The sequence below is a fragment of the Lissotriton vulgaris genome, chromosome 5, assembly GCF_964263255.1.
Source record: "Lissotriton vulgaris chromosome 5, aLisVul1.2, whole genome shotgun sequence".
In the NCBI taxonomy this organism is placed as follows: domain Eukaryota; kingdom Metazoa; phylum Chordata; class Amphibia; order Caudata; family Salamandridae; genus Lissotriton; species Lissotriton vulgaris.
Window position 1 is genome coordinate 1,310,848,546 of NC_141693.1, and position 288,358 is coordinate 1,311,136,903.

Below are 288,358 nucleotides of genomic sequence, written 5' to 3' on the forward strand. Positions count from 1 at the left end.
GTTGGGTAATATTCTAACCCTGGGCTGCACGGCACTTCTTGGCTGTGTAGTACATACTTTGTCTTTAACTTTCCTGATCAGCCACTTTGTTCTGTTTCTGGAATTTTGAGGTCCAGGTTGGTCAGCGGTAGGACCCCACACCTCCATTGGTGTACTGCTAAATACAGGTAGAGGCAGGAATCACAAAAGGCTAGACCGCCACCCACCAATATAGCGGATGAGAGAGGCCGACCGGAAGTGGGGGACTCCGGCGGCAAAGTTTCAAGCACCCTCCACAACAATCAGCCACAAAGGCTGCGGTGGACCGGGGAGCTGAAACTAGTGAAAAGTGTTGCAGCCGAGGAGGACACAAGGTAAAAGCACACAATACCAACAAAGTAAAAAAAAATTAAAATTAGCGGAGGCAAATGCAAACAGTTAAAAATAGCAGTGCTACCAGTGAGGTGCTTAGCCTCATGACAGCTGGAACATCAGCGCAAATGAACATAGAAGCATTTGCGCCTCCCCCCATACTGAAAACAATCCCAATAACAAACTAAGAGGCAAGTCAGTTGTCACGTTGAACCCTCTGGGTGTCCTGCGATCTTATTATACATGTAAAACATTATAGTTTATTAAATCAAACACAATAGAAGATTTTTTACCATGAAGATCCTGAACACGTATACTACAAGGTGATCTTACATGCGAAATGAAGATATGGGAGGCAAAGTAAAATAAAACAGTTGCCTAGGAACACACAATTTGGTTAAGTGTTGAAGCCGGGATTGTTTTTTGTTTTTGTTGGTATTACATTGTACAATTCGATTTCATTCCAATTCAATGATAAAGTTACTTCTTTTTTAACACTTGACTCTCCCAAGGTAGCAATAGCAAGTAGAAGGCGGGTAGCAGGATAACGATTCAGATACCGCAGAGCTCAGTTTAGCCAAATCTATGACTCTTCTAGACATTGGTGTGTTAATTTAGAGGGCAGTATGGAATGAAACCCTCAAAATGACTCAGTGATTCACTGACCACACCATGCACATGCTTTGCATCCCCATCCTCCAGCTTACCCGCCACCCCGGCCTGCAAAGCCCCACTCCAGGGCATCAATGTGGCCTCTGACACACCACAAACCATATTTTTTGGCCCCTGGGAAAATATTTACCAGTAACCATGTTATAAGGCCTACCCTAGGTCAGTATCTAATCCTGCGGTGTCCCCAATGCACCAGTCTACCTGTGTGCAGTTACCGGGCTGCGCACAACAGCAGTCTCCCACCCACATCCCTCACACATGTGCACACCCTTACCCTTTACCCTTGCTGTGTCGCAGCAGCTTTATCTTAAAAGGCTCTCTCGCGCAGTCCATTTGCCATGTGATTACGGTGGGTGAGACACATGAAGTGAGACTGACCCACAGTAAAATGTTCAAAACCGGGTGATCCACAAATGAAAAAGAATCTGGGCGGACTAATTGGGCAGACACCATTTGCAACACCTTCACTTGGGCTTAGTAGTACCATTGTGGCTCACTATGTCATCCCAAAGTTTAAGGGAAGGAAGGGTTTGGGTTTGCATCGACTGGCACTTCAACAGATCCCTGGCAAGAGGGCAGTCAGGAAGAGAGTTAGATTTGTGTGTGTTTTTATGTGTGTTGTGAGGTGACCTAGAGGAAAGTGTGACAGAGAGGAGGTAGAAGGAAGTAAGAGTGAAGGTATGGGTGTTATAGAGGGGGAGTGAGAGTGGGGAAAAAGAGAAGAGTGCGAAAGACAGTGTGTTTCAAAGTATGGTGGGCGAGAATAAAGTGAGAGAGGCTGGTATGAATGAAGCATGAGAAAGGAAAGCACCAAAAAAGAGGTTTCAAAGTCAGATGAAGATAAAACAAGATGAAGACATGAAGTTGAGCACATATCTGATGAGGCAATGGGGGTGACATCATAAGGGCAGCAAAGAGACCCGTTATTTGTTTTTCCCTGTTAATCATTTGTTGCTAAATGTCACTACTGAACACCAGCATTTCCTTACTGCCTCTTTCAGCCACCAGGAAGGAGGGCCTCTGCAAAGCTATAGCAAGGTCTCTGGTGTGTGGGATCTAAGATTAATTGACATATGGGCATATGAATGGCAGTAGGAATTCAGGATCTACATAGGGTGACAAGACTTCACGTATTTGTCCAGCCAGATTCATGTTTTACTCCTATCGGGCACCCAACACTTTTTTTCCACAGTTCAAACGTGTCCCTGTTTTGGGGCAACATTCAGATGAGCACTATAAATAAAATATAGCTCATGTTTGCATCTCCAAAGGACCTTTTCTTGAATGCAGGTTGATTCTGCAAGCACAGCAGCTGTTCTTTCCCTCTCTGTAGAAGAAGTAGTAGCAGTCGAGATTGACATGCAGCAAAGTCAACAGCCATAGCCCATAAACTATTGTGTTGTGTGCCTTTTTATGAAAGCTTTTTGTAATAAAGTGCTTCGTTTAGTATGCCCCCCTCAACTTTTAGGACTGATGCTGCTAGCTTTTCGACTCTGAATTGCACTGGACCTGCTGACCAGGGTTCAGTGCACGTGGTCTGGCCACCTCAAAGAGTATGTACAATTGGCTAATCCCTTACTGGCATATTTAACTTACCCATAAGACCCTAGTACATGGTACCATGGGTACCGAAGGCTACTAAGTTAAATACCACCAGTGGACTGCAGCATTTATTGTGCCACCATTGATGTGACAAAGTGAAACATGATTCCGGGTCTGCCATTGCAGCCTAGTCTGACAGCTTCTAAACTGCCAACTCTACATGGCAAAATAACCCTTTGGCCAATCCAAAACATGTCTTTTAAGTATTTGTATATCACCCCCAAGGCAGGTCTTAGTAGGCCATAAGGCAGGGTGCCAGATGTTAAAAAGAAGGTCTTGTTCAATTTAAACTTTACATGACCTAAAAGTGAAAACTCAAAATTGTCGGGTTTTTTCACTGTATTGAGGCTGGTAGTCAGATTGGGTAACATGCGGTATCACTAGGGCACACGCTAAGTGCTAACTTACATGTGGGACTACTCAATAGTTATCAAAGTAATTGTTACATTAAACCCAACTTATTGCTGAAGTCAGATTTATAGTGACCTTTAAAGTAAAGGGGACTTTAGACAGTCATCACTTTCTTGCCCCAAACTTCTAGTAGCTGTTTCTGATTACCTACAGCAGTCATTACCTGAGATTATAACCTGAGACAGGCAGCTGTCCTCCTGCCAAGCGGTGTGACGCACTCCCAGGAAAGGAAACAGAGGGTCTGCTGGAGGGAGGAGGTGTGATCGCTTCCTGCCTGGATGGCCCAGAGGAGGTAGCCACAGATGGCCTACCTTAAAAGGGTCCACCACATCTGAGAAGCAAATGTGAGTCACACATTAGCTTGACCACGTTTTTGAGTACCTATGGCATCTCTCCCAGAGGTGGAAATCTGTTGCAGAACCGATTTTCCAGGAGGGATGACTAATTGGATTGGCGGAGTGAGCTAAAGAATGATGATGGATTAAACCCAGATCAGTTGACTGGGGGTGAGTGCTTGCAATGTTCAACACTCCGTCCATTATTCCCTTTGGTTTTGCTGTGTTCGCTCTAAGTTGGCAGGGTATGCCAAGACATGGGTCTCTTGCTCACTTTGCCACTGGATTCGAGATAGCCTGGCTGATGAGGGTTATAAACCCGAAACTTGTCCCAGAATGCTTGTTTCTGGTCCAGGGAGGACATGGCTTGGCAGTTCAGGCTGGACTATTCCCATGAGGCACAGGGTCAGACTGATTTGTATATGCCCATGTCTGAACTGGGGTGGCGGAGTGAGCTAAAGAATGATGATGGATTAAACCCAGATCAGTTGACTGGGGTTGAGTGCTTGCAATGTTTAACACTCCATCCATCATCCCCTTTGGTTTTGCTTTGTTCGCCCTAAGTTGGCAGGGTATGCCCAGACGTGGGTCCCATGCTCACTTTGCCACTGGATTCAAGATAGCCTGGCTGAGGAGGGTTATAAACACAAAACTGGTCCCAGGATGCTTGTTTCTGGTCCAGGGAAGATATAGCTTGGCAGTTCAGGCTGGACTGTTCCCATGAGGCACAGGGTCAGACTGATTTGCATATGGCCATGTCGAAACTGGGGTGGCGGAGTGAGCTAAAGAATGATGATGGATTAAACCCAGATCAGTTGACTGGGGGTGAGTGCTTGCAATGTTCAACACTCCGTCCATTATTCCCTTTGGTTTTGCTGTGTTCGCCCTAAGTTGGCAGGGTATGCCAAGACATGGGTCTCTTGCTCACTTTGCCACTGGATTCGAGATAGCCTGGCTGATGAGGGTTATAAACCCGAAACCTGTCCCAGAATGCTTGTTTCTGGTCCAGGGAGGACATGGCTTGGCAGTTCAGGATGGACTATTCCCTTGAGGCACAGGGTCAGACTGATTTGTATATGGCCATGTCTGAACTGGGGTGGCGGAGTGAGCTAAAGAATGATGATGGATTAAACCCAGATCAGTTGACTGGGGGTGAGTCTTTGCAATGTTCAACACTTCGTCCATCATCCCCTTTGGTTTTGCGAAGGGAATATAACACCCACTCCTTAGCCGACTGTATGACATCATTCAAATTCTAAACATGCAACTAGGCTGATAGGCACTGGTACGCAAATAACTATAGTAAAACAAATACTCATGTTAATAAAATGTTTTAAAAAATTCCAAATAATCTTTTAAAAAACGGAAATTGTCACTCAAGCCAAAACTCTAATATGTCCGTATGTATAGTTCAAACTACTGCAAGCGTCTGAAAGCCAATCATGTCCACAAAAGGTGTCAATTTGTTTTTGAGTTTAAAATGTAGTTTGTTTTAAAAAAAGCTGAATTTCTTCCAGCATACAATGAGCCAAATGTGGATGTGTCTTGGCTGAGAGACGCAACATTACTGTTTTCTGCCTTCGCAGACAATGATCCCTGTAACACCTCGCATATTATATCAATTGAGCACAGATGATCTTCCATGCTGCGTGCAGCCGATGCTGGAGCAGCCTGTCCGCCATCCAAGGCCTGGGTGTCAGTGGAAGAGCCGGTATCCATTCCAACAGGACCCGTGACTACTTATGGAGGCTCTAGGGATGCCGCCATAAACATCAAAATATGCTGGGGACGCTGCAGAACATGGGCCGTTATCGGGTCAGTAAAGCATCAATGTCTGATTGCGCACATGATGGGAGTATTAGACAGAGATCCAACACGCATTCTTCTCCGCAAAACAGGCATCAGAGGATAGGTAAGATGCAGTCCATCCAAACTGGTCTAAATGACAAGAACCAAGATGCACTTAGTTCTCTCAGGTGAGGAGTGCCCAGATGTTATACCATGCGATCACGTTTTTTTCGCTCCTGGAGTGCTTTTTCCATCTCTTTGGTGACTGGGACGTCCATTACGTAGCAGAAAAATGATAATCAGGATACCTGCTATTAGAAACAGGATTAGCGGAAGTCCTCAAAAAATGCTTCCGAATACAGAGTGTATAAAGTTTTGTATAACTCCTAGAACCGTCTGAAAGATGCTTGACAGTCCTGAACCTATGTTCTTAAATAGGTGGACGATACCCGTCATATCAGACATGTTAAAGATACGAGTTGCCATTTCTGCGAAATGGAGGGGGCAGTTCATATATATGAATGCCTGTATCTTGGCTGAAGACCTTGTGATCTGGAGATCAAAAGTCTCTTGATCGGAGGTTAAGGGCAATGTCTTCTGTAGAAGCATGGTTTTCATTCTGCTCAAATTATCAAACCCTATTAAGAAACATTTAGTGAAGGACATAACGGTGCCTCCCTGACTGTATGTGTTGGAGGAAACAATACTTGCATAGAGCAAGTAACCTTGGAGCTCATGGTTACCAGATATGCGATGCCCGGAAGTATCTCACAACAACCTTGATCGTTCAGCATCAAGTAACTCCCATTTGAAAGTAGCCTGGACACTAGAGTAACCACGGCTGCCGGGGCACCCCTCAAGTGACAGGATAAGTTAGCTACTGAACCATTACAGGTCCATGCAGCATTATATCCTGGCATAAGAGAGATCCTCTCAAAGCGTTCTCACAGTTTATACCGCTTTGAAAAACTTCTAGATCCCCACGTCTGCATCGAAATCTGTACGGCAATTCCCAAGATTCCTTGATGAATTTGCTACCAATTTCTTCATATCTGCCTGCCTGCTGCTGTTCGAGGCAATACTGAAATTGGAAAGTTGCGACCGGTAAAGTGATAGGGCCATCGATTAACCATTCAGTGGAAGGTGATTCTGGCACTGTAACAGCTAATCTGTCCAGCTTTTCAATACGCAGCATTAAATATTTTGGTCAACTTTGTACCATTTTTGTCTGTTTTTGTGTCAAATTGTATGCGGAAAATGGAGACGTCCTATTGTTAAAATGCCAGGGCACATAGCCTGCATGCAAAGATTGTAATGTCAAACTTAATATCATAATAAAACGAAATTGTTATTAACCGTGCTGTATTATGAACAGATCCTGTTCTAGTACATCTATAGCAGCAGATACAATGTTGCCCAGTGAATATATCCTGGAAGTTAACGTAGTCATACCATTGTCAACTACGGCTAAGGCTTTATCTAAGTTAATACTATCTTTTTCTCGTAACCTCTCCGTAGCTTCTTGTTGGGAGATTTTCCAGATTTCATTATAAGCAGCATATAAGAAACATTTTTGACGTGGCTTTCTGGTACCCAATAAAAAATCCCGTAGGTCCACATCCTCTGTAAGAGAGGATAAGTGCTGTTTCACCTGTGTGAGTGTTGAGCTTTTTAGCCAATCAAGACATCACTTCCCAACACTGTATGGCGTCACTACTCCTGGATGTTCTCTTTGTATGTAGCGTGTGTCCGGCCTGTGGATACTTAACTATTTGGTTGTACCTTTGAATCTTTCCTGACATCTATTAGTGTCTGTGGGCCAAACCAACCATCCCTTCCAATTGGCTCTGATCTATTGTATTGCATGATGTCATCTAGCGTAATCCTTTCTTGTGATGTAACATTAATCTTGGTATGTGATGGTGTTGGAATCTGTTCCCTGGACTTGCCAGTCTCTAGAACCCCAGACCGATTTTGAGTCTATTGTGTCTTTCCTTGAGTCAAAACCTTGTTCAGACAACTGAGTGATAAAGGAAGCAGAGTAAATCTGTTTGTTATTGGTCAACATATTTTTCTGTGCTGATGTCGGTGTAACCTTATAATAATATGAGGCTGGCTCAGACAAGTTAAACCCTGAAAAATATGAAAATTTCTGTGCAAATGTTTTTGAACTGCTCTTCTGTGGTGTAGCAGGGATTCCGTTCTCTTACAGAACTGTGCATAGAGATCCGGAACCTCAGTGAATTAGGGTGACCCAAAACTCACCTCAGTATCCAAAATCCCCTTACCTAGCTAGCTACAGTGTCTCATTGGTCATAACAAACTCCCAATGACTTAGACAAACCAGAACATGAACTTAGGTTACCTCAGGTATCGTGGAACACATGAACACTCTTTCGCTCTATAATCATTTCAAACCAGAACGTGGAGTAAAAAAGGACACATGCACTTTTGAAATATTTATTATTCAATGCAAGGTTCTCAAACACAGTATCTTATATAATACAAGAAGACATATTATAAGAATCAGAGTTATCAGCATAGTCACTAGTCCATAATAAGCAAATGGTGATAGCATATTATAATGCAAAAATCAATAGAAATTTATATCACCTATTTCTCGCACTCCCTATTTAGCATACTATATTATATCTAAGAAGGTCTCTTTTGGGTTATAGCAGGGCGGGCCCATACCTCTAAATGTCAGGAGGAGAGGATCACATCATCTGCTACCAGCTCACTGCATGCGAAGCATCATCAAGTGTGTTTTTGCATTCTCAGTAACTCTATCTTAAACCCGCTTAGAGCCCAATGTTGGCAGCAACTGTATTTGTGTTATGTCTAGTGGTGCGAGGATCAGACCTCCCAGCAACCTTGTGTTAGGTTATTCTTAGAGGGTTCAGCACTCACTGTTCAGACAGTGTACCAAGCATGACTGATATCAGAGTAATAACATATTATTCTCAAATAAATCACATCTTTCGTCTAGGTTGAAAGCTACAATAACAATTATGTGTCGTGTGCAAACTGAAGCCAAAGGAAAATATGTTGTTTAAACACTTAATAAACTTATGCTAACTTAACACAGTATATATAAAAGCAGCATCTATATGACACCCCCCCAATGATCCGAGGACGGTCAAAAATACAGGCCAATACTAGAATAGAGGCATAACATGAAAGCAGAGTTCAACAATATTGAGCCAAGAGGGGGCGTGGCCAGCTGCATGGCCGAGTAGGACATGCCTCGGCGCAGCTCCCGGCAAGACTGCACTTGATCCGGTGCTCAATCTACCTGGAAGCGTGAAACCGGTGAAAATCGGCTGAGGAGGCGTCGGAAGGTGTGAGGCATCTGGAAAGACCGCCGGCCCCGTCCTACATCCGAGGGGAGGCGAGATAATCGACGGCGTTCCACCGGAGACGGAGACCCTGGACATCTAAGATGGCGGCGCCCGAAGTCATCGGGACCATCAGCTGACGCAGAGGTGAGGCGGCGAGGGCAGCGGGAGGCGCCCCCCCACCCGCACGGAGGCAGACGACCCTAGACCTCGCCTTCCTGCTGGGGACCCTCCCCCCCCCCCACCCCGAGGATCCGGCGGCCCTGGGAGCGGAGACGGGCTGGGGCCTGCGAAGCGGGGGCCTAGATTTGCTGCTCTCTGTCCGCTGAGTGGGTCGCCCGGACTGCGAGACCTGCGCAGGGCGACACTCCCCTGGGCCTGGCGCTGCTTTGTGGGAGCCACGGAGGGGCCTGCACGCGGTGGACTTCCGACCCCCCCACACCCCCATCAACGGCGGTGAAGACCTGCGGGGCCCTGGCCGGGTTCCGGTGGTGTCCGGTGGATTGAGGCCTTACTTTGTGTGCTTGGGCTCCTTGCCCGCTCCTCCCCACCCCCCCGGAGAGCGCGGGGAACCATCGGGGACCTCACATCGAGAGGGGGATCCGGATTGGCTTTGCTCGCCCTGCAGAGGGCCCACTGGATTAGGAGTAGTGCTGGGAAGCCCCGGCTGGTCCCGGACCCTGTGCTGTTACCACCTTGGGGGGCTGAGGCCACTGCCCCCTCTCTGCTCCTGCGCCCCGGATCCCAACAGGCCCTTTGGTGGTCAACATGGGCATGAGAGACCCGGTGCCGAGGCCTGCCAGGCAGGAATCAATTGAAAACTACACCACTACACGGGCACAAAGAGAAGCGACCGTGGGGGCCCGGGAACCACAAACAGACACCGCTATGCTCCTGAAGGCGATCCAGACCTCGAGAACTGACATCCAGGACTCTAGAGCAGCCCTTGAAACCAAGATCGGGGAGGTGGCCTCTGAAGTTCTCCTGCTACGTCAAGATTTTAGGAACTTATCTGACAGAGTGGGCACGGCGGAGACCAGGATCTTGGAAACAGAAGACTCCATTACCTCCCTGAAAAACGATATGGCGGAATTGCAGGCCTCCCATAGACAGCTACTGTGGCGAGTGGATGACGCGGAGAACAGGGCACGCAGAAACAACCTGCGCTTTGTGGGCCTGAGGGAGGGAATTGAGAAGTCTGACACTGCGGCTTTCCTTCGCTCCTGGCTTACGTCTATGTTCCCGCAGGCTCACTTCTCTAACTGTTTCGTGATTGAGAGAGTGCATAGAGCACTCCTAGCCAGACCACCGGAAGGAGCAAGACCTCGCCCAATCATTGCGAGATTTCTCAATTATGCGGACAGGGATCTCATCCTTAGAGAAGCCCGGAAAATGGGAGAAATCAAGTTTGAAAACACCGTCATCATGATCTTCCCTGACTATAGCCAGGATGTGCAAAAGCAAAGACGCTCATACGACACTGTGAAAGCTAAACTACGAGAACTGAACATATCCTATATGCTACTCTTTCCTGCGAAACTAAAGGTCTTGTTTAAGGGCAAGTCACACTTCTTTAATCTCCCAGAGGAGGCTTGGCACTGGCTGGAGGAGAGACCACTACTACGGGAGGCGGAGGAGGAGGGTCGTAGAATCCGTGATAAACAAGCGGCGGCCAACTTCAGAAGGAGCCCGAACGGGTCACAGAGGGCACGACATCATCGGGCGGGCAGGCATTCGCAACGGACACCATACCCGTCCCAACAAGTGGCAACCGAAGGAGACCGGGGAGGCGGCGCCGCTGCTACCACTGGGGATCCCTTCGGGGGTCAAGGTTCAGGTGCCTGCTCCCAGCATCTGGAAATGCGACGGACCATGAGGATGATACGAACATCTCGGATGTAGAAGACCAGACGGCGCAATCCTTATACCCACTAGCTGTTGCCATCCGAGATTTGGAACAAGGAGAGCCGGACATCGCGGAGGCTACTGAACCTGAAACGCAAGACTCCCACTCCTGAGAAGCTACGGGACTGAGATCCACCATAGCAGTTCTTTGCTCTGGTACACGCAAGTAAAATTTTTTGTCCTTTGGGGTGGGCATACACCAGTTCAGAACGTGAGTTTGGACAGCTAGACATTTCTTAGCTGGGGTTGTTTAAGGGGTGGGCAACAGACCTTGCTGCCTGGCGGTCTGAACCGTTGATGGTTGTACGGACGGGATGGCCGGGGGGTACAGGTGGGGTGGGGGTGGGGGGAGCAAGGGTTGTTCGTACAGTTTGGTTGTTTGAGGTGGGGGGAGAGATACGATGTTGGGTGAACACAGTCATGGGAATTGGCGCATTTTGTGGATCTTTCGATACGGGCATTCGCCCGCACGCCTGGCCCCACTGCCTGGGGTGCAAGTGCCTTCCTGTTGTACTCATGGCCACTGAAACACTGAATTTCCCGACGTGGAATGTAAATGGTCTGGGTAACAAGATCAAGCAAGGTCTGGTGAACAACTTTCTCAAGAGGGTAGGCCCAGACATCATTTTCCTGCAAGAGACACATCTGAGGGGCACGGCCTGTGCATTCATAGCAAGGGGTAGGTATAAGGTATTGGGCCATGCGGGATACACAACTGACTCCAGGGGTGTGGCAATTATTGTTAAGAATACTTTCCCATTCCATGTCACACGTACATGGGGGGACCCAAAAAAACCAACAAAAAAAACAATATTGAGCCAAGCTAAATGTGTATATAAAAATTATATAAAAATATGTACGAATGCCTATATTGGCCAAAAAATGTTTTTAATCCAAAGTCTTCAACTCGAGGCCAAGTATAAAGTTATAATTAAACAACAGGGGGTGGTGATGGACAGAGTTTCTGAATTAAGCAGAATACTCTCACCCAGTCAAGAGATCAGGGCTTAATCCAACACCGTTTTTTAGCTCACTGCACCATCCCAGCTCAGAACCTGGCTATATGCAAATTAGTCTGTCCCTGGCCCAGTGTATCATGGGAACAGGGCAAACCAAACTACCAAGCCAATTCTTTCACTGGGAAGGAAACAAGCTACCGGGGACCGGTTTCTGGCATTTCAGCCGTCTTCGGCCCGGCTTGCTTGAATCCTGATGGTGCAATGAGCTAGGGACTCACGTCTGAGTATACCCTTCCACGCTTATGGTGGATAAAATAATTAAACAACAGGGGGTGGTGATGGACAGAGTTTCTGAATTAAGCAGAATACTCTCACCCAGTCAAGAGATCAGGGCTTAATCCAACACCGTTTTTTAGCTCACTGCACCATCCCAGCTCAGAAGAACCTGGCTAGGCTCATTGCACCATCAGGATTCAAGCAAGCCGGGCCGAAGACGGCTGAAATGCCAGAAACCGGTCCCCGGAAGCTTGTTTCCTTCCCAGTGAAAGAATTGGCTTGGTAGTTTGGTTTGCCCTGTTCCCATGATACACTGGGCCAGGGACAGACTAATTTGCATATAGCCAGGTTCTGAGCTGGGATGGTGCAGTGAGCTAAAAAACGGTGTTGGATTAAGCCCTGATCTCTTGACTGGGTGAGAGTATTCTGCTTAATTCAGAAACTCTGTCCATCACCACCCCCTGTTGTTTAATTATTTTGTCCACCATAAGCGTGGAAGGGTATACTCAGACGTGAGTCCCTAGCTCATTGCACCATCAGGATTCAAGCAAGCCGGGCCGAAGACGGCTGAAATGCCAGAAACCGGTCCCCGGTAGCTTGTTTCCTTCCCAGTGAGAGAATTGGCTTGGTAGTTTGGTTTGCCCTGTTCCCATGATACACTGGGCCAGGGACAGACTAATTTGCATATAGCCAGGTTCTGAGCTGGGATGGTGCAGTGAGCTAAAAAACGGTGTTGGATTAAGCCCTGATCTCTTGACTGGGTGAGAGTATTCTGCTTAATTCAGAAACTCTGTCCATCACCACCGCCTGTTGTTTAATTATTTTGTCCACCATAAGCGTGGAAGGGTATACTCAGACGTGAGTCCCTAGCTCATTGCACCATCAGGATTCAAGCAAGCCGGGCCGAAGACGGCTGAAATGCCAGAAACCGGTCCCCGGTAGCTTGTTTCCTTCCCAGTGAAAGAATTGGCTTGGTAGTTTGGTTTGCCCTGTTCCCATGATACACTGGGCCAGGGACAGACTAATTTGCATATAGCCAGGTTCTGAGCTGGGATGGTGCAGTGAGCTAAAAAACGGTGTTGGATTAAGCCCTGATCTCTTGACTGGGTGAGAGTATTCTGCTTAATTCAGAAACTCTGTCCATCACCACCCCCTGTTGTTTAATTATTTTGTCCACCATAAGCGTGGAAGGGTATACTCAGACGTGAGTCCCTAGCTCATTGCACCATCAGGATTCAAGCAAGCCGGGCCAAAGACGGCTGAAATGCCAGAAACCGGTCCCCGGTAGCTTGTTTCCTTCCCAGTGAAAGAATTGGCTTGGTAGTTTGGTTTGCCCTGTTCCCATGATACACTGGGCCAGGGACAGACTAATTTGCATATAGCCAGGATCTGAGCTGGGATGGTGCAGTGAGCTAAAAAACGGTGTTGGATTAAGCCCTGATCTCTTGACTGGGTGAGAGTATTCTGCTTAATTCAGAAACTCTGTCCATCACCACCCCCTGTTGTTTAATTATTTTGTCCACCATAAGCGTGGAAGGGTATACTCAGACGTGAGTCCCTAGCTCATTGGACCATCAGGATTCAAGCAAGCCGGGCCGAAGACGGCTGAAATGCCAGAAACCGGTCCCCGGTAGCTTGTTTCCCTCCCAGTGAAAGAATTGGCTTGGTAGTTTGGTTTGCCCTGTTCCCATGATACACTGGGCCAGGGACAGACTAATTTGCATATAGCCAGGTTCTGAGCTGGGATGGTGCAGTAAGCTAAAAAACGGTGTTGGATTAAGCCCTGATCTCTTGACTGGGTGAGAGTATTCTGCTTAATTCAGAAACTCTGTCCATCACCACCCCCTGTTGTTTAATTATTTTGTCCACCATAAGCGTGGAAGGGTATACTCAGACGTGAGTCCCTAGCTCATTGCACCATCAGGATTCAAGCAAGCCGGGCCGAAGACGGCTGAAATGCCAGAAACCGGTCCCCGGTAGCTTGTTTCCTTCCCAGTGAAAGAATTGGCTTGGTAGTTTGGTTTGCCCTGTTCCCGTGATACACTGGGCCAGGGACAGACCAATTTGCATATAGCCAGGTTCTGAGCTGGGATGGTGCAGTGAGCTAAAAAACGGTGTTGGATTAAGCCCTGATCTCTTGACTGAGTGAGAGTATTCTGCTTAATTCAGAAACTCTGTCCATCACCACCCCCTGTTGTTTAATTATTTTGTCCACCATAAGCGTGGAAGGGTATACTCAGACGTGAGTCCCTAGCTCATTGCACCATCAGGATTCAAGCAAGCCGGGCCGAAGACGGCTGAAATGCCAGAAACCGGTCCCCGGTAGCTTGTTTCCTTCCCAGTGAAAGAATTGGCTTGGTAGTTTGGTTTGCCCTGTTCCCATGATACACTGGGCCAGGGACAGACTAATTTGCAAATAGCCAGGTTCTGAGCTGGGATGGTGCAGTGAGCTAAAAAACGGTGTTCGATTAAGCCCTGATCTCTTGACTGGGTGAGAGTATTCTGCCTAATTCAGAAACTCTGTCCATCACCACCCCCTGTTGTTTAATTATTTTGTCCACCATAAGCGTGGAAGGGTATACTCAGACGTGAGTCCCTAGCTCATTGCACCATCAGGATTCAAGCAAGCCGGGCCCAAGACTGCTGAAATGCCAGAAACCGGTCCCCGGTAGCTTGTTTCCTTCCCAGTGAAAGAATTGGCTTGGTAGTTTGGTTTGCCCTGTTCCCATGATACACTGGGCCAGGGACAGACTAATTTGCATATAGCCAGGTTCTGAGCTGGGATGGTGCAGTGAGCTAAAAAACGGTGTTGGATTAAGCCCTGATCTCTTGACTGGGTGAGAGTATTCTGCTTAATTCAGAAACTCTGTCCATCACCACCCCCTGTTGTTTAATTATTAAGTATAAAGTTATAGGCCTAGATCATATAAAGTCAAATGTTCGTAAGAAAAAAAAAGCACCATTCAACAATACTAAAAAGTCACGTGCCATAATAATGAAAGTCTCCAAAGCATCTCATGAGTGGATAGAATAAGCAAAATAGGCAGCAACAGCTTCAAACATGAAATCACTGTCATCATCTGAAAACAGTTCAGCCATCCAATTAAGCAATGGGAAAGAACATACGTGCTCCTCCAGCACCGGATCCTCTAGCAACATCAGAGGACAACTCGGTGAGTTCTCAAGAACGCCATGTGCCAGAAACTCATGCGCCGCTGCGGGTATGTCCCACTGACCCATTAGTCCATGCATCGCTGCCAAGGCCATAATCCTTTCGGCAGAACAAACCAACTCGTGAGCAACTACGGGGCCCATCAGGTGATTAAAATCGACGTCAGGAGATATCGGCAAGCATAGACACAAATCAATGGCCCAGTCAAAATCGCAGCTCAGGCAATGAAACACAGGCTGGACACATGTGAAATAGGAAAATCGAAACGATAATTCAAATGCTGTGCTTAAAGTCGCAAGCGGCAGGGTGCCATAGTAATCAAGCATCCGGTTACGAAACAGTGTCAGAAGGTGCTGAGCGGCTTCTTGAGCAGGATGGGCATCCATGTTTTAGGAAGCAGAATAATATCAAAATGCCTGCAGCCAAAGCCAGCAAAACAGGGAATCCGCCAAACAAACTCGAAAATATAGAATGGAAGAAAGCGGGGATGACACCAAAAATCTTTTCGAATGTAGTCACGAGACCACTGCTAACCAATTTTAAAAAATGAGCTAAGCCAGACGTGGAGGAGGCATTAAAGATTTGATGAACTAATTCACAGAAATGAAATGGCAAGTCAGTATTTAAAAGTGCCTGCACCTCTGTGCGTGTGTTAGCTATGTGAAGGACATAAGTTTCACGGGCCGAGCTCAGGGCCACTTCCTTTTGAGACAAAAGAGCTCTTATTCTACTCATACCATTGAACTCCGCTTTCAAGGTTGGGATGCGCGGCCAGATGGAAACATATGAATTCCCATGTGTGGGAGGATATAGTACATTTTTGCAACACACCACACGTTCTGATACAGTAACCACATAAGCGATACCGACCATTAACCCACAACACTCTTCGTTATTCAAAAGCAAATAACTACCATTTGCCAATAATGTAAATGTGGGAACTATTGCTGGAACTGGTGTGCCTTTCAAAACACAGGCTAAATTAGGCCGGTCCTGATTATAAGAACCGTGTAACTGGATGTGTCTGCATATTAATGAACGGTCAGGCGACTGTGTGCATTCTTCACCATTAAGATTCACTTCCTTTCCATCCTTCAGACATCTGTATGTGTATGGTAAAGACCATGCCTCATGGAGGAATGCGCGGCAAAGTGGTTCCTATCGCCCTATTGCAATATATCGCATGCAATTAGAAAATTTGTACAAAGCAAATGGTAACGTAATTAATCCATGGATAAGCCATGTTGCAGCAGCTGCTTCAGCTACAGAAAAGGGTAAAGATTCTAACTTCTCAATATGTAACATAGAAAATGATGCATCCCGCATTGAAAGCATGCGCTGCTTGTCAGTCAAATTAAATGGGGCAAAGTGGGAGGACACGTTCATGTAACTCCAGGGCACACGGCCCGCCTTAAGAGTCTGTAGTGTCCATGCAAACTGCATTACCGAACGCAATTGATTTTGACCATGGTATAATACAGACACCTCATCATTCACAATGTCAACTACAGAAGAAACAATATTATTCAACGTGTAAATTCGGTAAGAAAGCATGTTAATACTGTTATCAACAACTGCAAGCACTTTTTCCAAATTTGCTTGATCAATTGCCCTTAGGCGCTTAGCAGCCTCAATTTGTGAAAATTTCCAAATTTCATTGTAAACCGCATAAATCCACCGTTTAGATCTACCCTTAGCCGGGCCTTTTATAAAATCATTTAAATCCACATTATCATTTAACTGTGATAGATATAGTTTAACTGCAGCTAACGTGGAATGTTGCAACCAAGTCTGACACAGTTTCCCCACAGAGTAAGTTGTTACAGTATGATCAGTTTCAAAACGGGGATCAGGCCTGACTTGTGTAAACCCTTCAGTTAAACCCAGAAAACGACGTTGGCAAGAATCAGCACTTCTATGCCACATCAGCCAACCCTTCGGATCGAAACTGGATACATTAACGGATGAATTATGCAATAGAGTTTGTAACTCACAAATGGACAATTCAGTATAATTATCCCAACCTGAATATTCTTGCAATTCGGGGATAATTGGTGTATTTAATTTTTTAGAAGTAGCCAATCCAAAGCATGTTGTTTGGGAAATAGTAGAATTTAGAAACAACATGTGATTCGAGATGAGACATGCACGATGCAAAGCCTCAGTTCCTTTTACCTGCCAATCTTTGGTACCCCAAACCGATTTAAGGTCAATTGTCTCCTTCCATAGCTCGTAGCCATCCACAGCTAACTTGTCTAGAAAGGACTTCGAATACAGCAATTTTGTATCGGTAAGTCTAACTTTGGACATGGACTTTTGTGTCATTTTGAAATAAAATGACTCAGGATTTGATTGATTAAAGTCTGTAAAATAAGTGTATTTTTTCAGAAATGTACTGGAGCTGCCTCTTAATGGAGCTGGGCAATGTTCCCACCGTGTGTAATTTACAGTAACCCTTCTGGAACTTGTTTTATGCAGAAAATGATTACCATAATGTTGAAAGCAAAACAAATCACCATAATTAACAGAATCTAAGTATAAATCCTCAGCATCAAAGGCAGCATAGTATTTCAAATCACAGAATAATGCTTCCACGGCCTGAATATCCCAATCATCAGAACGTATATTTTGTTTTACCACATCCCCCATGTTTACTCTAAGCACATTCGGAACATTAATCACTTCAGTGGGGCCATGTATTTGAAACCTATCCCCATCCCACACAATCCCATCAAGAACAGGCCAAGCAGTTATGTTAACTGTATTCAAATCCCTTTTCAGTCTCTGTGCTGAATGTGAAAAGGAAAGAGGGGCCAACGTTCCATTAAGGTACCGAACTCCTGTTCTTTCTTTGACATAGTGGCCATTGAACAGACGGAAAAAATAAAACACAAAACCAATTGAAAATTGAATCATCCAAATGTATGTCCAAGGGGGAACCAAAAAATGTTTTTTAAATAAAGTGGCACATAATGCTATATTTGAGGGTTTCTTCGAATGTACTGAAACAGAGTCAAAAGAGAATCTGGATTGTGTGGCCAAACGAGTCTGCAAATCCGGCATTGATAAATCAGTTGGATATGTGTAGTTCAGCTCATCAGTGTCATTAACAGGAAAAGTATTTAATAAAGGACTGGAAATAACAGGCATCTCGAGGGACACCTCTGGTTCAGCACCAGAAGTAATGGCCAACACAGAATGCCTCACCATGGAAGGACAGGATACTGCCGGTGTCATGCTATGAAGAATCGGCCACCCTGTGTATCTTGACATTGTCAATTGAGATAAATCTGTTTTCCTTACGACCTGGAAGTGGTGGTAATATGACTGTTCTCGTGCCCTTCACTCCAAGAACTCGAACCGGTGCACGATATGAAGGACCAAACTCTTTCTTGTTTTCGATCTTCTCTCGAACCAGTTCTCCAACTTGGGGTAGCCAGCCAACTACCGGGATCTGCAACGCATCATCCGATGTGGAGAGCAAATGTTCCTTAGCTAGACTGTCTCTGGTCTTTTGTAGATCCTGTAAAACATTACAATGTTCATCTACGTCAAAGGCCGCGGCCTGGGCCTTGCAGTCTAGACCGTCAAGGTCAGGGACATACATCTTGATACCAAAGAGCATTTCATATGGGGTCCGCCCACCCAGAGACCTTCAAGGGAGATTATTAAGCGCACGCTGCACGCCATTGAGATGGGCCAACCAGTTTCTGCCAGTGCCTATAACTCGAGCTGTCAAAGATTGCTTTAAGTCACGGTTCATTCGTTCCACTACATTGTTACCCTCAGGTCTGTATGGAGACGAAAACTTGACTTGGACCCCTAACGAAACCATAGCATCCTTATACGCCTTAGAGGCGAAAGCCGGACCCTGATCCGAATGGAAGGTACCACAGGCAAAAATCCCTACAAAGACACGCAAATCCTTAATGACAGTCCGTGAATCAGCGCTCCGATGGGGCCATACCCACACAAAGCGTGTGCATGAATCAACTGCTACTAAGATGTACTTATACGCAGTTTCAGAAGAAAAAGGACCGCAGTGATCCAAATAAACACATCCTAGTGGTTTATTAGAAATGTACAACTGTGTCTAAGGCAGACGCGCAGCAGTTGAAGGTTTAATCTGCTGGCAAATGTCACATTGAAGGACATAATTGCGCGTCTGTTTGTACATTCCTGCCACCAGAACCTCTGTTGTAGCTGAGTTACAGTGGCTGAGACGCCCGCATGCGTAGACGCCACACCTTCATGAGCTGCTGTAATCAAAGTAGCTCTGCGATCCGAGTTGGGAATTAAACGTTCGCCAACTTCAGGAATTTTTACATAAGGAACCTTATCGGGACTTAAGCGGTATGTGTACTTTGAAGGGAACCCCGCAGGATATTTACCTCCCTTCTCAGTGGCAGCAACAGCCGCCAAGATGTCATCATCTATTTTACTTTTGGACCGTGTAACTGCTGCAACTATGTATTTTGATACTGCTGACTTCGCCGCTTCATCAGCAAGCGAATTACCGACAGCGTGGACTCCCACACGCTGGTGGCCAAGAGTATGAATCACAAACACAAGTGGTAACTTTTCTTTAAGTTCCGCCACTCGGACCCAGATCATTTTATGTTTTATCGTGCTACCTTTGGAATCACAAAATTCATTCTGAATCCAAAAGAACAAGTTTTCATTGTAAGACTGGACACAGTAGTAAGAGTCCCTTACGATTAAAGTCGTCACTCCAGGATCTGCGTACTCCAATGCAAGCATCAGAGCACGAAGTTCTGCTAATTGTGCGGTGCAGTCCCCAAGCGTCTGCGTGTGCACGACACTGGACTTGAACTCATCGTTCACCATGGCACCTACCACAATGGCGCATGCGGAAACGTAGGCATGTTTAGAGCCATGCGCAAAGTGCGCCGAACCATCAGTGTAAATGATGCAATGGAAATCCTCCAACGGCTGCATTGCTAAAGGAGCAGGATGAACGAATTCATACTGTAAGTACTCCTGCGACCGTAAAGTGGCGTCAAAAATAAATGTGACATCCTGGGATGTCAAGGATGCAGCCCATTGAATCCACCGAGGGTGCAAAGCTTTGGAATTTGGTACACTGGCTTTCGTAACTGCCTCTAAGGCAGGACACGGGGTAACAACCAACATGGGTTTTCCCTGTGACAGGGCACGTTCCTTGAGAATTGCCATCTGCACAGCCGTCAAATTTTTTTCCACAGTGGAAAATCGCATTTCAGCCGAAGTGTACAAGTGTGATTTGTAAGTAATAGGTACTGTATCTCCTTCAATAAAAGTTAGGTACGTGAAACCTACCGTCCCAGGGACAATTCTTATCACCAGGTTGGTCTGGTTATCACGAGTCTGTAAATATTCAGAAGCGAGCAAATCAGCTTGCAGAGACTGCAGAATAGCTGAATGCTCAGGCAGCCAACATGATTTGGAAAAAGATGGTTGTATCAAAGCATACAAAGGCTTGATACGCTGTGCTTATACCGGAATTTATGTTCTTCCGAAATTAAAAAAACCCAGTAAAGATTGTAATTTTTTCAGTGTTGTCGGAGAGCGCAACTGTGCGCATTTCTCCAGGAAGTGAGGAGCCAAACCTTTTCCTTCATTGTTGAGTTCATAGCCTAGAAACAACACTGTGTACTCTGCAATGTGCGATTTTGCAAAGTTAAACTTGTAACCCATGTCTGCAAAGTTACAAATAATACTGTTCACTCGACACAGATGCTCCCAAAGTTCGTCGTCTGTGAGATAGATGTCATCCACAAAAATTCCACGGACTCGATATTTCTCGCTCCGGTGCCTTCTCAACTCACGGGTTCACACTCTGCGACTCTGGGCAATAGCTTGCTTAATCTCCACAACGGCCCCTCGCGGCGGGATGCCTGGCTTTCACCTTGTGGATACCCTGCCTGGGTTATCTCACAGGGGAATACCAGGACGGGTTCCCTAAGCAAGCGCCGGGAAACCCTTTGTGGGTAGCTGTGCGCTATATAAGCTCAAATACATTTACATTTACATAAGAACAAGCATCTGGGTCGACCCTCTCCAACAGAGAGACTATGCGGGCGGAAAACACTCCAGGACTCCAGACGCCGAAACATGTTTTGCACACCGCTGCACGTGAAGGAGGTCCATTGGGAACTTAGACCATCCAATCTATGGGCATAAAAACCATTGGAAATGTCAAGCGTGGTTTTGAACCGCTTACGCACAAGACTATTCACAAGTGCAGAGCCGTGGGTGTTCTGTACTGCACAGTTACGGCAATGCGAGTTCAAATGCCGGTAATTCAAAACCAAACGATATGAGCCGTCCGGCATGTTCAGAGTAAAGAGGGGGTTATTCATCGGTGACACACATGTTTCAATTACACCTTGATATTCCAATTGTTCAAGGATTGCCGCGACTGAAGCTTTGGCTTCACGTCGTATGGGATATTGAGGTTGAGGCTGCGGATGAGACCGTAAAGGAATCTCGTGGCTTGGGGACAATTTATCCCAGCCACATTGATTGCGGTACACAGCCGGTGCAAGCGCCAAAGCCCACTCTTCTGCAAAGTGCAGCGCTTCCACTTTCGAAACAGTGTTCGCGAAACTAGGGAGGATTACCTCCTCCCCTCTCGGAGCTGCGAGAACAAAAGGTGGGGGCCAGTCAGCCTCCGAAAGCAAAATGTCATACGTAGATGAAAGATTTTCCCAAAACACCCCTTTTATGGAACGCTGTATGTCACCTTCTATCAACAGGACAATTTCAAAAAGTCTATCAGGGGGAGCAACTCTTGTATCAGCTGTTTCAATTACAACATAAGTATCAGTCGCTGTCACCTTCAGTAGTGGACATAGGGCCTCTCTCACTATGGTAATCTCAGCCGCGCTGTCCAGCAAGGTCAGAGCCCACGTCAGATTCTGAAGCCGCGTTCTCACAATCTGGGGCATATCGATGCGCCGTTATGGCAGCGACTTTCTTCTTGGCAAACTGCGGCCTCTTGGGCGTAGAGCCCTCCTGCTTGTCTGCACCGTTGCGCGGGCGGGGCTGGTCACGTCCTTGCTGGCCACCCCGGCCCCTGCTTCCCCCTCCACCACCGGTTGGCGGGGCCGATGAGTTATGAAAGGAACGAGGAGAGCGTTGTTCAGAAGCCTGAAAACGATCAGGAGATTTAATCTTCGCGCGGTCGCAGAAATCATAAAAACTTTCGACTGCGCAGGCAATGGAGACGCTGGGCGAGATGTCTGAGCCTGTTGTTGTTGTTGCTTACCCTGTTTCTGTTTTTTAGGCCAATTTTGTTTTTTATTCGGATTGGGCTGAACCGCCGCTACCGAAGATTGTCCCTGGGACTGCTTTTTCTCTTTATCAAGACCCTTGGCATTGCGGCCAACTGTTTTATAAGCCGCCACAATTATCTTCGCTAACTGTCGGGGTTTCTCGGGATCGGGAATCGCCTTTAACGCGTTAGCCACCTGAAAGTTCACTGCATCCCCCTTGACAATCGCAAGGATCAGATCGCAAACCACATCAAAGGTGCCACACAGGTGCATACCCAACGCAATCGCAGACTCCGGTCCGTGATCATCTTGAACCTGTTTAAGGACCATAGACAGATTGGACACAGACGGGGTGCCATAGCACCTCGAATAGACCACTGCAAAAGTCTTACCCCAGGTCTCACAGTCAACAAGCTCAGGGGCCAAATCTTTCGGCAAACTAAGCGTTAGAATCCGGTGCTTTTCACCAGGAGTCGTATTAGGAAACACAGCCTCCAGCTGGTCAAATTTCTCGGCAAGCCAGAAAGGAAAATCATCCTTATCCTGGGGCTTCTTGCCCATTACGGAATTCACCATGACAGGACTGATTTTCAAACCAGCCTGCCCTGCCGGAAGAGCTGCACCTCTAGGGGCTGCCCCTTGAAAATTACGACTTGTGTAATGTACAAGGCCTCTAATCACGGCAATAGCGACTACATGGAGTCGCCTAAGTTCACCCACGTTACAAGTGCCGTGATTAGGGTGAGGAGTAAATCCAGCCAAAGCGGGACAATTTGCGCCCGGAATGGACAAAGGACCTAATCTTGGAGCAGTAAAAGAATGGGGTAGGGCGCCACCAAACCAAACTCCATGCTGCCAAACATCGATTGGTACTTCCTGTGCTCTGTACGGAGCATACTCAGCAGGTACAGGTGACACAGTGTACGAGTGGAACACACCAGAATTTGCGTCCACCGCCGGAAATGTCACCCACGAATAAAACAGTTCGTATGGGTAAGCATGTTCCGCACTCACCACCATAACCACAGCCAAGCCTGTCAAAGGAACATCATAAGCCCGCAAATGATCACGCACCGCAATGCGACTATGCAGCGGGATGTCCACGGCTTGTGCCATGACAGCACAGGAAAGAGAAACAACAAAGCAAACTTTGTAGCACAACTGGGTAGTACTTCAAGGAAACCGTTTCAGATAGATTCAAGCTTGAAAAGACCTATTTTAAAAATAGGTAGGTTTTTCCGACACCACCGCTTACCGGAAACGGCAATGAAGGGGTTAAGGTTTGAATGATATACTACTCGAGTGTCATGATATAAGACCACCAACGTATGGGCGCCATGTAGCAAGGATTCCGTTCTCTTACAGAACTGTGCATAGAGATCCGGAACCTCAGTGAATTAGGGTGACCCAAAACTCACCTCAGTATCCAAAATCCCCTTACCTAGCTAGCTACAGTGTCTCATTGGTCATAACAAACTCCCAATGACTTAGACAAACCAGAACATGAACTTAGGTTACCTCAGGTATCGTGGAACACATGAACACTCTTTCGCTCTATAATCATTTCAAACCAGAACGTGGAGTAAAAAAGGACACGTGCACTTTTGAAATATTTATTATTCAATGCAAGGTTCTCAAACGCAGTATCTTATATAATACAAGAAGACATATTATAAGAATCAGAGTTATCAGCATAGTCACTAGTCCATAATAAGCAAACGGTGATAGCATATTATAATGCAAAAATCAATAGAAATTTATATCACCTATTTCTCGCACTCCCTGTTTAGCATACTATATTATATCTAAGAAGGTCTCATTTGGGTTTTAGCAGGGCGGGCCCATACCTCTAAATGTCAGGAGGAGAGGATCACATCATCTGCTATCAGCTCTCTGCATTCGAAGAATCATCAAGTGTGTTTTTGCATTCTCAGTAACTCTATCTTAAACCCGCTTAGAGCCCAATGTTGGCAGCAACTGTATTTGTATTATGTCTAGTGGTGCGAGGATCAGACCTCCCAGCAACCTTGTGTTAGGTTATTCTTAGAGGGTTCAGCACTCACTGTTCAGACAGTGTACCAAGCACGACTGATATCAGAGTAATAACATATTATTCTCAAATAAATCACATCTTTCGTCTAGGTTGAAAATACAATAACAATTATGTGTCGTGTGCAAACTGAAGCCAAAGGAAAATATGTCGTTTAAACACTTAATAAACTCATGCTAACTTAACACAGTATATATAAAAGCAGCATCTATATGACAGTGGTGTTGAGCAATGTTCCCATTGGTGATATGTGAAAACAATTCTGGGATTCGCAGATTTGTGCAAAAAATGATGACCATAATGCAATACATTGTGTCACAATCTGATGTGTCTTCCAACATTTCATTAGAAGAAAAGGCAGCAGATTGTTCTAAATCAGACAACATATTCTTTACAGTTTCATAATACCAATCATCGGAAAATTTACTGGAGGTAATGATATAATTTATGGATATTTTAAATAAATGTGGTGTTTTTAAAAGTTCTGGTGGACCAAATATATTATAGTCAACCTTGTCCCACACTATACCATCAGGTATAGGAACTGCTGTAAAGTTTACTGATGACAAGGCTCTTTGTTCATGATGTGATGAAAGATGATGTTTCAGAATCAGATTAACTTTTGATGCTGCAGAGCTTTGTCTAAGATAAATTCCATTAATAAGCATGCTAACAACCGTTACTAACCCTATCCAGAAAAGACAGAAAAGTATCCTGGTGATTACCCAAAGTTTTAGCATAGGTGATACCAGGTAAGTCTTTGTAGGAAAAATTAAGAAGTCTTATATTTGCTGCTGATGAGTTTTTTGCGCTGGCATCATTTCAGGTTCACTTGGATCCAATGAAAAGGTATTAAAGTCGATGAAATAGCCAGATGCAGTTTGATCTATTTTTGGTAGTCCCGCAGGTTTTGTTGCACTTGTATATGGGTCTAGTTGAGGAATGTTGATGAAGACATCAGTGTTAGGATAAACATTAATTTGTCTTTCATTTTGTTTTTTCAGTAGTTCAAAGAAACTTTATTTCGGTCAATATGACCTAAAAAGTATAACCCGAAACAGACATTTACATAAGAGATAAAGCTACATCATGCTGATACATCATACTATTAGTCATACTTAATAAAAAAAGCTAAAACCAATTAAAATTGTACACCTATTCTCATAGTGGAATTAGTTTGGATACTTTGAGATTTGGGATATGGCAAGTCTTACACAATCAGTTTCGGAAAGTGCATAGTGCAATGTGTAGATAAATTAGCTAAAAGAGAAACAACAAATATAAAAACTTTACAATTAAAAAACATTATGCTATACATGTAATGATTTACAATAGGGTAATTGCTTATGCTAGATATGTGCATCATCATAGGGCATCCAATGGGACATTTGGTGATTCAGATAAACCCTTCTAGTGCACCACATTGAAAACAAAAAACCAGCAACCGATATACTATTGGGATGCTGGTATCTGTTTTCAATATCCTGAAAGCTTCGAGACAGCGCCTATTGCCAAGGTTCCTACACATCTGTATCAGCCAGCGCCTCCTTGCCTTGTGATAGCCTGGGCAGCTGAAGAAGACATGGAGCTCAGATTCCTTATGGCAATCACATGCAGCACATTGAATTGTTTGGTGATCACTCCACTTGGATGTAAAGCAGCGGTGTGGAGGAACCCCATGTCTATATTGTAGATAGAGCTTCCTGGCTGCTGGTGGATTTATAAGATCCAGTGCAGGCTCAAAGCAAGGGTTGGCTTTTAATTGCAGAAACCGGTTTGTGAGTTTCCCGACTCTGGAAGAGGTGTGGAGTTGAGATAGTCTATACTCTTTGTAGCAAGCCTTCACTTGGTCCTTAGATATTAACAGACAGGCTGACTTAGGTTTAAGCATGGGCGAATTTTGCGAATTCGCGATCCACGAATTTGCGGATTTGCGAATTCGCGATACGCAAAATTCGCGAATTTGTGCGAATTTGCGGATTTTTGTTTTTTTGCATGTTCGCTGGGTTTTTTGCGTGTTCGCTGGGTTTTTTGCGTGTTCACGGGGTATTTTGCGTCTTCGCGAGCCGCTTTCATAGCGAAGTTACCCATGCAGTCGTTTATGGGAGAGGGAGAGAGAGATAGATAGATAGATAGATAGATAGATAGATAGATAGATAGATAGATAGATAGATAGATAGATAGATAGATAGATAGAAAGAGAGGGAAAGAGAGAGGGAGAGAGAGAACGAGAGAAAGAAAGAGAGGCCGAATCTCTGAAGGGCCAGATTCCTGAGTTGCCCCTACAGAACATACAGCTTTTTATTTTTAGCAAAATGCATATGAAAATTGTGCTGTAAAGGTCTCTTTTAGTTTAACCCCTCCTGACAACTCAAAATGGGTGTATTTGCCATCCTCTCCCTTCTTCCTGTTTTTTATATCTGTAAGTGCTTCCTGATGAGGTTTAATTCCTTGGACAGGTGCCTCGTTGCCTACTTGTAACTATTCTCTGACCCTGCTTCAAGGGTCAGAGCAGGGTCAGAGAATAGTTGCAAGAAGGCAACGAGGCGCCAGGAAGAAATTAGCAGCAGGTGTCCAACTTGAAGTTAATTTGTTTGTAACCCTTTTGTAAAAGGTTACAAAGAAATTAGGTTCAACTTTTGCACCTGCTGCTGTAACCCTTGCTGGGCTGAAAATTCGTCCCCGCTGATTCGCGGATTTTACCGCGATTTCGCGAGATTCGTGGATCGCGAAATCGCGGAAAATCTGCAAATTCGCCCGCGAAACGGATTTTACGCCCACCCTTACTCAGGTTCAGACCAGCAATCCCCTAGACTCATGCTAATTAATAAGGATTTAATATATGCCAACCACAGGGTTTTTACAGCTCCTCGCATCCTTAATACATCTTGTAATTCCTCCCGATAAGGTGTAAGTTCGGGGGTGGTCCATAAACGTCGCTAGTGCATTATGGGTTTAAGGCTCGCTACTTCTGCTGTTGGAATTATGCCCGTATCAAAACACAGCGGAACTAGCGGAGTACTACGTGGCAATCTAAATAGCTGTCTTAGCTAATGGTTCTCCACCTGTGTTAGCTTATACAAATTAAGGTGGCCCCAAAGCTCTGCGCCATATAGAGCCCCACCTCTCGCCTGAACCCTATAGATTTCAATGGCTGGGCTAATGGTTGTTTTGCTAGACTTGTTAAAAACCTTCATGATGCCACCGGAAGATTGTGCTAGTTTTAGCGTAGATTTTGTAATGTGTGCCCCCCATTCCATAGCCTCAGAGATTGTAATGCCTAGATAAACAAATGACGACACTCTCTCAAGGGGTTTGCCCTTTGGGACGGGTTAGGGCGTGTGCTTTTTGGGCAATTAAAAGCCATAAATTTTGTTTTCTGTAGATTTATTTCTAAACCTCTGGCTCTACAGAACAACACAAATTTGTCCAAAACCCTTGGAATTCCCATGGGCGATTTAGAAACCAGTAGAGTGTCATCAGCAAACATCATTGCCGAGATACTACGGGAGGCTAACTTTGGGCATCCAAGTCTTTTTCCACAAGCAGGGCATCGATCAGGCCATTAATGTAGAGGCTAAATAAAGTTGGCGCGAGCACGCACCACTGGTGTAAGCCGCGGTTAATGGGTATGGGTGCTGTGAGATTGCCATTGTTACCATACCTAATTTGCGCGTAATGGCATTCATGTAAGCGTTTAAAAAGGTGAATTAAATATGCGCTGACCCCCATCTCACCCAAAACTAACCATAATTTCTCCCTGGCTACTGGATCAAATGCAGATCTCAGATCTACAAAGATCAGGAAGAGACTGCCTCCCTGCAGGCTTACGGTCTTCCAGTGCAGCAATTGTAGTCTGAGTACTTGGTCCAGGGTCGACAATTTTTCCCTGAACCCAGCCTGTAGGACATACAGTACCCCCTCCCCTTCCATCCAAGACTGCAATCTGAGCAGTAAGACCCGTGAAAATATTTTCTGAGAAATATCTATTAGACTTAAGGGTCTATAGTCAGTTGGAAGGAGTGGGGAGCCCTTTTTAAAAATTGGAATAATTTCTGCATGCAGCCAGCTGGGTGGGATCTTCATACCTTGCAAAATTGAGTTAAAAATTATCCAAAAGTAAGGGGCCCAGATATCAGGTTCGGAACTAAAGAGATCTCCAGGGATCTTGTCCAGACTTGGAGCTTTCCCTGGGGCTATTCTTAACATTGCGGCCTGTATTTCTTTTATACTAATACTCAAGTCCATGACTCCTTCGGCACTTCGCGGAGATGTTGTACCGGAATTAGAAAGTCCCCAGAAAGTCCTCATGTCTCTATCCCCTAATGCGGTTTTCATTGTGGCCCAATTATCATCTTCCCACTTTCGCTTTGCTACTTGTATGGCTACTTTATAGTTAGCTCTTACTGACCTCATAGATAGGTGATCTTTGGCTCTAATAGATAAAACCAGTGCCTATTTGGCCTTGCGACAAGACATATTATACCAAGGGTGGGTGGGCAACTTGTCTTGTTTTAAAGGTTTAATAGGATAGAAATATTCTAAGGTAATTTTTCCTAGATTGGTATGGATCATTTGAACCTGCTGTAGATCTATTTTCTTCATGCTTGCACTACCTAGATTGGACACGTCTGTGAGTACCGGTAACAAGGCATTTTGATTCTGAATTTGAGTTTGAACTTCATTTTCAAGAGGAAAGAGTTCCATGGCATTATTGCATAGACCATCATTCCGTGCTGGGGACTCTTCAAACGTGATGAGTCTTTCTGTTTCAACTTCCTGTATTGTAGCTAGAGGAGGGCGTTGGCTACTCAGGAGTCCACGTGGCCTACTATTTAGTATCGGCCACATAGTATGGTTTATTCAGGTCAATGGAGACAAATCTTGTTTTACGGCAAGAGGTGGCAGAAGTACAATTCTTGTTCCTTCAACTGCCAGGACAGGTACTGGCTTTCTGTATGAATGTCCAAATTCATTTTTGTGTATTATTTTTTCTTTGACCAGACACCCGACTTTAGGGATCCAGACAGGTATTGCCGTGACTGACTTGGATTCCCCAGTGGTGGTCCGCTTTACCTGGACATTGCTTTGTAGTGCCCTGGATTCATTCAGATCCTGTAATAAGGCCAAATGTTTATGGATGTCAAAAGGTTTTTCATCTGCCCCTCTGCATTCAAGATCAGGTACCCACATTCTCGTCCCAAATAGGACCTCATAAGGAGTGACACCCCCTAGGGAGCTTCTTGGCATGTTATTTAATGCTCTTTGTACTCCATATAAATGTTTGCCCCAACTACCACCCAAATCTAATACTCTAGCTGTTAAAGATTGCTTTAAGTCCCGGTTTTTCCTCACCACAACCGAATTTCCCTCTGGATGGTATTGAGAGGGGTACTGCAATGCTACACTCAAACCTGACATGGCTTCCTTGTAAACTTGAGAGCTAAATGAGGGGCTACGGTCAGAATGTAATGGGCCAATTGTGTATGTCCCTATAAAGACTCACAAATCTTTGATAACAGTTCGAGCGTCAGCCAAGCACTGGGGCCACACCGTTAGGAATCTCGAGCAAGAATACACTGCAACCATGATATACTTGTAAACCCCATCTGTTGTAAGGGGCTGCAGTGGTCCAAATAAACACATGTGAGTGGTTTGTCTTATATTAATAATGGTGTCTGCGCTGGACTTGTTATGGTGGAGCCTTTCATCTGCTGGCAGATGTTGCATTTCACGACATAATCTATAGTCTGCTTCGTTAATCCTGGCCACCAATAGTGTTGTTTCAGCAAGGAAACAGTCGCTGTGACCCCTGCATGCGCGGAACCCAAACCCTCGTGTGCAGCTAATATTAAGCCTAATCTGTGATCCATATTTGGTATTACTCTATCCCCCACTCCAGGAATCTGAGCAAATGGAATGTTGTTTGCATCTAACTTGTAGGAGTACTTGAGTGAATTTTTTTTCGAAAGTGCTGATTTATTGCATGTAGCAATAATTGCAACCATAATCTTAACATCTATTCTCGTTTTTGATTGAATGAGTGATTGCAGCTACAGAAGCCGCACGTACATCAGTACGTACGGCTGCTTCATCAGTTAAAGAATTTCCTTCAACGTGAACGCCATCACGTTGATGATTCAGTGTGTGTATCAAGTGAGCTCTTGGTAGTTCATTTTTCAACTTCACTACCTGTTCCCATAGTGTTTTGTGATTAATTGTGCCACCTTTTGCATCCTTAAACCCATTTTGACCCCAGCGGTGTAAGTACTCATTGTACAATTGTACACACTAAAATGAATCACACACAATTAGTGTGGAGAATTCTCGATCCGTATTTACCAGTGCCAGTAACAGAGCTTTCAGTTCTGCTAGCTGCGCCATGCAATCTCCTAGAGATTGCGTTTTTGTACAACTTGGATGAAATTTTCCATCCTGCATGCGTCCTCTAATGATTGCGCATACGGCGCTGTATTGTTGTTTACTTCCAATGGCCTGCTGAGCAGATCCATCAGTGTAAATCATATATTCATACTGATTCAAAGGCATTATTTCATTCAGGAGAGGATATTCTTGTTCGAATTGCAGGAATGCTTGTGTTTTTAGACTTGGGTCGTACCTGTATTCTACGTCTGGTGCAGTGAGGAAATTAGCCCATTGTATCCATCTCGAATGTAAGGCTTTAGCGTTAGGGACTCTTGCCTTTGTCACAGCCTCTAAGGCTGGAACTGGAGTCACAACAATTATTCGTTTCCCCTGAGCTAGTGCTCTTTCTCTCACCTCAGCAGTCTGTACCGATGTCAATTTTTTTTCTGTTGATGCGAACCACATCTCAGCATTTGTGTACGAATGTGATTTGTATGCTATTGGTACTGTTTCACCTTCATTGTATGTTGGGTAGGTGTACCCTGATTGACCCGCAACTATACGGATCACTAGGTTGTGGACATTCACTCGTGTTTTTAAGTTTAGATGCTATCATGGCAGCTTGGATATCTGTGTGTTCCTGTGTCCATTGTCTAACTGAAAAATCTGGTCTTATTAGATCGTAGAAAGGTTTAACCCTTTCTGTGTAACCCAAAATGTATGTTCTGCCAAACTTCAGGAATCCCAGTATTGATTGTAAATGTTTCAATATTTTTGGAGTTTGGAGTAGCTCGCACTTTTCAAAAAAGTGAGCTGCTAAGCTTTTCCCTTCACTTGAGAGCTCATATCCCAGAAATAGGACATTAAGGTGGGCTAACTTTGATTTTTTACAGTTGAATTTGTAGCCCTCAGAGGCGAATCCCAATATTATGATATTCACTTTGGTCAAGTTTTCTTCCAGGTCATCATCTGTTAGATAAATATCTTCCACATAGGACAATGCCTCTTCATCCAGATGCTTCAGTAATTCAGTTACTGTGGCTCAGAACAACCCCGGGCTGTTCTTATACATATATGGGGGAGTCACCAAAATTCTCGCTGGGAGCCGATCGTGGAGAATGCTGTTAAATACCTTCTTTCAGGTGAAACATTTTGGCAGAAGAATCCTTTTGAGATGTCTAGTGTGGTTTTGTATTTTTTCTGCACAATGTTATTCATTAATGCAGCACTGTGTGCATTTTGTACTGCAATTGTTTTTGTGCAAGTGTTTAAATGTCTGTACTCCAAAACTAGACAATATGAGTTATCAGGTTTCATTATGGGAAACAAAGGAATATTTATTTGAGAGGTGAAAGTTTCAATCACCCCTTGGTATTTAAGTTGATCCAAGATCTCTCTGACCTGTTTTTTTAGCTTCTTGTCTTTATTGGATACTGTCTCTGTGGAGTCGGACTAGTTTGCAATGGGATTATGTGGTGGGTTGAATCCTCATCACGTCCAACATGGTTTCAATCTAAGGCAGGGGCTAGGGCCACAGCCCACTCCAGTGCATATGTGTGTTATAGATACTTGGGAATAGGGTCGGAAAAGGCTGGCATGATATAATCATTCAAGTTTGCTGTCACCAGAAATTTCATCAGGTTCTGGCGAACTATTGTTACTTCTGCAGCACTGTTGAGCATCATCAGAGACCATTCAGTAGTTGAGTCCTCAGAATTCTGAGCATGTCGGATCTTTAGACCTGCAACTTTCTACTTTTTGAATTGAGGTTTTGTTTTAGATTTTTCTTCTTTTTTGGAAGTGTAGTCTGGAGCGTGTTGCTTGCCTCTGGTTTTTGTACACTCTTCTTGTCTGTCTGACCGTCTTTCCCTCTAAGAGTTTTTCGTTGAACTCTGAAAGGAACTAGAAGAACGTGTATCAGTATCCTGATACCTGTCAGGTTTTCTAATATTGTCCCTATTCTTAAAGTTATACCTCCTTTCGGAGGGCTCCTGTGGAAGAGACCTACCTCTGATTGGGATCTATTTTCTTTATTTTGTTTTTTGTTACTGTCCCACTTCTTCTTAAAAGAAGCATGTGCCTGCTTGAAGGTGTCCTTTTCTGGGCCACCCATCAGCTGTGGTTTTACTGCTTTACCCCCCAAACTGTCTCTGCCTAATTCTGCATATGCAGTCTCAATTATTTTGGGTAAATCATGCTCCAGTTGTAAAGGTCCGAACTCCCTTAGTCGTTGACGGATTGCCACTGATGCTGCTTTCCCCTTAATATTTGCTAATATTTTATCTGATACCTGGGCAAAATTACCAAGTAATTTCATCCCTAAGTTTATGGCAGGTTCTGCTCCGGACTCATTCTATATTTTTCTTAATACATCTGGTATTACGCTAATGACGGGATACCATTAGAACTGGTATATATGGCAGCGAAAACTGTACCTCTAGAGGTACAATCCTCTGCTTGTGGTGTTATGCACATGGGAAAGCAGATTGTTAACATTCTGTGTTTTTAAAATGGGCATGCATTTGGGAATACTGCTTCTAGCTGTGTTTTTTTTTAGCTACCCCGAATGGCATTTGTTCACGTTTTGTGGGCATTTTACCCATTAGCGTGTGTAACGTGGTGTGATCTTAAATGTTCAATTCTGAACTGGACGTGTTATTGTAGCCGTTGCTGGCTGAACAATGAATGTCCTCATCACGAACTGTGTCATATTTCTGTACAGTTTTATTAGTTCTTTATGAAGTGAAAGTAAGTCTCCTCCTGGCATTGTTTCAATGTCAGGATGTGGTGTGTAGGCCGCTAATACCGGCCATGTTGCTCCGTCTCTTCCAAGCAGGCTGAGTCTTACTCTATTTCTTGTATGGTGGAGGGCACCTTTAAACCAGTAAAGTGTTCCTGGTAAGTTAGTGGAACTTCAATGTCCTCATAGGGACATTATTATTCCGTATTTCACCTTCTGTGTAGTAATGAAATGTTTTGTTATTGAATTCACAACTGGGAATGTAACCCATGAATAGAATACCTCTGTTCTATATGATTTGTGCGCCTCAATCAAGAATACCACTGGTCCTTCCCCGGATATTCAACCATGTGCACCTAGTTTTATGGTGACGGCATTCCTAACATTTTCTGCAATATGAATTGCGTCTGAATCTTCTTCTTCGGCTGAGAGATGTAGATCTTGTACTACGTTATCTTGTTCCTCAGTTATTGTTTTAGTAAAGAAGGGCTTTCCAAGGAAACTAAGATAAGGTGTTATGCCCAATTTAGGAACAATGTGTCCTTCAAGCTTGATTAACCAACAGCCAATAAATAGGATTTTTCCTACTCAGCTGTGGCAGAGTTTTGCACCCTCCCAATCCAGACGTCCCTGGGGAAATGTGAGTATGGGTCTCTGAGATTAGCACGACTGAACCACTTAGATTTAACTGTTCAATAAGTACTCAACCAACGTTGGGTGCCATGTTGTGTAGTTCTTATAAAACCTATACAGGATCTGTGCGTTCGGACGACATACACTGTAGGATTGGTGTCAGACTGATTCTAAACACATTAAACAACAAGCACTGGCGTTGCCAATAGGTCTCGCAGTAGGAAAGTTGGAGCTATTGGTTTTGTAAATGACATTTTATATTTATGTTTTGTGATTTACAATGCCAATACTTTTAACTTTAGCAAATGTGACACTTTTAGCATTTGTAATGCCACATGTTTTGTATTGACGTGACTTAGATGTATTGATATTACAAATAACAATGGCTTTTAATTTTTTTAAATAATTAATACTTAAATAAAAGTGATTGTAATTTATAATGGCAATGGTCCGAAGTAGATAAAATAGTGGCAAAATAGAACAAGCGGTTAGATGGGGTTTGGGGTATGAGAGAAGAGTCCAAGGGAAAGTTAAAAGGCATGGAGTGAATGGAGGAAGGGCAGGCTTGGTGGATGGATGAGCAAGCCTGCCAAGGCCGGAGAAGGCAGAGGGGACCAGAAGAAACGACAGAGGAGCCTCATGGAGGGATAAGGACAGATGTTGTTTGCAGTAGGTGAATATGGAAAATGTAAAGGGGGCAGGAACTGTTAGGGAAAGTGGGATGAATTAGTGGTTTTACTGGCCCATCCTGCTTGTCGTATAACTGAAAGCAAAGTCTGCTTTATGAACACACACGCTTACTATAAAACTTCTGAATACAAATGCAAGTAGAACACCAAAACTTGAACTTCTGATTTTGTAGACATAAACGAAATGCATTGGTAAGCTGTGTGATAGCCTCATGTCTAAATACTTAATAAAAAGTCACATTTAATTGGAGTCTGAACATCTGCTCCATTACGGTCCTACTTTGACTATCTGATGCTCATGAATTTCTCTTCTCCAGGGTAAAAAAATTAATTTGCAAATTTCACGGCACAAAAATAAAAAAACAAATACCCAAGTTACAAATGGAAGATTTCTGCCGCAGGAGTAAGGTAGTCGTGTTTTTTAGTGTTATAAGATAACCCCAGTGAGGAAGGAAACAACACCCTGCCAATTTTGAATGTGTCTTTAGAAAAATGGTTAAATATCACTGAGAAGGCGAGTGGCAGATAATCCCGGTGGCATTTAATGGACCTCGGATTCCATGCCATCACATTCAGGCCACTAAAATCCCAACGGAAGCCGTTCAATTAAAGGCCAGGGCTTTGCTCTCAGATGTAGGTCTGACCTCATGTGAGTGTCTACATTTCCATCCATCTAACATTTCCACAGAACTTTCGGCCTCGTAGGGCAAGTAGGGTGTGGAATGGGTATGTAGGGTGATGGTGGATGTGGGTGGAGCTACTACATTTCCAGGTTTGCAAATACAATATACGACCCCCCGTCTAAGAAAACATTAGGCTCCTGACACTGGCGAAGAAGGCGAGACCAAGGTCCAGCCTGAGATAAGAGTAGTGTTAATATGGGTCTCACAATCAATGCTTTCTATCTAGACTGCCTGCAACATATAGAATCTCCACAACGTATATATTAGCTGGATAGATAATACATTCTACTATTGCTCTGGAAGCTCTATGTCTGAAGTGGCTACGCATGAGGCTCGTGTAAGTATTCAGATGTGATCGAGTACTACTCTACCTAGCAGATTAATAATGTTAAGTGTATCTTCATAAATACATAAATAAAACAATAAACATTAAATTTAAACAAAGTGACCAGCAGCCAAAAAGAATTAAAATATCCATGTGCGAAAACGGTATAAAGGTTTGTAGCAAGAAGACAAGAAAACTGATAATAGGCAGTGTACAAATCTAAGTGACCTGTGAACTCCAAAGCAAAACCTACACTGCCAGAAAAGTCCAGTCATAACGTCAATCACATCGTCGATAAACCGGTAGAAGAAAGAAGTAGCGCAGAAGGATTCAGCTGAAGGTCGCTCCTTCCATCATATAACCTTGCAATATTTTCCAAACTGTAAACATATTTAAACCAACAATTCAGCAACACACAATTGCTTAATGAACACATGTGGCGTTCGAGGGTATTTTCTCTTACTTTTTGTACAATTACAACTTTATGGGCAAGGCGAGACTGTATGTAACTGCGTTGTAGTCATGTAAAATGTCCCTTCCCCATGTTTACACTGAAATGAGTCCCAAGCTGAAAGAGAAATGAGCACTGAGGCATGCAAGACACAGTTACACTAGGAGGACATTAAAATGAATCATTTAAAATAAGAGCGGCCGGGGAAACTGAAATTACGGCCGGCCACCCATGAATAATTAGGGGAGGAGAAGCCGCAGACTGCACGCTGGGAGAAGCCTTTTGATGTGGTGGCGGCCGTGAAAAAATACAATTAGGAGGGAGGGAGGGAGGGAGGCTGATGCGCGTGCTTGTTTGGTCACGTGATTCACGTGAACTCAAAGAAAACCGCACCAAAAAGCCCTTGGTTTGACAAGCATTTTGAGCACTTGAATTCTCGCCATTTACCATTCCTTCGGAATGGAAAAGGCGAGACCTAAAAAGTGGTACTCAGTTCCTAGAAGGGCCAACAAGGAATGGAGTGGGTGAATGAAGAGAGGTACATGTATAGGAAACTGTAGAACAGTGTAGTCCTTTAGTAAAGGAGTAGGGAGGGGGATTCCTCCCTTTAGAACTAAGGCCCTCACACACCCAGCCAGCTAGGTGTCATGCTTAATCATTGGGTCTGCTCCTCGTCGGGTCGGCCTCCAATACCCAACGGGCACCCAATGAGGGGCTCTTTGGCGGAGATCTTTTGTTCCTTGCCATTTGGTGAGGTGTGGGTGGGGGGCCTGGAAAAGTATAGATGTGTTGTGAGACTGGTGAAGGCTAAAATAGGTTGGGTAGTCCAAAGAAAAATTTTAATTGAATTTCTCCCAACTGATTAAAAAGGAGATAGAGTGGCGACTTATCTGAAAAATAATAGTTCAAGATCCTAGCGCTCTACTCTAATTGGGTCAACAAGTTTCTTGCCTCAAACGTCCTAAGGATCAGACGGCAATTCATCAGGACCATGTGAAACTATCTACACACCGTGGTAGTTTGGGAGCAATCTACCTACCACGTCAAAAGGTAAAGTACCTAAATGTATTGAGGGAAATTTAACCGAAAACAAAAAACATACATAAATATAGGCATCAGTTACAACGTATACTTTCAAACAATGTAGATCTCTCTTGATAAAACCAATAATAATGACCCAAAGTGTTGTTGCAGGTGACTCACAGTGTCATATATAGTGATAATGAGACAAGCAACACACTTGATATCATAAAAATATATTACAATGGTTGCTCATATCAGCAAAGCGCAGTAGCTCACAGAGGACAATAAAACTCACCCTAAGGCTCCAGTAGCTGCGCCTCAACAGCGTCTGGCGGGGCTGTGACACCTCTAGATACAGTGTCCTAAAGAAAAGCATTATTAAGGTTATAGGTACACCTGTGAAAACATCTGTCATTGGCTTAACAGGCAGAACGAGTATCTTAAATTCACTAAGACCATATCTGACACCTTTCCTGGACCTGAAGATTAAACTAGCAAACAGCCAATTGAGTACAACACTCCACAGAAAGCCCGCTGACAGAAACAGCTTGCTACTTTACAGTAGTTACCACCCGCAAGCTCCTAAAGAAAACCTACCGTTTGGGCATTAATCCACGAAAAATCAGAGACTATGAGGAAAGGAGAGAGTGCTTGTACTGACTGTGAGGAGGACGAGTAGGACAAAGACTTAACTGCTTAACTCCTCCAAAACTGAATTTTTCCTGATCGCGCCGGCCAAACAGACTACCATCATCACTGAGTACTTAAACTATCTAACAGCTCTCAACTGTACCCCACACAACATTGACTCTGCAAGGTCTCTTTGATTTATACTTGACAAGTCATTGAGCTTGCAGGAACACATTAGCTCATCCAGCAAAGATGCCAACTACCACATGAGTATTCTAAGAAAGATAAAACCCTTCCTCCCACCGGACGACTTCAAGTCTGCTGTTCACGGTCTAGTAATTTCCAGGCTAGATTATGGCTGCGCAACACTCTGTGGGTTACCCAGCAACAACATGGCTCCACTCAGGGCTTCCCTGAATTCAGCGGCAAGGTTCATCACAGGCTCCAGAAGAAATAGCCACATCACACCAGTACTGATATCCCTAAACTGGCTGCCTTTGGAGGCTAGGATTCATCTTAAGATTGTGTACAGGACTCACAAGGCCCTTCACTTTAACACCCCTCTGTATCTAGCCCAAAAACTGGAGCTTTCTGGTGGTACACGATCTTCTAGGAGTTCTAGCACGCTGCTGTTGAAACCTCAAAATTTCCAGAAAAACACAACTTATTATCGGGCGTTCTAGGGTATTGCCCCTAGAATCTGAAACTCCCTGGCTCCGCACATCAGACTGACTTCCTCTACAATATCCTTTAAAAAAGTAGTGAAAGCTCTATGGATGAACGCCCTTGTCTGAAGGCACCTACCCTAATCAGATACCTCTTGTGGCTGGTTCCCCTACTGCCGGGCTTTTCTCCTTTTCCACGGACTGCCATGCCCTGATTAGTGCTACTTCTTATTTATGTTTTTTTTCTCTCAGGGGATCATATGCTTTTGACTATGTCTGTGACTTTGGTTTGTGCTTAACTCCTCTTTGTCTCTTGCACTTATATGCTCTTCTATTTCCTTTTGCCTTGGCATATTTTATTGCTCCTCTATCTTTTCCAGTATCTTGCTTTTCACTGTTATTGTTTTTTACCTGCAACTCTGCTTGTACCCCATTCATCTGTAAAGCGCTCTGATACCCGCTTGGGTCACGTCTGCGCTATATAAAACTTTATGTAAATAAAAGAACAATATAGATTACTGGTAAGTAACCAGAGCATTATCTCTACATCCCTCATTCTTGTCCCAGTCATTACACCATGAGATATACCAAATTATAAACCTTTGATTAAAACACATAAAAGTATGCACACCCATTGATTTAATGCACACTGAATCTGTGAAAATATTAGTGGTTAAGCCGAATTAGCTCACTCAAGCACTGAACTTAACACTCCAAACCAAACTTTTTAGTACAGTCCACAATATTATTCAGTCTATAATATTTAATAAATGTAGAGTCTGAAGACCATGTGGCTGCTCTGCAAATGTGTGGAAGAGAAACTCCCTGGAACTCTGCCTGGCTAGAATTTCCCTGAATCAAGTCACCTCCAGGGAAGCACAACTGGGCTTCAACCATCTACTTAACATAGTTCAAGTTGCTTTTCTGCTTTGCCCTGCTTGCCCAATAGTCACAAAAAGTTGATCTGTCTTCCTCAATGCTTGAGCCCTGTTAAGATAAATGGAGAGAGCATGTTTAATATCCAAAGAGTGAAGAACCTTTTTCTCTACCCGAGAAAGAAGAGAGATAGAAAGAAGGGAGAATCACCTCTTGAGAAACATAAAAGGAAGAGTTGACTTTTGGTAGAAAGAAAGATCTGAGTGGCGCATGGCCCCCATCCTCAAAGAATCTGAGAACCAGTCCTTCATGCAGCGGTGATAGCCACCAGAAAAAGAACCGTATAGGAGAGAAATGTCAAACCAACTTACTCTAACGATTTGAAAAGAGGGGTTGTAAAGACCTGAGAATAGTGGGCAATTCCCAAGAAGGAGAGGATTTCACCATAGATTCAAAATGGAGAAACTCTTAAAAACTCTGATAATCAGATTATGAATTTCACCTTGAGCTTCAGAACACTCTCTAAAAGAGAATCAGTAAGAATCAAGAGTAAAAATAAAAAGTTTAGGATGAGGGCCTTTTACCAAACATTTCAAGGCTACAGAAAAAGGACAGGAACAAGCCAAGAGATCATGCTGGGAATACCATTTGTAAAAAGCATCCAAATGTCTAGAGTGGGCTTTAAGATTCAAAGGTCTTCGTGAATTCTGAATGGTCTCGAGCAAAACTGCCAGGACACCCTTACTTAAAAGGTTCAGCCTCTCAACCTCTAAGCTGAGAGAACGAGACATAGATGTGGTGGGCAAGGAGTCTCAAAGGTATATGGAGTTGATAGGAGAAGCAAGGGAGGATGAGCCACCAGCCGCTTTAGAAGAGGTAATCAAGATCATCTTAGCCAGCAATGTGCTATCAAAATCCACTCTGCCATCTTCCACTGAATGTACATCAGAGCTCTCGTGATTAGTGGAAATGGAGGGAAAGCATAGAGCAGTTTCTGGGGTGAATCTACCAGGAGAGCGTCCGTGCCGTGCCCCATTCTCCTTTCTCCTGGACCTTGAACAGAACCTTTGAATTGCTCCTTGAAGTGAACATATCCAGAAATGGATGGCCAAACCGCTTGCATATCTGGTTGAAGATCCTGTGAGACAAATGCAGATTCATTGATGAAGGAAACTATCTGCTCAGATTACCTGCCTGAGTGTTGTCTATACCTTTGATATGAGATGCTGTCATCCTCTGAAGATTCAAATCACACCATAGACCAATCAATGTCACCACTTGATTCAAAGCCTTGGATCTGGTGCGCCCCTGATGTTTTATGTACGCAATGAGGACCATATTGTCTGATCTCACCTGTACATCCTTTTGGCTGATGAGATCTGAGAAGTGTCGGAGAGATCTGTAGATCACTATGAGTTCCCTCCAATTCGACAACTTCTTCTGCTCCAACCATGACCAGTTCCGCTGATACGGCAGACTGACACAGGTCGCTCCCCATCTTATTCTGCTGGCATGTGTGGTTAAAACCAGGGGTTGTTCCATCTGCATCTCCATGCCCTTGGTAAAATCGTGAGAATCCAGTCACCACTCCAACACCTGCTTGACCTAGTTGGAGAGAAGAACCAAGTGATCTAGATAGTGAGTCTTTTAGGGAATAGAACTTGTGTAGTTACCACAGAAACAGACTTAGATGTAGACGTCCCCAGAGAATTGGTTATACGTGGAAGCCTGTTTTATTTGGTGTGGAGTCCATTTTTTCTTGTAGTTCTGTCCTGTGATTCGCATTGATGATAAGGCATGGCCTGTGGAAAATGTGGAACAAGTAATTAAGTATTGGCGTAAAATCCATTCCGCTTGCGGAATTTGCGGATTTTCGGCAAATTCGCAATCCGCGAACTCTCGCGAATTTGCCGAAAATTCGCAAATTCGCACATTCGCACGCGGCGGATTGTTTTGCTTGGTGATACAATTTTGCGGCGCACGGCGTTCACTTACCGCCATTCAGCGTTTGCAGAGTTGTTTTTCTCCATATTTTGCGTGTGCTGCGCCATTTTGGATCTTGCTGCGGGACCCCGTGGTAGTTTGGCGACCGTGACTACGTCATCGCGGCTTGCCACCTTGCACAGCACGCATCGCGAGAGTTCGCAATTGCGAACACGTAGATGCGGCGGGCAGCAACAATCTCGCACTCGCGAAATTGCAAAATTTGCAATTCTGCACAAGAAATCCACCAGCAAGCAGTATAAACCTTCTGAAAATGATGATTTTTATCAGAATAACTCATAAGGTTGATATTTCCCTGCACTTTTTTTTGCAAGGAGCCATTTTGGGGGGTGAGAGTGCCCCACAGTCTCCAACTTCCTGTTCCTGTCCAGCAGGCTCCTCCCAGTGCTTTCTTCATGTGCTGGTCACTTTGTTTTGGATCTTGACCTGGAAGGATTGCTTATTGTGGATGCTGCTGGATATTTGGATTTGAGGCCTTTTTGACTTTCTTTGGATCACTTTTGGATTAGAAATTTCACAAGTAAGTTTGTTTGGGGCATTACAGTTGCTGCAACTACAATTTTGGAATTTTCGATTTTTGGGCTATTGTTGGGGCCTTTTGCCCAGGGGTACTCAGTGGTGCATGGACTGAGTCTTTCTGTGGGGTCTCTTTAATGTAAACATCATGGAGGGCATGGATGGCATTGAATTGTGGTGATTTTTGTGTGGTTTTCGATTTTTGAGCTGTTGTTGGGGCCTTTTGCCCAGGGGTACTCAGTGGTGCATGGACTGAGTCTTTCAGTGGGGTCTTTTTAATGTAAACATCATGGAGGGCATGGATGGCATGGGATTGTGGTGATTTTTGTGTGTTTTCAACTTTTTGGGGTGGTGATGGGGCCTGTCCATGTGGGTGGGGGCCATTTTGAGGTCTGGTACAGGCAGGGCCTGGCCATGTGGTGGGGGTCTAGGGGCCATTTTGAAGCCAGGCAGTGTGCTTTATTGTGCCATAGGCCTGCACCCAGTCTGCCATGCTTTCATCCATAATGCCCAGGGGTACTCAGTGGTGCATGGGCCTAGTCTTTCTGTGGGGTGTCTTGAATTTGAACATGATTGAGGGCATGGATGGCATTGGATTGTGGTGATTTTTGTGTGTTTTTCGATTTCTGGGCTGTTGTTGGGGCATTGCGCCTAGGGGTACTCAGCGGTGCATGGACTGAGTCTTTCTGTGGGGTCTCTTTAATGTAAACATCATGGAGGGCATGGATGGCATTGGATTGTGGTGATTTTTGTGTGTTTTTCGACTTTTTGGGGTGGTGATGGGGCCTGTCCATGTGGGTGGGGGCCATTTTGAGGACTGGTACAGGCAGGGCCTGGCCATGTGGTGGGGGTCTAGGGGCCGTTTTGAAGCCAGGCAGTGTGTTTTGTTGTGCCATAGGCCTGCACCCAGTCTGCCATGCTTTCATCCATTATGCCCAGGGGTACTCAGTGGTGCATGGGCCTAGTCTTCCTGTGGGGTGTCTTGAATTTGAAAATGATTGAGGGCATGGATGGTATTGGATTGTGGTGATTTTTGTGAGTTTTTCGATTTTTGGGCTGTTGGTAGGGCCTTTTGCCCAGGGGTACTCAGTGGTGCATGGACTGAGTCTTTCTGTGGGGTCTCTTTAATGTAAACATCATGGAGGACATGGATGGCATTGTATTGTGGTGATTTTTGTGTGTTTTTCGACTTTTTGGGGTGGTGATGGGGCCTGTCCATGTGGGTGGGGGCCATTTTGAGGACTGGTACAGGCAGGGCCTGGCCATGTGGTGGGGGTCTAGGGGCCATTTTGAAGCAGGCAGTGTGCTTTGTTGTGCCATAGGCCTGCACCCAGTCTGCCATGCTTTCATCCATTATGCCCTGGGGTACCCAATGGTACATGGGCCTAGTCTTTCTGTGGGGTGTCTTGAATGTGAACATGATTGAGGGCATGGATGGCATTGGATTGTGGTGATTTTTGTATGTTTTTCGATTTTTGGGCTGTTGGTGGGGCCTTTTGCCCAGGGGTATTCAGTGGTGCATGGACTGAGTCTTTCTGTGGGGTCTCTTTAATGTAAACATCATGGAGGGCATGGATGGCATGGGATTGTGGTGATTTTTGTGTGTTTTTCGACTTTTTGGGGTGGTGATGGGGCCTGTCCATGTGGGTGGGGGCCATTTTGAGGACTGGTACAGGCAGGGCCTGGCCATGAGGTGGGGGTCTAGGGGCCATTTTGAAGCCAGGCAGTGTGCTTTGTTGTGCCATAGGCCTGCACCCAGTCTGCCATGCTTTCATCCATTATGCCCAGGGGTACTCAGTGGTGCATGGGCCTAGTCTTTCTGTGGGGTGTCTTGAATTTGAACATGATTGAGGGCATGGATGGTATTGGATTGTGGTGATTTTTGTGCGTTTTTCGATTTTTGGGCTGTTGGTGGGGCCTTTTGCCCAGGGGTACTCAGTGGTGCATGGACTGAGTCTTTCTGTGGGGTCTCTTTAATGTAAACATCATGGAGGACATGGATGGCATTGTATTGTGGTGATTTTTGTGTGTTTTTCGACTTTTTGGGGTGGTGATGGGGCCTGTCCATGTGGGTGGGGGCCATTTTGAGGACTGGTACAGGCAGGGCCTGGCCATGTGGTGGGGGTCTAGGGGCCATTTTGAAGCAGGCAGTGTGCTTTGTTGTGCCATAGGCCTGCACCCAGTCTGCCATGCTTTCATCCATTATGCCCTGGGGTACCCAATGGTGCATGGGCCTAGTCTTTCTGTGGGGTGTCTTGAATGTGAACATGATTGAGGGCATGGATGGCATTGGATTGTGGTGATTTTTGCGTGTTTTTCGATTTTTGGGCTGTTGGTGGGGCCTTTTGCCCAGGGATATTCAGTGGTGCATGGACTGAGTCTTTCTGTGGGGTCTCTTTAATGTAAACATCATGGAGGGCATGGATGGCATGGGATTGTGGTGATTTTTGTGTGTTTTTCGACTTTTTGGGGTGGTGATGGGGCCTGTCCATGTGGGTGGGGGCCATTTTGAGGACTGGTACAGGCAGGGCCTGGCCATGAGGTGGGGGTCTAGGGGCCATTTTGAAGCCAGGCAGTGTGCTTTGTTGTGCCATAGGCCTGCACCCAGTCTGCCATGCTTTCATCCATTATGCCCAGGGGTACTCAGTGGTGCATGGGCCTAGTCTTTCTGTGGGGTGTCTTGAATTTGAACATGATTGAGGGCATGGATGGCATTGGATTGTGGTGATTTTTGTGTACTTTTCGATTTTTGGGCTGTTGGTGGGGCTTTTTGCCCAGGGGTACTCAGTGGTGCATGGATTGAGTCTTTCTGTGGGGTCTCTTTAATGTAAACATCATGGAGGGCATGGATGGCATGGGATTGTTGTTATTTTTGTGTGTTTTTCGACTTTTTGGGGTGGTGATGGGGCCTGTCCATGTGGGTGGGGACCATTTTGAGGACTGGCACAGGCAAGGCCTGGCCATGTGGTGGGCGTCTAGGGGCCATTTTGAAGCCAGGCAGTGTGATTTGTTGTGCCATAGGCCTGCACCCAGTCTGCCATGCTTTCATCCATTATGCCCAGGGGTAGTCTTTGGTACATGGGCCTAGTCTTTCTGTGGGGTGTCTTGAATTTGAACATGATTGAGGGCATGGATGGCATTGGATTGTGGTGATTTGTGTGTGTTGTTCGATTTTTGGGCTGTTGGTGGGGCCTTTTGCACAGGGGTACTCAGTGGTGCATGAACTGAGGAATTTCTGTGGGTCTCTTTAATGTAAACATCATGGAGGGCATGGATGGCATGGGATTGTGGTGATTTTTGTGTGTTTTTCGACTTTTTGGGGTGGTGATGGGGCCTGTCCATGTGGGTGGGGGCCATTTTGAGGACTGGTACAGGCAGGGCCTGGCCATTTGGTGGGGGTTTAGGGGCCATTTTGAAGCCAGGCAGTGAGCTTTGTTGTGCCATAGGCATGCACCCAGTCTGCCATGCTTTCATCCATTATGCCCAGGGGTACTCTGTCAGTGGTGCATTTTATTGGTCTTTCCATTTTGCGGGGTGGGTATAATAAAAATGCTTACTTGCAAACTATTAATTGAAGTGCTACATATGCAACGTTTATTTAACTGATGTTCCTCTGGCTTTGTTCGCTTTTAGGTGCAGAAAGACGAATCATCAGCCTCATTGTTCCTCATCATCAGTGCCAGGAACAAGTCCTGCTGCGGTGTGTGCAGCACAACGTCACGTGTGGCCACAGACAACTCTGCAACTTGTGCAACTGCGGCCTGCTGTTCTGACATCTGAAGAAGATGGCCCGAAAAAAAGTTCCCCGTAGCTCCTCTAGCAAGAAAGTTGCCAGTAAGGAGCAGAAGAAGCAACTGGCGCCACTTACCAAGGAGACTGGTGTGCCGACCGCCACATTTTTTGGGAAAAAAAAGTACGCCTGCAGCAGCAGTAGCGGGGTCTGCTGGGGACCAAGCTGGGAGCAGCACCCCCGCTCCATTGGGCTCTGTGCCACCACCACCACGCCAACTTAAGTCCAAGCCCTTGAGTGCTTTAGAGGCAGCCAGTATAGATGTTCAATCACCATCGACCAGTGATGTTGGCTCATCACAAGAAAGTAGCAGCATCCCTCAATCAACACAGCGCATTGAGAGGCAGCGCAAGGAGATGCGCAAGCAGAGGTGCATGGAGCGGCACAAGTGCCCACAATAGTTGTTCCTCCCGAAGTAGGGGCACATCAGGAAATCGACATTCAAGCCGAGGTATCATTTGAGGAAGCCACTCCTCCTGATCATTCATTGTCTTCCAGATCCCTAGCAAGGAAAAGAAGATCAAGGATGGTTTCTACATCTTCTTCAAGCCCCCTTCCTTCTGATGATATGGATGACAATTGGGAACCACCACGGCCGTCTGAGAGTGAGGCACACCATGATCTGACAATGGTAGCTAAGCGTAAAAGGAAGGTTCCAGAAACTCTCGTACTTATGGAGTGTGATGATGACGCTGAACAAGAAGTGGCGTATACTCCTGCTGATGAAGACTCTCACGACGACGACGCAGTCATCATAAACGTCACTGCAGCCCCAGCGGGCATGCAGCAAACAGACATTTTTACCCTAGCCCGAAAAGCTGCTGAGCGTGATGTTGTCAACGAGGCAATGGGACCACCACCAATGCAGTTAACTAGTACACCACCACCTACCGCTTCCATATTTTCTCGCCAGAAGGGACCTCCATCTACCTCGACCTCCATTTCCTCAATTAGTGGTGCTGCAAGTGCACAACATAGTAAAGTTCGGCAACACACATCCTCCACTTCATCTGGCATTTGCCTTTCCAGTATCGCCTCCTCCGCCCCCCACAGACATTTGAAGTCCGCAGTTTGGGACTCCTTTAGTGTTAGCACAACGAGGGAAAACATAGCCATTTGTACCATTTGTAAGCTTGCAGTTAGTCGTGGTCAGCTTGGTACCAACTATGGTACCGGAGGCCAGAGAGGTCATCTTGAGAGACAGCACACTGTCAAATGGCATGCGCACCTAAAGGAGATCAAGGAAGCCCGAATTGCAAGTCAACAAACTGTATCCGTTGATGTTTCATCTGATGATGACGAGGAAGAAGAAGCGTCAAACATTTCTTCACTTACACCCAGTACCCCTGTCAGCAGCACACCCCCTGCAAGATATATGAGCCACACTAAGAGTGTGGTAGAGAGTGAGACACCAATGCGAAAAAGTTCATCATCACTGAGCGTAACTGGGTCGAAGATTTCATCATCATCATCATCATCCCGTAAAATCATGGTCCAGCCCACCATTAGAAGCATGTTGTTTTCAGATGCGCCATTTGAACGCAACCACCCAATGACGCATCTGTATAACACTAAGCTGGCTAAAATGCTAGCTCTAGACCTTCTCCCTTTTTCTTTTGTGGAAGGGGTTGGTTTTCTGCAATTATTGGCAACGCTCTGCCCTAAATGGAAGGTTCCTAGCCGGTTCTATTTTGCCAGACTTGCGGTCCCAGCACTACATGAAGATGTGCTGGAGGGGATTGGGGCAGCTTTGCAGAAGAGTGCTGTTCACACTATACATCTGACAACAGACATGTGGACCAGTTGCCAAGCCGTTGATTACATGTGCGTCAATGCACACCGGGTCTCTTGTTCAGGGGTTAGAGCAAAGCTAAACACAGGTGTTGACCCGAACAACGTTTTTAAAGCTGCTCGGAAGCATGCAACACTAGCCATGTTTGGCATGGAGAAAAGTCATACAGGAGAAAACATTTTGCAGGAGGTTAACACAAAGGTCTTTCAATGGCTGTCCCCAAGAAAACGCAAGATTGGTTATGTTTCCACGCATAATGGCGCCAATGTAGTTAAGGCCATGGATATTGGTAAATATTTCAGAGTGCCGTGTTTGGCGCACTGTATAAACCTGGTTGTTAGAAAATTCTTGAGTGAAGAAAGTCCAGTGTGCGAGTTACTGACCACCTGCCGAAGAATGTGCACACATTTCAACCATTCTTTTAAGGCCCGGAAGCATCTGAGGGGCCTGCAACATGAACGTAAACTGCCAGTGAAAGCACTCATCCAGGAGGTGGTAACACGTTGGAACTCAACCTTCTACATGCTTGAGCGTCTGTATGAGCAATGTGCGGTAGTCGATCAGTATTTCTTTACACAAGGTGCAGCTATGAAGGACCTGAGGATACATGCGGAGCAATGGAAGCTAGTTCAAAGCCTGACAGACATGCTTCATCCTTTTGAGGTCTTCACACGTGCAGTCAGCAGGGAGGACTGTAATTTGGGAAAAGCTATCCCATTGTTGCGCATGCTAGAGCACCAAATGAAGGCGGCGTCTTCTACGTTTCAAAAAGATGAAGAAAAGCAAGAAGCTTTTGATTTGGCGGAGAAATTATTAGAGCGCCTACTTTGCGATGAACTTCTTCAAAACATCTACACAGAACAGCATTACATTTGTGCTACAATTCTGGATCCACAATACAAAAAGGCACTGGCAGGCAGAGTATTATTTCCTTTTGATGACGCAGAAGTTATAAAGTACAAACATTGGCTAGCTGTGTCAGCCATGAGGTTGGAAAGAAAACGGCAGGAAATTGAAGGAAAAGGCAGTACATCAGCATCAGCAGGCCACCCCGAGTCAAAAGAATCCACTTCTGCATCTGTGGCTGTGGCAGAAGTGAGTGATTTTCCCTCTCAGCCGTTAAAGACACCAGCAACCGGATCATCTGCACCAGACACAACAGTAACATTGTGTGAAGAAGAGGATTGGCTAACTCGGCTTGTGTTTGCTTCTCAAAAGATCCCAGCAAAAAGTAAGCAAAGTAGAGGAACCGTGGAGAACCTTGATTCGATGGTGCAGGACTATCTGAATGACTCACAGAGGTCTATGTTCATGATGACCCATTGGCGTATTGGCATGGGAAAAGAGAATTGCGGCCAGAGATCACCAACCTGGCTATAAATGACTTGTCTTGCCCACTCGCAAGTGTGTCTTCTGAAAGTGTTTTCAGTGCTGCTGGTGGCATTGTAACTTGCAAAAGGACCCGCCTCTCGCCCAAAAATGTGGAGAGGTTAACAATGATCAAGACGAATCAGCACCTCATACCACCAGATTACAAAATACGAGAATACACGCAGGAAGAAGACGAGGAGGACACCAACTTAGATGAGGGTAGTTCTTCTCTTTTAGGTGACCTACTCCCGCCTGAATTCGCAGAGTATGAGGACGAGCTCTTCTTCCCTGACACCGAGCCCTGAAAATGAGTCAATGAATCAATAACTTTTTTTTTCGTCCTTATTCACTTTTATTCCTGTGTGACTGTCTTTCTTTGTTTTGCAAAATCTATATAAAAAAAAACTTTAATCACCTAATCACAAAAACAAGCCCATTAGAAGAACTGTCTTCACTTATTTGCTTATTGATTTGAAGGTGCCACAGTCTGCATTCCTCAGGTTCACAAGTTCACAATAACATGCTCCTCTATCCTCCTCCTCCAGACTCCTATTTCCCTCAAAGCAGATGGCTGGATTACGCCCAATGAAGAAAGACTCGTAACTTGTGGGGGTGTTCTACTTCTTTGCGGGTGAGTTGACGGCTCTGGGGCCATTGCTGGGAAGGTCTAATACCGGATAAAAGTGGTTTGGAGAAAATCGGAGCAGAAACATATGTTGCGCTTTTGATCACTTGCCTGTCTTTGGGGTGCTGTTTGGCGGGCTTTTAGGTTGTTGTGGGTGGGCTTTGGGGTCTGCGAGCACTGCTGGCACAGTCTAATGTTGATTGCATCTGTTTTTCAGGAAATCCATGGTGGAAAAGCGGAGTTAGGGCCTAGCTGCACAGCGCGTTTGGACAGAATTCCAGGTAGTAGGCCCATTTTTGCTTTTTGCCAGTTTGGGCCCTACGCATACAGCAGGTCACACGCTCGACCTGATATTTTCCAACATTAGGGATATGTCAGTGGAGGCACCTCAGCCATTGCTGTGGACAGATCATGCTTTAATTCCTTTCACCATTTTAGCACTGGGAGAGAGGCTGGAGGGGGGAAAACGTTCCGTCCTGCAGAGACAGTGGAAAAACTTGAGACCAGAAATTATTGGGCCAGCCCTAGCCCGGTACCCCCCGACCCTAACCGCCAATACAAAAATTGATGCCAAGGCTGTGAATCAATGGATTAGTGACATGGTGGAGTCTGTTGCTCCAGTTAAACGAGTAATGTCACGGAGGGAATCCCCCTTGTCCCCCTGGTTTCCAGAGGAACTAAAGGCAGAAAAATCAGCTTGTAAACGACTGGAACGAATGTGGAGGGCAAATTACTGTGAATTGGCTAGAGCCCGCTACCAGGAAGCCACTCGTAAGCTTCATAAATCAATAAGAAAGGCCAAAAAACATTGTATTGCCACCTCCATTCAGCAAGCAGACCATTCAAGTAAAGAAGTTTTTAAGATAGTACAGTCTTTTTTCAAACCCAGGTGTATTGAGACAGAGGTTGTCCCTTCGGTAACACTCTGTGATAGCATCTCGGAATTTTTTGATAACAAAATTAAGAAAGTTTACAGTTCATTCTCCCTGCCAAGGCCCACGGAAAAAGAGGATGTGTCTGAGACCAGTGGCCCTTTGGCAGTCCTATCTCAATTCCAGGCGATCTCGTTACCTGATGCCCAGCAAGAAATAAAAAGGTGTAAATCCGGGTCTCCTGATGACCCCTGTCCACCTATGCTCTGGAGTTTGATGGCGGAGTCAATTGCGCCCGCTCTCCGGCATGTGTGGAATACATCGATTTCTTCGGGGGAGTTTCCGGATTGTTGGAAACATGCTACACTTTTCCCTCTGAAAAAGAATTTGAATGTAGATCCGGAGGATCTTAGCAACCTGCGACCAATTTCACAATTGGCGGCTCCAGGCAAAATGTTGGATAAATTGATCCAACGTCAACTAAATAGATTCACGGAGGACAACAAAATCCTGCATGAAACTCAGTCAGGTTTCAGGGCAGGTTTCAGTACTGAGACCGCCCTGATCGAGGTGGCCGAGTCAGTTAGATGGTCGTTGGATTCAGGGGCATCCACTATGCTGGTGCTCCTGGATCTATCGGCCGCCTTTGACACGGTTGACCACGGCAGGCTTCTGCATCGATTGGTGGAGGCAGGCCTACAGGACCAGGCGCTCGATTAGTTTCATTCGTATTTGTCTAATAGGTCCCAGAAGGTAGCGTTGGGCACCTTTGTGTCCAAACCTAGGCGGCTGGACTGCGGGGTACCGCAAGGCTCAGCACTTAGCCCGTTGCTTTTTAATATTTACTTAGCCCCACTTTTTAATTTAATTGCTAACTGGGGTGTCACGGCAATCTCATATGCCGATGACACCCAGCTAGTTTTTCCTTACTCTGAGGTGTCAGAGGCAGCATTTGCTAACTTCAAAGGGTGCCTTCGTGACGTGGCATGTTGGATGAATACTAACAAACTGAAGTTGAACGCCGAAAAAACTGAGGTGATCTTCTTTGGGAAAGGCCCTCGCCCCCCTTCGGAGCTCTGGTGGCCGACCGAGATGGGCACGGCGCCTATCCCCAGTACTAAGGCTAAAAACCTGGGAGTAAAGTGGGATGACAGTCTATCTTTTTTGCCCCACATCCAACAGGTTGTCGGAGGATGTCTAAGCAAATTGAGGAACCTACGAAAATTTCTCCGGCTCTTGCCAGAGGGATGCCACAAAACGGTAATCCATGCTATGGTCACTTCAAGGCTGGATTATGCCAACGGTTTATATTTGGGCCTTCCGAAATATCTGATTCAACGATTGCAAACCGTCCAGAATGCAGCTGCGAGACCGGTAAAGCATATCCCATCTAAGCAGCGTGTCTGTCCGCATTTGTACAGACTACACTGGCTACCGGTAGCTACTAGAATCAAATTTAAGGCCTTGACCCTGGCTTTCAGAGCCTTACATGGAACTTGTCCTAACTACTTGAAGGCTCGACTCCCCAGATATGTACAGTCGAGACTTCTTCGTTCCAACTCCCTGCTCCAACTCCATGTCCCATGAGTTAGGCGGGCTCGGATGGGGGGCAGGACTTTCTCGGCCAGTACGGCGAAGCTCTGGAACACTCTACCGCCGGTTATTCAGGGGGCACCAACTGAAGCTATTTTTAGGTAGCTGTTAAAAACGTGGCTTTTTAAATGATTGGGCTTCTTTCTTCTTCTCTCTCTTTTTCGCTTGCACTGCACACTCAGCGCCGGGACACCTCGTTTTGAGGTAACTGTACGTGCTCTACAAAAGTCTGTATTATTATTATTATTATTTGGGGTGTTCTGCTTTTTTGCGGGTGGCTTCAGGGGTCTGGGGCCATTGCTGGGAATGTCTAATACCGGATAAAAGTGGTTTGGACCAAATCGGAGGTGACTTTTTTTTGCATTTTTGCTGACTTGCTTGTCTTTGAGGTGCTGTTTGGAGGGGTACCGGGTGTTTGTGGGTGGGTTTTGGGGTCTGGGAGCACTGATGGGTATGGATACTTTTGATTGCAAGAGGTTTGAAGCAAATCCATGGTGGCAAAGGGGAGTTAGGGCCTAGCTGCAGAGCGCACGCGGAGTGATTTTGGAAATTTGCCTGAAAATGTCAAAGTCCCCATTTTTGTAGTTTTGCTTTTTGGCTGTTTGGGGGTCTTCTACTTGTTTTCGCCTGGGTTGACGGCTCTGGGGCCATTGCTGGGAAGGTCTAATACCGGATAAAAGTGGTTTGGAGAAAATCGGAGCAGAAACGAATGTTGTGCTTTTGATCACTTGCCTGTCTTTGGGGTGCTGTTTGGTGGGCTTTTAGGTTGTTGTGGGTGGGTTTTGGGGTCTGGGAGCACTGCTGGAACAGTCTAATATTGATTGCATTTGTTTTTCAGGAAATCCATGGTGGAAAAGCGGAGTTAGGGCCTAGCTGCACAGCGCGTTTGGACAGAATTCCAGGTAGTAGGCCCATTTTTGCTTTTTGCCAGTTTGGGGGTGTTCTGCTTTTTTGCGGGGGCTGCAGGGGTCTGGGGCCATTGCTGGGAATGTCTAATACCGGATAAAAGTGGTTCGGACCAAATCGGAGGTGAACTTATTTTGCGTTTTTGGTGACTTGCTTGTCTTTGAGGTGCTAGTTTGGGGGGGGTTCCGGGTGTTTGTATGTGGGTTTTGAGGTCTGGGAGCACTGCTGAGTATGGATACTTTTGATTGCAAGAGGTTTGAAGCAAATCCATGGTGGCAAAGGGGAGTTAGGGCCTAGCTGCAGAGCGCACGCGGAGTGATTTTGGAAATTTGCCTGAAAATTTCAAAGTCCCCATTTTTGTAGTTTTGCTTTTTAATTGTTTGGGGGTCTTCTACTTGTTTTAACCTGGGTTGACGGCTCTGGTGCCATTGCTGGGAAGGTCTAATACCGGAAAAAAGTGTTTTGGAGAAAATCCGTGAGGAAAAAGTTTTTGCATTTTCTGACATTTTGCTCACTTTAGCGTTTTTGGGGGCCTGTTTAGGGGGATTCCTGGTGTTTGTGGGTGGGTTTTGGGGTCTTGGAGCAACGCTGGGTATGGATACTTTTGATTGCAAGAGGTTTGAAGCAAATCCATGGTGGCAAAGGGGAGTTAGGGCCTAGCTGCAGAGCGCGCGCGGAGTGATTTTGGAAATTTGCCTGAAAATTTCAAAGTCCCCATTTTTGTAGTTTTGCTTTTTGGCTGTTTGGGAGTCTTCTACTTGTTTTCGCCTGGGTTGATGGCTCTGGGGCCATTGCTGGGAAGGTCTAATACCGGATAAAAGTGGTTTGGAGAAAATCAGAGCAGAAACAAATTTTGCGCTTTTGATCACTTGCCTGTCTTTGGGGTGCTGTTTGGCGGGCTTTTAGGTTGTTGTGGGTGGGTTTTGGGGTCTGGGAGCACTGCTGGCACAGTCTAATGTTGATTGAAATCCATGGTGGAAAATCGGAGTTAGGGCCTAGCTGCACAGCGCGTTTGGACAGAATTCCAGGTAGTAGGCCCATTTTTGCTTTTTGCCAGTTTGGGGGTGTTCTGCTTTTTTGCGGGTGGCTGCAGGGTCTGGGGCCTTTGCTGGGAATGTCTAATACCGGATAAAAGTGGTTTGGAGAAAATCCATGCTGAAAAGCGTTTTGGCACATTAACCTAGGACTCGTTAGGGTTAGCACTAGCAGCAGATTGCATGTGTTTCGGGGTGTTCTAAATTATTTAAACTGAGTTATGGGATCTTAAAGCACTCGTGGGAATGCGTAATTTTGGTTGCAAGTGGTTTGAAGTAAATCCATGGTGGGAAAGGGGGGATTTGGCCTAGTTAAAGAAAGCGTTTGCCTCTATCCTTAACTTAGGGCTCGTTAGGGTTAGCAGTATTGTATTGCATGTGTTTGGGCGGGGGCTGTTTGTGGGGGGGTTTGCGAGTCTTGGAGCGATGCTGGGTATGGATACTTTTGCTTGCTTGCAAGTGGTTTGAATACAATGCATGGTGGGTAAGGGGGGATTTGGGCCTACTTTACTTTCAAAGTACGTTTTGTCACCATTTTCTACTAGGCCTCGTTTTTGGGGATCTGATTGGGGGTCTTCTACATTTTTGTCACTGGGTTTAGTAAGGGTCTGGGAGCACTGCTGGGAAGGTCTAATTTTGTTCTAAAACACAGTTTAAAGTACATCTAGCTTGAGGGGAAAGATCCGCTAAATTAATTCGCCCATTCTTATTTCTTATTTATCCTTCAAAAGGAGACTCAGACAGAGTTCGCACTTTAAAAAATATTGTACCGTCTATTAGGAAACTCAAAGTGTGACTTTTTGCACTACACAGCGTACATACCTTATATTTATTTGTCAGTGGTGTTCTAATATCACTGCCTGTTTTTCCATCAATAATTACAGGCCGGGTTTCAGTCTGTGCAATAGGAAAAAAAGGATGAAGTCAGGCTTCACATTAGCGAGCCGCAATTCAGCATCCGCCAGGCAGGCAGTGGACAGGGTGTCTTCTGGTCACCAACATTGATGGATGGAGCGTCAGCTGGAATGGAGGAGTCCCGCTAATAAGAGGAATGGTTTGATGCATGCAACTTACCAAATTCAACAGGACAACTACAACAACATACAGATACAGTATCCGTTCTTTTCTAATTATCTTTTAAGTAATGTTATTGCTGTGAACTTCTATGAGTGTGACTCTGCATTTCTTTGATCTCTGCTTCTAAGTTCATCCCTACAGCCATTCTATAGGTTTTACTTCTGCTATTTTTTAAACCTAATTTAATGTAAGAAGTGTTTCTCTGAGTGCAGAGATAGGCAAGTGAAAACGCATAATTATTACTGCAGGGCTGTACTGTCGCATTCTTTTATTCACGGTTGTCGAAAGTACTACTTACTTTTCAGTAACCATGCATGCAGTAGAGCATGCACTTCCTTTATGTCACTTAAACGATTTATGGTTAGCTTTGTACCCAAAGATTTGTTTATCTTCAATTTTTGTTTGTCCATGCTGTGCTTTTTTTTTCTTCTCTCAACAAAACTTTCCCATAAACCCCCCTTCCCATATATTTTCCAAACCCTAACCCTCTTCCCCCGGGCTCTGTGGTTTTGATTGATGTGTAACTAAATGACAGCAATAATTCCACACACTTGCTGGGGAGGATAAGGTCATAGCAACAGGCTGGTGAAAGAATCCGAGGATATATTCTTACTCAGCTTGACACTGAGTCACTATTGGCAAATTAAAGCAGATTTTCATGTGTGCCATCAACTTTATTGGTCAACAAGAACATCCTCCTCCTAGACGTGGCAAATTATTACGCTGCTGTGTCCTTCACCTTCAGTACTATTTCTTGTACTAGTAGCCAATGTCAAAGAAATTAAACGCAAGTACTAGTTATACTTTCAATACTTTACCATTTGTTAGGCTACATTGTGGCAGTGTTCTAGTGTACTGTCACCTGCAATATTCTCTATCGTACCGTTCTAATGCTACGGTAAGGACAAACACGGTTTAATTTTCTTTTTTTTCAGATGCTGCAACTGCCACTGTGTAACACCACAAGTACCACCGCAATGATGACATTTCATCCGCCCAGGATTGCCAACCTTAATCGCCATTTCCCGTGCAGCCGGCCCTGTGCCTAGCCCTATTTCCAAACACAAATTACAGGTAAGATAAGCGTTTGGGAGGAGGTAGTTTAATGGAGTATTAGGAGAGACGAGAGACTGACGGTCCTAGGACTATTGCATTCACTTACTCTTTGACAGGCACTTAGTTTTGAAAACATTTGAGCAATTACTTACTAGTACTTACACAACTTGAATCAAGATGCCACTTAAGTTTCAGGAAAACAAACTTACTGTTAAACCCCCACCCACCAGCCTCAAATGCAGTAAAAAACACGTATGCTAAGATAAAGTTTAAAGTATATTTATATATCCCTAACATAAATAATCTCCCGCAAGACCCAACCCACCCCCCCCTCCCGAACCCCAACGAATGTCTGTGAAAACTAAGTCCAAAAAAGTAGAAAACCCAACTCCCAATTCCCACCCCCCAGAAGTCTTTAAAAAAGGGGCAAGGGACAGTCTCCTCCTACTGCTGGCTGCTGTTGACTTTTCGGACCAGGTCGGCATGCTCCTTGCGGAGGGTCTCGAGCAGGGTTTTGGTGTTGAGAAGCTCCTGCTCGAGGTAGGACACCCTGAGGGAAAGGAGGTGCATCCTTTTTTTGCAACTGCTGTGGGGGGCAGCTGATTTCTTTGCTGCTCGGCGGTGGTGGGTGGCTGCGGTACCCCGGCTCCGTACCGCTGGAGACCTGCTGCGCTGACTGGCTGACCCAGGGAGCACGGAGGAGGATGCAGGTGTCGCCGTGGACGTTGTTGGCGTACTCTGCGTGTCCTCCTACTCCTGGGCCTCCAGCCGCCGATATTCGGCGACAGTGGCCTTCATCCTCCGTTGCCGGGCCCTTTTAGACTGCTCCTTCCGTGTTGGTTTGGAAGGAGCATCTATATGAAGAAAGAAAGACATAGCCTGTAGCCAATGCTCTTTAAGATTAGCACAAAATGATTCAGCAGAAAGTTGTGTCACAGTAGAACTAGCAACTTGCAAGCGCAGTACATAACTATTGTGGCCAGTATCTTTCTAACCACCCACTTCTTCATCCTTGCTCTAACATTAGTGGGAGTTTAAGGACTCCATTCTACGAGCACTATGGACTCACTCCATTAGAGTCGACTATGACAGTACACCAGTCTTATTCTTCTTCTTCTCTATTGTTTAGCAAAATTGGTACGTTAACTTCTGCAAGCCGGCATAATGCCAGCGCTGTCAACTTGCACCCAAGAAAAACAGACGCCCGCCATGATGAGTGAGACAAACTTGCGTTACTGTACCAGTCCAGTACATGCAGGTGGTGATGCTCTTACTTTTCTAATACGGGTGGCACTGAGAATACTCTGTTACAAGGGCTACTGCTTAATTAATTTAACTTTCACCCTACAGTGCCAATGAATACTAGAAAAAGAAAATGAAGAAGATAAATAATCTGATTATCTATCACTGCACATTGATTGTATTTGCTTACATATGAGATGACTTTAGGTACTTTGCTTTTTATTGAGTAAACAGTGATACATCCACACATGAATGACCGAGTTCTACTAAACTTATTAACAGAGGTAGTGAGTGGCTATCGTAATAGCCGGATATATGCTGTGCTTGCAATACAAACTACTGCTACTATTCATGGTAGTATTCGGACAAAATTACAACTTCTTTTCCTTGCCTTTCCTACACTGGGACGGATGTGCGAGTACGGTGTTACATGCTCTTCAAAGTAACACTTAGTTCATCCAGTGACCGTCTACTCTCTCTAGATACACATATGCTATCTAAGAGTCAGATAGTACCATGATTCAGGCATCCATCCATTCAAACTATATGTCAATCATTCTTCTTCATGTCTCTCATCTGGGCAAACCTTACGTTTTCTCACGGGGAGCACACTATGCAGTCTGCAATCTCAATAAGTAAGGAATATAAGAGCTTACCACTGCCCGCCACTACCGTGGCAACCCGCACAGCAGTTTGGTCCGGCACTTGCACTGCCTCCTCCCCAGAACTTTCCTCCTCCACCTCCGCGCTGGGCCCAGCACCAGATGTTCCACCTACAAAGTACATTTAAGAATGTTAGATGTCATAGACATACACAAATCCCTAGTATTTTGTCTAGGAATGAAGAAATGTGAATACAGAAACCATTCTAATAATTTGTGACTGTCTACTCTAAAGTAAAAATGTCCCTTTTTCCAGAGAAGGGTGTTGTCTTGCTGCAATTTTTGGCACAACTGATGAATGCTTGCTTTTTAACACGCACCATTTTTCTCATAACAGACAGAAGCTTCACTTCTAAGAACAAATCATCATCACTAGGACAGAGGGACCAACGATTCAGCACCAAAAAGAAAAATTAAAGTTCAAACCAGGTGAGGGCTCAGCTCGCCCACAATAAATGTGTGAAGTAAATCACTATAAGCACTTTCCTATTTTTAATCACTGTTTATGTTTTATGACAAGCTTGATTTTAATAAATATTTTTAATTTTAATAAAGCTTTAAAACCTAAATAGACTCTGTGGTTTTTGGTCAAGAGTGAATGAGCAAAAGGTTTTGCAATTTGCAAGCATGAGTCCGTGCCTCTGACACTTCTGGACTCTGACTCCGTACTCTTGTCCTGCGTTGGATAATCATCATTGGAGATCAATCATCGATGAATTCGGGAGCTAAATGACTCTGCCACACTATCTAGTCAGTAAGGAGATTGGGGGTTCTTCAAAGTCTGATATCACTGAGGTATGTGGAAAGTCTACCTGCGCCTATTATAATTGATAAACAATGCACTATTTAGTGTCCATAGTTCTGTTTGTGCAGATTTGCCCCTGCAACAGTAGTAGTATGGATTATCCTCCTATCCAAACCAAAAGTAAAGTAGTATTTTATTCTTTCTTGGTGGTCATTCACCTTTTTATTGTTGGTAATTGTCAAAGCATAAACATTTAGAAGACTTGAAAAGACATTATGGACAATCCCAGAGGACTGCACTCAGTGCATAGAGCTATTGCTGACTAGAATGGGAGTTTCGTTTAACATCTTTTGCCAAATGTGCAATCTTAGTTAGCTACACAGACAGACTAATAAGAATAATCTAGTAATACCACAGGGAGTCATAGTCGAGGCAGGATAAGAATTTAGATACAGTCTACAAGAAGATCAAAGACGATTTAGAAAAAATCGAATGAGGAACGCTAGGAAAAAATAGGTACTCTATATTAAAATTAAAACTTACCGGGGACAGCAAAGGAGCCCTCGCCTGACCGATCCTGGCCTTGTTCAGCAGCAGCAGCCTCCTCCAATGTCCTCTTGCCCCTGGGGGGAGCTGATGTACAACAGGAAAGAAAGAAAGACCCGAAAACATGGATGATTGTTGTCAACCAAATCAAACATTTCAAAAGAACAATAAAAAAATATTTTGGCGAAATAGCAAATAGACAACTATTCCACAGGATATATTGACCTTTCTCATGTGGTCTACTACGATATTAGTATTGCTTGATTTGCGGACCGTCGACTTGGAAAGTTATGTAACTCACTAAACAAACTACTAAAAAGGTTCGCCTAGGACTGGCAGGCAGCAGTCCGCAGCACGCGAAGTGACAGACAAACTCCATCGTGATTGCAGATCAGCGACAACACTAAAAAGTTTCCTACTACACTAACCAGTCATTAAAATACTCAAACTATCAATCCACCACCACTATTTCTTCTTATTGCCAGGTGTACAAAGGAAGGACTGGACTTGAGTCTGTAGGGGCAGATTTACAAGCCCCTTGCGGCTCTTTTGCTCTGTTGTTGCGTGACTTTTGTGACGCAGCGGCAGAACAAAAGAGGCGCCATGGTGCGGCGTATATTAAGAATGTGACGCAAATGGGAGATGCATCACGTTGTAAAGCCCTGCGCCATTAGGGGGCGTTCCGGCGCAAGGGAGGGCGTTCCTGCGCAGGAACGCATCATAAAAGTGGCTGAGGGAAATCTACAAGATTTCAATCAGTCACTTTTAGGACAATGATGCGTGACTCAAACCATGCACCTGCTTGAAGCAGACGTACGGCTTGACGCAGCATTGGGGAGATAGGGCACCCCAGAGCATTGCTGGAGCTGCGCCATCGTTGCGACGCAACTCCAGCAATGCGCCGCCTTTACGGCACGGATGTGTAACGCTTGGGTGACGTTTTGGGCACATGGTGCGCCGCATTGTAAATACGGCGCACCATGGGTGGTGGTGGCGTGGCGTACAATTACTGGAGCATCCCTGCTACTTTGCAGGGATGCACCAGTAATTAAAAATCTGACCCTTAGTGTCTAGCATTAGGCAGTTCTTTAAACTACACTCATACATAATTTCTCAGGCCAATGAAATGAACACAAAATCGAAAACAAATAAGCATAGTAGCAACGCTACTGAGAAGGAGAGCAGTGCACCTGAAATGCACAGAAGATTTTGAAATATAATTTCCTACAATGTAATCAGCAGCATTATTGCTCTTGGTAAACAACAAAAATTTGCAATATAATACCACAGAGAGCAGGAGAAAACAGAGTAGTGAAGAAATAGTTACTACTACTCACCAAGCCCGGGGATCTCGAGGCCGAGCAGGTCGATCAAGTCGCGTTCCCGGTCCAGGAGATCCGTCCAGCGATGGGTGGCCTGGTTGTAGGTGCACCGGACCCGAGAGTGTTGGTACATGGCCCGGCACATCTTCTCCCACCGCTTCCGGCGCTTCAGGATCCCGTAGCCACTAGCGATCTTGCCGCCTGCCATGATGGTCCTGGGGAGGCGGCGCTGGACATAAAAAACTACTGCGGCCACCTCCTCCGCGCTGAAGATCTCCCGGGCTGTGACTGTCTCCCCCCTCAAACGCCTGCGCGGGAGCCGGGCATGGGGTGCGGGACCCTTCCCCTTCTCAGGCTGGTTCCCGGCTCCCTTTACCATGGTCTGGGCAGAAAGGAAGGTAAATAAGAAATAAGAAATAGAATAGGGAAGAAGAAAAGAAAAGAGTTTAAAAAAGTAGTTTAAAATTAACCAAAAGTAGCAGAAAACTCAAAAATATAGAGCTAGAAAAATAGAGGGATAGATAATAAGTAAAATAGATCAAAAAAACTTCTAACAAGCAAAGGATGGCAGAGATTGACAGAGGATACAGAAAGCATGCCCAGAACCATAGCAATGAATGAGAAACAAGATGGCCGCGCCCGTTCACGACCGCGTGGGTAAGTTCGCGCGAGATTTCCCTCGCGATCACACGCGAACTTGTACTAGCGAGCCGCACACTTTGCGAGATTACACATAGTGCCCGGAAACAGAAATACGTCACGCAAAGAAGATGGCCACGCCCGTGAACGACCGTGAGGGTAACTTCGCGCCGTTGCGCTACAAGCGGCTCGCTAAAACGCACAAAACCTTGCGAACTAACACGCCGCAAAAAAACAAAACGCATATTTGCACAAATTTGCGGCTTCCGAATTCGATCTCGCGCAAATTCGCGCCTCGCGAATCCCGCGAAATTGCAGAAAAATGATTTTTGCAAAACTGAAAGCACTCAGCAGGTGCAAAAGTTCAACCTCATCATTAGTAATGATTAGTAACCATTCCCTGTAGTGCTTCCTGAGGGCCCCCTCCAGAGTTCAGTTGCCTACTTGCAACTATTCTATGACCCTGCTCTGACCCTCACAGCAGGCTCAGAGAATAGCTACAAGTAGGCCACAAAGGTCCTGTGAAAAAAAATTGCACTGAAACAGAAAGCAATTACAGATAAGGAAGCAGGTGCCAGACTCAGTGACACATTAATCAACCCAAAATTAATTCATGTCCATTGAAGCAGGGCAGGTGTCCTTTTCCCCCCATAATCTACAGTGATGAACCAGAGGGTGGCAGTGATGTACCAGAGGGTGGTATGAGTGAACCAGAGGGTGGCAGTGGTGAAACAGAGGGTGCTGTGATGAACCAGACGTAGAAACAACATAGTTGCGACGGTTGCGACCCGACAAGTAAGTTCGCGTTTGCGAACTGGTACAAAACCCTTGCGAACTGGCAGAAACCCTTGCGAACACAAAAAAAAAATCTGTAAATTTGCGAGAGTTCGTGGATTTTGCGGATTGCGAATTCGTGAATACGCAAAATTCGCCCATGCTTACAAGTAATATGTCCTACTATTGAACTTATGTCCTTTTAGCTTACACAATGAAATATCACAAGATTTACAATTCCAGTAACAAGTTGCTGCCATACTTTCTGAACGATGAAGATGTCAATCTAAGTCCATATATAGCAATGACCAAATACTGAAAGTTGATTGCACAGGTATTGTGTAAACCCCTGACTGGACACATTTATTTATTCCAGTGAAGAACTGGGATATCATACACCCAGCGGCACCAGGGACACGCCCAAAGTCCTCTGGGTTCCCTTGCCTTGGTATACAGAGACACGGAATACTTATAGGTGGTGTCAGAGATCAAATTTATTAGCTGCAGCTAGTAGCAGAAATCCCAGCAATACAACACGGTGTACAACTCAAGAAACTGCTCAATTTTACTAAGGCGAGACATCCCTATTTATACACAAAAAGGTACATTTAAAATGCACGCCCCTGCACCAAAATTCAACCAATAGAAAATACATGACATCACACAGCATCATACAGTAAAGCTCATTTTACAGTGTCCCAACCCACAAGTTAATATTTAGGCATATCTAAATAACAATCTGGAAGGACCGGACAAACCCTTAATTGAAAGCGTAACCCATGAAATGAAGAAACAGTAAAGAAAAGTAGTTTCAGATAATGTGCAAGATAACAGAAACGTAAAGAAACTTAAAAGTTAACAAATGTCTTGAATGGTGATTGGGAAAGTGGATAACGATCTTGCAGGGAAATTGGCTTGGCAGGGTCAATTCCAGGTGAAAGGCCAGCTTCTGAAGTTAACTCCAGTGCGCAAAGAAAACCTTAGTTAATGTATACATGACCCACAAAAGGTCAGACTGCTTTGCTCGCAGACTAACTTCTGAGGCCTATGTAAAAGGCAACACCAGAAGGCAGTCACGACGCATGGCAAAAACCCAGGTTTAGAAAAGAAAGTCGTAAGGAAAGAAACAATTTAGATATTGATTAGGATAAGATATGTGCAAGGAAAATAAAGGTTATCGAGGTCCTGAACAGTGATTGAAAAACTCAGACAACGATCAGCTAGTGAAACTGGTTTTTGCAAAAGGTCAGTTTCAGGTGAAAAGGGTCACTCTCTCTGCAGTTCATTCAGAGTCAGAAAAACCCAAGTTATTATATGCACGAACTCAGAAGGCCAGGCCACTTGTTCGTTGGGCCTATTTCACAGTCCTACGTGAGGGCAAGACTAAAATGGAGTCAGGTTTGAGAATTACAGAACCACAGACCCTCCTTTTGCCATTACGTAGGCAATAACCTAAACTCATGTCAATCTGAATCTAGGTCTATATCTATTTTCATCAGGTCAACAAGGTGTTGCTGTAACATCATCTTATTATCCTTCACTTCTCTCGGGACTGGTCTTCTCACACAGATCGTAGCACAAAGACTACAAATGACGGGACCACACTGGATGCATAAACAACACGAGAAAAGGATAGCTAACGCCATACCAAGGAACATACCAAGGAACATCAGAATCTTCCATCCCCATTTGGACAGCGACTCCCATAACCATCCCATCAACGACCAGTTACCTTCCACATGAATAGACTCAGAGATCTTATGTAGTCTAGAGATGGCTCGGTACACTGTCGGGGCATTATCTGGTATGAAAACGCAGCAACTAGATCTAATCAATTTGCACACCCCACCTCTATCTGCAAGTATAATATCTAAAACAAAACGGTTCTGTAATGTCATAAGGCGATCCGCTTGAAGCTCAGCTGTAATATTGCTAAGCGCACCTGCAGTCTCATTTATAGTGGCCTCAACCACTCTAGTAAGCTGACGAATATTCCTACTATAAGCCGTAGGACCCCAAAAGGGTAGGAAACCCTTGAAGAAGTCTCCAGCTTCTTGTGCAACAGTATCTTTTGCATCGATTATACCGCTACCATATCTTGTCTTATGGTAATCGAAAACAGCAGTGTATGTAGGGGGAAGCAAAAATGCCATGTAACACATGCCGGAAAAATCAGATGGCAACCATGTGTATGCTCTATCGTGACAAACAAAATACGTGCCTTTAGCTGGCACTAACGGAGGAGATTTCAGGGACGTATAAACGTATGTGTGAACACACACACTCTTACCAAGCTGAGCTCTCGGATTCTGACCATTACCTTGTAAACAGAGATGACCTTGGTGGGGTATAATCCAAATAGGAGGAGACCTTCGCTGCCTTTCTTTCTCTGACAAGCTAACACTATATGTCGTCTTATTCCAACCAACATATGCTCGTACCTCATCTCTAGGGATAGCGTTATACGCATCGATATCTCTAATCATGTCAACTATTCCCCGTATCAAGGCATTATTACTCACATTGTCTTTGACGGAACGTACAGGAGAGGCTTCATTCGCATAGATAAACATTGATTGGAGTGCCCAAACTGACCGGTTAGGTGCAAAAGGCAAAACCAAATATGGCATTCCCTTATCTGTAGTATGTGGCATAAGACCACACACCCAACAGTTCGTGGTATTTATGACTAGCTGATGCTGATGCAACATCTGTATAAACGAATTGTTCACAAATTCTGATCTTCCTGTCTGTTCATGTTCAGGTAACGTATGAAACTCATGTGGAGAAACAGTAGAAAAAGAAAGAGTAGGTTGGGAGGTAGATGTAAGTGGCAATTGTGTGACATAGAAAATCCAACCCACACAAGCTAACGTAATATTCACAAGCATAAGAAAACACATTATTAAAAAACATTTGCTACGAATCAATATACATATTCGTACTTCACAATCCAATTTCCTAACACATTTATCAGACTCAAAAAAACTCCATCCTCTAACGTGCTGCTCACGGCAATTTTCCTTCTTCACTTAAGTGTGCGCCAAGATTGCACTAATGACCCTGAACCACAGACCTTGTGTCAATACGCAGCTCACCCCTTAAGAACTTCCTACCGTGACCCTGCAGCTGAGTCCGGATGGTGACTCGAAAAAGGAAAAAGCAAAAAAGTCTCTTAATCTGACAAGGTGTAATTCACTTTATAAAAATTATTTTCTTTATTTGTCCATACCAACAGGCTTTCTTGGCCTCAAATCGTAGCGTTCTTTATCAGGTACAGTTGGATCCTTAAATAAAAGTTCTGGATTGGTGGTGTCAATCTTTAGATGAGGAGGCACAGCAGCCTGCAGAACATCAACATCCTTGCATTCTGACCGTGTCCATGTCAAATGAGCATCACTAACTGGAACGAATTTGGGGACTCTCTCGCAATCTGTGTCAGCTATACCATCTCTCACCCACTGATCATACGGTAAAGGCAAAGGAACTTTTTTCGTATGGGTGGCATGCACCCAGTTCTTTTTACCAGCTACTCTAACAGCAGTTCTAGTGACCAGCAATACCAAATAGGGGCCAGTCCATCTCTGTTCCAAATTCTTGGATCGCTGAAAATTCTTCGTCAAGATAAAATCACCAGGTTGGATCGTGTGCCCTGGATCTGTAGTAGCTGTCGGCAAACTGTCATAGACCTGTTGGTGGAGAACACGTAATTTAGCAGTCAAGTCATGTAAGTAATCCACCAACATAGGGTACTCAATACTGCTGTATTCTTTAGGACGAGGCACACCCCAAACATTCGCAGGACGACCAAACACAATTTCATACGGACTAAGTCCCACTCAAGAATGCACAGTCGTCCTTGCTGACAAAAGAGCCAACGGCAAGGCATCCGGCCATGTAAGACCAGTGCTCGCTTGTACCTTAGCTAATTTCAGCTTCAAGGTACCATTGTAAAATTCAACGAGTCCAGCAGACTGGGGGTGATTCGCTGCATGGAACTTCTGATTTATTCCCAAACCAGCACATACTTTCTTCATGATTTGACCCACAAATTCACTCCCATTGTCCGACCATACAATTCTCGGCAAACCATACCTAGGGAAATATTCTTTGAGCAAAACCTTGGCTGTAGACAAGGCAGTATTATCCTTTAGGGGGTAGGCCTCTATCCACCTGGAAAAGGCACAAACAACCACAAGGACATACTTCAAATTATTGCATCTCTCCATATGTATATAATCTAGCTGTATCACCTCAAACGGATACGTCGGATGAGCAAAATGACCAGCTGGAGTTGGAGTTCCCTTACCAGGATTATACTTCAGACAAATCATACAATGTTTCACCACGTTCTCTGCACATTTCGGAATTCCAGCATTCTGCCAAACTGGGGCCAACAACTTGCATATTCCCTTCGAACTTATGTGAACATCCGTAATGGGAGTATCCCTGAGGTCAACTCTAGCCTTTGTTTCTTCCTCTGTACAAAGAAAACAATCATGCTGTTCCTGAGGATCCGTCTCTGTAGAGATCGGTAACAACGTAGCTGGATTCAACACATTACATCTTTTAATGTGCACATGACTATCCAACAATGTCAACTTGTAACCTGACAGACGTGCACTAGTAAGGTGCTGTGTCTTAGTCCTGTTTAATAAGGTATCCACTGCATGTGGGACCATCACAATCAACGTATTATCCAATACCAAACCAGCAGACTGTCGGATAGAAACAGCCGCTGCAGCTGTAGCTCTCAGACATCTCGGCAACGCCTTAGCAACTGGGTCTAATGTTGCTGAAAAATACGCACATGGATGCTGCTTGTCCCCAAATGGTTGTGTTAACACTGACAACGCACAACCTTCTCTCTCATGCACGTACAACGTGAAAGGCTTACTATAGTCTGGAGTACCCAACACAGAAGCCGAACACAATGCATCGCGTAGTTCAGAAAAACTTTTCTGACATTCGTCAGACCAAGGAAGAGGATGCGGGTATCTTCCAGAGTCAATGCTAACAGAGGTTTCGCCAACAGTGAAAAATTGGGGATCCACTGTCTACAACACGATGCAATACCTAAAAAGGCACGCACTTCTCTCTGTGTGGATGGTACATTCATTTGCACAATTGCTTGAATTCGTTCTGGGGTCAATTTCCTTCCCTCCTTCAACAAGTGATGACCTAAGTAGGTCACTTCTTGGCGACAATATTGCAACTTTGAAGGTGACACTTTATGATGAAGGTCAGACAAATACCGCAAAAGAGAAAGAGTAGCCTCTTTACAAATCTTTTCATCATCAGCAGTAATCAACAAATCATCGACGTACTGAATAAGAGTAGCACCAACAGGTAACACAAAACCGTCAAGCTGAGTTTTCAACGCCTGACTATAAATGGAGGGACTTTCACAATAACCTTGGGGAGTTCTCTTAAACCGGAAGCTTTGGCCTCCTAATGAGAAGCCAAAAATATCCCTGCTCTCCTCAGCAATAGGAATACTGAAGAAAGCATTCTTCAAATCGATGACAGAAAACCAAGCTGCCGAAGCAGGAATCAGAATCAACAAAGCAGTAATATCAGGTACCACAGGAAACTGTGGCACGACAATCTTGTTTACCTCTCGAAGGTCGATCACAAACCGGTACACAGGTGGCTGAGAAGCATCAGTACGTTTAAGGACAGGCAAAACAGGACTGTTACAAACATTACCTCTAGTTTCTTCAATTACACCCTTCTCAACCAGATCATAGACAATCGCTAAAAGAGCTCTCTCACCATCACTCGAGATCTTGTATTGGGGAATATGAGGTAGCCTAGTCACTTAAGGGTGACAACATAAGGTGGAATCTGAAAAAGACCAACATCATTTGGACCTGTAGCCCAAGGTGTATCAGGAAGCGTACGCAATTCCAGTGGCAAACAATCCTTAGACAAATACATTCGGGAAATCACTTTCTTACTGAGGGTAAGTTGTACTCCTGAAGGAGAACAATGTAATGTTGCATACAATCTTTTCAGCAGGTCCAAACCCAACAGATTCTCACCACAACCAGTTGTTAGAATAAGTGGAGCTTCCAATTCACAAGGGCCAATGGAAAGGGACGAAGGACTAGAAACCGGACTACGAACTGGGGCGCCTGAAAATCCTACTGAAACATTGGTCAAGCCAGACAAAGGTGCGCCAGGAAGTTTAGAGTGCATAATAGAACTCTTCATCGCACCAGTATCCAAAAGAAAAGGTTCTGCCACACCTGATGTAATCACTTCAACATAAGGTCCACTCTGATCTACTGGAACAGACACTACTCCCTCACTTTGTCCTTGGCTGTCCTAGTTATCATTATAACCAGAACTCTCACCTTCGTCATAGTAATCCTCAACATAGTACTGGGCAGACTGACCACTCGGAACATTCTGTCTGTCAAAATAATTTGAAGAATTCTGTAGGGAAGAGGAACGCTCATTCTGAGGGATCACACCACGTCCCCTACCCCTAGGAGCTTGTTGAAAACTACCACAACCTCTCTGACCAGATACACCATTCGCACGCTGTAACAAAGCCGGGCAACTATTCTTTTAATGACCTTCCTCTCTGCAATAAGCACACTAATTAGGGCCAGGGAAGAATCGCTGAACATAAGGCTCAGGCTTCTGTAACAATCTCTGAAATTGTGGAGGTTGCTGAAACTGAGGCTGATTCTGACGAGGCGGATAAGCTTGCTGCAAAATAACTTTTGTCTTTAACTCTTTAGTTTTCTTCTCCACTTTATCCTTCTCATCTTTATCCCTATTCTCGTAATATTGTGCAGTAGCCAATATCTGGGCCGACGAAGGGACAGCTCGTGAACTCTCAGAGTCCTTTAACTTATTAGAAAGTTTGGGAAGCAAATAAAAAACAAATTTATCCACAAACAACCTTTGACCACCCTCCGTACTCATATCCTGACCACTATGATCGATAAAGGTTTCTTGAAACCTCGTGAAGAAATCAGACACACTCTCGTCTTTCTTTTGCTTACATGCTGCTAACTTATCCCAATTCACTCGTAAAGTGGGCATCATCATTTTCATCAGATTAATAATTCTACCTGGTAATTCTGAAACTAAAGGTTCAGGTTTAGCACCTCCCTCCTGTCTACCATCTGCAGCAACAATATTCGCCCAGGTATCACCTAATTCAGCAGCATGATTCTCATGACGAATCTTCGCCCACAAGGGTTGAGGGACTACATTACCCATCAACATATCGATGTCAGCTAAATTCATAATACACGCTCCAACTGTCTGGGACAACTCCTTGTAATAACCAGCAGGATTCTTACGAGGGTCAGGTAAGGTCTGCTTATGAGCCAAGACCTCTGCTCTCTTCCAAGGGACATGTACCCATACTCGCTGAAAATGAGCCGAAGTTCCCTGAATACCCAAATTTACATTAGCCTGAATTGCTTCTTTCCATACAGGAGGAACTTCTCTCAATGGGTACTGTTTCACTTTCCTCCTAACAGAGGAATCAGGTTCATACAATGTCTGAGGCGAAAGTCTAGATCTGAAAGCAAGTATTGTCTCTATGGCATCTGTAACATCAGATTCCACTATCATCCCTTTAGCAAAATCTGACTGAACATCGAGCACATTCTGCGGAATCGGACCCAACTCGTTATCTTCCCATTCCTGACGCAGAAAAGTACACATTACATCAAAAACTTACCTTTGCTTAGGCGGTTCCCACTGGAAGAAAACATCCATAACTGCTGGCAAATCATACCTCCGAGCATTTAAAATCCACCTACGAGCCAACAAATCCAACACTGTCCGTTCTTCAGAACTAGGAAGCTGACTACGACTCTGTGTACGTTCCGAAACAGGGGTCATATTCAGTGACCCAAACAATGGTGACAACAGATTAACAACAGTCTTGGTCATTCGTTTTCGAGCAGAAGGGGAAGAAGTAGACATAAAAACAAGAGAATAAGTATTGTGAGGCAAGGAAGGTGTAGGGACAAGAACAGTAGAAGTCGAAGATGCAGAAGCAGAAGGCAAAGGAGTTTGAGGCAAAGCTGGTAGCAAGGCTGGCGACCCTAGAATGGGTTGCGCAGGAGGAGGCAAAACCATCTGTGGAGCACCGGGTGGATGAACAACAACAGGAGGTTGAACAACAAAGGGTGGAACAACCGGGGGTAATAGAGGTGCAGTAGCACCCTGCACATAGGGAGGAGGCAATCTCAGTAAATGAGAGATCAAAGGATCTTTTTCAAGGTCTTCCATCACTTTCGGGGGAGAAGATGGCAAGGCCGGATAACATTTATCTATGGCCATGCAACGCTGTCTATCTAAGACTTCACTCGCATGCTCTTCTCCATCTTCCTTAAACTGTCTAGCAGCTTGTAGTACTGACATATTCGTATCTTTCTTATCTCTCTTTGCTTGCTTAATTTCTCGCTGTTTGGCTTCCTTACGCCAAAGGCGGAAAGAGTCAAACATTGCCAGCCGGGCGTTCTTCCTAAATAGCCTAACTTCTAGATTGTCTAAAATCTCTGTTTCAAAACTACCATGTGGGGGCCATTGCAGAACACCATCTTTTTTCGTGTAGCGAACCCATACTTCGTTATAAGTAATAGGGCCCACTCCGTGTTTAGAATAGATCTCATAAGTCGGAGTTCCAACCGGAGGTATCGGAAATGAATCCTCCAATCGGGAATCCCTGTTACTACCACAAACAAACCAATTACCAAATTTACCAAGACCAGGCATCTTGCGCACTAGTCTAGTTTCAAACTTCAAAGGGAATCAAAAAATGATACACTCGTAAATATACAAGCCCTTCGGCTTTGGGTACTGCAGCAACCAAATCAAAACCAAGGAACCAAACAAAGTCATGGGAGCGACCCACTTATACTTAACCAAATATCTGTCACGCCACCAGAAGACCGTCTATCATCTCGCTTTGCAAACATCAATCGGAGGGTCCAAGACAAGGCGACAGTCAGGGCAGCAGTCCTTCGTAGCCGTTGGAAAGCGGGAAGCCTCGCAGAAAAGACCTTTGGTCCACGTCGACATGACGGGGTCGATGAAGTGGGGGCCCTCCTCCAGAATTTCCTCACGTGGCTCCTCGCAATCTTCGGGCTTGGACCGTTACCACGGAAGTCATCCCACGTTGGCTGCGCCAACTGAAGATCTGGGATATCAAATACCCAGCGATGCCAAGGACACGCCCAAAGTCCTCTGGGTTCCCTTGCCTTGGTATACAGAGACACGGAATACTTCTAGGTGGCGTCAGAGATCAAATTTATTAGCTGCAGCTAGTAGCAGAAATCCCATTAATACAACACGGGGTACATCTCAAGAAACTGCTCAATTTTACTAAGGCGAGATATCCCTATTTATACAAAAAAAGGTACATTTAAAATGCACGCCCCTGCACCAAAATTCAACCAATAGAAAATACATGACATCACACAGCATCATACAGTAAAGCTCATTTTACAGTGTCCCAACCCACAAGTTAATATTTAGGCATATCTAAATAACAATCTGGAAGGCCCGGACAAACCCTTAATTGAAAGCGTAACCCATGAAATGAAGAAACAGTAAAGAAAAGTAGTTTCAGATAATGTGCAAGATAACAGAAATGTAAAGAAACTTAAAAGTTAACAAATGTCTTGAATGGTGATTTGGAAAGTGGATAACGATCTTGCAGGGAAATTGGCTTGGCAGGGTCAATTCCAGGTGAAAGGCCAGCTTCTGAAATTAACTCCAGCGCACGAAGAAAACCTTAGTTAATGTATACATGACCCACAAAAGGTCAGACTGCTTTGCTCGCAGACTAACTTCTGAGGCCTATGTAAAAGGCAACACCTGATGGCAGTCACGACGCATGGCAAAAAAAAACATGTTTAGAAAAGAAAGTCGTAAGGAAAGAAACAATGTAGATATTGATTAGGATAAGATATGTGCAAGGAAACTAAAGGTTAACGAGGTCCTGAACAGTGATTGAAAAACTCACAACAATCAGCTAGTGAAACTGGTTTTGCAAAAGGTCAGTTTCAGGTGAAAAGGGTCACTCTCTCTGCAGTTCATTCAGAGTCAGAAAAACCCAAGTTAATATATGCACGAACTCAGAAGGCCAGGCCACTTGTTCGTTGGGCCTACTTCACAGGCCTACGTGAGGGTAAGACTAAAATGGAGTCAGGTTTGAGAATTATAGAACCACACCAGCCACCAGGATATGTCGAAACATTACCTGTCACCATCTGCATCATGCATGTAACACGGGGTGTTATTTCACTGTAATTGGCTAGATACTTAATGCTTGAGTAGTAACTGGATCTTCTGATCAGCAACACGCCATGTATTTGCCCATAATAGAGAAGAAATTACCTTTTACTGTGAAATGATTGGATATGGACACATGTGTAACATGCCTTGTTGTGGTTTTTGTGTATAAAAGACCTTGCAAAGGTTCTGCAAATTGGTCAACCTGCTATTTTAGCTTGTACCCTCATGATAACGTACGAAAGCTATCTATGAAATATGACAACTTGTCTGTGTCTCTTTTATTCAGCTTCTACAAATACACATGCTGGCACATGACCCTGGGCCTTCATACATAACCATGCTGGAACCTCTGTACTGGAAAGGAGAGATTTAATCCGACTTTGCACACGTATGAGCCTGTCTTGTGGAATGAAAAATGTCACCAAATCTGTTGTGATAATGGCTCCTATGAACCTGAGCTCTCGGTTGGGCATCAGCTGACACTTGGGTAGATTGAGGAGAAGGCCCAGTCTGTTCAACACTCCTTTGTACACTTCAAAATGTCCAAAGTCTCCTGAATGGAAGGAGCTTGAAGAAGCCAGTCATCGAGGTAAAGATAAACTTTAATCACTTATAAATGAAGATGAGTAACGATTCAAGTCACCATTTTTGTGAATATCTTTAGAGCTGATTTTATGCCGAAGGGAAAAACCATAAATTGCCATTCATAACTGCCTAATGCAAATCTCAGGAATCTCCAGTTCCTCCTTGCACCAGGGATATGAAGATAGGCATCCATTAAATCCAGTGTGATCATGAAACTCTGGAATAAAATTAATAGAGCAATCTTTAATTTGACATCTGTAAGGTTCTTCATATTGATCATCAAGTGATATCTCTTAGAGAATGTCTTAACCAGTGTAGGTAACTGGGTACTTGTTGCATTACCCCCCCCCCCCCACACACACACCCACACACACACCTTTTGCCTGGTTTTTTGATACAACTTTGACGGAGGTGTACTGGGTCACTGCTAACCATGTTCCCAGTACCAGAGTTCTTTCCTTCAAACTATACCACAATTGGCACAACTTCAGTAACCCCTGTAAGTCTCTAGTAAAGCTTACCCCTGGTACTTAGGGGCATTGGGACTGAAGAGGGTCCACTAGGGCTGCAGCACAAATTGTGCCACCCTAGGGACCCCTCACCAAGATCATGCAAACTGCTGTTGCAGCCTGCGTGTCTTGGTGTAGAGAAAACTGAAGAGTCAACATGGCACTGTATGCCATGCCTGAAGACACTGCATGCAGTATTGGTAAAACACACCTTCCTTATGCCTTACAGCCCGAAGGTAGGGTGCACTATAGTACACGTGAGGGCCCAACTGCATGAGAAGATATGCCCCTGTACTAGGCAGTTCAATTACTGCCAGTGAAAGGGAACAGGTAAGCCATGATAAAACATGAGCTGGGCACTGGTGAAAACTGGTTCCCCAGCTACACAATGGCTTAACTAAAAATAGGGATATTTGATATCAGACATCTTGTATTGATGAATCCACACTGATTCGATTGTTGGATTTATCAATGCATGCAACCAGAGGGCACCTCAGAGTTTTCCCTGAATACTGTACCAACTGCTGGTGGGCTGACTGACTGGTTTTAGGCAGATTAATACCAGAGACGAATTCCGGCCCCCGAAGGGTGAAGGCCTTCACTCTTGGGAGGCCAGAACCCAGGCCTGGTCTGGCAGGGGGTGTCTTTCATCCCTCCCCATAAGAAGACCTGCAGATTAGCCAGCCAAGGCAAGGGGGCTTCAAAGCAGCCCCTCCACCTTTGGTATGCGACTTTATTTTCTCTCATAGGAGAGGATGCCAACCCCCCCTGTCCTGCTCTACTTTTGACAGCAAGACAGACTTGAAAATTAGTTAGATTAGGAGAGGTGCCCACTTTCAGCCAGCACCACACCTAGGGTGGGGCAGGTGATGTTGACCCTCTTGTCAGGTACCTCCATATTGTATTCTTGAGAGTCAACCAACCAGGGTCAGGCTTCTGCTCCCTTTCCAAAGAAGAAAGTGGTCATATGACATTGGCTACTACCTGGAACTCCACCTAACAACCCTAAATTCAGTATTATGGGGAGGTCCTGGTACCAGAGATTCAGATTCCTGCTGACCTAAAAGAAAAGAAGTATCTGAAGAGCCACGAAACCAGAGAAGAGGAGAAGAATCAGCTGATTTGGCTCCAGCCCCACCAGCCTATCTTCACCCCTCATCGAGAACTGCACCAAATTCGACTCATCCTGCAGCTGTGACTCCAAAAACATGAGAGGACAACCTGGCTTTGAAAAAGAACCAAGAGTCTCCTGTGGAGTAGCGGAGCTACTCCCTTGCATCCTACAGGCACCCAAGAACTGCAGGTAGGCATCCGGACTGCCTAAAACCCAACACCAGAAAACCCGACTGCACTTGTCGCTCCAAACCTGAGTTAAAGTGGGCCAGCAGTACCAGGGTGGTCAGTCACCCAGCCCAGCAGAGACAAAGTCCACCTTGGACTTGCCCACTGTTGAGTTTCCGACGCCACTTGCAGCCTCTTTGTGCAAGCCATCTAAACCGCGACCCCTCCCGGTGACAAAAATACAACGTCTAAGGACACCTCTACATCTGTCCGCCTTGGGCCCTGGAGAATATAACCGAAGGTACTGCCACATCCCTGGATATCACAAGAGTTGAGCCTCCTTGCTGATTCTTTGCGACCAGACCAATCCTCCATTGAAGTGATTCGGGTAACCAACGCTGTAACACACCTCTGCACCTGGACATCCCAGAGCCTCCCAAAATGACCTGTTGGTGGTGCCTTGGACCTTGTTGCATCCTCACTTTAAGTTCAGAAGACTGGTCCCATAAGTCGCTGCTAAGTTCCTGCATGCTGTGTTTGTTTTTCCTGCATAGCTTAATATTACGCGGAAGACTTTCAATTCCGATTTAAAGTGTCAAAAATAACTCTGAATCTCACAATGCTGAAAAACACACCTCAGCACCTAGATGCATCAGTGCCTCCTGAGGTGACCTATTGGTGCTGCCTTTGATTTTGCCCATACTCACCACAAGTCCCGGGGAAGGGTCCCATAAGTCGCTGTTAAGTAACTGTGTGCAATGTATGTATTTTCCAAAGCTTAACATCACAGCAAAGTGCTTTAATCACAATTGAAAGTTTCAAACAGCTGTTTACTCCAAACCTGTTATTTTAAACAGTACTTACATGAATGATTTTTCTTTGGTGCCTAAACATATATAAAGATATTGGCTGTTTGTATCAATCAGTGTGGATCTCCTTCTTGAGTTATGTTGTCATTTATTAATTATTGTGTATACTTGCAAATGCCTTACACTCCTCTGGATTAAGCCTAAGGATCCTATCCACGCTACCCCTAATAGAGCACTTTAGGATTGCGTAGCAAGGCCCTGTCCACTTTTAAGGGAACCACTGGACTCTTTGCATGGTGTATCAAGTTCTTGATATATCACATAAAGAGCCAGCTTCCTACAACCAGGAAGACAATTGGATAGGCCCCATGCTCCCTTTCCTTCTTTGGCATAAGACAAGTCACTATTTTCTTCATGAGAGAGGAAACTCCCTCCATCAAGACTTGACGTTTGATGGCATTCCAGGGAACAGGGGTGCGTATCGTCCCAGACAGAACTGGAGAACTTCAGAATTTTATCCTGACAATGTTGAGGACCCACTTGTCTAAGGTTGTGAAATTCCATTTGCAGAAACACTGCCTTTGCCCTCTCCCAACCTGTAAGGATGCCTGTACTATGGTAAAGTAAGGAATTCTGTGTTTTGGGTCCTGCATCCATTTTCCATTTCCAGAACTATCAAAATGTACAGGAAGATTTACACCGGAGTCTGGAGGAAGGATCAAAAGTTTATCTTCTAGAAGGTTGCCTAAAAGAAGAAGTCCAGGAAGACTTAGACACCTCCTTCTTAAAAGACAAGGAGTGTTTCTTCTGCTTGAAGAGACGATGGAGTTTATCCTACAAACCTACTTCAAACAATTTCTGGCCCTTAAAAAGCATTTTAACAGTGGTTGCCCTCTGAGCCACGTTAGTGTTCTAGTCTTTTAAATACATATTCCCAGCTGATACAAATGCTTCACTAGCAAGAGCAAAAGATCTGGCCACATCAAAAGAGATGTCTGAATGAAGAACAATCTGATGCTCTTATGACTTCAATAGAGGAAGACAATCCTTTTCCTCTTGGATGGCCTAAAATAACAACTTAAAGTTTGTATACAAAGATTGAGTTGTGCTGAGACCCACATAACAACTTCTTTCATGAAAAGCCCAACTTTTTCTTTTCCACCATGGATGAACATTCCACCAAACTGGCCAAAATTGAATCCACATAGATTGAATCAGGCAGAACATTCTTCATGTCTTCTAAAGGATAAAGTTTTGTCATGAGCCCCGGCAGTGAGATCTTTTCAGGACCTTTCCATTCATTTCTAATTACATCCAAAAATATATTAATGAATAGAAGACACACATTCAGGGGATTGCAAAACTGTGGCTACCCAATGTCCTGAGAAGAGGAAAGCCTCTCCACCACCGGAAATCCCATGTTTTTCTAACATGAGAATCTATGTCTTGCAACACCTCCTTTGATTTCCCTTAAGATCTGGGAAGACAGGAAATCTTCGCTATTCGAAGATATGTCTAATGCAGAAAAGAGTTCTCCTGCCTATCTGAAAGGGACCCTTAGTACTCTCCTTCCTGGAGTCATCCTTGAACGCCTTCAAACACTCTAGGACTATGCAGTAAACCCTTTCATCCTCCTCTTATGTCTCTTAGGGGAGGGTGAAGACGCCTTATTTGACCCGAGAAAATGAAGGCGACCTGGAGAGAGAGATACGATGTCTCTGGGAAGTATGCTTCCCCTTAGCAGACTCAAAAGAAAAGTTTGTCCAACACCAGCCTGAAAAGCTCAGAAAAAGGACCATTGCAAAGAAACAAACTAGTCAACTCTCAGCAATGCCTCAACCTACACAATGCTTACCTTCATACAGGAGTGTAGATGTGTCTCAGCACTGAAAACCAGGATATTAAAGGATGTGTCCAGAAAAGCCTGCTACAAGCATACGCACACCGCCACCTGCTAGTAGATTTGATCTTCGGTGTGCCCACATCTCTTTAAAATGTTGTACCAGAGGGGCTCCTTCTTGCAATGCCTGCAAATTTACTTCTGACACTAAAACTCTTGCAATCAATAATAGAATTTTCAATTTATGATGCATTTCAAATTGCAATGCTTGTAATGCTGTATATGTCATTATATGCCCCTGTATGAAGATACATGTGGGGCAGACAACACAAATGGTGTAACAGAGTATAGAGGAGCACAGAAGCTGAATCAAAGGTAAGTGGTACGACAATTTGAGAAATGTGGGTACACCGAAGATCAAATCATTTGGCAGGTGGTGTAGGTCATAACCCTGGACAGCAGAGAGTGCAACATCTCTGAAATTCTGGTTTGGAAGGAATGTAAATAGATGGACATTCTGGATTATGAGTGTTCTAAATTATATTAATGATGTGGTAATTAGTAGTAAGAGAATATTGAATTTACAGACATTCATGTCATTATGCCACTTTATAGTATATCATTATGCTTTGGACATAATTCTTTCCTGCATGTATCATTAACAGAGTGCAATACTGTTGGATCACAGCATAGGTTATTCTGATTATGTTCACTAGTGTGCATAAATACTGTATATAAGTATTGGTAAGATATACAGCTTTGCACCATTTTGATGATGGCCACTGAAGGAAGTGACCTGATTAGGGCCACCCTGGTAATTGGCGACCACCTCTCAGCCTTCCATACAAATGAAGAGTCAGTCAGACAGTAGAGAATACAAACCAAGTATATTTTATTCAGGTACACTCGAGCAGAGTCCAGTCTGACCAGCCTCCTAGAATTGCTGCAGAGGGACTGACTCCAGCACACATAGAGATACATTTTGAACGTTTCTGAACCAAGAATGTCCCACCCATAATGTAAATCTACTAGTAGGTGCAGCTAAAACAAAGAAGTACAGTAAGACGAGTCTCGACTCTGAGACCAGGCACAGATTATCTTCATACCAAAGTTGTACTGTTCGTGTCTAACGCAAGGCTAGTGGGAGAAAGCCTCTATCTATGGGAAAGGAATGCGTTAATAAGAACAATGTATTCATTAGCAGAGCAAGGCCTAAACTTGGAGAAATTAACATTTCCACAGCCTGCTTCTTGAGTCAGAGAATACGTAGCTGACGACATGATTCCAAATGGCGGCTGAACATAAAATGGTGCCGCGAACGCTAACCTAACACGAGAACAAAGCACAAACATAATGAAAAAAACATTTTCATTTCATCACTACCTACTCCACATTTGGAACATGTATGATGATGTTTGTGGTTTCCGGTTGGACTCATGAAAATTATTTGCCTGTAGGCACATGTGGCTGATGTCAAAAATCTATGCGGAAGAGGATTGATTTGTCACATTTAGTATAAAGAGGATTGGTACTGGTTTAACATTTGACTTGGATAGGTATGATGTTTGAACTGTACTTTTCTAACATGGTTGTATATGTTACCCACTGGTGGAGCATGATTGCCCTCTCTCAAAGCAGATGGTGGTGGGCTATGGCTCCGTCTTTACTAGACAATTGTTTCAGAGAGAGGATGACTATTAGAACATGATGCCTTACCATCTTTTCAACTTTCACAGTTTCTTATACTAGGCATGATTCGTTCAGTAGGCACACAGGTGATCTGTCACTGGTTGTTGCCCTCTTATATAACTTAATTGTGAGCATATAGTGAGTTGTGTTGACCTTCTCACCAATGGTATGAGCAACGGTATTATTCACACTTTCATATAAGAGGAAGAGTTTCACTGTGTATTGTTGCGACACACTCTGTGCCATCATAACTTGAGGTCCCACTGTCTCACCTTTTCTGATTGAGTCACCTTGTATGCACACTATTGGTGCACAGTCATTTCTTGTGCTCAGAAACCACTAAAGTAAATAGTTGTGATGAACTCGAATGATGATTTTCATTGCCTTTTATTGTACATAGGTTGAAATCCTGGTAGTTCTTGCTGTTAGACAAGAGAACTCACTATTAGGAGATGAGTTACTCATTGATGAATTAATGGAAGTTTACAGTACGTGAAAGCACAGGACTCAGAAGTGTTGCTTTTATTTCTGTTTTTTTCTCTGTTGTGTATGCCTGGTATTCAGATGATTACATCCTGAAGAGACCCTAATAGTCACATTGGGTCGAAACGTCAATGAACCCACCCTCTTGGTTGTTATGTGTAATTTAACTTCAAGGGATTCCACACTGACCTATGCCAACTCAGTTACAAATGTTATCAATCAATGTACACAACTATTGGGAATTGTACCGTGCCTTTGATCTATGTTCCCTGGATATATAACCACCATTAGAGCGATGCATCATCTGCACCACGATCACTTATTTTTTTGATTGTTACACTTGTCTGAAGTCAAAATATTACAATATGTAAACTATATCAGTCCTGTGTTTTGTCTTATTTATAATTAATGTTGGTCTGATGAATAAGTCTGAGTAACTATGAGTTCCTTCTACCACTTTTTAATGAGTCCTCCCAGATAATTGTTATAAATGCAGACCTACCCTGGTCCACTTGGGCAGATAGGGTTGTCCTTATTATTTAAACGTTGCATTGGATAAGAGGCACTACCACAGTGATACAGAGCCCGTGTGTCTCACGGAAACTTGCTCTGCTGTCACCCATGTTGCACCAGATTGCTCCTCCTGTGCTGATTATGTCTATATGATAGACACTTACACTGCAGCTGCATATACTGCACCAAAATGAGACTGACCTTTAGGGCAATCAGGCAGTGCCTGAGAGGCTGGTCTGATAGCTTAGGGTGTGGGCTGTTTTTGTGGCTGTTTTGGGGCCTGCTTTATGGCCAGGTGGAGTGGTTTCTACTATTGATTTCTCTGATATTATAACAAACATAAATGCATGTAGCCTCCCATACCTTGCAAAACACCTATTCACCGTGTCTTTACAAGTTCAAATCTGCTCTATTTGCAATATGGGCACATTTTGAGCTATCTGATTCACTAATGGGGGCCACTTTTATTTTGGTGCCTGGCCTATTTTCTGTCTTAGTCTGACCCTGTAGTGCAAATATTCGGTTTATGCAAAGCTAGTTTGGCTGCTCTCTATGTGGTACTTCATTTGAGTATGAGAGAAGTTTGCATGGCAGTGCCTTTTCTGTATTTGTTCCATGAAGGAAGCCTGCACTGCTGCTGTACGAAATGTACACATTTTGGGGCATATTTATAAGGAGCTAGCACCGCCGAATCAGTGCTCCACACTGCTCCACATTTATAAACTGGGCGCATTGTATAGCTGCGCCAGGTATAATGTATGAAAGGCAGGCATTTTTACATTAAAAGCCACGTAGAACTGATGGATTGAAATGTACAACTTTTAACTGCATCACTCTACAACTTGACTGTGTCAAAATTCCCACGCCTTCTCAAATGAGGTGTAAGGATTGGCACAGGGCTTTTTACATGGGACTCGCCTCCGTGTTCTGACGCATTGTTGGAGTTGCATCAGTCTTTCGACCAACTCTAGCAATGCATCACTTTAGAGCCAAAAGATGTCAGAATTTCTGACTGATCCATGAACGCTTGCACCATGGAGCACTGTATTGTAAACACAGCACGTCCATGGCGTTGTTAGGGCATTTGCAGCAGACGCAAGGAACCTGACGCATCAATGCCGATGCATCAGTACTTCTAAATATGGCCCTTAGTTAGTCTGAACGATTCTTGTGCCGCTGCAGCCCATGCTGTACATACCAATGTGAATGATGGGTTCCATTCTGCTATCTGTGCTGTATCCATTCTGAGTGTGCAGAACATTTTTCCTGCACCAACTTCAAGCCTAAAGGTAGTATGCAGACTGCTCCCTTTCCTACTCAAGAGGACGCGTTGCTGCAGCTCTTTCCAGGAGTAAAACCACAACCGTAAACAGGGTGTGTCGGAGTTTTGTATGGCCACAAACTTGCAGGGCAAACTACCCTTGTTCAGCCTCCTTCCCAGCCTTCGTGTGGGGTTTACTGCTGTATAATGCTACACATTCATGGCGGAGAATTATCCAACAAGCTAACTTGAGGTGGAAGTATGGAAACTGAACACAAGAAGTAAGACATTTTCAACAGGGGCATACCTTCGATATATTTGACACTAAGAAGATAATGAATGAATGAATGAATGAATACACACTTATATAGCGCATGGCTACACAAGGGCATCCCAGCGCTTCTTGTGACACCTTATCATTCACCACTGCTCATGGAAAGAGAAAAGTCTTCAACTGCTTCCTGAACCTGAGATAAACCATGTATTAAGACTTTGATATAGTAAGCGCAGTGTCTCATATTTGATCTCAGCGTTGTGTGTACCTGTATTTAGGTCGTTCAATGGGACGTTCAATAAAATGTATATTGCTTTACACCCGGTTGATTGGTGAGGACAGCCTTTCTGCTAGCAAGCTGTGTGCTTTTCCGACGAGATAGTCTGTGGTGACTCCTCCAATTGCACATTCATAGTATGCAGTTGATAAAAACATTTAAGTGTGTACAATCCTTTTATACTATGAGATAGTGGCCCTTGTAGGATTAATTCCCGTAAAGGGGGACGTGTCCCCTTGGTGGATGATCCTTGAGGTAGGGGTAGAGAGAATAAAGCACACCACTGTGCTAATCTTCAAAATAAACATACCGGGTAACAAAAGTAGGCCACTGACGCCCTCTGCATTGAAAACAAACTACAAAAATATGAGGAAAGAAGACAAAAACGCTCTTCAAAATCGGTTTAATTTATGTTTTTATTATTTTGGCCGCTAGACCATTTATAACCAATTCTACACATTAAATAGTCTTGGCATAATTTAATGTTTATAATAAACAACAACAAAATTCAGATCTGATAGTACAAAATGAAATGAGATACTGTAAAGCTTCAGTCAGCAGCGAGTTTTGTCAAAGGCCACAATGATTTTTCATAAAACCCACCCCACTGAAGGCATGGGCATCAAAATAGTTAATGAAAATATACAGTGTTCTGGAATGCCAGAACTTTGGCGTGGAGAGTGGTGGACTGGAAAATATATATATATATATATGTATATATATATATATATATATGTATATATATATATATATATATATATATATATATATATATATATATATATATATATATATATATAGAGAGAGAGAGAGAGAGAGAGAGAGAGAGAGAGAGAGAGAGAGAGAGAGAGAGAGAGAGAGAGAGAGAGAGAGAGAGACAGAGAGAGAGAGAGACAGAGAGACAGAGAGAGACAGAGATAGAGAGAGAGAGGGACATATAAAGGACAGCTGTGTGATGGAGTCAAACATTACCATCAATGGGTCCTGGTAGCCTCGTAACCTACGAGACTGAGGACAGGGTGGTCTCTGAATCTTAGCAGAAGCCCGATATTGGCATCCTGCACCATTATTCCACACATTTCTATTTATGTATTTTTTAGAATACGTTTGTTCGGTGGGATTTAGCTTGAAGAGCTGTTTTCTTAAAAGAGTACCTAAGGAAGCCCTGCGCCTGCGTCAGAAGACCAGGGGATGAACCTGGCTGTGGTGGGTCTAAGTATAAAGAAAAAAAGATTCGAAATAATCTGATAAAAGGATGGAATCCAAATCAGAAGCAGATCGCACCCCTCCCACAGGCCATGCCATAGCTACCCCCCCCCCCCCCCCCCCAACAGCCACCGAAGTCCAACCCTTCCCTTTAGCGCTGAGCTTCGTGGGAACCGCGTAGCCGCGGCATGCGCAAACAAACCTGGAAGGAAACTACACAAGGGTTTCGACATGCGTGTGTACATTACGAGAAAGGAATAAAATAACTGTAACCCCTTCCGCGCCTCCCCCACACACCTCCCTCCTCGCTTTATCTTTCATTAACCTGTCGCGCGGAGTCTGCGCCTCTCGTGCGCCCCCGTGGGAAGCACGGAGGGCCCCACCCAAGGCATTGGTCAACACTGTGAACAAAAAGGGCGAGAAGTGGTAACATGACAAAGAGAAACTCGCCCGAGTTCGTGTATCCCATGGAAGGCAGCTGAAAGCGTGAACCGCAGGGCGTTCCGCGGCCCCCTCCGCTCCTGGCGATGCCTCGGGGCTAGGCGGCTACGGCTGTGGTTCTTCGGTTCGCCTCCTCGGGTCTGTGGAGAATGTCAGCGCCAGCCTGCGGTTTGCCCGGTTCGTGGCGAGGCACTGACTCTAACCAAAGACCTGGCAGGGATCGGAAAAGCACACACACGCAACACGCCCTGCGAGACGCATTACCAGGAGGAACGACGAAAATAGAAGTAAAGAATTGCCGGGCAACTACAGGTGGACATAGACTGCGACTTTATTATATATACATCATATACGTTTTCTCTTCATTTTGTAAGGCCGCAGGAGCCTTATTAAGGCAGCGTAAACAGCAGAAATAATCGAAAATAACACATGAAAAACAGGAGATGGCCTCCCCCAGGCCGCGCTGTGCCACCCCCTTCTATAGGCATTGCCAGCTTGTAAAATACATCTGAATGTGCACGAATAAAGAACCCCAATATGTCTACCAGTCCCGTAAAGACCCTCATGACCTTGGTTTGACCTTGGCTCGGGCACTCAGCTGCTCCTTCAGGTCCTTATGCGCCAAAAGAGAATTTGCATGTTGGTCCTCAATTGAATCAGCAGCACATACAGCAGTCCTGCTACTAGCGCACTTTATTGCTGCTTATTAAAAGTCGCGGAATATGAAATTGAAGAAAAGAAGCGGCGACAGTACAGTAGTACATTCTAAAATGTTTAACCCCTTATCCCTCGAGCCTCCAGCCCCCAGTGTTAAAGTCCAGATATCTGGTAAGGAAGAGGGCTCTGGGATCTGGAGCACAGACTGCGCAGTGAAACCTGGTGGCCATGGCTAGGGTGAGCTGAGCAAACACTCGGGCATATTTATCATAACACCAGGCAGCACAGCAAGCCACCTTTTAGGCGCTGTACTGTGTGAAAGGAAAGCGAAGGAATGCAAAGTATTCAACATTATTTGGTGCACTCCTGTATTTTCCCTGCAACAGCGCACTGCTTGCAGCCTAGTGCCCATGGAGGCACTCTTGAACCTTGGTGCAAGGATTGTAGGCAGGATTGTTTTGTGCAGGAAGGGGCACCTTCATGACCAAAACAATCCTCTGAGGCATTTCCTCTTTCTAAGTGTGCTGCAGCGCAGGCAGAACGAGGACAAAATGAGGAGAAATAAAGATATTTCTCCTTGGTAAGCCTCACCTGAGAAGGTGTTGGATTTTGACCCATTCTTGGGTCTCCCTGGAATTGTAAACCTGGGAATGTGCCAAAATCCATGGGTCGTGGCGTGGGAACCCCCACCTCCACCATTGGAACCCCTCCCTGGGACACAGGAACGCTGTGATTTGTGCTGACTTGCATTACTCTTGATTTATCAGGCCACCCAGGGCCAGGCAAGGTGGCGGTGCGTGGCTGATTAATCTTATGTAGTAGGTGCGTCACCTTTGCGCCCCTCGGTTTGGCGCAACTGCATGATAAATATGCCCTGAGAGATCAGACGTTAATATCAGGCAGAAATGAGGCTGTTACTGTGCCCTCTGCTGGCCGGTGCGGGTAGCGCTCTTTCACGTGTACCCTGGGATCGCGACATAACATGTTGATGCGGAGGGGGGAGGGGCTTGGGCAGACAACATGACATCTTATATCAACACCTCTGGGAGTTCTGACAGCCGGCGCCTCTTCTCATCTGAAGATCCGCTGCTGTCGTGTGTTTGTTCCACTGAGAGTGTGCGCTCGGCTCCCATCCTGCTCCCCCCCCCCCCCCCCCCCCCCCCCCCCCTGGATCGGCGTGTTCCGAGCCAGGGACTTTGCACACACCTCGTGCTCCAGGCCGTGTCAGCCTGGGCCCCGGCGCGGGCCAGCAGCTCGCACTATTGTCTGCTGGCAGGTCAGGCCCGCACAGGTCACTGCGCACGGGCTCTATGAAGAATAGAGGCCCTTTGAGCAGCACAGCGCAGGCCTCGGTGTCCAGGACTCCCAGGTGCAGGGGGGTGGGGCATGTTAATGCAGCGTCACTGCCAACAGCAGCCCCGCTGCTCTGTCTGACGCAATTGTCTCGAGGAAAGGGTGCACGGGATTCATAGGCAGGATGGCAGTGCCAGCACTGCGTGTTTTAAGAGGGGGCGCGCAACGGAGTGAGTGTCTGTAACACGACAGCATCCGTGCAGTGATTGCGGTGTGTGACTCGGTGTTTGCTGTCTGTAAGAATATACGTAGTGAGTGCATCTGCAGTGTTGCGGCGGGCGATGCGAGGCCCGGCCAGGTAGGACTGAATGAAGCGTGATGCGGCAGTGTGATGCGGCAGTGTGATGCGGTGCATGCGGTGGGCTGTCTATGCAGGGCCCGTACAGCGTTGGAAGGTACTGCGCCATGTGTGGGGTAATGCGCGCATTACTTGTCTGCCCTGTTAGGGTTATAGCACAATATATACCAGGCTTCCTGTAGTGTATGCACCGTGTGATAACATATGTGGCAGTCTGGCGATAAACACTCTGTGCAGTGGCTGTAGTAGTGTGACAGAATATCTGAATTGTTTGCAGCGTAATGGAACATTTGCAGTAATTTATTGAATGGCCTTGTGTCTATTTGGTGCAATGCGTAATAAAAGTATAGTAATGCAGTGTATGTGCAGTGCTTGCACTTGGTGATACGTGGCATGGCAGTATCAATGTTATAAGATGATTGCATTGTGGCAGTGACGTTTTGTCTCAATGCACGAATGTGCATTGAGACATTGAAATAGAGCATCCTGCTCTGTTTTGACCAATTAATGACAATCCAGCAGCAACGCATGTGGCCTTTACGCGCAGTAAACATGTTTAAATGCTGCATTGTTTGCAGTATGTAACTGAGTGTCTGCTGGTTGCAGCCTGTAATACAATATTACCCTTTTCAGTGAGCATAGAGCTCCGTCACTGCCTTCGTATGCCCAGCCGGGTATGATGGATCTATGTACTGGGCATTATAGGGCGTCCAGTGTCATACCTGGAGCGCCTGCAGTGTCTGTTTGCAAAGTGTAACTGTGTGTGGTTGCAGCTTCCATATGCTGGCGGTGTGACAGTGTCTGTTAGTTGTCATTCTAGAATATACTACCTGACAGTGCACACGCAGTGATCCCAGTGCAGTATTGCTTTTGTAGTCTAATGCAGTGTCTATAAGTTGCAGCCTATGGAAGAACAACTAGCAGCGCGCCTGCAGTGCTCGAACAGTGTAATGAAAGGCACAATATTCTAAAAAGCTGTAACGTGTGGCTTTGTACGTCTCCTGCAGTTCATAACATATATATGGCAGTGTTTGGCAGTGTTCCAGATGCACTTGCTGTGTGCGAGCTATTATATTGTCTGGTAATGCGTAATTGAACACTAAGTGCAAGTCCTGGCAGTGTAATAGAATAAGTGCAGTCCTTGCTGCGCATGAGCTAAGGCTTCGAAGTGACTGGAAGAGGCACCATGGCGTCTACAGTGGTTGCAGTGTGACAGAATACACCCAGTGCTTGTGGTGTAAGATGGGAAGCTTTTAGGGCTCGCGGTGTGGTTATTCCCTAACTGGCGCAGTGATTGACACATACAGCGTTTGTATACTGTCTGCAGGGGTTGTTGCAATGTCTGGCAGTGGCAGCAGTGATTATCAGTATGCAGTGTTTGATCGAAGATTTGCAGCATATCACTTACACTATGTGTGCTTGCTATCTGTGGTCAAATACTTGCACTGCATTATACACTTCAGTGTTTGCAGTGTCTGCTGAAGAGCAATGTTTGATCAACTGCAAAGCAGTAGTTGCAGTGCGGTAGTGATTGGCTGTGGTTCCAGTGTTTGATGGTATGCATGCAACATAAGAGGGGCCATAAGGCACTAATCATGTGACTCACAAGCCGGGTCTGCAGTGCGGCGCGGTCTAGGGCAGTGTATATACTGGTGACAGTGCTCGCAATACCTGTATTCTGTTGCAGAGCGTGTGCAGTGAGAATTGACTATTGCTTAGTGTAGTGATTGCAGTGGCTACAGTGTTACACATTACCTAGCACTGTGTGATAATACAGCCACTGCAGTGTAACAGATTGCATACCATTGTTACAATACTAGCCATGTCTGCAGTGTGGCATGGCACCTAGCAGTATGAGATAGATGTGCTAGAATTCTCGAAGCAGTGGTAGAGCGTAGCACAATGCATAGCGGCGTGCGCCAGCATGAATGCTTGCAGTGAATTATAATTGAGGCTAGTGTGCTATAGAATTCTTGCAGTATCGCACAGAATCCTTATAGTTTGGGAGGATGGTTGTGATGGCTATAGTATGCGGCAGTATCCTTGCCGGGTTTTGATGTGCGATCAGATCGCAGTGTGTGATACAATATTTACAGTAGATGCAGTGAGTCGGAGAATGGCTAGCAGTGTGTGGCTATATGTGGCCTGCCAGTGGCTGCAGTGTAATACAGCATGCGTCCAGAGGTTATCATCCAAGAATCGAATGTTGCCAGTAGTTGGAGAGTAGTTGAATGTCCATAGTGAGTTTAATGTGTGATAGGCTTGCTGGCCTGTGCGGGGGATGCCTAGCAGTGTGTAAGAGAAAGGTAACTGTGGCTGACAGAATAGCTCTCCCGTGACAGCATGTTGAAGCGACTGCGGCGAATGGTTGCATGGCTAGCAGTGCACTTGAAAAAGTGCTAGCAGTGTATGATAATTTGTATGCACAGATCATGTGAATGGTTGGTATTGGACCCCCCTAATTAACACTTGCCAGCCTCAGCCTCTAGCTCTCTCTGGGGCCCAGAGTGGTTAGATTTCTATTTGGGGTCTGGTGACGTCAGAGCTGGATACCCCGCGGAGTGAGAGAAGGGTTCTCAGGCTATCTTGGACCGAACAGTGAAGGTGTAACCTTTATCTAGCAGGTCCTTCTTGGACACACATTTCTCTGTACATAGTCCAGTTTCTTATTTTCAGTAGTTGGAAGCAAACAGTTGGTAGCCCTTGGCCCATCCATGGGATTCCACTTTGTAGGAATCCAAAGCCTCCTCTTTGGCAGCTAGTCTTTATGGGTCCATTCAGGGAGAAGGGTTCATCCTGCTCCCTCGAAGTCGGCCCTCTTCTCCCCGTTTTTCACCTCAGACAGGGTGCACAAACTGGTAGACCAGGCGTTGGGAAATGTCTGGCTTGCGAATGATGCCCTTCTTGTAGTATTGCCGTATGGATCGGCTCAGCTTGTCATAGTTCATGGCCGGACGGTTCTTGCGGATACCCCACAGTCGAGCCACTTGGGCAGAATCCTCAATCTTGAAGATTCCTGAGAGAAGAGGCAACAACAGAAGAACCAGTGAGATACAGAGATACGGTGGACATCTTGGAATCTGGTGGAGATGGTGGGTGTTGAAGAATTAGTTACGAACAGTCACAAGCCATTAGAATGAACAATGTGTACAAAGCATACTAAGAGGGAAGGAAAATGCTTCACAAATTAACCCAAAATCTCAAAGAGCAACAACCAAGACAGGTCACAAGAATTATTCTTCAACGTCCAGCACACCTCGAAACACCAAGACATAAAGCCCCAACAGTTATGTCTCTCCTAAAGCATCACCTTTGCCTGTGGCGGCTGTTGTACGTTCAGTTATCACCCTGGTCCACAGCCATCAGCTCTAGCTTCCACATTCAACTCTATCCTCAGCATCGAGTGTGCTGCTGAGCTCTATTCTGGCTGATTGCAAGTGCCTTCAATTTGTATATTGACCCTCAGCCACTATTTCTGTTCTCTGGCATTACCTTTGTCCCTAGCTAGCACCTCTATACGCAACAGTCATCCCTTACCTAAACCTCATCTCCATCTGCAGAGTCTACCCTAAACCATCACTCCTCTTCTCTAGCGTTCCTTCTAACCTAACCCCATCACTTCTATTCTGAACTATCAGCTCTACCTAAACAACCACATCCATTCCAACCCATAACTCCATTCTATAGCATTCCCTCTAGCCTAAATCATGACGTCTAACCTAAACCCTGTGTCTTTCCTGAAGCATTCTGTCTCTCCTACGTCAACACATCTGTCCTCAAGGATATTTTGTTGCCTAAACTGTCACTGATATTCTTACAATCAGAATAATATTCGCTGGACAAAAATAAGGCCCTTTCCTTAAAAAGTCAGCCTACTGTACGCTTTACCATTAGATTAGAGGTGAACCCTAGACAGGCTCGGGCACTCATCTATACATGCAGGGGCTTGCCTTTTGTCCCAATGTATGCTAACATCCCTTACAGGACTATTGTCAGAATGGGGCATTATTAAAATATTTCCTAAATGGAAGAACTCCTTCTACAGCATGGATACTTAAAGTATGGCCGGGGGGGGGGGGGGCATGTGGCCCCCCCATGACCTTTACATGCGACCCCCTAGGGAACAGGAGCATGGGTCTGCTGTTTACTCGACTCAGCACTAAGATGTTAACTAGACAGGCAATCACTTATTTCAAGTTTAATTGGTGTTAAAGAAAGGAAGTAACTAGGGAGTCCTGTGCTTAACTTCATAAACACCTTCATTTCTAAAGACATCTTGCAGCAAGAGTGTAAAATGAGGACATTCTCTGAAAAATTCGAAAAGTGTATTCAATGAACATGCAGCACCTTTTCACATTAGTACATTTGATTATATTACTGCACTGAGAAATATTAATTTAAAGTGATAGCTTTCAAATATGAACTTACCTGACAACAACGCCAATGTGAACTAAAGGGGTAAGTCAGTTGTTATTTGAAATTTTTGGTTGGCCTGGGTTTCTATTATACATGAATAACATTATAGTAAATTACATTAAACACAAGAGCAGGTTGTGTACAGTGCATAACTTAAAATTGTGTATTTCACTGTCCTTTTATATGTGATAATGAAGAAAGAGGAGAGAACGTGAAATTAAACAATTGCCTAGAATCACACAATTTGGAAAAGTGGGGCAGCCGGGATTAATCCCAGGTTTTCTGGTTTCACATTTTTCAATTCAGCCACTAGATTTACATCTTTCGCTTCGCCTACACCTACCTTACCGCCAATCCCCCCCAACTCCTTTGCCCGACCGCCACCCCGCTGGCATCAATGCGGCCCTCGGCCACCTCAGAGATCAAACTTTTTGGTCCTTGGGAAAATGTTTGTGAGTACCCATGTTTTACAGGAAAACCCTGGTGTGTTCAAGTACTTCCAGGAGAGCTGGGGAAGGGAGGGGTGCATCCTCACCTTTGTCTTTGTTCAGCCAGCGGATGAAGCGTCCATAGTTGTGTGGTTTAAGAAGAAGCTCTTTCAGGAATTGCCATAGATGGATGGGTTGCCCAGAGCAGGAAGAGTCCGCCTCGCTGTCTGCCCAGGGCTCCTCGCTTGCTGTATGGGGAAAAGAGTGCAGGTCATCAGACCATATTCTGCTGGGGGTACCAGGCATTCCAGGTAGCAGACCAATAGCCGGATGACCACTACAGCCCATCAACCCAGGCAACCCACCAACCAATGCAGCCTACAACCAAATCCAGCCAAACAGTAAATTCAGCCCACCAACCAATCCAGCATACTAACAAATGCAGTCAACCAACCAATGAAGCAGAGCAGCCAATCCATCCCACAGCCAATGTTACCCACAAACTAAAGTAATTCAGGCCGTCAACCCATGTGATCCACCAACTAGTGCAGATCACCAATCAGTCCTGCCCGCCAAACATACAGCCCTCTTACAAATCACGCATAATAAAATGTCATATTATTAACCAACCAATCCAGCACACAAAGCCATTAAATCAAACAACCGTTTTGCCCAAAAATCAAACCAATCTAACTGATCAGTAGAGCTCACAGACAAATCTAAGCCCAGCCTAATACCCAATCCAGCCCACCAATAACCCAATTCAGCCTATTATGTCAATGGAATTGAGCAAATAATATCATGGGGAAGGTCTGTAAGTTACCAAAATATCGGCCACTCCAACAGTGACAAGGTTATACCACAGTTACCGCATGGAGAGTAGTGGCCGAGGACACAGTATATAATCTCAGGGAATTCACCACCCCCGGAGCGGAGTACTTAAATCACCTCCCCTGGTATCATTTCCAGCAACAGGAGCATGTTTTCTCAGCCTCTGCGCCTTGAAGTCCTTAGTACGGACCCCAGAATAACCAGTGCTCTAAGGCCTCTCCGCCTTTAATCATGCCTCTTCTGAAACACTAGATAGAGGGTTATAGAACTTACCACAAAAGCGCACTTCTCCCGGGGAGGCCTTCTCCTTCATCCAGGCGGCTGTGGAGAAGCAGAAGCAACCAGTGAGGTGGGACCAGCGAGGTGGCGGGGCAAGAGAGAGCGAAGAGACAGGACCAGCAGCAAACAGAAAGCGGGAGAGGGAGCGAGAGAGCGAAAAAACATTGAAATTCAATATAGTTAGGACCACAATCCATAACTCGCACATCAGCCATGCAAACCATAACTCGCACACCAAATGCAATGCTTATAACTCACAATATTTATCCCAATAAGGAACAACACCAACTGGTCCAATGTATTAAATAGCACACACTCAAACCAATAAATACTACTTTATTCATAGTTGTCTCTTTGATAGTGTTAAAAATAATGTAATATGCAATGTCATCAGTAAGGATATTTACATTTACAATTACATCCGGAACATCGCGGGGGAGGTTGTGACTAGTGCATCTGGAGTGCAGGTTATGGTCGCTCTCCTAACCATAACGTGTGAATTTCAGTGGTTTTTCATCTTTAATTAACAACCATAAACTCACTTTAACTCAGTTTTTTTTTCCAGTCAATGTCTAAGGGTGCCTTTTAAATAGTGCAGGAGTGTGCAGGGAGCGTAGTCGTAAAAGAAGAACTCCTACCAGAAATGCTGTGCCCAGTGACAGTGTGCTAGCTTAGAGCAAGGTGGAAGAACAGTTACATATGGATAGGTGGTGCTGGTGAATTTTGTTAAATAGGGCACAGTACGTCCTAAATGTTGACATTAGGGATACTGACACTTTTTAAATTACACATAATTCTAATTTCAGGAAAAGGAAGAATACGTCATTTGTCAAGTAACACTGAATGCTTGTTCCAGTGACAAAGCCAGAATTACACTGACAATCTCAAGGACCTTTGACAATTCATTTAACATTAGACCACGTGAAGGTAGAAGTTAGAGGTGGATGATTTAAGAGTCAGAGACACAGAAGATGGAGCATGGAGTGAGGGATGAGGGTGGAGGACAGGGAAAGGAAGTAGAAAAGGGAGAGAGTAGATAGGGCAGAGAGATTGAAAAGAGATTAAACGAAAGCAAGGGAGAGTGAGAGAGAGAGAGAGGGGGCAAGTCAAAGTGAGAAGATAGAAGAGAAAGAAGAGGTAGGGAGTGAGTGGGCCAAAGAGAAAGATAAATGGTAGAGAGAGAGGGAGAAAAATATTTATTTATTTATTTATTTTTTAAACTTGTATGGCGCACAGCTACCCAAAAAGGGTTTCCCGGCGCCGATGACAGATCAGAACAAGTGGGAGAAAATTGATAAGTGACAGGAATTATTTGTGGAAGAGCCAGGCCTTCAGGTTCTTTCTAAATCTGGCATAGTTATCTTCCTTGCGGATGTGAAGCGGGAGCTTGTTCCAAAGAGCAGGCCCGAGTACCGAGAATGATCTCCCTCCCATTCTCGCTAGTTTGAATCTCGGGGTTGCGAAAAGTGCCGAGGTCTGGGAGCGCAGTTCTCTAGCAGGAGGGTAAGGGGTTGCAAGAGATAGTAGATACTTTGGTGCAGTACCAGACTTAATCTTGAACATATAGCTCAGGGCTTTGAACCTTATACGGTTTTCCACCCTGAGCCAATGAAGGTCAATTAGATGTTTGGACACACTAGATTTTTTAGGGAGATTGCAAAGCAGTCTTGCGGCCGCATTTTGGGCAAGTTGCAGTCGTTTGGTAACAGCTTGGTTTGAGCCCAGATAAAGGATGTTGCCGTAGTCAAGCCGAGAGGTTACGAGTGCATTGACTACGGTCTTCTGGGTGGCAAGGGGCAGCATCCATAGGATCTTTTTTAGCCATTTCATAATGGTGAAGCAAAGGCCTACCACTTTGTTTGCCTGGTGTTTCATTGAGAGGGTGTTATCAATGATAACACCGAGATTTCTCACATGTGTGGCCGGGGTAGGGATGGAGCCAAGTTCGGCAGGCCAGTGAGATGGATTCCACAGGTCTTTGTTTTTCCCCAGAAGGAGGACCTCGGTCTTGTCTCCATTTAACTTCAGCTGGTTTGCTGACATCCAGCTGAAGATATTCTGGAGACCTTGCTTGAGACATGATGGGGTCAGTGGGCTTGCCTCTGATAGGGAGATGATTTGAGAATCATCGGCATATGTCATCAGAGTAAGCCCGGATGTATCCGCTAGGTCAGCCAGGGGTCTGAGGTATAAATTAAAAAACAGCGGGCTCAAGATGGAGCCCTGTGGTACTCCGTGAAGGGCATTTACTGACTCTGAGCAAGCTATAGGGGATGTGATTTGGAAGGTTCTGTGTGATAGAAAAGACTCGGTCCATTTTAGTGCTTCACTACGGATACCGATTCTCTCTAGGGTGGCCAGGAGTTTGGAGTGGGAGATGGTATCGAAGGCCGCACTCAAGTCTAACAAAATGAGTGCGACTGTCTGGCCATCGTCTAGGAGTTGCCTGATGTTTTCGGTAACTCCTAGTAAAGCAGTTTCCGTAGAGAAACTCGCTCTGAAGCCGGACTGTGATGAGTGGAGGAGAGAATTCTCTTCAGTGAAGAGGGTAAGGGTGGTATGAACGTGACGTTCCAGCAATTTTGAAAAAATTGGGAGAAGGGAGATGGGCCGATAGTTTGTTAGAAGTTCAGGGTTGGCTGTCGTTTTTTTTAGTAAGGGACTGACCATGGCGTGTTTCCAGAGTGAGGGAACTGCGGAGAGCTGAAGTGAAGAGTTTAAAGTATCAGCAATGATGGTCAGAGAGGGGGAGTCCAATTGCTTAAGAACAGAGGCAGGAATTGGATCACGAGGGGAGCCTGATTTGACGGTTCTAAGAATGGAATTGAGTGATTCCAGTGTGATGGCAGGCCAGTGTTCAATAGTGTTAATAATACTTGAATTGGGGGGGTGTCCTCTTCGAGGATATGGGTAGGGAGGTTGCTTTTTATTCCTGAGATGATCGTTTCAATTTTATCACAAAAGAAGGAGGCGAGGTCTTGGCATTGTTTTTTATCAATCGGCTTGACTGGTGCAGTCGTTTTTTCTCCTGCGAGGTCTTTGACTGTATTGAAAAGTGTTTTCGGCTTATTGTGCGCGGAGTTAATGATATTTGCCACATAAAATGCTCGGGTTCTAGTACAGGCTGAATGGTATTCGTTCCTGGCTTTGTGGTATGTTGCTTTGTTTTCGGGGGCGTAGTTTTTCCGCCACTTCCTTTCAAGGGCTTTGCATTTGGACTTTTGTATTTTGAGAGGCTCAGTAAACCAGGGGGCTGGGGGGCGGTGAGTGTTATTTTGAACTCTAGAAGGTGGGAGGCAGCTGTTGACGGCGCTTTCCAGCCATGAGTGTGTGGCTAGAGCTATGCTTTCTATGTCAGAGGCTGGGGTTGGAGGATTTTTGGCAAGAGTTCTGTTAAGGTCCCCAATATCAAGCTGTTTCCAGTTTCGGGAGACAGAGGTAGGCCAGGTGTTTTTAGGTTTAGATGTGGGTAATTTAAGGCTAAAGTATATAAGATGGTGGTCTGACCAACAAATTAGGGATGTGTTAGTCCATTTCAGTTCAGGTATGTTTGAAAAGATGGGATCTAACAGATGCCCTGCCCTGTGGGTGGGACCAGAGTTCAGTAAAGATATATTTAGAGCTGTTAGATCGTCCACAAGGTTTGTGCAGGCCGTATTAGTGGGGTCATCAAAGTGCATATTTAAATCTCCTAGGAGGGTGAAATTTTTTGAGGCGAGATAAAAGGGTGTAATGAGGTTAGCCAGGTTAGCGGCCCATGTACTGGCGTTTCCCGGAGGTCTATATATTAGGATGCCAGAGGCTGTGAAGTTATGATTAAGGGTCAGTTTAAAGAAAGCAGCTTCACAGTCAGGGATAAGGGAGGGTTCTAGGGTGCAGGTGAATTTTCTGTTAAAAATGATAGCAATTCCTCCGCCAGTTTGACCAACACGGTCTTTCCTGACTATGGCATAATCGGAGGGAAGAGCCGTTGCTATGTCAGGGCCAGAGCTTTCGTGCAGCCAAGTTTCGGTTAAAAAGAGGGCGCAGGGTTTGTGGTCGAGTAGAAAGTTAAAAATATCCAACTTATGCTGTGGCAAAGATCTGCAGTTAACGCTGCAAAAAGAGAATTCTTGGTTGTCAGAATTCCCGTATTGTTTTCGTTTAGGGTTGCTGAGTTTGAGGTCAGGGTAGGGCTGAAGATTGGTGAGAGAGAACTTGCAATTGTCGCATGGGGGGCATCCGGTAGGCGTAGGCAGGAGTACAGTGCAATCTTTGTGGGGTTTGGGGCGTAAGGATTTAAGGTGTTCTGCAGTCATACCTTTATTGTGCGGAATAGGTAGAGCATGAATTTGTGCCCCATGCCCCGTACTGTCACGGACGGGCACAGACGGGCGGCTCTTTGGCGGGTCTTCGGCGCGGCTTAGGCGCGGACGCTGCGCGTTCTCGCTGCGTGTCGTAAGTGGCATCAGGTTTAAGTAGAGGACGGGCTCTTACTCAGCTCCGCCTCTACCCGTTCGGCCAATGGGTGCCTGCCTCGGCTGGGAAGCCGGCAGAAGGTGCCTCCCTGCGCCCTCCACTCAATCAAGCCTAGCGCTTGCGGTGGACCGGGGCTGCAGGAGCAAGAAGTTACAGAGGTCAGAGTGTTTTATTAAAATCAAAACAACAATCAATTACATAGTGCTAATTTTTAAAATTCAATCGGCGCAGTGTTTCTAAAATAGACGCACTACCTAAACCAAAGTCGTTTAGCATGCGCTACTCCTGCAATAGGTAACAGCAAATAGCAGTGGGCAGTGCAGGTCTTATTTCATTCGCGCATCACACAAACAGTGTCACAAATACAATTTACCAAGGTTCCTTTGCTCGTATGAGCGTCATCGAGGAAGAAAGTGTGAGAGGCACGGGGTAGGATAGTGAGAACTATGCCAAATTTGGAAAAAGAGAGAAAGGGTAAAGTAAGAGAAAATGTGTGGTATGGGAAAAGAGATAGGACTAGAAGACGTATGAAGTCGGGCAGTAAGCGAGAGAGGTAAACAATACAGAGAAATGAGGTGGGGTGAAAAAAGAGGTTGGAGAAAGCGCGTAAGGCAGGGATGACAGAAAGGTATGAAAAAGACAGAAAGATGTGTGAGAGAATATGAGTCATGATGCAAAGGAGTGAGTGCCAGAAGGAGGCAGGGAACGCATGTGTGTGAAACAGGAGTCACAAGAGATCAATACTTAGGGGAGAAACAAAATGGAGGGAGACAGATTGTTAGGTAGAGAAAGACGAGGAGGTGTTGTGAAACCGAGGAAGTAGAAAGAGAAAATAAATAATTGAAAGTGGAAGAGGGGAGACATGGTGTAGATGATATAGAATAGCAGAGACTAAGCAGACTAAGAAAAGAAAGTGAAGAGAATTAATAGAAGGGAGCATTTAACTAAAGAGGCAAATGCGACAGAAGGAGAGGCAGAGAAGAGCACAGAACGGGGCAGTCCAAACTGTGAAACAAGGAGAGCGGGAGACAAATCGTGAAAATAAGAGCATGAAAGGGAGCGGAGAAGGAATGGGACAGAGAAATGGAGAAACATAGAGGTGCACTCGCAGATCTGAAGAGATAACCTCATTTGACATCTATGGTCGGAAAATGATTCATCTGAGAATCAACATAACAAGTACAGTGGAAAATAGATGGACAAAGAGATGCAGGCAGGAGTCATAAGGGCGGCAAGTATGAATGGACCAACGCAGAGACGTCAGAAGGAGAGGAAGGCGATGATCATGTGAGATGTACACTTGAATGCATGTTCAGCCTCCTGGACAGATAGCTATCTGAAGAGTTACATGGATAGCTAGACAACTAGATATACAAGGCCATGAACAGATAGTTTCAGACCTAACTAGGCAGGCACATGGCACCACATAAAGGTGATGGGCAGAAAGGTGTAGCTACACACACATATGGTTACATGGAAGCTAGATAATTCTCCATAGCTAGCTACAATGATTGTGAGCTACACAGTCGAGTTGCTAAAAAGACAAATGGCTACAGACACAGACGGCTACACAGAGAGAACGCTATAAAGCTATGGAGATAGTTAAGATTAAGAGACCGTTAGTTTCAAAGGCAGCAGGATAACAAGTTAGCAACCAACATGTGAACGTGACATACATTGATACCAAAGCATCTGTGGGCCACATGGGTCCTTGGTGAAGTATGGATGGACAGATGTGCCGCTAGATAAAAGAGGAGTTTTTCCTGGGTTCGCAGATCCTTACCTGACTTCCATATGTCCAGGTGGGCGTAAAGGACATCTCCGCAGAGCGGCGAGCGCTGCCGGAACTCCTCCTCCGGCATGGCGCACAAGTCCTTCCCCGACAGCTCCTGGAAGGACTTTCCAATCTGGGGCAACCGGTACTGGTGCTCAGTCCACAGGATCCACTTCTGGACATTTCCTGCAGTCCATTCCATGGGGTCTGTCAGGGGAGATTAGGGAGAGGGTGGAGTTAGCATCACTGCCCTGCTACCAGCACAAGAGCAGCCAGAGGACACCTGTGGCAGGAGACTCTCTCACTACACCCAGTGCACGCTCCCAGCTCTCTGTCATCCAGGCCATGGACAGCTAAAGGATGCACAGCTGACACATCACTTTGTGTCCTAAAATGATGCTGATGCAACAGGAGAGCAAGAAGCTAAAGGCCGAGTTGTTTGCAAATGTCACCAGAACCCAGAATGTGGCATACTGCAGCATTCACATTTATTATATGCTATTTATCCGTTTTAAATAAATGTTTTTTTTATTCTATTAGTTGCAATCATAATGTTATATGTATGATATTTTTCATGTGGATAACATAAAGAAATCACAATTATGATATAAAACAGAAATTAAAGGGTTTGAAATCACTCTTGTCTGTGAAGCAAAAAACAATGAGTGGGTTAAGGTATCCCCAACAGTAAGTAATAATGATATGGCAAGTTTTAAAGGTCCCCCTAACCAGAGAGAGAGAGAGGAACAGGGCTTAATTTGAACCGGTGGTTGCCAGTGGGGGAAGCCAGCACTCACTTTTAGGGGCCACCATTTTGCTTTCCGCTTCAGAAATAGACTGAGAGCAAGAGAGGGCAAAATACACAAAGCCAAAAGACGGAGGAGGAGAAAGGCGGAATCCGTCATAAGGGGAGAACGCAGGAACCTGAAGAGTGAGATAAAGGGGCAGGGAGAGTCTGGTGGAGGTTGAAAGAGGCATGAGGTGGTCCAAGACTGTGCGGCCTAGGTTATCGGCCGGGTGGCATTTAATTGCACCAGCCATGGGCTTCTGAGCAGAACTTTGAGCACCAGCACTCATTCATTTACGAATTAGACTCGAGAGGGACAAGTCCAAAGGCTGAGTTTATTTATAAGGTCACAGAACTTTGAGATGACTTGCAATCCGTTCTGTACATAAGAAAGGGGTATTTTTATTTCGTACACTATATGATCACCCCATTAAATTCTTGGTCTCCTCCTCCTAATAAAAACGAACTTCTGGTTGCAGTTAATGGTAGTGAATGTGGGATCTGTACTGAGGTATTAAACACACCAATACAATATGCAGCTCGTCATTTCGTATCAGAACATACTATTAAGCCATCTAATGTAGCTATCAAAGCCACGCTTGTGTTTTAGAAAGAGTGTGTAACACACAGATAGATTCCTGCTCCCTGTATTAAACCCTAGCAGTGCAATAAATAATGTCATTAACACTCGAGTTTGGGCGGGGCCTTGACTCACCAGCGGCTGAGCCTGGGGCGGCTTAAGTTGCCCCTCCTTTCCCTCCACAGTGTCAACATACGGCCCTCAGCTGATCTGCGTCTGTGATTTATGACATGCTATTTTTTCACGAGCATAAGTTATGCATATGAATATAACAAGAGCACCTGGGGTTAACTATGTGCAGAGGGCTAGAATCTCAGAGTATGGGATCTGTATTTATGTTGTGTCAGTGAAAATTAATCTGCCCAAGAAAACATATTATTGGACAGAAATATACTAGTGGCCCTGTATTTCTTCCTACGTGTATTGCACATGTACTTTCACTGGGATGATATTCGTATATATTCACCTCATCACAATACTTCTGCAGTAAACTATTGACACATTCCATAAACAAAGCAGACAGTGTATTTTTATCTACCAATCAAGAGAAACAGCTGCTTCCCTTTTATTCAACTAGAAACAATAACACCAGATAAACAATCGCCATCTATATCATCCTTCCAAGAAATTACAACTTAAAATGTGAAAACTTCCTGAAAGCTAGCAGCCCAGCTGGCTGACCATCACACCCCAGGCCCCCACAAATTTCGAAAAAGCTCCTCCGATTGATTTCTGCATGCATTACAGATAGAAATATTTTCAATAGGTGCTTAAACACAGGAAATATTGAAGAAGGCATACATACGCTCACTACTTAAGAAGAATATATTGGACCCTCGAAATCCCAGCAGCTATAGACCAGTCTCCAACACACTTTTCCTCATCAAACTGATGGAGACAGCCACCTTTCACTAGATCTCAGGATTCATACTAGAAAACCAGCAAATCTCAGACTAGCCAATAGGATTCCGGCCAGGAAGAGGGACAGAATCAGCACTAATGCGAATTTTGGATAACCTAAATAACACAGTCAACAAAAATTGTGTCGCTGCTTTACTACTTCTAGACATTTCAACCACCTTTGGCAGAGTAAACCAGGATACATTACTTCTTAGACTGAAACAAGTAGTAGTAGATTGCATAACTTTCAGCTGGGTTTCATTCTACCAAAGCAACACGTCCCCCTCGCTTATACACACCTTTTTCATCAAATACTTTCAGCATAAAAACAGGAGTCCCACAAGGACATACATTTTCACATCTACTTTTTAACATCTATATAAACCGACACTAAAACTTAGCAACAGTTCCAAACTCATCTGTTACCACTATGCAGTTGACACACAGATAATTCTCAAACTGCAGAACCCTAAGGGTATAGGAATATCAAACCTCAACTGCTGCCCCATAGCCGTAGATCACTGGATGATGTGGAATCGCCTAAAGCTAGATGCTTCAAAAACTGAAATACTGCCCTGCTGTGAACAGAAACGTTATAATCCTCTATTTTCTGGCCATACGAACTGGGACAGCCACTGAAAATAGCAAAAGTAAAAAATCTTCTAAATCTTCTTTGACTCTACACTTTACATGAATACTCAAGTAGACAAGCCTCTTCAATCAACTACTAAGGCATAGTTCCTCGTTTCGGAGATTCTCAACCTGTATTAGCAACAGCATCACTTGCCCTCTACAAGCTTGGCTATACAGTCAGTACCACAGCATCCTGCTATCTACTATCACCAGACTACAAAGAATCCAAAATTCACTAGCAAGACTACCTCTTAATGTAAATATATGAAACTGCATCTCCCCAGTCCTAATGGTTGTACATTGATTCCCAACTGCAAGAAGATCCTATTTCAAGCTAATAATCACCACACAATGGGCAATAAATGGCAAAGTCTCCAACATTCATTACAGCAAAAATCACCAAATACTCCTAATCAGGAAGCTTACGCTCCAGGCTGGCCTCACGCTTTGTAATTTCTGCTTACAGGAAGAAAACCACTGGAGGTTCCACCGTCTCCATTCAAGCTGCAAAAATAAGAATCTCCCTACATGCAAAGATCAAAGCCACTTATAACGATTTAAGGCTGAGAATAAAGGTTAAAACGTGGTTATTCCCAACGTAGTCTGATAGAAAATCTACATGGTCTCAATCTCTAACCCCTGAGCCTGCAGTCAGATACCCCTCACAGACCCTCTAAGATGAAGTAGGAACCAAATCATCAAAAGACCTTGACAAACAACCCTTACTAATTGAGGGAGTACCTCATCCCTGTAGATTCATGCAACCTGTGCGTCCATCTCAAGCTAATTAATGAGAGAATAATTCAATACAAATCCCATACGTGGCCAAATCCTACCAGGCAAATTGTAAAAGAATAGCTAATCGGACATACCACATACCGCTGTACCTCATAATATTAAATAAGCCAAGTACACAGAGATATGAATCTAAATAATCAAATAATCGTCAATAGCAATGTGACCAAAAAAGTACAGTGCCAACACCATTAGAAGCCAAAAGACAAAAAACAGAAGCAAACATATATGACCTACCCATAGGTAACAACCCTCAGCCTTTCTTCCTACTCTTTATAGCATCCTATCTCAAACCCCTACTCCTACCATACTCCGAAAATCCGGCACAAAAACCAACCTTGGTTTTTATAGCTAGTGGTTATTCTCTCTTCTTTTGTATTGAATGATCTTCTTCCTACAGTCCATCCACTGCGTGTCTCAATGTCACTCTGCTGCATGCATGCCTGCCTTACTCTCTACTATATTTCAAGAACCTAGCTGTACCTCTCCTCACCTATCACAAACTCACCTTCTGGGTAACCACCCCTTGCAGTCTAACAGTATCTCACCTTTTCTAGCCTATCTACACTTCCCAGTTTGACTCATCGCTCAACTCAAATCACAAACTCTCCATCCATTCGCCCTCTCCTGCTGTCTATCATTATCCAACTTTCTCGAGCCCATCCGCTCATCCCATTTTCCACTTCCATGAATTCTTACTAACAATCACACTTAACACCAACTAACTTAATCTACTGCGAGAAACTGGAGGAAATGCTTCTCACAGTTTCCTAAGAGCATAAGTCTACTCTAACAGCCAACAAAACACAATAACTAACAACCAATAGCCAATAGACTAACCACTAACTTTCGGTTACGGAATAGCAGGCTACCTGCCGTAAAGCGTTTTGTTGTCTTAACAGGAGTAATAAGCACTATATAAATACAATTACAGCACAAGATATATGTGCATATAAGCTCCACAATCCTTGGCATCCATAGGGTCCGATTAGATGATAGAATGCATACTCTGAGGACTAGTTCATGGTGGCACACACAAGGCTTTGTGGATCACGAATCATGTTCGAACCATGTTCCCTTTCCACACTCAACCATGATAATAAATAACATAGTGCACTCTGAGCATCTTCCTGCATACTACAAATAGTTTTTAATCTATTTATCTGTCTATCTATCTATCTATCTATCTATCTATCTATCTATCTATCTATCTATCTATCTATCTATCTATCTAGCTATCTGTCTTTCTGTCTATCTGTCTAGATTTTACACAGGTGACAATAGCGCCTGTGCATTTCTGTTTTACTAAAATCTATCTATATGACTACTTTTGTCTGGAGCCACTCAGGTAGGAGGCAAATTCTTTATAAACGTGCAAGGCCCTCAGGCTACATCCAAAGTCTGATAGACCTCTTAGGGGTTCATCCTTCCTCCAACGGTATTTAACTTCCAGCCTTGGCCCGGTGCACATACAGCACCATTCCCTACATCATCACATTCTTACAGCGACACATTCAACCTTCTACAACATGCCACTAAACGCCTGGAGACACAGACACATCATGTCACTATATCATCCCCTTTCCTTACACACAGGTTAGATGTAAAATTGTGTTATCAGAAGCATTTGTCTAGCATACTCTACCGTCAGTAAAGGATTGTACAACTTTCTTAACCGTGAAACCTTTATAATTTAACTCATGAACCTCCTGCTCATGTTTGGTGAGTTCCCATTTTCAGGTTGAGCATTCAAGACCTCCTGTATATACTTTAGTATATACTTATTATATACTTATATGTATATGTACTTTGTGGGCTCTGGAGATCAGCCCTAGGACTTGTCTGCTTCCTCTTAGGGACTTTTTTAACTGCCTCTATTTAACTGTCTTGATACAAAACGACCAGCAGAGGTCAGTAAAATACCATAATTGCTTTCTGCTGAGAGGCTTTCTCTTTTTTATGTTTCTGGCAACTGACTCTATTTACCTTTTTTGATAGAAAACGACCAGCAGAGGTCAGTAAAATACCAGAATCAATTTAGCATTCTCTAGATTCCAGTCCATAGAAATTGTTTTCCACGTGCACCAGTAGATAATATTTTTTTCAAATCTTGTATTTTCAGTGATATGACCATTGAAGGCCCTGATTTTATATTTAAAACAGTGCTTTGGACTATACCAGTTCCCGCTGAAAGGAAATATTTCTCTCCATGTTTTCCCATACTGGAAAGCCACGCAGTTTGGTGCATACTTTCCCTCTATGGTAAAGAACAGTAGATGTTTCATCACCCAAGCTAATGTGCTGCATAGCTAAATACATATAAGGTTCCAAAGGCAAGACTGATTGCATGGCAAATGCTTGTGTAGACTTCTCACTTCCAGGTCCTAATCGCCATCTTGACCCTTTCTTGTGACAGCTACTGCCACTCTCAGATAAATTGACCCGCCCATATTATCTACCCTACCCTGGCGTGTATCTGCTACTAGGCCGCAATTCCCTTCCAAGCATGCGCAAAGCCCTTAGTGACGCCCTTCATCACACCTCTCGTGTCTCTCTGCACTTCATCCTCCCCTCCTCCCCTGCGCTCCTCCTCACTCTGAGCGAAGGGGTGGCTGTTTCTCGCAGGTGCGAGCCCGCCTGCACTCAGCTTGCTTGGGGAGATGGTGTGGTGAGAGCAGTAAATATTTGCGCACAAATTATAATATTCTGAAAGTCAAACATTGTCATCTTTTTTTAAAACTGACGCACTCGCTGTGTGTACAGGAGTATAGTTAGCTGCCACTGCCAGCATCCCTGAGTCTTCTGCACCTCAATCCACCCCCTCGGCCCCTCCTCACTTCCCTACACATGGGCTAATCCTCAGACCCCTGCTGAACTGGGCGTCCAATCAGAATTAATGTTGTGTCATACTATTCCATACTGTGGTATGCTCGAGGCCACTGCAGTTATGAAACTACGGCTGTGACACACGTGCTGCATAATTCAGAGATCTCAACAACAACAAATATTTCTAGCTCAAATGGATCAAAAGTTACTAAAAGAAAATAGCCGCACGTGGTCATGTGCAAGGGCATATTCTTGAAAAGTTTAAGTTGTCCTCTTTCTGTTGATGATTGCTATATTCGGGGTTTTAAACTGATACTATTGAGGCAAAGCTTGGCCCAGACAACATCAATGTGTGTCCAAATGATAAAACAGCAAAGTAATAATGCCACAGAATGTGGTCTATTGTGCTACATAAATTGTCTTTTCGTGCGGCATAATTTTATCACAGGATTTGCTAGATTATGAAACATATTTTGCCACGTCTTGGTGCATTATATAGTGAACCCTGCCACATAATTTGGCCCTCCATAACTCCCACTCTCACAGACAAGACGAGCACTACCCAGACCCGGAACTGCAAGGTCTTGGCTTAACACAGACTTACTTGCCTGTATACAATCCCTCATCCATTTCTGTCCTACCCACGGCTTTCCTCAAACCCGTTGACCGGGTCGGAATAATCACCGGCAATTAGATCCGCTCATCACGCCATTTCAGCCCTGAAGAGTCACAGGTATTCCCCTGTTGACGAAACATGTGTCGGCTGGCGTTGTTTGTTCTGAAGAATACCATCTACATAAACAACCTGTTTATTATACTGCCGGTGTCGACTTGTTTTAATGTAATCTCGCTGTATCAATACTGTTTATCTCCAAACATGTGCCCAGTACTTGTTGTATTTATCTCCATAACTCTGTTGTCCCGGGGTATGCTAGGCTATTTTATGCTGTAGTATTCAACACTGTTATGTTCTGTTATGCCATGTTATCGGTATTTCATAGCGCACAATCAGTTCCATTAGTATCACTGCCTCAATGCTCCTGAACTTTGCAGGCCACCATAAACACCCGTAGGACTCTTGTGCGCTCCGATGGCGCGCGCATAGGCCACTCCCAGAAGTGCCGGGTGGCACACAGGCTGGTGTCAGCGCGTGAAGCGCCCCATGCTGGGATGTAGGGAGGCCTGCATCTAACCTTTCCAAGCGCACGTCGACAGCAAAGACGTTTTAAGGCATGGGCAAAGTGTGTTCTGACTCAGGGCCCCAGCCTTTCAGGGGGCCCAATAGATACAGCTCTGTTCCCCACACAGTCCTGCCCTGATGACCTTGAATGATTTTTAAACATAGATTGTTTTAAATAATGTTTGCCTTTGATTTATTTCTAATATGAGTGATGTGTGGGAGTCTATTGCACACATGTTTCTGAGAAATGTGGTCTGTTTTTCGGCACCATGCAACCCCCATAAAAAAGATCGTTTTAGGTCAAAACAGAACCTTTCATATTAGAAAGGTCACAGAAATGATTTGCAGTAATATTAGTGAGCTGCTGCTGTATTACAATATTGAAAACACACGTCACAATCCCTGCCTAATAGATAGAAACACATAGAATTTGGACCAGTGTGCCTATGCAGTATAGGGCATCTGGTCAAAGAGGGTGTTAAAAAGCTGAAATTGGATCACAAAATCAAAGCTGTTCTGGACAGGGGGGCCCCAAAAATACGTTGGGCCCGGGGCCCCCAACCTCCTCAAGATGTCCCTGATCGACAGCTCAGCACTAGCTGCAAGTTGGTTCTGAATAGCAGGCCCCAGCCACAGGTGAGCCCGGGGCGGGGCAGCGCAGCGCCACCTACCTGCGCCGATGTTCAGCAGCTTGCAGGCCGTCTCGATGTCCTTCAGCACCTCCCCCACCACCATGGTCTGCATCTGCTCCAGGGAGTGCTCCTCCAGGTGCAGGGTGGCGTGGTAGTCCAGGTCCTGGCTCAGGCCCTGGCTGTCGATCACCGGGCACTGTTCGGGCTCCTTCGGGCCCTCGCCCCTGCCGCCGTGGGCGTGCAGGCCGTCCGGGGGGCCCTTGGGCGCCCACCCCGGCTCCTCGCCCGGGTACAGCATGTCAAAGTACGAGAGGTAGAAGGCGGGCAGGGGCTGCTCGGGCGTGGCGGGCGGGCTGGGGCTGTCGTGGGCGCCCCAGCTGCGGCACTCGGGCTCCTTGAAGGGCTTCTCCAGGCTGGAGAGCAGCGTCTCCGGGAGGGCGATGCGGCCGTGCGGGAGCGCGCTCAGCCCCGGCCCCGCGCTGCCCATGCCTCGGAAGAAGGCGGCCGTCTCCAAGTCTGCAGAGAGACGGAAAACAACAGGCAGAAAACTTTAATAAGTGCTCAAACGTGCTCTTCTGCTGACTGACACAACACAAAGAGGGCGAATGCATAAGCCTTTTAGAAGGAAAGACACAACACAAAGAGGGCGAATGCATAAGCCTTTTAGAAGGTAAAAGGCGCAGACGTTGCCCAAGACGCTTCACAGCCAGGGGCCCGGCCTAAGAAAAGGCCGCTAAGTAGCCAGCCCCGGCCCGTGGCCACCTCGCTTGCTTTTGGGTCAGTGGTTTCAGGGAGGCCGGGCCTGATCTCTTAATCAAATATGTGGAGGGGGGCAGTGACTCCACGGAAAACATAATGTGGGGTGGGAACGCTTGAGCGCGTGCTTCCTAACTCCTGGGGTTACAATCTTAATGCCCAAGGAACTGCATTCCGCCACTTTATTGGCTCAACTGCGCCATGGGCAAGATTAAAGTGCCTTGCTGTCATCAGCCCCCTGGTGCCCACCTGGAGGGGCCAGGCACACACTGCTCTAAAGCATCCAGCATGTGTCCCTCCTACCTGTGCCCCTCCCTACCTCTAAGAGGGTGAACACAACCCACCGAGCTGAGAAGCCTCGGCTCAAGCGTCCCATAGCACCTGTTGTTCACTGATGAGTCCTAGTAGGCGTGAGTGTATCCAGGTGCAGGACCCTGACAAAGATCAGTTACACCGAAACATGTCTGCTACCCAGGCAAAGCTGAGTGTGCTCGTATCTGATTTTTCATCTTTGTATTGTTGTCTAAGGTGTAATACTCTATCAGTACAGAATACAGTAGCGGCATCAGGCCCCCATGGTGGCAGGACCCATCCCACATCAGTTTCCTGTAATCATGCTGTGAGGGGCTGGGGGCTCATTTTCCTCTTGCATTTGAGACCAAGGGCATCCTTGCTACCTATCGACTGACAGGTGTGAGTGTGATACATCAGACACACAATGCTATCTCTCCACAAAGCAAGCAAGGAAGGGCAGATAACACAAGAAATCACTATAAATCGCATTGTAAGTAAACATCACTCAGACACCTGGGCATACATCAAACAGACCTGGACACGAACTATAGAAGCAGAAATACAATAGTATCATTGCACAACGAATTGTACATTTCATAAGTAACAGCACGTATAATTATACTTATACTGGAAGTTTTGTGAAGGTGACAAATACATTTCATGAGGTTGCAAAGTTTCTCATCTTCATAAAACTTCATCAGTGGATGACATTTCTTATATTTTGGGAGGTTTCTAAATTTTTATGAACATTTTAGTTAATTGTGTTTTTTTCTCCTGCAAAACCAAGTTTCTTGTGTGAATTTTACAGCATTTTCTTCCCCCAAAACTTTGCAAGTTCTTGAATATTGTGATTTTGGTGAAGTTTGAAAAATATGAAAGCAATTTGCCAAAAGTCAACTTTTACATTTTGTTCATACGGTGGGAAGACATATCTTTAAATATGATTTTAATGCATGCATGCGTAATGGAAACAATGGTTATAACAATTGTCTGTAAATACAACAAACATGAATAAACGTGCTGCGTGTTTTTGATGTATGCACACAAAGCTTAGGTAAAATTGTTTTTGTGAAAACGGGCAACACCAAGACAATAGAGTGGCCAAAGGCATGAACAGAAGACAAGGCGCAGGCCCATAAAGTACTTACTAAAGGACGAGGTATCACAAATCTTTGAGTGTATGCATTATACCTACAAACACACAAAGCAGCCTCAAGTTATGTGAAAGTGCAGTGATCAAGGCTTCATCAGGTGAGTGTGGGAAGGGTCGCATGTGTGCAATATCTACATACCTTGAAGGACTCAATAGTTTCCTTAGAACACCTAACCACAAGTTGTCATAATTTGTGACGTGCTGACATGACACAGCAAAAGGGGCGCATCACTGTGTGTGAATACCATACAGTTATACAAGGTCTTTATGCAATATGTACATTATGTATGTTTCATGCATAGATCCAGACTTACAAACATGTTGCGTCTGCTTTGCCTCATTTTTTTTAATGCAGACCTGACTCAAGGTGTTGGGTTTCTTATTTACAATCCAACGCAAATCTAGATTTGCATTGGTTTATAACCTAAAATGGCACAACACAATGTGCTCTCTTCTGTTACTTTGCATCAAGGTGGCATCTATGGATGTAACCATGCATCAATCCATGGATTTTGATGCAAATATAGATCTACAAAGACTTGTGAATATGGATTAACCCATAAATCCTGCTTTTCCTCGAGGCTGACATAACAAGCAGAAATTCTGGTTTCAATATTCAGGGTGCACACCCTTTGGCTTGCCCGGAGAAGTCAGTTTAGAAGCAACTTAGATGCAACGCCAATGTCTTCTCACTACTAAACCAACAGGAGCCATCCCAAAACACCACACACGACAGGCTCGATCATTATACAGACCAGACACAACTCTACCTGCTCACCCCATCTCAAGAGAGCAAGAACAATCCAGACCACCCGGGAAGGGGTACTGACAGAGCTTAAAACACATACATATAACAGACATACACTATACAAATGTTGATGTCATATCATAAGTGTCTTAGGGTTCTCTTCAACGTGCCGAGGGAACAAAGGGTTAAAGAGGGAATGACAGAGAACGCCGAAAGAGGGGAGGAAATAATGAAATAGGAGAAAGGATGGAAAGGAATATGGTGAACTGTCATAATGAGGGCTTAGGTGGCCTTGGGGCCACTTCAAAGCGCTTGCCGCTTAAATGTATTTAATGGAGAGAGAATTCAGGTGCACAAGAAATAAGAAGTGGACCTGAGAGAGGAGATGCAAGAAAGGAAAGGAGGGCCGCATTAGCAGCCAACACATCCGATTCGGGTGGGAGACTCCCGACTTTCTAAGCCAAAATGGCGTTATTTAGCTGTTTCCCTCCTAAAGTATCCTCCACTCTAATGTTAGTCAATTGGGAAAATACATTCCTCCGATGTTGTTTTTCAGAATCTCCCGCTTTTCCGTTTCAAATGTTTGCATGTATGAATTAGAGACATGGGGGTAGCATGTGAGGCACAGGGGTCAAGGGGACATGAGAAGGACGAAGAAAACACGAGAAAGGAGGGGGCGTGAGAGAAGCAGAGCATGCGCGTGGGAAAAGGTTTACAGAAGAGGAAACTGATACTGAAAGAGTTTAACCTGTCAGTGTAGTCTATGCTGATGATGTCACGCGTGACGGCCCGGGACCAGGGTTCGATTCCCGGCGCGGCAGGTTTCTGGACCAGGGTCAGCGGACTCGATAATTCTCTCGCCTCGGTGCCCACTCTGATCAGCGATCACACTCGGCAACTCTGGGCATTAGCTTGCCTCATCTTCACTAACGGCCCCACCAGACCGCCGGGGATGCCTGGTCTCACCCTGGAGATACCCATTAAGGGACCATCTCTCAGGGAAGCCAGGAATGGTTTCGCAGCGGTCGAAGCGCCTTGGGACCCTACGGGTATGTAGTGCGCTATATAAATGCCTATACATTTACATACATTTACGACATACCTGAAGCAATGGCGTCAGAAACGCTACCCTGAGAGTGAAGCGCAGAACGCCTCCATGAGAAGGGCGCAGCGCAGTGCAGTCGCCCCTGTGAAGAATGCATGTTTCGTGTACACGTTTACCATGGTGTGTGTACTCCGCTCCTCTCGCGCACTCTACAGTCCAGGTATATGCTGAACTCTCTCGGGGGCGGGGTTATATGAGTCAGCCGTGGCAGCGCCTAATTCCATCTGAAAAGCGCTCTTTAACGTAAAGCATGCATTCAGAGAAGAATCCTCTCCAGTGCACGCGCAGCACAGCTTGGGTGATCAGTGGTTCAATAGTAAAAATGAAAAGTTGATACTTGTCCTAACTGCTTAGCTATGTGGACAGAAGGAGGTGGAATATAATATTTAAGTGAAGGACATGATTAGGCGACAAGTGAGTTTTCCGGTTTAAACTATTTTTTTAACTGAAAATGATGTGCTTTCTTTGAAAACTTCTCCATCTCTCTGTGGCCGTTTCAGCCTCGGCTTGTGCTGTTTCTAGTTCGGATCTCTGCACTCTGTATGTGGCAATTCCAGTCGAAAACTCTTTACTTCACACACTCCTGAATTTCCCTCGGTCTGCGGTATTTACATGTAGCTTACTACATTTCCACCAGTCTGTGGTATTTTCCGCTCATATACCAGCAGTGCCCCCTGTCGGTGGCATTTCCGGCCTGGGCCTTGGGTATTGCTAGGTAAGATGGCCGCCATTGCCTCTCTTCGAGGTGCGCCTCGCTCGGATCTCCCCAGAGCCTGCTATTTCCAGTCCGGGTCTCTGTGTTCCTCTACTGTCCTCAGCTTCTCAACCCCCCTTGGGTCCCCGGGCACGCGGGCGCCTTCAAAGGGATGCCCTGTGTTTGCTCTTGGGCGGATTAGGCGCTATCTCTGAAGATCGGGCACATTGCGGCCCCCGCGGAGCCAGGCCGCGGTGCCAGCACAAAGGGCTGGTAACAGCTGGCAGGGCCCGGCGAGGAGGCACATGAGCCTTTAACACTACACCAGCGCGGTTTCCTGGAAGAGCGATTAAGAGAGTTGCCCGTCACCCCTCACCTGCCCCCACCATCCTTATGGTTCCGGTAATTCCACGCGTCTTCTGTTCTTTCTCACTACGTCACATCCTCTGCCTGGTATCCTCACCTCTGCCCCTAATCGTTTCTCCTTTGCCCGTTCCACCACTTTCTCTGCCTCTCTCCTTCGCCCGTTCCACCACTTTCTCTGCCTCCCCCCTACACTACCACTTTTTCTGTATAAAATTATTCTATCCCCCTTATGTCTTTTTCCCCTTCTCGTTCCTTTTCCTGCAGCTTTACCTCTGCTTCTTTCGTCCCCCAATCATGCACTTTTCCCCATCCTTTCTTTATCCTGTACCTTTACCCCTCGCCCCCAGTATTTTGCCGTTTCCACTTTTCATATACCTTCTGTTTTTCCTCTCGGGCCTGCCCGCGTTCCCGCCTCTTGTGTACAGCATTTCCAAACATGTATTTGTGAATGAAGTATTTTGAACAGTCCTGCTGTACGTGGTGTCGTGTCGGTCATACTGAGAAACTGGACAACATCTGGACATCAAGCTTGGCAAAAAGCTTTTACAGGGCCCAGGCATAAAAAAACTACACGAGATGCCCACTTCTACCGTTAATGTCAGATGACACGAGTCCCTGATTCAAACTATGCGCCTGCCCGAGGCCACGCAGTGGCCATCAAGAGGGCGGGTACCTAGTCAAGGAGGGCGGTCCCGCCCCCACTGTAATGTCCGGCACCTCCGCCTCACCGGTTGGAGGAGGCGGCCTGCCGAGAATCTCGTCCGGGCGGCGGGGAGGGGCTTATGGTGTACTTATGCTGCGGCGCCCCTTCCCCGAATCCTCTTTGCCGCCCGGACGCCGTAGCGACCTCGCTGAACACTCTTTTCGTTTCTTTCGTCGGTTTAAGGTGAGCGTGGCCTCGGGCCTTCAGCGGCCTCCCCCCCCCCCATTTCCTGCATTGCCGCCTGCTCCCTCGATGCGAGGTGCGAGCCTGGCGAGGTGGCCTGTGAGTGCGGGCTGCTGTGGGGGGGGGGGGCGTCCGCGGCCGTTGCGGTCCTGGCCCCCGATCGAATGCGGGTTCTGCCGGTACACGACGGGCGCCGCAGTGATTATCAGGTCGGCTGATCTTCATTCTGGTTTGGGGTCGGTGTAATTGTGCGGACATGTGGGGGTGAGGGTGCAGCCGCTGCAAGATGGGGTTGTATTCCCGGGGGGCGTATTACCTCTGCTCTCCTTCCCCTCCACACTTTCTCCCATTGGGGTGGCCATTTTGTACCCTGATCGCGTGCTATTTGTTCAGGGGGGGGACTGCTCGCGTGGGTTTTGGCATAATGTTTCGTTTGTTCGTGTGTGCTGTCCCCCTTTGCCTGCCAGTTGCGCATGTGATGTTTGCCGCGCAATGTGTTTATGCACCTTGTTATTCCCAAGTATGCAGATCATTCCGTGTCCGTAGTTGCGAATCATTTTAGGTATATGCATCTGTTGTCCCATGTTTAAGTAAGGCCGTATCCGCGTAATACTGCATTTTTCTTCCTATGATTCAGGCATTTTGTTACATTTCATGCTGGCGCGGGGTATGTTTTTGGGGGTTGCGGGGATCCAGCTAACAGGCTGCGGGCTCATTCATGCTTGTATTATAGCCATTTGTATGTTGGTGCGCATTTCGATACACGTGTTTGCTAGTGAGTTCGCTATGCTGGATGGCTTGTTTTTGTTGCGATGGCGCGGCGGATGTTTTCGTAATGATGCCTTTATAAATGTTTTCAATGTATGTAGCGTAGTGGGGGGGAGGAGCGCTGAGCTTGGCGGTGTCCGGCCTTGTGGGCGCGTGAGCCGGCGAGTTATTGTGCGGTGCCCCCCCCGCCCCCCCCCCCACCCCACGTGGTCACACGCCTGCTGGTATTTCTTTTTATACGGTTGTCGCTACGATTTTCAGAGTGTTGGGGGGATGGCATCCACGGGGTGTTCCACGCTGTTCATGTATTCTTGCATCTTGTTGCAAAAAAATGTTGCTTTGTACCGATGCGGTCAGAGTTTCGAGCATGGTGGGGTTTCTGGCGGGCGCGCAGCGAGCACGCTATTTCTAAAGCCCCTCCCCGTGGTCGTGCTGCCGGAGGAAGGGGGGGGGGCCTGCGTTTCTGGGGCTCCCGGGCCTGCTGGAGTGTTGTTGCCTGGCGCTGGCCCTTTTCCCACATGCTTATGTTCTAACCTTTGTGTCTTCTTTGCAGGAGGCGTGTTTGAGGCTGACCAGGGGCTTTCCCGCGGTTTGGGCGCGCGCACCGGCTTTGCGGTGTATCTTGCCGCGCTTTCAGCCCCCCCCCCCCCCCCCCCCTGCCCATCCGGTCGCCCATTTTGCGCACACGCTTTCGCAGGGACAGTGCAAGGTATGTTGTCATGCGCGCGCGATTTGGTGTTCTTGTGGAGATTCTCTCCCGCGTCCTGCATGCTTTGCACGCTTCTCCGGGGGCATTCACCGGCGGTGTTGGATCGTGGTGCTCTTAGTGTCCCGGTTTGGGCATGATATGTTAGAATTCAGGTGTTTCACAGCCCATTCTGTTGTTTCAGGTACTTTACTCGTTTGAGGAACTGCATCGGGGTGTTACTTTCAAAGTCACGAGGATTTGCTGAGGTATGTTTTGCAGCGAGTGGGCCTCCCCTAGGAGGAGCTTGCCCGAGGGACAAGTGTTTCGCCCTCTTGGTATAGTGTATTGGGTCTGGGGTGCGAGCTTTCGGGGGTGGATGATGTCTTCTGGCTTAACAAAAGTCGTGTGAATACGTCCTCACGGTCCTCTCTTTTGCAGGATACTTTCGACTGCGGCATGGAGAGTCAGGGGTCCCCCGCTCTTTTCTCACAGACATCACAGGTTGAGGATTCTGGGCTAGGATCGTCACAGGACCCCCAGATGAAAGCCCTTTTGGATGCGATAAAGACTAATGGGGTGGCGTGGGCGAGTGGACTTTTACTAGCCAACCCCCCAAGAGCTCCAGGGCTGGCCCCTGCCCCATTAATTACCGAAATAGAGGTAGCAGAGGACACAGCCACAGGGAGGTCCAAACGCACGAGGAAGCCAACAGTCAAAGACTTCCCACCGGAGCCCCCCGCAAAGTCCAGGGCGGCTGACCCGATCAGAAACGTGATAGTGCACGCCCCGGCATCCCCCCCAGCGGTGGTCCGGGTGTGCCCCCCCTCTCCTCCTCGTTTGGCGGCCTCTAGTGCAGAATTCGCTACCCGGGCGGACCTGGGTAAGATTACTGACTCGCTAGCGTCATTTATGTCTGAAATACGAGCCAGTTTGTGCCCTGCCCAGTCACGTCCTTCGGTTGCTGTGCAATCTGTGATTTTGCCACCTTTACCAGTGGCCCCGTTGTCTTCTGCCGGGGAGGCGGATGTTGTTCAAGTGTGGGGTGGTACTTCTTCTCAAGGGGGGTTGGATGCGGGTCCCGTCAGTTTGCCTATTGTCCAGACGGTCAGCTCTTCAGACAGTCTGGTGCCTGGTGCTATTTCTTCACAGGTTCTGCCGCCGGTGCAGGGTGTGCCCCAGGGGGCCCTCTTGCCTGCGGTTGTTGCAGTCCAGCCTCTAGCGGGGGCATCTGCCGTTCCTCCTCCTTTGCCAACTATCAGTGCTGTGGCCTCACCGACAGCGTTGGTGCCCATCCCTGCGCCCTCAGCCCTCATGACCATGGCGCCCCTGCTGTCTGGCAAATGCTCCCTGGCCTGGCAGGTTCCCCAGGCGGCGAAAGAAGGCATTTGGAGGAGGGAGTTCATAGACATTTTCTCGCTCCTCATGCTGGGGGCGGATGGGGTAGATGTGCGAAGGATGGGGTCTAAGGATGAGGAGAAAAAGGCTCGCTTCCAATCCTGGCCTGAGAAGTCAATTAAAAACTGGCGTCAGGCCTTCGCCATTTTGGCAGCAGTCATAACAGAACGTTTTCCAGATCAAGCGCAGGGTCTTTTCCAATACAATAGCATCATAGTTAATGAAGCGGAAGCAACATCTGGGATGGGGTGGTACTCCTATGACTGCGAGTTCCGTAAAAAGATGTCTGTCTGCCCCGAGCTGGAGTGGGATCAGGTCGAGGTCAGACTGTGGATTGCTCATATGGGTAAAAGTAAGGTAGAAAGTGGTAACAGTGTTGTCCAGGCCAGGAAGTCAGATAATGAGAAGCAGTTCTCTCAGAAGAAGACTAATTTTCGCCAGTCCTTTCGTGGGGGGCGCGGGGGGGCGGGTTTAACAAGCAATTCGCCAAGAAGTATGCCCCCTCCACCTGCAGGATGTTCAATGCGGGTAACTGCACCTGGGGGAAAGCCTGCAAGTTCTCCCATGCGTGCAACAGGTGCGGTGGTTCCCACCCTGAGTCCTCCTGTGAGAAGAGATCCCCCGCCCCCAATGTTGCCAACAAAGACAAGTAGAACTCCCAGGGACCCTCCCCCCCCGGTTTCTGAGGTCCCCCAGCAGCGCGAGTTTCTCATCCCTCTCCCTTGTCCTCCTGTGTTGCCGGTCTCCGACCCCCCCCGGTGTGGGTCCAAAGGCCCATCCCCAATCATTTTGCCTAGGTTGCTTGCCCTCCTTCATAAATACCCCAATGCGAAAGATAGGGATACCCTGTCCCAAGGTTTCCTCGAGGGCTTCCAGATCCCCTATCAGGGTCCTAGAGTCAGCAGAGATGCTGAAAACCAAAAATCAGTGAGGGAGCTCCCGGAGGTTGTCGACATAAAGATCACCAAGGAGGTAGCGTTGGGGAGGGTGGCTGGGCCTTTCCTGTCCCCCCCCCCTCCACGACTTTGTTGTGTCCCCTTTGGGGGTGGTCCCCAAAAAAGAACCTGGGGCTTTCAGGTTAATTCACAACTTGTCATTCCCAGAGTAAGCATGAGCGAATTTTGCGGATCTCGCGTTCGCGAATTTTGCGGATTTGCGGATTCGCAATCCGCAAAATCCGCGAATTCCCGCGAATTTGCGGATTTTTTTTTTTTTTGTGTTCGCCCGTGTTTCTGCCAGTTCGCGAGGGTTTTGTACACTTTCGCAAATTGCGAACTTACCTGTCGGGTCGCAAGTTTCGCGAACTTGTTGTTTCTACGTGTCCAGCCTGTTTGGGACACTCTTCTTCATCACTGCCACTCTCTGTCACCACTGCCACTCTCTGACTACTCATGCCACCCTCTGGCCCACCCATGCCACCCTCTGTTTCATCACCACACCCTCTGGTTGTCCAGTGTACATTATTTTCGGCAAAGCAAAGCACACCTTCCCTGCCTCAAGTGACCTGAATTAATTTGGGGCTGATTCATGTGTCACAGAATATTTTTTTAGCTGGCACCTGCTTCCTTAGTGCGCCCTGATTAGTGATCTTTTGCACTTGCTAAGTGCTTTCATTGTTGCAAAATTAGTTACAACACCTGCCCTGCCCCAACTGACAATAATGAATTAGGGGCTGATTAATGGATTTTAACTTCCAGCCTGGCTCCTGCTTGTCTCCCTTAGCTGTAATTCAGGACCTTTGTGGCATATGTGTAACTATTCTGAGGTTCAGAGCAGGGTCACATACTAGTTTCAACTGGCAACTGAACTCTGGAGGGGCCCCTCAGGAAGCACTCCAGGAAATGGCTACTAATGATGAGCCTGAACTTTTGAACCTGGTAAGTAGTTACTTTCAGTTTTGCTAAAATCGTATTTCTGCAATTTTGCACTTATTCGCGGGGCGCGAACTCACGCGAACAGTGCGAGCAGTGCGAGCAAAATCCGCTGCTCGCGGATTTGCGGATTTTGCGGGAAATTCGCAAATCTCGCGGATTGCGGATTTCCCGAAAATCCGCAAAATCCGCGAGCGGAACGGATTTTCCGCCCACGCCTATCCCAGAGGGGAACTCTGTCAATTCTTGGTTACCTGAAGAGGCTTGTTCGGTCTCCTACTGTTCCCTGGACATGGCCATAGATTTGGTGAGGAGGGCAGGGGTAGGAGCCTGGCTGGCCAAGGCAGATATTGAGGCGGCTTTCCGCTTGCTACCGGTCCACCCTGACAGTCAGCATCTCTTGGGCTTCAAATGGAAAGGGGGGTACTACTTTGACAAATGTATGCCCATGGGGTGCGCTGTCTCGTGTGCCTTCTTTGAGGCATTCAGCACCTTTCTGCAGTGGGCCCTCACGGAGGAATACAAGGTGGCTGCGGTGTCTCATTACCTGGATGATTTCCTGTTCATTGGGAGGGAGGGCACGCAGGAGTGCCAAGAGGGCTTGGACTGTTTTGTGGAGCTGGCTGGTCGCTTGGGGGTGCCCTTAGCGCCGGGTAAGACCGAAGGCCCTGCTCAGGTGCTGACTTTCCTGGGGATTGAGCTTGACACTGTACAGGGGGTGTCCCGTTTGCCGGCAGAGAAGGTGGGGGCCTTGAGGGGGGACATCCAGGCCTTGCTGGGCAAAGACAAGGCGCCGCTGGGGGTCATTCAGAGCCTCTTGGGTAAGCTAAACTTTGCTGCGAGAGTGATTCCTGTGGGGCGCGTCTTTGCTAGGCGCCTGGCCAAAGCCACTGCTAAAATTAACAAACAGTACCATTTTGTCAGGTTGACCTCCGGTCTCAAGAAGGATTTGAGGATGTGGGATGTTTTCTTGGCGGAATTTAATGGGACTGTGAAGTGGAGGTCCCCTTGGGTGGGGAGTCCAGAGCTAAACATGTACACTGACGCCTCGGGCCGCGAGGGCTTTGGGGCCATTTTGGGAGATGAGTGGTGCGCGCAGCGTTGGCCCAACTCTTGGCGCAAGCGGGGCATTACTTCCAACATTGCTGTCCTGGAACTCTTCCCGATTGTCATTTCCTTACACCTGTGGCCGGAGGCCTTGTCCCACAGAAAAGTCTTGTTCTGGTCAGATAACATGGCAGTGGTGCAGGCGATCAATGGGTTGTCCGCCAACTGCCCCATGGTGCTGTCTCTGCTCCGGGAACTGGCTAGCAGGTGCCTGTTTTGCAATGTCGATTTTAGAGCCAGACACATTGTGGGGGTCACCAATGTCGCAGCTGACGCTCTCTCTCGTTTTCAGCTGGACCGTTTCCGGGCAGCCTGCCCTCAGGCGAGAGAGGAGATGACCCCCTTTGCGCCAAGGCTTTGGCACATCTTGGAGTGGAGCAGCACATGAGGGAACTGGGCGAAAAATCATTAGCACTGAGTACACGTAAGCGCTACGCAAGCCATCGTGCTACGTTCACTAAAGTGATCTCTGACCTGGGTCTGCAAACATTGCCATTAGAGAAGAAAGTTCATGCTTTTATAGTGTGGGCTAAACGGCAGTTGAAATCGCACTCTTGGGTGTGCGGCCACCTAGCGGCAATTGGGCACGAGGCTAGATTGTGTGGGGGACTTGACCCCACCTCTTCATTTGCAATTAGGGCTGCCTTGAAGGGTTGGGCGAGGGAGGATCCTAGGGCCCCAGATGACAGGTCCCCCATTGATTTCCCTTCCCTCCAGGCCATGTTGCAGAGGTTGCAAGCTGTTGTGCACTCCAGGTACGAGGAGTCTCTCGTTGCGGCGGCTTTCGCCCTAGCTTTCTTTGGTGCATTCAGGAGTAGTGAGCTGGTGGCGCGCTCTAAGTCCGATACCTCTATGGATGCCCTGGGTGTGGCGGATATCAATCTCGAGGGTGGGTTGTCTGTTAAGCTGAGAAGATCCAAAACTGACCAGTCTGGTAGGGGGTCCCTGATTAGACTTTCCCCCCTTGGTGATCCACGCTACTGCCCCGTGGCATTGCTGCAAGCCTTCCTGGCATTACGCCCGTCGGGGCCTGGTTACCTCTTAGTGCATGCCGATTCCTCCCCTTTAACAAAATATCAACTGGACAAGATTATGTTGGCTTGCCTTGACAGGGCTGGCTTGTTGGTTGTAGGGAAGAAGTTCTCGAGTCACTCATTCCGCATAGGGGCGGCCACTTCAGCTTTCCGCGCTGGGATGTCCCCAGGGCAGGTGCAGTCGGTGGGACGTTGGGAATCTGCCTGTTATAGGCGTTATGTTAGGCCTTGAGCTCTCCCCCCCTCTTTTTTCAGTGTTGTTGATTTCGTTTGCTGTGCTTCACAATTTTGTTTGCTGTGCTTCACATTTGTATAACATGCGTCTGGAATAAACACCCTTGAACATATCGCGTCTTTCTTTGACAGGTACTCGCGTGTGGGTCTTGGGGCATTCTATGGTCAGCAGATTGGCGCGCTGGGCTGTCATCCGACAGTGGACTGGTACCTTCGCAGAAATAGAGTGTGTGTGGTGGGGGTTCCCCGGTATGCGCTGGCATAGCCTGCTATTTCGATTGAAGGAGATCCTTTCCCGGGGGGGGCCTCTTCCTCAGCATTTAATAATCCATTTGGGTGGCAATGACATTACCTCAGTGGGGAAGTCAGCTCTGCTTCTCAGGATGAAAACGGACCTGGGTATCATTGGCAGCATGTTGCGCGAATGCGAGGTCTGGTGGTCTGAATTAGTGCCCAGGAGGCACTGGCGGGGTGCTCAGTCCAGTGAGGCAATCGAGAGGACTAGAAGACGCGTAAATGCGGCCATGAAAAAGTTCACGCAGCACAGAGGGCTTGGTTTCATTAAACATGACTTGATTCAGGAAAGGGTCAAGGGGTACTTCGAGGAGGATGGTGTCCACCTCACGCCTGTGGGCTTAGACCTCTTTTTGTTGGACTTGAAGGAGGCACTCATGAGCAGAGGATGCAGGTAGTATAGGTGACATTGGTGGGGGGCCTGTGCGGCAGCGGTTACCACCGCACAGGCTGTGGCGGAGTTACGGGGCGATCCGGAAGAAGAGAGGTGCAAATGATGTACTTCAGCGGGCACATAGGGGTGCCAGAGCCTACCTGTAACCTCATGGGAGGTGCAGGAATCCGTGTCGGCACCCCAGTAGTCCTTCGGGCGGTTGTGGGCCTGTGCAGCCGGGGGTTTGCCTAGGCACGCCCAGCAAATGGGTGTGTCAGTATTTTATTATGTTATACAGCAGTTGGGTGGTTCGCCACTGTGCTGTTTGGCTCAATCAGGCGGACAGGTGGCGAGAATGCGGCCTGTCCTGGATCGCCCGTAAGCTAACCCACCATCTTTACATATGTTGTATGTAAATAAATCCTGCAGCAGTTTTTACCCAAACTTTTAATTGTCTGTGTTTCCTTTGCGGGTTTGGGTATGTGGGGCGGGGGAATGTTATGTCGCCCTGAGTTGACTATGCGCCTGCCCGAGGCCACGCAGTGGCCATCAAGAGGGTGGGTACCTAGTCAAGGAGGGCGGTCCCGCCCCCACTGTAATGTCCGGCACCTCCGCCTCACCGGTTGGAGGAGGCGGCCTGCCGAGAATCTCGTCCGGGCGGCGGGGAGGGGCTTATGGTGTACTTATGCTGCGGCGCCCCTTCCCCGAATCCTCTTTGCCGCCCGGACGCCGTAGCGACCTCGCTGAACACTCTTTTCCCTCCCTTCCTCTTACCCAGAGTGTTAATGGTAAGGGTTGGGGGGTTTTGTAATGTGTTTGTTTATCGTTGCAGGCGGAGTTACGGGGCGATCCGGAAGAAGAGAGGTGCAAATGATGTACTTCAGCGGGCACATAGGGGTGCCAGAGCCTACCTGTAACCTCATGGGAGGTGCAGGAATCCGTGTCGGCACCCCAGTAGTCCTTCGGGCGGTTGTGGGCCTGTGCAGCCGGGGGTTTGCCTAGGCACGCCCAGCAAATGGGTGTGTCAGTATTTTATTATGTTATACAGCAGTTGGGTGGTTCGCCACTGTGCTGTTTGGCTCAATCAGGCGGACAGGTGGCGAGAATGCGGCCTGTCCTGGATCGCCCGTAAGCTAACCCACCATCTTTACATATGTTGTATGTAAATAAATCCTGCAGCAGTTTTTACCCAAACTTTTAATTGTCTGTGTTTCCTTTGCGGGTTTGGGTATGTGGGGCGGGGGAATGTTATGTCGCCCTGAGTTGACTATTACAAACGTTATTTCCCTATTTTATGCAGCATCTGAGGCTTTCTAGTCGCCTCTCCATGTGACCCGATTCCTCAGTAATGATGATCCAAATGCAGCCTCGTTAATATATCTAGAACTATACTTCGAAGCATGAAAATGGCATATTAAATATAGAGTTGGTACAATGGAGAAGATGCGCCCCTACTCGCTAGTCGCTGACTGTCTCTGCAAAGTTTTGGATTTTTTTTGCCTCAGCTAACATGATAAACACACATGTTCACATGATGATCACACATGTTCACATGATGATCACACATGTTCACATGATGATCACACATGTTCACATGATGATCACACATGTTCACATGATGATCACACATGTTCAGGGAGAGAGCTCCTGTTAGCCACCCAAAGTGTGGCTGTGAGGTCAGGAGGAGCACGCAAAGCACAACTGTCCTCTTTCCAGGCTGCGGAAGACTAGGGGCCAGATGAACAACGATTCCATTTTGTGAGTTGCAAATTGCAATATTTTGCGACTCGCAAAGTGGAATGTACAACAGTGTCTATGACACTGTTTGCGATTCCTAATGGTGTCGCTAAACACCTATCTCGTTAAGATTAATGAGGTAGCTTGCAATTTGCGACCCTTTAGGAATTTCACGTATCACAGGGATGGTGGCCTGCTTGGGACAGCAGACCACCATGTCTGTGTTTGCTTTTTGAAATAAAGCAACAACAAAAAAATGCATCCTGTTTTTCTTAAAGAAAAATGGGATGAGTTTACAAGAAAAAAATGAAAACTTTTCATCCTGCTTCGAAAGGCGTCACTGCTGCCGGACTTCAGATTCTGCTGAGCGATAGTGGCATATTCTATTCTGTATGCTTTGGAAGCAGTCCTTGGAACCTTCCTGCCTCTTTCCCTAGAAATGTACTTGAAGTCAGGTTTCAGAAGTGGGAAACATCCTTTACAATGCAACATTTACACGCAGTGCCTTTACGACGCAACTTTTACAACGCAAACCATTACAACGCATTGTGCTGGGGGCCGCTCTAGGACAGGGAATAGGTTTAATTTACTATCCAACACCTTCCCTACTATCCACGGGGCCTGGAGTTGGAATAGTAAATTAAACTATTCACTATCCAGCGCCCCAAAGCACTATGCGTTGTAAAGGCATGCGTTGTAAAAACCGCGTTGTAAAGGCATGCGTTGTAACGTCATACATCCTTCAGAAGTTGATAAGTCCCTTCAAAGTTCAGCCTCTTGTAACACGTCGGAGCACTCCTTGCCGCTGAGTATGTGTATAGTATGTACCACAACAGCCTGAGTCCATTGAACAAAACACATGCACTGACTAAAACCAGCTCCAGCCAATACATTCTATGAATCTGCAGGATGAGCACTCCCAAATTCTGAATTGGGACAAACGCTGATGCTCATCCTGAGACTAAAGAATGAAGAGTTAGTGGTCCTGCTCGGTGTGCGGGGACTCTCATGACCAAGGGTAAGAGTCACAGACCAGTGTGCTTGTGGGGCCACTGAGATCCACAACTGGAATATTTGATTTCAGCTCCCCTCCAAGTTGGCAACTGAACTTGGGTTCTGAAACCTGCACGACGGTCAGTCAGTCAGTCATAAAACCTTTATTCGGATTTGCATGAATACATAAAAGCGTAGAATTAAAAACACTAAATCACAAAATCACATTTCAAGTAAAACATCTATAATATTTGATTGTCAGCTCCCCTCCAACGTGGGAACTGAACTTGGGTCTCGAAACCTGCTGGACGGGATCTGCCCTGAGGGAAGAAGCCACCATGGTCTTGAAGTGCACCCTGGCAGAAGAAAACAATCTAGAAGCGGCGACCACATCCCAGCTGCCTAGTAACTAAAGGTGGGTGCAGGAGGGGCGAATGAACCCTCCAACATCCACACTGCGGGTGCCCAGGGGATGATCAGTGATCTTTGTGGCAAGGGTTCTCTGTCCCTTATCATCTGGTGCCCCTTGTGGTCCCCAACAGAACCTCAAGATGATTTGTTCTCCCTTCCTGGCCGGAAGTTCATCAATGTGGTTGCTAGGTGAGGCTTACCGAATACAGCTCACAAACCGTCTGCAAACCCGGGCAGCAGTTGCAGAGATATTACCCTTTAAATCTCTGAATAAAGCAAGTCTACGTCCCTCAGGGGTTGCATGTCAGAATATCACGGAAAAACATTGACCTGCCAAAATGTTGCAAGAAAAATATAGACTATCTGAATATCATGAAGTCAAGCAAATAACGGTAAGTATAGATTTATTATTCGTAACTCCACATCCAAGTACTTTGAAGATATATATTTATCACCAAGCTAAATATATATTTAGTACAGTAAAGTTATACTTATCACTTGCCTTTCCAATATCCCAGTAGTAGTCCAAATTTTCTGGTACAATATTTGGGCAGATTGACATTAAAACCTAGATATTCTGGTAGTAGAGCCCCCTGTAGTATACCCCATGCCTCGCTCTCTCCAACCCTCCCCACCATGAGGATAAATCAGTCATGATCAGTAGTTTCAATGTTCTGCGTATTGATGTTCATGAAGAATGAACTTTCTATCCAGGTTAAGCCACAGCCCGGAGATCTCAGTGAGCAAGCCGGGAGGACAACTTCAGGCCCTCCTCAGGACTCCTGCTCTTCCCCCTGAGTGTGAGCTCTCTCGGCCATCTCTCCTTCCATGGGTCAGCATGTGTGCGTAGAAGTGGCTCATCTATCCGGATAGGTGGTGGGTTTGCGCACTGGGTCTGAGGAAGACAAGGGAGTCCTGTCAGAGAGGAATGGGGCTCAGCAAGGCAGGGAGGACTCCCCCTTGCCCAGCATATGCCTAATTGCCATGGCTACACCAGCCACCAACAGCCTTCATGGAGGTGAAAACTGCGCATGCCTGTTCGTAAACAGGAGTGAGGTCCAGGGAGCATCCACAAAGCTCGCTCTGAACATAAGCTTGGACCAACCAAAGTCAACGCTCTTGTCCCATTTTTAAAAATCCTACATGAAGTTCGAAATACAGGAGCTAACATACGCTGGAAGACCCTATGACAAAGGCGATAGGAATGGGCAGAGAACTGTGCATAACCCCAGACTAAATCTGCTTTGTAAGGGCTCGTACACAAGGTCAATCTGTGTTAAATATCCCTGTAACTGATTGTCTATTGTTTCTTTCAGTAAATGTGCTTTGTATGTGGTTTTAGCTGTGTGTGTAGATTAATGCTTTTGGTTTTTAAGTGCAAACACTGTTCTGGACATTGATTCATTAATTGTCATTGTGAGCCTTTCTGTGTTATTAGTTTCTGGTATACACCACATACTTGGGTAAGACTTGGATTAAGGTTGCAACCCTGAACATTCAAGGGAAGTGAAACAATGAATTCAGGAAATGTGTAGCTGTGAGTTGCCGAGAGGTGCAATCGTGAGATCTGCAGTGCTGCAGCAGCGAGGTCCAGAGAGACAAAATAGTAGTTAAAGAGAGTTGGTTGATTGCGGTCCAGCAGAGTGGAAGTATGCGCGTGATTGTGGGGTCTAGGAGAGATGGGTCTGTAAATTCCATAATGATATGACCATGAGGTCAAGGGAGGTGGCATTGTGAAGTATGGCGATGTGAGACAGTGAGGTCTGGCGAGGTGGGACTTCAAGGTTTGGATACATGGATCTTTGGGGCCTATGGAGGTCTGGAAAGATGAGACTGTAAGTCCAGGAGCGATGAGCTAGTAAGGGTCGAGAGATGCGACTGTCACGGCTTCACAGATGGGACTATGAGATCTGGAGAGGTGGCACTTTGTGGTCTGGGGTATTGGGAAAATTAGATACAGTAAGATGGAACCATGAGGCCTAAAGAGCTGGGACCTTGAGTTCTGGAGAGATGGGATAATTAGGCTGAATAAATGCAACCATAAGGTCTGGAGAGTTGGGAGGGGAGGCCTGGAGATGTGTGACAGTGAGGGCTGTACACATTGCAGTGTGACAGTGTAAGTGGGTGATGTGGGATTAGAATGTGTAGAGGTGAAACAGTGGAGAGTTGGGACTGTGAGAGCTAAAGAGGCGGGACTTTGCAGTCCAAAGATATGAGCTCTAAAGGTCTTGGTACTTAGGACCATGAGGTCTGTAGAGTTGAGAAAATTAGGTCTATAGTACTCGGACCAGAGGGTATGGACTGTTGGCCCTTGAGAAATGGGCCCGTGAGATCTGGAGAAAGGGGAAAACGAGGTCAGGGAAATGGGAGAGATAGAACTGCTAGGTCTGGCGAGGTGGACCTTTACAGTCTGGAGGGGTGGGGTTGTGAGATTATGAGAGGTCGCATCATATGTTGGGACCTTAAGGTCTGGAGAGGTGGGCCCTTGAGATCTGGAAAGGATCAATCTGAAGAGGGGAGAGTGGTAGGACTGAAGAGGTGGGACCGGGATGCCTGAAGAGATTAAACCATGAAGTCTGAAAAGATGGGATCTTGTGGTCTGCAGGGTTAGGATTGAGAGGTCTGGAGAGGTGGGCATGAGAGGTGCGGAAAGATGGAACAATGACAACTGGAAAAGTGCAAATTTCAGGTCTGGGAAGGAGGGGCCATGAGGTTGAGGATGTGAAACTGCAAGTTTGTAGAGGTGAGAACATGAGGTTGGAGAATGGGAACTGCAAGGTTTGTAGAGGTGGGCTGTGAGATCTGGGCATGTGGGATCATGAAGTCTTGAGACATGGGACTGTGAGATATGCAGCCGGGGCCCGTGGAGGGAGTTGTGGTGGGGCAGAGAGGCAGGGCGGGGGGTGCGAAAAACCGGCATATGGATAATTGGAGGCAAGTAAACAATTTAATTAATAAAACAAATTTCGTAGCATGCCCTGCATCGCAAAATGCGATGCAGCACACGCTACAAAATTCGTTTTCTTAATTAAATTGTTTACTTACCTCCAATTATCCATATGCTGGTTTTTAGCAACTCCCGCCCTGCCCCCCCCCCCCCCCGCCCCGCCTCTCTATACCCCTCCCCGCCCCGCCTCTCTGCCCCAGCGCAACTCCCTCCACGGGCCGCGGCTGTAGATATGGAGAAATATGAGAGTGAGGTCTGGAGAGGTCAGACAATAAGTTTGTGAGTGGTACGATCATATGATCTGCAGAGGCGAGAGTGTGAGGGGTGGAGAGGTGGGGCCTGGTGGTGTGGAGATGTGGGAGTGCTAGTATGGAGACCATGAGTTGCAGCCAGGGTGCCATCAGACTAAGAAATGTAAAAAAAGAAACAAAATAGCAGGCATTTTCCATTGATTCTCCCAGGATCTGAAACAACATTTCTGTATCCATCAGGGCCTCCCCAGGGCTGCTCCGATTTAGGAAAGATTTGAAGACTCACCTCTTTAAAGAGCACTACATCACAACGCATTAACCATCCACAATACAACTTCCTCTCCTGTTACTCGTTGAATTTATGCTTGTCTCTGACCTTGTACAGCACTCTGCTGCCTTTTGGCTAGGTTTGCGCAATAGAAATACCATATACATGCATACATACATACATGGTCCCGGATGAGGCAGGGAAGCCTATAGGAGTGAGTTTTTGGTTATCTATGAATTTGTTAAGCGAAAGAAGTCAGTATGTAAGTCAAACCAATTCATAACAAATATAGTTACATTGTTCACACTTCTTACAATGTCTGTGCTGGTTTTGTACTCGCTTTCCCAAAGGTGCAACTCCCCAAACACATTTTTGCTAATGAAAGGGTGACACGTTTCAGAGAGACTGAGCCAGTCAAACCAGCCTTTCAAAATCACCAGCCTTTCCTCTCAGTGCAGCTTGCAATTTCCCTGTAGGACAATCTGATTTCAGGAGCCTTACCAGTTGGAGCAGCAACATCAAGTACTGTTTTGAAATGTTGGTTAAGGCTTAGTTTCGATGCATCCATGGCAAAGCAATGAAAGTACAGAAGACCGAAAAAAAGTGGAAAAAGGGGGAACAATATATCTAATGTTTTGTCCAATAGGGGACTCTAAATTCTCCTATCGTTTGTGTCACTTGTCCACTTATCTATAACTAACAAATTACCAAAGCCATCACTACTATGTGAGGACGTGATTACACATTTTATTTATTGTAATCAAGCAGAATTATTCTCCGCCAATTTCTTTTATCAAAAATGTTTTTCACTATACACAAATATACATACATATGTACACACCTATATACAACGAATACAAACAAAATACCATATAAACTTTATACAAAAAATGAAAAAAAATCACACAAAAATAATTTCTTCTTCACCCAATCAGAAACAATATTACAGCAACAGCTGAGTGTCCTCCGATTCAGTCTAGGGGGTACACTAAGAGGTAGTCAGACACAACTGGTTCAGCAAATGATTTAACAGAACCCAAATCATCGGATGTGTCAAATGGCAATAATTTCCCAAAATATTTCAAAATAATGACTCCTCCTTATGGAAAGTGTCGACACGGTCGCGTTTCGGCCTTCCAACAAATTTGGGGCATATTATCAAGACAGGCGATAACATTATCGCTGTTTTAGCAGCAGAAAACTGCTGCTAAAACAGCGATAATAGGCTTGATATTATGCTCTATGGAATTTCAATTGAAGCCCATGTGAAGGACATCTAACATGGGCTTCAATAGGAATTCCATAGATCATATTATCAAGCCCATTATCGCCGTTTTTGCGGGCAGTTTTCAGCCGCTAAAACGGCGATAATTTGATCGCCTGTCTTGATAATAGGGCCCCTGGTCTCCTCAGGACAGGGCGATAAAGAACTCCTGGAAATCAATCCAGCGGCACCAGGAAGAAGGTTTCTCACAATGGAAAATACCACTGCTTCAACACAGCAGGCACGTGTCTGCTAGAGCAAAGCTCTCACTAGCGTCTGGCTCGGGGTACTCAATATCCCAGAAAACAACTTTTTTAATCGCAGTTCGCTCATTTAAACCCAACGCGGGCCGCCATCATGGTAAAGAAATCACCAGCATCACAGTGCCGGCCACATCCTCTCTAAAACGAGGCGCGTAATGTAAGGCCATTCACAAAGTTTAACTGGTCAACTTTCATTACCTTGTTCCTGCATTTGAGTGTTAAAATGGTACTAAAAAGGTGAAACTTTTGCTAAGCCAGATTTAACATAGGTAAAAATGACAGCATATTGAATTATTACTATCCTAAAATGTGCTGCATTATGCTGCTTAATTAACTTTTTCTTTCTGCACAATTTAGTCAAGCCTGACGCATCATTTGGTGCTCTCCTGTTGCATAATTCCAGTGCTCGGAGTATGACTAATCACAGGGAAACAGCTAGCCTATGCCACCCAGTGGCAATCAGTGGGCATCACAACAGCCAAGATGATAGGATATGTTTCAGAATAGAAGCCATGTCTATGGTGTTTTTGTGATCACTCTCTTCCCTCTCTACTGAAAGGGCAAAAAACTAATATTTTTCAGGAACATTTGCTCCCTATGCAGTGGGTACACACCGTCAGGGTTTACCACAATCTCCCTGTGCTTTGGGTGAGGACCTTCTGTGAGAGATCTCACTCCTGATGCAGTGTGTACAGGTCTTGTGTGTGGATAACTACCTTTGTGTACAGTGTGACAAATTCTCCAATGGAACGAGATCCCCCTTGTGTAGTCATAATTCAACTGGGGAAATAACGTGGCATCGCGGCTAGAACTGCCAACTTTGAAACTGGGGACCCAGGTTTGAGTGTTGGCTCAATAACCTGTCATTTTGGGCAAATCACTTGATCTCCCCATGCCTCAAAAAATGTAACCCAACCTTTTATAATGTGACTGGTGCTCATGTAAAGCACTCAAATACCTTCAGGTCGAATTTGTGCTATATAAAACTGCAAAAAGATCTATGATCCTGTCACAAAGACACAATCCATTTTATTTAGCAGACGTATTGCACAAGTCTCAGTGCATCCATGAAGCCAATGAGGAGCCACACAGAGGAGCAGGAGCAAGATCCTAAGCATTTCCAACCTTCTGATAGGACTGTGCTTCTAATCCTATTAAAAAGCCGGTAGAGGGGTTGAGGTGTGTCTACCCCTTTTTTTAGGTCGAGCCTGGGCAGCCCATGAGCTGCTCTGCGAGACGTGCTGTATTGAGGTAGGGATTTGAATCTCCGCCCACATTTTTCATTGGCTTGTGTTATTGTCCACTGTAAACTGTAGCTGTTTATTGGTCAAAAGGGTTAGTAGTCCCTCCTTAGTACCGCCTTGCCTCATTTTGTAACCAGCCATGGCAACACCCCCTGTTACATGTGTTGTTGCTCGGTAGGCTTTAATTACAGCCTTCAAGCGCAATTTTCTCAAATAGCGCTGTCAGGCAGGATACGTTCTCTAGTTGGCGCTTTTTTTTATAGCACACATTTGTATTGCAATAGGTCTCACATTTGCAAGAGTTTAAGCTACTGGCATTGTAAATGACAGTGCCTTTTATTTATCTATTTTAAATGCGAGATCTATTGCATTGCAAATGCTTGTTTAGTACTGGCCCTGCTGGTCTGTCGGTCTCATTTTCTGTAGTCATAGTTTCTGGTTCTGATGTCCAATGCTGGACTCCAGTCCTGTTGCTTCAGTGGAGCCTCAAAGTTGCCTGCCAATGTAAGTTAATTAAAAAAACAGTGTTGTTTCTCTGTGAATGTGTGATTCAGAGTGAATGAAACTGAGTGAGAGTGAAGGTGCTTGAGAGTGCCACTGAAAGTGAAAGTGCATGAGAATCAGTGAATGTGAGAGTGAGTTTGAATCCGTGAAAGTTAGTATGAGGAAGGGAATGAAGGAGTGTTAGTGAGTCAGAATGAGTGAGTGAGGGGGAGAAGCCTGAGGGGACTCCTGAATCCTATTTCTTAAAGCAGAGCACCTATATACCAGGAGTTCAAAGCAGAGCCCCCAATATATTAGCCATTGTAAATGATTGTAAACGACGGTCAGTGAATGTGAAAGAGTGAGTCGGTGTAAGTGTGTTTGTGAGTGATAATCAGACTGAGTGTGTGAGTATGTTTGTGTGTGAGTGGCAACGAGGGGAGTGAGTATCAGAATGAGAAGGTGGGAGTCTGATTTAGTCAGAGTGAGTAAGTAGAAGAGGGAGGGAATGACAGAGTGAGTGAGTATAGTGAGACTAATGGGAAATGCAGCTAGGATGAGCCTGTAGCAAATATTATGCTCCGCCACTTTAAGAAATCACCAGCCACCACTGCTCATTTGTGTGGGAATACAGTACAGACCTCCTGTGGGTAGAGCTCCTGCTGTGTGCTTTGGGTGCAGACTAATGATGGGTAGAACTCTTTCTGTGTGGTTTGAGTACAGACCGCCTGTGGTAGAGCTCCCGCTGTGTGCTTTCAGTACAGACCGCCTGTGGTAGCGCTCTCTCCATGTGCTTTCAGTACAGACCGCCTGTGGTAGCGCTCTCTCCATGTGCTTTCAGTACAGACCGCCTGTGGTAGCGCTCTCTCCATTTGCTTTGAGTACAGACCGCCTGTGGTAGCGCTCTCTCCATGTGCTTTGAGTACAGACCGCCTGTGGTAGCGCTCTCTCCATGTGCTTTGAGTACAGACCGCCTGTGGTAGCGCTCTCTCCATGTGCTTTGAGTACAGACCTCGTATGGGTAAAACTCTTAATAATTTTAGTACAGCTCTCGTGTGCGCAGACCCCTCTTGCCGGCTTTGGGTGCAGACATCTTTTGGGTAGAACTCTTTCTATGTGCTTTGGGTACAGAGCTCTTATAGGTAGAGCTCTGTGTGTGCTTGGGGTACCAACCTCCGGCGTAGGGAGACCAGGATTGACAGGATTGCCCTGCTTTTTTCCACCACCTATGTCAACCTATTTTAGTAAATTTAGTTCAGATTTCAGATTTCAAAGAGAGTTTTCTGACCATACATGGAAACAAGTTTTCATGTGTGCCCGTGCAAACGTAGTTGGCAACACGTATTCGAAAGCAGTTTAGTTAACCCAGATGAAATTGTCTTTAAAAGTCATTTTTCATTAGTCTTAGTGCAACGTTGTGTGTATTTTCTATTTTGGTAACTATTATCAGTTAAGTCATTCTCTGCCCCTCAGTCAATGCAAAGTGCGACTCTTGTTATGTTCGTGGTATGACTCAGTTGATAGTTTTCTGTGCTTAGTTTGTAAAAGAATGAGTGTCTGTTCCCAAAGCTCGGCTCAGAAGCCTGCAGCCAGTGCTGTTTAATATCAGCATGACGAATGCCAAGGCTGGTAATCTTGAGACCCCTTCATGTCCCTTTAATCCACTTCCAGACACACTCACCCCATTATCTCACTCTTGCCGATCCCTACTTTCTCCCTTAGGGATGTTTTTTCCGTCTGTCTTTTCTTCCTCCTCAGTCATTTCCCCTTTGTATGCTTTTCCATCTCTTGCTCTAGGTAAATGTTTTATGAGGAAGAGTAAGTGCTGGTCCCCAAAAATGAGTGCCGGTGCTCCCCACCAGCAACCACCGGCTTAAATTAGGCACTATTTGCTTTCAACATATGGTCAACCTATTCCTGTGGGTAGAGCTCTCTCTATGTGTGGAGGTAAAAACATTCTGTGTGTAAAGCTCTTGCAGTGTGCTTTGAGTATAGACGTCCTGTGCGTAGAGCTCCCTCTATGTGCTTTGGGTACAAGCCACCTGTGGTTGGAGCTCTCCGAGTTGTTCCAGGCACCTCCTGTGGGTAGAGCTCTCCGTGTTGTTCCAGGCACGTCCTGTGGGTAGAGCTCTGCGTGTTGTTCCAGGCACCTGTGGTTGGAGCTCTCCGAGTTGTTCCAGGCACCTCCTGTGGGTAGAGCTCTCCGTGTTGTTCCAGGCACCTCCTGTGGGTAGAGCTCTCCGTGTTGTTCCAGGCACCTCCTGTGGGTAGAGCTCTCCGTGTTGTTGTAGTCACCTCCTGTGGGTTGAGCTCTCCGTGTTGTTGTAGTCACCTCCTGTGGGTTGAGCTCTCTGTGTTGTTCCAGGCACCTCCTGTGGGTAGAGCTCTCCGTGTTGTTGTAGTCACCTCCTGTGGGTAGAGCTCTGCGTGTTGTTCCAGGCACCTCCTGTGGGTAGAGCTCTCCGTGTTGTTCCAGGCACCTCTTGTGGGTAGAGCTCTCCGTGTTGTCTTAGTCACCTCCTGTGGGTAGAGCTCTCCGTGTTGTTGTAGTCACCTCCTGTGGGTAGAGCTCTCCGTGTTGGTCCAGGCACCTCCTGTGGGTAGAGGCGTGTTGTTCTAGGCACCTCCTGTGGGTAGAGCTCTCCGTGTTGTTCTAGGCACCTCCTGTGGGTAGAGCTCTGCGTGTTGGTCCAGGCACCTCCTGTGGGTAGAGCTCTGCGTGTTGTTCTAGGCACCTCCTGTGGGTAGAGCTCTCCGTGTTGTTCTAGGCACCTCCTGTGGGTAGAGCTCTGCGTGTTGGTCCAGGCACATCCTGTGGGTAGAGCTCTCCGTGTTGTTCTAGGCACCTCCTGTGGGTAGAGTTCTGCATGTTGTTCTAGGCACCTCCTGTGGGTAGAGCTCTCTGTGTTGTTCTAGGCACCTCCTGTGGGTAGAGCTCTCCGTGTTGTTCTAGGCACCTCCTGTGGGTAGAGCTCTCCGTGTTGTTGTGGTCACCTCCTGTGGGTAGAGCTCTCCGTGTTGTTCCAGGCACCTCCTGTGGGTAGAGCTCTGCGTGTTGTTGTGGTCACCTCCTGTGGGTAGAGCTCTCCATGTTGTTCCAGGCACCTCCTGTGGGTAGAGCTCTCCGTGTTGTTGTGGTCACCTCCTGTGGGTAGAGTTCTGCGTGTTGTTCTAGGCACCTCCTGTGGGTAGAGCTCTCTGTGTTGTTCTAGGCACCTCCTGTGGGTAGAGCTCTCCGTGTTGTTCTAGGCACCTCCTGTGGGTAGAGCTCTCCGTGTTGTTGTGGTCACCTCCTGTGGGTAGAGCTCTCCGTGTTGTTCCAGGCACCTCCTGTGGGTAGAGCTCTGCGTGTTGTTGTGGTCACCTCCTGTGGGTAGAGCTCTCCATGTTGTTCCAGGCACCTCCTGTGGGTAGAGCTCTGCGTGTTGTTGTGGTCACCTCCTGTGGGTAGAGCTCTCCATGTTGTTTCAGGCACCTCCTGTGGGTAGAGCTCTGCGTGTTGGTCCAGGCACCTCCTGTGGGTAGAGCTCTCTGTGTTGTTGTAGTCACCTCCTGTGGGTAGAGCTCTCCGTGTTGTTCTAGGCACCTCCTGTGGGTAGAGCTCTGCGTGTTGTTCCAGGCACCTCCTGTGGGTAGAGCTCTGCGTGTTGTTGTAGTCACCTCCTGTGGGTAGAGCTCTGCGTGTTGTTCCAGGCACCTCCTGTGGGTAGAGCTCTGCGTGTTGTTGTAGTCACCTTCTGTGGGTAGAGCTCTGCGTGTTGTTCCAGGCACCTCCTGTGGGTAGAGCTCTCCGTGTTGTTGTAGTCACCTCCTGTGGGTAGAGCTCTGCGTGTTGTTCCAGGCACGTCCTGTGGGTAGAGCTCTCCGTGTTGTTCTAGGCACCTCCTGTGGGTAGAGCTCTCCGTGTTGTTCCAGGCACCTCCTGTGGGTAGAGCTCTCCGTGTTGTTCTAGGCACCTCCTGTGGGTAGAGCTCTGCGTGTTGTTCCAGGCACGTCCTGTGGGTAGAGCTCTGCGTGTTGTTCCAGGCACCTCCTGTGGGTAGAGCTCTGCGTGTTGTTCCAGGCACCTCCTGTGGGTAGAGCTCTCCGTGTTGTTCTAGGCACCTCCTGTGGGTAGAGCTCTCCGTGTTGTTCTAGGCACCTCCTGTGGGTAGAGTGCTGTTCGTGTGTGTGGGTACAGACAGACTGCGGGTACAGACTCCCGCTGCTGTAAATAGCACACTTGGAGAGAGCCCTTTCACTCTGCTATGAGGCCAGAGTACATGTGAGAGACGGGTATAGTGGCTTAGTGGATTGATGCGTCCACTGTAGGAGTCTGTGTTCGACCTTATGGTCACAGGTTCAAATCTTGGTGGGTCCACTCAGCCTTTCATCCTTTTGAGGTCGATAAAATGAGCGCCATTGACTTGTGTAACAGTAAACATCTGTTATTCAGGACCAAGATACCCGTGGGTGAACGTGCGCTCTACAAATACAACGTATGTTATGTTATACCTCTGCTGGACAGAGACCTCGGCTGTGTGGAGGGGCAGGCCTCTGTGGCGTGCCTGTGAACACCGGCTCGAGCTGTGGAAGCTTTGCTCAGAGGGAGAGGCCCTGTTTGATCTTCTCGCTCCTCCTCTCCCTCGGCTCTGGCTGGCATAGAGACTCACCGTGTTCTGCCCTAGGTGGGGACTGTTTACTCAGACAAGGCACTCTGGGCACAGAGAAGGAATGAAGCATTGGGAGAGCGAGGACTGACTTCAGGGCTCCAGTGAAACCCCGAGCACTTCCCTCCCCACAGGCTCGCACGTCTCCGTTCAAGGGGCGTTAGCCCCAGGAAACAGTGCACAGCTGGCATTGTGTCCCGGTGGCTTCTTTCAAGCCCACCTGGCGCCAGGGCCGCCTTTAATGCGCCAACATGGACGTCTACGAAGTGAGAATTAATCTTGCAGCACGGACTGAACTCCATCAAACCAGGTTTTACTATTTAATGGCAGTTCAGGGCGTTCGTGTTAGCATCAGTGTGCTTTCAGCGTATTTGTTTAAGCTCAGTCCGACCTGTTGGCAGAAACTTACCACAATCCTTCACAATCCTTCCAGTCCTGGCAGGGCCGAATCGGCTTTTCATTCTTCCGCAGTGAATCAAAGAATTACCAATGAGTTCTACGGAAAAAAGTTAGCCTATTATTAAAGTGCCGAGAGGCAGGTCTTTTTGTGCTGTGTTATCTCTAAAGAAATTCGGTTAGTGTTCGCTTTGATTGTCCATGCCACATACCCCTTCCAGCCCTGCAGCACCATGGACAGTGGGCAGCTGCAAAATGATGGCTGCAAACAACATCCGGGTGGGCGGGGTCATTTTGGTGCATTGTGACCTTCAGAGGAAACAGCTGATGGCAGATAGAACATCTTCCTACCTCAGTTCCCACTAAGCCCTCGAGTTTAGACTCAGCAATAATAGTGGCAACTTAGAGAGCCTTTCAATTGTGCATGGACAAGATAGACACAGCTCGCTTATCCGGGGTCGGCTACACTATGGGCACATAGGAAGATTTACACAGCCTCCGAAAGGCCAGGTGGGCTAAGCATGTTTCCATTCGACTGACCCTGCCCAGCCCAACTGGCCTATTGCAAGCACCAGCCTTTTCTGGATGTCCCCTCTAGACTCTTCCAGATGTCAAGTTCTCTGCTCTATTAAAGTTCCACATTCACAGATTCAGCAGATGGGTCCTTTAATAAACATCTCTAATGGGATAGCGCATGGGGCATGCCTTGTTTAATCACTCACTGCAGTGCATAGCAGCACCAGAGTTTTCATTTCATTCTGTATAATGTTCAATAACGGTTCCAACTCTAACATATCAGAAGCCAAAAATATAGCTAATGAACTCAGAGGTTCTCATTTTCAGGTCTTGTCTATCGGCAATATAAGCTGTCTGGTTACAAAAGACCTATTGTGAATACCCAATGGGCTTACAACCCATCCATTGCTTACCATTGGTTGGATTAACTGTCACTCTCAATTACTTGCCTCTTATTCAATGTCTTGCCTTCCACGTGTGTTTTCCCCTACTTTGGAGCACAGCCTCTCTATGATCCTTTTGATTGGCTGACTTATTTCCTTTAATTGCCCCCATATAGGGATTTACGTTTTTCTGTTTCATTCAGCACTCTGTGAGAGTGCATGTGTTTTCTAGCTCTCTCCATCATATTCTGACCCTCCTTCAAACCCCCCTCTGCCCCACTGTGTTACTCTCCACTCATCCCATCTTGTCTGGAAAAGCAAAGCAACAGAGATATTTTTTCTGGGGTATGGCTGAAGAGCTGACTAAGTTTTTAAAAAAATGTTTTATTTATCTCTTGCATTTCGCATATTGCATGAAAGCAGCAGCGTTGTCACTCAAAGGCTTTTGTGGTGCTGGGTGCAGGGCTGCACCCAGCTGGTGTCTGTACTTAAAATGACACTTCTCGTGAAGGCCCCTGATTCTGCTCTCTGAGTTACAACATTCTGACACTTACTTATTCTTTTTACGCTCTGCCCAGTTTCCTGAGTGAAACATTTTTGATAAAGAAGCCATGCCATTTTTAATATTGAATTTAAATTAACAGTTTTGGGATACCATAAGCTATGTTTGCTTTTCCTGTATTTTGATTTTTTCTTTTACTTCTAAACAATCCTTTACAAACAAACATTAGGAAAGCGGAAAGCTCCACACTCACATTATAAAGGCGAGAACTTTTCGCAGAACCACTAGAATTATGCGGAAGGGAGGGACAAATTATGCAACAGAGTTGACTGAATTATGGGCGAGAAAAGGCTAATTTGGCTGTGTAATGCGATACATTTTTTGATTTTATTCATTATCTTGTCATTTTTACATGGCAAAAAAACCAGCTCATCAGTACTAGTTTAACAACCAAACACAGCGTTAAGCAACTAAAAGATGCCCATTCCACCTTTGTGATGTTCCTTCCACTGCACAGCAACTTGTGTTGGCTTGTTTTAAGTAACTTTTGATCCACTTGAGCTAGAAACTAAATTATGTTGTTAAAAACTTCACATTATACAGTGAATGATGAGTTATGAGACAAATGCACCAAATCCATACTTCTGTGTAATGACGCTGCCCCAGAAAAGCATAATTCCAGTGGCCGTGCCTAATTTCTTTGTCAATGCTGGTTTTCAGTCTTCGAAGGATGAAAGGCTGAGTCAAACTTGCAAGAATTCTAACCAGCAAAGAGGAATCGTCTAGAATGTGCAACGAGCAGAGTGGTGAATTGGTCGGTATTCGGTTTGCACATTGAAATTGAAGACTCGTGGCTTGGAGTTTAACAGGATTATAGAAATTTAGTAAGTGAACCTGCAGCGCTACAGTAACCGTGGCTAGGGACATAGGGGCATATTATCAAGGACCGGTGTTAAAATTATCGCCGTTTTATCGGCAGGAAAGTGCCGATAAAACGGCGATAATGGGCTTGATAATACGCCCTTGTTAATTCCCATAGAAGCCCATGTTAACACCAGAACATGGGCTTCTAAGGGTATTAACAAGGGCGTATTATCAAGCCCGTTATCGCCAATTTATCGGCAGTTTCCTGCCGATAAAACGGTAATAATTTTAACAGCGGTCCTTGATAATATGCCCCATAAAGTGCCTGGAAGAAGATCACACAAAGTAATACATCAGATGTCAAAGCCAGGAGGAAATGTCCCAGCAGAAGCGGCCTATGGCTGGCCCCGTTCGATACCGAGGCCAGAAAGAGAACTCACACTTCCCTGCTTTCTTCACAATCTCCTTCAATCTGATACTCTGGAGTCACACTGTGAACACAAGGCACTATATAAATAATGTAAGCAAATAAACAGAACCAGGGCTGAAAACACGTGCTGCCTCTGTGGGCAGCAGATAAGCAGTCCTCGCGTAAACACTCACTGGCACTGGGATCTGTGCAGCGGCGTAACACAGGCCACCATGCCCGGACCCTTCGAGTACCCCCTCCTGCCCCCCGCAAAAAGAACAAATGACGGACAGAATGCAGAACAATGTCATACATTCACCTCAGTACAGAGATCTGGGTCTAAATCCATAATTTTTCTTTTGTTCCTCATGCCATTCCAGGTTGAACTCAGCCATGTGCAAATCAGTCTTGACCCAGTCCCCAACGGGAACAGTCAGGGTTGGATTGGGATCAAAAATCGGCCCGGGCACACCAAAAAAAGTGGCCCGCATTTGCGTATTGCCTTTCCACAAAACACTGCTTCAGCAAAGTTTTATGAAAAGGAATATAAAAAAAAATGCACAGATTAGTTCACACTGCTGAACCACACATGAATGCAAGTAAGACCACTTCTGCTCAGGCCCCCTGCCCCTGCTCAATCAGCATACATTAGTGGCCCGGCCCCTAGAAAGGCCATTCAGGCACCCACTGGGCCGATGGCGGCATCCTAACAGTACAGACAGCCCCAGGCTAACCTAAAAAGCAGCCCACAGCTGGAACTCGGCTACCGGTCCTTCGGTCATTTCCCGACTGCCTGCGTTATCAATCCAACCCTGGGAAAAGTCCAACCCGAACTGCCAGACCAGGTCCTGCTTAGACTGGAAACAAGGATCCTGTTAACGGACGGCTTTTAGGAAGGAACAGCATGAAAACTCAACCGGTATAACTGTCAGTAGAAGGGCTTTATTGCCATTACAACGTTACACCTTGCTGGCAGGATATTCTATTTGAAACAGAAAAGGGCAGTGAATAATATGTCAGTATATTGAGGCATGGTGCTTGCTTTCTGTCATCACATTCTCTAACATGGTAGTTTCAACAGTCTTTGTTATTGTGTTTTTAGGTCTAGCCTAGCGTTGCAATGCACGCGCTGCAAGCTCGGCGAGATTTATTGTCAACGAGGAGTTTGAGAAAAAGGTTTGAAGCCCCGCCCCTTATTTCCATTGGCGGGTGTCACCGTTTATGGTAAACGGTGGGCTGCCATTGGAAATTAGCTGTTTGGGTTGCCTCCCTTTCTGGTCCGAACCTGAACTGGTTCGTCTGTTTTCCTTCTGTCATAAAGGTATTTCTTATCTTTGTGGGCGTGTTGTATTATAATCACAACGTGGGCATGCCTATATTCGTTATGGATGCTTTTGCCACACAATGAGCGTGTTGCGCACTTTCCATCCCTCCCCCCGTCCTTTGTGTTGCCGCCATGTCTAAAATCATGTCATGAGACAGGACGCCACGTGTTTATTTTTGTCGCATCGTGCTTTTACTTAAAGTGAAAGCTCAATGGAAAAATAAACAGCGGCTTTGAGTGCATTTGCATAACTCTTCACAGGCAACTTTGTCTCCTTCTTTATGATTCACCATCTGCAATTTAAATGCAAAGTAATACCCCTCCCCCAAGTATGCCACAGGGCTTTGTCAGGGCATGCGCCTCTACTTAGGGAATAGCTGCGTGTGCAACATAGGCGGTCGCCCTCCCCAGGCGTCCTCAAGCTTCCCTGTGTCAGCTACAGGTTATTCTTTCTCGAGTTAATAAAAACAACAGCAAGAATTAAGTGATGTCAGGGAGATAGCTAAAAACATCCTGTTATTAAATTACAGCAGAGTATCGATCCGCCGAGACCTACACGCTGGTGATCGATCGAGGGAAGGGATCGGAGACAGAGATGCTGTACACATCTATTATTAGCCATAATGGCAGCAAATGAGCAATCTCCAGCGGGGCCAGACACACGATCCATTTTCTTTCAACATCGTTTTTTTGCGCCTGCTGCTTAGTTTTTTCCTTCAGCTTGGCATGGAGTCTCTTGGCAAGCATTGGAGGCCGCAAGATGGTGGGTCGCGCTGAGGAGCGGTGTAGGTGTTATCGCAGAATAGGCTTTTGGGGTTCGGACCACCATGATGTGCCCCAATAGACACTGTAGCCTACATCTCGGTTGCTCGGGCCCAGATGCACACTGGTGATTCGTTCTTTTTATAACCTTTGGCAACTTCTGTCCCCCAAGGGATCCAACAAAGAGTGGACTGACATAAGCTGGAAACATCTGGATCACAAAGCACCCCTAAGTAAACCTTTTCGACCATATGAACGCGCCATTTATTTTATTTATACATTTTTGTATACTGTCCCAAAAGGAGACAGGGAGCTGCATGTTTATTTTTGCATCGCGCTTTCACTTAAGGTCGGTGGAAAAATAATTTCGCGAGATTCAAGGAGCGCGAAATTGACGTAAATTCGCACATTTTACGAGCGGAACGGATTTTGCGCTCTTACCCTCTCTCCCTTTCTCTTTTACGCATTCATACTCTTTAACTCTTTATCATTTTCTTGTTATCTTTTTCTCGCTCACTTCCTTCTTCCTTTTACATTTTCTCTCCCATCTCACCGTCTTCTCCCTGGCTCCATCCCCCTCTTAATCTCTCTCTCTCTCTCTCTCTATTACTCTATGGCTTTAGCTATCTTTTCTCCCCGGGGTTCCTTACTTAACGCCACCTCTCTCTCCTCTTATTTGCCCTATTCAGCCTCTCTCTCACCTGTCTCTACCTCTACCTCTGTCTCCCTCTCTCCCTGGGATATCATGTCTCTCACTATCCTCTCACCTCCTCACTCTTCCTCCTATATTCCTGTGTCTGCCATTTCTCTGCTCTCTGCAGCCTGTCTCTCCCTCTCTTTACCTCCTCTCTCCCCAGGTTCCCCATCCGACCCACCCAGCCCGGCAGTCGCCTCAGCAGGTCCCACAGCTTGTTTTCCTCGTGGTCGCAACCATTCTGCACAACGCCGGCTCCCCTTGCAAAGATTTAGATTTTGCGGGTGAATTTCCATACACTGGTTGCCTGGTAACTAAACGCAAGCCAGGCTAAGAATATACCAGCTTTTTGTATTCTAATTAATAAAAATGCCACTCTGACACAGCAGCATGACTTTGGCTTACTGCAGCCTCTCTAAACGGTACACAGTCAAAATATCGAGTATTAAATATCGACCTACCAAAATATCATGTTTGAAATTTCGAAGGCGCAGAATATCGATGTCAAGAATATTGTTCGACAGAATATCGACCCTAAGGTAAGTAATATCGAAATTCTTTATAAAGATGTAAGTAATATCGAAGTTAGTAATATCGATAGCATATATATCAATGTCACTAATTTTGATGACACTAATATCGATATTTGTATTATTTTTTTGTTTTTTATTATGTATGTGTTATATGTTTTACTCAAGTATTTAAAATAATTATTATTATATATGTATTAATTTTATATATTAATAAATGTATTTAGAAGCAAATTATATGTTTTAGTACCGGAGCAGGTTGTGGGTTTATAGGAGATTAGGGTGGGAAGTAATTTAATTATGTTAAATTAATTATTAATTAGTAGGATATATTAATAAATTGTTATGTTATTTTAACCCCTACGCTATCCAACACTTTCCCTACTGTTGCACTCTCTGGAGGGGGAATAGTAATTGTTACCCCTACGCTATCCAACGCTTTCCCTACTGTTGCACTCTCTGGAGTGGTAATAGTAATTTTTACTCCTACGCTATCCAACGCTTTCCCTACTGTTGCACTCTCTGAAGTGGGAATAGTAATTTTTACTCCTACGCTATCCAACGCTTTCCTTACTGTTGCACTCTGTGGAATCAGAATAGTAATTTTTACTCTTACGCTATCCAACGCATTCCCTACTGTTGCACTCTGGAGTGGGAATAGTAATTTTTACTCCTACGCTATCCAACGCTTTCCCTACTGTTGCACTCTGTGGAGTGGGAATAGTAATTTTTACCCCTACGCTATCCAATGCTTTCCCTACTGTTGCACTCTGTGGAGTGGGAATAGTAATTTTTACCCCTACGCTATCCAACGCTTTCCCTACTGTTGCACTCTCTGGAGTGGTAATAGTAATTTTTACTCCTACGCTATCCAACGCTTTCCCTACTGTTGCACTCTCTGAAGTGGGAATAGTAATTTTTACTCCTACGCTATCCAACGCTTTCCTTACTGTTGCACTCTGTGGAATCAGAATAGTAATTTTTACTCTTACGCTATCCAACGCATTCCCTACTGTTGCACTCTGGAGTGGGAATAGTAATTTTTACTCCTACGCTATCCAACGCTTTCCCTACTGTTGCACTCTGTGGAGTGGGAATAGTAATTTTTACCCCTACGCTATCCAATGCTTTCCCTACTGTTGCACTCTCTGGAGTGGGAATAGTAATTTTTACTCCTACGCTATCCAACGCTTTCCCTACTGTTGCACTCTGTGGAGTGGGAATAGTAATTTTTACTCTTACGCTATCCAATGCTTTCCCTACTGTTGCACTCTCTGGAGTGGGAATAGTAATTTATACTCCTACGCTATCCAACACTTTCCCTACTGTTGTACTCTCTGGAGTGGGAATAGTAATTTTTACCCCTACGCTATCCAAAGCTTTCCCTACTGTTGCACTCTCTGGAGTGGGAATAGTAATTTTTACCCCTACGCTATCCAACGCTTTCCCTACTGTTGCACTCTCTGGAGTGGGAATAGTAATTTTTACTCCTACGCTATCCAACGCTCTCCCTACTGTTGCACTCTGTGGAGTGGGAATAGTAATTTTTACTCCTACGCTATCCAACGCTTTCCCTACTGTTGCACTCTCTGGAGAGGGAATAGTATTTTTTACCCTTACGCTATCCAACGTTTTATATAATTAATTTTAAAAATATTAAAAGTATACATAATTTTTTATATTTTTTACATTTTATTTAAGTTATTGTTTTATGTTTGTAAATGTATTAGTAATTTAGAATATATTTTATTAATTTATAAATTAGTAAAATAATTATTACAACTTATTGTTCAGTACATATATATTATATATTTACTGTATATATTTAATTAATGTATTATTATTATATATGTATTATTTATTAATTTTAAACATTAGATACTTTTAACTATGTAGATTTATTAGTTTTATTTACTTTATTTTACATTTATATTTTAAAAGAAAAAAAAACGATACTTTTTATCATCGATATTTTTAACATCTATATTATTTTTCGATATTTTTGTACTTACCATGTTGTAGATAGGATGTCGATATTCTTGCCCTCGATATTTTTGACTCGATATTCCAGTAGGTCGATATTTTATAGGTCGATATTTTGTCAGTGATCCTCTCCAAACGCCTTCTGAGAATCCACCCCGACTCCGCATTTACTTACAGATGATCAGGAAAGCTTGAACAGTGCGGCTCTGTTAATCTGTCTCACTAAAAGCAACGTGAAAAAGATCGGCCCGCGAAGTTCCACTTTTAATAACAAACCGGACGTCTTCTGCTTTCTGAGACCTGCAATCTATGCTGGAAGCGTAAATAATATTAACAGCCTGGCTGCCTGCTGCTTCTTGGGGAATGAACTCTACGCTGAAAGTGTAAATATTAATAACACCCCAGCGGCATGCTGCTTTTTGAGACAGGAGTTCTACGCGGAAATAATAATAACATCCCGACTGTCGCGAGAGGTCTGGGCTAACAGCGTAAATAACAAGCATTAAAAATGCAATAGGTCTCACCTTTCATGAAGTTAAAGCCATTTGCTTTGCTATACAATACCATTAGCAAAGCAAATGGCTTTAACTTAATCAAAGGCGCGACCTATTGCATTTTCAACGCTTGTTTTTTATATAGCGCTGACACTCCTGGGAGCCATATAAGCGCCTTGTCCTAGAGAGGGCCATGAGGTGGCATCATCGCATGGTCAGCTCTACATACTGGCGAGAGAGCCCTGCCTCATTACAGACATGCTTGAGGAACTTTAAAGACATGTTGGAAAGAAGGAACTTTCAGAGCTTTATTCAATCTCAGTAAGTCTTTAAGAAAGCGAAGAGCTGGTTTCCAGAAGGAGGGTCCATGTATGTTTGGTATTCTGACGCCCAGAGGGCGCTCTTCAGGCAGCTACACCACAAGACTTGCATCAGGTCTGGGGGACAGCCTTCCTCCTCCTCTGTTGCTTCACAGCTCACAGTGCCCTCCTGCTCACCAGTTTATAAGTGGGGTGAGCTGCCCTGTCTGCCTGTAGATGGCGCTCGAGGTCACAGGGAATGGGTGCTGAGTCAAGGGACTTGTTTTGGTTTAAGGGTCTTCAGAATAGATCCCCCTTACCCCCTCATCCTCAATGCTCTGTTAACGTAAGCTATTCAAACTGGTTGTTAGAATACTTTTAGTAAAAATATTGTCTGACAAAAATATCATGTCCTAAATACTGTTAAAAATATGTTCTAATTGGGTGTAGTTTTTCTGTTATTTACTTTACTGTGACAAGATTTTTTGTAAACAATATTTAGAACTCAATATTTCTTTCAGAAGGTATTTTGGTTACAATATTCTGGGACTATACCACTCCGACACAGACCAGCCATTTCCTGAGGGCCTAGCAACTGCAGAATCACAAGGGAAGCCTTGCGGCCCACAGGAGTTGAATTATGTGTCTGGCAAAGCATGTTGAGGAGAAGTGCAGTGCATGAGGACAGTAGTGGCAGTTTGTAGGAAGAGGCAGATGGTTGCCAGCAGCCAAAAACCGAGCAATAGCACACATCATCAAAAAGGACTGCCTATATGTAACTGGAGAGCAAAGACGGACTACGTGCAGGCATGTCTGAATGTACTACAATGTATAAGCAGATGTACACATAAAGCAGATGTACACGTAAACAATGAGTGAAGGCGGGGCTAGTTGGTAAACACTGTAGGAGCAGGAGGTGGTTCTCAGGGTCGGACTGGCCTATAGGGCAACCAGGCAGTACCAGATGAGCTGCTTTTCCAGGTCCATGTGTTGGGTGTTTTTAGTTGTGTTGGGGCCTGTTTTATGGCCAGCTGTTCCAGTCTATACTGCTGATTTCCTTGCTATTGAAAGAATTATTGCGTGCAGCAAACCCACATCCATTCAGTCTTCCATGACTTTCAAAACACTTATACAGAATGTTTTTACAAGTTCAAAACTGCCCCAATTCGCGAACACAGATTACATTTGTTTAGTTTTGTAATTCAATAATGAGGGCCACTTTTAGTTTGGTGCCTGGGCCTATTTTATTACCCAGTCTGACCCTGGTGGTACTTCAGGGTACAACACCAAATCTGCGCTGCAGCGCGCAACGTCATTTATTTTATTTATTTATTTATATACACAACTCAGTTCGGCCGCATTCTGGAGTTTACTACCCCCCACCCAGTCCCTCCCCCGCCCCGCCTCACCTCCCCACTGGCGTAACGAAAATTGAGGGGTCCTCCCTGCACGGTAGGAAGAGGGGGCCCCCCTCCGGGCTCAATCAGGAGCTCCCCAGCCAGAGTGCAGTGCCGAGGGGGCCCCCTGGAGCTTGCCCCCCCCCCGCACCGCGGGGCCTGCGGGGGTCTGTGTTACGCCCCTGCACCTCCCCGCAGCACTCCCTCGAGGAGCCGCCACTGACTGGCAGTGATCACACACTGGCATCGCCATGTCTCTATGAGGCAATATAGTTTGTAACTTTGGAAATGCAAAACTCCGATCGGTTTCTCGGCAAGGCCTGAAAGAACCCTTCATGTCATCCGTGCCAGCGATGCAACCCCTGTTTATGTTTCACTAATTCTAGTTCACGTTACACGGCACGTGTAAACACACGCACACATGTACATATGGGCGCATTCCCACAGACATACCCCCACACACGCACCCTCACGTACGAACTATGCTTTGAGGCAGCCACAGTAATTGATACCACTCTATAACGGCACCCTACAAAACTGTTATGTAGGTTGCTGTTATAGAGTGGTATAGGCTAACATGTTTTCCAGAATAAGTGTGTCTTTGGTTTACTGCAGACATAGATCTGACATCCAGTGTGACCTTGAGCAAGGCTCCAGTCAAGCCCTTTTGGGTGTTTTAAGTCCCTCAAGAGCCAGTTCCAAAAGTCACAGTCTGCTAAAGGGGCTTTGTGGTTGGAGCAGGACTCCCGCCCTCAGGGCCCCTGAGTGATTCTGAGACTGGCAGACGTGGCATCTCCCTGTGGTGGTTCAAGGTCCCGCCCTCCTTTGCTTCTGTACCCCTTCGCTGCTCATGACGAGCTGAGCTCGTCATGAACCATGGAATATAACAATTTCCAGCACAGGAGAGGAATCAGCTTAGCAGTCATGTGGTTAAGCAGGGGCTCTTGCAAGACTGTGGGTGGGGTTGCTGTTAAGACCAGGTGTGTTTTTGAACTTTCAGATGCAGAATCAGGGCTGGCACCCTGTGTGTGACCGTTACTTATTCCCAAATCAAAACTCACGCATTGTGTGATCCGCACTTACTCCCGAATCATCGCTGACAATGTGCTTTAGCCTCTTTGTACCAGAATCAGAGGGCACGCGTATTATCCACACGCGCCCCAGAATCAATGGCAGCGCCAGCGCCTTGTGTGATCTTGGTTTATGCCAGAATACGTGCCAACACGTTCTGTGACCCTCGCTTGCTTGAGAATTAGTACACACATTTTGACGAATCCCCCTCGCTTTAGAATTAGCACCGACCCTGTGCGAGTCACCCAGAGGGACACCTTGCCCGACTCTCAATCACTCCACAACCAGCGATGGCTCCTTGTCTGGTTCTCAGCTACTCAAACACCAGCACAGACGCACTGAGTGATCCTCAGCACTCACTGTGTGATACTTGCCCATATTCGATATTAACACATTGTGGGATACACACACTAGAATCAGCGCTGACACCTTGTCCACAGTTACTGTAGAATCAACTCAACAGGGCCTATTCACAAACTGCACTTTGTAGTATATTTCTTAGTACTACAGTAGTATTACTCACGTACTACAAAATACTGTTCGCCAAATTGCATGTGGGGGTCCACACATCCACCTCTCCTATCTTCTAGATGCAGAGATCTTCGCCCTGTCTTTGGCAATCTCCATACACATCTGTTTTAGTAGTAAATGTTAGACGGCCAGGCGGGAGTGGCTAGAAAATGGGGAATATTTACTAGTAAATGAGATGGATTAAGGAAGGATTAAATGGGGTTGGGGAGGGATTAAGGGGAGCATGCACCCATTTACAAAAGAGTAAACCTGCTGCTATTCATAAATTGCCCTTACATAGTTACCACTTCCAAAAAGAACCAACACAGTAGTAAGAGTAATCTAGATCAGTGCTGGAGAAAGCACAGCTCCACACCAGGACAACAACTGGTAGTGCAACACCCTCCCATAGAAAATAATGAGGTTGAGAATTTAAAATAAAACCCTATAAAAATAATGTTAAAAATAAGTGTATCAAAAATATACATAAATGTTATTCAATGGTAAAAATTTGCTATACTTACAATATAATTATTATTTTATTTTAAAATATTGTATTAACAGTTTTTAATTTAAAACATTATGTACCATTAATATTTATTTAAAGTAGTCAAAAAATGGCATTTTTAATTTACAATTCAGATATTAATGCTTTAATATTTTGTTTGATTGTTCTACATTGGTATTTAACTTAAAAATATATTTCTATGTTTTTTAAGTTTAATAAACTTAAAACAATGGCCGATTCTCGCTGACCCCAAAAGTATCTCTGATACATTGAGTGGTCTTTACCCATACTCCTGGCCTATGGAATTTGATTCTGCAGCTATGGTGTTAAATATTGATTTGCAGCATATGCCACATATTTCACCACCTGCTGCATAACTTGCAGATCTTAGCGAAAACAATGTTCAAGCTTGAACAGATCAAAGGTTAATTAAAATACTGAAACACGTATTGCTGTGCGGGATGTTCACAAAGGTTCACTGGTTACATGTAATTGCTGATTGCTGTCTTTGGGCCATATGTATCATCAACCTGATTTGCGATTCTGAAATAGCGATTTTTTAGAAATCGCTATTTCAGAATCGCAAATAGGGATGTATGTACAAATTCGCAATTTTTTGGTGAATTCTTAGTATTCCTTAATTGCGATTCGCAAATTGCGAATCGCAATTAACAAATACTTTCCCATATATTTCTATGTGCCCGGAGGCCCATAGGAATGAATGGGAAGTTATTCTCAATTTGCGATTCGCAATTTGAGAATCGCAAATTGAGAATAATTTCAAGGGTGCAGGGTTGTCCAAAGGACACCCTGTTGCACCCCTGAAATAAGCATGGGTGCACATGTGGCGCACATACATGCCCTAAGGGCATGTATGTGCATCACATGGCACTTTGAAAAACGCAAAAATGTGCATTTTTCAAGGAATTCCCAAATTACCACCAACTTGAAGTTGGTGGTAATTTGCGATTCCTTAAGGACAATTTGCATTTGTTTTTTGCTTCATACATTGGATTTAAGGAATCGCAAAATTTTTGATTCCTTTAATGCAATTGCAAAATAAGGAATCGTAAATTTTGCGATTCCCTGCTTTGCACCAGATTTTCCTTAATACATACCATTTGGCAAATTCGCATTCGCAAACGCCGAAATTCTGCGAATTTCAGCGTTTGCAAATGTGAATTTGTTGGATACATATGGCCCTTTGTGTGTTAAACTGTTACTTGTGCAGTGAATCCATGGCCCAGACTATTAAAATGACAAAATAATGGCATAATACTATCACAAACAACATATGTTGCATTCTGCTGCATGCTGTGCCTTTCCTCGTTGCATAATTCAGTAGGCCCTGCTGCATATATTGGTCCTCCCCTGCTACGTAATTCCAGCACCCCTTCCCATAATCAGAACTAGCACAATCCGTGACCCTGGAGTCACTGTGCTGACCCCGGCCTGACTCTCGAGAAACAGCGCGTGAGTCTGGCTTACCCAATAACCGTCGTTTACAGCTTGCCAGGATACAAGATTTAAACAACAAACTGTCCCTCTCTGTCCTCAGTTTTAGGAATGTCACATTATCTCACCTGAGCGAACACCTTCTATGGCATTTGTGTCCATTATCTTTTCTTCCTGCTCCGTTATCTTGTCTTTACAGTGGATGTTCCAGAAAAACGTTTTGAATAAGGAAACAGTTACCTTCAACCCTACCCCGCAGAGAACAAAGGGGGCCAGTCAGTGGTGTCGCGGTGAGAGGTAACCAATGCGTGCCCACGAGGGCTCTCAGGACGACGATCAGTCGAGTTCGGCCCAAAGGTGAATTCTTGAAACTAATCTTTCGAGTAGACAGCGTGTTGTTTACAAAGATAGGATGCCCAGACGATTGATTCCTCTTCATAAAAAATAGTTGGGAGAGAGAAAGGGTGACCAGAATTTTAAAGCCCAAAACCCGGGACATTTCACGAACATAAAAGAAGCACTACCGTTTTACTTCAAGTCAGCGCACAGAATGACAGCGCTCCTTAGCAGAGAATTATAGAACAGGCCGTTAGAACCTACATAAAATGCATTTTGTAACCCAGAAGCTTGCCTGTTAATTACATTGCTTTCTGGAAAGAACTGATAACTTTCCCTGCTTTATAAAACATAAAAAAGCACCTCCCGCCGTTTTCAGCCGACCCGCTCTAAAAACCGGGACAGAAGCTACATTTCCTGAAATCTGTAGGGACAGGTGGTGAAAAACCGGGACCATCCGGGCAAATCTGGGATGCCTGGTCACCCTAGACAGGTTCTGCCCAGCTGGTGATTGCTCGAGGTGTGACCCGGAAACCATGAGCCCTGCTCGAAGCTCACCTTTCTTTGGCACGTGTGAGGAAAATGGTTCCTGTTCTGTTCCTATATTATGCTTTGCATCTTTAATTGTATGTGATGTTTCACTATTCTAAGTGCGAGACATGGAATGCTTGTTGCATTCTCTGTGCTCGTTCCAGCCGGGAGTCAGTTGCTGTCTTGCTCCCCTAGTAAAACATCACATACAATTAAAGATGCAACGCATAATAGAGGATCATAACACATCCCCCCTTTTTTTAACAAGAAAAGAAAAAGAAATAGTAATAAATAATACCCCCTAAATGATCAATTACTTCACAACCTCATGATAAACTCCTTCAGCCATCCAGGAAGCATTATTTTCCTAGTACCACTAACAGAGAATTCATCTGCAACCACGGCTGATTTAGTGGCATCAGTGGAGTCAAAAACTGTGTCGCTGGTTCCAGATGTTACCCTTTCTACAGCAGTGTCACTTGTACCAGATGATATCCCATCTAAAACATCCCTGGAACACTTTTTTCCAAAGCGCTCTCCACCACCTCCCCTTCCAAACGGACAACAGGTAGATTAGTAGAGCGCATAACTCCTGGGTCAGGAAAATCTTCCATCCATTCAGTGTCCTTAATACCATCAGAACACGTCTTCAATCCTTCAAGTAAAACATCTGAATTCCTCCCTGAACACAAAGCAATACTTTTTAAATTCCACACTCTTCCATCATCCAAACGTACAGCATTGCACAAAAGCTCCACCACTTCTTGTGGCGGACCAAATTGATTCTCACCCTTAGCAACTTTACCAGGTCTTTTCACACGAACATAATCACCAATATTAATTAGAACTTCCTTCTCACCATGGGTTTTATCATAATAAGATTTACTCTTATCATGAACTTGAATAAGTTTATCCCTAACTTCTGTAGCAGACCATTGTTGCGTCGTGCCATCACAAAGCCAAGCAGCGGAAAATTTACACCTTGGTCTCCTACCTCATGATATCAAAAGGAGACTATCCAGTAGAATCATGTGTGGTGATCCTGTAAGCTCAAACTGCTTTCTGCGCCTCAAGTTTCCAATCATGTCTTTTGTTCATAGCAGCTTGAATAACACCCTTAATTACACTATTAAAGCGCTCAACGGTGCCATTCCCACTGGGGTTATACAAAGCAGTTGTCTTATGCTTGATTCCTACTCTGTCAAAATATTTTTTAGCTTGCTTGGATGTAAACTGCACCCCATTGTCACTTAAAATGCTTTCCGTCAAACCTTCCAAAACAAACATTTTGTCCAGAAATTTTAAAACAACATCAGTATAAATACTTAAAACAATTTCTACAGTTGGCCACTTAGAAAATTAATCAAACGCAACCAACCCATATTCCTTAAACTCACCAACAGGACTAAAGATATCCACCGCATCAACAACTGCATCAACTTCTACGCTCCCAAACGCCACCTCCGATCAGCCAGTCACGCCCTCGCCGCCGTCCCCCTCATCCGAAGAACGACTACAGGAGGAAGGTCCTTCTCCTACCTGGCCGCCAAAACCTGGAACTCCCTCCCTCCCGACCTGCGCCTGACCCAAGACCACCTCTCCTTCAGGAAGAAGCTCAAGACCTAGCTGTTCGAGCAGTAGCAGCACCCCCCCCCCCCCCCCAAGCGCCTTGAGACCCTCCGGGTAAGTAGTGCGCTCTATAAATGTCTTTGATTGATTGATTGACCGCAATAGTTTCCCATGGCAATTTAGGTATGAGACCCTCACTCATTGGTGGCTTCAATGTTTTTAAGGATTTGTCTGCAGATGAACAAAATCCACAATCTCTTACAAATCTGTCTACAGCCTTGTCAACACCCGGCCACCAAAATATACTTTTAACCCCTTCCACGCTGATGACGAGCTGGGCTCGTCATGGCGTAGCCTCCTCGCACGCTGATGATGAGCCCAGCTCTTCACGTAAAGTGCGTTTTCGCAAATTCCAGCGTGCGAGCGGAATTCCGCTAGCGCGCATGGTGTTAACAATGACTTTAGTTCTCACAATACCAAAGTGACCTTCGTGGCATAAAAGTAAAATCTTGTTCCTCAATTCCTGCAGAGGAATGACTGTCACCTCTCACAATTAGATCTTTATCTATTGACAATCCCTGGCTCTCGCCTGTTCAACAATTAAACTCTTCTCGAATCTACCTCTTGTGTGGATAATCCATCCATACAGTTCCCTGGCAGAGCCGGAGCTCCTCACTTGAAACTTCAGGGCAGTAAGATGTTCACTGGCGCACTGTACACGTGGAGCAGCAAAGGAACGTTTTGTGATTTGAAAAAGGAGAGAAATTACTCGAAAGCACTTGGGTGAGGCCACAAATCGCATTATGGAAAAGCGTCAGTGCATCGGAAGTGACGCTGCAGTGCATAATCTGTGCCGGTGTTTGCCGATGCTCGGCACTGGTACTTGCATTTAAACACTGGCACTTTTTATGACAGTCCACCACACGGTGGCGCAGCCTGTCTATTTATAGCAGAGTAAATCGCTAGATTGTTTTTCTCAATTAACGCAGTTTTGAAAAAAAATAATAAAAGCGTCAAGCCCATTCCATTATTACAGCATAAGGTAAACTGAACAAGTCCCAAATGTCCCTCTTGTATGAGTGGGGTGTTAGTAGGCAGTGCAGACACTGGCATTCAGGCAGCGCTAACGTGGGCATTGGGTAGTGCCAGCCCAGATGGCTTTCCAAATAATTTCTTTGACACCAGCACTGGTTTCTTAGTTTTGTTTATAAAAAAAGCACTGGCCACAGCCCTATCATAAGTAACCTTACTTTATTGGGAATAAATATTAAACAGCAGGTTTCCCAGTCAATGTGCAGCAGCCAGGCGCACTAATTAATACATTTGATGCAGTAGGCGCTTCGATGACTGAACAGCAGTCAGTCTCTGAATGAGTATTAGTGCACCGTAAGGAATATGAACACATGCTTGGGTGAATATCTATCAGCCATTACCCTTATTGAATATGCAAACGCCACATGCCCCTGTGGGTGCCCAGTAACGCGCCCAGGGATGATTATGATGCAGCTGGCCACCCCAGGGAATGATCAGCAGCAGGGTGCGTGGATGAATATGCCGCAACCAGGCCCTTCTATGGATTTCCAGCAGCAGTGTGCTCTATTGAACAAACACTAGCTTGGTACTTGCACACTTGAAATGTGTGCAGCAACCAGGAACAAGATTGAAGCTCTGTGATTGGGCTTGGTGGTCCCTCCAGCTGCATGATCTGAGAAAATGGTCTCACTGAGGCAACTACATCCTCCTGCTCACCCAACTGACCGCAGAGTCAGCCACAGCAAATGTCGAATCCAGGCCTCTGTATCTATCCCTTCTTCCTACTTCTTTTTCTTGCTTCTGGTTACTTCTGTTGTGCTCTTCTTTCTTTTCATAGACCTCTCTTATTCCTTTCCTTTTTGTCATCGCCATACATTCCCTCACCGCCTGCTTCTCTCCCTTATTTAGAGTCCTTTATATTATTCCGTGTTCTTCTTTTCTTACCTCCTCTATTTCTCGTTCACTCTTTCCTCCATTCCTTCATGCTTCCCCCTTCCATCCCTCTCCATCGAGACATGACTTGAGATACCCTAGGAACCCTGGTAGGCGGGAGTAATGCCCCTAGGTATGAATTCAGAGCATCAGTAGTATTTCAGATTAGAAAGGGCAAAGTTCTAGAAATAGTACAGCGTTCTCTCCAGCAGTAATGCGTTTCCTGGCAGCCCAGATATTGGCGGCATTCCTCTCCCCATTCCAGCATCCATTCCATCATGTCCTCCATTGTAGCGAGAAGCCCCAATGGGGTGCAGTTATCAATTGTGCAGCAGGTGCAGGGAGCCAGGACCCAAGGGGTGGAGGGGCCAATTGTACCCTGACAATGGTGGTGGTCAAGGCAGCCAATATTTCTAACCTGCATTAGAGTTGACCCCGCCCTCACTGTGCCACTGCGAGCCCACTCCGTCTAAAGGATGAAATGGGTTCTTCACTGATTGGTCTTTCTTTCACTAAGGTGAGCAGGAAATGGTCCTGTGTCATTTATTGAGGTTAGGCCTGTGTGTACATATTGATGAGTAATATTTGAGGTTTGGCAAGCCCTTGACCATTTTCAGTATCTGCATCATCCACACTACAGTCCTCACTGTGAATTCTGGTTGCCTCGTCTCTCATGTACCAAAAGATCAGACTCTGTTCCAAGTTTAAAGCCGAACACCCACAAGACCGAAATCGTGATCTTTGGGAATGGCACATCACTGAGGGACACCACCTGGTGGGCAAAAGAGCCAGGACTGACACGCACGCCAACAACCTCAAGATCACCATCTACAGCACACTCGACATGACTTCCTAAGTGACTGCTGTCACTGCATCATGCTTCCATGCCCTGAAATGCTGACTTAGATTTTCCAATGGCTCCCAATCAGCACCCGGAAAACCATCATGCATGCCCTCATCACAAGGAAGCTGGCCTACGGGGACACCCTCTGTGCTGGGATAAACTAAAAAACTCACCAGAAGGCTCTCAACCTCCCACACTGCACTCACATCACACCACACCTTGAAGGAGCTTTACTGGTCCCCATTCACAAACAAGCATAATTCATTTTCCTCATCAACAGTTTCTAGGCACTACATACCACTGACCTAGCATACCGCAACAATCGCATCTGTTGGCACAAACCTTGTATATACCTCTGATCACCCAAATACCTACTTTCATAGATCCCAAGCATACACAAAACCAGATTTGGTGGTCGAGCCTACTCTTACATCGCTCCTACACATTGAATGATCAGCGGCTACAAATTAGAGCCTCTTCCTCACTTCCTGAATTCTGCAAGAAACGGAAGACCTGGCTGTTCGAGGAGTCCAACTTACCCCTTGGTGCACCAAGACTCACATCTGCTTAGCACCAGGACACCCTCCCTGGAGATAGTGCGCACTATTAATCTGCATAATATTACATAACACAGCATGCTCATTAATGGAAATGAAAGACACAACATTGGCAGTACCAATAGGTCACACTTCTGTATGACAAGTGACAAGCTACTGCATTTGCCAATGTCTGCTTGTAAAGCATTGTTAAAAGTAAGTAAAAGAAATAAGCATTTCAAAATACTGGAGGAAATGCAAACACATTTCACGGTACCCCGAAATTGTACACTGAATTCGAGATTTTCAATCATTATAAATGGCATCGTTTTTTTGCAAATACTTTTCATGTAGAAAATTCAAAACAGAATTGTAAATGTCAATTTCAGATGATACAATTTAACAATAACACAGATGACTTGCAGGTATAAAATAAGCTGAATGACGCTTTGAATAAAAAATTGTCAGTTTAAATGAAAATGTATGTCAAGGCCTAATTTACTTTCCATAGGACTTGGAACTAAAACAAATGCTCCAGTCATCTGGTGCTCTGCAGCGGCAATGCGGCAGATTTAAGGTTCTCCAGCGCCTCTTTTTTCATTAATGCTAAGCACACCTTGGGCTTCAAATACAAGCTCCGTGAGTGAGGCAGCTTGAATATTCCCCAGTATACTTTGTGTGCCAATGCAGGGACTTTCATGCACCAAGTGAAATACAGGAGATGAAACAAAAACAAAAAACAGAAAAGACTACTCTTTAGTAAAACCACATTAAACTTGTGTCTGAAGCTGTGCTTTTACTCATGAGCTGAGAGGGGTGGGGAGAAACACAGACGGTAAGGGGAAGGGGATGTTTGTGGAAAGTACTACATGGGGGAGAAAGCAAGAAAACACATGAACTCCCACGCAGTGCTCAAGCAAAAAGAAAAAATGACTACCCTGATATGAGTCATAGAAAGTAAAAATTCATTCAATCAATAGGATGGGAAAGAAGTTATGCCCCAGGGGTAGAGCAAATGTAATAAAGCCATTACATAAGAACCAAGTAAAAGGAACTGACAAGAACACCAACCAATGATGAGCAATGGGCTAGTCCAGCCACACCACCATTCATTTAGAAAGAGAAGAAGGATCAGAATGAGTCCGGCTCCACCCTACAAGGTGTGGCAATAAGTAGATCCGTAGGCATAGAAGACAGACTTGCAGAGAGATTACTTGGTCCTAATGCTTAACGTTTTATTCTTTCTCTCAAGCTTCCCCCTCCCTATAGACATTATATATAGTTATGTTTGGAGTCCTAGAAGCAGCAAAGACTGGTGCAAGCAGTGTCGGCATAACCTGCTAGCCATTGTAGTGTACTACCTAGCCTGTCAACCAGGAGACAAGGCCATAGCATCAAGCAAGCTCTGCTTGTTCTTGTCCCTAAAAAAGTATCCGCGGGTAGTGCTCAAAACAACTCATTGGAATGCCAAGAAAGAAACTGGGTCCCAGGAGGAGGGTGGTGAGATACAGTGAATCGGGTGGGCGTAACTGGTGTAATTCTCTCTAGTATAATTACTCCCAAAATACTTGTAATTATGAGCAATTATGTAAGAAGTGTAATCCAGCATTTAGTGCTATTTTCTTAGTGCAAAATGCACCCTTGTGTCTAAAATGGGTCTGGGGATGCATTTTGCGCTAAGAAATTAGCACTAAATGCTACAGGACACAAACAGCAGAGGACAGCAGCTACTCGCTCTCTCTTAGGTTGTTATTTCTACTCTCCTGAAATATGATTTTTGCCCAAAATTACTCTTAATTACTCAAGCTGGTGTAATTGCATAAATTCAGCCAGAGAAATATATATTACTGTAATTACCCAGATTATTCCAGCGTAACTACATTTTCACCTAGGCCTAACAGTGAGGAGTAGGGTCAGAGGTGGGTGCCGCAAAACGGATCTTCATCTAGGGAGGTAAAACAGCCTGCATCATCTTGCAGACATGTGCCAGGATTTTTGGCACGCCACCCTTAACCACAATAATCATTAAACTGACTTGTGAGGCATCTTAATGAAAACACTGAGTATCCACAGGGAGTCTGTGTTTAGTTTTGTAAATTCCCAATTCTGATATGCATGATGGGAATTGAAAGTCGACCAGTTACCTATGGTTTCATCTGGAGCCAGTTGAAGGGAATGGGGTATGTGACTTTGGGCAAAAGACATCAGGGACCAGATTATGTGAACTTTGCCCAGGAGAAGAAATGCAGCAAACGCTCTTTTGGGCCTTTTCCCTCTCCTTGTCTAATATGCAATAGGACACTCCAAAGTGTGTTTCGTCCATTCCAAAGGAAATTATGAAGTTTTCACCACAGAAAAATAGAGCACATAGGTTTATCTAAAAGTAGTGTGCTCCATTTCAAATGGAACTACAGCATAAATAATGTGAGCACTACCATAACATATATATGTAAATATTTGTTTAACAAAGGGCCAGTTTGTTTAACTGTAACACATTCTCTAAGATACATAAAATCGTGTATTTGCAAAATAAGTGTCAAACTCTTTTTGCAGTTGTTTCTTAATCCGTTTTTTCTACATTTTTGTCTTTGTCCAAAAGAGTAAATATTATATAGATGAGAACAACATCTGTTTGCCCTATTCCACGTTATGTAGTTAACCTTTGTTCTGTTTTGGAATGACTAATTTAAACTTTGTACAATCTGGACCCATCCCTCCTACAAACAAAAATCCTGAAATTCTTCTGTTTAAAGGTAATATCAATTGGTACCATCAGGCAGCAAGCAGCAGCTCCAACTCTAGAAAAGTTTAACTGATGCCCCCAAAACACATTTCAGATCAATTTTTTTCTGCAATTTCCCCTGTGTAGGGCATGTTGACTATTCAGCAAAGAATAGTTGAAGAATTCCTCTTCTGCTCAGAAACAAATGTTTCTTATTATTACAACAGTCTGTTGACTCGCTCTTAATGCGTCACACAAAGAGATTGCATCAGAAAAAGTTTTCTGAAGAAATGGTGACACGCTTATTGCTAAATGAGGAAAGGCATAAGGTCTGCCAGTCTGTGCTAGTGGGTCTGGGTGTCTGCCAGTGCTAGTTCTTTATAAATAAATAAGTGGACGCTCCCACATATTTTCTTAGGAGCCCACCGCTGATGTTGCTGGGTGCTGGCATTACAGAATACCAAAGCTACCAGGTTTTGTTTCCACTGCAAGCCTCTTTCTTCTATCACTATTCACTTCCTTTCTCTTTGTCCCATTCTTGTAGGAGCCTTTTCATCTCACCTTTCTTTGTTTGTCATTGTTTTCCCATTTACCTTTCTTATTCTTTTTCTATTTCTGCCTCTTTCTTTCTTGCTCTTGGTCAGAGTCTGATGATGAAAAATAATAACTGGCACTCAACAGCCAATGCCGGTGTCCACCACCTGCAGCCACCGGCACAAATTAAGCACTGCCATGGCAAACATATATCTTTATGTCACCAGCAGTGGTGATTCATTTACAAGCCAATCTTTTTAGATGGACCATATAAATTGAACCAGGGCCGGACAGACCTCTGCCGAATTCCCAGCCTTCCTGAGTGTAATTGAAGACGGCACAGGGAGATTTCAACAGAGAGAGAAAGAGGTAGATGAGGGAAGAGATGAAAAGAAAGAAATCAGAGAGGGAGATGAGAGACAAAAAAGGATGAGGAGAGAGAGGGGATGGTTTGGCATTTTTACCTGGGCTGCTTTTGGTTGCCCAGTCTAGTGCTTACCAGGACTACAATTTGAAGGAATGTATTAGGTTGGTAAACCAAACCCCAGGAGCAGAGAACTGTGCTCATGTTGTGATAGGGTAACCTGGTAATTTGTGTGTATGCAGGGGTGGGCTCCTCCGTTATGGCGGAGGACTATTGCCCCACTGAAAAATAAATTGATAATAAAACCACTTTGTTTTTATTTTATATTTCATTACTCCCAGCCGACGTTAGGACGGGCCATCACGCTGCAGGAGGAGTGTTTGGGCACTTGAAAGTGCGCATGTCTGTTTAGCTGGCCATCTCAGACCATCCAAACAGACAATGGCGGTTCCGCTGCTAAGGAGGAGGACCTTCGTTCCACTGCTTTTAAGCAGTGAAACAAAGAAAAAATAAAATGATAATAACTCAACGTTATGTTCCAATGACAGGAGCAGGGGGAGTGGTGAGCACACTTTGTAAGTGTGCAAGAATGTTTGGCCAGCTGTCTCGGGCCTGCCAAAAAATTCATGCGCACTTGGCATGTTCTCCACCCAGGCTGCAAGAACATGCTCATGCTCCCATTCCGTGGCTGAGCGCCGAACCACGGCACTCAGATCAATCACAACGCTGCACTGCAACATTGTGATTGGCTATGGGGAGCCTGGGTGTGCTTCCTGTTTGGGCCGGAGTGAGGGACTACGAGGAGAGACGCGGCGAGGAAGCAGCGACTAGGTACGTTTTTTCTTTCTTTCTTTTTTTACATCTGCTTTCCCTCCCCGTCTAGTCTCCCACCGCCCTGACACCCCTATCCGTGCTGGCCACCACTGCAAACATACATGCGCACTCATGTTTCTCCAACCCAACTGTATTGTACGACTGGGTTCAAGAAAAGGCCTAGGCTCCCTGGGCCTCAGTGAGCGTCAAGTCAGCACGCTCAGGCCAATCACTACGCTGCTCTCATGCTGCTATTACCAGCATGAGACCAGCGCTGTGATTGCCACCTGGGAGCTTGAGCAGCGTGACCAGCATTGGAAGAGGGACACCCAGGCGGCAGCCACAGGAGCAGGTACGTTTTTCACTTTAAATTATTTTCCCCTCACCCCCATCTTTTGTGGTACCCCTTGTTGCCGCACTACCCCAAAACTGGAACAGTACCACTGTGTGTATGTCACTTAAGGGATAATTTGTATGTGGGCTCTTGTGAGAGGTGTGGTCTTTATGTGTAGTGTGGGTACGGGTTGCGTGTGAAGGAGGTGTGTGGAGGGACAGTGTATGCGTGCCACCATGAGCATGTGTATATAAAGTGCAAATGTGTGTCAACAAGGATGAGTGAGTGGGAAGGTGTTGGAGTACATTCACGTCTGTTGTTGCCGTTTGAGTCAGGGATGAGGCCAGGTTTTGAGACCTATTGAGAGATTAGCCACCATGTGAGCGCTATTTCTTAGAGCAAAATAACAGCTGCGGTCCGTGTCAGTAACATCGGTGGGGCGGTTGGGCCGGGTAAGGGGGGATTTAAAGGGACGATGCAGAGGAAAAACTAAATAAATAATTAATTTTTCCTCTGCATTGTCCCTCAAGAGCCCCCCTAACCCAGCCCCACCGCCCCACTGATGTTACAGATTCAGAAAAGGGGGTGGTGATGGACAGAGTATCTGACTTAGGCAGAACACTCCTACCCAGTCCAAAGATCAGGGCTTGATCCATCACCGTTTTTTAGCTCACTGCACCATCCCAGCTCAGAACCTGGCTACATGCAAATTAGTCTGTCCCTGGCCCAGTGCATCATGGGAACAGGGCAGACCAAACTACCAAGCCAATTCTTATACTGGGAAGGAAACAAGCTTCCGGGGACCGGTTTCTGGCATTTCAGCTGTCTTCGGCCCGGCTTGCTTGAATCCTGATGGTGCAGTGAGCAAGGGACTCAAATCTGAGTATACCCTTCCACGCTTATGGTGGACAAGACGATTCAGAAAAGGGGGTGGTGATGGACAGAGTATCTGAATTAAGCAGAACACTCCTACCCAGTCCAAAGATCAGGGCTTGATCCATCACCGTTTTTTAGCTCACTGCACCATCCCAGCTCAGAACCTGGCTACATGCAAATTAGTCTGTCCCTGGCCCAGTGCATCATGGGAACAGGGCAGACCAAACTACCAAGCCAATTCTTATACTGGGAAGGAAACAAGCTTCCGGGGACCGGTTTCTGGCATTTCAGCTGTGTTCGGCCCGGCTTGCTTGAATCCTGATGGTGCAGTGAGCAAGGGACTCACATCTGAGTATACCCTTCCACGCTTATGGTGGACAAAACAATTCAGAAAAGGGGGACCACTCTTACCCAGTCCAAAGATCAGGGCTTGATCCATCACCATTTTTCTGTTCATCACCACCCCCTTTTCTGAATCGTTTTTGGCCACTATAGGTGTGGCAGGGTATACTCAGACATGTGTCCCTTGCTCACTGCACCATCAGAATTCAAGCAAGCCGGGCCGACGACGGCTGAAATGCCAGAAACCGGTCCCCGGAAGCTTGTTTCCTTCCCAGTATAAGAATTGGCTTGGTAGTTTGGTTTGCCCTGTTCCCATCATGCACTGGGACAGGCACAGACTAATTTGCATGTAGCCAGGTTCTGAGCTGGGATGGTGCAGTGAGCTAAAAAACGGTGATGGATCAAGCCCTGATCTTTGGACTGGGTAAGAGTGGTCTGCTTAATTCAGACACTCTGTTCATCACCACCCCCTTTTCTGAATCGCCACTGATGTTACCTGCACGAACCGTGGCAGAAAATGCATGCAAAGTAGCATTTTTGCAATAAGAAAATAGTGCTAAATTTAGAACCATACTTCTTGCGGAATTCTGCATGATCTCATTGAATTTACGGGTAATTCAGTGTGATTATGGTACACCAGCGAGCACAGTCTGTAAAAGAATGAGTGCGGTGCCCAAACCTCTCTTCAGAATCAGCGACCAGTGCTATTTAGTGTTGGCACACTGAACACCAAGGCTGTATTGTCTTAACTCCACCTCAGGCCTCTTTAATCCACAACCAGACTCTCCCTGCACTTGTATATTCCTCTTGCAGGTTCCTGCCTTCTCCCCTTGTGCTGTTTTTTTGGTCTTTCTTTCCCTCAGTCTTTCAGCTTTGTGTGTTTTTTCCTCTTGCTCTCTGTAAGTGTCTGATGTGGAGAAAATAAGTGCCAGCCCCAACCGGCGACCACCAGCTCAAATTAAGCACTGAGTGTGTGCTTCCCCCTGCAGGGCCCCGGTTTTCTGTGACAACAGCATTGCCATGGGAGTGCTCTAGGACTCCAGCAGTGCCCTGGAAGTGCTGCAGGAACCCAGCAGTGCCCTGTGAGTGCTGTAAGACCCCGGCAGTTCCCTGTGAGTGCTGTAGGACTCCAGCAGTCCCCTGGGAGTGCTGTAGGACTCCAGCAGTGCCCTGGGAGTGATGTAGGACCCTAGCAGAGCCCTGGGAGTGCTGTAGGACCACAACAGTGCCCTGGGAGTGCTGCAGGACTCCAGCAGTGCCCTGGGAGTGCTGTAGGACCCCAGTAGTGCCCTTAGAGTGCTGTAGGACTCCAGCAGTGCCCTGGGAGTGCTGTAGGACCCCAGTAGTGCCCTTTGAGTGCTCTAGGACCCCAGCAGTGCCCTGGGAATGCTGTAGGACCCTAGCAGTGCCCTATGAGTGCTGTAGGACTCCAGCAGTGCCCTGTGAGTGCTGTAGGACCCCGCAGTACCCTGGGAGTGCTGTAGGACCCCAGTAGTGCCCTGTGAGTGCTGTAGGACCCGAGCAGTGTCCTGAGAGTGCTGTGGGACTCCAGCAGTGCCCTGAGAGTGCTGTAGGACTCCAGCAGTGCCCTGGGAGTGCTGTATGACCCCAGCAGTGCCCTGGGAATGCTGTAGGACCCCGGCAGTGCCATGGGAGTGCCGTAGGACCCCGGCAGTGCCATGGGAGTGCCGTAGGACTCCAGCAGTGCCCTGAGAGTGCTGTAGGACTCCAGCAGTGCCCTGGGAGTGCTGTATGACCCCAGCAGTGCCCTGGGAATGCTGTAGGACCCCGGCAGTGCCATGGGAGTGCCGTAGGACCCCGGCAGTGCCATGGGAGTGCCGTAGGACCCCGGCAGTGCCATGGGAGTGCCGTAGGACCCCGGCAGTGCCATGGGAGTGCCGTAGGACTCCAGCAGTGCCCTAGGAGTGCTGTAGGACTCCAGCAGTGCTCTGGGAATGCTGTAGGACCCATGCCGTACCCTGGGAGTGCTGTAGGACCCATGCCGTACCCTGGGAGTGCTGTAGGACCCCAGTAGTGCCCTTAGAGTGCTGTAGGACTCCAGCAGTGCCCTGGGAGTGCTGTAGGACCCCAGTAGTGTCATTGGAGTGCTGTAGGACCCCAGCGGTGCCCTGGGAGTGCTCGGGACTCCAGCAGTGCCCTGGGAGTGCTGTAGGACCCCAGCAGTGCCCTGTGAGTGCTGTAGGACCCCTGCAGTGCCATGGGAGTGCCGTAGGACCCCGGCAGTGCCCTGGGAGTGCTCGGGACTCCAGCAGTGCCCTGGGAGTGCTGTATGACCCCAGCAGTGCCCTGTGGGTGCTCTATGACCCAAGCAATGCCCTGGAAGTGCTGTAGGACCCTGGCAGTGCCCTGGGAGTGCTCGGGACTCCAGCAGTGCCCTGGGGGAGTGTTGTAGGATCCCAGCAGTGTAATGGGAGTGCTGTAGGACTCCAGCAGTGCCCTGTGAATGCTGTAGGACCCCGGCAGTGCCATGGGAGTGCCGTAGGACCACGGCAGTGCCCTGGGAGTACTCGGGACTCCAGCAGTGCCCTGGGAGTGCTGTAAAACTCCAGCAGTGCCCTGGGAGTGCTGTGGGACCCCAGCAGTGTCATGGGAGTGCTGTAGGACTCCGGCAGTGGGAGCTTCTGTGTAGCAGGGCCTGTCAGGAGAGGTTGGTGAGACACTGCTACTTGAGCTCGGCTCAAACTTTTTTCAAGGACTCTTCTTCCAAGTCCCAACCCCGACGTTGCCAGCACTTGGCTTGAGTGAGAGAGGAGGAACTGAAGAGAAGGAGAAATAGGCCAAGGAAGGGGGATAATAGTTAGGAGGAGACAGGGCAGAGAGGGACACAGGTGAAAGGCTGGTGAGGGAGAAAGGAGTGAAAAAATGTCCATGGGGAGCATAGTGAAATGGGAGAGGGGGGACTGAGAAGGAAAGGAGTACAATGAAATAGAGCTAATACTGCAACAGGCTGGTGTGAATGGCAGGTATAGCATGCGCGCCATATTACTGGGACTGCTTGAACTACCAGGCAGTGGTTAATTTGAGCAGGTGCTTGCAGACGGTTCTCACCAGCAGTTGAATTTGGGGACCAGCAGTTAATTTTAATCATCAGACGTTGACCCAGGAGAAGAGCGACACAGGCAGAATTTGGTGTAAAAGAAGGAAGAGAATGAGGGACAAAAATGCCAAGAGGAGAACGCAGAAATTCAAAATAATGAGTCAGGGCGTGTAGAGTGGTATACGGAAGAGGCATGAGATGGGATCAACTAGACAGCTTTGATAGTCTGCAACCCCAGTATTCAGCGAATCCGGCCACCGGCTTTTAAGAAAAGCTTTGGGCACCGGCACTTCTGAGGTTACAAATTAAGCATTGCTATCAGTACAGCAGGCTGTCACAGCTTGTCCAAGTCCAGCTATGGGTCAGTCTGCCGCTAGCCTGTGCACTCGCTCCAGTTGCACCCCCTCTGGCCTGTCACTGTACGACAATTGGCTGGGCTCGTGTTTTGATCGTAGAGCCAAGCCATACCCATGGCTCAGCTCTGTCTCGGCTCCCCCCTTACGTTTTCTACCTTGCCCACCTCTACTCAGCCACATAAGTTTCTTCTTGAATAGTCCTGTTAATCTACTAGGGACTCTGCAGTGTACGCTTTCCCCAGAAGTGCCGACCGGCCACTAGTAACTCAGCAGTGTGAGCGTCTTCCGGCAGTGCCCTGTCCGTGCTCTCGCGCCCCGAGAATGTGTCCTTCATCAGTACCCCCTAAATGCTACAGTTTGGGCAGATCCAGAGTTTGCGCACGGTCAGCGCTCTAGCGCCTCGGGGGTGCGTGCGTAGTGCGTATGTGCTCGCCCAGGTCTCTAGCGCGACAGCAGTAGGAGCTTCCCCACCTGTGCCCTCTCGTCTCGAGATTCTTGAGCCTGGCAGTCTAGGCTTTCTTCTGCAACACTCTAGCCCGTGGGCAGTGTGCTCTCCCTCCAGCACTCCCTGTAAGCGCTCGAGATGTCAACCGTGCCCTGTCCCTGCCCTGGCACCTCAGCAGTGTGAGTGTCCTCCGGTAGACCCATTCGTTCTAGCCCCTCTACGAAGAGCGATCTCCTTTCCGTAGTGCCTGTCAGTATTAAGGGACTCCAGGTGTGTGCACTGCGCCCCAAAAAAGAAACAACGAACGTTAAAATGAGGACGCTAAAATCTGAGACCCGAGCAAGCCTCGGGTGAGAGCAGAGACAGACTATTACGACTGCTCGCATTCCGTAGCGCCTGGGGAGGGATGGCTTGCGAGGCACTGCCGAGACAGGTGCAAGGCCGCGTCAGAGGAATTACTGGAAGGGTTTGCGTTTCTTGTGACTCAGAGCAGCAGGAGGAGAGGGAGAGGTCTGGGAGAAGGACATTCATTCCATATGGAGGCTGCGCGGCCGGAAAAGACCTGCCTGGGGCCTCGTTCGTTGTACAGTTTGTGAGGCCGCCGTTAAATTTGCATGTCCCCCGCTAGACGCTAGGGGTGGGTGTGCTGTGCCCTGTGGCACCCCGAGGTGCGGTGCACCTGCCTGCGACGGCTTCTCAGCACTTGCCCGACGGATGAATGTACAGGTATTTGTAGAGCGCGCGCCTAGCTGTGGAGCGCAACAAGGAGGCGAGGGTATTCAGAGAAAAGCAGCCCCACGCAGGGGTGTGTAAAGAGGGGCGGCAAAAAGGAGGAAACACAAAGGCCGAAGCCAGGGCAAGACCCCGTATTTAGAAGAAAATACACCTTCCATGGTGCTGCGTCACAGATTCAAGCGCCTTCACCTGCGTCCCGCGCGAGCAGCGTCTCCAGACGGAGCTCACGAAGGAGGGGGAAGAGGGGGCGAGTGTGAGGGGTGGCAATTCTGTGCAGTATCTTATGCATAAGGTGTAACCGAGGAACTATTTTGTGATCAACCACCGTGAGTGTAATCCGCCTTACAAAGATCAACAATATGAAATAGAACCCAAGCTCAAGGATGTTTTAATGGAGGGAACTAAACATATGGATGTTCTTCGGGTGACAAAAACTCAACTAGAAACAGCCGAGAGGCCCCGCATACGACCAACAGAAGAAGAACCGACAGAGAAAGCACGAGAAGCCAGCCGTACAGCGGCAGGACGGCCTACCCAGTCAGCAAAACACCAAACGTTCAATGCCAGTGATAGAACCTCTCAACCAAAAACTGAAGCGCCGAAAACGCGCACAGCCAATGACAGCACGAGAAACAACCCAGGCGTGAGAGCACCGGAACCAAAGCAAGCAGGGGCAGAAGCCTCTGGCCAGCCAGAGACAGCAAAAGAGCGCCGCTTCCCCCATACTGGGGACTGCGCAGACTAAGGGTGCATAAGGGGAGAGATAGGTACAAGCGTTACTTACAAAATATTGCACTTGTCTTAGTTTATTTGGGTAAAACTATTTTGAGCTGTAGCAATCCTCTGAGTGGCTTTGTGTTACTCCGTGACTCGGTAACTATTTTCTGATTAGTTATTTGAGGTTAAACTCAAGCAGAGAAAGCAGACCCTCCTAGACTAGTAAAGAACACACCTCTCCCAGCACGCGAGGAGAGAACAGGCAGACTTTGAAAAGAGAGGTCACCGAGCTAGTAAGAAAAGAATCCGCAAAACCAGCGACTGGACAACGTACGCAACCAAAGTCAAAAGGAACCACAAAACTAGTGAGAGCAGAACACCCCAAGCAACGGAAGGAGAACCCACTATGCCAGTGAGAGCAGGAGAACCTAGAACCCCAGAGACAGGCGACCCCCCAGTCAAAGACAGGAGAACCACCCGGTCTGTCTGGGGGATCTAAGCCAACCAGCGAGTGGACCACTGAACTAGTGACCGAAGCACGCACCTGTCAGAAACAGGATAAGCAACCAACCAATCACCAAGGAATTCCCACAGCCAGTGAAAACAGAACCCAACACCTACTGTCTGAAGGATTCAACCATCCAATAATCACAGAACCTATCAAATCAGTGACAGCATAACTTGTCTAATCACTGACTGTAGTAGTAGAGAATTATATAGAAAACCGAAAACCGACCCAACTAGAGCTAGGAAAATCCACCCTGGCCGACGATAGGAGGAATACTTAGACAGTTAGTCATATGCAGGAGTGAAATGACCAATAAATGACAGCAGTATTTAATAGAGCCCACTCAGCCAGCAAAAAACAGAACACAATCAGCCAACAAGCAGAGGTCCTACCACAGACAGACAGGAGAACCCAGCTGGCCATTGAGGAGACCACACGCAGGACATTCAGCTAGCCATAGAGGAGCTCACATGCAGTAGAGACAGGAGTTGCAGCTTGCCATAGAGGAGACCACACGAAGTAGAGACAGTAGACTCAGCTGACCATAGAGGAGACCACATGCAGTAGAGACAGGAGAACCATCTAGCCACAGAGGAGGCCACACGCAATAGAGACAGGAGACGTAGGTGGCCATAGAGGAGACCACACACAGTAGAGACAGGAGACCCACCTGGCCATAGAGGAGACCAACATGCAGTACAAACAGGAAACCCAGCTAGCCATAGAGACCACACACAGTAGAGACAGGAGACCCAACTGACCATAGAGGAGACCACACGCAGTAGAGACAGGAGACCCAGCTGACCATAGAGGATACCAAGAGCAGTACAAACAGGTACCCCAGCTGGCCATAGAGGAGCCCACACACAGTAGAGACAAGAAACCCATCTAGCCATAGGTCAGATCACACGCAGTAGAGTCAGGAGAAGCCAATGAATTGGTGGCAGTCGGAGAACTCACCCCAACATCAATAGCAACAGTAACAGCAGAGAACCAAGAAATGAATGAATACACCAAACCATGACAAAAAAAAACAGAACACCCACCAAACTAGAGTGAGTTGGCGTCATTGCTGAAAGCAAGCGAGAGTTATCGGCCTTAGGCCGCTGGCCGGCCTCACGTTCCTCCTCGGACTCACCTGGTCGGAGCACGGAGGGTCGTGGGGTGCGTAACAGCTGCACCAATCCCGGCGGGGGGTTGGAGGAGGTGAACGGCAGGTGCACCCTGTCTCTTCTCAGCCAGGCATCGGAGGGTGAGCGGGCCACAGAGCAGCGGGCACCGACGTGGGAGCCGTCGCTCTGGGGCAGTGAGCCGTGCGATGCCAGGTCTGGGGTGGAGGCGGGGTACGCTGCACCCACCTCAGGTTCGTCGAAGAGTGCAGGGGAGTGAAGGGAGCACCTGTAACTCACTGTTGGATCGAATACGCAATGCCCAATGGCATTGCACGGGAGGTGGCACCTGCTGGGGACCAGGACATCGGCTGGCTAAAGGAGTGAGATACCCGGGTTCAATGGGCACAGGAAAATAGACTGCGGGCACTGGTGGGCACAAGGAGCAAGGCTTGAGGAATGGTCTTTAGGGCATAAAGCTGGAACAGGGAGTGGGGCTCGAGACAATGGCTTGCAAATGAACTCACTTTAGGGACATCTGTCGGGACAGGGGAAATCGTCAAGGCATTAACTGGCATATAGAAAAGACGGAGGGCAGAAGAAAGCACATGTAGCGCAAGTGGGGGTAGTGGCTGACACAGGAAGTGAGACTCGGGGCACGGGCGCCCACCGGGGGCCAGGACTGTCAGATTGCCCAGGGCTCTGGCAAAGCCACGTGAAGTCTCCTCTCTCGGATTCCAAGGAAAGGCTGCGCTGCACGGGTTACTTAGACTTTATATATAATCCTTCCGCATTTACCTGAACAAACAGAATGGTGCGCGCTCACCTGTTCCATTAACCCCTTACGGTAGCATCATCCTGCCAGTACAGAGGCTGGAGCCGCGCGCATTCAGCTGCGGCACAGAGAGTTACAGACCGACCCTCCCCCACACACAGACAGCAGCACGCGCCACCACAGTCACACAGACCACGAGCCCCTCACATGTACTCTTCAGAACTCACGGAAACAGGTGGAGCTCTGCCCCCCACGTACTTTGCTGCACACACAGACCCGGGCCAAACCCCCTCAGATAGATACTTCCAGGAACTCACAGCTGCTCCCCGTGTTCTCTGCTGCATACAGACCACGAGCCCCTCACATGTACACTCCAGAACTCACAGAAACAGGTGGAGCTCTGCCCCCCACGTACTTTGCTGCACACACAGACCCGGGCCAAACCCCCTCAGATAGATACTTCCAGGAACTCACATCTGCTCCCCATGTACTCTGCTGCACACAGACCATGAGCCCCTCACATGTACACTCCAGAACTCAGAGAGACAGACAGAGCGCTGCTCCCCCATGCACTCTGCTGCACACAGACCATGAGCCCCTCACATGTACACTCCAGAACTCAAAGAAACAGACAGTGCGCTGCTCCGCCATGCACTCTGCTGCACACAGACCATGAGCCCCTCACATGTACACTCCAGAACTCAGAGAGACAGACAGAGCGCAGCTCCCCATGCACTCTGCTGCACACAGACCATGAGCCCCTCACATGTACACTCCAGAACTCAAAGAAACAGACAGTGCGCTGCTCCGCCATGCACTCTGCTGCACACAGACCATGCGCCCCTCACATGTACACTCCAGAACTCAGAGAAAAAGACAGAGCGCAGCTCCCCATGCACTCTGCTGCATACAGACCACGAGCCCCTCACATGTACACCCCAGAACTCAGAGAAACAGACAGAGCGCAGCTCCCCCATGCACTCTGCTGCACACAGATCATGAGCCCCTCACATGTACACTCCAGAACTCAGAGAAACAGACAGTGCGCTGCTCCGCCATGCACTCTGCTGCACACAGACCACGAGCCCCTCACATGTACACCCCAGAACTCAGAGAAACAGACAGAGCGCAGCTCCCCCATGCACTCTGCTGCACACAGATCATGAGCCCCTCACATGTACACTCCAGAACTCAGAGAAACAGACAGAGCGCAGCTCCCCATGTACTCTGCTGCACACAGACCACGAGCCCCTCACATGTACACCCCAGAACTCAGAGAAACAGACAGAGCGCAGCTCCCCCATGCACTCTGCTGCACACAGATCATGAGCCCCTCACATGTACACTCCAGAACTCAGAGAAACAGACAGTGCGCTGCTCCGCCATGCACTCTGCTGCACACAGACCACGAGCCCCTCACATGTACACCCCAGAACTCAGAGAAACAGACAGAGCGCAGCTCCCCCATGCACTCTGCTGCACACAGATCATGAGCCCCTCACATGTACACTCCAGAACTCAGAGAGACAGACAGAGCGCAGCTCCCCCATGCACTCTGCTGCACACAGACCATGCGCCCCTCACATGTACACTCCAGAACTCAGAGAGACAGACAGAGCGCAGCTCCCCATGCACTCTGCTGCATACAGACCACGAGCCCCTCACATGTACACCCCAGAACTCAGAGAAACAGACAGAGCGCAGCTCCCCCATGCACTCTGCTGCACACAGATCATGAGCCCCTCACATGTACACTCCAGAACTCAGAGAAACAGACAGAGCGCAGCTCCCCATGTACTCTGCTGCACACAGACCACGAGCCCCTCACATGTACACCCCAGAACTCAGAGAAACAGACAGAGCGCTGCTCCCCATGAACTCTGCTGCACACAGACCATGAGCCCCTCACATGTACACTCCAGAACTCAGAGAGACAGACAGAGCGCTGCTCCCCATGCACTCTGCTGCACACAGACCATGAGCCCCTCACATGTACACTCCAGAACTCAGAGAGACAGACAGAGCGCTGCTCCCCCATGCACTCTGCTGCACACAGACCATGCGCCCCTCACATGTACACTCCAGAACTCAGAGAAACAGACAGAGCGCAGCTCCCCCATGCACTCTGCTGCACACAGACCACGAGCCCCTCACATGTACACCCCAGAACTCAGAGAAACAGACAGAGCGCTGCTCCCCATGCACTCTGCTGCACACAGACCACGAGCCCCTCACATGTACACTCCAGAACTCAGAGAAACAGACAGAGCGCTGCTCCGCCATGCACTCTGCTGCACACAGACCATGCGCCCCTCACATGTACACTCCAGAACTCAGAGAAACAGACAGAGCGCAGCTCCCCCATGCACTCTGCTGCATACAGACCATGCGCCCCTCACATGTACACTCCAGAACTCAGAGAAACAGACAGTGCGCTGCTCCGCCATGCACTCTGCTGCACACAGATCATGAGCCCCTCACATGTACACTCCAGAACTCAGAGAAAAAGACAGAGCGCAGCTCCCCATGCACTCTGCTGCATACAGACCACGAGCCCCTCACATGTACACCCCAGAACTCAGAGAAACAGACAGAGCGCAGCTCCCCCATGCACTCTGCTGCACACAGATCATGAGCCCCTCACATGTACACTCCAGAACTCAGAGAAAAAGACAGAGCGCAGCTCCCCATGCACTCTGCTGCATACAGACCACGAGCCCCTCACATGTACACCCCAGAACTCAGAGAAACAGACAGTGCGCTGCTCCGCCATGCACTCTGCTGCACACAGACCATGCGCCCCTCACATGTACACTCCAGAACTCAGAGAAACAGACAGAGCGCAGCTCCCCCATGCACACTGCTGCACACAGATCATGAGCCCCTCACATGTACACTCCAGAACTCAGAGAGACAGACAGAGCGCAGCTCCCCATGCACTCTGCTGCACACAGACCACGAGCCCCTCACATGTACACCCCAGAACTCAGAGAGACAGACAGAGCGCAGCTCCCCCATGCACTCTGCTGCACACAGACCATGCGCCCCTCACATGTACACTCCAGAACTCAGAGAAACAGACAGAGCGCAGCTCCCCCATGCACTCTGCTGCACACAGACCATGAGCCCCTCACATGTACACTCCAGAACTCAGAGAAACAGACAGTGCGCTGCTCCGCCATGCACTCTGCTGCACACAGACCATGCGCCCCTCACATGTACACTCCAGAACTCAGAGAAACAGACAGAGCGCAGCTCCCCCATGCACACTGCTGCACACAGATCATGAGCCCCTCACATGTACACTCCAGAACTCAGAGAGACAGACAGAGCGCAGCTCCCCATGCACTCTGCTGCACACAGACCACGAGCCCCTCACATGTACACCCCAGAACTCAGAGAGACAGACAGAGCGCAGCTCCCCCATGCACTCTGCTGCACACAGACCATGCGCCCCTCACATGTACACTCCAGAACTCAGAGAGACAGACAGAGCGCAGCTCCCCATGCACTCTGCTGCATACAGACCACGAGCCCCTCACATGTACACCCCAGAACTCAGAGAAACAGACAGAGCGCAGCTCCCCCATGCACTCTGCTGCACACAGATCATGAGCCCCTCACATGTACACCCCAGAACTCACAGAAACAGACAGAGCGCAGCTCCCCATGCACTCTGCTGCATACAGACAATGAGCCCCTCACATGTACACCCCAGAACTCAGAGAAACAGACAGTGCGCTGCTCCGCCATGCACTCTGCTGCACACAGACCACGAGCCCCTCACATGTACACTCCAGAACTCAGAGAAACAGACAGTGCGCTGCTCCGCCATGCACTCTGCTGCACACAGACCACGAGCCCCTCACATGTACACTCCAGAACTCAGAGAAACAGACAGAGCGCTGCTCCGCCATGCACTCTGCTGCACACAGACCATGCGCCCCTCACATGTACACTCCAGAACTCAGAGAAACAGACAGAGCGCAGCTCCCCCATGCACTCTGCTGCATACAGACCATGCGCCCCTCACATGTACACTCCAGAACTCAGAGAAAAAGACAGAGCGCAGCTCCCCATGCACTCTGCTGCATACAGACCACGAGCCCCTCACAAGTACACCCCAGAACTCAGAGAAACAGACAGTGCGCTGCTCCGCCATGCACTCTGCTGCACACAGACCATGCGCCCCTCACATGTACACTCCAGAACTCAGAGAAACAGACAGAGCGCAGCTCCCCCATGCACACTGCTGCACACAGATCATGAGCCCCTCACATGTACACTCCAGAACTCAGAGAGACAGACAGAGCGCTGCTCCGCCATGCACTCTGCTGCACACAGACCACGAGCCCCTCACATGTACACCCCAGAACTCAGAGAGACAGACAGAGCGCAGCTCCCCCATGCACTCTGCTGCACACAGACCATGCGCCCCTCACATGTACACTCCAGAACTCAGAGAGACAGACAGAGCGCAGCTCCCCATGCACTCTGCTGCATACAGACCACGAGCCCCTCACATGTACACCCCAGAACTCAGAGAAACAGACAGAGCGCAGCTCCCCCATGCACTCTGCTGCACACAGATCATGAGCCCCTCACATGTACACTCCAGAACTCAGAGAAACAGACAGAGCGCAGCTCCCCATGTACTCTGCTGCACACAGACCACGAGCCCCTCACATGTACACCCCAGAACTCAGAGAAACAGACAGAGCGCAGCTCCCCCATGCACTCTGCTGCACACAGACCATGAGCCCTTCACATGTACACTCCAGAACTCAGAGAAACAGACAGAGCGCAGCTCCCCATGTACTCTGCTGCACACAGACCATGCGCCCCTCACATGTACACTCCAGAACTCAGAGAAACAGACAGAGCGCAGCTCCCCCATGCACTCTGCTGCACACAGACCACGAGCCCTTCACATGTACACTCCAGAACTCAGAGAAACAGACAGAGCGCAGCTCCCCATGCACTCTGCTGCACACAGACCACGAGCCCCTCACATGTACACTCCAGAACTCAGAGAGACAGACAGAGCGCTGCTCCCCATGTACTCTGCTGCACACAGACCACGAGCCCCTCACATGTACACCCCAGAACTCAGAGAAACAGACAGAGCGCAGCTCCCCCATGCACTCTGCTGCACACAGACCACGAGCCCCTCACATGTACACTCCAGAACTCAGAGAAAAAGACAGAGCGCAGCTCCCCCATGCACTCTGCTGCACACAGACCACGAGCCCCTCACATGTACACTCCAGAACTCAGAGAAAAAGACAGAGCGCAGCTCCCCCATGCACTCTGCTGCACACAGACCACGAGCCCCTCACATGTACACTCCAGAACTCAGAGAGACAGACAGAGCGCTGCTCCCCATGTACTCTGCTGCACACAGACCATGAGCCCCTCACATGTACACTCTTCTGAACTCGGGTACACACATGGGCCTTGTTTCTCATGTAGTCTAAAGCACACACAGGCACACACTTCCTGAACCCCTCAGATGTACACGCTTTAGAATTCACGGAAACAGACATGGCACGTCTCCCCATGTACTCTGCAGCACACACAGACGATGTATTGTGATAAACAATTACATTTGAATTATTAATAGTTTTGGATGCTCCGAGATGCCATATTCTGATACCAGTGAGTAGATGTTTAGTACTATGACGTAATGGAATGTGATGAGGAAAAGTGAGAGTTGGAAGAAAGAGCGTCCAGGGGAAACTTGTGTTTACTGCACGGTTGTCAGGATTTATTGTAGAATAAGCAGTGCTTAATTTGTAAAAACGTAAGTGCCAGGGCTCTCATTAGGAGACCACTGCAGCTTGCACCATAGATTGCCCCTGCCAGCGCTGCCAATGTGGTAACAACACAACTACTAACCATCACACTCCTACAAGTGTGACAATTCGGACTATTTCAGGCCCCCAAAGCTATAGTCATTTTTTATATATATTGAATTAATAATTAACTGTTGTTTTGGTCATCTCTAAATTGGCCAGACAGTGCCACCTTGTGGCAGATTGTCACAAGTACCTGTGTTGACAATTAAGTGACGGTGCCGAGCACCGGAATACACCAGCCCAAATTAAGCACTGGAATAAAGTGTTCAACTGCCAACTTGCAAGTGGAAGCATCTTTACACAAGAGCCTCTCACACTCTTCAGAACTCAGAGAAATACACAGGGCCTGCTCCCCATGTACTCTGCTGCACAAACAGATACACAGACCATGATCCCCTCACATGTACATTCTTCAGTACTCAGAGAAACACACAGAGCCTGCTTCCCATGTACTTTACGGCACACAAAGACCCCGAACCCCTCAGATATACATGCTTCAGAACCCCCAGAAACAGGCAGAGCACAAATTCCCATGTACTCTGCTACACACACGGACACACAGACCACGAGCCCCTTACATACACACTCACTACTCATCTGCTCCCCAAGTACTCAGAAGCATAAACAGATACATAGACCCGCCTACACACCCTACAACACACACCGAAACTCAGATCCCTTCAAACAGGTTGTTTCCCCACATACAGACTGCAGGGCACACACATACATATCCTGGAACATGCATACAAACCCCTACTTCACCAATGACCAAACAAAACATATACTGTCACAAAAATATGCCTTTCCCCATATGGACATTCACACTTAGCAGCACACATACATATGCACACACTCCCCTACCAATTAGACTCTGCAGCACAAGCACAGACACCTACCACAAACACACACAAAGTATACAGCACACATACATTCAGACAAATACATAGCCCAGATCTGCATCACAAACACACTCAACTCTGCCCACAAACACTAACAGATCCACAACAAGCATACACATCCTGCACACAGGGCTTGAGCATCACACATATACACCTTGTAGTCCATATTCAGACACATACATAACTTTGCCCAATGTACAAACTGCAATGCAGACATACACTATGGACACAAACTCCCGCCACACACATACTCAGCAGTGCATGTACATGCACACACATACAGACCTCTATATCCCACACAGATCCCTATAGCACTTATAGACACACACTGACCTCTAGCACCCCCACATATGCACAGACACCTGACCCCACACACATACACACTTGGCAGTACATACATAGAAATACACTGGCTACTGCCCCAACACTCACATACATACACACTGAGCCACACAGAGATATTAGAAGCACTCTGAAACCCCTCCCCAACACCCTTTGTACAGGGGCGGCTCCTCCACTAGGGCGGAGGAGTGTCGCCCACTTGCTTTCTCACAGTGCAAGAAGCAGAAACATAAAATGGTAATTTACCATTTTATGTTAGGTTGCAGGCAGGTGGACGGGGCTGCTATGCGAGCAGAAAGGGCAGGAGAGGAGTGGTGTGGGGTTACTCCTGAGGGCACAATGACTGTTTGGTCGACCCTCTGGGGCCGCCCAAACCAATCATGCGCACTCTGATCTTCTCCATGCAGGTAGCATTGAGAACATGGCTTCCCCGTAAGCCGCTGGCTGGGCGGCGTTCCCACCAGTCACAACGCTGCGTGCAGCATTGTGATTGGTTTAGGGGAGGGTCTGGAGGGAGACTGGCTCCCTGCTCCCTGTTCCTGCAGGAGGCAAGAGAGCAGGAGCAGGTGCCGAGAAGACGTGGGACCCAGCCGGCAAAAAGGTAAGTCTAATTTTTTGTTGTTGTTAAATTAAACCCTCCCTTTCCATGCGACCCCCCTCTCCACACTTGACTCCACCCCGCCTCCCACCCACCGCGAGACATGCCGGCGGCCACGACTGACTTTGTAGCACACCTACAGACAGATACAGAACCATATCTTCTTCAGAAGAATACTCTGCTGCACACATACAGACATACACAGACCCCGCCCTCTCATGCAGCCACATCCTTCAGCACATATATAGATACACGCAGACCACTGGCCCACACGCAGACTCTGCAACAAACTTTTACCCTGTGTCAGAAATGCATACAGACCCAGAAATAACTATAGCACAGACACATTGCACACAGACCCTATGGCCCACACAAATGTATGTACATACAGACCTCTGCCCACCATGCACACTATCAAACACGCAAATCTATTTGAGAGAGATGCTGAATCCTCCTTCGCACACAGATATACACAGACCCCTCAATAAAAAGCACACATGTTCAATCTCCATACATACATACTGAGACCTAACCTCCACACACACATACATGCTATGCAGGACACATACCAATAGACGTGCAGACCTCTGTCCTCACACACAACCTAGAAAATGTCCACAGACTAATTATCACAGGCTGGGTGAGACGCCCATCTTGTAGAAAGAAATGTTTTCTGCCATAGGCAAAAAAAAAATGACTTCCTCTTTGTTAGACCTGAACTCTTCAGGTAGTGTTTCCCCAAACGTTTTGCTTTCTCCTCCCAAATTTTGCTGATTCTCTTGCTAGGGCCTTAGGGCACTTTCCCACTGTAAATGGAGTGCGAAAGTGCGTGCACCCGCCCTACACACATTAGCATGTGGTGCTTACCTCGGTTTGCATGTATGTTTCTGGCCTGCCATTGCAGGCTAGTCTGCGACTCTGCACCGATGGTGCACTTAAATCCGTGTACAGCCTGCCATTGCAGGCTGATGCATGCAATTGTGCTTGTACTCATACTGTCTATTTAAGTCACTAGCCATCCTGAAAGGACCTTTTAGTTCCACCGAGTACCCCTAGGGTATGTCTTAAGGGGTAAAGAGAGTAAAGGTGAAAGACAGGGCATGGCAGGTGTCCCCTGCCCAGGTAGTGAGGAATACCTATGTATGTTTTCACTACCTATGAGGTTTGCTCTTCCTGTAGGCTAACCTGGGTAGATGCTTGAACTCACTTCAGGCTGCAATAGTGGATTGCAGTGGAACAGCCTTATGATGTTTCATATAATTTGATTCTCAGTGTCAACCCTTTGCCATTGGTAAAGGTGGCTTTGTCGTAATTTGTGCAGAAATGCCATTTCTCGAAAGTGAGCATTTCCGTACTCTAAACTCTTTGTGTGCCTTGGTGCTTGGCTCCAGTCGACACTGGAGGTTGGGAGGGCGCATGTGGGCATTCCTCAGCAACAGCCATACAGCACTGGGCATACAAATTGAACAACAGACCTCTGTCATTTGTAGGCCGGCTGGAGAGGTTGGAGGAAGAGGTTTGACACTTAGCTTCTGGAGCCAGATCATGGCCCTAATAAAGATAAAGATCTATATTCCACTACCTCATGGCAAACAGCACTGACATTTAGGGGAGCCATCTGTGATTCTAAGGCAAACCCTTTGAATCGCCCCCAACTTCAAAGGCACTTTCCAGTATAACTACTGGTTCCATACTTCAGCTCTGTGTGATATACGTCTATAGGGACATAGGACCAGAGAACCTGGACCATGTGGTGTACATTGCCAGAGGACTCTGTTGTGCTCAAGGAAAATTACTGCCATTTAAAGGAACTGCGTGCCCTTCCTGAATAGTGGCTGGCTTGTGTCAATTACCTGCTGCTGTGTGGCCTCCTGAAGTGTGCTCTCCAAGAGCTTGCTGAGCTTGCCCCCTTTTCTCTCTGAGGTCTCAGGGGCATCAGAGATCTCCAAAGAGGGACCCACACCATCTACCTGCGACAGCTGAAGCACTGTGCCTTCTCAAGTGCCCACATTGTGTGCTGTATTCCAACTGGCAATGCGGCGTGGAACTAAGAATTGTGCCAGGAGACCGGATTACCTTGTGAGGAGCCCAAAGTCTTGCCCACATCTAAGGCAGGTGGCCTCCTCATTGTGAGGACCTTGGCACGCATAAGCATTTTGTGGGTGGTGAGCGTATATTCACCGGTTGCAGGACCTAAGTGGACCGCTTCTTAAATCATGCCGCACTTCTCTTGAGTAACACGCCGACTACATGCTCAATGCATGCGGTGTTCGATTCACAGGGTGCGACCCTTGGAGGTGGGGGTGTAAACGTAGTAGTGCCTCGGTGTAGCTCGTGAAGCATTGCTAAACTTACGTCTGTGTGTGTGACAGGAAATGTCTGGTGTGACCAATATCGACATGCACTGGACATTCTGCCTCATTTCCAGGGATGCACGGAATTTGAAACTCTTTGTTGTGTGTGTGACCAGAGCTGGCGGGTGTGGCCAACATTGACATGCCTGACAACAATAGTAGATCCCTTGTGTATAACTTTTGTTGCTATATAGTCATATGCTATCCAATATTCTTTCTACCAACATTTATTCAACATTCTTCCAAACTTACACCCATACACGGAGACATGTTTATTGTAATAATATATCTGAATTTATTGTAATAAAATGTTAGAATCAAACAATACAATGAAATCTCATAAAAAATGATTTAAAAATTCCTCACATTAATATGGATAAACAATATTATATCATATTAAAACCACCCTTTTTTTCGTATTGATGTAATTATGTACCTTCTAAACTTCACATGTGAAAGACCGTATAATTTCTTGTTATTCCACAAATGTATCACGGAAAATTAATATCTACATAATACACAAAATCAAATACCAAAGATATTGATATACATTCAGTAATCCAAACATACAATTTCCGAATTGTCTGTACAAATACTAAAATTCAAGATCTCCAATTTGTTGTGCCTCATTTCCAAGGTAGAAAACACAAGGAGTGAATGGACGGAGGACTGAATCTTTTCAAACACTCACCCCCAGTCACTGATCTGGGTTGAATCCATCATCGTTTTGCCATCCCAGTTTAGATACAGCTATATGCAAATCAGTCTTGACCCTGTGCCTCATGAGAACAGTCTAGCCCGAACTGCCAAGTCATGTCTTCCCTGGACTGGAAACAAGCATTCTGGGACCGGTTTCAGGCTAACAGCCCTCATCAGCCAGGCTTGAATCCAGTGGCAAAGTGAGCAAGGGACCCACGTCTGGACATACCCTGCCAACGTAGGGCGAACATAGCAAACACAAGAAAGCCATGGTGCCTGGAAAAAGCAAAAGCTATTTTGGTTCATTTTAATTAACAAAGAGACCAAATTGTTACCACATGGAAAAGGCCATTTGTTTATGTGTTCCAAGTGGTGGACGCAACATTGCTGTTGACAACATCCGCAGACGCTCCCAGAGGAGCACCTCGTAGCATGTTTATGGAACAAAGGGGATTTCCTCCAGCCGCCGAGGGAGGCGTCATATCCCACAAATTTTCCGCAGAGCCGTTATTGACATCACTAGGAGCTGAAGCATCTCAGGGTGGCTCTAAGAATGCATTCATTATCAGTGGAAAACGCTTGGGACAGCAATACACAGAGGCCTTTGAGAGGTCCATCAGTACTTCAATGTCTGGTAGCGCAACCAATTCTGATCTGAGACATATATCCAGGACGCATTTGTGGTTACAAGCAGACAACGGAAGACAGGTTGTATCCTGTCATGCCAGACCAGTCTGAATGATAAGAACCAATGCTCAATTAGTTCTTGAAGCCGAGGTGTGCCGAAGCAGTGAACTATTCGCTCACGGCAACACAGCACTAGCAGTGCTGTCTCCATTCAGATTTGAACTGGGATGTCCATTGTGGAGCAGATAAAATAAAATCAGGATCCCCGCCACAAGTAGCAGGACAAGCAAGATGCCTCCCAACATGGAATATATGAAAGTAATCTTAGGGAATCAAATTTAGTTGGAATCATTTGTTGAAGGCCCTAACTGTGTGGGCTGGTGTACTTGTGTACAGCAAGTGACTATGGAATTAACTGTCACCAGATAAGTGATGCGTGGCTCCATTCTGCAGCAACCTTGATCATTCAGCTTCAAATAGATCCCATTCAAGAGTTGCCTTAACACAGGATGAATCACGGTAGCTGGGAAACCCTTCAGATAGCAAGACAAATTTTCTATTGAAGCATTGCATGCCCCGTGGGTAGAAATGTCCTTGCACACTAAGGAGCAGCTTAAAGCATGTTCACATTCGGAGCCACTAAAAATCCTTCTGTGTCCCCTTTCCTGCATCTAAACCTGAACGATAATTCCCAGTACTCATGTACATATCTTCCCCCTAGCGCTTCATATCTGCCCACCTGTTGGTATTGGAGACAATATTGGAATTGGAAAGTTGTGACTGGTAGGGTGATGTAACCATGGATTATCCAATCAGTGGATGGTGTCTCAGCCACAGTGAAATGTAATTGGTCTAATTTTTCAAAGTGCTACATGGTATATTTCCTATCTCTACAAGCCATTGTTAGCTGTCTTTCCGTTAGATCATATGCCGAAAACAGACTTGTACTGTTGATGTAATGCATAGCACGTGGCCAGAACGTAATGTCTAGCTCAGTATTACTATTGATCGTAATTGTGACTGTCCATTTTGTAATATAGACATGTCTTGCTGTATTATGTCAATTGGGGAAGACACTATGGGGTCGATTCCGATTCGGGAAAAAACGCTCCGAATAGCCGTTCGGAGCGTTTTTCCCATACGAAGTGTACCCTGCAACGTCCCTGTACATACGATGAAGTACGATTCGTACCAGGAGATGGACTCAGTACGAATCGTACAGAGACCGTACGAATCAAATCCCCATACGAATCTCAATCGGAACCCGCTGTTCGCAACATCTGTACGGTTCGCGGCTACTTTTTCCGACCAGGCAAGTAAATTTGTGTCGGGTACGCACCGTACGACCCTTTTTCTACGGGAGCTGAAAACAGCTGTAAAAGCAGAGTTCGCCCCGAAACAGGTACGGAACGCCCTCCCCCCCTCCCCCCCGGGTACGGTGTGTACACCCCATGATCGCGTCACTAACAGAATAACCCACAAACAGATAGCCAGATTGAATGAGGCTAACAATCTGAGATGTCAACATAATATCTTACTCCGGGAAAACATTAGGTGAGTTGACACAGGTGTTATTGATCTTTCCAGGGAAGAATGAGATTGCACTTCCTCGAATACAAAATACATGTGGTCCTAGATTTAAATGTGGTCCCCGCATGAATGTTGATGCCAATGTAGGAGTAGAATATAGGGAAGATTTAATTTGCACTCCCCTCAGCATAAAAGATATGTGGCCTCAGATTCGAACTTGGCCCCCGTATGATTGTACATGTTTGCGTATGAATGGAAGAGAGTGAACAAAGATGTACTAGATCATGGACTCATTTGAGACACTTCAGGTCATTTTCAGAAAGATTATAAATGTACTTGTATATGTATAAAGTGTGTTTAATGCTTTTTACGTCAGTTGGCTATACATGTATTTTTCCTTCCTTTTAAAAAATGGTAAAAATGTTTCCTTGTTACAATGAGATGACCCTACACCTAGGACATGATATATAGCAAAAACAGTATATCTGAAGGTTTTTATTAAATAATGACAGGATGTATAGTCACAATAGGACATCTGTGGTCTGTATCGTTTAATATTGTACCACTGTTTATGATTACCACTGTATAGGACGATGTTTAAATTTTATTTATGTTTTGTAGGTATACAGAAAATGTTTAACTGTATCCAGCCCATAGGAGAGTGATCTCTTGGTCTTGATAAAGATGGTTTAATAATTTTGAGCCCATCGAAATGCGTCAACGCACCTTCTTGAGTACACAATCCCCCAAATCCGCATTACTTGAACGATAAATATACCCAGATATGGTCAAGTATTGAATGAATTTTCGAAATCTATTAGGGGAAGAGTAGTTTCCCAAGACCAATTGTGTCGGTCTGGTGTAATACTCTCCGTCTGCTTGTCCAAACTTCTGTAACTGTTCTTAACTGTGTTTTTTAAAATTTAGTAATGTTGTTTTAATTTGTTTAGCTGATGTTCAGCTTTTTAATGGTAGGAACTCGTGTATATTTGTCAACTGAATAAAGAATAAGCCAAGTAAAAATAGGTCTCTGGCCCTTGTTGTACACTGAGCAATTGTTATAGTACATCCTTGTTGAGTGAATGGAATGAGTGAAAGCCTTACAATAATTGGAGAACTGTAAGTGCTGGACGAGTGATTTACCCATTGGGATTTTTCTACTTATACACACCGTACCCCTGAGATCACGGGGTGTACGCACCGTACCCCACGATCTTGGGGTGTAGGCACCATACCCCATGTTTGCTGGGTGTACGATGTGTACACCATGCCATCGCGGGGTACGGTGCGTACACCCCATGATCGCAGGGGTACGGTGCTTATCCCTGCGATCATGGGGTGTACGCACCGTACGGTGTGTAAGTGATTGTGTGCTTTACCGTACGAATCGCCCTTACCTGACGTGGACCGTACGAATCGCGTCCTCATACTCCGGTCCGGATCGTACTCGTCGGGTCGTACGGCATGTGTACGAGTCATACGGTTCACTGTTTCAGCCTTGCAATACGTACGGATCGCGACGATTCGGACGGATTGACGGAATATGGATCATACTACGCGACTCGGACTGACGGATAGGAATCGTATGGCGATGGCTCCGGATGGGAATCGTAGGGACGTTTTTTTTCCAGGATCGGAATTGGCCCCTACGTTGCTCATTGAATAAATTCTGGATGATAATTGTCAACCACAGCCAAAGCCTTTTCTAAATTAACCCTATCACTCTCATGCAATCTTTCAGCAGCTTCCTGTTGAGAAATCTTCCACAGCTCATTGTATATTCCGTACAAAAAGGACTTTTGACGAGTTTTCCCGAGGCTAATAAAAAAATCTCTGAGATCCATGTCATCAGAAAGAAGGGACAAGTTTTGCTTCACCTGGGAAAGTGTTGAGGTTTGTAGCCAATCTAGGCATAACTTTCGACACTATATGATGTCACCACTCTGAGTGTTCTGTTTGTACATATCGCTTATCATACCTATTCATCCTAAACCCTTCGGTGTTACCCAGAAATCTAGCTTGACACCCGTTTGTGTCCACAGGCCAAACCAACCATCCCTTCCAATTGGGGTCTGATGAATTGAAAGAACCATTACGTATCATTGAATCCAGTGTATCCTCAACAAAGTTTGTAAAGTGCTGCCAATTCTCAAAGCGTGAGAATGCAGGAATACGCTGCATGTTCAAATCCTTTCGTTTTGCTATACCAAGACATGAAGTTTGTTGCATTGTCTTGTTCAGATAAATCATTTGATCTGGCATGAGGCATGCTCTGAATAAGCAAATGCCCTCACACACCTGAATGGGTGTCATGCTTCATCAAAGGGTGTTTGCTTCTTGTCGGGCCGGCACTGCAATACCTGACGGGCACTCTCAATGGGGACTCTTTGCCGGAGATCTTCTTGACTGCTGTTTGGTGAAGTGCAGGTGTGGGGGCTTAATGGGTAGATTGGTGCTGAGGTATGAACGTGTTAGGTTAAAAATAGGGAAAGAGGTACTTCTCAGGATTTTTTTTTACTAAAGATGTTCTCTTACCTGTATTAAAACTGTGGGGTTCTATCTATTAGACTTTGGTTATCTTAGATAGCTATTGGTAAACATGTTTATAGCCTCTGTGTAGTCATAACAATGGTCTAGTAGCTATTCATCAGGGCTAATATCAACCTAATCTACTTAGTGATTGGAGTTTTACTGAGTGGATTTTATTGATTTTTTCCCAATCACACATACCTTAGTTTTGGTATTAATTTGTGTTTTATTTAGCGATGACCAAAATTGGGTAAAAACTCATGCCTCCTCAAGTTGTGCACAATAGCACACCGTTTGTGTGAGTTTGGTCAGGACCAGCCCTATGGACGACCTACCCTTGTGTGCTGACTCGGAAGGGGACTTCTAAGATAACTTTCTCCCCAGTCCTCAAAGTCATAGAAGAGGAAATATAAGAAAAAGTGGGATCATAGTACCAGATGTTCGTCTTCGAGGGATGAGTTTCTGAGGTCGGTGTCTCGATGCCCGAAGTTGCGTGAAGGTCGAGGTGAGGTGACTCCGGCCCGATCTCCAGTAGGTTTTCATTTGAGTCCAAAGCCGTTACCGACTTCGCTTGGACCTCCTGATCCGGAGCCAGAGTTAGATCCATTTCCTTTTCCTCCTCCTCAACAGTAGCAATGGTCTCCAAAGTTCCCTGCTCCAGGGTCCGACCCTTTGAATTTTTTTAATGCTATGTACACCATTTTCAGAAGGGTAATTCATCCATCTGGTGCAACTGGGTCCACAATCAAATTTATTTAGAGGTTTTCTGATGCAATATCAGCCGACGCCATTCCTGCCTTTTATGCTGATGGACCAGGTATCCTGGCCTCCTTCGGTGCAGAGGAAGGAAACTCCTCCAACAGTAGAAATTCAGCAGAATTCGCAAGCGCCAGTTGCACTCTCCCCCACGTCAGCCATATCCACTTCAGCGTTGCATAACTTAACTCCAATTCCACTAGACTCCTCAGCACAGGTGCCAAAGTCATGGGTGATGTTACCATCGTCACCGAAGCCAGTAGTGACTTCACTGATGCCGTTATAGAAGTTGAATTGAAAACACGAAAAGGGGAGGACCTGACTCCGTTTTCTCTTATACTACTCTTACGTTAGGGCAACAAACAGACTTTGACCTTTTCTGTTTGGATAGAATTTTTATTAAACCATTCCTGTTTGCAATTTTAACTGTTTTGTTTATCCAAACAATTCAAATGTGTGAAAAACAGGCAGACACTCGTTTTTTCAAAAAACATGACATCAATACTTTTAACAATTCACAATGGACAATAAATATGAAAACACAAAGTTACTATATACAATGTTTATACACAAAACGACATTTAACATTTGCATCATAACACAAACGATTGTAGCAGTCTTGTCGCTACCTTATTTTCTTGGGACCAAACATATGTCTGACACAGGGAAATCAAATACTTCGATCTATCTGCGGGGAAAATTCTTCTTTAACAAATCCCTCACATGAGACACTCTAGTGATTATTCCAATTCCTCTGTGTACCAAAATGCCAACGTGCTTCAAGCCCCAGGCCACTGGTACTGGGACTATCTTCAGGGCTTCATATTAATGGATGTCGGCAATTTTCTGATAGAGCTACGACTCTATTTGAATATTCGGCGGAGTCCGCATTGGAATTCAAACCCAATTTCGAACCACTGCAAGGGGCCGCGTGGTTAGTGCTGATATGGATTTCTTAGATTCGAAACAATTCTGTCCCATGCGGGCATGTTTTGCTGCAATTCTGTCTCCTTCTACCACATCTATCCGTGTCTCACCGATGTGGGCCTCCGCTTCACTGTCTCAGGGGCATTCCATGTATAGACGTCAAGGCATAGATCTCAAAGGAAAGCTCATAGCCTTCTTGAAGAGAAGCAGTACCTTTTTGGAGAAATAAGATCCTAAACTGGTAGAGGGAGAAGTTGCATCACTGGATCCAGAATTTGAGGGTTTGGAAGTGTCAAGTGGTTTAGCAGCACTTCCCCGGAATGGGAACTGTTGTATCCAAAAGGCAGTCCTCCAACAGAGGTTACGTCATATCATTCAGTGATAAGGAAGGCAGGGGCAGCTCTAGGCTCATGGTGGCCCTGGGCAGGGAGCGTAGGTAGAGGCCCCGGCCGCGGCCCCCGCACAATTTCTTAAGAGCCTCAGGGGCCCCGGCCGGGGCCCCAGCACCATTTCTTAAGAGCCTCAGGCCTGGCGTGGTGGCCCCTGGGGCTTGGTGGCCCTGTGCAGGTGCACAGCTTGTACATGCCTAAGGCCGCCCCTGAGGAAGGTGGCTGACATGTTGGAACTCCCTATTCCATCAACTGAACTTAACTCTAATTTACTCACAGAAGTGCTGCATTCTACTTCTTCCACATCGGAGCCTTTACTAACCTTTAATGAGGCATTGACTGAACCAAATCCACACATGTATATGAAATGTGCAATACAGAATATACAAATAGATTTCTTTTTGGTATATACAGACAAGCAATGGGAGGCGGGGCCAGTGAGGAATCTGCAGGTAGATCCTGTATCCACTAGAAAAAGCATTACCAGAGGTAAGTAAATTGTTCTTGATTCCTCACCTTTTGAATAGAATCCCCAAGCAGTCCCACAGAGGTGGGTGCCTGTCTGCCCGTACAAAATGTTTTTGCAATACAGAATTTTATATATATATATATATATATATATATATATATATATATATATATATATATATATTCCGTTTCACAAAACGCTTCAAAAAAAGCGTAAAATTCACTCTTTCTCCAGTCTCAAACACCACTTCTTCAGACCAAAAGATCGTATTTCATTTTCTTCATATTTTTATTCCAGCATGACAACAGTGCATGGAACCAACCCAACGCGTTTCACCGAACACTCGGCTTGATCACGGGTGAATTGTGTTCCTCAAAAACATAGTTAAATAAAGTTTCACTTCCTGATGTGAACATAAACGTAGGACTATGATTCGTATCAACAAAGGAGCGGCCATATTGAAACAGTGTCCCACTAGTGAAATTGACAACAGTTCTATCATACACATCTCTGTTGTCGAAAAAGGGGAGTAATAAACATATTTGTAATTTAACCCATCCAGGTTAGTTAAATTGATAATAAATTGTCCTTTTCAGTCAAAAATAAAATAAAGAGAGTTCAAGTTGGTGAGTCCCAAGTGGGAATTTCGGCAAAATACAGTTTAGTACCCAAGTGGATTGATTGTCTCTGTATACATTGCCCATTAATACATTCCATCTTGCCCATTCAATCTTCCACAGCGAATAATACCTGTATAAAAAGAAACAAGCTATTCAATTTTCGTTCACTATACGTCCTCAATGATTAGAAACAAAACAGTGCATCACAAACAATACAACGTGAAAAAAGTGATAAACATAAAATGTGAATTAAAACTATAAGGAGCACAAGCAGGAGACTGCGTAACACATCTATACAGTTAAAGTTCTAATTCCAGTAGTGCTCGTTTACTCGCCCAAATGCCATTTCAGTTCCTCCTCAGAGTTCAGCCCCTCAGGTATACGGGTGTCTAAATCCAGAATGTATTTGCTCTCTAGCTGTCGCAACCTACATATTTTATTACCACCTCTTTTCATGGAGGGTATCTTGTCAATCACAAAGAACTTGAGTAGATTGCGATTGCTACGATGTAGTTCTTCAAAGTGCCTGGCTACAGGTGAGTTCTGATCCTTGTTTTCAATTGCCCGCATGTGTTCCAAAATACGTTTCTTAGCAGGAAACATCGTGCTTCCAACGTATTTTTTGGAACACGGGCACACAAGAATATATACCACATATTCGGATAGACAAGTAAGGTGTTGTTTAATAGACTTTTCCTTACCTTCAATTGGATAATATACTGTTTTTACATTCTGGCTAAACTTACACGCTTTGCATGTATGTTTAGATCTTAAGGTTGAAGTTGCTGGCAACAAACTGGTGGCAAAGTTATTCCGCAAAAGTACGGCGGGTAACACACTGCTTCATGCAGAAAGTAGCCACCCAAGATCCCTAATACGCAGTATTCCGTTTGGTGAATTCCTCTGGGCCCGGAGGAATTGCAGCAAGGATGAGGACTTTGTTTTGGAGGGAGAATGTATGAAGGAACGCTTCAAGGAACGTGGATATCATCCGCAAGTAATTGAAGAAGCCTTTCTGAAGGCAACAGGTTTTAGTCATGATACACTGTTGATTCCCAAAGAACAGAAAGAAAGTGAGACACAGGAGGTGGTCAGGTATATCCCCACCTACCATGCCAAATCCTGGCAGGTACAGAGCAGCTTAAAAAAGCACTGGAATGTTTTAAAAACAGAACCTACGTTAACAAGTGTGGTTGGCTGCAATCCAAGCACCACATATCGAAAAGCAGATTCTTTGAAAGACAGACTGAGTAAAAACGAAATAACTACCAAACAAGGGAAAACATCTGATATACAAGGCTTTTTCACGTGCATGTCATGCAAGGCGTGTAAGTTTAGCGAGAATGTAAAAACAGTATATTATCCAATTGAAGGTAGGGAAAAGTCTATTAAACAACACCTTACTTGTCTATCCGAATATGTGGTATATATTCTTGTGTGCCCGTGTTCCAAAAAATACGTTGGAAGCACGATGTTTCCTGCTAAGAAACGTATTTTGGAACACATGCGGGCAATTGAAAACAAGGATCAGAACTCACCTGTAGCCAGGCGCTTTGAAGAACTACATCGTAGCAATCGCAATCTACTCAAGTTCTTTGTGATTGACAAGATACCCTCCATGAAAAGAGGTGGTGATAAAATACGTAGGTTGCGACAGCTAGAGAGCAGATGCATTCTGGATTTAGACACCCGTATACCTGGGGGGCTGAACTCTGAGGAGGAACTGAAATGGCATTTGGGCGAGTAAACAAGCACTACTGGAATTAGAACTTTAACTGTATAGATGTGTTACGCAGTCTCCTGCTTGTGCTCCTTATAGTTTTAATTGACATTTTATGTTCATCACTTTTTTCACGTTGCATTGTTTGTGATGCACTGTTTTGATTCTAATCATTGAGGACGTATAGTGAACGAAAATTGAATAGCTTGTTTCTTTTTATACAGGTATGTTGGACAGGCCACGTGAAGGACTTGCTTCCTTCCCGCATGACAGGGCCCGAGCCCGGCCCTCCAGGTGTTACCCACAGAACCAACCCGCACCCCGTCTCATACGGGACTCCTGCCCCCGGACATCTATGCATCATGGGGCCGAATCACTACCAGCACCCTCGCCCGGCCCGGCCGCCATCTTGGACACTGCACCACGAGGCCGCGTGGCCTCAGATCGACCCTAACCCTGGGCCTGGCCAGGCCCCGACATCCCGGCACCACCATCCACCCAGGAGGTGAGCGGCCCACTTGGCAGGTCAATGGGAGAAAGAAGTGTCGATGGCTCTCCCCCGCCAGGTGCCGATCGCCCCCAGCTCCCCCGGGCGCTGGCTCCAGCCCCCTGCTGGGTGTCTGGACTCCCTCATCCCGGACCTCCCGACCTCCAAGTGCGAGGGTCCGGACATCAAAGGACGCCAGACCTATAACTGGGGCAGCTCCAGAGCAGGAAGGCAGTTGTATCCTGGAGTCGAGAGACACCGTGACAAACTCATCCTAGACGGACTACTGGCGCTGCCGTAGCCCTGCCTTGTGAACTACTGTCCTGCCTGCTGGCGCTGCCGCAAACCTTCTGAACCCTTCATCTTCACTGGGACCTGCTGGCGCCGCCGCGGACCGTCGCTACCTACGATCATCTCGGGACCTGCTGGCTCCGCCGCGGCCCGACCATCTAAGAACGCCGAGCTCGAGGATTGTGAGCTATCCATCTTATCATCGCATCTACCAGATTGGTAACAAGACTGTCCCGCTACCCCCTTTCCGCCCAAGAGACTAGAATCGAGGGGACCCCTGAGTCCAGACCTCCTTGTACCATTCTACCGTACTTAAGGATTGCTTATAAAGAACGTTAAACCTTATCCTTGTGTGGTGTACGTCTGTGGGGGGGGAAGTTATTCGTCTGTACAATCGCTGGAGACGGCTCTCCCCGGAGACCTCTCCTCTTGTCCTCGGCCGACCCTCCCGGTCCGTCTAACATTGGTGGCCAGCGGCGCGATCCGAATCAACGCGTAATCGTACAGAGAGTAGCTCACCCCACGACAAAACCACAATGACAACCAAAGAGAGCGGATCCAACGAGAAATTCCAGATGGAGAAATTGGAAGAATACAGCCATCGTGAGTTGAAACAATTCTGCATTGAACTAGGCATTGCTACCACCGGTCTGAGTACGAAAGACGATTTCAAGCACGCCATTGAGTCATTGGCAGAAACCGGGGCCGCCAGACCCCCGGACCAAAATGTTGCAGCATCGGAGAGGAGCACCACGGCTCCCGAGGAGCGAAGAACGGGTCTCTCGCAGGAAGAGATCCAAGAGAGAGAAAAAAACAGACTACATGAGTTAGAAATGGCCCGGCTCAAAATGGACGGTGAACTCAAATTAGCAGAACAAAAACTGAACCTAGAACATCTGCGGCTCCGAGAAGAACGAGAAGAAAAACAGAGACAAAGAGAACTCGAAGAAAAGAGACTAGCGTATGAACACGAGCGCAAGCTAGCGGAAATAGACTTACGAAAGCAGAACAAAGAACTGGGGGTGCCCGAGCAACCGCGCACTCCCGGAGCGACAGAAAAGAAAGTACACATCCCCAAGGATGTCGTTCGAGAGTATTTCCGAGATGACGACATACAACAGTGGTTCAAGGCCTACGAGATCGCCATGACCTCCCACAGGATCGATCGAAGTGACTGGGGAGCCGGTCTATGGGGGAGGTTCGTCAATGAGGGCCGCGATGCCCTGTTACAGCTCCCAGACCATCTGATGACCTCCTATGACCACATGAAGGCTGCCCTCCTCACCCGATATGGGCTCACACCCGAAATGTACCACCAGAGGTTCCGAGACTGCACCCGGATCCCGGGTACAACTTGGGTGGAGTATGTAAACTATTTCAGCCGAGCCTTCGAGGGGTGGATCAAGGGGAGCCAGGTAACAACCTACGAGCAACTTTTTAATCTCATGGTGTGGGAGCACCTCTCCAACAACTGCTTCGTCGAGCTCAGGCAGCACCTCCTCGACAGCAAATTGACAGATCCACGGCAGCTCGCCGCCGAGGCTGACCGGTGGGAGATTACCCGAGTAAGCCGGAATGGGCCGCACGAACAGAACCGGAACCACCAAGGTCAGCACCGTCCCCGAGGAGGAGGAGGAGTCCAGGGACGAGGAAAAGACACCGCCCCGGCCGCTTCCGCTGCCAGCACCCCGCCCCCGGCCAACCGGGGCAACCCCCCGGTGCGCCCGGGGTACAGAGCCAATGTCACGTGTCACCGATGCCAGCGAGTCGGCCACTACGCAAATGACCCGAACTGTCCTCAGAATCAGACTCCGAGACCCCGCCAGATGGCTGCCGCCGCCCTGGGGGAAGAACAAATCTCCGAAGAGCAAGAGGAATGCGAGCAAGAACAACAGGAGTGGGAGCCGGCCGCCATAGTTCTAGCGTGCCTAGGGGGAAGAGACATGGTCCCGCGGGCTCCCCTACCCGCCAACACCAGAAAATATGGTCAGTGGGTGAACATTAATGGGCGCAGGGCCGAAGCCCTACGTGACACAGGGGCCAGTGTGACAGCCATCCGCTGTCACCTGGTGACCCCAGAACAGATACTGCCGAACATTCTCTGCCCCGTCCGTTCAGCCGACAATTCCGAGAGTCTGTGTCGGATGGCCTGCATCCCCTTCGAATGGGGAGGAGTCTCCGGCATGTTAAAGGTGACGGTCCGAGATGATGCCCCCGTGGACTGTCTCCTGGGGAATGATCTTCAGAGTTCCCCGTGGGCCGCCGTAGAGAGAAGGGAGCACCTGGGGATGTTGGGCCTCCCGGACTGGGCGTGCGTAACCACCCGGTCCATGGCTGCCCGTACCATCCCCCGACCCGAAGAACCTGAATGGCCAGCACCTCCTCCCCCGGTCGCTCCAGTAGAAGACACCGACAGTGCCGACCCCCCAGGGCAAACCCCCGAAGGGCTCGCTCAGCTCCAGGACCTTCCCAACCTGGCTCAGTGGCGTCAGGAAGGGGGCCCCACCCAGGAACAGTTCCGTCAAGAGCAGAAGACCTGTCCCTCCCTCGAGGGACTCCGCCAGCAAGCCCTCGCCCAGAGCGCAGGGGACACCACCGGAGGCCATTGGATCTATTGGGACAACGACCTGTTGTACAGTGAACTGAGAATCGCGGAGTTAGGGGCCAGTCGAGTGCTAGTGGTGCCCCTCCGCTTTAGAGACTTCTTGCTAAACTTGGCCCACGATGTCCCCCTGGCTGGTCACCTGGGTCAAGACAAAACCTACAGTCGCCTGGTGACCCACTTCTTCTGGCCTAAGATGAGAAACGACGTCCTCAACCACTGCCGGTCCTGCCACACGTGCCAGGCCAGTGGGAAGAGCGGCCGCAAACTTAAAGCACCTCTGCAACCCTTCCCAGTTGTCACCACCCCGTTCGAGAGGGTGGGAATAGACATTGTGGGGCCCCTGGACCCCCGTACAGCACAAGGACATTGGTTCATCCTGGTACTGGTGGACCACGCCACCCGCTACCCCGAGGCTGTTCCCCTGCGAACTGTGACAGCCCCGGTGGTCGGCCGGGCCTTGATGGGGATCTTCTCCCGGGTGGGCTTTCCCCGAGAAGTCGTCAGCGACCGAGGCACAAACTTTATTTCAAAATATATGAAATCCCTCTGGCAACAGTGTGGGGTCACCTACCGATTCACAACCCCCTATCACCCTCAAGGAAACGGACTAGTCGAGCGGTTTAACCGCACGCTCAAAGGGATGATTGGGGGGTTGGAAGAGCCCCTCCGTCGCCAGTGGGATGTGCTACTGCCGTGCCTCCTCTTTGCATATCGAGAAGTCCCCCAGAAGTCCCTTGGCTTCAGCCCGTTTGAACTCTTATACGGACACCCTGTGCGAGGGCCCCTCAGCCTAGTCAAAGAAGGTTGGGAGATGCCCCCTCTGAAGACCCCTCCAGATGTCTTCAAGTACCTCCTGACCCTACGCAATCAGACCAGGCGATTCAGAGAAATGGCGAAAGCGAATCTTGAGGCCAGTCAGGAGGACATGAAGAAGTGGTACGATCAAAATGCCTCCTCCATCGAATTCGAACCTGGCCAACAAGTGTGGGTGATGTCCCCCACCGAACCATGCGCCTTACAGGACAAGTGGACGGGGCCCTTCAAAGTGGTCGAGCGCGAGAGCCCCGTCACCTACCTCATCGATATGGAATCTTCACGGAACCCCCTCCGGGTCCTCCACGCCAATAGACTCAAACCCCACTTTGTGCGCTCGGAGCTCAGCCTCCTGATGGCTACAGACACCGGAACAGAAGAAGACTCCGAGCCCCTCCCTGATCTCCTAAGGACCCGGGAGAAAGATGGTTCCGTGGACGGGGTCCGACTCTCAGAGGCCCTCACCCCGGAACAGCGCCAAGGCTGCCGGGACCTCCTGCTGCAGTTTGCAACTCTGTTTTCCCTCACTCCAGGGGTCACCCCCTGGTGCTTGCACGACGTGGACACTGGGGACAGTCCCCCTATCCGACATCGGGCATACCGCGTACCAGATCGGGTACGGGCCTGCATCCAAGAGGAGGTGTCCAAGATGCTCACGCTCGGGGTCATCGAGCCCTCAGACAGCCCCTGGGCCAGCCCAGTGGTACTGGTCCCCAAAGCTGCCGCCCCCGGCACCACTCCAGAGCTCCGATTCTGCGTCGACTACCGGGGCTTGAACGCTGTCACCAGAACCGACGCTCATCCCATCCCCCGAGCAGATGAACTAATCGACCGCATGGGAGCTGCCCGCTACCTCAGCATCTTCGACCTGACAGCGGGCTACTGGCAGATCGGTCTCACACCCAGGGCCCAAGAACGATCCGCCTTTTCCACCCCTGATGGCCACTACCACTTCAAGGTCATGCCATTCGGCATGAAAAATGCCCCAGCTACTTTTCAGCGACTAGTGAACCAGGTCTTGGCGGGACTCGAGGAATTCAGCGCCGCCTACCTGGACGATATCGCTGTGTACAGCCGCCACTGGTCCGACCACCTCCACCACCTCCGAGAGGTCCTGCAGGCCCTCCAACGGGCCGGCCTCACAATCAAGGCCAGCAAATGCCAAATAGGTCAGGGGTCCGTGACCTATCTCGGACACCAAGTAGGAAGCGGTCTGGTGGCCCCTCTTCAACTCAAGATTGCTGCCATCCAGTCCTGGCAGCCCCCCCATCACACAGACCGAGGTCCGCGCCTTCTTGAGGCTCACCGGCTACTACCGGCGGTTCGTGAGGGACTATGGCAGCATTGTGGGGCCCCTCACGGAACTCACATCCAAAAATCACCCAAAGAAGGTCAACTGGACCCCAGACTGCCAAGTGGCCTTCGAGAAGCTGAAGGCCGCCATGTGCTCTGCCCCTGTGCTCCAGGCCCCCGACTACAGTCGGGAATTCATCGTCCAAACGGATGCCTCCAACCACGGCATTGGGGCAGTCCTTTCCCAGTTAAACCCCGAAGGACTTGACCAACCCGTGGCCTTCATCAGCAGACGCCTTCTGGCCCGAGAACAACGCTGGAGCACCATCGAGAGAGAGGCCTTCGCAGTGGTGTGGGCCCTCAAAAATCTCCGGCCTTATCTCTTTGGTACCCACTTCCGGGTGCAGACAGATCATCGGCCCCTGCAGTGGCTCATGCAGATGCGGGGGGAAAACCCAAAACTATTGCGTTGGTCCATCTCCCTGCAGGGAATGGACTTCACTGTGGAACATCGACCTGGGCAAGACCACGCCAACGCAGATGGCCTGTCACGCTTTTTCCGCCTCGACGAGGAGAGTCCCCAAGAGGATGGGTGACTCTCCCCGCCTTCAGCTGGGGGGGACGCATGTTGGACAGGCCACGTGAAGGGCTTGCTTCCTCCCCGCATGACAGGGCCCGAGCCCGGCCCTCCAGGTGTTACCCACAGAACCAACCCGCACCCCGTCTCATACGGGACTCCTGCCCCCGGACATCTACGCATCATGGGGCTGAATCACTACCAGCTCCCTCGCCCGGCCCGGCCGCGATCTTGGACACTGCACCACGAGGCCGCGTGGCCTCAGATCGACCCTAACCCTGGGCCTGGCCAGGCCCGACATCCCGGCACCACCATCCACCCAGGAGGTGAGCGGCCCACTTGGCAGGTCAATGGGAGAAAGAAGTGTCGATGGCTCTCCCCCGCCAGGTGCCGATCGCCCCCAGCTCCCCCGGGCGCTGGCTCCACCCCCCTGCTGGGTGTCTGGACTCCCTCATCCCGGACCTCCCGACCTCCAAGTGCGAGGGTCCGGACATCAAAGGACGCCAGACCTATAACTGGGGCAGCTCCAGAGCAGGAAGGCAGTTGTATCCTGGAGTCGAGAGACACCGTGACGAACTCATCCTAGACGGACTACTGGCGCTGCCGTAGCCCTGCCTTGTGAACTACTGTCCTGCCTGCTGGCGCTGCCGCAAACCTTCTGAACCCTTCATCTTCACTGGGACCTGCTGGCGCCGCCGCGGACCGTCGCTACCTACGATCATCTCGGGACCTGCTGGCTCCGCCGCGGCCCGACCATCTAAGAACGCCAAGCTCGAGGATTGTGAGCTATCCATCTTATCATCGCATCTACCAGATTAGTAACAAGACTGTCCCGCTACCCCCTTTCCGCCCAAGAGACTAGAATCGAGGGGACCCCTGAGTCCAGACCTCCTTGTACCATTCTACCGTACTTAAGGATTGCTTATAAAGAACGTTAAACCTTATCCTTGTGTGGTGTACGTCTGTGGGGGGGAAGTTATTTGTCTGTACGATCGCTGGAGACGGCTCTCCCCGGAGACCTCTCCTCTTGTCCTCGGCCGACCCTCCCGGTCCGTCTAACAAGGTATTATTCGCTGTGGAAGATTGAATGGGCAAGATGGAATGTATTAATGGGCAATGTATACAGAGACAATCAACCCACTTGGGTACTAAACTGTATTTTGCCGAAATTCCCACTTGGGACTCACCAACTTGAACTCTCTTTATTTTATTTTTGACTGAAAAGGACAATTTATTATCAATTTAACTAACCTGGATGGGTTAAATTACAAATATGTTTATTACTCCCCTTTTTCGACAACAGAGATGTGTATGATAGAACTGCTTTCAATTTCACTAGTGGGACACTGTTCCAATATGGCCGCTCCTTTGTTGATACGAATCATAGTACTACGTTTATGTTCACATCAGGAAGTGAAACTTTATTTAACTATGTTTTTGAGGAACACAATTCACCCGTGATCAAGCCGAGTGTGCGGTGAAACGCGTTGGGTTGGTTCCATGCACTGTTGTCATGCTGGAATAAAAATATGAAGAAAATGAAATACGATCTTTTGGTCTGAAGAAGTGGTGTTTGAGACTGGAGAAAGAGTGCATTTTACGCTTTTTTTGAAGCGTTTTGTGAAACGGAGTACTTCTGTCAGGAAACCCTCTGACCCTGTTGTGCACCGCAGTCAACGTGTCCCCGTTTCGTTGGAGGAAGTGAAACAGATATATATATATATATATATATATATATATATATATATATATATATATATATATATATATATATATATACATACATACATATATATATATATATATATATATATATATATATATATATATATATATATATATATATATATATAACTTTTATGTAAACTTTAGAATAGGTTATTGCATTTGTGAGGTTGGTTTCACCCGTTCACCTCAAAGGCATGACAAAAATTGGTGAAACCTGACATCAGCATGCCGACAAGCGCCTCTTATGGCTTCATTGACGCCATGCAGAGCCGTGTGTGGACCCATGGGCATTCGAACGTCCTCGTGCGAGAACTGTCCAGAAAAGTTTCTGTGGAATGCTGGGGCATTGTGATATTCAAAATGTGAGGATTCCGCTGGTAGATACTGTATCCACCAGAAAAAGTGTTACTGGAGGTTATTCACTTGTTCTTCTTGACAGCACTGGACTCTCATGTGGAGGAGGCTGAGCTGGCCTCTTCAGATAAGATTAGTATGGAGTCAATTCAAATTATCATACAGTCTGCTGTTGAAGCATCTTCTGATGGTAACAAGACTTTCTCTCTTCCTCCTAAATTGCTTAGGACAGTTCCCCCAGTGGAATATGATGGAGGGGATCATGAAGAGGGGGACCTCCATGGATATTTTGTTTAATGTTCTGAACAGCCAGAGGTTCTGCAGCATATCAGAGAAAACCTCCCTTTGCAGCAGCAATGAAGCAGCCTAAAGAGGAGGACTTCTTAAATCAAGATATCCACAAATATCCCGATTCTCTGCCTCCTCAAGGATCAGTAAGGCAGGTTATGAATGATGCCCGAGTGTGAAAACGTGGAAAAGCAATCATTTCCAAGTTTTCCGTCGAGGCACTATCCAACAGAGAAGTTTACTGCAGAGTTTCTTCCTCTAGTGAAGATGGGATCCCTTATAGCAGGTCTGTCGTCCAGGGAATGCTGGTGCTAGAGGATGCTTCACCAGTAGATAAAAAGGTGGAGACCACCATTATTAGAGTACAGGCAGCAGCTAACATTGAGATTAAAAAACAGTACTTCTACTAGTCATACAATCCAAACTCTCTGGGAAGATATCTAGGTCCTTGGCTGATCTCATCTGGCAAGGTACTGACTTTTATGAGACTCTCTCTATATTTTTTGTAGATATATATATCCTTTGATTCCTTGGGTGTGGCTACAGCTTCTAGTGCTGAGATGGCAGGAAGAAGACTGCTCTGAATGAGATTTTGGAAGGTTGGCATGGCACAGAAGAATTTTCAGTTATCTTTCTTGGGATCTAACCTTTTGGTCATTAATTTGAGGATATGGTGAAAAAGTCTGTGGAAGATAAGATGTTGGTGGACTCAATCAGATCTCTCCTATTAGAGGTGGAGTTGTGTGGGTTCAGAAGAGCATTTCTTCTTCTATGGTTGTTCATCCCTTTCAGGGCATGAGCCATGACCAGGCACCCCTGGAGGGATAGGAAGTTGGTGGACTCAATCAGATCTCCTATTAAGGGTGGAGGTTTTGGGTTCAAAAGAGCATTTCTTCTTCTATGATTGTTCGCCCCTTTCAAGGCACAGGCCATGGCCAGGCACCCCTGAAGAAGTGAAATCCTGGTTCATGCCAATCTCAACATTCCCCTACCCTGCACCCCAACACTGACAGCATTAGTATGAAAGCAACGCTCCTGTTCAAGTGGAGGGTGGGGAAAAATATTTTCATGTCTGAAATAATTTGGAGACTGATGGCATGTGGAGGTGGTTCTGAAAGGTTTTTGATCAACTTTTCCTCCGACTCCATAGACAGTTTTGTCAGGCTTTGCTCTCAAAAGATCATCAACAACTTTTCTGGCTTTTTAACTTATTGCTACCTCAGAGAGACTTCACAGAAAGTACACATTCACTGCTACATCGGCAATTCAGGTCTAGGTGTGAGTAGCTCATGCAGTCCAGGTTTTTCCTTTTGAATTCTCGGACTTGTTGTCCGTTTTAATCCATTTTCAAATTAGTACTACAATTCCCAGAAAGCAAAACAAAATCCTGGACTAGTTGAGGTACTCATATATGGACCTAGTAAACATGAGTTATTTGCATCAGTCCTCAGGTAAATGAGGTGTGCACAGTGTCAACTCATCCTTCTTGGTCAGGCTCTACACTGGGCACTATGTATACTTTAGGGCAAGAAACAGACAGTAGGGGAGATGTATGCAAGGGGGTTCTAGGGATGGGTGTATTCCAGAATAGGTCTAGTGGAAGTCATTGAAACAGTACACTGGTTGCACCACTGTGTTCTTGATTCAGTTGTGACCTGGCATATGCAATCTGAGTAGAATACATGGTGGGATAAGAGTCTGCATTGTACCAGTGAGGCCAAGGCACACTGACACATAAGTCTCACTCACATGCGGACATATACAATGGGTTAGCAAGGGTGCCATGGGACCTATTGCAAGCAAGGACAATGAGTCCCTATCTGCCTTTTGGGTAGTGAAATGCAACAATATTCAAGGTTGGGGAGAGGAGTTGGCCTAATAGCTAGGGCAGTCGACCTCGAATCTGGGGAACGGGGTTCGAGTCTCGGCAACAACGCTGCACATCCTGGGATTCTGGGAAAATCACTTAATCTCCCTGTGCCTAACAAAAAATGAATGTGTCCTAATGTAATGAAACTGGTGCTATGTAAGCGCTCTGATACCTCATACCTTCGGGTCAGGTTTGTGCTATATATAACTCCGTAAAATAAAATAAGGTTCAATGGGCCCCAAAGGCTTCTGGGCTGTGGTGCCACTGCACCTGTTTTACAAATGATGCCTAAGACCCTGGACACAAATACTAACAAACAATACACCTATCGCACAGATCTACCCCCTTACATACAGGAACATACTTACAGATCGTACACTTCGAAGACACCACCCCTAAACCTACCCACATACACACAAGGGCACATATACATACAGATTATGTACACTTCAAATGCACACCCATATAAGTCCACAGAAATGTTATACCAAGCCACATACGAACTTACTCAGACTGACTTACATATCTACATATTTTGAGACAAATTCTTAAAGACTAATACACTTTACTTACATATGCACCTGAAACATCCTAAAGACAGAGTAGTCCGCTGCACCCACATACACACATATAGAACATATGCATTCCACCAAAGGTAGACAGACATACAGTGTTTATTCCCTATTCATATACTTATGACACATACAGCTTGCATTCTGTATACGCACTCTTTTGCGTGTTTTATATAGCACAAACTCTGCCCAAGAGCATTGGTGTGCTCTACATGACAGTTACATTACACAAGATCGTATTAATTTGTTTTAGGCACAGCAAAATTAAGCAATGTGCATAGAATCACAGAATGTTACGCCGACGCCATAACTTGAGCCATTATCCCCAGTCCCATAGTCTGCAGCCCTGGCTATAAGGCCACATCTTCTCCTCTCTCTAAATACAGTATATTCTCACATGTATATTTATGGCATGTAAATCGCACATACCCTCATGTACATATAAAGTCTATACACTTACATACAGACACACATTGATGTACACCCTATACAACCTAAATGCACCCCAACCCTGTAAACCTCACAGCACACATACATATAAACGTGAAATTACACAGGATCACTCCATCGTAACAGAAATTTCTCACAGACAGAGCTCTAAAGTTTAGCCCCACAGAAACAAGTTTGTCCTAGCCATATTCTTAAACGTAATACATAGGGCCCTTGCCAGAGGATGCTGGACAGTTCTGGGAGCTCATGGGTGAACCTGGGGTACTGTTGGCACCATAGAAGACAGCTTGACCAGTACGGCATTGTCATTCCTGGGTATTGACATTGATTCTGTGACTATTGAGGCCCTGTTTAAGGATGGTGATTAGAGCTGACAAGCCCAGTTCTGCAGACTACCAGAGGAGGCTGGACAGTTCTGGGAGCTCATGGGTGAACTTGGGGTACCTTTGGTAACAAAGAAGGCAGCTGGTCCCACAACGGTGCTGTCACTCCTGGGCATTGTGATTGATTATGTGGCCATGGAGGCCTAGTTACCGGGCAGACAGAACTAACAAGCCCATTTCCATAACCTGCCAGAGCGTGCTGGACAGTGTTGGACAGCTCAGGGTTGACCTGTGTGCCCCTTCGCCAAAAGGGAAGACAGTTGGACCCTGTACGGTGCTGTCATTCCTGGGCATTGAGTTTGATTGTGTGGCATGGAGGACCAGTTACCGTTGGAAGGAAAGCTAACAATGCAGTTGATATGGGACACCATGCTGGCTAAACACAAGGTTCTGGCAATGCGGGCAGACTTTCTGGGACATTCTACATTTCACAAGAAATTTCTATTTCACATGGATGAAATAATGGTGGGGCGGGTCGCCATGCTGGTTACACACAAGGTTCTGTCAAAGAGGGGCAAAGTTTCTGGGATGGCTAAATATCACAAGAAAGTTTTACTTCACATTTATAACATAGTGGTGGGGCAGTCAAGAATCAACAGTCTATAATGTATGTGAAGGGGCTGAAATTATTGTGGGTTTTGTGCGAACATTTTGAAATATGATGGCATGTTCAGAGCATGTCATGCACCAGGGGAGTTCAAGGACATCGCAGATGCTTTCTCTTGTTCACAGTGGGTGAGGTTCCATAAGTTCCATGGTCATGGAGACTTAAGGGGAGGTCCTGACTAGTAGGGAGCAAAGGAGACAGATGGCCAGATGTAGGACTGAGGATGTGATACAGTTTAGTTTGCAGCTGATTGAACAGGGACAGTCTAGAGTACCTAGTGCTGAAGAGCAGACAGGCACTGCATTCATGGTTAGGCTTTGGTGGCGATATGCCCCTATGGCAGACAAGTGTTGTCCAGGATTTGGGTGGCTTGAGTTAAGGAATCTAAGAGTGGGATCCCCATTTTTAAGCTGATGACAAGGGGGCTATTTTCAGAGATTATTTGATTGTTTCCGTGATATGCTAAAGAGAGCATGGAAAGGTGTTGTACTTGATTCCCACCACTGGGATGTTTTGGGGGCTTTTTTTAGGGTACATGAACTATTGGGCGTAAAGGGGTTATTTGGGAGGAGGTCCATCTATGGGCAGCAGACATACAGATTTGGTTGCATAAGTCTAAGATGGATCAGAGGGGTCTTGGCTGTAGTGTGTTGAGTAGGTACCCAGTTTCAAAGTTTGCCCTGTGAAGTGAGATACTTCCCTGATAGAAGGGTCACTCAGTGCAGGGGTTTGTTGTTATGTCACTGTGGTGGTACACAAGGGATGGCTTATCCACTATTATCTGTACTTGCGGAGGAGCTGCTGACACACAAGGTCTTGGGTCGCATTCCTGTTGCATAGATAGGACCCCGATGGCAGGCAAATGGGTACAGGGCAGGGCAGACATGATGGGCCTGGGAAGAAGGGCATCAAACTGCTGCTAAGATTATGCACAGGTCAGGGAGGAGGTTTGTTAAGATATTTCATTTTCTCAATTTTTATTGTTGTTTTTCAGGTTCTGCTCTAAGTTTGTAGGTCACACGTTTTTCAGTTTGGATAATTGAGCATTTATTAGTACAATGAGCAAAAAAGCAAGCAAAGAGGAGCAGGCTCTGGGTCACGTTGGGATTCACCTGATCTTATAGTAGAGGGGGTCTTGGGATGGAAGCAACTGCTACCCTCTTGGTATAGGTTATTAGTAGGGGGTGGTTGCCAGGAATTTGCTATTACACCAGAGTGCCAATGATCTAGTAGGGAGAAAAGGTTGTTCAAAGCAATGTAGGAGGACTTTCAGGCAATTTACGTCAAAGGTCAAGTGGCATGCTAGGTGGACAAAATGTATTTCCCCAGGGAGTGGCATGGGGCTGTGAAGATGGAGGCAATAGGAAAGCAAGGAAAGGGTCAAGGGAGACAGGAGGTGTCTTTGAAGAGACAAATGGGCTTGCTTTAAATATGACACGGTTGAATCTTTAGGGGTTTGGCGTTTTTTTTTTTCACATGGAGTTGTATTTGTTTCAGGTTCAGGATTCCCTTGCAAAGGCTCTAAAGGTTACTTACGTTTTTTTTTAGGGGGCAGAAAAGGGATTAGTTACCCCCTTTTCTTCTGGCTGGCGGTTGGCAGTCAAGTTGGCATGTTTTAGCCAAGTTTATTCATTGTGACAAAGGCAATCCAGGCTGAAAGAGAATGGGTAGACAAGTTCACGCCTGGAGGAGGTAAGCTCTTTAAGGTGCATTAGGAAGTTAGGTTAGCTACAGGTTAATAGTTGTAAAGGTTAAAGGTGAAAGGGTAAAGTTCAAAGATGAAAAGTCAAAGGTTAAAGTTCAAAGTTGAAAGGTTTAAAATTCACAGTAAGGGGTAATGAATTGCATGTTTAAAATGTTGTGGGGGAAATTTAGGGGTGGAGGTAGTTTAACATGGGTAACTTCTTGTATAGTGAGGTTGTAGTTTTGTATGGCATCAGGGGATGGACTTTTAATTGTGATGTGCACCTGTCTCAAAAAAAGAGGCCTGCTTCACACTATTCCGGTGTCAGTGGTTTGTGCTGCTCCCCATATTCCCCAAGAAAGCCACTTGCTTTCACTTTCTCCTCCAAGCGTTTCTGTACTTCACAGCATAGCATCGGAGAACTGGATATGCAAAGAGAGGGCTGGCCTTGTCGCATCTCCTATCACAGGTCAGTCTATCATCCTATCAGCCTCTCCCCGAACCTCCAACTTCTTTCCTTCCCTCTCTTTATCACTGCCAGTCATTTGAAAATACACTTCCTTTATTGAATACACAGGAGTGCAGTTTTGCTACAATTTGTCTACTGTCAGTCAGTCAATCACTTTTATTCGATTTTTTTTTTAAATCACAAAAAGACACAGGATACAGATATATAAAAAAGACAATAAAGTGTAACAATATTAAAATCTGTACAAAATATGTCATATATCAAATCAGCATTTTCATGAATTCAAAAAAGATGATATATGTACACAAACTAATACAACAATATAAATTAAGCAAACAGAATAATTATTTCACCTAATCTTAAAAAATTTAAAACAGCGAAGTTTGCTAAAATATTTCATTTAAAATTTGTCCTTGTTTTCCTTTGTTACGCCCTTTGTTTATGCGAACTCCTGCTACTAAAAAGTGTGCTACATGAAAAGTAGTTCGCACATTATGCAATAATTGCAAAAATAAGAGTGCTGGCCTAACCTGTGAAAAGCCAGCCTCTCGAAGAATCGGTAGGAGGTATTTTTTCCTAATTTGTGCATAATGATCGCAAAACATGATAAAGTGTAGGGTGTCCTGAGATGAGAAATAATAATTTGTCTACTGAATAATATAGGTGTTGAGCCAAAACTGAAAGAGTCTTCATTAAGGTGGGCAAAGCAGAAAAAAAGAGTTCGTAACGTTGGTGTGGATACGGTTTGCATAATGTGGTACAGCTACAAGAAAGATATTTTGCCGACCACCCTGTGAAGGGAAATATTTGTGTCAAAAACCAGGGTCCACTGATGTGGATAGAGGGTACTTAATGTGAACCTTAAGTGGCCCTAAATGGAAAGCAATTCAAAGCAATATTTGAAACGCCTTCTATCTGGTCCTACATTCTTTCCTTTAACTGTAAAGTAGAAGCCCAGAAAGATTTATTTAAAACTACTGTAAAAGCCCTCAAGGGTGAATGATGCAGCCACTGCTTCCATTTCACATCTTTTTCTTCATCTTGCATCTTAGATGTTATTTCTGTAGTTTTTTCCATGCAACACATCTTAGCTGCTGCAAGGTGTCTGGGTGATAATGTGTGTAAGTGAATGAATGAGTGAATGTGAGATACAGGATACCGGGTGCAAAATGCTGGCTACAGCATACTGGCAACAATTTCTCGCATTAGGGAGGCCAGTATTTTGGTGGGGTGGGATGTAGAGAGATGGGCAACCATAACAAAATTCCGACCTTTGCATACTACTGGTAATCTATATCATGTGGGTGGGTCACCGATGGTGTATAGATGAAATCAATGGCAAACTTCTGGCCTGCCATGTTGCATGTAATTATTGGCATAAAGGGATACATTGAGGGTGTTCCATGACAGAATGGTGACACTTGCATACCCCTGTATCCGTTCTAGAAGAATTTGGGCTAGCTCATTTCAATTCAGTGCAAATATTACGCCCCGCCAATTTCAAAAATCACCAGCCACCACTGGTTATTGCAAGAGTACTCACTTTGGAAATCATGAGATCTTGAAAATTGCACTAATCTGAAGCTCCACTTAAAATGTAGAACCAGAGAAGTAACAAAAGTACCTTAAAGATAGACTCAAGTATAAAAACTCCCAACCATTAAACGGATCTCCAGGAAAGAAAAGTTTAGATACCTACCAAACAAAATGACATGAAAATCGTCCCATGTGCCTAATACTCGAAACCTGTGTGTAAGACAGTATAAATTTGGGTTTTGCCTATATACAGAGCGGGCAACTCCTCCAATGGTTTCTCAGGGAAACTCCTGGTCTGCTGATTCTGTGATATATAGACACATTTTGTTTTTGACAGTAAACGCTTTCAGACTGAACCTAAAATTAGAGATTATTTGATATAATCTAATATGTTGGCCAGGAAGCCATCAAGACTTGACCAAACAGCAGTGACTTGGCTGGACCGGATGTCTGCAAAACAACCCTGGCACCCATGATAAGACACTAATTCATCCATTGGGATAAAGGGTGGAGGAAGGCAAAGCATTTGGCTCCCCAATCAGTTCAAATTAGATTCGACTTTTTTTTTAAATGGGAGTCTGTTTGTGAGTCTGTTTGTGATAAATGATTACTTACTAGGTACTTTTTAATTACTTAAACATTTCATTCTGTTATGTGGGCGGGTCATGATGGGACAAATCATTTAGGCAGGAGAAGGGGGGGGTTAAAAGATATAGGTATGACTGATATTGGAAGCATTCGGGCAGGAAGCTCAGGAGGTACAGCAATAGTTGCCCGGGTCCAAGTGCAGACCCTACCGTGCATAGGTGTTTAGAGAGGTGCACTTGTTCAGTAACCGTGGGTGTTCTGCGACCTTCAACTGCCTGTGACCATAGGTATTCCTCTCTCTCGAACCTTGCACACCAAAGCCATGTCAAGGCCACGCGACCCAGCGAGACCTCTCCCCCCTCTCGAGTCATTCACTGAGGCCCAAAAGAACTATGGAGGCTATGTCCTCGGATGAAGCGGCTGATCTGGCCTCCTCGTACGACACCCCCGCTGCTTCCAATCCCCAATCCCCGATTCAGGTAATCACTGGATTTAGAAGAGACCACTCCACTCTGAAACTTTGTAGACCCCCAGCCTCCTTCATCAACATCCCCGCTGCACCCTCAAAGATAAAAACAATAATAGAGCCACCATCTACTAACTGCATGCTCATAAACTGCAGATCAGCCACCAAACACGCCACAGAGCTTGCTTAATCCATTCTCACCCATGACATAGACATAGCCTTCATCATAGAGACATGGCTTAATGAAGGTTCGCCTCCTATTCTGGACGGACACCCTCGTACCCCCAGGCTTCTCAATCATCAACAAGGACTGAAAAGACCAAAGCGATGGAGGCGTAGCAATCCTTCACAACAACAACCTGTCTGTGACCCAAATAGACACCTTCAACTACAACACCTTTGAATGTCTAACTGCCAACTTCAACACCAGTAACAACAAAGTACTGCAATGCCATCTCCTATACCACTCCCCAGGCAACACCCCCACTTTTACTGAACACCTGTCAGACCTTATTGCACACTGCACACTCCGAGAAAATAGCAACTTAATTCTGGGTGACCTCAACTTGCATTGGAATGACAAAAATAGCCCACCTATACAAAACCTGAATGAGCTACTACAAACCAACAACCTTACCCAACACTGCTCAGAAGGTACACACAACAAAGGGGCTATCCTGGATGCCATCATCGCCCAACACGACGCAGTCCCAATTGATCACATCCTACCAGTTGACTGGTCAGATCATCACTTAATCCTATTCCATATCACGCTACCGATCATGCATGAACCTCCCATCAAAAATCCTCCCACGTGGAAAAGAAACTTATCACAGATCAACATGAGCAACCTAGAAGAAAAATAAGCACGCTCCTGCCCATCTCCCCTGACGGTCGCTCCACAACAGAACTCACATCACACTACAACACAACCATGGCGTCCATTCTAGACCAACTTGCCCCCCTGAAACTGAAAAAAGCTAGGAATATTCCTTCAAGATCCTGGTTTAACAAGGAAATCAATGCTGAAAGGAGACAACTTAGAGCTACTGAACGTTTATGGAGAAACAATACTTCTTCAAGCCTCTGCAAGCAACTCAAAGCAACTGGAAGGAACTACAAAAAACATATCAACAAGGAAAAAAGCTAATTTTTCTGCACCGCCCTTAACAATGCGAAAAACAGGCCCAAAGAACTCTTTAACATCATCAGGCAACAGACCTCCAAGACCTCTGCAACCCCAGTCCAGGCCTCCAAAGATCGGTGCAACAACTCCGCCAACTTTTTCAACGACAAAATCACCAAAATTGAACTATCTCTTGACACAAACCTCTACCCCGCCTGCAAAAACCCAACCCTAACAACCGAAACCTACATGAAAAAGCCCCCCTAGAAAGCCTGGAAATCCTGCGACCCTGTACCCGAAGTAGAGATTATTAAACTAATCTCCTCCTCTAAGCCTGCATCCCACATCCTCAACCCTCTACCTGCCCAATTTTCCAAAAAGTTGAAACTCTCACTCGCCCCACTCTGGAGCGAAATCATAAACAGCTCCTTGAAAACAGGCAGCATTCCAGAATGCCTTAAAGTAGGACAAGTCACGCCTCTATTGAAAAAGCCAGGCCTAGACCACACCGACCTGAACAACTTCAGACCTGTTGTCAACCTCCCTTTCCTATCCAAAATCCTGGAAAAGTGTGTTCTCAAACAACTGACTCAGCACATAGACAACATCATCCTACTAGATCACCACCAATCAGGTTTCAGAAAAGGCTGTAGCACTGAAACCGCGATCCTCAACATCATGGACGACATCCACAAATCCCTTGATGCCAACAAATGCTGCCTACTCATTCTCCTAGACCTATCAGCAGCCTTTGACACTGTTGATCACAATCTACTGATCAAGGCTCTTCAAGTAGGTGCGGATGGGGTGGTCCTAGAATGGTTCTCCTCCTTCTTATACAACCGCGCCCAAAGAATAAAAAAATGTCCGACCTACACCCTGTCAACAGAGGTGTACCCCAAGGATCGGTGCTCTCCCCCCAATTGTTCAACATTTACATGGAACCTCTCACCACCCTCCTCAAAGAAGCCAACATCCCTTTTCACCTATACGCAGACGACACCCAGATCTTTTTGGAAACCTCCTTCTTCAACAACATTTAAAGACTCAACAACACTCTCAAATAATTTCAACAGTGGCTAGCAATAAACCACCTTAAACTCAATCAAGACAAAACCGAAATCCTCCTTATCTCCATAAAAGAAGAGAACCCCCAAATCGTTGAATGGCTGAAATCAAACGATGCTCTCAACTGCAATCTCACCCTAGCCAACTCGGTAAAATCTCTAGGAATCACCCTTGATGCAAAACTGAACATGACCGACCACATCAAGATCTCCGCAAAGAGTGCCTTCCTCAATCTAAAGCTTCTCAACAAAATTAAGCCCTTCATACCGCCCAAGGACCTCAAACAAGCCACGCAATCACTAGTGTGATTAAAAATACCGTGCTAGTGGGCCTCAACAATTTATTCTGCTCCTAGTTTGGTATGTTAAAATGGGGTAACACTGTATTCTAACCTTAAATTTGGGCTAGATCAGTGTTCTGTGGTCGACATGTTTCAAGCTCCCCAAGCTTTTCATCAGGACCATACAGGGTCCAGCCCTGTATTTTCCACTCCTTTATTTAAATAAATAGGTTGTGTTGCAAAATTATTTATCTGTTGTACTATGCGCTGGTAATAGTTAAAGATGCGTTAAGGTTAGAATACAGTGTTACCCCATTTTAACATACCAAACTAGGAGCAGAATAAATTGTTGAGGCCCACTAGCACGGTATTTTTAATCACACACCCACTCCACCACCACAACACTTTACACCACACATAGTCGTTTCACAAAATAGTGCTCCTGCGTAGTCCGCTAGTCGCAGCACGCCCCTTTTCGTAGAGAACTGGGATGGCCCCAATGATGAAGCATGTCACCGTGGGGAAACCCCGGTGAGTGAGGGGACTCTAGAAAGAAATTTTTCTTTCTCATTTTGGTACACACTGACAAAATTGCCAGTAACCACACACACCAACTAGGTCTCTGAACCCTTCAAAGTTGGTTCCTGATTTTCTGATACTGACTGGAGGCCGACCTAGTCTGGTTTAACCTCCTTCTCCCCCCTATTCCTTGTCCCCCTCGATCTACCTCATCCGCTCTCCCCTACCACTACCCCCTCCTCATTCCCTCCCCATAGAAAGAGGTTGATCCCATGACATTGTGCACTCACCAACGCTATCTCACGACCTCCCTACCTCAAGGACACAAAACTCAAGGAAAGAGGGTGAACCCAGGACATTGTGCACTCATCAAGGCAATTTCAGGACCTCCCTACCTCAAGGACACAAAACTCAAGGAGTCTGTCGAACTTTTACGTATACCTTTGCCTTTTTTATTTGTCTCTCTATATGTGTCTTCTGCTCTAAAATCTGTTGTGAAGCGCTCTGATACCCTCGGGTTTGGCCAGCCCTATACAAAACTCCTGAAATAAAATAAATAAATAAAATACCTTCTCTCACCTCCTTCATAGGATGAGAAGCAGCACAAGGCAGAAAACTACCTAAAATATATCCCTGATTGTGTATATGGGTACAGTGAAGGAAAATGGGCGCTGAAGAATTGAAACTGAGTTGGGTGTTGCGTATATGAACTCTTGCCAATATTATGTAGCACCCGTATGGTATGTATGTAATAATATTAATTAATAATTATTATTAACAGATTGATCTAATCCTTATGTGTAGGACTGAGCATTAACTCTTCATAGTTGATTGGATTAGTAACCAATCAATTTTAAAAAGCAAATTCGAACAAACAAATCCTTTGGGAATGTTTCTTTAAATTGTTCATATCTCTTTCCTGAGAGAGAATTAGGATGCCCTAGTGCGATTAAAGAAAAGGTAAAGCAAGCGTAGACCCACATTTAAAAAAAAAAAATTGGATAATAAAGTGCGCTAATGACAAGTCCTTTGCAGAAGATGTTTTTTTATAGTAAATATTTAACTAACCTTAAGAAAAGGCAAAAATATCCAAAGAACACAACGGCTCCAGATCACTGTTTTCCAAACTGGCATGAGGAAGCAATGGAACTCCATCAGGTGGACCCAGGATACTTCTTTCTCGCCTTCAGTGTCTCCAGCTTTACGCAATTTTTATGTATGTAATAGTGTGCCCCTAGAATGCCTCAAACAACTGATTTGCTGCCTGAGTAGTTTCTGTAGTCAGGGTCAGGCTTTTCTGCCCACAGCCCGACCAAAGCCTGGCCTGATCTGCAACCCGGCAATTGGATATCTGTGAAAGTCCATCAGTGAAAGCAGTCACTCCAACCAACGACCCCCATGCAGATCCAGCTGTCCACCATCACTGCCCAGCGCAGAGGCATATCTGCCTGGATCCACACCTCCCACTGCAAGTGACCCTTGAAGCCGAGTGATACTGAGCCAGCTGACTGAAGGGCTCTCCTCCCTTCAGACATATCTCAAGGACATCATCCGGATGCAGCCCATCTTCCTGCCCACAGGCTGGCGGTGGGTTGGATAAGGTCAACCACCCTGCGTCCACTGCCATCAGCTGAAACAAATACTCAATCTACAATGACAATAATTTTCTGAAGGTTTTGGATAAGTACAAAAAAGGGTCTTAACCACACTCATGCTGGCTGTGCTCTTAAGTGCCCTCGGATTCCAATCGGGGCATGCCAATGATTCCAGCTCCATTCGTGTGGTAGAAAAAATGAGATGCCAAACACCTGTACAGGCACTTTCTTCAAGAATATAACAAATACACCAGTTGTGTTACCCTTTCTGACCCAAGCCTCTGCCTGATCAACAGATCCTAATCCATATTACCTCAATCACTCAAGGACTGGTCTATGAAGTTGGAAAAGGAAAGATATTCATGGGAAAGAGTGATTGTAATGTATCCAATCCTAAATGTACTGAATCTATTCCTTTTTTTCTTTGAGATTCCAAGAGCAATCTGTCCTTTCAGTGTTGTTCACCTACAATGGTACTTCTAATCAGACTGGAACTTTCTATGTCTGTGGAAATCGGCCTTATACGTGGCTACCCAAGGACTGATCTGAATCCTATTATCTTGCTTATGTTCTTCCTGCTATCAGATATTGTACCAAGGGACCTTGTGCCCTGCATAACTAACTAGAGACATTGTGGAGACCGCTCAGTTGATTTGCCATTCTGATCCCCTTCTACAAAATGAATCTCTTGATCTATGAGAATGCAGTTTTCCTGCAGTAGTGGAGTAGGTTGTAAATTCAACCGCTAATTTCCTTGAGCGGATAACCACTCAGCTGATGGTTCAGCAAACTGTTATTTTGCTAAATGGAATGGTCCTTGATTTTGTTCTGGCTGCTAGGGTAGGCCTGTGTGCTAAACATGGAGTTGAAAACAGTACTTCTATCCATCATCGTGTACTTATGGCCAATTTAAGACATTCTGCGAAAGTGTCAACGATTTACATACTTAATTAAACAGAAAGAATCCACACCTAGATTCTGTTAGAGTGGTTCCTACAATGGTGGGGAGCACACTATTGTGCTCCCCACCATTGTTGGGACCACTCTAACAAAATCTAGATGTGGATTATTTCTGTTTAATTAAATTTGCAGAGGGAGAACGGATCCACTTTTTCTCTCCTCTCCCCTGTTGTTAGATTTTTTATTTTTTATTTAATAACGATTTACATACAACTGATGGCTGCCCGAGTTTTGAAGGCTTGGACCTCTCTTTGGTCATTGCTGAAAAGCATTTTGGGGGGATGGGATAGGAAAACAGTTCAAGTCATTTTTACTAATATTGTTGTGCTTTTACTAATATACATCCTCATCCTCTTCAGTACTGCCTCTATCTTAAGCGTTACCAAAGGCCTTTCCATCTTGCCACCCGTCTGTTATGACGATAATAACAAGGATCGTGATATTGATGAGAAGTCTGATTATAGTCCTCTAGAAAGTCGCATAGGAGATGTCAAGGATAAAGTACATCGATTAATGAGTTTCGAACTGTCTTGATAATTGCACAAATATAACAGCACACATAGGAGAGATAGTGTAACATGTTGGATATGTTTCTCTGTTTTACTGTAACTATAACCTTCTACAGGTTCATGTTTTCTTGCTCAGGCTAACATCGGCCGCAATATGTAAGGGTTTCTGATGTTGAGGCGCGCTATGGATTGACTCTGGAGTTGAAAAACTGCGAAAAGCTTGCTCAGGCAAAGACTCTTTACATTTTGGAACTCTCGAAGGCCATGTCCCATGAGCACAGCTAGGCACCAGTTTGTATTCACTGTGAGTATTCTACCATGTGACTGATACTGGAAAAACAGGTGTAATCGGGAATACATTTGGGTCAGACTAGGCGTTTTGCTTTTTCGAATTCAACGTAAACCCGAGGGGTATCGTTTTTGACATCATACAAGTCAGACCACCGAACCCACCCAAAACTGCAAGGCGCTTGAATTGATGTGAGCCATTAGTAAGTAATGAGGGAGACACATTCCAGCCCCTTCTAACCGGCATGTGCTAGTAGAGTGAGATGCTGTTGAATGCCTCTGGTATGCCCAGGCGTGAGTCTTGTGCCCTCTTCGCATAGCACCCACTCTTGAGATAGAAAAGGGTTGAAACCGATCTGGGTCCCTATCGTTCCCATCCAGACGGGATGTGACATGGGGGTTGGATAGACTGTTCTTACAGAAATAGGGCCCAGGCTGATTGGCACCAGGATGGCCCCGTCTGGAGGTCTCAGTGAGCAAAAAACACAGTGGGATGGAGTGTGGCCCAGAGTAATGTAATAATTCTGAAAGAAATTCAACTTCTTCATAACTCTCATGGGTATGACTATGCACCCACAGGAAAACAGAGTAGTACCAATGTATGTGCCTTCTATAAATAGCTGCAACTCAGGCAAGTGCATTACGATGTGCGTGTATTATGCATCTGTAGTTCACATGTCTAAAATTATGTTTTTTGAAACTCGCCCCTGTGCATATATAACAGTCTTTCAAAACCCCATATTATGTTTTTTTGTCACCCCCAAGTACTCTAATGTTTCATTCTAAAGGTCCAGGACATATTAGGACGGAGTGTGCGAGCCCCTCCCACCCATCGACCCATGCATAGGGTGCGCTTGTGCATAAGTGTGAGTGACCAGCTCGGGTTCTGTCTCGCACCCCCACTGCTTGATATGCCTGCTCCCACTCTGCCTTTACAAAACATGCATTCACAAGTAAACACAAGTGCACCTGAGGCCTTTCGGTGCAGGCCTCTCTGCACATAGCTAGTTAGGAAGCACCCTTTGAAAGTCAGCATCATATGATAGCCTCAGTGTTTGTTTGGAACAAATAGCTACTAGGCAGGAGTCACTACCCGTGCGCACTCACTGCTGCCGCTCCTCTTTCCCACAGCCCTCCCCTGCAGATCTACATATTATACCCATCTCGCAAGATGTCTCTGTTGTCTCTCCCACACTCTCTTTTGCCTCCTAGTTCATACTTCTCTTCTCTGAACGACTCTCTTTCTCTCTCTAGGGCTATGCCTGACCCCATCTCTTTCTCTCTTCCCCACTCTCTCTCTCTCTCTTTAATTCACTCTCATTCATTCACGTTCTCTCTCTCTCTCTCTTCCTCTCTTTCTCTCTCTCTCTCTTTCTCTCATTTTCGCTCTCTCTTTCTCTTTCTCTCTCTCTCTTTCTCTCTCTCTTGCATTCGCTCTCATTCACTTTTTCTCTCTCTCTCTCTGGCTCGTGACCTCTTTTCTGCCTAACACAACCTCGTTAGTTGACACCTTCTTGGTCTCACACAGCCTCTTGTAGATCTCCTCAGCGGCTTCTCTTGTTACCATCCATATGTGTCTCCTTTTTATAACCCTGTAACTCCCTCTCTCTTATTTCCCTATGACACTCTCTCTGGCGCTGTCGCCCTCAACTCTGCTCCTCTCCTCAAGCAGTATCTTTCCTACATCTCTCTCATTAGCAGGAGGCCTCTCCCTCACTCACCCCACTAACTCGCCCTGTCTCTCCTGGCATCTCCTTCTAGAATTGTTTCACCCACCCTTCCCTTTCTCAAACAATCTCTCTTTCTCTATAACTAGGTCTCGCGCACATACAAACTTGACTAATTAGCATATCCCATTCAACCACACCTGACAATCTTTCTCACCCACCCCACACTTTAACTAGAATTGTCTCCCCCACACACAGACATCTCGCCGTCTAGATGTCTTCCTATTTCCCACACACACACACATAAATACAACTAGAACTATTCCCCCCACCCCCCACACACCACAGACTGATACCAACCTGCAGCGGTAGAGGAAGACAGTGATAGGAAACTCTACTTCATAAACAAATGGCGGAAGAGAAGTGGCCATTTCAGTATGGACAGGTTTCATGGAGGGTGATCTGGGCCCAGAGCACCCTCCATGAAACCTGTCCATACTGAAATGGCCACTTCTCTTCCGCCATTTGTTTATGAAGTAGAGTTTCCTATCACTGTCTTCCTCTACCACCAGCCTACAAGATATAGCCTGGTCAAAAAAGAGATAGAGAGTGAGATTGAGTGTGTGTGTGTATATATATATATATATATATATATATATATATATATATATATATATATATATATATATATATATATATATATATATATATTAAGGGCGACTGGGTTGTACGGCATGGAGTCAAATGGTCAGATGTGACATAGTGCCCCTAATATGGCCTGTGATGTAAAGACATAAATTCACCAACTGTGGCTATAGGTGAGGACTGTAGCCAAACAAAGCTGCGTTTAGAGGTAAGGGATAACATACATAACACAGGGCAGTCAGCATACTATGACAACATAGGATAGGGTGATATAGAACACCATACAGTCCCACTGCACTGCATAACAAAACCTTAAATATAATTATCATAGATAATATAAATTGCAAGAGTGTAGTATACACGGTCATAAAATGTCATATGATACAGTACCATAACATAGCATAATCTAACATACAGAACAGCATTGCAGGGATTGACATACACATCCAATTAAAATAGAACACAGCCAGGTTTAACCTGGCTCAAACTAGACTATTTAAAAAGCATCGTGTAGTGTAGTATGACAGAACATAACATACAAACTATGACACCATAGCACATAATAATACAGCAAAGCACAGTTCTGGCACTCATGCGCTTTTCCACCTCCCTGCAGTCCCCTGTTACCAAGGCACCCTCCACCTATTGTCTTGATGAGGACAGCCAAACAGTCCTCAAATGTAGACATCCTTCCACACACGGGCCTGGCTTTGGCAACCATCCCTAAGGCACCACTCCATCCCTGTGGCTAGCGGGGTTGTGTTTGGGTGACACCCCCTACCACCACCACCAACCACCACCAGGTACATAGAGCTCCCATCACCTTTTGGCTCGTGGGCCCCCTTTCACCCCTCTGGTTTGAAGTGGACCCTTCCATTCTCCTACACTCCAAGGATCCGCCGGCCTGCACATGACCCCCAGGCTTTGTAACATGGCTGTAGTTAATCCCTGTGAGGATGCGCTCACCTGCAGCTCTGTAGTCCCGCATCCTACTGAGACCCTCAGCTCGCAGGAACTGTGCCATGTTCGATCCGCCTGTACCCTTCCCGTACACCTAACTTTAAAGATCAGCCCCGCCTCACCAGCCTAGTATCCTCCTGCGCGCCATTGGCTGCCCGAGGGGCCAATGATACCGTGAACAGAAGGGCCCACACTCAGAACGCACCGCCTGGACGCACTCCAAGACGAGGGCTCGTATGCGCAGTCAGTGTATGCTTGGCCCCACACCAAGACACACACAGTCTAAAGAAACAAAAAGCCAGGCCGTACGTATGCGTAGATATCAACTGACGCACGACGGCGGCGGCACGTCAAGACTCAGGTATAGACACACTCACGCGACACCGGTACACTCAGGGACAGTCCCAAGATGTGTGCACGAACAGTGCGCAGGCCGACTCGCACCCACACTTATATACGACTTAGCTTCTGTGAATTGTGAGTGCCTAACTACATATGACAATGCACATGTTAAGATGTTATTTCCAAACATACACTGACTCACACGCAAACTGACACATGCTACTCCGGCAGAGTGGTAAGATCTGCACACCTGATATCACGCACTCGCACTCCGACCTAATCTAACACGGACAACTGTCGAGGTAGACAAATGTCGGGGTATGCCCGCGCATGCGTACTACCTCTCGTGATTTTTCCCACTCGCTCAAATCCACCACTCAACAAACCATGCAGCTGCATACACCAACTCCCACACGTACCTGCACATGTACACTTCCTTGAAAGATACAAATATGTAAATGTGTCCACAGAAAGATTCACAAGTTCTCTCTCTCTCACACACACAGCGTGAGGGAATATGCACGTCGTGGCTTTTGCCAATGGTTCTGCAGACGTGTGAGTCCTAACATAGATCCTTGTGGCATGCTAACTTTGCGTGTGTAAGTGTGTGCCGGTCTATGTTCGGTGCGCAGTACAGCCAGGTGCACACATTCCCTACATTCTGGCATGCGTTTCAGGGCGGGTCGGAAGGCAGAAGTGTGAGTGATTGTATACATTTGTGCACCTCAAGGTACACGATGCATTCAAGGCAACCACAAGCTCAGTGTCTCAGTTAATGTGCATTTTGTGCTCAGCTTCCTTCGTCTGTTCGTGTGTTTCACTTCAAACCTGGTGCAAAACAGCGCAGGGGTGACTGCGTTGGCTTCTCATCAAGTTGTGACAGAGGCGACTGCCTGTACGCCTGGCAGACGTGTGTACACTGACACACTGCCATAACCGACGTATGCACACCCATGGCAACATTGGATGACTTGCTCACATTCAAAAACGGACTTGCACTCACAGCAGACAACACGTCAAGAAGCATGAATAAATACAGAGGTTCACATATAAACACGTACGCACACAGGCACAATTCAAGGCTTGAATACAAGTACAATCAATCATTCGATCAATCAATCAATCAATCAGAGTACTTGTAAAGCGCGCTACTTACCCGTGAGGGTCTTAAGGCGCTATGGGGAGGGGGGTGCTGCTACTGCTCGAAGAGCCATGTCTTGAGGAGTCTTCTGAACAACAATCACAGGAAACACACTTGTTGCAAAGACCTGCATACCCTGATCTTGATTCCTGACATGTTATGTTAAATTATTTCATGTTAATCTGGCTTGCAAAGAGCACGGGTGCTCCAATGGGGCTCCCCAGCGCTGAAACAGCAGGAGACAAAGAGAATCGGGCAGCAGTGAACTAGAAAAGCCACGTTTTCAGCAGTTTCTTGTACCTCTCAAAGGTGTGGGAGAGTCTCAGCATAAGGAGAAAAGAGTTTCGTAGTTTAGGTCCCAGGAAGGCGAAAGAGTGCCCCCTTGTCGGGCTAATTTAAGATGAGAGATCACAGCTAGATTGTGACTGCCTGAATGCAAGGGTCATTCCCGAATTAAGGGTGGACAAGCCCCTTTAAGGACTTACGTTCATATCTCATCACTGCTTTATGCATATAGCAGAGAGCTTTCAACTTGATACACTTGTCTATCAGGAGCCAGTGAAGCTTCCGGAGATGCGAGAAAACCGACTCAAACTTCGGATGTGGCATAGCTGGTGAGCTTTTATCAAATAGAGGGGCATAAAGAGAGGGAGGACTAAGAGTAGTCCAATAGGGCTATAATTACCACTCAAGAAAGTTGCGTGGATGGTCCTGCAACAGTCGTTGCCCTAAGTCAGTTAAACAACAATAGTGGGACTGTGCTGTTCCTTTGGGAAAGGGATAGAGGGAGGTCACCACAGGGAGGGGATAGCTCAAAGTAGAGGTATACCCTGGGTATCCATTTTGTTGGATCTAATTGCCTCACACACCCTTGCGAGTGTCATGCTTCATCATAGGTGTTTGCTCCTCGTTGGGTAGGCGGTGCAATACCCAACGGGCACACCTCTAAGAGGGGCTCTTTACAGGAGATCTTTTTACCAACTGCCTATGGGTGAAGTGCGGGTGAGGGGCCAGAACAGAGTAGAAAGTGTGGGTGGGGTTAAAATGCGGCAAAAGGTACCTGAAGACAATTTTATTCCGGTGGTCCTCTGCCGCAATTAAAATCAGGGATAGTCTGTATTAGCTGGACCTTAGGTTTCCAGCGATAATACAATACTACTGTGTGAAAAATATGGTCAACATGTTTCTCGCACAAAAACTGGATCTAACCAAAGTAACAGTTCAAAACTGTTACTTTGGGTAGATCCAGTTTTTGTAGATCGTAGTTTATTTTAGGTCCTGAAGAATCGCAGTCAATCGACTCCATGCGAGAAACATGTTGACCATATTTTTCACACAGTAGTATTGTATTATCGCTGGAAACCTAAGGTCCAGCTAATACAGACTATCCCTGATTTTAATTGCGGCAGAGGACCACCGGAATAAAATTGCCTTCAGGTACCTTTTGCAGCATTTTAACTCCACCCACACTTTCTACTCTGTTCTGGCCCCTCACCCGCACTTCACCCATAGGCAGTTGGTAAAAAGATCTCCTGTAAAGAGCCCCTCTTTGAGGTGTGCCCGTTGGGTATTGCACCGCCTACCCAACGAGGAGCAAACGCCTATGATGAAGCATGACACTCGCAAGGGTGTGTGAGGCAATTAGATCCAACAAAATGGATACCCAGGGTATACCTCTACTTTGGGCTATCCCCTCCTTCCCCTCCCTGTGGTGACCTCCCTCTATCCCTTTCCCAAAGGAACAGCACAGTCCCACTATTGTTGTATAGCTGGTGAGCTGCCACATTCCGGATGATCTGAAGCCTTTTCACAGGTGGCTCCCAGATATAGAACATTGCCATAATCAAGACAACAGATAATCAAAGCAAGTACGATAATCCTGTGAGAAGAAGAGGGCAGTAAGCACAAGATTTTCCCTAAATTTCTGAGTAACCCAACAGTGACGTATGTAATGGGTCACTGACCCCAGTGCAAGGAAGGAAATGGGCTCCTTGGTCACTGGTTGAACTCTGAAAAACAGCAACAATCATGGTTCAGTGTCCCCTCAGGCCCCATAGATCACTGCATCTGCTCCACTAATGGATGCTACGCCCCTGTAAAACCAAGCAGGCAGTGGCCACCTTGTTGATGTGGACACCCATACACAATTTTTTCTCAAGCCAGAATCCTAGATCTTTGACTTCTTGATTCAGGAAGTGAGTGGCCCAATATCTTTAGGTCACCATTGTGGGTCCCAGAAATTGGGTTGATTCCCAAAAACGAATACCTCAGTCTTGTTGCCATTGAGTTTTCCATTCCATCTGCAACCTCACCCAGACACGTACTCAAGTTAGATGACATGGCAACATACAGTGAGCAGAACGATACAATGATCTGCGTGTCTTCAGCATAGACCTCCATATGTCCCCCAGAGGGTGGGCATAGATATTGAACAATGTGGTTATCAAGGAGGAACCTTGAGGAACCATAAGGTAATGGGTTAATTGAGGACACATAAGGTCACAATACCACTTGAAAATAATTATTTTGTAGAAATGAGCGTAGCCACAGCAAGGTAGTGTCCTGAATACCGCTGTCCGCTCGCCTCCTCAGGAACACAGAGTGAGACATAGTTTCCAATGCTTTGCTCATTTCCATAAGATTCAGGGCCGCTCTCCCACATTGTCCAAAATCGGTCTCAGGTTCCCAGTTGCTCTTAAGAGCGCATATTTGATGTTATGATAGGGGCAAGTGCAATGGATGAAGATGGTTGTGCAGTTCTAGATGTTCGGACAGTCGATGACTGATATGTTTTTCAAGGTTCTTCGTGCATATAGGTAACAGTGAAATGGGATGAAAGTTTGAAAGGCTCAGATCCATCTAAGTCAGGTTTCTTTAGGAGAGGTACCGCCATGGCATGTTTCCAAGCCAAGAGGACCACAAGTGACTGTATGCAAACCTTCACAGAAAAAGTGCCAGTCTGCATACTGTTTCACATTCAAACATACGCATACACTTACATGCAACATTGCAAATAACCCCGGGCGGTGAACTCCGCTCCGCCAATGGAGTTTGCAGAGTTTTGCCAACTCCGTGCATCATTGGGAACGCAGAGTTCAGGCAAAACTCCGACCCTGTGGCAAAGTGGAGTTAGTCCCTGCACCACCCGCCCCCCCCCCCCCCAAAAAAAACACTTACCTGCTCTTTGGTGTCTCCAGGCTGACCTCCTCCTCGCTGTGGTGTCTCCTCCTCGCCGCCGTCCTATTCCTAGCTGCAAACCCCTACGTTTTACATCTTGTGTGGACCGCGCATGCACAGTCCACGCAAGACATAACATGTAGGGGTTCGTGACTGGCAACGAGGACGGCAGCTAGGAGGAGAGGCCACGGCGGGAAGGAGGGCAGCCCGAAGATGTCAGAGAGCAGGCAAGGCGTATTTTTTTTTCCTTATTAAAAAATTGGGAGTGAGACTGGAGCGGAGAAGAGTTGTTTTTTAACTTCATGGAACTCCGCGGAGTGCCAGTCTGCGTACTCGGCCCACCCTTAAACAACATGTCTTCCAAGTGCATACACCTAAAACCACATTCTGACTCACAGACAATATGGTAAATTGCGCCCATAGCATAAACTGACTCACAGTCAAGATGGGAAGATGTACCTGCATCCATACACTGATTCACACGCACACCTATAGGGTACCCACAGTAATATGAAGAGATGTGCCTATGTGCATGCACTCACTGACACCTACAGTGCACTAACAGTTTTATGTGAAGCAGTGCCTATGTGCATGCACTGACTCACACTCATACCTACAGCACACTCACAGTAATGTGGAAAGATGTGTCTTAGTGCATGCACTGACTTACACCTAGCATGCACTCACAGTAATGTGGGAAGATGTGTTTTGTCTATGTGGTAACATGGAAAGATGCGTTTATGAGTATGCACTCACTTGCACTCACACATACAGCAAACTTACAGTAAAGTGGAAAGATGTGTCGATGTACATTCACTGACTCACACCTACAGCACACTCACAGTAATGTCGAAATATGTGCCTCTGTGCATTCACTGACTTACACTCCCACCTAGAGCACACTCACAGTAATATGAAGATATGTGCCTATGTTAATGTACTCACTCACACTCACACCTACAGTGCACTCATAGTTATATGGGACGATGTGTATGTGTGCATGCACTGACTCACACGCATACCTACAGCATAATCACAGTAATGTGGAAAGATGTTTCTATGTGTATGCACACCCTCACACCCACAGCACACTCACAGCAATGTGGAAAGATGTTTCTATGTGCATGCACTGACTTACACTCACACCTACAGCACACTCACAGTAATGTGGAAAGATGTTTCTATGTGTATGCACAACCTTACACTCACAGCACACTCACAGCAATGTGGAAAGATGTTTCTATGTGCATGCACTGACTTACACTCACACCTACAGCACACTCACAGTAATGTGGAAAGATGTTTCTATGTGCATGCACAACCTTACACCCACCTCACACTCACAGTAATGTGCAAAGATGTCTCTATGTGCTTGCCCTCACTCGCACTCACAACTACAGCGCACTCACAGTAATGTGGAAAGATGTGTCTATGTGCATGCACTGACTCACACTCACACCTATAGCGCACTCACAGTAAGTTGGCAAGATGTGTCTATGTGCATGCACTGACTCACACTCACACTTACAGCGCACTCACAGTGATGTGGAAAGATGTGTCTATGTGCATGCACTGACTCACTCACACTTACAGCGCACTCACAGTGATGTGGACAGATGTGTCTATGTGCATGCACTGACTCACACTCACACTTACAGCGCACTCACAGTGATGTGGAAAAATGTGTCTATGTGCATGCACTGACTCACACTCACGCTTACAGCGCACTCACAGTGATGTGGAAAGATGTGTCTATGTGCATGCACTGACTCACACTCACACTTACAGCGCACTCACAGTGATGTGGAAAGATGTGTCCATGAGCATGCACTCACTCACACTCACACCTACAGCTCACTCACAGTAATGTGGAAAGATGTGTCCATGAGCTTACCCTCACTCACACTCACACCTACAGCTCACTCACAGTAATGTGGAAAGATGTGTCCATGAGCTTACCCTCACTCACACTCACACCTACAGCTCACTCACAGTAATGTGGAAAGATGTGTCTATGTGCATGCACTGACTCATGCTCACACCTACAGCGCACTCACAGTGATATGGAAAGATGTGTCTATGTGCATGCACTGACACACACTCACACTTACAGCGCACTCACAGTGATGTGGAAAGATGTGTCTATGTGCATGCACTGACACACACTCACACCTACAGCACACTCACAGTAATGTGAAAAGATGTGTCTATGTGCATGCACTGACTCATGCTCACACCTACAGCGCACTCACAGTGATATGGAAAGATGTGTCTATGTGCATGCACTGACACACACTCACACCTACAACACACTCACAGTGATGTGGAAAGATGTGTCCATGAGCTTACCCTCACTCACACTCACACCTACAGCTCACTCACAGTAATGTGGAAAGATGTGTCCATGAGCTTACCCTCCCTCACACTCACACCTACAGCTCACTCACAGTAATGTGGAAAGATGTGTCTATGTGCATGCACTGACTCATGCTCACACCTATAGCGCACTCACAGTGATATGAAAAGATGTGTCTATGTAAATGCACTGACACACACTTACAGCGCACTCACAGTGATGTGGAAAGATGTGTCTATGTGCATGCACTGACTCACTCTCACACTTACAGCGCACTCACAGTGATATGGAAAGATGTGTCTATGTGCATGCACTGACACACACTCACACCTACAGCACACTCACAGTGATGTGGAAAGATGTGCCCATGAGCTTACCCTCACTCACACTCACACCTACAGCTCACTCACAGTAATGTGGAAAGATGTGTCCATGAGCTTACCCTCACTCACACTCACACCTACAGCTCACTCACAGTAATGTGGAAAGATGTGTCCATGAGCTTACCCTCCCTCACACTCACACCTACAGCTCACTCACAGTAATGTGGAAAGATGTGTCTATGTGCATGCACTGACTCATGCTCACACCTACAGCGCACTCACAGTGATATGAAAAGATGTGTCTATGTAAATGCACTGACACACACTTACAGCGCACTCACAGTGATGTGGAAAGATGTGTCTATGTGCATGCACCCACTGACACACACTCACACCTACAGCACACTCACAGTAATGTGGAAAGATGTGTCTATGTGCATGCACTGACTCACTCTCACACTTACAGCGCACTTACAGGCCACGCCTGGGTTTGTATTTTAGTTCAATGTCTCTACAGCAGATGCCACACGTAGGGGGTAATGTGAAGGAGACAGGGCAGACCACCCTCATATTCCCGCCGTGTCGCGTGACGAGGCTCCCTCTGCACCTCGCCACGTGTGTGCTGCTCCTGATGTCGAGCTGTGGACTCCGTTTCAGAGTAGGTGGTTCTTCAGTGCAGCCTTGAACATGCTTCGGGAAACCAAGGCATTTGAGTCCAGCGGAAGTCACCCACTAGCCTAGGGCAAAGATGGCACAGAACATACAACTTGAGGCTGCGGGAGGGGGGGGGCGGGGTTGGGTTTGCGTTGATAGGGCGGCGCCGCTGGGTTTCTGAGCAGAGAGTGACAGTTAAAGAATGAGAAAGAGATGGTCCATGAATGACATGAAAATGGAGAGCAGATTGTACAGGTCCTACTGAGAGCCACAAAGCCTGGGAAATAGAGTGAAGTTTGGGATGCTGAGCGAAAAGATTAACAGACTGTGGGTTGGTTTTGATACTGTCACTCACAGCATCTTGGTCGGCCACCTGCGGATAGTGGAAACCTCCAATTCTTCTATGAGCAAGTTTGGCAGGTGTACCTCAGACAAAGGTCAGACGTAATTTCTTACCACTTTCCCTTCTGGCTTTCAGCCCATCACATGGGCCACCAGGGGTCCTCACAGAAGCTGTTAGTAAATAGATGGAGCCTGTTGCTCGTCTCATCCAGTCCCGTGGCTACCGCTGTGCTCCTTGCTGTACCCAAGCTTCCTCTATGCCTACAGTTTGACTCGTCTGGTCCTGTATTGAGGTGGGCAAGCCACCACATTAGCAGGGAGAGCCGAGCCAAAGGTCTGGCTCGAATCTTAGAGCCTGTGCACAACCAGAGCCCTGACAATATTTGCTAAGTAAATCATAAAAAAACGTCATATAAAATATGATAAAGTCTCTTCAAAACTCAAAAAGTGTATTTCTTTAACATGGGCAAGCTTTGATGTTAATAGGACACATTATGGCACTGGGTCCTGTGCGATGGCTATGTCAAGACTAAAGCTCAGCACTTCTGGTCCGGTGGCACTCACTGCTATACGTATACTGCTGATACTTGAGTCCTGTTCGATGGCTATGTCAAGACTAAAGCTCGACTGATCTGGTCCTGTGACACTCACTGCTATGCGTAGAGTACTGATACTTGAGACCCGTTCGATGGCTATGTCAAGACTAAAGCTCTGCTCTTCTGGTCCTGTGGTAACCACTTCTATGTGCATGCCGCTAATACTTGAGTCCCGTTCGATGGATATGTCAAGACTAAGGCTTGGCTCTTCTGGTGCTCTGGCATCCACAACTACAGGTATACTGTTGAGCCCTAGGTCCAGTTCGGTCGCTATGCCAAGACTAAAGTTCGGCTCATCTAGTCCTGTGGCAACCACTTTTATATGTATACTGCTGTTACTTGAGTCCTGTTCGTTGGTTATGTCAAGACTAAAGCTGGGCTCATCTGGTCCTGTGACAACCACTCGATGAGTATACTACTTGAGTCCTTTTCGATGGCTATGTCAAGAGTAAAGCTCAGCTCTTCTGGTCCTGTAGCAACCACGTCAATGTGTATAGTGCTGATACTTGAGTCCTGTTCAATGGCAATGTCAAGATGAAAGCTTGGCTCTTCTGGTTCTGTGGCTACTATTTCAGTGTGTGTACTGCTGATACTTGAGTTCTGTTAATGGTATGTAAAAACTAAAACGTGCCTCTTCTGGTTGTGGCGCAACCACTTGTATGTGTATACTGCTCATACTTGAGTCCTTTCTGATGGCTTTGTCAAGACAAAAGCTCGACTCATCTGATCCTGTGGCTACTACTTCAGTGTGTATACTGCTGATACTTGAGTCCGATTCGATGGCTATGTCAAGACAAAAGCTTGGCTCTTCTGGTCCTGTGGCATCCACAACTACAGGTATACTGCTGGCATTCGGGTTCTGTTCAATCGGTATGTCAAGACTAAAGCTCATCTCTTCTTGTGCAACCACTTAAATGTGTATACCGATGATACCGGAGTCCTGTTCAATGGCTATGTCAAGTCCAAAGCTCGGCTCTTCTGGTTCTTTGGCAACCCCTTCTATGTGTATACTGATGATACCTGAGTCTTTTGTGAATTATCTTTTTTATTGTATTCGACCCAAGGGGATGGGGTCCCTGGGGATTAATATATCTTGCAGAAGGGGGCTGTGTGGTCCCCCTTCCCTTGATAAAATAATTTGTCCCCAGAAGATGGGCTCCCAGGGACCCAATAAGGCTCCGGGGACGTATGTCCCCCTTTCCTATTATTAGTGGTTGGCTCCAGAGGCTAGGGTCCTTAGGGGAATTGTACGGCTCTTGCTGATGTGACATGCACCCCCTCTCCTATTGTTAGTGGCTGGCCCTGGAGGATACGGTGCCTGGGCCTTTTAAGGCTCAGCGAGTGTGGCTGCATGACCCCTATTATTAGTTGTTGGCACTGGGGGCTCTTCCCATTTAAGTTCAGGGAGGAAAGTCATATGCCCCCTTCCCTAAAACGAAATGCTTTTGGTCCCTGGGAATGGTTTTGTGGGGAATTCTAATGCACGGGTAGAGGGGCCACATGCCCCCTCCCCTAGTATAATTCTTTGGTCCATTGGATGGGGTTTCCAGAGCCCATTTGGGCTCAGGGAGGGGGGCAAATGGGGTTTGATACAGATAAAAGCTGTCTGTAGTAGAGCGTTCATTTTGGAATAGATGTTGAGTATGTTGAGGAACTTGGTTTTCTCTGAATAGTTGTACACATTTTGAGCAGTGTGTACAAAAAGGATTTCCCATATATCTGTGGTTTGTTGTTAATGTGAACTAGGCTAGAAGTGTATGGTATTGGGTCGATGTTACACACAACAAATGCTTTCCACCTAAGGGATCGTATCAGTGATGGCATTAATGATGCTTCATATTACTCTAAGATATTTTGTTCTTACTTCAGACATTTAATTTCATGCTAATTTATAAAGTAATGTGTACAAAAGAGGCGTGGATGATATCATCAGTAATATCATTTGAGATGCCATCAGTGATGTCATAAATGATCTCATAAAACACATCATGAGTGAAGTAATATGTGAGGTCATATGCTGTGAATCGGGGGGGGGGGCGCAAGAGTATTTATTTTAATTCAAAATGTTAATGTTGTCACTGACATATTCACCTAACCATAACGTTACTTTAACCTTTGATTTTTTGGGTGAATTTTGAAGTTTATTTTAAAACAAATAAGACCTGTTAGAACCGGCTGTCTCTAGTTGGCAGAGGTATGCACTTCTGACAAATAGGGACACTCCTTTTCTAGTCAGGGCAAGGGGATCACACCCTTCGATAACCCCTGCTCACCCCCTTGGTAGCTTGGCAGAGCAGAACAGGTTTATCTCAGAGGCTGTGTGTTAAGCAATTATGACCACATACAGTAACACAGTGAATACACTACAAATGGACACGACACCGTAGTATTATAAAAATAAGTATTTTTATATAAGGCTTAGCACAAGACCAAATAACGTCAAAACTGTACACAATCGGAATAAATACGTTGGGAAGGAAAAAGGATAGTTCAAAGGTAGTTTCTTCTGTAGCACGAAAAAGTCTTTTAGTATCAAGCAAATCTTCTTCTTGGAAACACAGTTCTTAGCAACAGGGTAACTCACACGGGAGCTACACAACGCCGGGGCAAAGATAATCCACAGGTTCGGCGTCGACCGCGAGGAGCGCTACGTCGGGCCTGGAGTCACACGGACCCCCAACAACACAGTACCTTAGGAAAATGAAGCACACGATGATCAGCGGCGTCGAGCAATCCGGCGTCGCGTCTTCGGTGTCGATCTGGCCTCAGCAGGCGTTGTCGGTGATGCAGTTGCACAGAGTGAGCAGCGCTCACGGCGTCGAAGGCACACGGTTGATGCGATCAGCAGCGGGGCAGACACGAGGTCCTCTGGAGTTAGAGCCGTACTCCCACTCATTGGCGTTGCTGCTGGCGTCGGTCGGGCCCAGCGTCCGATCGTCGTGATTGCTGGTCCTTTCAGAGGTGCTGGATTCACACTTCCAGCAAATAGCACTTTTAGCAGATGAAGTCCTTTAGCCCTGTGACTTCAGCAGGAGACTGGCACTCTTCCAGTCCTTGGAGATTTTCTTAGCAAGCGTGAGAGTACACACACAGTTCCTCTCTCCTGGTTCCTTGGCAAAAATAAAGAAGCACTGCAGGATTCCCCCAACAACAGCACACTGGCAGAAGGGGTAGGCAGTCCTTTAGATCAGCAGGCTTCTTGTCCTTGGTTACAGGGTTCCTTGTCAGAAGTGATCTGATTTCCTATTTCAGGGGTCCTTCAGTTATACCCCTTTTCGTCTTTGATCCCTTTGTCTATGCCGGGGATTTCCCAACATCCTGGGTCTGTGGTGGGTGGAGCTAGGCAGTAGCACCTGGCCTATTCATTGAGCCGGGCTGAGTCCTCAGACGCCCCGCAGGAGGTGGAGCCAGCATTGATACTGGCAGGAGCAGAGCTATCGCCCTCCTGGCAGGAGGTGGGGCTAGGATCGTCCATGGCAGGCACAGAGCCATCAGTCGCTTAGCGGGAGGTGGAGCCAGCATTGTATCAGGCAAGGCAGGCTATCAACAACTACTCTCCCCCTACTCTCAACGTAAATGTCCCACTCATCCCACACTGACTCATCCAGACCTGTGGAGCCACCCAGCTCCTGTCACACACACGCAAGACCAGCAGAAACCAGATATGGTTAGGCAAGAAAATAGACACTTTCTAAAAGTGCTATTTTCGAACCCAGTGTTCAAAAACCATCCACACCAACGGATGCGTAATTAAACCCCGAGTTCAGGGATACCAAACTCGACATTGCACCGTGCTCCCCGAGCCAGCTAGGATTATAGCGTTAACAATCCCGGCGGCCCATTCTATCCAACGGAGAGCAGGCTACCTCGCAATAGTGAAGCACGAAGATGGCGGCACTTCACTTTCAGGACATGCCAACTTGGTCAGGCGTGTCCTACCTTACACTTACAATGCACCCTGCCCATGGGCCTACCATAGGGGTGACTAACATGAAGTTAAGGGAAGGTTGGAGGGGCTGGCAAGTAGGGATACCTGCGCAGCCGGCGTAACAGTACAGGACTGCACGTGGGTCTCGCAATGACCGACCCGTAGACATTCTTTTACAAGGCCGCTCCTGTGAGTGGCACAACACGTGCTGCAAGCCCACGAGCGGCATTTGTATTTACAAGCCCCGGTACTCCTGGTGCACTAGACTAGGGACTGACAGTAAACCAAATAAGCCAAACATGGATACAATAGATACATCATTTTAACATAGGGAGCACTTGCGCTATGGCACTGATCAGCAGTGACACGGCGCCCAAAGCATATACCAGCAAAACATCGTAAAACAGTAGAGGCAAACAGAAAAAATGGAGGAGAGACTCAAGCCAATGATGTCAGGTCTAACACGTGTCCCCTCCAGCTGAAATGTGGGGAGAACTACCCTTAACCTAGGGAGTCCTCATCACTAAGGCGGAAAAATCTGGACAGACCATCAGCATTGGCGTGATCTGTACCAGGGCGGTGTTCCACCGTAAAGTCCATCCCCTGTAGAGCAATGGACCACCTCAACAGTTTTGGATTCTCACCCCTCATTTGCATCAACCATCTGAGGGGCCTGTGGTCTGTCTGAACCCGGAAGTGAGTCCCAAACAGGTAGGGTCTTAGCTTCTTCAGCGCCCAGACCACAGCAAATGCTTCTCTCTCTATCGCACTCCACCTCGTTTCTCTGGGAAGTAACCTCCTGCTGATGAAGGCTACCGGCAAGTCTCGGCCCTCTTCATTCACCTGAGCTAGAACAGCCCCCACGCCATGCTCTGAAGCGTCCGTCTGAACAATGAATTCTTTCGAAAAATCGGGTGCTTGGAGTATAGGTGCTGTGCACATTGCAGTTTTCAGGGTGTCAAAGGCCGTTTGACAGGCATCAGTCCAGATCACGTTTCGTGGCTGCTTCCTGGAAGTCAGCGAAGTCAAGGGGTGCACAATGTTGCCGTAATCCTTGACAAACCTCCTGTAATAACCCGTGAGTCCTAAGAAGGCTCTCACCTGCGTTTGGGTTTTGGGCGGTGCCCAAGCCAGGATGGTATCAATCTTGGGTTGCAGGGGGGCCACCTTACCGCTCCCTACTTGGTGCCCCAAGTACACCACAGAACCCTGCCCAATCTGGCACTTACTGGCTTTGATTGTGAGGCCTGCTCCGCGCAGGGCCAACAACACTTCCTGGACGTGGCGCAAGTGTTCCTCCCAGCTGGCGCTGAACACTGCGATGTCGTCCAGGTAGGCGGCACTGAATTCCTCCAGTCCAGCCAAGACCTGGTTGACCAACCTCTGGAAGGTGGCAGGGGCATTCTTCATTCCAAAGGGCATCACCCGGAACTGGTATAGCCCATCTGGTGTGGAGAATGCTGACCTCTCCTTTGCCCCATCAGTCAAGGCGATCTGCCAGTACCCAGACGTTAAATCGAACGTACTAAGGTACCGGGCAGCCCCCAACCGATCGATGAGCTCATCAGCTCTGGGGATGGGGTGCGCGTCAGTCTTCGTGACTGAATTGAGCCCTCGGTAGTCCACGCGGAACCGGAGTTCCGGTGAAGCACCAGGCGCTGCAGCCTTCGGGACCAAGACCACTGGGCTGGCCCAAGGACTACTAGAGGACTCAATCACCCCTAACGCAAACATTTTGGAGACCCCCTCCTTAATGTACGCTCGGACCTTGTCAGTCACCCTGTAAGCCTTGTGCTTCACAGGAGGGCTGTCTCCGGTGTCAACGTCATGGACACACCAATGCGTGACACCCGGAACCAAGGAAAACAGATCCGGGAATTGCCCCAACAGTTGGTGACAATCCTGTCTCTGCTCAAGGGTCAGTGTGTCAGAGAGGACCACACCATCCACTGACCCGTCTTGCTCTTTAGCATACAGGAGGTCAGGAAGAGGCTCACTCTCCTCCTCCATCCCATCATCTGTAGCTAGGAGCATGCCCACTTCGGACCTTTCTAAGTGGGGCTTCAAACGGTTGACATGCAGGACCCGCAGGGGGTTCCTGGGAGATTTCAAGTCCACCAAGTAGGTGACATCGCTCTTCTTCTCCACAACCTTAAACGGTCCAGTCCACCTGTCCTTGAGCGCACAAGGTTCCACAGGGGACATGACCCACCCTTCCTGACCAGGCTGAAGCTCTACCAGAGTGGCATTCCGGTCGTACCATCGCTTCATCTCCTCCTGGCTGGCCTCCAGATTTGCCTGAGCAAGTTCTCTGAAGCGCCGAGTCTGGTTCCGAAAGGCCAGCATGTAGCTGTATACATCCTGGGGAGGTTTCCTGGGAGATTGCTCCCAGCCTTCCTTGACCAGACTCAAAGGTCCTCTTACCGGGTGACCGTATAAGAGCTCAAAGGGGCTGAACCCTAGAGCCTTCTGCGGCACCTCACGGTAAGCAAACAACAGGCATGGCAAGAGGACGTCCCATTTCCGCCTCATTGGTTCTTCAAGACCCATAATCATGCCTTTCAGGGTCCGGTTGAATCTCTCAACCAGCCCATTTCCTTGAGGGTGGTAAGGAGTGGTGAACTTGTAGGTTACCCCACACTCCTTCCACAGAGACTTCATATAGTTCGAAATGAAGTTGGTGCCTCGGTCGGACACCACCTCTCTGGGGAACCCCATCCGGGAGAAAACACCCATCAGTGCTCGTCCCACCACGGGGGCCGTCACCGTTCGGAGAGGGATGGCCTCCGGGTACCTCGTGGCATGGTCCACCAAGACCAGGATGAACCTGTTGCCCAGGGCTGTCTTGGGGTCCAGGGGCCCAACAATGTCAATACCCACCGGTCAAAGGGGGTGCTGACCACCGGAAAAGGTTGGAGGGGAGCCTTCTGCTTCCTTCCGCTTTTCCCACTTGCCTGGCAAGTGCGACAAGTCTTGCAATGGATGTCTACATCCCTACGCATCTGAGGCCAATAAAAATGGGTGACAAGCCTGTCATAGGTCTTGTCCTGCCCCAGATGTCCAGCTAATGGTACGTCATGAGCCAAACCCAGTAGGAAGGCTCTGAAGCGCTGGGGTACCACCAGCACACGGGCTGACCCAGGCTCAGCAGCCTTAGGCTCCCTATACAGGAGGTCGTTCTCCCAGTACACAAAATGTGACCCTGACTGATCACCTGAGGATTGGGCTGAGGCCTGCTGCCTCATGCCCACAAGAGAAGGGCACACCTTCTGTTCCGCACAGAATTCCTCCCTGGAGGGACCACCATCCTGCTGCCAGTGGGTCAGCTCGGGCAGGTCTCCCAGTTCGGCAATTTGTTCCCCTGTGGGCTCCAGGGCATCTCCCTCAGGGTCTACCTCCTCCTGGACCACGGGAACAACGGGGGCCGGTTTCCCGCGCCTCCTGCCTCTTCTCTTCACAGCTGGGTCCTGGGCCGTACTTTCAGGCTCCGGGACCCCATCAACACCCTTACTCGCTGTCATGGATCGAGTGGTTGCACACACCCACTCTGGCACACCCAACATTTTTAAGTGCGCCGCTCGCTCCACCTTAGCCCAAGGGGAGTCTTCCAAATCATTGCCCAGGAGACAATCGACAGGCATGGCGGGCCTCACAGCAACCTGAAGAGTACCTGAAACTCCCCCCCATTCAAAGGAAACCTGAGCTACCTCACACTCTTTCTGGGAGTTGTCGGCAGCTATCACAGGGTAGAATGCGTGGGGAACCACCTGCTCTCTGGACACCAAGTGACACTTGACAGCTGTCACACTCGCTCCGGTGTCTCTGAGAGCTTCCACTCCATGGCCATTAATGGTCACCCACTGCCTATATTTACTAGTGTTACTAGGCAGAGGGGGTGGAGGGACCATTTGCATGTCTCCTAGCGAGACCAGGGACATTTCTGCGGGACCCCTCCCACCATGGACAACCATCTCCTCCCCTCCCAAGGCTACACTTGCCAACTGACGAGGGGGTGCACGCGGCGGTGCATTCGAATCCTTTTTGGGACACTGGGGGTCATAAAACCGGTGTCCCACCTGCCCACAACCGTAGCAGGTTAGGGGGCCCCTATGAACAGGTTTACCCGTCGGGGCCCCTGGCTTCTTCTCAGGGGGAGGCTGGGAACCTTTCCCTTGGTTCCCTTGGGGATTACTTTGGGGCCCTTTCTGAGACTCCTTCTGTTTACCCTTGTCCCCCCCACTCTTCTGCTGGGGACCCTGCCCACCTTTGGCTGAGTCTCCCACTGGACCCTTGTCGACCCTGGTATTGACCCAGCGGTCCGCCTCCTCAGCAAGTTTTCTAGGGTTAGATATCTTGCTATCAATCAGGTGCTGGCGCAGCTCTGGAAAACAGTTATTAGACAAGTGCTCCCACGCAAACAAATCATAAAGAGCTTCATAACTTTCCACTTTGCTGCCCTTTACCCAACCATCCATGGCTCTGCAAAAATAAGACACATATTCGACCCACGTCGTACCAGGCAACTTCTTACATTCTCTAAAAGCTTGTCTGTACTGCTCGGGGGTTAAACCATATCGCAACATTAAAGCATCTTTCATATGAGCATACGACATCCTATCCGCAACAGGCATGTCTAACAGGGTATCTCTTCCCTCATTCACAAAGCGACCCCACAACCCCGCTCCCCAATTCTTCTCAGGGACCTGGTGGGCCAACAATGCTAACTCATATGCTTTAAACCATTGACCAATATCTTCATTCTTATTGTAATCTTTGATCACATCTTTCGGGAAGTAAAACTTACTTTCTGCAGGCTCGGATGGAATGCTGCCACCAGAGGGATTCAACTCTAACTTTTTAGCTTGGATATCCAGTTCCCTCAACCTGGCTTCACGCTCCAAAGCTAACTTCTCTCGTTCAAACTCCAACTTTTTGATCTCTAAATCAGCTTCCCTTCTACCTCTTGCATTTTCTAACTCCAACTGCCCATTTATTTTTAGCCTTGCCATCTCCATGTTGTAAGCTCGCTCTTTCGCCCTTTCTTCTCTTTCTTCAGGGGAAAGACCTTTGGAGGAAACACTGCTTCCGGGAGAGGGCACAGGTCCATTCACTGGCACCTCCTCATCCCCTTCCTCTGTGGGTACCACCACCACATCAGAGGGATTTCTGGACTCCCACCAGGCCTGCAATGCTTTATAAAAATCACCTTTTCTCGAGAGGCCGGTGGTAGGAACTTCAAACTGATTGCAAAAGTGTTTCAGCTCATCTTTCTTGCATTTCTTTAGCTTACTCCTCTCGAACTCTTCTACAACAACGATAGCAGGGGCAGTGACTCCGTTGTCACTCATGGTTAAAACTGGCAGTGTTCAGAAAATCAAGTTTCAGAAAAGCGGAGAACAAAAATAGGATCCTTCCGAATTAGATTGTGACTGCGTTATGGTCTGCTTTCACTACGTAGCGCACACTAATCACTGTACATGGGTCATAAATGCAAGGTCCAAATCCCACCGCTGCCACCAATGTTAGAACCGGCTGTCTCTAGTTGGCAGAGGTATGCACTTCTGACAAATAGGGACACTCCTTTTCTAGTCAGGGCAAGGGGATCACACCCTTCGATAACCCCTGCTCACCCCCTTGGTAGCTTGGCAGAGCAGAACAGGCTTATCTCAGAGGCTGTGTGTTAAGCAATTATGACCACATACAGTAACACAGTGAAAACACTACAAATGGACACGACACCGTAGTATTATAAAAATAAGTATTTTTATATAAGGCTTAGCACAAGACCAAATAACGGCAAAACTGTACACAATCGGAATAAATACGTTGGGAAGGAAAAAGGATAGTTCAAAGGTAGTTTCTTCTGTAGCACGAAAAAGTCTTTTAGTATCAAGCAAATCTTCTTCTTGGAAACACAGTTCTTAGCAACAGGGTAACTCACACGGGAGCTACACAACGCCGGGGCAAAGATAATCCACAGGTTCGGCGTCGACCGCGAGGAGCGCTACGTCGGGCCTGGAGTCACACGGACCCCCAACAACACAGTACCTTAGGAAAATGAAGCACACGATGATCAGCGGCGTCGAGCAATCCGGCGTCGCGTCTTCGGTGTCGATCTGGCCTCAGCAGGCATTGTCGATGATGCAGTTGCACAGAGTGAGCAGCGCTCACGGCGTCGAAGGCACACGGTTGATGCGATCAGCAGCGGGGCAGACACGAGGTCCTCTGGAGTTAGAGCCGTACTCCCACTCACTGGCGTTGCTGCTGGCGTCGGTCGGGCCCAGCGTCCGATCGTCGTGATTGCTGGTCCTTCCAGAGGTGCTGGATTCACACTTCCAGCAAATAGCACTTTTAGCAGATGAAGTCCTTTAGCCCTGTGACTTCAGCAGGAGACTGGCACTCTTCCAGTCCTTGGAGATTTTCTTAGCAAGCGTGAGAGTACACACACAGTTCCTCTCTCCTGGTTCCTTGGCAAAAATAAAGAAGCACTGCAGGATTCCCCCAACAACAGCACACTGGCAGAAGGGGTAGGCAGTCCTTTAGATCAGCAGGCTTCTTGTCCTTGGTTACAGGGTTCCTTGTCAGAAGTGATCTGATTTCCTATTTCAGGGGTCCTTCTCTTATACCCCTTTTCGTCTTTGATCCCTTTGTCTATGCCGGGGATTTCCCAACATCCTGGGTCTGTGGTGGGTGGAGCTAGGCAGTAGCACCTGGCCTATTCATTGAGCCGGGCTGAGTCCTCAGACGCCCCGCAGGAGGTGGAGCCAGCATTGATACTGGCAGGAGCAGAGCTATCGCCCTCCTGGCAGGAGGTGGGGCTAGGATCGTCCATTGCAGGCACAGAGCCATCAGTCGCTTAGCGGGAGGTGGAGCCAGCATTGTATCAGGCAAGGCAGGCTATCAACAACTACTCTCCCCCTACTCTCAACGTAAATGTCCCACTCATCCCACACTGACTCATCCAGACCTGTGGAGCCACCCAGCTCCTGTCACACACATGCAAGACCAGCAGAAACCAGATATGGTTAGGCAAGAAAATAGACACTTTCTAAAAGTGCTATTTTCGAACCCAGTGTCCAAAAACCATCCACACCAACGGATGCGTAATTAAACCCCGAGTTCAGGGATACCAAACTCGACATTGCACCGTGCTCCCCGAGCCAGCTAGGATTATAGCGTTAACAATCCCGGCGGCCCATTCTATCCAACGGAGAGCAGGCTACCTCGCAATAGTGAAGCACGAAGATGGCGGCACTTCACTATCAGGACATGCCAACTTGGTCAGGCGTGTCCTACCTTACACTTACAATGCACCCTGCCCATGGGCCTACCATAGGGGTGACTAACATGAAGTTAAGGGAAGGTTGGAGGGGCTGGCAAGTAGGGATACCTGCGCAGCCGGCGTGACAGTACAGGACTGCACGTGGGTCTCGCAATGACCGACCCGTAGACATTCTTTTACAAGGCCGCTCCTGTGGGTGGCACAACACGTGCTGCAAGCCCACGAGCGGCATTTGTATTTACAAGCCCCGGCACTCCTGGTGCACTAGACTAGGGACTGACAGTAAACCAAATAAGCCAAACATGGATACAATAGATACATCATTTTAACATAGGGAGCACTTGCGCTATGGCACTGATCAGCAGTGACACGGCGCCCAAAGCATATACCAGCAAAACATCGTAAAACAGTAGAGGCAAACAGAAAAAATGGAGGAGAGACTCAAGCCAATGATGTCAGGTCTAACAAGACCTTTTTATCACACCTATCTATAATGTTACTTTACCTTTTGATTTTTTCAGTGAATTTCTAGTTTTTTTTTAACGTTAAGTAATATTTTGGTACCATACGTAAAGCCAATCCCGATGCCACGCACGGGCTTTGGCTGTGCGTGGTTGAGCAAAGGCCACTCGCCCTGTGAACGTCTCCCTCACCCGCACTGGCAGCCAAACCCACGCTGTGCATGGCCTTTGGCCGTGCATTGCAGGGGTGTGGCAAAAGGGCCTGGCTACAGCACCCAATCCCCCGCAGGCAGCCAGCCCCCACGCTCTGCACAGCCTTTCATCATGCACTGTGTGGGGTTGACTGCAGGGTCTTGCTTGCAGCAAGGTCCTGCGTCCAACTCCCAAAAAGCAGCCACCCAGAGGCAGTCAATACCACACCCTGCACTGTCTTTGGTCATGCATGGCGTGGGGTTAGCCTCTGGGTCTGTCCTGCAGCCAGGCCCTGCTTTCAACTCCCTGCTGACAGCCAACCCCACGCTGCACACAGCCTTTGGCTTTGCACAGCGGTTTTTGGGCACAGGGTTTGGCCTGCCACCAGGCCCTGTGGCCAAACCCCCAGTAGGCTGCCAACCCCCACAGCGTGCACAGCCTTTGGCATGCACAGCGTAGGGTTGGACTTTGGGCCCCTAGGACAACATCCTCTGGGGCAAAACATATATATTAAGGGGATAGTGCATGTAGCCCCCTCCCCGAGCCTTAATGGGACTAAAGTAGTCTATGGAAAACGCATTGGGGATTTTGTATTTTGAGACACCCCTTTTTTCTCAGCCCCTGCTGGATGGACCACCTTGAAAATTTACAAGCACAAACTAGTCAATATGTATCACCTTATTGGCAAGTTTCGTGGAGAATTATAAGCTATGGTCAAAGTTATCAGCAAAATAGATATATGTATTTCGTATGGAAATGCGGACCTAAATCTGCACCAACGCACTCTCAAAGAAGTTTCTCCATTTTGCCACACCCCTTTCTCCTCCCTTTCTCTCTTTCTCGCATACTGCAAAGCTACTTCTTTGACATTACAATGTTGACATTGCATAATATTAACAGCAGATAAACAATATTTAGACACCTGACTAAATTAATCTAGTTCACGCCTTTTAATCATGTCAAAATTAACAAGAAGCAGATTTTATTCTGTGAGAAAATAAATTATTAAAAAAACATTAACATCGTTATGCAGAAATTTCAGAGATCCAGGAAGAGGGCAGGTGAATGTAACGGTAAGTGTGGCAGGACCTAACCAAACAAAATATACAACATCTGCAAATTTATTAAACACAGCTATCGCATGTCTAAAACGTGCATGGTGAACATTCTTGTGCTGTACTGAATTTGTGTAGGCATTGATACTCTACCACCACTTAGTAAGGCTTACACATTTTATAACCTTCCACCATTAACAAATTACTGTGACAAGTAGTGTGAGACAACACCACAAATGTGATGCTAATCAAAATCACCATGTTGGCCCATAAACACAAATGCCAAACACACTACCATAGCACACACCACTACCCCACTGCATCCAACACTGAACCACTTCATGCACCACACTTGATACCAAGCTTAATCCATACCACTAACAATTGTGTTTGATCTGTCTCTCACAAATCCAACCCACACAGCATATGATAACCCTTGGCAACCTATGCAAAGATGATACACCTCTGGGTAAACCTTTATACTGCACTACAGACAAGTAAAGATCAGCTAATGATCGAGAAACAAGGCAGGAAAGGTCAGCTAATGAGTGCGAGATGACTACTCATGGATAATTCATGTTAGAAATGGGGGTCTCTAGTTGGTAGTGGTATACACCCTGAAAACATACAAGTGGGGTCTCATACACCATAAAATACTGAAAGCTGAGACATTTGCAGAAGCCTGGCCAAAAACAATTGCTTAATATGTCAAGCATGATTATATTACAACACCATAGCATTTTACAATAGAAAATTTAGCATTTGTGCTAAGGTGTGAGCAGTCGACGATATTTCGATCCCTTTAAGCAAAGTACTGGGATCATCTTCAGGACATTTAAATATATGCCTGAGGCTAATGCCACTGGTTATAGTATGCCTTGTTCCAAATTGATGATGGATTAAACCCAGACCAGTTGCCTGGGGGTGAGTGCTTGCAATGTTCAACTCTCCGTCCATCATCCCCTTTGGTTTTGTTTTGTTAGCACAAAGTTGGCAGGGTATGCCCAGATGTGGGCCCCTTGCTCACTTTACCACTGGATTCAAGCTAGCCTGGCTGATGACGGCTGGTTAGCCAGAAACCGATCCCAGGATACTTGTTTCTGGTCCAGGGAAGACAAGGCTTGGCAGTTCGAGCTGGACTGCTCCCATGAGGCACAGGGTCAGACTGATTTGCATATGGCCATGTCTGAACTGGGGTGGTGGAGTGAGCTAAAGAATGATGATGGATTAAACCCAGATCAGTTGACTGGGGGTGAGTCCTTGCAATGTTCAACACTCCATCCATCACCCCCTTTGGTTTTAATTTGTTCCAAACTGAAGCAGTTCTTATCGAACAAATGTGGCAGGAGGGGGACCGCAAGGCAGGCAAAGAGACCTACAGAATAGTCCAGAGAGCATTGGGAACAGAACCTCATGGATTGTACATGACACAGAGGAAGCAATGTGGCTGGCACTGATACGGAGCAGCACGACCCGGAAACAAACTTTCTAAAGTGGCATTTTCAAACACACAATTTAAAAACCAACTTTACTAAACAATGTGTTTTTAAATTCTGAGCTCTGGAAGCCCAAACTACAAACCTCTAGCTTTTTCCAATTGAACGTCACACTTGTAAAATGTTACAAGGCAGCTGGCAACTGGGTGAACTTGCCAGGTCGACATGTCAGTTTTAAAATAGGAGTGGGCGAAAGTCGCTGGAGGGACTATCACGGAGAGGCACAGAGATTGAAGCAATCTCAGTGCCTCTCTGTGATATTTCCGTTTTGCGAGGTCGCCCGCCGCCGGCCCGCCTCCCGCTTCCTGCCCGCCTGCCGCCCATTTCCCGCCCGCATTATTAAATTAAATTAAAAGGCTAAATAAAAGTTTAAAGCAAACTTACCTTATTGCACCGCATCTTCCCGATCCCGGCTTCATTTTTGTAAATTGCACATGCGCTGGAGCCTGCGAATTCCAACAAAACAGGTCAGAAAATATAGGAGGCAACAGCAAAAAAGTCAGGGGATAAACGGGCAAAAAGGGCCAGGTCCAACAATTAACATAACCAGGTCCAAGCACATCCTTGCTAAGAAACAACAGCGATGGTAGCATTCGCGCGAGTACTAAACCATGTTAAACAACACAGCAATTGATTAACCAAATACTACCTTTCCTTTTACATCCCAGATTAAAGAGCAACCTGCTGCCTTGTGTCACTCAGTGCAACACTGCATGCCACAAATGACAGCTCAACACAATCACAATCTTTACTTTCATACACTAATTACTGATCCACGTGGTAAATGAACACACACCGGACAGCCACCAAACAAACTTACACCACCTTTAGGAAAACTATATTTATTGCATGGTCACACCAGATTTTTCCCCCTTTGCTGGACTCAATGTTTTTGCTGGCTTTAGAACCTTGTGCAAATTATCCCGGCTAACCAGTAGCAAAGTGCCTGGACTCCTCCTTTAAGAATGGTAGGATTGGTATATTCATAATTAACCTATTTAAGTGCTTATTAATCCCTAGTTTAAGGCACAAAGTATCATCAGGGCATGGAAGTTAAATGCTACTAGTGGACTAAGCACCTCTTGTTATTGTGTCAACTTCGACAGTGGCAGTGCAAATATGGCATCAGGCCTACCACTGTAGCCTGACAGTAGCAGTGTAAAAACTGCAATTCCGATCTATGAACATAAACCCTCTTGACAGGTAAAATCCTCCTTTTAAATGTTAATAAGTCATCATCCCTATGTAGGCCTTGTAGTCCATAAAGAAGGGTGCATAGTATTTTATTTAAAAGTGGGACACGTTGAAATGTAATGTTAGCATGTCCTTACATTTTACTCTGGCAGACCTTGCTGTCCTATGTTTAAAACCAGCATACAGCATAAAATACTTATACTGTATCATGGGAATGGGAGCAAATGGTGAAGTCAGATTTTTTACATAAATTAAGGAAAGTAACTTTTAGAAAGGTATTTTTCCATGCCTGAAATTCCGAAAGCTAATTAACTTAATCCTCGTGATGTTCACAACCATTAATTTATCCTTGAATCTGAGTGAAATACCACACAGGAGCAAACAATAGGCTCACTTGAATGGCCAAAGATGACTGATATGAAATCCACAGAATATGTAGGGGGTGACTGTGGGCATTCCTTTTGACACCTAGTGTCAGTTCCTGCTTGACAGCCGGCTGGGTTCACATATAACACTTGGGGCAGACTTGAAAGAGGAGAAAACAAGATCCCAAGACAATTCTTGTAGATCCGTTGCCTGATTGCTGAAGGACTCTACTTTTTTCATACTAGACTTATGACTCTTGGTTTAGATATAACCCTTGGGGCACACTTGGAAGGGGAGAGAACAGGATGCGAGGACAATTGTTGTGGATCTACTGTTTGGTTACTAAAGGACTCTGCTTTTGTCCTACCAGACTTCTGTCTCTGGATATATTGTGAGTATACTAGGAGGTCGTGCACTCCCTTCACTCACCTCCAGTCCCTAGAGCGCAAGTGCAGTGTGGCTGAGAACTTTTGTCCTCTTGAAAATGCCAAAAGTTGTTAGCGTTGGCCCCTGGAAATTTTACCCCATTGATTAAGGAGTGGATTACTTCCCACCCACTAGCTCATAACAGGTTTAATATGTCACCTCCAGGCACTTACTGGAAAACACTTCCTAGACCTTTGAGAGATCAGAAGAGGTCTGGGTCTGATGTCTGTGACTTGAGATGAGCCCTAAAGGATAGGGCCGGCTCCATCTTGTACTCAAGAGAAAGAAGTTGACTCCAAGAATCATTAGGCTGACCTCCTTTTCAAGCCTCAGGGATACAACAAGCTATAAGGCCTTCTCTTGGAATCCAGCTGACTAGTGGCAAATTATCTGGACTGAATCCTGCTGTTGGCCTCTCTCTGACACACTGTGAGTCTCTAAGTGTCTTTCCCTGGGATCCTATTGGGCTTTAGAACAATATTTTTGTGGTGGATTGGAACTTAGTGGTCCAAGTCAGAAGGTAAAATCTCTGACCAGGGCTAATCAAGTTGGTTTATCTGTCCAGCGCTCCATTGCTGTCAAACGCAAATGAAGTCTAGGTCTTGGTCTACAGTGGCAATAGACTATCATTGATGCTTTGTACTTTTTGGTGCTCTGTTTTCCCTTAAATCTTTAAAAACCCATATCTCCATTTCCCCTCAATGACTTTTTGCCATTTTGGCTTGTTTATTACAATTTTACTGTATTTTCTAACTTGGTTTCAGATTTTTATTCCTTTGCATTTTTACTGTGTTACTGTTTTGGTACTGCAAAAATACTTTATGCATTGCCCTAAGTTAATCATGTCTAGTCTGCACCATATCTGCCAAGGCGTTGAGGTCAGGTTAATTTAGTGACATTGAGGGTTCACTCTGAAATGGGTTGTGATTTTCCTTGAGGTAGGTAGTCATCCACCCCAAATAATAATCCATTTTCCTACACCTCCTCAACCACATGACACCCCATCACTTTTAAAGCCCAGAAGGAGCATGATGCTACACAGCAGAATTCCATTCAGTTCTACCTTACAGTATGTTTAAAAACAGAATACTACACTGCCTGCTATCACAGAACTACGTTTGGGAAAAGGAAAAATCTTCATTTCAGTGATGGCGAGCAAAGTTTCCCCAAGGTCTGAAGCTCAGACATAGCAGAGGCCATAATCTATTCTTCACAAGGTGCGAGGCCTGGCCTGCGTCCACTAAAAGGTGAGCAGTCCACACTCACCCATTACAGGGTTGGAGGTCAAGCCTCTTTCAACACACTAGGAGACCTGTCCACCAACCATTACAGGATGAGTAGCCAGGTCTTTGTTTACAGAGTAGAATGCCCAGTCACCATATGTCATAGGCTGAGCGTTCTAGTCTCCATCAATTTCAGTGAGATTTTTTTTGATAGTGAGATATTGATTATAAGGTAGGGCCCCTCACCACCGTGCATTACAATATTAGAGGTTTTGCCTCAGTTACCTCTAGAGAGAGACAGCCACCATCCATTACAGATTTGGAGGCTCAGCCTTAGAGGCCCAGTCTCCATCCATTAGAGACTAGAGACCCAGATATTGCCTTATATGTGGTGGGAGGCCTGGCTGCCAACCAGGACAGTTTGAGGGTTCCGGGCTCTCTCTTTCATAAGGTGGTACACCTGGCCAACTATTACAGAGTGAATGCAGCTATGACCCTTGCCAGTGAAAAAGGTATGATTTCTGTTTATTACTTTGTGAGAGATTCAATCTCTGTTCATTAGAGGTTAAGGGGTATATTTATCAATGTGTTGCATCGTCCTTGTGCCACACATGGGGGGGGGGCAAGGGTGAAGCGATACTAAAGTAAGATTTATCAAGCCACGGAAGGCCACCCGGTGGGACCCTGCATGGCTTGACAGATCTAGAGTAATGCAATGCAATGCAAATCGCTGCCTTGAGTTACTCTGCTCCAGGGAGGCGTTCCATGGGTGTAACTTAGATGTTCCCATGCGACCACCCATGGATTTTGGCGCATTTGCAGATTTACCAACATTTGAAAACATGGGAATGTGTCAAAATGCTATGTCTCCTCGTTTTTTACTCTTTCTAGGTGGGCTGCACTATGCAGCACACTTAGAAAGAGAGAAGTGCCTTTTGGAATTGTTTCCGTGCAGGAAAGTGCCTCTTCCTGCACAACACAGGCATCCTTGCATCATGGCGCAAGGGTGCTTTGGCACCAGGCAGCCAAAAGGGTGCCAGCACAAGGAAAATTCAGGAATGCGCTGCGTAAGTTAAATACGGCACATTCCTGCCCCTTCCCTTTCATGCAGCGCTGCAAGGTGGCTTCCTGCGCTGCACTGCGCTGTATGGAAGCTTCAGGGCTTTAAGTGGGCCGGGTCTCAAGGGGTCTGAGCACCGGCAGTTTTTTAAAGGGGGCCTCGAAACGGGTCTCTATCTGGCTCTGTTTTGAGCCCCTGCACAGGCGCTCTGTTTTTTTCCGGACTGCAGTGACAGCAGTTTGCTGTCAGTGCAGTCCAGAAAAAAGTGCCAGGGCGCACAGAGCCTGATAGAGACCCGTTTCAAGACAGCAGGCACATCGGTGTGTACGTGCTCACATTGCTCACTTCTCACTAGGGGAAGAAGTTATGTCATGACGTCATGCCGGGTGAGCGGTGTAGGGAAATCATTTAAAGAGTCATTTTCTTTCTGGATATCCCTTCTATTTCTGAAACGCAAGAGCAGCAGCATTGCGGTAGGGTCACCAGGGCTTCAATTGGAAGCTTTTTCAATGTTCTATGTAACAAGCCATAGTTGCAGCGTATTTATCTTAAGCAACTAATAACCAGTCAGTCAGTCAAATAACTTTATTTCGGTTAGTTAAAACCATAAAAGCAATACATAGTTCATAATACAAGAATAAAATTACAATTAAACAAGTTTAGACATGATTGCAAATCCTATGTAAATGCATTAAAAGCTATTTAAAAGGAAAATAAATTTTTTAAAGAGAAAACAAATTTAAAAAGATAGATATAGAGAATAGATACTAAACAACCTAAAGAAAACGCCTGAAGCACCACTTTCCAGTATGTTTAACACATTCCCCCCGAACATATTTTACCAAAAGTGTCAGGTTTAGTGGTTGTTTATCTGAGAGAGTTTTGTTTTGTTTTGTCTGGCAGCTGCTACCAAAAAACAAGCTACACCATATGTGACCTGCACCGAATTCAGCATCTGTAGGTATAGGTGGGCCGGCCTCACCTGGGGAAAGTTTAAGTCTTTCAGAATTGGGAAAAGGAATTTTTTGCGGGCCACCAGGTAATGTTCGCAAAGCATAACTAGATGAAGAGTATCCTGTGTGGAAAAGCAGTCACAGGTGCAGGGTGGGGTATTTTCTGGAGTACCCCACTTTGTATATGAGCCAAGCACAAGATGTATCAGGTTGAACCTGAACCTTATTAATAGAAACCGGTGGTATGGTTTGGTTACGTATTTTAGATAAGGTTCCATAGCCATCGATGACGAAAGTTGGTATAATGACCTCACCATTGGCTTGCTAAGCTCGACCGTTTCCCTCTCTGTCTCCAACACATTTCGAAAATGCTGCTTGACCCACCCTACATCCTCTTTCTTGAGGCTCCGTGGTAAAGAGTGCATGTCCGGGCGCCCTAGCCTCGCAAATGCCGCTCTAACATACGCCAGCCAGGGTATGCTGTCCGCTTTATCCAGAGCCATACAGTCTTTGAGAATGCAGTGATTCAATGTGAACTAATAACCATTGACAAAGCCAATACTCCTTACTTGTTGTAGGTGTAATGGGACTTGTTGTCTCACATATTTGGATGCAATGACAGGAACAGCAAAATACAAGTCGGGCGGCATACTATGCTAAACACAGATTTTTAGCGTGTGTTAAAGCCCCGCCCCTAATTACATTGACCACGCCCCTTTGAGAGACCCCCCCGTTTTTTCATCCCAGTTAAAGCCCTGGGAAGCTTCATAAAGGTGCCCCTTAGTTCCTTTTACAGGATCAGACGCCTGGCCTTCAAAATAGGATACGAGTTGCGGCCTTCATGAACTGCACAGTATGCAAAGAGGAATGATACTTTGCCGTGTTTTTACTGTTATAGTTTGTATTTTGAGGTGTTGGCTGGTACAAAAATAAGGAAAATCACCATGCGCTGATATTTATCCCCTCATCAGTAAATACTTAAAACAGACAATATAAAACAGAAATCACTGTAAATACTGTTCTAGAACTGTCTAAATGACCCGTGTCTAGTAATTCTAAGAAGAAAAGCCATGTTAAAAAGGAATACAAACGATTTTCTATATAAATTTTATTTATGTATGATGTCAGGCTCTTCAAGCATCTTAAAACAAGAAAAAAATGGCCGGTGTTTTTCAGACAGGTATCCCATGTCGCCTAGCTTCCATCCATCACAGGCCGGTGAGAGGCCGTGCCTCTACCCAGGGCGCCAGGGGCGGTTCTAGGCTCATGGCGGCCCTGGGGGGCCCCAGAAGAGGGGGTCCGGGCGGGGCGGAGCGCGGGGAGTGGGGGTCAAGGTGTTTGGAAGTGGAACAGAGCCTGAGGCCACCAAATCCCTGCCAGGGGCCGCCACGCAAATATGTATCCATCCTCAGAGGATTATTATATTAAGGATATATATTGGCGTGGAGGCCCCTGGGGTTTGGTGGCTCTATGCAGGTGCACAGCTTGCACATGCCTAAGGCCGCCGCTGAGGGCGCGCTGTGTCTACTTGGGCCTCGCCCCGGTACAGATCTGTTCGGCCTCAATGTACCACGCAGAGAGAAGAAGCGAGTCCTAAATGCATAAAAGGGTGGAGGCCACTACACCCCCGAAAATAATCCTTTCTCAGCAGTAGGTGAGGGCCTCGGCCTCCGTTCAGCAGGCCCGCCCGCCCGCGCCCCCCTCCTTTACCTCAGCTCAGCACACCTTTAAAAGCTGCTATTGGGGTTTAAAGAGCCGCGCGATAAGCAGACAATCGACTCCTGTAATGCTTATAAAATCGGAGAATTGAAGTCCATTAAAGTTTCGTAAGATCTGGCAGGGGCCGCGGGGCTATCGCCTGGCAAAGCTCTGCGGTTGTGCTTTTTCACAACGGAAAGCGCGATATCTAATCGGGCCCGGAGAACACGGGTCTGAGTGCCAGGCCTGCCTGGCCGTGCCCACCGGAGGCCTGCTGGGCGGGGGAGCCCGGTGATAATCCACCGCTGAGACGTGGCGGTCCACGGAGGGGGCGCGTGAGCTCCTGAATAGGAGAGCGCTTTATCGAGCCATTAGCTCTGGTACTCTCTGGAAATCAGCCGGCAATCGTCAAATGCCCCTGTGTCACAGATAAGCAAATACCACCTTCCAAAAATCCACGCCTAGCTCTTAACATCCCCGCCCGAAGTGTGGGATCGGGGCTCGAGTCAGGATTCCACCGTAAAGCAGGACAAAGGAGGGGTGGGCTTTACAAACCCGCTCGGGGTGAGTCTGGCTGTTACCTGTGTGTTTATCATCAGTTTTCAGTTTTAGCCATGCATCCTGATACAAGTTCGGATAATGGGTACCACTGCACCCCCTGCACTAAAACACAGTCTCATTCAGAGGTGGGCAGCCCATCAGGGCTGGAGATAGATGCCTGGTCTTCGCTAATTCGAGTTCCTTTTGGAATTTCGAGCCACAACCGAGCTGAGCCGAGGTAGTTTCTGGCCTACCCTCATAAGGCCAGAAACCACTTTGTAGGTCTTCTATTTTAAATTTCCTTTAACATGTAATCTTTGAGTATCCCCCCCTTAGAGAATCAGAGACAAAGCATTAACACTTGATGTAAAATGAAAGGAAGAAATGCCTATCAGATGGCTGGCTGCACAATCCCCCTCCCTCCCCCCTCTTGAAGGAATTGTGTGATCCAGGGCAATGGTATTGTTGTAATTGGACAGTGAAGGAAGGACATGACTGTTTCTACACCTTTGTGGTGAAACTAACAGTTCTCTTAACTGCCACTCAATGCCTCAAGAGTCTTTATTAGATTTAACATTTGTTGCACAATTAGATGCTAAATATGTCCTAGACTCAGCTCGTGTTAGGTCTCTGAGAGCCAAGCCAGCCCTTGGTTCGACTCAGGCTCAGCTCTCCTCAGTCATTTAAAACCAGAATTCCAGATTTCATATCAGGATTCTGTATATTAAACTGCTGTTCCGTTTTTGAAGCCGCTCTGTATTTCAAATCATACACTTTTATTTCAAATCAGAATTCCTAATTTCAAGCTGGGTTTCTGTCTTCCAAACTGGAAATCCTGATTTGAAACCGGAGTGTGACTCTCTAGCCCTGATTTAGTCAGATTAGTTGGGCATGACATCTCTTGGCTCAGAGAAGGACAGACAGATGGACAAACTCTACAGCACAATCCAATGGGGCTATCAAAATGACCAACACATAGCTAAATAATACTCTGCAACTAATTGTGATAACATGCAAAATTACTTCATTTTGCTTTTGGTAACAGGAATTAGGCCATCCTTAATTCAGAGTTTTGACTTTCATTCAAAGTATCATCGATTGAGAGTTAGTAGTCCAATGGGCCATGCTGTACTTTAAATTAGCGAAACAAAAGGGGATGATGGACGGTACGATTGAGCAAATCAAACACTCACCCCCAGTCAACTGATCTGGGTTTAATCCATCACCATTCTTTAGCTCACTCAGCCACCCCAAATCAGACATGGCCATATGCAAATTAGTCTGACCCTGTGCCTCATGGGAACAGTCCAGCCCGAACTGCCAAGCCATGTCTTCCCTGGACCGGAAACAAGCATCCTGGGACCGGTTTCGGATTCCTAATCCTCATCAGCCAGGCTATCTTGAATTCAGTGGCCAAGTGAGCAAGGGACTCACGTCTGAGCATACCCTGCCAATTTAGGGTGAACAAAGCGAAACAAAAGGGGATGATGGACGGAGCGTTTGAGCAAATCAAACACTCACCCCCAGTCAACTGATCTAGGTTTAATCCATCACCATTCTTTAGCTCACTCAGCCACCCCAGTTCAGACATGGCCATATGCAAATCAGTCTGACGCTGTGCCTCATGGGAACAGTCCAGCCCGAAATGCCAAGCCATGTCTTCCCTGAACCGGAAACAAGCATCCTGGGACTGGTTTCGGATTCATAATCCTCGTCAGACAGGCTATCATGAATCGAGTGGCCAAGTGAGGAAGGGACTCACGTCTGAGCATACCCTGCCAACTTAGGGCGAACAAAGCGGAACAAAAGGGGATGATGGACGGAGAGTTTGAGCAAATCAAACACTCACACCCAGTCAACTGATCTGGGTTTAATCCATCACCATTCTTTTGCTCACTCAGCCACCCCAGTTCAGACATGGCCATACGCAAATCAGTCTGACCCTGTGCCTCATGGGAACATTCCAGCCCGAACTGCCAAGCCATGTCTTCCCTGGACCGGAAACAAGGGAAGACATGGCTTGGATTAAACCCAGATCAGTTGACTGGTGGTGAGTGTTTGATTTGCTCAAATGCTCCGTCCATCATCCCCTTTTGTTTTGCTTCGTACTTTAAATTAGAGCGTTGTAATACAACTTGGAAACATATAAACAGCAATCCGAATTCTTCAATTGTCTTTTCGATTTTGTGTATGGGATGTTGATTTCCTGTCCAGATCATGTCTACATTCCATGAGAATTGCCCATTTTCTTTTGCACATGCGGCCCTAAAATGATGGAACTAATGAGGGCTCACAGCAAATCAGATTTCTGAAGTTATCCAGCTACTTTTCTTTCAAATGTTCCCCCTTTAGTGATTTCAGACGTCATATTATTGTTCCATTCGTCTCATATCCCCATTAAATGCACTTTAGAGACTTCTCCTGCCTCCTGAGCATGGACCATTTGCTCTACTTTCTGCACTCATCGCAACCCTCAGGGATCAATGACTTTTATTACTAATTACGTTTTTAGGGCTCGCCTGCTGTGCGCTTGCGCATAGCTGGCGAGCTATATTGCAGCTTAAACAGAGTTAAACCAACTCGGCGATTTCTTTGAGTGCCCGAGAGCGCGTGCCAGCCTCCTCGGGCATCTCAAGCTTCCCTCAGCCGGCATTTCTCCTCCCCTAATTAGTCATGCACGGCCGGCCGGTCAGCACATCAAAGGCTGCTGCTCCCGGCCCCTATTCTTCCCTTCTAGCCTCTCCCCGCCCCCCTTCCCACCACAGCAATGCAGAGGGCTTGTTTATATTGCAGCCCCTAACCATCTCGCATGCTGCTCTTGAAACAATAACCATTGTTGGTCATGATATAATAAACGCTCTAATTATTTTATCAGGGCCACACAGAATTTTATAAAGTCTTTTGCTGGCATTTTCGTTTTATGCTGATTGCTATTTTACACCTTTCACATGCTGGCGATTTGCTTCAAAGATATACATTCATCCTGAATCCCGTTACTAGAGCTTTCTCCTCTTCTGCTATATATCGGTTTTAGTTGAATTTCATTGATCTCTTTTACTAATGATTTATAAAAAGTGCCACCCACCACACAGCTGCACCGAGGCACCCACCACACAGCTCCACAGAGCCACCCACCACACAGCTCCACCGATGCACCCACCACACAGCTCCACCGAGGCACCCACCACACAGCTCCACCGATGCACCCACCACACAGCTCCACCGATGCACCCACCACACAGCTCCACCGATGCACCCACCACACAGCTCCACGAGGCACCAACCACACAGCTCCACCGATGCACCCACCACACAGCTCCACCGAGGCACCCACCACACAGCTCCACCGATGCACCCACCACACAGCTCCACTGACACAGCTCCACCAATGCACCCACCACACAGCTCCACAGAGGCACCCACCACACAGCTCCACCGATGCACCCACCACACAGCTCCACTGACACAGCTCCACCAATGCACCCACCACACAGCTCGACAGAGGCACCCACCACACAGCTCCACCGATGCACCCACCACACAGCTCCACCAAGGCACCCACCATACAGCTCCACCAAGGCACCCACCATACAGATCCACCTACACAGCTCCACCGATGCACCCACCACACAGTTCCACCGATGCACCCACCACACAGCTCCACCGAGGCACCCACCACACAGCTCCACCGAGGCACCCACCACACAGCTCCACCGAGGCACCCACCACACAGCTCCACCGAAGCACCCACCACACAGCTCCACCGAAGCACCCACCACACAGCTCCACAGATGCACCCACCACACAGCTCCACAGATGCACCCACCACACAGCTCCACCGACACAGCTCCACTGATGCACCCACCACACAGCTCCACTGATGCAACCACCACACAGCTCCACCGACACAGCTCCACCGATGCACCCACCACAGAGCTCCACAGATGACCCCACCACACAGCTCCACTGATGCACCCAAGACACAGCTCCACCGAGGCACCCACCACACAGCTCCACCGAGGCACCCACCACACAGCTCCACCGATGCACCCACCACACAGCTCCACCTATGCACCCACCACACAGCTCCACCGAGGCACCCACCACACAGCTCCACAGAGCCACCCACCACACAGCTCCACCGATGCACCCACCACACAGCTCCACCGAGGCACCCACCACACAGCTCCACCGATGCACCCACCACACAGCTCCACCGATGCACCCACCACACAGCTCCACCGATGCACCCACCAAACAGCTCCACCGATGCACCCACCACACAGCTCCACCGATGCACCCACCACACAGCTCCACCGATGCACCCACCACACAGCTCCACCGATGCACCCAACACACAGCTCCACTGAGGCACCAACCACACAGCTCCACCTATGCACCCACCACACAGCTCCACCGAGGCACCCACCACACAGCACCACCGAGGCACCCACCACACAGCACCACCGAGGCACCCACCACACAGCTCCACAGAGCCACCCACCACACAGCTCCACTGAAGCACCCACCACACAGCTCCACAGATGCACTCACCACACAGCTCCACAGATGCACCCACCACACAGCTCCACAGATGCACCCACCACACAGCTCCACCGAGGCACCCACCACACAGCTCCACTGAGGCACCCACCACACAGCTCCACCGAGGCACCCAGCACACAGCTCCACCGAGGCACCCACCACACAGCTCCACCGAGGCACACACCACACAGCTCCACAGATGCACCCACCACACAGCTCCACTGATGCAACCACCACATAGCTCCACCGACACAGCTCCACCGATGCACTCACCACAGAGCTCCACAGATGCCTCCACCACACAGCTCCACCGATGCACCCACCACACAGCTCCAACGAGGCACCCACAACACAGCTCCACCGAGGCACCTACCACACAGCTCCACCTATGCACCCACCACACAGCTCCACCTATGCACCCACCACACAGCTCCACCGAGGCACCTACCACACAGCTCCACCGATGCACCCACCACACAGCTCCACTGAAGCACCCACCACACAGCTCCACCGAGGCACCCACCACACAGCTCCACAGATGCACCCAGCTCCACAGATGCACCCACCAGCAAGCTCCACAGATGCACCCACCACACAGCTCCACAGATGCACCCACCACACAGCTCCACAGATGCACCCACCACGCAGCTCCACAGATGCACCCACCACGCAGCTCCACAGATGCACCCACCACACAGCTCCACTGATGCACCCACCACCCAGCTCCACCGATGCACCCACCACACAGCTCTACCGACACAGCTCCACTGATGCACCCACCACACAGCTCCACTGATGCACCCACCACACAGCTCCACCGACACAGCTCCACTGATGCACCCACCACACAGCTCCACTGATGCACCCACCACACAGCTCCACTGATGCACCCACCACACAGCTCCACTGATGCAACCACCACACAGCTCCACTGATGCAACCACCACACAGCTCCTCCGACACAGCTCCACCGATGCACCCACCACAGAGCTCCACAGATGACCCCACCACACAGCTCCACTGATGCACCCAAGACACAGCTCCACCGAGGCACCTACCACACAGCTCCACCGAGGCACCTACCACACAGCTCCACCGATGCACCCACCACACAGCTCCACCGATGCACCCACCACACAGCTCCACCAATGCACCCACCACACATGCTCCACCTATGCACCCACCACACAGCTCCACCGAGGCACCCACCACACAGCTCAACAGATGCACCCACCACACAGCTCCACTGATGCAACCACCACATAGCTCCACCGACACAGCTCCACCGATGCACTCACCACAGAGCTCCACTGATGCCTCCACCACACAGCTCCACCGATGCACCCACCACACAGCTCCACCGAGGCACCCACCACACAGCTCCACCGAGGCACCTACCACACAGCTCCACCTATGCACCCACCACACAGCTCCACCTATGCACCCACCACACAGCTCCACCTATGCACCCACCACACAGCTCCACCGATGCACCCACCACACAGCTCCACTGAAGCACCCACCACACAGCTCCACCAAAGCACCCACCACACAGCTCCACAGATGCACCCACCACACAGCTCCACAGATACACCCACCACACAGCTCCACAGATGCACCCACCACCCAGCTCCACAGATGCACCCACCACCCAGCTCCACAGATGCACCCACCACCCAGCTCCACAGATGCACCCACCACACAGCTCCACTGATGCACCCACCACACAACTCCACTGATGCACCCACCACACAACTCCACTGATGCACCCACCACACAGCTCCACCGATGCACCCACCACACAGCTCCACCGAGGCACCCACCATACAGCTCCACCGAGTCACCAACCACACAGCTCCACCGATGCACCCAGCACACAGCTACACCGAGGCACCCACCACACAGCTCCACCGAGGCACCCACCACACAGCTCCACAGATGCACCCACCACACAGCTCCGCCGATGCACCCACCACACAGCTCCGCCGATGCACCCACCACACAGCTCCGCCGATGCACCCACCGCACAGCTCCGCCGATGCACCCACCACACAGCTCCGCCGAGGCACCCACCACACAGCTCCACCGAGGCACCCACCACACAGCTCCACCGAGGCACCCACCACCCAGCTCCACCGATGCACCCACCACACAGCTCTACCGACACAGCTCCACTGATGCACCCACCACACAGCTCCACTGATGCACCCACCACACAGCTCCACCGACACAGCTCCACTGATGCACCCACCACACAGCTCCACTGATGCACCCACCACACAGCTCCACTGATGCACCCACCACACAGCTCCACTGATGCAACCACCACACAGCTCCACTGATGCAACCACCACACAGCTCCTCCGACACAGCTCCACCGATGCACCCACCACAGAGCTCCACAGATGACCCCACCACACAGCTCCACTGATGCACCCAAGACACAGCTCCACCGAGGCACCTACCACACAGCTCCACCGAGGCACCTACCACACAGCTCCACCGATGCACCCACCACACAGCTCCACCAATGCACCCACCACACAGCTCCACCAATGCACCCACCACACATGCTCCACCTATGCACCCACCACACAGCTCCACCGAGGCACCCACCACACAGCTCAACAGATGCACCCACCACACAGCTCCACTGATGCAACCACCACATAGCTCCACCGACACAGCTCCACCGATGCACTCACCACAGAGCTCCACAGATGCCTCCACCACACAGCTCCACCGATGCACCCACCACACAGCTCCACCGAGGCACCCACCACACAGCTCCACCGAGGCACCTACCACACAGCTCCACCTATGCACCCACCACACAGCTCCACCTATGCACCCACCACACAGCTCCACCTATGCACCCACCACACAGCTCCACCGATGCACCCACCACACAGCTCCACTGAAGCACCCACCACACAGCTGCACCAAAGCACCCACCACACAGCTCCACAGATGCACCCACCACACAGCTCCACAGATACACCCACCACACAGCTCCACAGATGCACCCACCACCCAGCTCCACAGATGCACCCACCACCCAGCTCCACAGATGCACCCACCACCCAGCTCCACAGATGCACCCACCACACAGCTCCACAGATGCACCCACCACACAGCTCCACAGATGCACCCACCACACAGCTCCACAGATGCACCCACCACACAGCTCCGCCGATGCACCCACCACACAGCTCCGCCGATGCACCCACCGCACAGCTCCGCCGATGCACCCACCACCCAGCTCCACCGATGCACCCACCACACAGCTCTACCGACACAGCTCCACTGATGCACCCACCACACAGCTCCACTGATGCACCCACCACACAGCTCCACCGACACAGCTCCACTGATGCACCCACCACACAGCTCCACTGATGCACCCACCACACAGCTCCACTGATGCACCCACCACACAGCTCCACTGATGCAACCACCACACAGCTCCACTGATGCAACCACCACACAGCTCCTCCGACACAGCTCCACCGATGCACCCACCACAGAGCTCCACAGATGACCCCACCACACAGCTCCACTGATGCACCCAAGACACAGCTCCACCGAGGCACCTACCACACAGCTCCACCGAGGCACCTACCACACAGCTCCACCGATGCACCCACCACACAGCTCCACCAATGCACCCACCACACAGCTCCACCAATGCACCCACCACACATGCTCCACCTATGCACCCACCACACAGCTCCACCGAGGCACCCACCACACAGCTCAACAGATGCACCCACCACACAGCTCCACTGATGCAACCACCACATAGCTCCACCGACACAGCTCCACCGATGCACTCACCACAGAGCTCCACAGATGCCTCCACCACACAGCTCCACCGATGCACCCAGCACACAGCTACACCGAGGCACCCACCACACAGCTCCACCGAGGCACCCACCACACAGCTCCACAGATGCACCCACCACACAGCTCCGCCGATGCACCCACCACACAGCTCCGCCGATGCACCCACCACACAGCTCCGCCGATGCACCCACCGCACAGCTCCGCCGATGCACCCACCACACAGCTCCGCCGAGGCACCCACCACACAGCTCCACCGAGGCACCCACCACACAGCTCCACCGAGGCACCCACCACCCAGCTCCACCGATGCACCCACCACACAGCTCTACCGACACAGCTCCACTGATGCACCCACCACACAGCTCCACTGATGCACCCACCACACAGCTCCACCGACACAGCTCCACTGATGCACCCACCACACAGCTCCACTGATGCACCCACCACACAGCTCCACTGATGCACCCACCACACAGCTCCACTGATGCAACCACCACACAGCTCCACTGATGCAACCACCACACAGCTCCTCCGACACAGCTCCACCGATGCACCCACCACAGAGCTCCACAGATGACCCCACCACACAGCTCCACTGATGCACCCAAGACACAGCTCCACCGAGGCACCTACCACACAGCTCCACCGAGGCACCTACCACACAGCTCCACCGATGCACCCACCACACAGCTCCACCAATGCACCCACCACACAGCTCCACCAATGCACCCACCACACATGCTCCACCTATGCACCCACCACACAGCTCCACCGAGGCACCCACCACACAGCTCAACAGATGCACCCACCACACAGCTCCACTGATGCAACCACCACATAGCTCCACCGACACAGCTCCACCGATGCACTCACCACAGAGCTCCACAGATGCCTCCACCACACAGCTCCACCGATGCACCCACCACACAGCTCCACCGAGGCACCCACCACACAGCTCCACCGAGGCACCTACCACACAGCTCCACCTATGCACCCACCACACAGCTCCACCTATGCACCCACCACACAGCTCCACCTATGCACCCACCACACAGCTCCACCGATGCACCCACCACACAGCTCCACTGAAGCACCCACCACACAGCTGCACCAAAGCACCCACCACACAGCTCCACAGATGCACCCACCACACAGCTCCACAGATACACCCACCACACAGCTCCACAGATGCACCCACCACCCAGCTCCACAGATGCACCCACCACCCAGCTCCACAGATGCACCCACCACCCAGCTCCACAGATGCACCCACCACACAGCTCCACAGATGCACCCACCACACAGCTCCACAGATGCACCCACCACACAGCTCCACAGATGCACCCACCACACAGCTCCACAGATGCACCCACCACACAGCTCCACAGATGCACCCACCACACAGCTCCACAGATGCACCCACCACACAGCTCCACAGATGCAACCACCACACAGCTCCACTGATGCACCCACCACACAACTCCACTGATGCACCCACCACACAACTCCACTGATGCACCCACCACACAGCTCCACCGATGCACCCACCACACAGCTCCACCGAGGCACCCACCATACAGCTCCACCGAGTCACCAACCACACAGCTCCACCGATGCACCCAGCACACAGCTACACCGAGGCACCCACCACACAGCTCCACCGAGGCACCCACCACACAGCTCCACAGATGCACCCACCACACAGCTCCGCCGATGCACCCACCACACAGCTCCGCCGATGCACCCACCACACAGCTCTGCCGATGCACCCACCGCACAGCTCCGCCGATGCACCCACCACACAGCTCCGCCGAGGCACCCACCACACAGCTCCACCGAGGCACCCACCACACAGCTCCACCGAGGCACCCACCACACAGCTCCACCGAGGCACCCACCACACAGCTCCAAAGATGCACCCACCACACAGCTCCACCGATGCACCCACCACACAGCTCCAAAGATGCACCCACCACACAACTCCGCCGATGCACCCACCACACAGCTCCGCTGATGCACCCACCACACAGCTCCGCCGAGGCACCCACCACACAGCTCCACTGATGCAACCACCATACAGCTCCACCGACACAGCTCCACCGATGCACCCACCACAGAGCTCCACAGATGCCCCCACCACAGAGCTCCACAGATGCCCCCACCACAGAGCTCCACAGATGCCCCCACCACACAGCTCCACCGATGCACCCACCACACAGCTTCACCGATGCACCCACCACACAGCTCCACTGATGCACCCACCACCCAGCTCCACCGAGGCACCCACCACACAGCTCTACCGACACAGCTCCACTGATGCACCCACCACACAGCTCCACTGATGCACCCACCACACAGCTCCACCGACACAGCTCCACTGATGCACCCACCACACAGCTCCACTGATGCACCCACCACACAGCTCCACTGATGCACCCACCACACAGCTCCACTGATGCAACCACCACACAGCTCCACTGATGCAACCACCACACAGCTCCTCCGACACAGCTCCACCGATGCACCCACCACAGAGCTCCACAGATGACCCCACCACACAGCTCCACTGATGCACCCAAGACACAGCTCCACTGAGGCACCTACCACACAGCTCCACCGAGGCACCTACCACACAGCTCCACCGATGCACCCACCACACAGCTCCACCGATGCACCCACCACACAGCTCCACCAATGCACCCACCACACATGCTCCACCTATGCACCCACCACACAGCTCCACCGAGGCACCCACCACACAGCTCAACAGATGCACCCACCACACAGCTCCACTGATGCAACCACCACATAGCTCCACCGACACAGCTCCACCGATGCACTCACCACAGAGCTCCACAGATGCCTCCACCACACAGCTCCACCGATGCACCCACCACACAGCTCCACCGAGGCACCCACCACACAGCTCCACCGAGGCACCTACCACACAGCTCCACCTATGCACCCACCACACAGCTCCACCTATGCACCCACCACACAGCTCCACCGATGCACCCACCACACAGCTCCACTGAAGCACCCACCACACAGCTCCACCAAAGCACCCACCACACAGCTCCACAGATGCACCCACCACACAGCTCCACAGATGCCCCCACCACAGAGCTCCACAGATGCCCCCACCACAGAGCTCCACAGATGCCCCCACCACACAGCTCCACCGATGCACCCACCACACAGCTTCACCGATGCACCCACCACACAGCTCCACTGATGCACCCACCACCCAGCTCCACCGAGGCACCCACCACACAGCTCTACCGACACAGCTCCACTGATGCACCCACCACACAGCTCCACTGATGCACCCACCACACAGCTCCACCGACACAGCTCCACTGATGCACCCACCACACAGCTCCACTGATGCACCCACCACACAGCTCCACTGATGCACCCACCACACAGCTCCACTGATGCAACCACCACACAGCTCCACTGATGCAACCACCACACAGCTCCTCCGACACAGCTCCACCGATGCACCCACCACAGAGCTCCACAGATGACCCCACCACACAGCTCCACTGATGCACCCAAGACACAGCTCCACTGAGGCACCTACCACACAGCTCCACCGAGGCACCTACCACACAGCTCCACCGATGCACCCACCACACAGCTCCACCGATGCACCCACCACACAGCTCCACCAATGCACCCACCACACATGCTCCACCTATGCACCCACCACACAGCTCCACCGAGGCACCCACCACACAGCTCAACAGATGCACCCACCACACAGCTCCACTGATGCAACCACCACATAGCTCCACCGACACAGCTCCACCGATGCACTCACCACAGAGCTCCACAGATGCCTCCACCACACAGCTCCACCGATGCACCCACCACACAGCTCCAACGAGGCACCCACCACACAGCTCCACCGAGGCACCTACCACACAGCTCCACCTATGCACCCACCACACAGCTCCACCTATGCACCCACCACACAGCTCCACCGATGCACCCACCACACAGCTCCACTGAAGCACCCACCACACAGCTCCACCAAAGCACCCACCACACAGCTCCACAGATGCACCCACCACACAGCTCCACAGATACACCCACCACACAGCTCCACAGATGCACCCACCACCCAGCTCCACAGATGCACCCACCACCCAGCTCCACAGATGCACCCACCACACAGCTCCACAGATGCACCCACCACACAGCTCCACAGATGCATCCACCACACAGCTCCACAGATGCACCCACCACACAGCTCCACAGATGCACCCACCACACAGCTCCACAGATGCAACCACCACACAGCTCCACTGATGCACCCACCACACAACTCCACTGATGCACCCACCACACAACTCCACTGATGCACCCACCACACAGCTCCACAGATGCACCCACCACACAGCTCCACCGAGGCACCCACCATACAGCTCCACCGAGTCACCAACCACACAGCTCCACCGATGCACCCAGCACACAGCTACACCGAGGCACCCACCACACAGCTCCACCGAGGCACCCACCACACAGCTCCACAGATGCACCCACCACACAGCTCCGCCGATGCACCCACCACACAGCTCCGCCGATGCACCCACCACACAGCTCCGCCGATGCACCCACCGCACAGCTCCGCCGATGCACCCACCACACAGCTCCGCCGAGGCACCCACCACACAGCTCCACCGAGGCACCCACCACACAGCTCCACCGAGGCACCCACCACACAGCTCCACTGAGGCACCCACCACACAGCTCCACAGATGCACCCACCACACAGCTCCACCGATGCACCCACCACACAGCTCCGCCGATGCACCCACCACACAACTCCGCCGATGCACCCACCACACAGCTCCGCTGATGCACCCACCACACAGCTCCGCTGATGCACCCACCACACAGCTCCGCCGAGGCACCCACCACACAGCTCCACCGATGCACCCACCACACAGCTCCACTGATGCAACCACCATACAGCTCCACCGACACAGCTCCACCGATGCACCCACCACAGAGCTCCACAGATGCCCCCACCACAGAGCTCCACAGATGCCCCCACCACAGAGCTCCACAGATGCCCCCACCACACAGCTCCACCAATGCACCCACCACACAGCTTCACCGATGCACCCACCACACAGCTCCACCGATGCACCCACCACACAGCTCCACTGATGCAACCACCATACAGCTCCACCAACACAGCTCCACCGATGCGCCCACCACAGAGCTCCACAGATGCCCCCACCACAGAGCTCCACAGATGCCCCCACCACAGAGCTCCACAGATGCCCCCACCACACAGCTCCACCGATGCACCCACCACACAGCTTCACCGATGCACCCACCACACAGCTCCACCGATGCACCCACCACACAGCTCCACCGATGCAGCCACCACACAGCTCCACCGACACAGCTCCACCGATGCACCCACCACCCAGCTCCACCGATGCACCCACCACACAGCTCCACCAATGCACCCACCACACAGCTCCACCGATGCAGCCACCACACAGCTCCACGACACAGCTCCACCAATGCACCCACCACCCAGCTCCACCGATGCACCCACCACACAGCTCCACCGACACAGCTCCACCGATGCACCCACCACACAGCTCCACTGATGCACCCACCACACAGCTCCACAGAGGCACCCACCATACAGCTCCACCAAGGCACCCACCACACAGCTCCACCAAGGCACCCACCACACAGCTCCACCAAGGCACCCACCACACAGCTCCACCGAGGCACCCAGCACACAGCTCCACCGATGCACCCACCACACAGCTCCACCGATGCACCCACCACACAGCTCCACCGATGCACCCACCACACAGCTCCGCCGATGCACCCACCACACAGCTCTGTCGATGCACCCACCACACAGCTCCGCCGATGCACCCACCACACAGCTCCGCCGATGCACCCACCACACAGCCCAGCGGATGCACCCACCACACAGCTCTGCCGAGGCACCCACCACAGCTCCACCGATGCACCCACCACACAGCTCCGCCGATGCATCAACTAAGCTCCACCAATGCACCCCCCAAACAGCTCCACTGATGCACCCGCTAAGCTCCACCGATGCACACACCACTCAGCGCAACCACTGCATCTCTCAGCGCAACCACAGCATCACTCAGCGCAACCACAGCATCACTGGTTCAAATATGTTCTTTCAATGTTTCAAGCTGTTTTCAAGCTTTCACGCTTTATTACAAATCACAAAAAGATGTTAATATTTCATTTCTGTTCTTGAATTTTCGTCACAATAAAAAACACTGAACATAATCTTCACAAAAGTTATTTACAAAAGTTTAAGCTATTGCCATTACAAATTAAATAAATTATTTAAGTATTAATTATTTTAAAAAATTAAAAGCCATTGTTATTTGTAATATCAATACATCTAAGTCACGTAAATACAAAACATGTTGCATTACAAATGCTATAGGTGTCACATTTGCGAAAGTTATAACTATTGGCATTGTAAATGACAAAGCTATTAATTTAGCTATTTAAAAAAAAACACATGAATAAAAAAAAATTCATTTATAAGACCAATAGCTCAAACTTTCCTAATGCGAGCCCTATTGCATTTCCAATGCTTGTTATTCATAATGAATATTGTATATCTTATTACTCATCCCATACGCTGCGACTAGCAAAGTGTAAGCGGGCCGCTGTGGATAGTGGCTCTGGCCCCTCCGAGAAGAAAGACAACCGTGAAGAGAAGACCACCACAACACTGATCGAGCCTATCTGATTAGGAGGCATTTTTTCCACAGAAGAGATGGACCTCAAGGTTCTCCAGTTCAAGAACAAGAAGTTGGCAGAACGTCTGGAGCAGCGGCAGGCGTTTGAGGATGAGCTACGGGAGTGCATTGAGAAATTAGAGAAGCATCAGGCCACAGACGATGCCAAACTCCTTATTGTGAACCGATATTGGACCCAGTTGGATGAGAAAGTACAAAGCTTGCTACAGTCCTACGATACGGACTGCAGCTGTTCCATGGATGGTTCCTCTGCTGGTGGGGAACTGCCTGGTACAGGGGATGAAAAACAATTCCCAGTTCCAGTAGATGCAGAAGAACCGCAAAAGACCGAAGACTCAGATCATCCTGAAAGACCAGATGCTGCTTCACTGACACCCTCTTCTTCTGTACCAGAGAAGTCTGATGGGGACTTGAACGATACCACTCTGTCTTTCCTGGAGACTTTAGCTAGCAGCAGCAGTGAGGAGATGGAACTTCAGATCCAAGGCTGCATGGAGTTCTCAAAAAAGACAGTGTCACAAATTGTGGAGGCTTCAAACAAGTTGCATCGGAGGATAGAGGATCTCTGTTAGAAGATCCACAGTGGAGCCTGCTTCGAGCACTTCGAAGAGCAGGCGAAGTCTCTGAACAAAGACTTATGCAAAGAAAACCGACAGCTGCAGAACCTGGCCACACAACTGCAGGAGAAGCACCACCGAATCTCACTGCAGTACAATGAGCTGCAAGACAAAGTATGCTCCTCAGAGACCAAAGTGTCTGAGATGGAGACGACGTTCGAAGACCTGCAGTGGGACATTGAGAAACTGCGCAAAAGGGAGCAGAAACTTAACAAGCACCAAGCAGAGGCACTGGAGCAGCCGAACTCTGGGTCCCACGTCTCCGGAAGTTCCGGCAGCTTCCAGGGCAGACAGATCACACTCACCATGCAGAAGTTTGAGTTGTTGAATACAGAGCTAGAGGAAAACCAGGAGTTATCCAACAGCCTGATAGCAGAGCTGGAAAAGCTGCAGAACGAGCTACAGGCAGCTGTGCGATTGAAAGAAAAACTAAAGAATTTGAATTGGAACTGTGGTTTGGTAGGCCATTGGCTAGGAGACCTTGCATATTCAAACATTCTAAATCCCACAATAATGGACACAGCGGACTAATAGGACAATGTAAACCCATCATCGGACTTCTCAATGGATTGTCGCAAAACACGTCTAGTGATGCCGTAGGCTTTCAGCCACTGTAGCCAGCTGATTTGTATCTCTACTATGGTGTATTCTCCTTGATTCCTTTAACACGTTTAATTGGCAACTGACAAGCCTAAATTTCATTCATTCCCTTTATATTTTCCTATTTTGAGTTAATTGAAATTCAAGTTGTGTACTGTTTACTCTTATGTGCAGTGCGGTAAATAGGATTTCAGTCCATTCCAAAACAACAACAAAAAGTTATTCTTTTCTTTATTTGCATCATAATATCACAGTTAACACACACTTTAGAATATAAAAGGAAAACACAAAGTGGCTTTGCGAGGTGGATTGATAAGTGGACACTCTACTCCAGGACTTTGTGGACCTCAGATGTTTCCCAGTGAGGCTCCGGGATGGAGCAAGCCTTGTGAGGTCTAGACCCTCTCTTGAGCTTAGAGAGTGGCTTAGCCCTCATAGACGAAGGGCTGATAGTGTAAGCATATCATTTCTAGCAGCTAAAGTTTGGATCTCACCGCCCCTCTTGCTGGAAAGCTACTGCACTGCCTGTGCATTGTCAGTGCGGGTAAGGGTGTCCAGCTTCATGTCTGTGGATGCAGGCCTAGAAGAAGACTTAATCACAAGAGTATTTAAAAGAGCTGACCTGATCTTTAGAGTGGTCATTGGTTGAGTGACTTGTCCATAGGAATGTTCTGAGAACCGACATGATGCATTAGCCCACCATCAAACAAGATGAGAGCCCGAGACCTTGCTTGTTAGAACAGTCTTAGTGTGAAGAAATTGAACCCATGCACACCTGGTGCTCACAGTGTTGTGGAGCTATATTAGTTAATCTGACTGACACAGGGTGAATTTTATTGACTGTGTGATGTTTTAGTGCAGTTTGTAACCCACTAATGCCTCATAGAGTAAGCCATAACTGATTCACGTTCCTTGGAGAGTTCATTTCTTAAAGAACATTACTTGGTCATTCAGTTAAAGAAGGTCATTATTTGTTGTGGCGCTAGGACACCAACGGTAAAAGTGGCTCCATGTCGGAGTCCACTAAACCAAGAAAAGGCTTCACACTACATACATGGCCATGGAATTCTGCAAGTCTGTGGTTGCAGCATTTTCCAGCAGATTTTAACAAATCACAATGCTTCTAGCTTAAGCGATTCGCAAATTGGTAGAGGGATCTTGTTTTTCATGGTCGCTAATAACTCCTGTATTGAATTTGTAACCTCTTTGTAATTAATGTGATCATACATTGTAATTTGTAACACAATGTTTCCTTATGTTAAGCGCTAGACCTAGTTTTTTGACGGATGCCCGGTGGAGCTACCTGATAGCTATAGAGGAGATGGCCCCCTTGACCGTCACCTACCCAGCCGGACTTTGGGCAGACCTTCCTTTGTCTTGCCTTCGCTTTGTCCCTCCCGCCCCTTTACCCTACCCCCTTTCCCCTTCTATGCTCCATTTTTTTCGTTCCCTATGCTTTTGAAATGTTTTTCCGTTGAGACCTACCTATTTGGCCGATGCCCGGTGGAGCTACCTGATAGCTATAGAGTAGATGGGCTGTGGACTTCCCCCTCAGCCGTCACCTACTGAGCCGGACTTTGGGCAGACTCTACCTCGTCTCTCCACCCTATTTCCCTCCTACCCTTTTACCCTACCCCCTCTCTTCTAAGCTCCATTTATCCCGTCTTTACGCTCTTGAAATGTTTTTATTGAAACTGATGTAACTGGTAACTGATGTAATTTTGTAACTTTGTGGAACCCATTGTAAAGCGCTCTGATACCTCCGGGTCTAGCCAGCGCCATATAAAACTCAAACAAAAAAAGATTTATCTATCTATCCCTCTTCAGGTGTCAGCAAGCTTCTCAATGTCACGAGGTTTGGAAAACTGGTGGTCAAAAACCGCAAGGGCTTTTTTGGACTTGTTTCTAACCATTTTTCTAAATCCTGATGCTTACAAACGTTTTCAAAAATCTTAAGCCTGTAGCAACGGATCGAAAACCTAATCCACGTCCTCCTGATATAAGATTTCTACAGAACTCACTAATCAACACAGGACTGCTCAACTCCCTTCAGCCACGTGTTGCATGGATGGTATCCTCCAGGACAGCGCACACAAACACTGGTTCCATACATGAAAGTAGGGGTCAATTTTGACTCCCTCATCCGAGTAGCTGCCAGTGGGACCTGCATCTTGAAGACCCTGTAATAGCTTCACCTTTTCTGTTTTATGGGCAGCAATACACGTTCCAGGGAGTTTGCTATGCTTTATTTTCACTGACACTCTAGACCAGTGATCACCCTGATCCTCTGCTCAGCACATGTAGGGAGAGGTATACAGTGGCTAGGAATAATCTGCAAATGGAGATGAAATATCGAGCGAGTCAGAGTACCAAATGTTCTGCAGTAACCTGGGACAACACTGTTGGCCACGTCACATGTGGCCAGCCAGTCCAGCACCTTGTTTGCCTTATCTCTTACTTCATATATTCTGCATTGTGAGGCCATCCAAGCCAGTCTGGTGGTGTCTTGAGTCAGCACCTTCAGTTGCACCTCTGTCAATTCCAGCTTCCTAATCAAGTCTCCATGTGACAGCAGGATTTGTGCAAGCACCTTTGCTTCAAGGGTAGCAGTGTCAGCTTTGCATTCTCTTTTTTTCTGACTGGCATATGCCATGACTTGACCACACATGACTGTCTTGAATGCGTCCTTGAGCTAGGTTGTGGCTGAGACAGAACACATATTTAGACTGAAATAGTCAGCAGTTTCCTCTTGTAAAAAATTCACAAGGTCGTCACCTGTGCGCCACAAAGCACTGATGCGCCATGCACCCTGTGGTCTGAAACCTCAGCCGTAGAGTCTCAGCTCAATTGGCCAGTGATCACATAGCCACTGCAGCAGAATGTGGACCCCGTCATCTATGGAATTTTAAAGCTGGAAGAAAGCAGTAATACAGGAGGAGAATGAACCTTGGGGATTGAAATTGAAGTTGAAAGCCTGCTTCCGCCGGCAAATTCGCCACAATTCACTCACGCCAAGAGATTCCTCTAAAGCCAACAATTGAGTCGTTCTGTGGGAGTCAAGTGGTCGAGGACTCCTAGTGTCAGAGTGGTTGTCCATGGTGGCATTGTAGTCATCCTCAGTATGATTTTGCCTGGTGGTCTGTCAGTCAGAAGGGCTGTGAGTGTCTACCGAGTGTGGTGTGCAAGCATGGCAGTCCTATATACTAAGGAGCGTCCATTTTTGCTCATACGTGATCCTGACACTAGGACATAACATTCAGTAAGATCTGTTCACCTCTGGCGGACCTTGAAAGGGAGGACTTTGTGGAGCAGTTATCACCACCCTCCTAGAGCCTCTCATACAGCCAGAGTGGACATCTGGGTATAACCACATATGTCCCGGAATGTGCATTTGATACCCATGAGACAGATTTCCCACAGGAAGTCTGGAGAGTGGCGTTTCATGAATTGCAGGACTGCCCCTCCCTCAAACATATTATTCAAGCCACTGACATTCCATGAGAGACTGTTGTAAGTGTTAGTGGTTACTGTGGCCATATTACATGACAGTCAGCTATTTCCCTGTGGCCCCTCGTTTCTGGGAACCAAACATGCAAACACAACACAACACCCAATCATACACTGCAGGGAAAGGGCCGCGGGCTATGGACTTCAACCTTCACCCTTGAAAATAAGTATTTACCAAGACACTATACGAATTGTCTAGGTTCCTATTGTTCTGGTGATTGAGGAGGGCGCTCAAGGGTCCTCCAGATTGAACATTTGTCATGAGTGTGGCTATGCAGGCAGGGGGAGAGTGGTCATGCACCTTCAGATCATCAGAAAATGATCAAAGACGTGGGCGTTATGTGAAGGAAGGCCAAATAGTGAGGAAAGTTAAGTGTACCTGAATACCACTAAGTATCAGTAAAATTGTAGCATGAGCCACCGGCTTGGTAGGTTAAGTATCTATCCTATGCTGGGTTGGACATTATTCCCTAAATTTCCTCCTCGCCTGGGGATGGAGTTGTTCGCTCCTTGAGCCCGCTGCACTCTGGCTTGTTGGTCTGGTGTTTCCAACAGTTCTGACGCTCTCTTGGCTGACAGTCATCCAGGATAGGTCACTACCTGGGTGTATCATTTCTGGACCCGCGGCTCCTGTACAGCTCCTTTTCTTCTTCTACCCAATCCCAAGCGCTTTAGCAGTGCAGATGTCACCCAGATTTTGCAACATCTGTGCCCATAGACTGAAGTTCGCATGCTGCGTTTTCTGGCTATAAGAATCACACTAGGGTACTGTATACGGAAGTTAAAATGTTCCCATATTTAAATCTTTCTCAAGATTTAAAATAAACTGTGAATTGCGTCAAAAACGTCTTGCTCCAACTCCTCCAAAATTTCGACACCGGACGCTTATCTTTTGAATCCTTATCACTGACCCAGAGGAATGATTTATTGATTATCACTGACCCAGAGGTCTATCCACAAAATGTATATTATTTTATTTACAGAGTTTTATATAGCGCAAACTTGACCCAAAGGTATCGGGTATCAGAGCGCTTTACATGAGCACCAGTTGCGTTACATGAGGACACATTCATTTTTTATGAGGCACGGGGAGAATAAGTGATTTGCCCAGAATGTTGCACGTCCTTGCCGAAACTCGAACCCGGTTCCCCAGATTTGAGCTCAACTGCCCTAGCCATTAGGCCAATTCTTCTCCCCAAGGAGATGCTGTGTAAGTCAATGCCATACTGACCATCACAACCCTCTACTTCACCCATAAGTGCATCTGCGGAAACAAAGTCCAAAACAGTATGCCCCAACAAACTCCACCTACCCATCTTCCTGCCCTACTGTCGCAGAACTAGAGGCTATCAGAAGGAGGCAGATACCTTTCAGCAGGGCTTTAAGTGGGATGAAAAAAGTGGGTGGGAGGGTCTCTCAAAGGGGCGTGATCAATGTAAGGGCGTGGCGTAAAAACACGTAAGCTAAAAATATATGCTTAGCAGTGTGCTGCCCGACTTGTATTTTGCTGTTTCTGTCATTGCATCCAGATATATGAGTTAGTTGCATAAGATAAATAAGCAGCAACTATGACTTGTTTATAATATTGAAAAAGCTTCCACTCAAAGCCCTGGTGACCCCACGACAATGATGCTGCTCCCAGTTTCAAAAAGAAGGGAAATCCAGAGAGAGAAAATGACTCTTTAAAGGATTTCCCTTCTCCTACAACGCTCACCTGGCATGACGTCATGCCTTAACTTCTCCACTAGTGAGAAGTGAGCACTGCACGTGATGTACCTTCTGTCCCTGCAGTCTGGACAGTGTGGCCAGGGCACAAAACAGAGCCCGATAGGGACCCGTTTCGACGACCCCTTAAAAAACTGCCGGTGCTCAGCACCCGCGAGACCCAGGCCACTTAAAGCCCTGCCTTTTAGTAATCGGACCCTGGCTGCAGGCATCGGCCCTGAACGAGACCACCTCTCCTCCGGGAAACACATCCTTTTATTCAGACATGCTGGCAGTCACCCCATGAGCCACCTAACGCACATGGAGGTGGAATTACATGTCAGATACAATCAAACAATCAATCAGGAGCTTGTATAGCGCGGCTACTCACCCGTGAGGGCCCCAAGGCGCTTACTAGAGATATGTGCATGCTCGAGCCGAGGACCGTCATTGGAAGTTAACATGATACATCCATTGCTGTCTTTGCAAAATGAGTGAAACCCTATTAATGCACAAAGGCGTATTAAGGTGCTTTTGTACGGGCGGAGATGTGCTGACTTATAGAGAAATGAACGTGTCTCCGCGAGTCTGGTGACTATAAAAGGCCTGTCGGGCTCACTGAAGGAAGACTGTCCCGACCCAGCCCAATCAGCTTTCGAGGTCTCTGTTCCTTGAGATTGATGGAGGTAGGGAGCTAAGATTGGCATATGTACACTGGAAGCACCTCTGGACTCCTAAAATTCGAAGTGCCCTGGTGATGTTTCTCAAACCCCCCGCCTTGCTCCTCTCTCAGGAATAAACCTGACCCAATGTTTTAGGGAAGCCACTATTTTTTTTATATATCTTAAGATCTAATGCGTTTTTTATTGTTGGTTTTAAATGGTGATGCAATTCTTTGCATTTGTTAACACTAACGTTTTGCCACAGAAAACAACACAATTAACAGGAAACCTGCTTGAATTAACTGCAGACTCCAAGGTCTGATAATAAACTGTCACCTAAGCATAGCTTTGTGGAAACCCGTCCCCATCAATCGAGAACTGTGGTTCAGACCAACACGAGCTCTCTGAACTCCAACCGTGGGAATTTGCATGCCCGCTACCTAACTGCAACAGTGTCTGAAATCCCATACAGAAAAGGCATGCAAATATTTCTGGCAGCCTGCCCCAAGATAAATCCATCCATCCTAACCGAACCGGAAAGGCTCCCAGTGCCTCTGTCAGGCTCCTGTCCCAGCTGGCATCGGCTGCCTGACCACAAATCACCCGCGGGAGACAGGGAGGAGAGGAGAGGCAGCAGCCTAGCAGCGACAAACCAAACCTTGCTTTGGAGGAGTACAACGACTCGGATTAGAAAAGGGTTGTATCCTGGCCGAAATGCCGGGCTGCCAGATGTGTCACGAACAGGCGAAGAGAGGCCTCCCAACCAGACATGCCAAAGAAGGCTGGTAAAGGAGTAACACTCGTAGCCACACCAAGAGAAGTGTCACAACGAGACCAAGAAAGGGGTCCCAATCAAGAGTAGTGACTGTCACAACGAGACCAAGAGAGGGGTCCCCACCAAGAGAAGTGTCACAAGACCAAGAGAGGGGTCCCCACGAAGAGAAGTGTCACAACGAGACCTAGAGAGGGGTCCCGACCAAGATAAGTGTCACAAGACTAAGAGAGGCCTCCCAACCAGACCAGCGTCAGCCCAAGAGAGGTGTCACAACCAAACCATGCCAAAGAGGGCTGGTAAAGGAGCAACACTCACAGCCACACCGAGAAAAGTGTCACAACGAGACCAAGAGAGGGGTCCCAACCAAAAGAAGTGTCACAACGAGACTAAGAGAGGGGTCCAAACCAAGAGAAGTGTCACAACGAGACCAAGAGAGGGGTCCCAACCAAGAGAGGGGTCCCCACGAAGAGAAGTGTCACAACGAGACCTAGAGAGGGGTCCCCACCAAGAGAAGTGTCACAACGAGACCAAGAGAGGGGTCCAAACCAAGAGAAGTGTCACAACGAGACCAAGAGAGGGGTCCCCACCATAAGAAGTGTCACAAGACCAAGAGAGGGGTCCCCACGAAGAGAAGTGTCACAACGAGACCTAGAGAGGTGTCCCAACCAAGAGAAGTGTCACAAGACCAAGCGAGGGGTCCTGACCCGACCAAGATAAGTGTCACAAGACCAAGAGAGACCTCCCAACCAGACCAGCGTCAGCCCAAGAGAGGTGTCACAACCAGACCATGCCAAAGAGGGCTGGTAAAGGAGTAACACTCCCAGCCACACCGAGAAAAGTGTCACAACGACACCAAGAGAGGGGTCCCCACCAAGAGAAGTGTCACAACGAGACCAAGAGAGGGGTCCCAACCAAGAGAAGTGTCACAACGAGACCAAGAGAGGGGTCCCCACCATAAGAAGTGTCACAACGAGACCAAGAGAGGGGTCCCAACCAAGAGAAGTGTCACAACAAGACCAAGAGAGGGGTCCCAACCAAGAGAAGTGTCACAACGAGACCAAGAGAGGGGTCCCAACCAAGAGAAGTGTCACAACGAGACCAAGAGAGGGGTCCCAACCAAGAGAAGTGTCACAACGAGACTATGCCAAAGAAGGCTGGTAAAGGAGTAACACTCACAGCCACACTGAGAAAAGTGTCACAACGAGACCAAGAGAGGGATCCCAACCAAGAGAAGTGTCACAACGAGACGAGAGGGGTCCCAACCAAGAGAAGTGTCACAACGAGACCAAGAGAGGGGTCCCAACCAAGAGAAGTGTCACAACGAGACCAAGAGAGGGGTCCCAACCCGGCCAAGAGAGGGGTCAAAACCAGATAAAGAGAGGGGTCAAACTCAGGCCAAGAAAGGTGTCACAACCAGATCATGCAAAGAAGGTGGTAAAGGTGTTACACTGACAGCCAGACCAAGAGAAGTGTCACAACGAGACCACGAGAGGGGTCCCAACCCAACCAAGAGAAGTGTCACAACAAGACCAAGAGAGAGGTCCCCACCATGAGAAGTGTCACAACGAGACTAAGAGAGGGGTCCCGACCCGACCAAGAGAAGTGTCACAACGAGACCAAGATAGGGGTCCCAACCCGACCAAGAGAAGTGCGACAACGAGACCAAAAGAAGGGTCCCCACCAAGAGAAGTGTCACAAAACCAAGAGAGGGGTTCCAACCCGACCAAGAGAGGGGTCAAAATCAGATAAAGAGAGGGTCAAACTCAGGCCAAGAAAGGTGTCACAACGAGACCGTTCAAAGAAGGCTGGTAAAGGTGTTACACTCCTGGCTGACGATCGGAACCTCGCTATCTGAATACCAGACAGCTGTAGGGGCCAAGTGTTCCCACTGCACAGAGGAATTTGACGTGAAAATTGCTGCCCTACCAAACTGTTGTGCAAAGCAAGGGGACATGTAATGATCATAACAGACTGGTTTGAATGCACCAGTTGGGCTGCCTTGAGAAATACATAGTAAAAAGTGAGAGTATGCAGCGCTCAATTTGTACAAAGGAGGATTGGTAGTATTGCCCTCCCCCCTCTTGGTCCAGGAGATTGACATTGAGTGCTGGGCAGAAGGGGCGCGCTGGTCGGAGTCGGGGCTTGTGACTCTGTCTCATGGAGAGCTGATTGATCGCGGATTCATTCTGGCAGCTGCCACTGCCGTATGGGCCCGGACCTGGCGGCCTGTACCCTGCGTTGCTCACGCTACTTTGCCATAAGCCTTGGACCCAACATGTTGCCGATTGAGCAATAATCACTGGTGGATAACGCTTGGTGCTAAAGGCGTGGACTGAAGCTGCAAGGGTAGGCTCAGCAGAGAGCAGGTAGTTTATCTATCAATCCCCGGATGTGAGTTCGTGGAATGTAACCCTGGACGTGGGCAACAGGGTCCCCAGCAGCAGACATCATTGGCTGCGAATCCGGTGAATGCGTTGGTACAATTATTTTCAGAGAATAGGGTTTACTACATAGAACAGGAGCACACAGGATATAATAATTCACTACCACCACCCTAACGCATAGTCCAGCAAGTGTGCAGCACTGACATGGGGAAACCAGAAACAAATCAGCCAAAACTTAATTTTGATTAAAAAATTCAACAAAGCCACGGACACTGATGTCGGACAGCAGGAAAAGCCTGTAGAGAATATAATGAATCAACCACCTGAAGATGATATTCGGGCCATGTTTAAAGACTTGAAAACTAGTCTCCAAGGGATAGATTCCAAGATGGACTCACTAGCAGAGAGAATGGACAAAATCACTCAACGTGTAGAGAAACAGGAGAGACACATGAGTGTGCTGGAGACGAGGATTATGGAAACGGAGGAAGGCCAGACGGAAAGGGACAAGAAAGTGCGGGGGATGGATGGCGTACTGCAGCTAACAAAACAGAAGAACGAAGACTTAGAAGCGAGAACGAGGAGGAACAACATTCATATTACAGGGGTTGCAGAAACTACAGATATTCAGAACATGGAGAGGTATATTGAGGAGATGATGCAAGATCATTTCGGACCAGACCTCTCTGCCATGTTCCTAATCGAACGAGCACACCGTACATTGGGTCCGAGACCGAAACCAGGAGCTCCGGCAAGACCAAATCTGGCAAGAGTACTAAATTATAGGGACAGAGATACGATTCTACAACTTGCTAAGGAGAGGGGGGCTATTCAATACAAGGGCAACAACATAGCTCTATACCCGGATTTCACGTTACAAGTGCAAGCTGCCCACAGAGAGTTTCTCCCTGTGAAGAAAATATTCCAACAGATCGGCACCAGGTATGCTCTTATCTACCCTGCCAAATAAGAGTTGAGAGTCACGGGAAACCCACATTTTTCACAGACGCTAAAGCCGCACTTACATACGCAAAGAAGATGGCGAAAGAGCACAGACAACAAGCAACAATGACTGAATCGCAGACTGAAAGGACTTTGAGCGATAATGACTGATGTATGTGGACATGATCGCTGGACAAGCAGATAAGTGTGCACATAGTTATATGTGTGATGTTACGTAGGGGGCGTATTTATGTAATCGTGATTACCCAGTCCGTCTATCAGAAAACGTGCTACCCAAAGGCCGGGTTGGCTGGGTGGGGTACTCTCGTAGCGTAATGGGCGAAGGCCGCATGTCATACCTTCGGCCACCCTACCAAAAGTGTAGGGGAGAATTGCCATCAGACTCACGTACACCCCCATGGGATGAATCCCACAAGTTCACAAATGTGGAGCGATAGGTTATGGTTTTTTTGGGATGGGGAGGGCAACGTCACAACCTGATTGAGGGGTTGGTGTGGGTGGGAGGGGTAGGGGTGTTAGGTTTTGCATGTTGGATCTGCCACATACGGCATCGAAATGTCTAAATCTACAGAGAATGAGTGACACCAGCGGGGCCACATGGCTATGCCGGCCCAACAGACGGACCTACATGCACAAGAAAATTACCTGGTACTATGGGCTCTAGCACACAGAATGCTCACACGACATCACTCAAATGCATATCCTGGAATATAAGGGGTCTAAATGATCGTAGAAAAGTGAGATTGGTCCAATCCTATCTGCTGAGACGCGGGGTTGACATATGTCTACTCCAAGAAACACATTTGCCGTCAGCGGCGGCAGGTACACTTAGGAATGCCAGGTGGGGTGAGATAGCGGTAGCGGGCTATTCGACCTACTCTAGGGGGTGGCCATTCTTATACGCAGAGGCCTCCAGTGGAAAACACGCCATACGGTCGCAGATCATGAGGGTAGATTCATACTCCTACAGGGCACATTGTACGATACCCCGATGTTGATAGTGAATATATATGGCCCAAACACAGACAGTCCGGAATTCTTCCAGCAGGTTTGTCAGAGGATACAGGCATTAGGAAAGATGGCGATCCTTTGGGGTGGAGATTTCAATGTAGTATTGTCAACCACACTTGATAGTCAGGGGGTGTCCGGAGACCATCATCCTAGAGCCACACAGACACTTTTTCAGACATTATACTAGATCTCGTGGAGGGCACTACATCCAACTGTGAGGGAAGGCACTGGCGTTACACACCACAGGGGTTCTTGGTCAAGATTAGATTATTGGCTGGTGTCTAAGGATATTCATAATTGGGTCTCAGATGCAACACATTACCCTCGCACTTTCTCTGATCATGCGCCTACGGTACTGACATTGCGCATCCCCGAGCCATATATGCAGCCAATTGCTTGGAGGTTTCCGTCGGGCACATTGCTGGACCTGGTCTTCAGGGAAGAATTAAGGGAGAAAATAGAGGAATACTTTGCGCTAAATGAGGGATCAGTAGACTCGCATGGGCTGCTCTGGGAGGCTGTTAAGGTGGTTATCAGAGGAAATTGCATAGCGTTAAAGACGGGTGTCCTCAAAGATATCCGTCATACCCTGGGACGGCTGGAGAAAGAAATCGGGGAATTAGAGAGAGACTTTCAAACAAATCCCTCCCCTTTCACTGCTGCATTGATCAGGTCAAAATTGACAAAGTTTCAGGAGGAGGCAGAGAGGGAAACGGCCTATTTACATAAATACACACAGGCTAGACGCTACGGTCAGGGAGACAGGGCGGGGAAGACACTGGCGGGCCTATTGCGTACTCCGAGATGTGCTGAGTGCATCACGGACTGAAGACAGCTGAAGGGGAGGTGGCCAGGACGCCACAAGCTATTCTGGCCACTATGTCCCACTACTATCAATGCCTATCCACGCCCAACACGAACCCATCGGAGGAAGACGTAACGGATAATTTAGACACGGTAGCGCTTGCGTGGTTTAATAATGGGGCCCGTGAGTACATGGACCTGCCAGTCACGGTGGAAGACGTACGTCAAGTCATCAGTAGCATGCTGTCTGATAAGGCTCCTGGAGCAGATGGCCTGACCGCTGCTTTTTGTAAGGAATATGTTGATTTGCTCGCCCTCGCTTATTACATGTGTACTTGGAAGCAATGGACATGGGCACACTCCCCCCTACCCTAAGAGAAGCAACGATTATTGCTCTGCTAAAACCTGATAAAGATCCCGCTTACCCTGATTCCTACAGACCACTGTCACTGATAAATCTCAACGCTAAGATATATGCAAAGCTCCTGGCAAATAGGTTTCAGCCAATGCTACCACAGATCGCGCTCCCAGACCAATCCGGATTCATACCTGGGAGGTTGACTGCTCATAATCTGCGCACGCTGTTTGGAATCCTGCATTACTTGGCCCCTCATGTACAGGCTGTGGCGGCATTATTGGACGCCACCAAGGCCTTTGATTCACTGGAATGGAAATTCCTGTTCATATTGTTGGCCCGTATGAGACTTAGCCCCGCCTTCATCAAACAAATTTGAATCCTCTACGTGAACCCGATGGCGAGAGTGCGGATTAATGGTCGGGTATCGGACCCCTTTGTCATTACACGTGGCACCTGGCAGGGCTGTCCTCTGTCGCCATTGCTCTTCGCCATTGCTACCGAACCCTTGACGGCGAGACTTTGTCAACATCACACGCACAGGAGCATAGGCTTCACATCCAGAAGACTTTTAATCTCAATGTACGCAGATGACATGACTATCTACATGACTAACCCTAAAGATAACTTTAAAACTATAATGAGGGAATTGATTAGATACGGCAGCCTTACAGGTATCCAAATCAACTGGAAAAAATCCACGATACTAGCACTCACGGACGGGACTGACCGATGTGAAACGGACTAGCCCATTCAGTGGGCGGAGTCTGAGACACAGTACTTGGGCATTATTATAAGTAGATCTATGCAGGAATTGTGGACGGCAAAATACGGTAGGGTTATAGATTGGACCGAAACCAAGGTGCAGGGATGGAAACATCTGCCGCTCTCGCTACTGGGGCGTATAGCAATTGCAAACATTGTCCTATTACCTAAACTATTATAATTATTTGTAAATATTCCAATGCCGCTTACTGTACATTTCTTCAGACGACTCAGGACAGTCGTACTTGAACTTGTATGGGCGGGTAAACAACCCTGCTTCTCCTGGAATTTCCTGACGTTGCCTTTTGGCCAAGGGGGGCTGAGTGCTCCCGACTTTGAACTCTACACATACAGTGCGCAGGCAAAGTTTTTATCCTTTTGGCAGCATCCAACGCCGTACCAACCGCATGTAACGATAGAAATAGAGAAAGTTGCTCTAATTCCACTAAACGCAGTGGTGTACCAAAGCTACAACCCCATCAATAAATTGATACGGTTGAGGTGACGCGTTGGGCATGGCGGGTTATAGCAAAAAGGGCGAGAGTAAAAGATTTGTATGCACCATCTATGCCCATAGGGGCAACCCGCTGCTGACACCGCTGACGGACAAGGCAAACACATTGCGGGCGAAGGCACACAGCTTGGTAACGGGCAGTGATCTATACCTGGACGGTACGTTTTTAACATTACAGCACATGTGCAAGGAACAGACACCTTCGGTTTCAGACACACTACTATATTACCAGCTTAGGGCAGCTTGCAAACATGGTACACTGAGTACCCCAGGAAACCACAGGTCCTTCCTGCACTGGAGAATATTTTGTCTAACCCTTCTCCAAAAAAACTGATCACACGCATATACAGTATCACACAAAATACATCTCCCATAACGTCATACACTTCAAAGGCAGACTGGGAAAGGGATACTGCAATATCAATTACAGATAAACAATGGGAATATTGTTGCTCGCAGCTGGAGCATCTATCACCAAATTACAGGCTACGACTAATACACTTCAACTTTCTACATAGGGTGTATCGCACGCCGGTACAGTTGTGCCGTATGGGCCTGTACACAGACACTACATGCTGGAGATGCGGACACTGAGATGCGACATTCATACACTTGGCGTGGTCCTGTAGACCGATAGCGCAATTTTGGTTAGAGGTAATCAGACACATTGGAGACATTACCACCGTACAGGTACCACTAACACCATTGATAGTGTTATTGGGATATGTCCTGGAGGTCCCAAAAGGATCTCGTAAACTGATGTCAATGCTGCTACTGCTGGCAAAATGTCAAGTGCAATACATTGGAAGAGGTCACGGCCCCCCGCAGTTGCTAGTTGGCTACATACAGTCACTTATTGTAAGGATCAATTGACCCATATTGGGAGCTGATGCCCAGCCGGTCCAGGCCAGTAGATATTTGGGAGCCATACGTGACATGGTTGGAATCCGGGGGTGTTGATCACTGTTCAGACACTGTTGCGTGATATGTATGATTCAGCAGTGAATTGGGTGCGAGAGATGTTGGGAAGGTGAAAAATAGGTAAATCTCGATGCCACCCCTGGACCCGGGATAGGGGATAGTATTGCAGGTACCAGATTCAAGAGCTACCCATCAGGCGTAACCAGATATGCTATGTGGAACTAGACATGGACAGATTGAGTGGATGCTGGCAGATAGGGAGGGGGTGGGGGTATATATAAGATTACTAGTTTATTGGAGATTGATATTTACAAGATTGAATAGGACATTATTTTCGTCATTTTTGTTATCGCTTTCGCTACAGATGCTTTCACATAGATTTATGATCGACTCACATCCGCTGCCGTGGCCCTGGGATGTCGGCATTCAAGCCGTGTATTTAATTATAGTTTGTTGATATTCCACGCTGCCGGCCCCTGTAGGCACAATGACGCTGTGTATAGTTGACAAAATCCAATAAACTCTTTAAAACTAAAAAAAAAGAGAGAGGGGACAAAGAAAGGTGTCACACCAGGTCGCATTACCTGGGGGCCTTTGAGGAGTGTCATGACCAGACCGAGAGAAGTGCCAAAGCCATGTTACTCTGTCTTAGGGCCTAGAAGAAATGTCACAATCCCTTAATGTTATGTAGGTTTGGTTGCTGTGTCACAATCGGACCAAGTGAGTTGTCACAGTTAGGTCATGCCATGGAGGTTTGGTAAAGGTGCTACAGCCAGACTAAGAGAAGGGGCATGTTGTAAGTTATATTAAATTGGTACATTGACATTCCTCTTTCTTTCCTTGTGTTCCTTGCCATTGTATTATCCCTCATTCTGAAATACAACTTTGATATGAAGCTCACTTTAGAAAGTTCATTGTAGAGACCGCAGTTGAGATTATTGTAGTTGGCTCTGTAGGGGACTCTTTCAATAAATGCTATCTAACCTCATCTGATGAAGTATCTGTTTTCAAATTTGACTACAATTGGAAGGGATGTTTTGTAGGGAGCAGCTGAGAGTCCACTCCCTATCTGAAGTTGCGCTGCCAGACTCCTTTGGATAGTTACCTTACTTAGTTTGTCCTGCTGGTACATATTTCTCATCGGTAGACAGTTTTGCCTAGTTTGTGCCCTGTGTGGGGACATCAGTGACAGCAGCTGCAACATTGACTACAGGTCACTGTACTGCTAATTTCGTAACAGGCTGACAAACTAGCATCAGCATTGCTTCATTTCCCCAGAGCTTTTATCAGCGATATAACCAGCACCTTGGATCCATGCCTGTGGAGGTTCGTTCCTGATGCAAACCACTGTTTCCGAAAGTCAACTGCCATTGCAGAAGAACCCTGCTGTGGAGATCGCATCATCCTGAGGAAGTGAAGCGTGCGCGGGAAGTAATTCCGGTGCCTTTGCAAAGACGCACTCATGTGACATCAGCCTAGGAGGAGTCTAGGAGTATCCAGTGATCTCAACCTCACAGCCAGGCAGGTCTGTAGAAATCCCCACCTGTTCTTGGTTAGCAACGCCCATTGAGGAGAGGTCTCCATTGTTTACCAACTCCACGGCTGCCGTCGCAGAACTGGGACCAAACTAGGCAAGAGCTGACCATGCACAGCACTCTATCGCAGAAAAAATAAACAATTTCCAGGGTAAAGCCCTTCATGTGGCCAAATAAAACTTTCCTGGCCTATGAGGGGAAAAACAAAGTTACTAGTCCTCTCTAACTTCCATGTAGTTGGTAAAGGTAAAGTAGTCTAGAGAAAAGTTACTTTTATGGTTACAATGCTCAGTGACATATCTTTCTGTGAATTTACCGACTACTGTGTTAGATCTGAATGAACGTATGGTAAATGTGTTATATTGTTCACCAACAAATTATTATAATGTGTACTTCGTCATTTCCATTCTGCATTTTTGTGTATAGGGCGAGTTTAATGTATCACAATTGCACAGTACATACTTTGAAGTAAAATCTCCTTCTAGAGTGTGTTTCCCATCTACCTGTTACCCCATTTGGTATACATAAACCTCCTACATAGCTTCATTTGCTATGTCTCAACCACCACCTTTTTTAAACGTTCTAGAAGAACCAGTAATTCCATGGAAGAGATGGATAAAATTGTCTGATTCTTATCTTATAACGACTGCAGGAGACAGATTTTCCTTGACACAGAAAGAATATATACTTTTACATAATTTAGGGACTCATACAAGAAAAATATTTGATGACTTACCTGAACCATGTACTGAAGGGCAAGAGGGTAGGCATGGGCGGAAAATCCGTTCCGCTCGCGGATTTTGCGGATTTTTGGGAAATCCGCAATCCGCGAGATTTGCGAATCTCCCGCAAAATCCGCAAATCCGCGAGCAGCAGATTTTGCTCGCACTGCTCGCACTGTTCGCGTGAGTCCGCGTGAGTTCGCGCCCCGCGAATAAGTGCAAAATTGCAGAAATACGATCTTAGCAAAACTGAAAGTAACTACTTACCAGGTTCAAAAGTTCAGGCTCATCATTAGTAGCCATTTCCTGTAGTGCTTCCTGAGGGGCCCCTCCAGAGTTCAGTTGCCAGTTGAAACTATTATGTGACCCTGCTCTGAACCTCAGAATAGTTACACATATGCCACAAAGGTCCTGAATTACAGCTAAGGGAGACAAGCAGGAGCCAGGCTGGAAGTTAAAATCCATTAATCAGCCCCTAATTCATTATTGTCAGTTGGGGCAGGGCAGGTGTTGTAACTAATTTTGCAACAATGAAAGCACTTAGCAAGTGCAAAAGATCACTAATCAGGGCGCACTAAGGAAGCAGGTGCCAGCTAAAAAAATATTCTGTGACACATTAATCAGCCCCAAATTAATTCAGGTCACTTGAGGATGGGAAGGTGTGCTTTGCTTTGCCGAAAATAATGTACACTGGACAACCAGAGGGTGTGGTGATGAAACAGAGGGTGGCATGGGTGGGCCAGAGGGTGGCATGAGTAGTCAGAGAGTGGCAGTGGTGACAGAGAGTGGCAGTGATGAAGAAGAGTGTCCCAAACAGGCTGGACACGTAGAAACAACAAGTTCGCAAAACTTGCGACCCGACAGGTAAGTTCGCAAATTGCGAAATTGTAAAAACCCTCGCGAACTGGCAGAAACACGGGCGAACACAAAAAAAAAAAATCCGCAAATTCGCGGGAATTCGCGGATTTTGCGGATTGCGAATCCGCAAATCCGCAAATCCGCAAAATTCGCGAACGCGAGATCCGCAAAATTCGCTCATGCTTACAAGAGGGTGAGGAGGATGCACAAGGGGATGGATAGGTAGATGCATATAAGAGTACTCTTAAGAAATTGAAGGAACAATTTGAAGAAAAAATCAATGTTGTCTTAGAAAGACATACGTTTTTTCCAGAACACAAGGGAAAAATTAGAAAGTAATCAATTATATTGCTGCTTTAGGAGTTTTCTCTACTAATTGCAATTTTGGGATAGTTATAAATTCCTTAATAAGGGATCAACTCGTAAGATGCAAAAATATTGACAAAGTTCAGGAAAGACTTCTGGTAGAAAATTCTGATTTAAGTCATACTGTTAGCATAGCCACAATTATAGAATAGACTGCATTATGCATGAAAGAGATGAAGGAATTGTTAGAGACAAAAATAATCAACTAACCTGCATACAACAGTTGCATTAATAAAGGTATGGAAATAATTGATCCAAGTAAAGGGGGTAATTTAAATTCTGAAAATATTAAGCAGACATCTGAGAATAGTAAATTAAGATGCTTTAGATGTGGTAATTTCAATTATTTAGCAAGTTACCATAGGTGTCCAGCTAAGAAGTAACCTGTAGAAAATGCAACAAAAGGGGTCACTTTGCAAAGGTTTGTAGAGAGACAGGAAATAAAGTTACACATATGGCGAGCGAAGAAGATTCTGAAGAAAACAAAAATCACATTTCAAGTCTCTGATGTATTGTTACCCCCTGACACAATGTATCCCACATGTGATGTATCCTTAGATGGCGTTCAATTCAAAGTTTATGCAGACCTATGTTCCCCATATACCCTGATAGATGAAGCAACGTTTAAGGAGAACTTCCAAAACAAATATTATACCATGCTAGCTCCAGATATAAGCCCTGGAGGGTACAAGGACCCTATCCCTTTGACAGATATGTTACTCATTCATAAAAACTTTAAAGACAGGTCCACTTTGGGAAAAGTATGCATCACTAAGCAAGGTTCCAAAAGGATCTAGGGATCAAACTTGATCCAATCGCAGACGGACAGGTCTATCTAGTCAACAGGTCAACCTCAGGTATGGGTATATGTGATACACTCCACAAGGTCTTCACAGATAAACTGGGTTTACTCAATAGCTTCCTTCACAAAATTAAGTTAACCAAAGCAATCATACCCAAGGTGGTCTCTATACCGTTGCTCTTGAGAGAGCCATTGTTGAAGGAGAATATTAGAGTACACAGGAGTAATTGAGAAAACTGAATGTGCTGAATGGTTGGCCCCCATTGTCATTGCTTGCAAGAAAATAGCGAAGAGTGTTAGCATTTGCATTGATCATAGGGATCTAAATTCAAACATGTGGATAGATAGACAACACCTACCAAACATTAATGAAATGCTGAGTGTCATTTAAGGTGCATGAAACTTCAGTGTGTTAGACCTTTTGTCTACAGGGGTGCAACTTCAATATTATATATGTCCCAGGAATAAGAAACCAAGTGGTAGGCTGTTTATCCCATTTACCCACAGGGGTGGAATGTCTTCAGAAAAAACTTCCTGAGGAAGCTATTTTAACCATAGAAATCCCAGCCTTTCACAAGGAAGAATGGGAAAATACTCAAAATAGTGGCTCGAAAGATAATACACTTAGGGCCTAATTATAAGTACGGTGGTCTTCAGGACCGCCATGTTCGTAGTAGTGGTCCAACCACCGCCACCCATGCGGGTCCGCCCACCATATTCAGAGTGCGCAGTCCGACTGCCACAGGGCCGCTGATCCAGGATCCTACAGCGGTGGTGCAGTGGGAAGTGGCAGAAATATGCTGGCAGTGCCAATGCAGCACCTCTGAACATTTTCCGAGTTGCATTGCCACCACTCATTTCAGGGCGGAAAGCCCTCCATGAAAAAGGTGGCGAGATGCAGGTAAGGGCACCCCCATTCCGCTCCTTGGCCTGGGGGTGCATGCAGGGGGAAACATGTTGTGCACCCCTGGAATTGGACCCCCGTTCTTGCATGGTGTGGAATGCATGACATGGTGCAATCCACACTCTGCAGGAACGTCCTGCAGGTGCTGTCAATACAGTGGCCTGCTGTTAAGGCTCTCCTATGAGCCTAACATAGCCGCCACCATGAGAGACTGCCTTTGAACCACCCGCTCGGCCCTGGATTCAACTCAGAATCCGGCAGGCGGGTACACCACGAGCTTGGCGCTCCTCCTGTGGGCACAGTAGTGGCAGTCCTACAGGAAGATTGCCAAACTCGTTATTGCCCCTTGCTGCTGTTAAAGAAAAAAATAATTAATGATTGACCGAATAAATGTAACAAATTACCTGATAATCTCGGACCTTATTGAAATGTAAGGAATGAGTTATCTGTTTTAGACAATATGGTGTTGAGAATATAACTCCAGATAACAAATGTGACCGCGTCATTGAAATAGCCCACGAGGGACACTTAGGAAGGAGTATGACCAAGAGGAAGATCAGGAATGACTACTAGTTCCAGTACATTGATGCAAGGGTGGAAGTAAAGGTGAAAGACTGTATGCCAGTGGCAAGACCAAGATCACCCACAAGGTTCCCCTTATCCACGTAGAGGTTCTCAGCAAACCTTTTGAAAAATTGGTTCTTGACATTATTGGACCAATGAATTTGTTCAATGTAATTAATAGATAGATGTTTGTAATGGTTGATTACCATTTACATGGGGCCACAGCCAAATCTTAAAACAACATTAACACATCCACGCTAAAATAATTTTTATCAGATACATTCTTCAGGGACAGCATTCTTAGTACCATTGTCACTGACAATGGGATGCAGTTCACCTAGGAGGAAATTATGCAATTCCTACATAATGTATCCATCAACTGCATAAAGAATCCCCTCTATTGTCCTAAGGCTAACGGTCTAGTGGAAAAAGTGAAGAGGGTAAATAAACAAGCCATACAATTAGCTCATACCACATGGGAACAAACAAAGAAAGCAGTGAGAAAACTGTTATGGTCATATCACACCACTCCTAATGAAATTTCAGGAGTATCGTCATTTACATCCCTTATGGGAAGGAATCTGGCCTCTAGCTTGCCCCTAATTGGTTTAATGGAGCAAATCTATTTATGTAGATAGAGATTCTAACAACATCACAAAATAAAATTATGGACCGAGTGTTGAACTTTTCAAACACTTACCCCCAGTCACAGATGTGGGTTTAATCTAGTGCTATTTTGTTTGCGACATCACCCAGTTTGGTCCCAGATATATGCAAATCAGTCTTGTTCCTGCTCCTCATGGAACAGTCCATCTCAAACTGCCAAGCCATGTCCTCCCTGGACCAGAAACAAGCATCCGGGGACCAGTCTTGAGACATCACCCTGCTTCAACCAGGCTAATTTGAATCCAGTGGTACAGCAAGCAAGAGACCCACGGCTGGGCCTACCCGTAGCCACTTAGGGTGGACATAGCAACACCACAAAATGAATTGAAATGATGTATGGAATGTTGAAACTTTTCAAATACTCACTTCATCACAGATCTGGGTTTAATCCGTTTTTATTTTGCTTGCCACGTCACCCCAGTTTTGACCCAGCCCTATGCAAATCAGTCTTGAACCTCCTCCCCAATACAGTTTGGGCTGGGCTCTTCCCATTGCTTACATGAGGAGCAGGATAAAGACTGATTTGCATATGACTGGGTCAAACTGGGGTAGCACAGTTAGCAAAAGAACAATGGATTAAACACAGATCTCCTGACTGGGAATTAGTGGTTGAAAAGTTTCAGCAATCAGTCCATCATCTTGTTGTGTTTGTTATGTTCACTCCAAATGGCCTAGGGAATGCCGAGGCATGAGTCCCTTGCTTGCTGTGCCACCAGATTCAAGCTATACTGGCTGATGAGGGTAGATACCAGAAAATGGTCCCAGAAAGCTTGTTTCCGGTCCAGGGAGGACCTGTCCTGGCAGTTTGGGCTTGACTGTTCCCATGAGGAGCAGGGTCAAGATTGATTTGCATATGGCTGGGTACAAATTGGGGTGTCATAGTAAGCAAAAGAATGATGGATTAAACCAGATCTCTTGACTGGTGGTGAGTGATTAAAATGTTTCAGCACGAAGTCCATCATCTTGTTGTGTTTGTTATGTTCGCACTAAGTGACCATGGGTATGCTCAGACGGTATACAGGCATAATATCGATTCAAAAATATAGAATAGCACAAATATCAAAGTAAAAATATAGAATGTACAAAATATCGAATGGACATAATATAGTGGTGAAAAATATCGTTTTGAAGGTAAGTAATTTAATATCGATTTTTAAAATATACAAAGTTAAAATAGCGAAGTATATATTATAGTAATTAGGATATATCAAATTTTTTATAATATTGAATTTTTTAAAGTGTTTTTTTATGTTATTTAATTTTTGTATAATTTAATTCTGTAGCGGGTTGTGGGTTTATAGGGGAATAGGGTGGGAAGTAATTTAATTGTAATTAATTAAATGTGTTAATTCATTTATTGGTATTTATTTTGAATTAATTGTTAATTAATTATTAATTTGTAATTAATACATTTTTATTTGGTAATGAATGTTAAATTGGTAATACATTTTTATTAATTGATTATTGATAATTATGTTAATGTTATTCATTTATTTTCCGTAGTGGGTTGTGGGTTTATAGGGGAATAGGGTGGGAAGTAATTTAATTGTAATTAAATAAATATGTTAATTTATTTATTGGTATTCATTTTGAATTAATTGGTAATTAATTTTTAATTGGTAATTAATTAATTGTTAATTGGTAATTAATTTTTTTAATTGATTCATTGATAATTATGTTAATTTAATTAATTTATTTTCCGTAGCGGGTTGGGGGTTTATAGGGGAATAGGGTGGGAAGTTATTTATTTGTAATTAATTAAATATGTTAATTTATTTATTGGTATTTATTTTGAATGAATTGTTAATTAATTATGAATTTGTAAATAATTAATTTGTAATTGGTAATTAATTTTTAATTGGTAATTAATATTTATAAATTGATTAATTGATAATTATGTTAATTTTATTAATTTATTTTCCGTAGCGGGTTGTGTGTTTATTGGGGAATAGAGTGGGAAGTATTTAATTGTAATTAAATTAATCTTTTTTATTTATTTATTGGTATTGATTTTAATTTATTGTTAATTAATTGTTAATTGGTAATTAATTTGTATTAATAGGAAATTAATTTTAATAACTAATATTTATTTGTATTTTTCATTGATTAATTATTACATAATTTAAAATTTGTAATTTATTTTAATAACTTTTTTATTGGTATTGATATTTATTTTATTTGTATTAATATATTAAATGTTTACTTTCCCTACTGTTAAACTCACTAGGGTGGGAATAGTAATTTTTACCCCTACGCTATCCAACGCTTTCCCTACTGTTGCACTCTCTGGAGTGGGAATAGTAATTTTTACCCCTACGCTATCCAACGCTTTCCCTACTGTTGCACTCTCTGGAGCGGGAATAGTAATTTTTACCCCTACGCTATCCAACGCTTTCCCTACTGTTGCACTCTCTGGAGTGGGAATAGTAATTTTTACCCCTACGCTATCCAACACTTTCCCTACTGTTGCACCCTCTGGAGTGGGAATAGTAATTTTTACCCCTCGCTATCCAACGCTTTCCCTACTGTTGCACTCTCTGGAGTGGGAATTGTAATTTTTACCCCTACGCTATCCAACGCTTTCCCCGACTGTTGCATTCACTGGAGTGGGAATCGTAATTTTTACCCCTACACTATCCAACGCTTTCCCTACTGTTGCACTCTCTGGAGTGAGAATAGTAATTATTACCCCTATGCTATCCAACGCTTTCTTTACTGTTGCACTCTCTGGAGTGGGAATAGTAATTTTTACCCCTACGCTATCCAGCGCTTTCCCTACTGTTGCACCCTCTGGAGTGGGAATAGTAATTTTTACCCCTCGCTATCCAACGCTTTCCCTACTGTTGCACTCTCTGGAGTGGGAATTGTAATTTTCACCCCTACGCTATCCAACGCTTTCCCGACTGTTGCACTCACTGGAGTGGGAATTGTAATTTTTACCCCTACACTATCCAACGCTTTCCCTACTATTCCACCTAAGCTATCCAATGCTTTCCCTACTGTTGCACCCTCTGGAGTGAGAATAGTAATTTTTACCCCTCGTTATCCAACGCTTTCCCTACTGTTGCACTCTCTGGAGTGGGAATAGTAATTTTTACCCCTCCGCTATCCAACGCTTTCCCGACTGTTGCACTCACTGGAGTGGGAATCGTAATTTTTACCCCTACACTATCCAACACTTTCCCTACTGTTGCACTCACTGGAGTGGGAATAGTAATTTTTACCCCTACGCTATCCAACGTTTCCCTACTCTTGCACTCACTGGAGTGGGAATAGTCACTTTTTACCCCTACGCTATCCAACGTTTACCCTACTGTTGCAGTTGCTGGAGTGGTAATAGTAAATTGTATTCTCCCGCTATCCTACAGTAAAAATATTGTATATTTGTAATTAATATTAAGTTAATATATATATGTGTTAACAAATCAAATTGTATGTTTATTTTTTTTAACTTAAATTAATTATTTAATAATTTTAAAGTTATTTAAGTATTTTTAGGTATGTTTTAGTTAATTATAGTTATTATTTCATAAATTTTAAATTACTTTTAAGACATTTTAAAAAATTCGATATTTTGACTAACTATGTATTTTTTTCAATATTTTTGATTCGATATTTTTGTACTTACCTGTTTGTAGATAGGACTTCGATATTTTTGCTTTCTATATTTTTACTTCGATATTTTTTTCTTCTATATTTTTGTATTCTATATTTTGTCAGTGATCCGCTCAGACATGGGTCCCTTGTTTACTGGGCCAATGGATTCAAGCTATAGTGGCTGATTAGGGGTGATACCCTGAACCCAGTAAACACACAAGAACCGGTGGAGAGATTAAAGTACACGTGTAACAACACGAAACAGAAAAAAATCATCTGTTTTGAAAAACTGCCCTCACTCACACACCGAAGTATGTGACATGCTTCCTCATCGGGTCTGCTTACAAAACGCCCTGGTGTAGCCACACTCAGGGCGGAGCATAAGGGAGGGGGTAAAAATGATAAATGAGAGACCACAAGACACAATACAATTACAAATACAACATATACAGTGATTGATCAGTGAATATCACCCTGTGGCTGGGACTAGTGGTTTTAAATGAAATATTGTCCTGAAGAAGGTGACGATCTATATCACCGAAACGCCGCGTCAACATATTTTCTTTGTTCAGATATATGCTGTTTTAATTATGAAATGTTTTTTTATGAATAAATGTAATGTTTTTAATCAACATTTGTATACATAGATAATAAATCTTGGAGATATACTCAAAAGAACTTTGTCCTGTCTACACATTATCATTGGCTCCACCCGATGTATGATTTACATTTTTGAAACAGATTTATCCTTCGTAACTTGTAAATTTGTTAATCTATATACAACCTCAGATACAATTTATGTCTCACCTACTATCCCTGAATCGTACCCCTGAGAGACCTGAGACTCTATACTAAAAACAGATGAAAAGGGAACCTTTATATTTTTCATAGTACCTAACCCCTCCCTTTTCACAAAAGGGTTTCTCCTATAAACTTTTGTACCCCCTCAGAGTCACACACAACACCAAGGACACACTCAGCATTGTCAGCCATCTGCACTACATGTTTCACACCAACACCCTGACCACCCTCAGCCTAACTGGCATCTACAGGTCTCCAAGCCTACACCCACAATTCTGCTAAGCCATCTACAAATATGTGAATGAACATTTCTTGTGCGTACATCTGACCCAACGCGGTGTCACGGTACTGTAGTATGTCGAAAAAGACGCATATGGAGTAGCAAGTCATCAAGCATGCAATATAACCAGGTGTCAAGGCCTTTGCAAAACTCACATTCAGACAGATTAATATGCAGCGGAAGAGGTGGCTTAGTCTCACATTGGGTGGTTCCTACCTGAAAGGTTTCACCTCCTGATCTTGGTTTTGCTAACCAAGGACCAATGAGCAAGGGCCTGTCTATGGAACGTAGAGGTTGTGATTGACAATAGGGACGGAGCCTCCTCCTAAGGTAGACTGGGCCACGGCCGAGTCCTGCACTGTAGGCGAGTGTCAGCGCATTGGAATCTGTTTGTGTAGCCATGGGCAGCCAATGGACTAGTTGAAGTAAGGGGGAGATATTTTTCAAACGGAGACTCCACATACCATGCGGGCAGCCACATTTTAGACCATCTGCAGTATACGTAGCAGGCCTAATGTGAGACCCACGGATGAGCCATTTGCTTAGTCAAAATGGCAGTTGATCAGTGTGTAAACCACTGTTTCCTGAGTTACATTGTGCAGATACTTAATAAATCTCTAGATGAATTGAATCTTGCCAAAACGAGCAGCACCCGCCTCTTGTACCTGTGCGGCAAGGGATAGCCGATTGTCCCAGCTGACTCCCAGATTCCTGACCAAGTCCTTGTGTACCGGAGCAATGGCCAGTTCCTCTGACCAACAAAGATTGGTAGAGAGTGAAGAAGGTTTTTTGTAAACATAT

At 46.9% G+C, this 288,358-nt stretch overlaps 1 protein-coding gene across 3 annotated transcripts; it reads right to left on the reverse strand.

The window, feature by feature from the left end:
* Positions 1 to 83,539: 83,539 nt before the first annotated feature.
* Positions 83,540 to 214,935, reverse strand: SPDEF (SAM pointed domain containing ETS transcription factor). Of its 3 annotated transcripts, XR_015296001.1 has the most exons (8): positions 167,150 to 167,872; positions 106,093 to 106,569; positions 97,730 to 97,927; positions 91,483 to 91,530; positions 90,486 to 90,626; positions 85,424 to 88,550; positions 85,345 to 85,375; positions 83,540 to 84,021 (listed from the first exon to the last, which is right to left on the reverse strand). XR_015296001.1 is itself a non-coding variant. In XM_086923207.1 (6 exons), the coding sequence occupies exons 2-6, from the start codon at positions 106,538 to 106,540 to the stop codon at positions 88,372 to 88,374; spliced, it is 1,014 nt and encodes a 337-aa protein (XP_086779333.1). In that variant the 5' UTR covers positions 106,541 to 106,569; positions 167,150 to 167,872; the 3' UTR covers positions 85,377 to 88,371. The 3 variants fall into 3 exon arrangements, 2 of the variants coding, with proteins under 2 accessions (XP_086779333.1, XP_086779332.1); XM_086923207.1 differs by lacking the exons at positions 83,540 to 84,021; positions 85,345 to 85,375 and having other exon boundaries at positions 85,377 to 88,550; XM_086923206.1 differs by lacking the exons at positions 83,540 to 84,021; positions 85,345 to 85,375; positions 167,150 to 167,872 and adding an exon at positions 214,897 to 214,935.
* Between the last annotated feature and the right edge of the window lie 73,423 nt (positions 214,936 to 288,358).

Bases quoted from the DNA above. Each gene is read 5' to 3' on its own strand.
- SPDEF (XM_086923206.1), bottom strand. From the start codon at position 214,918: ATGCGGGACTACAGAGCTGCAG. The intron at 90,627-91,482 runs GTAAGTTCTATA...TTCCCCATACAG, and splicing joins GGGAGAAGTGCGCTTTTGTG to CAAGCGAGGAGCCCTGGGCA. The intron at 88,551-90,485 runs GTGAGGATGCAC...CTCTTCTCTCAG, and splicing joins CTGGCTGAACAAAGACAAAG to GAATCTTCAAGATTGAGGAT.